At 40.9% G+C, this 214750-nt stretch overlaps 3 protein-coding genes across 17 annotated transcripts; 1 reads left to right on the top strand and 2 right to left on the bottom strand.

The window, feature by feature from the left end:
- Positions 1-4608: 4608 nt before the first annotated feature.
- On the bottom strand, positions 4609-24618 carry pecam1b (platelet and endothelial cell adhesion molecule 1b). 11 transcript variants are annotated; one of them, XR_011243848.1, is made up of 14 exons: positions 24379-24616; positions 24243-24278; positions 20024-20320; positions 19369-19650; positions 19011-19286; positions 17480-17752; positions 15779-16057; positions 14566-14844; positions 13377-13478; positions 13233-13263; positions 8329-8382; positions 7966-8055; positions 5977-5999; positions 4609-4864 (listed from the first exon to the last, which is right to left on the bottom strand). XR_011243848.1 is itself a non-coding variant. In XM_020083691.2 (14 exons), exons 1-14 carry the CDS (start codon positions 24419-24421, stop codon positions 4763-4765), a joined length of 2196 nt encoding a protein of 731 aa, XP_019939250.2. In that variant the 5' UTR covers positions 24422-24617; the 3' UTR covers positions 4609-4762. The 11 variants fall into 11 exon arrangements, 8 of the variants coding, with proteins under 8 accessions (XP_019939250.2, XP_019939251.2, XP_019939252.2 ...); XM_020083691.2 differs by lacking the exon at positions 13233-13263 and adding an exon at positions 7421-7477 and having other exon boundaries at positions 4609-4867; positions 24379-24617; XM_020083692.2 differs by lacking the exon at positions 13233-13263 and adding an exon at positions 7421-7477 and having other exon boundaries at positions 24379-24617.
- Positions 24619-25989: 1371 nt separating this feature from the next.
- Positions 25990-182541, bottom strand: rptor (regulatory associated protein of MTOR, complex 1). 5 transcript variants are annotated; one of them, XM_069530534.1, is made up of 36 exons: positions 182119-182541; positions 180264-180438; positions 163339-163441; positions 161954-162036; positions 126842-127000; positions 125184-125330; positions 116989-117164; positions 104486-104545; positions 94434-94534; positions 92453-92597; positions 84962-85037; positions 82283-82384; positions 79294-79377; positions 77862-77972; positions 76505-76579; positions 76324-76389; positions 73232-73423; positions 71050-71190; positions 70325-70445; positions 69246-69386; positions 66983-67138; positions 61626-61744; positions 56429-56532; positions 55754-55931; positions 55078-55188; positions 49234-49339; positions 45712-45826; positions 45466-45590; positions 44399-44524; positions 40437-40484; positions 33545-33651; positions 32246-32373; positions 30672-30758; positions 30478-30594; positions 29949-30078; positions 25990-28568 (listed from the first exon to the last, which is right to left on the bottom strand). In XM_069530534.1, exons 2-36 carry the CDS (start codon positions 180429-180431, stop codon positions 28500-28502), a joined length of 4077 nt encoding a protein of 1358 aa, XP_069386635.1. In that variant the 5' UTR covers positions 180432-180438; positions 182119-182541; the 3' UTR covers positions 25990-28499. The 5 variants fall into 5 exon arrangements, with proteins under 5 accessions (XP_069386635.1, XP_069386636.1, XP_069386637.1 ...); XM_069530535.1 differs by having other exon boundaries at positions 182096-182534; XM_069530536.1 differs by having other exon boundaries at positions 44423-44524; positions 182096-182230.
- Positions 182542-200147: 17606 nt separating this feature from the next.
- LOC109627273 (neuronal pentraxin-1-like) lies at positions 200148-204267 on the top strand. Its single transcript, XM_020083753.2, has 5 exons — positions 200148-200686; positions 201020-201227; positions 201953-202194; positions 202582-202761; positions 203000-204267. Exons 1-5 carry the CDS (start codon positions 200258-200260, stop codon positions 203219-203221), a joined length of 1281 nt encoding a protein of 426 aa, XP_019939312.1. The 5' UTR covers positions 200148-200257; the 3' UTR covers positions 203222-204267.
- The last annotated feature ends 10483 nt before the right edge of the window (positions 204268-214750 follow it).

Raw genomic sequence — 214750 nt, 5'->3', positions numbered from 1 at the left:
AAATAGCAGATGATTGTGGGTTTGAGTGAAGCAGAAAGATGTAAAGAGCTGGCAAAGAGCAAATCAAATTGTTCATGTCAATTACTGCCCCAGCATGTTCAGTAATAAGCACGATGGATTCAGATCAGAAAGAACGATGATGACACACTAATCAACATACACTGTGCTGGAGCATGTGTTTTGACCATTTGGATGAAGTAGCGTCATTCAGTATAATGGGATTTTAATAAGGTTGTTGGCAGAGACAGAGAGAGAGGACACTGACGTTCACCTTTTAATACATTTATTCAAAAAAAATGAGAAAGACTCCAAGTACAGTTGCCATGCCAATCCACCCAGGCCCCCGGAGTCCTTGAGGTCATTGAGGAGAAGGATTTTCAATTACAGGAAACTCTGAGGATAATGTGAGCTTATAATCAGTTATGCGGACGCTGCCGCACAGCCAACATTACCTGCATGTTTCATTCATAATGTTCACCATTTGAAACTGCGTCATTTCAATGTATTTTTAAAAAGAACAGTTTGTGGCAAACAATGTGTCCCAGGAAATGAGCTGGTTCCAACTTGATGAATTCTGTTCATCATTTATGTATGACGTTTCTGACAGAAAGCACATGTTTGTATTTTCAACAACATATTGAAATAACACAGGGTTACTACATTAAAGCTTAAGGGGTGTGTGTTCTTTCACAGGTTAGACATACATGGAAATAGTTCTTACTGTCAGTGACTGTTCCTCTTTAGCTGATGAAAAGGTCTTGCGTAAGTAACAGTGTGACAACAGCTTTGCCCTTCTGTACTGGTGCCTTTCCACCCCTGTGCTACATGACCACAAAACCTTCTGTGAGCGTCATTTCCTGTCAGTTCAATCAGAAGGTTGTTGGTTCGATCACAGTCTTCCCCTTCCTTCCACATGCCAAGGTGTGCAAGACACTGAACCCCAAAATTGCCCCTGTTGGTGCAACAGCGCACCCATAGATATCAGCCCCTCCCCATTGACTCAACAGCATCTGGTTGTATTTTGATCGAGTATTCTCAGAATATGGAACTGCAAATTGTTTTATCCATTGCACATTATCAGCATTGTAAAGCCCGATTCATTATTCAAGACAGTGACAACGAACTTCAGGATGTAGCTGTCCACAAACACTGCTCAGTATTCTGAGGAACAAATCCTTGTCCTGGTATGATGCCAGGTAGTGGTTGGTTACTGTCATGTGCAATTTAGCTGTAGTAGGAAAACCCTGCATTCATGTCTTTTTTAATCAGAACATAATCCACAAAATAAATATGTGCAGACTGAGATTTAATGTATTGTATTGTAACTGATCCTGTCTGGGACTTTTAAAGTTGTATTCACCTTTTGTTGTTTCACAGAAATGGCCTATCATGGTATATCAGCAGCAGGTTTAAGACTACAGGTACATTTTGAAGGGGAGAGTTTGTTCATTTGTTTTGTAAAAGAGATGTGGAGTTATCACATGCTACATGCAATAGACTGGGCTCTTCCAGAGAAGTCCTTCTCATCATAATGCATCTAATTCAAAAATACTGCTCTCTCGCAGTCATTTCTGGAAAATGTTAGAAGAGAGTAGAGAAAAGCAGGCCTCATTTATTATGTTCTTGTTGGGAGAAGAGGCAACTGAGCATCAACATGATGGTTAGATTTGTGTAAAAAAGTAAAGGGTTGACGTCATTACCTCCGCTCCGGAGCCAATAATGTCTATTTTGTTTGCATTTGTTATTTAGCAGATACAACTAAATAAGCAAGTTCTACTGGACATATTAACATTAGCATTAACATAAAGCTTAATGGGAGGATGCTGTTTGGGTCAGAAAATAACTCCTAAAAGTTTTCTCTGGATCCAAATAACTGGGCTGATCCAGGAATTTTGTTCAATTTCTCTTCCCACATCTTTTATTGAATCTATGGCAACTCTCATATGCAACAGATCTTAGTGACAGGTGCATGGACTAAAGAGAGAGAGACCACTTCTCATGTGGGAGAGAGAATCTTATTGCATGCACAGCTGCAGATAAAACCATGAGATTTGATTTTCTGCATATACAGTAACAACTTTATGGAGGCGAGAAAGCACGCAGCAAATAGCAGTAGACACAACTATCCAATGGAGAAATGTAGTAAAGGAGATCGGATGTGTTATTATTAGAAGAGTAAGACATTTCCTTAGTTAATCATAATTTTTACTATAATAATTATTGCTAATAATAAAAATTATAATTAGACTCATCACTGTGATAAGCATATTTATCCAGAGGAGGGCAGCACAAAGACAGTTAATAGTGTAGACCCTCCATCTTAGATCACTATGTGTAGTTGCCCCCAATAATATGTTAGTATTTGGACATGGTTTAATATAACGACATTCACTTAGGAAAAACAAATGCAATGAACTTGTGAGATGCCTGTTAAAACATCCGGCAGATAAAGAGCAACATTTGGAGCAGTGCCTTTAGTCTTTGGAATCTCATACCAACTCCTGAGGGAAATATCTGTCTCTTTAGTTGTTGGGTGCTCCACTATGTTCACAGGCTAATCAATAATTACTGGGCCATTTGCTGTCTGATGAGGGTGTTGAGGTTTGAGTTGTTTGATATAAAAACAAAACATTAAGCTCAAAGCAAGGCTGCATAGACCAGAGAGGAACTGTAGTGTTGGGTGATACATCTCTGAGGGCTTGACATTAAAGTTCCAGTGTGTAAGATTTAGGTGAAAGGATCTAATGGCAGAAATGTATTATATAAAATTATCCTAGTGATGTTGTGTTTCCTCTAAATTTTACACATTTTTGCTTTCTTTACCCCAGAATGAGCCATTTATATTTAAATACTTTACATTTACATCAGGAGCGTGTCCTCTCTACGGAGGCCACAATGTTTTTTTTAAAGTAGACCAGACTGGACAAATTAAACACCTTGAGAGTTTTCATGAATAACTGAAGGTTTCCACAGTTTCTCTTTCATGTTTGGAACGGAGGGTGAGGGGTATTCAGCTGCAACATGCAACTTCACCACTAGATGTCCCTAAATTCTGCACAGTGAACATTTAACTGATCCATTTCACTTTAGACATAATCATCAGATCCATTGTTGATATAAAACATGTGATTAATGATGATTAATGAATGACATATTGGAAAAATACATATCCTGAGAAAACACAGTATACTGATGTGACATCAGTCTAACTGGTCAATGTGCACGTTTGTTTCTGTCATAGGAACAAGAACATTGCATGACAAAAGAGGTCATATCAATGTGCTACAATCAAACCGACTTTAGTTATGATGACACTAGGCCTCCATTAATCTGTATTGGGAAAAGCAAGCTCCCAGGGCTGGTGCACTGAAAAATATATGAAGTTCAGACATGTGGAGAGGACAAAAGGTGCTCCAGTTTCTTAGCAACACCAGCACCTGAAGATGATTGACACACACACTGAGACTGGTAAGAGAATGGAAACTCTTCTCTTGTTCAAGTATGAGCTGAACTCAAATATTTACTCAGAGAACAACTGGCAACACATGTCAGTCTCCACTGTACATGCCACCATGGTGTGAATAAAGGACATGATTCCATGTTTCATATTTCCCTTATTTGAGCATAGATATTTGTAAGATCACAAAAAGTAATTTCATTACATCCTTTGTGAACTAAAGGTTCTGGAATAACTAAGGTTATTTTTTGTTGCAATACCACACTCTAGTGGTAGATAAGAAGAAATCCTTGCTGAAATAAAACAACACATTGACAGAAACATGTAATATTCAGTAGGCTACTAAATGCCAACAAACAAACAACACAGCAATGATTTCTCTCCAACCTCTGTCACATCTGTGGGGACAGGATGTGACATCATTCAGCTTGTCAACTGGCTGTAAACATGTTTGTCCATGTGTGATTCATTAGTTAAATGTGAGACTAAACCTGACGACAGTATTTGACCAGTTGCTCTGAAAAGTGTGTGTGTACATTGTATTACATACAAGAACATCTCCTTTGCACATTATCATATATGATTGCACACTGATGTTTGATATAATACATGTATGAAATAAATATTTACTCTATGGTTCATATTTACACACTGACACATTGCACTTTGGACTTTCTTTCTGCACAACTACTATGATTATGTAGATTCCCACATTGTGCATAAATACTGTCATATCTGCCACATACCCTCAGGAAATAAGCAATACAGTTCAGACCATGAACTTTGGTGCAACAGAATAATCATAATGTTCCTCATGCAACATGCCTGGTGGTGAAACCTGTACAACCTGAGGCACACTCTCACTGTGATGTACGTTCATACGCCAAAGGCAATAGTATTTACATTTATGTAATTTATGTTTTCTTTTTGATTTGATTTCACTTCTTCAGTTTTTATTTAATGTGTGGCCACTACGTTCACTGTGTACACCATGTACCAATACAAATGGAAAATAAAATAACTGGAACTTGAGTTGAGGAAGATGCACTTGTCTTTACAGCTGTAATATAATGACCCACTATCATTTAATCCGTGTTTTATCAGATCTCTGTGGGAACAAGAAAAACACAGCACCAAACAAACACAGTAAGGATAGGTGAGATGCCTTTATTAAGACTAAAAAATATTTACAGCTAACCTAGCACATTATTTTACTGAAGCAGAGGAGGAAGATGTGATATAGTCATATGGTTACAATGATAAAGTGTGGTTTAGAGGTGGCAGAAGGAAGGGGTGGTGCCAAAACTAGTCCACCGGCACCGGCAGGTCCCGGTGGTCGTTGACCTCTGGAAGGTGGTGACTGATCTCAGGTCGGTCACCGTTGAGCTCTGCGTACTCCACTGAACCCTGCTGACACAGAGCCAATAAACACCGTCACAGCTTCATTTACCATCCTGAACCTTAATACCCAGCACACAACACAAAGCAGTTAACAATGAAGAACACAACTATGCTGTTAAACGAAAATCAAATGAACAAATAAGATGCAAAATTTGGGCATATATTATTTATATATATAATTTTATTCCCTTTTGGTGCATGTATTGAAAATAATTGCCTGTGTACTCTGATTTTAACTTGATTTCTCATCTGTTTCCCAAACTACCTTGGAGATAACTTTTTCTTGTTGCTAAGTCTAACAACACACTCCTGGAGGAAGTTTTCCAAAACACAAACTGCAAATTTACATCAGCTTCTTGAGGCACAGAAAAACCATAATAAGGCTGTGATCATAGCAAACCGCTTTATCTGTTATCTAGGAGATACACTGATGAAAGAAAGGACCACATTCAGATCATGATGTCACATCCTTTGCTTATTTTTTCAACTTCTTCTCTTTAGCTGCCTGCAGCACCATTTAGGGGCAAATGGTGCGTTCGGGAGGGACGGTGATTACGGCTTGCATGGCAGACAGTGCACTGGCTGAGATGGGCTTAGAGTTAATGTGAGTGGACCAGTGCACTGATCTGACTGGGCGATAGGGAAGGAAGCCCCGGCCCAAATGCCTTTGTTCTCGTCAGGAAACTTTGACAGTCATTTCCCACTCTGCGGGCTACTATCGGCCTGCAGAGGTTCAGTGTGACCAGGAGGCAGCCAATGCAGAGACATAGGAATGGTTTAAGGAGTTTAGATTACAAGTAAGACACATAATGTTACTGTATATAATTAGAAAATTTTAACTATTTCATCAGAGTTTTAACTGCACTGAATCTACCTGCATTAAAAACCTAAATGCATTATACATCTTAGGCTGATTAGTATTTAATAATGAATACATCAATATCTTACTGAGATATTAAATATAATGGTAATCTATAACAACAATTTGATATTAATAGTTTTGCTTGCATGTAGGGATTTCAAATGAATCATTAATTTAAATGAAAATACAGAAATTTGCAGAAAATCTGTGAGAGAAACATATTTAAAAAGGATTGATTGTGTAGTTAATTACTCACATAGTCATGAGGGTCAGCAGCACCTAAAGGACAAAGCAGCACAAAATAAATGTATCACAAATGAAAATGAAATTCAATTATATTTTTTGACCAATTCATAATATACATTATCTCAAGGAAACTTACATAGTTAAGTCCAGACCTTAAAAATGAAAGAAAATCCCAACAGTTCAACTCACAATGAGCAAATGTGGGTTGGTCAGGTGACTCAACATCCTCACTGGCTGACCTCAGAGTTATTCATGAGTCATTTTACAGTTATGATATGGGGCTGAACCTGCTGCCTCACCTGTTCCTCCACTGCAGAGGCCCATTCAGCATTAGACTGCCCAGCCCAAGCCAATTAGTCCCATCCCTGTCATTTATGTCAATATTCCACCTCACTCGTACAGAAGCTTCGCACACTGACCCAGGATTCTTTTGTTACTGTTGAACAGGAAACATTAGGAATCCGATGGACTTCTTGATAGACACGTCCAGTGTCTGGCTGCTGTTCTAATAACAGGAAGTTCCTGCCAGCACCCACAGGATATAGTCATGGTTCTGAAGCTGGCCAGGGTAAACTGTCTTTCCATCAGTTATAAAAGTTCTCATCTAATAATATAATGTTCAGTAAGGTCTAGAAATGTCTCCTTTACCTTTATGATGTAACAAAGTATTTAAAGCTGCATTAATTGATGATTTTGCCACTTACAATATTTTTATTTAATAGGCTAATGCAGTACCCGTTCTAAACCTGCCTGTTTGGAATGGGCTGTTCTCTTGGTCTGTGCTAATGCTCCGGAGCTACTTCAGAATTATTCATCAGTTAGAAAAATTTGCATTCAACCTACCTGGTTTAGCTGCAATGGAAATTTGAAAGTCAATGTTTTTCAGAAAATTGTGTGGCTTGTATGTAAGTTTGAATGATTTACTTAACTGCTGATATTATTTCAAATATTGCATGTTGGACATTTCAGAGGTTGATTGAGCAGCTGACACAATTTTCAGACCAGAGTTCACAACTTTTAAAAATAAAAGTGAAAAGGTTAGCAAACGGTTCCCTACATAAATATGCAACAGGCACATTGACATCAATGACAGTCTTATTTCTGATCATCTACATAAGTTTAATTGTCACTCTCCTTTGAGGTCTGATTTGGTCTCCACCTTTTATTGCTCAAATGTTCACTTGCAAACTGTTGCAACAGTTACTTCACCAGAACACTTTGGTAAACAATCCTGAAAACAGTTGCCTGATGTGGAAACAAGAAACAAGGCTGATGAGAGCAGTGAGGCGGTTTTGGTTTTAGAACGTTTAGCAGTGCTGAAAGAAAAAGCAGAGTTGGGTGATAATTCTCTCTGAGTTTGTCACTACAAACAAGCCCATAACTACATGTAGTTGATGAATTATTTTTCCCTCCAGAAATATTCTTCAGTGCAGCTTTAAAGATGTTAAACTCACCATGTGGAGGATTTTTGAGCTCGCTGTAAACTGTGTCTGTGCCTTTTCGCAGTGGGACTGTTAACGTAAAAAGCAACACATTAGCCTGCTTGAACATCAAAGATAAAGATTGGTGGATACTGTGTTTGATCTGTCATTGAGAGAAAACCTAAAAATATGCCGGTTGTGTGACATTCTGCCATCCCTGGCCTGCTGGGAGCTTCAGCACAGGACGGCTAGTATCAGACACCAGCCAGGCAATTAGTTCAACCCTTCCTGTTTATAAGATCTGCAGTGGTTTTGGAAGTCCCAGCTGTTACAGTGACCTGGACATGTATAAGTTCTGGGTAATTAGGCCCCTCCCAGGTCTTGTCTTATCAACTCTAAAGGAATGTGGGCAAAGCAGAGAAAAATGGTTTTGGCAAAGTCGTTTGGAGTGGAGGGGGAAAAAACAGATGGTTAGAAAACAGCGACAAAAAGAATGTGAAATGAAGATAGAGAAACAAAATTGGCAGAAAAAAATGATAAAGACATGAACTCAAAACAACACAGGTTTGTGTGTTTACCTCTGACAGTATCCACTGGTTGGGGATGCACCACCTCTGTATACTCTACATCAGGCTCGCTGGACACCACGCTGCTCTCCTCATCATTGGCTACATCAAGCACATGATCAATTCAATTCAATTGTATGTGCATAACACCAAATCATGACATACTTTATCTCAGGTTGAGACCTAACAATATTATAGGGAAACCCAACTGTTGCCACGAGAAGCAAACACTTGGAGAGAAACAAACTCCCTCATTAACTGGAAGAAACCCCCAAAACCAGACTCAGTGTCGGCGGCCATCTGCCTCAACTGGACCAAGATTCAAAGCATTTAACATTTAACATGATGGTAAACTGCATTATAAGCCCCACTCACCTGCTTCAGGTGGTCGCTCACTCCACACACTGACAGCAGCTCTGACCATCCTCACTGTGACACACAGAAAGACGGTCATTAGGTCAGACAGCGGCCAAACCCACACATCAATTCACTGATTAGAATAAAGACACATACATTGACAGGTAATTCAAATATCATCACATTTGCGAGTGTTGCAAATGATGAAACATTAAAGATATGAGCAACATGTTTATCACAGCTTGCACATTATTTCCAGCAAGACATTCTTCACATGAACACCTTTCTCAAAGCCTAAATTAAATCACCAGAAGAAACAGGGACATTTTAGGCTTTAAATGAATTGCACCACAGTCACATGACTCCAACTTCAACACCACTAAGCTTCCAGCTTGTTCTTTGACTTAGCACACTTACTGTATCTCTTCTGCAAAAGCCTATAAAAGCTTGGAGGAGCACTGTTGTCAACACAAGGCTGTTAAAGTGTGATGAGTGGAATGGTTTTCATGTGTGGTGCGGCCTAATGATGTCCCTGACAACTCATTTACTAACTTGATAGGAACCACTTTTAAAAACATGTAAATTGTATATTAAATCATGAGTGGGGTGTTAACCAATGTGAATGACATGACAAAATGTCTTGACCACAGAAATTATTTCCGGCCTCTGCCCAGAAAGAGCGCCCCCCACAAATAAAAATAAAACAGACAAAAATGAAAAGACCAAGAACATAAGGGAAGAGGGAAACAGAAGACCAAAACCGCTAACTACTCATTCCTGTACCACTCTATGAACGTGATGTGTGTGGGTACGTCTTCATCACATTTCACATTTGGAAAATATACTTATTAATTGTTTTACTGAGAGTTAGATTAAAATAACATTATATGTGTTAAATCTCTATAATCTGCTATGAAGCTACAGACAACAAATGGTTAGCTCAGCCTATAGCATAAACCCTGAACAAAGGAAAAACTGTTAAGAAAAAGGCTAGGTTCTCATCTTTGTGGAGCATAAAGTGTATATAAAGAACTGTATATCAGTTCCCCTTGAGTGAAGCCAAATCATCTTGATCGGCCCCTGACTGGCTGCAGTGCTGGTCATAAACCCCACTCCTCTACAGAGAATGAGCCAAGCATCAAACCCAAAAGTCTAAAGAAACATAAACAAAATCTTTCTTTAAGATGGTTTCTGTAGTTCTTATCACACAGATTTACTTTCAATTGTTTTTTTTCCTGGCAAATTTGGTTTTAATATGATGTTATAAACAGATTGAAGAGTCACGACTGACGGCTGAGACTGACTCATGGTTGGTTGAGTGCATTGGTGGGACGTCAGTAACACAGCTCAACCCTACAATCAATACTGCGCAGACTCTGGCTCCAAATGATGGCAAGAGCACAAGTAGCAGCTTTTATTTTTACAATATTTTAGGTTCACTTTAGTACAGTGAGAGAAAGAGGAGACATGTCGTCCATTTTTATATACAGTCAATGATTAAAAGGTTGAAAAAAATCAACCATTAAATTTAGCTAATTACCATGTTATATCTTGTTTGTTTAACCTTTACAAAAATCAAAGTGTAAAAACGAGAGACTGCAGCCACTGTAGAACAGAGCCAGGATAAGAGTTTTCCCCTTCAAGCCTTTATGCTTAGCTAACGTGAGCGAACCATTTCAGTCAGACTTGAGTCTTGTGATCTAACCTTTATACTATCTATTCTAAAAGCTGTAATGGAAAGTTGTGAGATACTTTATGTGGGACATCTCTACAATTTGACCCTCGGCATATAGACTTTATAACAAAACAAAGCAGTAACAATGGAGCACAAGTCTTCATCTGGTTCAGAAATCTTCCGCTGCTTCGTGCACAATAGGTTGTTATTACAGCAGCGGCTGCACAATAAATTCTGGCAAAAACAACTTCCCAGTTGGTAATGTAATCTCACACACAGCTCGACCAATATAATTAATTTCCTCCACCTGCTGCATGTATTCAAACATATCTTTCCTGAAACAAAACAAGACCTTCCCTCCCCACCACCATCAGTTTTAGCAACACTGAGTCCACCCCCCTCCCCACCACCAACAAGCCGCTCTGTACCAACAGAGGAAGTTTCTTGCAGACTCCATTGTTTTTCACTTTTTTAAGGAAGTCTGTGTTGTGTTTTCCTTTTTTTTTAGGGACAGAAACAACTTTATATTATGTTGATAATTTTTGTATTGGATCTGTGCACCATTCAGCACATAGAAGTAGAATAATAGAACATAAATGCATGATAATGTCAAACATGTTCTTTCTTATTTTTTTAACCACACTACAATGCACTAGCCGGAGCAAAATGAATGGTACTGACACATTTCTAAATAAAACCAATGTCTTTATTCTACAAGTGTCTCTTCCACTCAGTCCAGGGATCAACCAAAATATATACATACATTTCCTATCATGGCGATAAAATGTATATACAAATGAGTCGGTTACCAAACCTATTTATACATGTACATTAGACAAATAGAGCAGTTCCTACAAAAAAGGACATGCAATCACACAGACATATGGGGGTGAAAGAACAAAGGAAAGACACTAATGTTAAGTATGAAATCAAAGGCCATCTAGATTGCAGGAGGAGGGGAGAGGGAGCAGCGGGTCCTGGTTTATATCTCATCATAAAAATGCCCCTCCTTTTTCTTAAGAGCGTAGACCATATAGAATGAAAGAAATGTCCAAATTCTACAATAATTGTCATTATAAATAGGATTACTGCTTTTTTTTTTTAAGTCCCTCCTACTGCAGAGCTTCTCTACACTGTGGCTGGGACACTGTAGCTGCTCCTGTTGCTGATGTCAGTGGGAAGCGATGCCACGCTATCTCACGTCCCATTGGTCACCCTCCCCTCCATGCCATCATAGAGTGGCGCTGCGTCTGGAAAAAGATGATAATGGGCGCTCTAAGCACTTTGTAACACTTGTCAATTAAAGCCATGTACCGTGAACTACTGAAGCAACTTGCATCTTAAAGAATTAAAGGAATAGTTCACCGAAAAATGAAAATTCACACATTATCTACTCACTACCATGCCGATGGAGGGGTGGGTGAAGTGTTTGAGTCCACAAAACACTAAAGGAGTTTCAGGGGTAAACAGGGTTGGAACAAATCCAAAACAATTGAAGGAAGGGTTACTTAAATTGTATTGAATATGGCTTCAATGCTGTTTACCCCTGAAACTCCTTAAGTGTTTTGTGGACTCAAACACTTCACCCACCCCTCCATCTGCATAGCTAATGAATGAATTTAAATTTTTCGGTGAACTATCCCTATATCTTCCTACTGTATTCTAACAACATCCTACTGTTTCTATACCTCTACAATACAGAGACACAAACACAATGTACATGCAAAACAGACAAAGACAATATGTTCACTCGTACACACATTGTGCATGCATATAAAAGGGAATATCTACAGCTGCATAGATAGTTACATAAATGGTAATTAGGTCACCACCACATGATCCCTGCATGCATATTAGAACATTAGAACATATACTGTATCAGGGGAGTGAGATGCTGAGGTTTCAACAGGAAACATGCTGTGAATGTTGAGGCGTGAGAATGGCTGATGAGAACAGTCATGGGTACACATTAGAAAAGTAAAACCATGCTACCTGTCGCTGTGTTAAAAACATCTGTGTTGTATATGTACAAAATGTTTGAGCCCTCAAAGGCTTAGTGACAAATGTTAAAAATTAGTTCTGTTTGGCAGGATTTTCAATATGCACGTAAATAATACCAATCGTATCCAAGTGCTCTTAAGAACAAACATGTTTACATGGATGGTTCTTAGCCAAGACACTTCTGTGAAGTATGTAAGACTGAATATGCTCCCCTCTTTAAAAAAAACTATTTCAAAGCTATTTATAAAAGTATGAAAACCTTCATTGTTTGTTTGCTACCTCGCTACCTTGTCTTTCCTATATTTATGTGGAGAATTATTGGAATGTGCCCAGAGTTCATGACAAACAAACAAAATGGAGACCCCCTCATCTGGTGCAACTAGTGGTCAACACTGCACAGGCTTCCTTAAAAGTTGTGTAGTTTTTATGCTCTTTGGGCTTTATCTTACTTTTCCCTGTCCTGTCCTTTTTCACTTTTATTCTGCCAAAGAACCCTTCGAACAGACTTCTATCATTGTGTCAACATACATTTAAGTTTCAATTACAATACCTAAACATCAACGTACAATCCTTAACTTCACTGTGCAGCATATAACAAAAACAACACTTGATTTGCTGGACTAATGTGCTGTATATAGTGGACTGCTACTACTGTACACTATTTATATTCAGCAAACATTAGTCTTATTGTTAGCCTCTGTTCTGAGCTGCTGCTGTCCATAGTTTTTGTGAATTAGTTACAATTTCTATGTCTAATAAAGTATGCCATTTAATTCAAAAGAATAGTTTTACCTTTAGGGAAATGCTTTGCTTTGTAACTGAGAGTTCACTGAGTCACATGTTATGTCTATGTCTTTGTTTATTCTTGTGTAAAACTAAAGCATAATATAATATAATAGAGGTGACAGGGGTGGCTGTTTGTTTACCAGCAGCAGTAACATCCTGGAGTCTTGTCATCAACATGACGAACATCATGATGTCACCATGGGGACACCAGGGCACCAATAAGTGTCCATGTGAAAAAAATATTACCCGGTAGAGATAAAAAAAAATTTTTTTTAAAAAGTCTAAATAGTTTGTGTCCCCTAACACTGATCCAAGTTAATAGGTGGCGAAATGTGATTTTTATTCTCTAACATGCAAAACAACCAGGTGACAAAACCAGCTGATAAAAACTAGATACACCGACGCTAACTACGACAGTATCTGTCACATACAGAGGAAGCAATTAATCGAGCCAACTCACACTGACAATTCAGCAGCTGCGTCTCTTTTACCTACAATTAGAGAGGAGAGGTGAGAGGAGCAGGAGGAAGGAGGCGGAGGGAGGTTTTCGTACACAGTTAGACATAAGAGCCCTGAGTTTCCGGAGGACTGTAGGTCTCTCTACCTCTCTTGGATTTGAAGTACAGCGCGCAGGCCACCACCAGCAACGACAGCACCACCAGACACACGCCCCCGATCACTGCTTTCTTCCACAGCGCCATGCGTACTGTGGAGAAGGAGACACAAATTGGAGGCAAAGAACGAAAGAAAGAAGAGGAGAAGAAAATGGGACATGATGACATGGTTCAAGTGGAAGACAAAGAAGCAGACAAAAAAAGCTGACCCCCTCATCGCTAAAAAAAAGGTGAAGTTTTCAAACAAGCAAAATGTCTGCCTATTCTGAGGTCCAGTGTTGCATTAAATTTTCACCAAGATCTTTGATGATGGGAGAGTCGGACCACTGCGCAAAGCCTTCTCCAGCACATCCCAAAGATTCTCAATGGGGTTAAGGTCTGGACTCTGTGGTGGCCAATCCATGTGTGAAAATGATGTCTCATGCTCCCTGAACCACTCTTTCACAATTTGAGCCCGATGAATCCTGGCATTATCCTCTTGGAATATGCCCGTGCCACCAAGGAAGATTCCATTGATGAATAACCTGGTCATTCAGTATATTCAGGTAGTCAGCTGACCTCATTCTTTGGACACATAATGTTGCTGAACCTAGACCTGACTGCAGCAACCCCAGATCACAGCACTGCCCACACAGGCTTGTACAGTAGGCACTAGGCATGATGGGTGCATCACTTCATCTAAATCCAGGTGGCGACTTTTTTTTTGGCCAGGCAGTGTATAAACCTGGATTTTTCACCTTTCTAGCAGTGTGAACCTGGAGTGAACAAACACAAACAGGCGGTGTCTCAATTCAGGGGCTGCATCCTTCAGAGGACTTGGTCTACCTGGCCCACGAAGACCACCTCCTTTGTGGGCCTGGTACACCATGAGGGCCAAGGTCTGGTCCAAAGAGCCTTTCCATGATTGGTGTCTCAAGCTTGTCCCTCCCTTATTGCTGTTGCCTAGCAACAGAGCTGAATTTGGACAATATGGGAAAGTTTTAACACCCCTTGTTTTTTTTCTACATTTACACTGTTCGGTTGAGTTAAAGCGTGATACTCAAGTGTCGGACATTTGAAGCACAAGCAAGATCACGGTTAATGTAGTGAGACCAGGCCAAAACCTATAATCGAGCTAGATTACGTTTAACCAAGGGATGAATTGAAAACTGTTGTGGAACCAATACTCATCAGTCTCACCCTCTATGGTGACCTTCTCACTGTGGACCACGTTGTTGGCGTGGTTGACAGCCTCGCAGTAGTATGTGCCACTGTGCTCCTTGGACAACCGTGGGATATTGTAGTTTGTGTTGTTCTTGTCGGTGGTGGTGGTGAACAGCGGCAGTTTGGTGCCATCACGGTACAACTTGAAGGTGACTGGTGGCGTGCCTTTAGTGCCACATATCAGGTGGAGTTGATCTCCCTCTGAGATCTCTGGTAAGTGTGGGAGGACGATCAGAGTCAAGTCTGTCAGAGGCACTGAGAGAGAAAAATGAGGAGGAAACGGTTTGTCTTTAAAACATAACAAGCTTATCAGACACCATCAGCACATACTCAACTTTTGAGATAAAATAGGTTTCAATTCCTTAATAAGACTTGGATGGAAGATTTTTTTTCTTCTCTTGTATATAGTTTCATTCACAGCATTTCTCTATGATACAGCTGATATGGCTCTGCTGTGGTGGACCAAAATTCTTTCTTTATAATCTGGATTTATTGATGACTGTCAAATAGTTGAAAAAACGGCCTCCAGGCCCAAGCTTAACTCCCCTGAGGAGCATCTACCCACTGCCTTTATAGTGGAGGCCCCTCCTACCAGACAAATAGAGACATAGAGACAAATATCAATTAACAAATCTCTATCAGATATGACATTTAAAAAAAATATACCCATCAGCATTTAATCCGACCTAGCCTGTCACAGAAATATCACACTATTATATTAGATGGGCATTTAAAAGAGCATTTCTGTGATATCATTTGAAACACCCCTGTGGACTGGCTTTTATGTGGTACACTCCAGATTCCCCTCTCCATAAATGGAGTTGGAATCTCCCACTTCCTGTTTGTTAGTGGGACCAGGACCCTGCATGCAGGTGAGGGAGGGTGGATATAACATCACAAACACATGTACCCAAAACCTTTAATAACAATAAATGTTTGTGAAATAAAACTGTGTGTCGTTGAGGTTATTTCTGACTATTGGTTGTGGACTCTGTGTATCAGTACAGTTTAGAAAGATTAAATGGTTTGTGAGTACTAGCTTAACAAGCTACCATGCTGCCTAATGATACAGGCATGCTAATGCTACTGACGTGCTGCAAATAATGGTGTATATTAAGTGTTTGCCACCTTATATCTTACAGGGCATGGGGTAACCTCATGACACACAGGCTATTTGTTGGGTAGTTACCTATAATAGTAGCGTTGAGTCTTTTACTGAGCAGACCGTCCCTGGGACTATTCTTGGCCTCGCACATGTACTTGCTTATGTCATCAGGCATAGAAACGGTGACTGTGAAGAGAGCTTTCTGAGAGAGCAGCGTGACAGTGGTTGTGCTCATCTGGACAAAGTTCTGTATCAGGGTGTAGTTGATTGGAAAGCTGCCAGTGTCCGACTGACAGAGGATCTTGAATGGTTTACCCAGGACCGCCTTGCCAACCACTGAGATCTTAGGAGTCGAGACAAACACTGGAAGCAAAGAGAAATAGAAAAAGAAAACACACTGAGTTTCTGTGGCGAAATCCAATTCACTATGAAAAACATAGTGACAGTAGAGGTGCACTCTGAGAGCTAATCTCGCCCTATCTTGCCATGTAAAAGAAAACAATTGCTGGATCCACCTGTTTATCTGGATCAGCAAAATCAAATGGGTCCTTCCTTGGGTCCTGCCCCAGGGCCTCCACAGATTTTCACAGACAGACTTACAATGAAAATATAACCTCTTTGAGGGAGGAACATTGTTTTCTGTTCTCTCACAGGGTGCATCAGTGATTCCCTTAAAACAATGGCCACATATGTGTCATTACTGAACACAATTATATAGAATATTCTGCTGCCTATTCTACAAAAGCCAACAACATTATAAAAATGTAAATAAATTATATAATCTCTGACGATTTAGGGTCAGTGGAAAGGTACAAAATAAGGGGAGGGACAAAATAAGGCTTTCATTGTGATAATTATGTCATATAATAGAACTATATATGACATAATAGAAAGAACATCTTGGTGCTATACGGTGCATTGAAACATCAGTGCATAAAGAGAGAACCGTGTTGATATATATTCCCTCTCATTCCCTAACTAAACACATACTTTCCTATGGATACTACTACTAATAATGATGAAGATGATAATAATAATTTAAAAAACAGCCACAACAATTATTATTAATAATAAGAACAATAACCAAACTCATCCTCTTTGTTCCGTCACTGAGCTGAATGAGCTGTGCAGTCACATCAGGGATTAACAGGTAAAAACTGCAGAGAGGTGGTGTCATGCCCTTTGCTCCTTCTTAGGCAGGTCTCTCTCTGGGCTTCAACCCCACCTTACCATCAGCCCCAGCCTACCCCCCCACCCAAGGACTCTGCTCTGCAGTCTTTTAAGTATTGTTCAAATTAATGAATCATCTGCACCAACTCTCTACCTCAGTATCTGTCTGCCTCTGGGTTCACTCAATATAGTTGTCAGTAACAGGTGGTGCACATCTCAGTGAACGTACAAGCTCTTATCAATGAAGAAAGTCACAGCTGGATGATCCACATTTTAGCATTTAGCACTAAGCCAGACTCAGCATGAATCTGTCTGCCACAGTGTGTGTTTGATCTGGACTTGGTGGTTCAATAAATCTGTGTTTCCTTTTTGTGTTTGTTTGTTTTACCCATACTGATGTAAAGCCCATCTAAACCAAAGCCCCGTAACAATGCCATCATCAATTCTCTTGCATTCTCATGCTCACAAACTGCAGCCTGGAGCTCTACCTCCAGCAGCCACAGACACAGCAGCTGCTGGAGCTGCTCAGTCTCACCCAGCACTTCATCACAAAGATGAAATTAAAGTGTGCGTGTATCTAATAGATCTTCCTAAATAGTAAGTAAGTAAGCTCACCTTTTGGATGTACAGTCAGGGTCTTACTGTGTTTCTTGATGCCCTTGGCTTGAGCTACACAGGTATAGTTGAAATCAACATGCAGGGCCTTGCCAGAAAAGACTCCGGGCTTTATGGGGGTCAGTGGGCTGTCAGGCGGCTTAAGACTGTACGTCAGCTCTTCCCTGGTCATTCTTTCAGAGGCGTAGTTATCACTTTTGCAGGTTAGTGTCATTAAGTCCTTTTGAAAGACTTCAGCAGGAGACATGGTGAGAGTGGGCGCCGAAAACAGCTCTGTGGACAGAAAGAACATCATCTGCACTGATATCACCTACTGGTGTAAACGTTGAACCCAATGTGTACTTAAAATGATCAGACAAGACAAAAATAAATAAATAAATAGTTATATAGGAGTATATTCTTTCTGTTCTATTTTCTTACCTTTAAATGATCTTGTTTATTTTTCACTATTGTTTTTAAAACACTACTGTCCTGTTGCTGCTGTGACAAAGAAATGTCCCAGTTTGTGGGACAATAAAGTTATTCTGATTCTGATTCTATTAATACATTATTTTCAAACAATATGGATTAACTAAAATGGAGTATAAAACAAATAAATAGTGTCACACTTTACCCAGACCTCCAGTTGATTGCACAGAAAATTGTATTCTTTTTCCCTTTACCCAACAGTTGAAAAAACAGATAAACCCAATTTATTTTATTTATTTATTAATTGTCTCTTTCTTTAATATATACGTATGTAATGTATGCATACAAATATTTTCACTTTGATTCATCTGTGTATTTATTTGATAGAGACAGTGCTCCTGATCTAACAATGTACTGAAAACGAACAGGAGCAAGCTGTGCAAGCTTGATCATCTGTTGTTCCTATAATCCCTTAGTTTTTATAAGGCAACCTGAAATAAATGACACAATAAAATGAAATGTCTTTTATAATTCATGTGCATGAAACAAATAATCCAAACTAATGTTATAACAAACTCATTATTTAAACACTATAGCAGATAACAAAAAAAGTCCATAATATGATAACAAGATAAATGTGTCAACCCTTGGCTACATTTAGAGATACATTGGTCCAACTAAAGACCACTTGATTGGGGACACTTGTCCACCGTGGTAAACTAAATACTATAATATAGCATATCTATGTTATTACTGATTATTCAACCTACAATGTTAATTTATATTGACTTTCTTTCTTTAAACCTTTGGCGAGGAGAAGCCTAGCTCCCCCCTGATTACTGGCTTTATGCTAAGCTAAGCTAACCATGTCCTGGCTGTAGTTTATTATTTAGCAGACAGACATGAGAGTCTCAGATAACTTCTAGTGAGAGAGTACATAGCATATACTTCTCACAATGTTGCAGTCCTCTTTGACCTGATGGTATTTAATTAAATACTTTGTTCCCTGTTGGAAGTTTACATAAATATTTACCTGATTTTTGACTTGTCTGATAACCTTTACCGTTACCGTATGTACAATGTGAACATGTACATAGGTCATTTGTTTCCTCTGCTCACTCACCGGTCACTGAAACCTTCTCTGTGGTGACTTTTACCACATTTCCCATCTCCAGTCTGCACTCAAAATCCACAGGGTCCTTTGCCTGAGCAACCATGCTGTGGTTGACTTTGGTTTCTCCACTGCTGAGAAGCCGGGTCCCGTGGCTCAGGTACAGGTAGACAGGTTTGCTACCAGAGCTGTACAGAAAGTTTCTGATGGTGCACGAGATGTCGAGTTGATCTCCTTCATAAACCTTGGACTGACGGAAAATCTCCAGAACTGGAGTGATGGAGAGCCCTGAGGAGACGAAATCAGTGAAGGAAACTTTATGAGATGGGCCCAAAGCTAACAAAAGTACAAACATCAAAACTCTACTTGCCTTTGACTGAAACAGTGACAATGTTGCTTTGTTCAGACTTGAAGGACTCTGCCATTATTACGACAGCATAGGTACAGTGAATTTTGTGGATGCCAACGCTGCTGAAGCGAAACTTGGCTTCGAGCTTGTTGGAGTTGCTCGGATTCACTTCGATCATTTTGGAGTCCTCATAGAAGTAGAAGAAAATGGAGCCGGTCTCCCCGGGAGCTGTGCACGTGGCTGTTACCTCCTCCCCTTCATTGAGGACACCTTTGTTAAGGTGGAGCTCTGGTTTCGACAGGCCTGGAAAACCAACATTTAAGAAATATGCTCAGATTCATAAAACTGTACCATCTTCTAACAATGTTTGAAATCTTCTGCCACCTCCAACATCCTCTCTGTCACGTAGAATTAAAAATAACTTCTTGAACATGCGAAAGATGAATTCTGACTGTATTAGGTACATTTTCATCGTTAATTATTGCACATTTTTAAAAATCAAAATATCTTCCATCCAAGTATCCTGAAGAGAGATGATTTATTTTAAATTTGTCCTAATCGTAGCCTGTTAACTTTATCTGAACACATTCAACTCACCTGAACGTCTCAACGGATTATAAAACAATAAAAAAGAGACTTAAAAAAGTAACTTTAAAAGCCTTTGACACAAACCAACCTGTTACTGTGAGTTTTGTAGCTTCACTAGTCCTCTCTTTGCCCTCGATATTGATCTTGCACTTATATTTGCCGGTGTTGGAGACTCTGGCCCCGGGCAGCAGGTACAGCAGATCATCTGACGTGCTGGTGGTCTTGGTGTACACCGTGTTGCCGTCCTTGTATATTGTGTACTCACGACTCAGCGCCTCCTGCCCCGAGATGCTGACGATGGCCTTACATCTCACAGTCACATTGGTGTCCTGAGACACATCAGTACTGGGCTCAATGGACAGGCTGATGTTTCTTATCGTGAATGCTAGGGGGTAATTAAAAAAAAAAAAGGATTAGACTTAATGTACAAACTAATCTATACTGAAAAAGAGTCATATGCTTGATCTTTTACATTTGAACTTTGTAATCTTTTTTGTAATGATTTTGCTTCATTATGAACTCATATTTGATGAAAGTTGAAAATAAATCCTCTATCCATCCATTTACACTTCTTCTTCTTTGAGGGCTGTGGTGGAGCTGGAGGTAATCCCAGCAGACATTGGGACAGAGTTGGGAAAAGTCACCAGGCAAACACCCAGACTGACATTCACACCTACTGTCAAATCAGAACCTTCACCAGTCTGCATGTTGTACAGTACCCAGAAGAAGTATCCCTCATAGAAAGACTGGGATTCTTACCGAGAACCTTCTTGCTGTGCTAAACACCACCATGCTGCACTTATGTTTTTCCACTGTCTTGCTGGTTTGAATACTGTACATATGGTGTTACTGTGAGTTATATTAAGACGACTGGATTCATGTATCTTCTTATAGAGACGGTGCCTCTAGCTTCATAGTTATGTCGCTGCCACCACAGACCACATCACACCGCTCCACATCCACACATCCAGCCTCACTGGCCTCTGGTCCAACAAGTAAAACATTACACAGTTCCACTGCCCACCTGTAAAGCTCTCTATTGCCAAACAGCCTCAAACCTGTTGGAGCTCCTCCGTCCCTACAGCCCTTCCTGAGCCCTGTGCTCTTCTACTGCTGCTCTGCACCACGACTCTGGAACTCTGTGCCGCCTCACATCCACCAGCTAGACTCTACTGAACCCATCTGTTTGATCAATCTACCACAAGTAACCACACATAATATGTATCCCTCACTTATGAGATTTGAACCTTTGTGAACTCCTGAGTTCACATATGATGCACTGTTAGGTGTCTGCGCTTCTTAACCCGATTTTACTTGTGTTGCATGTGTTGTATTGATGAGTGTTCATGTCTTCTAATTAACACTGGAATTATTCATGTTTATTTATGATATAAGATGAATACTTTAAATCTGACCAACACGTGTCCAAAGAGAGGGGCGGCAGTGAAGCTTTGGGTGTGAAGTCCACTTCTTTAGAGACACACAGTTTTGGGTGGAGATTCATGAGTCACAGTTTGCATAGTATCGGACTGACTAGAATTTCCTTTTACTCACTTCCCATTTTAATCAACACCTCTGAATGGTCATGTTGTTGGTATGTTTGAAATGCAGTGGCTGTTAAACTGAATATGAGCTGCTACTCTGTAGGCTGATGTGTCACAATGAAATTCCATCGCACTGTTGTCAGCATCTTATCTGGAAAGGAGTCTCATACATGAACAATATTGTGCGTATGACTGGAAGAAAATTCTTTGGTGGTGATCTGTAAAAAAAACAATGGTGTCACAGTAGATAAGGAGGCCTGCCTCACTAAGGGTGTGGAAATCCATGGGCCAATGACATCACTGATCTGTTCAACTGTCAGTAACATGAAGGAGCCGCTGGGTCAACGGCTACAGAAATCTGATCTCACTAACCTAACTAATCTAAAGTTTGAAAATCTGCTATCTAATTTATTTCATTTCTGGATCATGAGTTACCCAATTTCTTTTCCACACAAAACTTCTACAATCTAATCATGGTTTTTAATCGTAGTTTTCTTTCAGGATGTTATTTTAATTTTCAGCCTGATCACAGCAGCCAAACTGTGTCATTTATATAACCACACGTGGACGCTTCGATAACCACCTGAACCCATCCAGGAACAGTGTCACACACACCAACAGGTGAAATCTAATGAATGAGTCAGAGGGGAGACATCTGCTCATGTTCATGAATGTAGGAGCAACTGTCCAAAAGAGCAAACACTCTTCAGCACGACGCCTCGTCCTGTGTCTCATGTGCATCCAGTGAGTAAAAAGCTTTTCAGAGACTTTTCAAGGTGACAGCAGTTTAGTTTCCCACAGTGTAACCGAGACAGAAAGCATCTGCACACGTACACTAAGCCTCCCCACTAATTCACCCATATGGTGGAGTATTAGAGACAACAGGCTGCTTTTGTGAGAGTGGGGGCAGTGAACAATCCTGGAGAACGAGAAAAAAAAAAAGGCAGGAAAAGGAAACAATGTTCGTCTACTCCTCCTTTTATCTAACAGCTATATTTCAGGTCCGATAATGGTTTTACATCGATCTAATAATTCCAGAAATGTGTCTGTGGAACACAAATCTTCAGAACCGTTCATCTTATCAGCTTCACACTGTGTATTGTGTAATTGTGTCAAACAAGCAATACATTCAATTAAATACAATTTGAATAAAAAGCTGACCAGAGCTCTGCAGCAGTGCATTCACCATAACACAACTGATTCTCCAGTTCAGGGTTGTGTGCACTGAGTTGAGCTTCTCTGAACTTTGAATAAACAGGTGGCAGCAGTGGGTCAGTGGACTGAGTCCTGCAGCAGGTCTTTACTTAGTGCAGCTCAGTCATTGCAGGTCACTTTTACTGCACTAGTTAAAAAGAAAAAAAGATGAAACTTGTTCTTCTTTAACTATTCAGCTTGAGACCTGTTACAAAAAACTGTGTCTGTCCACGAAACAGACATTTTGCCTCTAAATGTTGCAGAAGTTCCATTAAAATAACAGTTATAGCACCAGATCGATAAAATGATTCAATCTTACACACAATAACAAAGATTAGAGAAATAAATGACATTTGTTTCAGTAGTAGTAGATTTATCATGATCGCAGGATTGCACTCACCTAACTAACTGTATTAAATGTCGACAAACTACAATAGTAAAATGCAACATCTGCATTGATGCATCAACATCATATTAAACAATGTTTGACTCACAGAGACAACTTTTCTACACCATGAATAAACTAGGAGAAGGAGAAGCCGTGAGAGGAGTTTATTACTTTGAAGGAGAAAGCTGCTTCTATGTTTTATTCCAGAGACTTGAAAGTGGGTTTGACAAGCAGCCAAGGCCTCAGGCTGGATTCAAACTCAGGTCACTGCAGTAAAGAATCAACCTTGTTTGTAGAACCTGCTGCACCCCTGCTGAGCGACCACAGCACCAACATAACCAATAAGATAGGAAAGAAAATGAACCACAATTTTTGAGTGAGTTCTTGGCATTAAAATCTAATATTAAAAAAGTTTCACTCATATCAAAAGGGCCTTCTAATCCTTGCATTAGTCTTTTATCAGGAAGTCTGCCCATACATCTGCGTAACTTTAACCTTCCTACCACTTTACCTCAGCACTTTATCATAGTTACTGTAGAAAGGTAATACACGTGCTTCATTACAGTTAATTAAGCTGATTTATTTATGAGGTTTTCAATCCTTGCTCCTTTTTAAATGAAATATAATTAAGTTTATGTCTAAAAATCATTTAAATCTAACAATCTGAAATGTGTGAGTCTTCTGAGAAGCAATAAAACCGGTGCAGGAAAAAACACGTCCATACTGCCATAATCTGTGTTTTTTTTCTACTTCCAGTCTGAACCTGCTAGTTTGGCCCCAACTCCAGCAAGATCTTCATCTTTATTACAGCTGATCCGGCCTGACTCAAGCCTTCCATCACCAACCCACTGTGGAGGACAGGGAGGCGTGTGACACTTCCTGACACAACTTTTCCACTGTACCACAGACCAACGATGTGAAAGCTCCGATAACAAACAGGCCTGTTTCCACAATGACCATATCTCAGCTTTTGGCTTTTCAAGTGCTGCTTTCGTGGCCAACAGCTGATTGTAAAATATCTAAAAACCTATGAAAAGTAAATCATAGAAGCTCCACAACCACTAACTCTTCAATCCAGTTTCCTGCAGCCAATTACAGTTCTGTGGAAGATACTGAATAAAGTGTCTCTGTGTAAAGAGCAGTCCTTTATTGTAGGCTGATACAGAACAAATTCTACTTACATCGCTGTGCGTCCACCACTATCCCTGGATGGAAGTCTTGAGACAAGAGAGAAGAAAGCACCAGATTAGAGACAAACCCACTAATCTTCAAGAAATAAGGAATCCACGGAAGAAGATAACATGTCACGAGTCTTACAGCTGGACAGGAGCGAGGAGGTGAGCAGCAGTAGGAGACCCATCCTGTCTGAGGAACACAGGAGCTGCTGGCTTTCCTGGAGGTCAACTGCCTGGTGACTATAGGCTGAATTAAAGGTGGTGTAGCGGTCTGTTTGTATGTGTGCTGGTCAAATCTGGACCTGGTGGGTGGGAACAGGCGCTAATGTGGTGCTCTACCTCAGCCAGTCAGTAATCAGCCTGCGGTGGCGGTTATCACCCCGAGCAGCCATCAGCTTGGCTTAATTTGACAGGAAGCGAGTGTTGTTTCCTCAGGATGTTCATGCCGCCCGACTCTTTGCTGCTGTGGAATGTTCTCCTCTGGTCTGAGTGTGTGTGTGTGTGTGTGGTAGTCACAATAATACTGTAGTGCTTGTGTTGCAGCAGTCAGGCCGGTGACCTCTGCTCTCGCCTGGCGGTGCTGAGCAGGTAGAAAGGAGAACAAGACAGCGACGACGTTGTTTGTGTAGTAAAGCACATTTCCTGAGGTGAAGATGATTTAGCTGAGCTATTGAAATCTGTACAGACATAAATCTGCGCCCGACTCTTACAGGACACATGGAGGGGGCTCTCTTTCACTTGTTACTTACATCTTCACATACACAGTGGGTGTATCCATGGAGACATAACTTGTGACCTCAGTGTTTGGTCATTGCCATGATCTAAATAATCGGATTAAAATGGAGCCTCAAAGAGTTTAATATTAAAATAAAGAATCTACCATCAAGATGTATGTAACAATATGGACACTAGCTGTGTCTCAATTCACAGACTGCCTCATCTGTATGGTAGACTGTGAAGGCTGAACCCAAATGAGGCGGTCTGGTTTACTGAGGCCTTCCGTGATCCAGTCCTTATCGCTGTTTCCTAGCAACAGAGCTGCAGATGGAAACAATGGGAAAGTTAAAAAAATTTACCCTTAGCTGGTAGATTGAGTTGGAGCGTGATGCTCAATGAATCCTGGGATAGCTTGGGCCGGGAAGGATCCATCATTTCTCGGGGATGGGAGGGCGAGTTTGTCGGCCGCATTTGAAGGAGCCTTTGAAATGAAGCAGTGTCATCACACTGCTGAGACCCAATTGGTATTCAAATCCAGCCCCTGAACTGAGACCACGCTAATATTTAACATATTTCAAATGTAAAATGTGGAGAACTGGAACATTTATCATTATTTCATCTTGTTGGCTGTTGTGAATTCTGTTGTTTCTGAAGATCAGACTAAATTCAGTTTGCTGTTTGAGGTGCTTCATCGATGTGTGAGCATGTGAAAGCTTATGCACATCACATATTTCTTATCAGGGTTTTTGTTTTTATCATACATTCCGTGTTCCTTCAGTATTTTACAGTTTTGTAAAGTTAGTAAAATTAGAGTGAAGGTTTCTAATAAGTCCACTGGGCTTCCTGCCTCCCACTGCACTGTGTATATTAATGTATTATCTTGTCATTTTTTAAATGTATTTTGAACCAAACTTTTTTTTAACATAGAAAAATAAAACAGCTCCAAACATAAGAGAACATGGTTTTATAAAGATAGATTCAGTCTTGATGGATGAAGTCACAGCAGTATTTTGATACAAAAACATATTCCAGACAGTCCGGTGCTGTATTTGGTTTATTTCACTGATTTCATCTCCTGTTATAAACCACAGTCAGAAAAGCAGTCAAACGTTTCAATGTTCCTTTCTTACTACTTTGTCAAAGTCCATGTTTTTTCTCCAGGTCTAAAATCTTAAAACTCAAAGCAGGACGCTTAGAGATGAATGTGTGTCTGAGCAAAGGCCTTGACTATGTTTGCTGAGCCGGTGCAGCAGCTGAGGCCGGCTAGAGAAGCTCAGTGACGGGGGTGATGGTGGGGACTTGTGTGGTGACTGCGACTGCAGCCGCTTACACAGACTGTGTGTTCCAACTTCACTCTGAGTCCACAAGTCCACTCCTTCTGTGGGGAAAAAACTAAGCTTGGGACGTGTGATGGGAAACTGAGGGTGAGAGATGGGTGTGCCAGGAAAGTAAGGAGGAGCGCGGAAGCTGTTGGGGTCATGTTGTGCATGGTAGGGCAGAGTGTGTGTGTGTGTGTGTGTGTGTGTATGTGTGTGTTTGTGTGTATGTGTGTGGGGGGGGTGTCCCCACTCTTTTCTTCCTGTCACCTTACTGAAGCCATGGCAAACAAACTGCCAGCAGAATTAAAAACATAAAATTACAAAACAGAAAGAGAAAAGGCTTAAAAAATGCTTAATAAGCAGAGTTGATGGACATACGCCCCCCCCCAAAAGAACTTAAAAAAAAAAAAACAAAGTAAGAGAAAGGTTTCTTTACAGATGGACAGTTTAGGAAAGATGGCTAGCTATGACTCCACCCCCCTCAACAGCCAACACATTTTACACCTCCAAGAAGAAGATCAGAGCAACAACAAACAAGTGTGGTCATTAAATCAAAACAGAAACTCAAAAATGTCTCACAGAAGACTGAAAAACAGTCCAGACTCTGAGGTGGCAGGTGATTCTTGGTTCGACCAAGTTCTACAAACCTACAGAGCTGAATGCTTTGAGGGCGTGAAGAAAGCCGACTCTTCATGTGGTTAGACAAGCAACAAGCAACCAGGGTCAACTTCTATCCACGTTTCCAACCGACCAGCACACAACAGCCAAAATAAAGACGCAATGAGCGTTTGGGAGCAGTGTGCCTGTCGGCCCTTGGTTTTAGCAGAGATTCTTTCAGCATCGTTTGACTCCACATTATGTAGTGGTGGACGTAGTGATGAGCAAACAAAATTTAGACTATCACAGAAAAATCCATTTCATTGATATTTTCCTTGTGACTGATGTGTTGAGTTGATGGGGTACCCCAGTTTAGAAAAGAAACTCAGACTGATTACATGATTGTGAATGGAAATGGGATGTTTGTATTGCTGTAGTGTGGCACTGCAGGTCAGTGTTTTGACTGTTGTGAGCTACGCTGCTGTCGCCTTCAGACTGAGGCTGATGGCTGATGTTGCTATTGGCTTGAGGCTAAATCGCAGGAGGTTTTATTGCTTTGCAGGGCAGGTAGGTAACCGCAGGCTCCCTGTTCGACTGGGTGCTCTGTTTCTAGACCTCCTCTCTATGTGCTAGATATGAGGTTATGTATCATCCTTGAGGTGACGAAGGTTCTCCCTTGTTAAAGGTGATCATTTAAAAAACAAATAAAGCAACGAAAATAGCCATCCGAGCCACAATAACAAGGCGTGTAAGGAAAATATGATGATGTTTGGCACGCTGGGGTCAGAAGGGAAGCCAGAGGGAGAGTTCTAGCATGAGAGCAGGGGTCTTGTTTGGGCATCAGGCCCAAGGCTATGAAGGCCCACTGTGGGGCACATCTGTGCTATAATCCATTTTAACACACACACACACACACACACACACACACACACACACACACACACACACACACACACACACACTCACACACACACACGAACACATGCGCACACACACACTCATCATGTCTTCCTGGTCCATGTGTCAGGATAGATTGAGTGAAGTCCAACATCTCTGAGTGTGTCCTTACAAATGTCTAGCTGGCGGTGCAGCAATACAGCAAACCTCTGCGTAGTTTGGCTGAGAGTCAGCCATTAAAATAAATGTATAAACACACCAGGGTCCAGCAGTAACCCGCAGTCTGTGTTTCCTGCACCAGTGAATGTGTTTTAACCGTGTCGTCCTCTGGGAGACCCCTCCCTCGCCACATCTGATGTGCGGTCACAGTTCGTTCAGGTAGTGATGCTCGCTGTGCGGCGACGAGGAGCCCTGGTGATCGCTGGGTACCACTTCTTTAAAATAGATCCTCTCTTCTTCTGTATATGCTATTTAAATACACGCACTCCTCTGCACAGCCAGGTCTACAATCATTAGCTTCATTATAAGAATGTGATTAAACAATGAGAATAATAATAATATATATATATATAGTCGTAGCAGTTTTTGTCAGCAGCAATCACTAGAACATTCAGGGTGGTAATTGCATATGTACAAAGACAAAAAAGTCATTTACATCCAGAGCTGGAGGCTCAGGGTCAGAAGTCATATGTTGTGATTTTGGTGGGGAGGGGGGGTGATGAATGCTGGTGTGTTATCTGAGTCTCTTCTCTGCTGAGTAGATGGACATGTAGTAGTCGTTGCTGCCTACGGCCAAGTGAGGCTGGAGGGAGACAAAGAGAAGAAGACAGATTACACAATCAGTCTGAACTAGCAGACAGTGAGCTGAGAACATCCCATTAAAATACAATCCTTCCAATATCTCCTTCACTGATACAGTGGTAATCTAATACAAGGCTTCTAATGGAGTAAGATAAAGTTAGCTAATGGTAACTCCAGTGGGCCACAGTAAAAACACATGAGATCCCGAGCAGAGAAGACGACGTGTTTGCTACATGAAATACCAGAACAGTTCATAGAAACCTTAGAGTCACTCTACTGAAACTAGAATGGAACTCAGAATAGTACATATGTCAACAGTCCTCTTATTAAAGCACATTTAAACACTTGATCTGCACCAAATTGCACAAACTCATAAATATCATATATATATATATATATATATAAAGATGCCAGATTTTTTCATTAAGATCCAATAATTATTCTCTGAGAAATAAAAAAATGTTGAAAAACATCTTATGGGTTCTTCCCTGACCCATATCACACCCTTCAAATCCATGCAGGTGTTTTTGCCTAATCTTGCTTTCAAACAAATAAATAAACCAACAGACAAACTGTAACCACCTTGGCAGACGTAAAACAGAACAAGCGGGGCTGCGTCTGCGGTTATAAAACCTCTCAGAGTGACACCGGTCTAACAGCTCAGAAAGTTCACAGACTGACACATTGTTGGTCCAGCCCTTATTACTGTGAGAAAAGTAAAGCACCAACAATCAGAGGAAATACAAGTACTTGAGTCTCAAGGTTTTTGAGTGATGCTGAGGTAACAGCTAACTGCTGCTCCATGGTAACACAGACGAGGAGGATTATTTGGACAGAAAGTTTTATATATGGACCAAAAATGAAAATAATATATAATATAATAATATTATATTATTTGATAAACGGATAGTGACCTGACAAAGACTCTAAGTTACTGAAGTTAGTCAAGAAGAAGTTGGTAGTTGTTTGAGATGTGTATTGCGCTCTGTGGTAGAATATTACTTGCTAATTTGTGTTTTTTACCACCTAACATGATACAGCCGAGCAGATCAGAGGATCGGGATCATTAACGACCACACGCAGTGTGACTGGTGGGTCTGTATTCAGGAGAATATAATTGAGAATGGTTCATTTTCTCAAAAGACGATTTCAGACACCAAATCTCAGTAGGTTGGTGTTACTTTATATTCCACAACATTTATAAAACAGTTCTACTGAAGGGACTTGAGACTTTTAACACACCATCAGTTTCTGAAATATTATACATTATTATAGAATAAATAACCAAAAAGTAGTTCTTGTGGAATGTTTGATAACTACAGGCCCACATTTAAAACTGTGCAAACTCTATATTAATTAATGATGATCTGTGTTTGTTTACCCAGTTAGGATGGAAGGCTAAACAGCTGATGGCCCCGATCCTTTGTCCCATGAAGCCGTCATAGTACTTAATGTTGCTGATCACGTCGCCGTTAGCGTTGTAGACAGCGATGAACTGGTTCATCGATCCACTGGAGGCCGGAGGAACAAACAGAGAGGGGGGGGGGGGGAAAGGGAGAGAGAGAGAACTGTGAGTTGAGGCAGTGTCTCAGCTTTAAACACAACATTAATCATATGCTTTCATTTTTTAGGGTGAGATTTCACTTCATAGATGATGTCAGGTGTATTGTCCAGTAATATATTTTGTTTTGTCTGACTCATTTAAAGACGATCAGTAGTTTATAAATCATCTTCAAAGGTAAACAGAGAAAATCAATATTTCTGCAAAGACTTTATTTTTACTCCTACTTATTTAGATAAAGGACACGAGGGGAAGACAGAGAGAACGCTCTGGTTGTTAGACCTGATCTTAAAGTGAAGAACACTCGAGAAGCTTTTAGTGGGACCTGAGTCGACACAAACAAACTCACCAGGCGAACAGGTTAGCCTGTGGGTGGATGTCTAGAGCTGTTAACCCCTTCACCGTCTGCAACAGGTTGATGGAGTCTGGACTCCGGGGTTCGAAGAATCGAACGTCTCCGTTTACACTGGTGGAGAACAACAAAGTCAGTGAGGGAAAAACCGACAGAAGTCAAACCCAAGTAGGAAGAGAGGCGGTGTGTACCTGACACTGATAATGTGCCCATCTGTCTCCTTCTGTAGATGAGCTTTGACCACCCAGGCTCCGTGCTCCCTGTAGGTCATCACCCGACTGCACACACAACAGACAGAACAAATGTCAGCACAGATAACATGCATGAACTGTGAGGCTGTCGACATCAGCTTTGTTTAGAAGCCCAAAACAATGACAAAAACAAATAACTTACTCAAAAATTTAAAAGCCAGACGATGTATTGTAAAACAATCCACTTTATACAAGATAATCTAGTAAATATAGAAAAATGGAGCCTTGACAGTCTCATCCTGTCATCTAACACCACCCAGTTTCCCTGTGGAACCTTCACTCATTTGTATGATATTGTGAAATAATGCAAATGACTTCTAACTTCATTGTGAAGTATTTGCCCTGGCGTTACCATATTCAGTTATTAGTATTATATGAAAACTGACTTTACTATGTATTCAGGACACTGTTAATGAAAGAGAGAAGAAAACAATAAATGAATGGAATAATTAACAATAAAAAAAATTCTGTGTTTACTAAGCCAAACTGCAAAAGCCAAATTAATAGCTTTTTAAAATGAAATAAAAAGCAGTAGGAACACTGGGGAAGTGTTATGAAATTAGATAAAACAGTCTGATGGTGTTGATGGTGAACTTGTCTGAATGTTTTGAGTTCCTTCCTCTTGAGAGGAAAGCTACTAAAAAAACAAATAAAACAGAACGAAACCCCAAAACAGAAGTGTGAAAAAGGTTTGTCGAATGTCTCCCTATGCTGTAATACAGCTGAGTAACCACTGGGTGACACCATGTAATCGTGGCTGAATAAAGCAGTAGCTGCCTCCTGAGACGCGTTGAGTGCTGAGAAACTGGACCTGCTCTGACCACCTTCATGGAACTAATCTGAACCTTAATTAACCACATTCCATATTAATAGTGATACTAGCAAGGTGTGTGACAGGAAGTGCATGTGATTGTCCAAACAACTGGTGGAAACAGAAACATTTTTTAACTCTCCCAGCAATGACATTTTTTTAAATAACATAAATGAACATCGATACACAAATATGTTTAGATTTTTGCCAAACATTCAGGCTAAAGCCAAAAACAAGCGTACGCTTTACAAACCCCTAAATTCTTCCTCCAGGCAGGCAGACATGGCCTGTCTACCAGTCCTCAGCAACATAGGTGCTAAAGGATGTAACTCTGCCTGAGGGGAACTATTAAATTAGCTTTACTTAAAGATTTATGGGTCACTTCGAGGTTTAACTGCTTTGTTTTTCCCCTTTGGGACTGAAATTAAAATAATGTTTAACTAACTGTGGGGGTGCAGTGCCACCAGGGTCCATTAAAAGAGGTGCCAAACCCAAAGGGAGATTTACAGCATGCAACATAAAATAAATATAGATTAGAGAAGTGAATAATGCAGGACTCTGTAGGAGTTCATTCCCACAGAAACCGTTGCGTCTGTTTAAATATTGGTGAGACAGGAAAAAAGATCAAATTGTTAATGTTATGATCAAATTTAACTCTCTGTACGGTCAGACACTGATTAGGTCAGAGGCTGCAGTGCTTTACCATTCATTAGGACCCATCCTCCTGTCGAACACACGGACAGATCCGTCTCCCAGACCGGCAACGATTAGTGAACGCTGGGAGTCACAGGAGAGGCTGGTCACACAGCTGTCTGCTCCGGTTGGGATGTCCTGGTTGACACACACACACACACACACACACACACACACACACACACACACACACACACACACACACACACACACACACACACACACACACACAGGTAAAGACGTGTAATAAAACCTCACAGAGTAATACTGTCGATACAACGCTAATTTCACCCGAAAGCTGCTTTGAAATCATCAATCATGAGCTCTGATGACTGTTGGCTCATTTGCAGTTGGACACAGCATCAATATGCAGCCACAGGCGAGGCCTGGATATTTGTACTTGTATTAAGTCCATCCATCAAGACAATGATTAGCTCACTAAGGACCATTACATATGGAAAAAGACAGGAAAAAGAAGAAACCACACTAATGGTTCTCAGCCACAGATTTACATTAGTCTACCAGGATACTGTAAACTCATGTAACACATCACGCTGAAATGTGACTGGTGTAAACCCAGAGCATCACAGACATGATGCTTTTGTGTTTAGCATCACCAGAGTGATTGGCAATGATTTGGTGAATATACTATGATGATATCTTTCAGGACTCTTAGGCCACTTGAACCTTGGCAGATAATATTCTGCTCAAATGTATAGATTCCAGAGCTTTTAGTGCAATGATTTAAAAGGAGGTTTGAAATGATCTGTGATATTTATATGGAATATTTTTAATTGCAAGGACTCCACTGTTATGGATCTATGTATTTTGTGAAATGAATTCTGATGATATTGACGCTGCAGTAAGAAAAACAATCATTAGATTTGTGTATTCGTACCTTTCTGCCTCATATTTGCTACGAGCTACACAGGCCATTAACTGGGCTTCAAATTTAGCTGCATGTTGAAATCACTTGCAACCTAACAGTGCATGAACCTGCACTTAAATGTTACTCTTTAACAACATGATTGGCATCATCCTGTTTAATGTTGGAACCAGATTCTGGATGCAACCACATCCACACAGGTCGACAGTGAGACACTTAAAAACAAGGTGGTAATAAAGTTTAGATTTCTAGCAGATACCATTCTCCATCTTCCCAGACTCTAAAGAAATCACTCATTGCTTCATTTCATGGGTTGTCAGAAGAGATTTTTTGACAACAGACCTGCTAGTTTCTCCCCATCAATCAATCGTTACAAATTGTATGTGAGCACTGTGACATCAGCAGCAACAGTGGGTACAATACCTGGACCTTCATCTCCCTGTCAGTGTCCCAGATCCTGATGACTCGCACGTCTCCAGACGTCATGAGGAGGCCTGTCTCCTGCTCCCAGTCCACAACCATACCTGCACCTGTCACAGGATGACATGCCACTTACATGAATCCTCTATGAAACACACACAATGTGTACACCAGTACTGGGTACTGTATTGATTCACACATCTTGACTGAAAAAACAGAGGCTGGCTTGTTTTCACAAATACAACTTAAAATGTCAGACAAATGAGGATTCAATATATAACATTACAATGTGAACTGTAGCTTTATTTACCGTTTTTTAAATTGAGCTAATTTAATTTGTAAATGAAACTTCACACCACTCACACAAGCACAGCTGTTAAACACACTGAGCATGTGTTGGTCCCTCTAATACACAGCACACACAATCTGTTGGAGGTTTTGGAGGCTCTTGCTGCCACATGTAACAAGTTAAATCAAGGATTAGTTCCTGCATCGCTGCGTAACTAATGAATCCACCACGAAGGCCTCAGCAGGAACAAAAAATGCTCATCTCCTGCAGAGACTGTGGGAGAATTTTGAATGTCACTTTATGAAGTTACACGGCACACGTCAAAGGCTGTGTTTTTGATAGAAGTTCCACATTCTTCTTCTTCATGCTGACAAAAGTGTAGTTTTGCATTTTGCGTCCTCCCTGACAGGACAGCCACTGGGAGATGCAAACTCTGACCCTGTAACTGAGCCTGTCAGCAGGTCTTGGCTTTGATGAGTCAAATGGCACTTGGGTAAGAAGGCGAGGAAGGAAGAGAAGCTGAAGACAGCAAGACTCTTCATGTGTTGGCAGTCACAGCAGGAATGAAGTGAGCAGTGCCATCTCAGCCACACTTGGCCTGCTGGCTCAGTGATGCCTGGCACAGGCCTCTGGCTGCAGCCTGGAGGCATCGGCACGCTTCAAATAAGATCCATGTCAGATTGTTGAGCAGCATCTAAAATCCCCCCACTTTTTTCTGATGTTGGAAACAGATAAATTGGAAAAGAAAACCAACTTCCACAGCGAATAGATGCAGAGGAGACAGAAGGCAGGAGTTAAACCTCTCTCTCAAGCTCTCTTTTGTGATTCTTTGTGACCACTTCTTCTGCGTGCAAACCAAAGGCTGTGTCTCAATTCAGGGGTTGCAACCTTCATGGGCTGCGACAGTGAAGGCTGTACCAAAATGAGAGGGTCTGGTCTACAGAGGCTTTCGGCATCACCAGCTCATTGCGCCCTTATTGCTGTTGTTGGGCACGCCTAAACGTTGTAATGCCCCTTGTTTCTTTAAAATATAAATAAAATAATATAGTTGGAAGGTGATACTCAAGCACTGGACATCTCATCTCCTGGCGGCATCACCCCTTTGATGAAGCGCAATAAATCCTGGTTGGGGATGGAATGATGAATTTGTTGGCCGTATTTGAAGGAGCCTTCAAAATTGGGCTGTTAGGACCCAATCAGTCTTCAAATACAGCCTCCAAAGGATGCAGCCACTGAATTGAGACACAGCTAATGATTGTATATAAAGAGTGAGGACATGACAGCTCCCTAAAAGTGAGGTCAGGGCAGATTCATCGCCCCCAATTGATAGACTGCCGTATAGATCATAAACCCCGCCCCCATCTTGTAATGTCTTTAAGATCCCTGTGGTGATACTGATGGAGGATTCTATAACTTTGGCTTAAATGGGCGTTCAGCTGCAGTTGGAGAGCCTCATTTAACATAAACCAGGGAGCTGAGAGATGCTTTATTGAGCAGAAGTACTCTTGAAAAATCAAGAATCAATACAAGAATCACTTTCACCACAGATGCTACAGAAACAGCATCATTTTCTCTCCTCTAGAACTGAACCATGCCTCACTCCCTTCCTTTCCTCCTCATGTTTTCGTCACTTCCTCCTCCTGCTTTTTCACGATCAATAACTATCTCTCGGTCACCCACTTGTATTATATATTCATTCTATTCTTCAACACTGTTTTCATCCTAAGTGGCCTCTCTCATGCAAGGACATCATTACTTTGGTCTTCTCTAGCCTTGAATCATAATTATGAATATTTGCAGCATAATTGCATCTTTCCCTCTCCTCTTTACTTTCTGAGCTTCCTGCATGAGTCGTAACTTCCCTTACTGTAACTTCCACTGAACCATCTGTGACCATTCTTCCTTCTTGGTTTTACATGGGTTGTTAGGGAAACCCAAGCCCCATGTGGCAACTTCAAACTTCCACTGTGACGTCACCTGGCCTCCTCTAGCATCACATCACGCCGCCGGTAGCGTGGGCTTATGTGTGAGGAGGGGTAGCACGAAGGGAAAACCACTTCACAGGACTGTGCTCAGTCAGCGACGCGTTCACAGTCGCATGCGGCATGCTTGATGCAGGCTCGTTTCAGAGGCTGCGAGAAGAGAGGAGGCATTCCCTTTGAAGCCGGCAGCTCAGCGACAAAGATCTGGGTTACAAAGAGAGGGGAGGAGAAGGGAATATTTCCCAACACACTAAAGCTTGCAAATGCATCTCCTCTTAACTACGCTGCGCACATGTCACCAAACCTTCTCAAGCTTTCGATTCAGTTTTTTCCTGTTTATGCACCATTCTCCCTGTGTTCGTTCAAGATGAGAGATCCACTGGAGCAACAATTAAATATGCATGAGAGAAGATATAGCAGACTGCACTGTCTCCATCTTCACCATGGCCTGATAAACCTTCAGTGTTCCCTCTGACTCTCTGATGTCTCAAGTTCTGCTGTGGTGTAATACTATGACTCATTATATGTTATTAATGGGTATTTGATTAAAACAATTACGTAAGGCATACAGTACATGTTAGAATGAAACTCGAATAATGATGCTTCAATATTTGTTCTGCAAAACAGCAGTTAAGAAAACAGTCACTCTATTCTGGAGGTTTTAACCAAACCAAATGGTCTTCATCACATAGGGCTCTATTCTATTGAAGCACATGATCTAGAGTACATCGCTTATTAAGGGCGTGTCCAAATAAACCTGAGCTTTTTTTAAAACGCTTTTATGTTCGTACTTAGTCTCTTTAATTAACATGAATGTGGTTTGGGCATACCTTGCAAAAATCAATCAGAGCAACATCTCCCATTGCTTTAAAGCCAGTTGTGCTCGCACCGACGCAGAGTGATATTATAATAGAGTATGTGTCGTGTGCACCAGCCTCTGTAGAGGTGCACTACTATCCTGATATTGTGCCCTTAAAATAACAACAGGCTGCTGACTTCAGACCAGTGTTGGTCAAAAGCACAATCACTTTCCACTGCTCTAGTCTCACTTCATTCCCCTGTTAACTGCGATTTTGTTCTCCACTTCAGGCAACCAACACCTTCCGACTCTCATCAAAAACGTTTACTGGGCGGTCGGACCTCACAGATCCATGACTTTAAACCTGACCCTTGTCTCTGGTGGTCAACACTCAGTCGCTCAAAACAGGGAGAAGATTCCGCCTGAGAGGGAACATATGTGGGCCTGAGCGGGTCTTAGTTACCCACACAGAAATCAATATGGACACGGAGAACAGAGACGAGAGAAAGAAGAGGAGGAGCAAAGCAGTGTGGGCAATGACTCCTCAGCTGTAAATCTAACCACCTTACGGAGGAGGAATTACACATAGCTTTAATGTTGTTACTCTTTAAGCTTTGGCTCTCGGCCTCTTTGCTTGAGATCAAATATTCTCCCAAATAATGATATTGATATTGTTAGAACAGCTGGGCTTCTAACAGTTGTGGTAGATCATGCTGCGCCTGTAACAGCATAATGAGGAAATCCCTAATTTACGATTTCTCTCTGCATAAATATCTTTGATTCAATCATTTCTCTCTGTAGATGGCACCTTCCTCTGCATTCCTATTCTGTACCATTATCTACTGAAATGGACTGGCTCTCCCACACACTGCAGCTCATTAAACGTCGACCTTCCTGGTTCTTCTCTCCCTCAGCATTTTCCCCTCTCTTCATTCATCCTGTTTGCTTTGAAAAGGTCCTCCAGGAGTTGGGTAATAAACCCTCTCCAGGATTACCAGGGACTTACCCAGCAAACACGAGTCTCTAATAGAAGATGACGTAAAGTATGGGAGTGCTCTGACTGGCAGAGAGACATGCCTGCTGTGGCATTTGTCTAACCTTTGGAGGCCCGAGGCCTGGCATTCAGGTAAAGGAAGGTAAAATGCTTTGACCTGCCTGGTTGACAGACCGTGTTCAAAGGAGCCATATCCAACATGACATCAGCTCTTGTTGACCTGATTATTGTGGAAAGGGGACTAACATTAAAGGTCCAGTGTGTAGGATTTAGGTGAAAGGGATCTATTTGCAGAAATTTAATGTAGAATAATCCTCATGATCTTTTCACTAGTTCGTTTCATCTAAATTGTATGAATTGTAGTTTTCTTTACCCCCGAAAACCCTTAATATTTAAATACTTTATATTTTACATCGAGGGGGTCCTCTCTACGGAGGCCGCCATGTTTTTTACATTAGTCCAGACTGAACAAACTAAACACCTTTTGAGTTTTTACGACAACTGAAGGCTACCACAGGTTCTCTGTCATGTTTGGAAGGAGAGGGTGAGGTGAGGGGTGTTCAGCTGCATACTGAGAAACATGAGGCCCAATCTCAACATGAGATTCTTCTTATTATGTTATATTATATGCTGAAAATAATCCAACACATGCCCACACAAAGCCTAAAGCTTTACAGATAAACACATCTCGATTTGACACATGACCAGTTGCCTAGTTTGGGTCAAGTTGCTGAACTCCCAACGGATAAGGCCAGAGAGACGTGGTTCCAATAAAAGTTGCAGAAAAAAGAAACGAGTCCACCTTGAGGATTCAACTCATTTTCATGAAACTTTCAAGTATGTCTGTCTCCTCACCAAGTCCCTGGTCATGGATTTAACAAACTTTCAGAGACCTGATGTTAACAAGGCACCAGGGACAGAAGGGGAATTTAGAGCAGGACATGGTGTCTGCCTCTCTAAACCCAAGATGATAGGGCTGTCCTACTTTACCTATGCAGCTTCAAGAAGGGGGACATATAAAGAAGATCAACAGAGGAATAAAACAGATCCATAACCCCTAGCAACTGCAGTGCTAAGTGACGGCATGAGAAGAGGGAGGGAAGTGAAGATGAGTAAACATTTTTAGGAGTTGTTTCAGAACTTAACTACTGACTGTTGTACAAACTCCAACATGGATAATCTGAATCTGGGTTTGTGGTGTGTTGGGTCGGTCCTTCCCACCAGCCATTAACAAACACTATCATCACCTTCTCCAAGAACAGTCTTCTCCTTTTCTACACTTTTTATTTGATTTGATCTAACCTCTGTCTGTTTACTCATCTGCTGCTTTTAACCCCCTGTCCGACTTATCATAAGAATTTTCCCACTCTCCCTTGTGTTTTTGCTCCAAAACTCTCCTTCCGTTGACATACATTGCAAACTAAAGCAGCGGCCACAGAAAGAGATTCTCCAGCCTTTGTCAGCCCCAGTCCGAACATTTCATTGGTTTCGGTGGAGCTTAGTGGGCTGATCCGTCCAGCGAGACAGACTGGGTGGCTCTGTCCTATTAAAATCACACAGCACCAACACCCGCCCAATTAAACACTGACACCTATGGGACCAGCTTAAATTAGTGGATTTCTTTTATACATGAAAGAGGACATTTTTGTGAGGTGAGGATGAGTAATGAGGGCAGTGTCTGTGCCAAGAGAGAATCTGGCCTTACCCAAGGAAAAAGTTATTGTCTTTTTATAAGCACGTGTTGCAGGGTTTCAGTCAATTAACCATAAATAAAATTAGCTCCCCTAAACAGTGATTGTCCATTGTGGCTTATAGCCAATCTGGGCATGGCAGTTCTGTTTAGGCTGCGTCTTTATTGGTTTTAGATTCCAACAACTACAGCCAACATTACCATGGTAATATTTAAAAATGATGCCTCACTTTCCACAACCCTCTATTATGAACACCCTCCCAGTTTGGCGGTCTATTAAACAACAAAGATTTCCCATCTCTCCCTTTGCTTGTCAATGCCCGTTGATTCAACCCCTCCCAACATACACCTACAGGCAGGGAGGTTAAAGATACAGTATTTACTCATCACTCCCCCATTATATCTATTTTCAAAAGACTGGATACAAAACACTTACTTTGTTCCACTGCTGCAATAAACATTTCAAATGTTACTTGTCAGACTGAAATAGAGATAAGTATGTAAGTTAGACCACCACACAAGAGTTGTTTTAGAATTAAATAACACTCTGATCCGACATTTCTCTTGATCAGACTTGCAATTCTGACTTTCAGGACGTTGAGGTTTAGCATTTGGCATCAGTCTTTCGCCATTAAATATTATAATTTAATGAATGGATTTCTTTTACAAGGTTTTCTTTTTAAAACAAGTCAGTTGACACATGGAGTCAACCAAGGCTTAATTAGCTTGGGATAAATGAACTGCTATAATTTCAGCTGGCAAATAGGTTTGCTTTTGTCTGTCTTTCTGAAATGAAGAATGCATTGTTTCAAACATGACAGAGTTCAAGCACCAAATCTTTCCCTGTCTGGACTGAAGGACATAATTGTGTAACAACAGTAAGTAGGGACAGCAAGTTTTAGCATTTTATTAGACATAAGTACTCTGTGTACTGTCCAGTTGGTGCTTGCAGAAATACAATAATGTTTGTTTCTTTAAAGTGCTGCCAGGAATGGTGTAATGGAGCATCACCAGACAGATGAAAGGATGAGGGATGGTAGGGGAATAGGAGAAAACATAAAATGAGACACACTGCCAGCTGTTTAGTGCAGCACCTTTGCTCTGGGAGTGAGGGGATAGAGAAGAGAATGGCGTCACTTACCTCCTTGCTTACTCCTGTCAAGATATATGGAGACCCTTCTGGCAAGACCTGCGAGGGGAGGGGGAGGAATCAAGTGCAAGGGGGGGAGGTAGGGGAGGGAGGAGAGCGGGAAATGCAACAAAGCAAGCAACAAATTAGCAAAGATCCCATAGCATGCAGAGCCACACGTTCATACACTTAAAAAGAGTGACTTCAGGGGGGGGTGAACAAGGCTACTGTCTCCCAGTGTGTCGTCTCCCAAATGACTAACAGATATGATGGGATGGAAGAATGAAAGCAGAGAGACTGAGGTGTTAGCCGAGCTGCTGTCTTTGCATCACAAACAGCGGCTGTGGAAGCTGCACAAGGTCCCCAACCTCCAAGCCTGCAGGGCACAGAATCACAAATCCCTTTACCACAGGACAGAAAGCAGACAGGGTGGAGCTGCTGCTGGACGAGAGGACCCTGGGAGTGTGAATGTGCATAGGAATGAGACTCTGGAAAGGACACATGGTCATAATTTATCTGGGGAAGAAGTTGTGTGTGGTTGAAGACATCCATTCATTTATAGCCAGATTTGTTGTTGTGGAGGTGTATATTACGGGGAAAACTGCCAGCTGCCTTGTTCAGCCTCACTGTTGAGGGGGAGCACACACAAAACAATATCAAAGAACCAGAAAAGTAACAAGAGGCCACACAGACAAAGTCTACAGAGATGTACACTGATGAAAAAGACAGCACACAAGCCTGATATTGGATGACAGGGATGGTATGAGGGAGGACACGTTGTGCAGGTCTGTTTGTGTGTGTGTGTGTGTATGTGTGTGTCTGTTAGAGAGAGAGAGTTTCAGTGTCTGCCAGCATCTCGCTGAGAAACGTTCATGATCTTGTAGCAAATTCCTTTAGAGGCAGTTCAGGTTTTAGGCAGCACAAAGACAGACCTGTGTAATATTTCATCAGGTTCTAAATTATTAATGCAGCTGAGGCAATGCTAAAAATCTTTAAAATTCAAAACACAAACATAAAATAATTGTTCTCCATCTGAAAGACACTCCAAGTAACTATAATAACTCTAAACTGACGGCTGAGCCAGGAGGGGAGGTGCTGTGCATGAATACAAGAGGAAAATGGGAAAATGAGAGAGGAGCGAGAGAGACTGTCAATGTTTTTGAAGTTTGCTTCCAAGTTTAAAAAATATATCTGAACACTGACTTGAAGCTGGAGTCCTCAGTAAAACTTTTCCTGGAGAGACATTAAGTCGAGTGGATGTTGATATATTTATATAAAAATTGATGCCTTGGCTGTAGTCCGAATGCAGAAGCTACACAGTGACTGTCACTAACGACACGTCCAGGATAACAAGGACACCATTAAATGTTAACGTCTTAGTGAAAACAAGGCTTCAGCTCACTGCGGGAGAGTTCTCCGCAGAGCAACAGTCTCTCAGGACCATTTGTGTCAAGAGAGTTACACAGACAGTGATGCTAGTTATGTGTGTCACCTCTCTGTTGGTCCCCACAGAGCTCTGGGGACTCTGTGGCTTTGTAATGATGGAAACACATATGTGCAAGCAGTGTGTGGTCCACACCTCTGTCAGCCAGTGAGCCAGCCATCGTGACAGCTTGGCTCAAGTTGCGACCAATTAGCTAAATATGTCTGTGCTCTATAAATGCATGTGAAAGTTGCAAAAAATAAACTGCAGTCTCTTGTTATCATGCTCGGTAAAATTCTTTCAAAGCAGACAAAAGAGCAGCAGCTAACGATGTCATTTACTCCACGGTACTTGGAGAAACATACAACCATTTCTACAGCTGTCATAGTTTCCCCATAAAAACTCTCTGGCCCAGAAACTACGAGAAGAGAAACGCTGGAGGCGAAAAAAAAAAAGTGGTGCAGTGGAGAGAAAGAGAGAGTGTGAGCGGGTAACCCAGCACAGCAGTGGGGAGGGATGTCTCTGACAAGTGTGTACTGTGGGTGTCAGGCCTGGTTCAAATATTTGTGAGTAACTCTATCTCACGAATTAAGGAGGTGTGTCAACAGAGGAGGAAAACATAACACAGAATCCACCGGTGTCCAAGTTTAAAATGATCGATTATATCGACAGAAGACAAACCTGCTACAAGTAGAGAATGAGTAATGAAAAACCTATTGTACTGTATCTATTTGTGTTCTTTAAATAAACTAACCATATGAAAGCCTCCTGACATGTTCAACTCGCCCAAACCTTTCCACAGATATGACATGTTTATCATGGATGTGGCTGAGGCAGGTGGGGTCTATAACAGGCTTTAAATTAGCATTAAATTCACTTTGAGTGATGGAACTATATTCAGACTAGTGATTCAAAACCTGCCTCCAATGTGGAAGAATCAACCTACACAAGCAGTGCTGTTGTCCAACATGTGAAATACTGAGCAGGACTTCACAGTGCAGTGGTGTGGGCTCATACACACAAACCTGACAACACGAACCTGCATCCTACGACAACCTGCTGTGAGCTGCTACTGGACTTTGACATACAGCGATCAAAATAACCAGCAAAGGTTTGTTGTCAAAGCTTCAGTAACTTTCCGTTACATAGATTTTTCACTATTTTTTGCATTCATTAAAAAGGATGAAGAAATGAAAACACCTATATATATGAACTCTGTTTCTTTATGTAACATTTACCTCTTTGGTTTTGAGCTTTTGAGACATGCTGTGCTACTGCACTCAGTTGGCATCACTATGTGACTGGGTTTGATAGGGTTAATAAGCTCCTCCTGTAACTTCATGTGGGCCTCATGTGGTGGAGTGTCTGCCATCTTTTGCTTCACCTTTTACAATTAAATAATGACTTTTAAAGGACCTAAATACAAATAGGTTTTGTGTATCTCAGAAGCATAAATATTGTAGCAACCCCTGTCCTGTAAGCCTAACAAGCTCACGGAGCATCAGGATGGTACATGTAAGACAGTCAGTATGCATGCTGCTGTTCGGTGGAGTTAGGGGAGTTCTGTGAAAGTATCACATGTTCTAGCATGACTAAGCATGGTTCAGTTTCACTCATTGCCTTTTGTTAGAAACTGTTATGTGGGTGACTATGACTCTCTGAAACAAGTAAAATAACACTCTCCCTGTTACAAATTAGATTTATAAATACAACAATGCACCATTCATCAATTTAATCTATTAAGAGCTTCCCCTGCTCCAGCGTTAGTCGTTCTGGTGAGTCTGCACAGGTGGGCATCAGTATGGAGTCGACCAATAGCAAGTGAGTCTCAGCTGTAAATCATGACGTTCTACCCCCTTTTTATAATTTAAAATATCCAATTAAAACCAGAATTACTGGATACAATAGCACTTGAACATACATCAGAGTTATAAGACTTTTTAGTTTTACCCACGTGTCATCCACTAACATGAGAAAGGTGTGGATTATGACCTATACTACAGCCAGCCACAAGGGGCCGATAGAGGCCCTGTCATGTGCCTCAACAGTCTATAGGTGCCATCATTACATTTAGATGGCTAACGGTGGCTTTCGCTAGTCAGCCATTTGTAGCCAATTCTACCGTCACTGACATTGCTGAGTCAGTTTACTCACTTCACTTGAACTCATGTATGACCACCTATGAGCATTAAGAACTCTATGTTATTGTTAGCTGTGACCACATTAGATGCTGATAAGCACAAGTTATATGGGCTTTATAACTTAAAAGTAACAAACATAACCTTAAATCACTTTTCTGCTGAAATTAGAAAAAGCTGCTGCAGTTTAAAGTCTGATTACTTAAGAAAAACATCTAAAGAAACAGTATCTAGTACATTATACAGTCAACTCCTACTCTACCCAGTCACTATGCGGGTGGGGAGGTGTGGGAGTATGACTGAGATGGGTTGGACAGTGGCGAGTTCGGTGAGTAAATACAGGAGGTACAGTACTGTGGGGGTATGGATGGGTGGGTGAGGGGCATATAGAAAAATAGAGCGTTGATCTTTACTGTGAGCGCTGGCTGAGGGCTGACCTCGGGTAGTGGGCAGCATGTCAGAAAGACCCTGCCAAGCTGTCACCATCTCTGGGTTCTTCTGGTCAGCAAAGTTCTTCCAGATGCGTAATGCTCCATCATCTAGAAAGAAAGGAGAGGTGTAGGTTGGAGACAGGAAGATAGAGATAGTCTGAAGATACAGCAAAGTGTAAGTAGTACACAGACCAAATACTTTTGGAAGGGCATGCTGAACTGTACAGAAGATGAGGATGAAAAGCCGGACTCTTTTAAAAAATGCAGCAGATATGCCATAACTTGACCATGAACACACACTTCTCAAAAGAATAAATACAAAGTGTAGAGAAGCATCTCCAAGAGCTGTACGCCTGAAAGTATTTTGTCAGGGAGATGCAAAATAAAGCAGGAGTCTCTAACACTCTAAAAAAATCCTGTCTGAACAGAACAGCCACAACAGAGCTCTGACACTGAGCTGAAGATAAAACACGTCGACGCACTCACATGAGGAAGCTATTATAATCCATAAAAATCTCTTGATTTACATTCAGTGTTTTCCCTTTTTTTTAATGCTGTATATTTTATATAAGTGCTTCTTTCGCTGATACCTTTCTTTAAGCAGTGCACATTACAAATTGATGAGATGGAATTTAAATGTATTAATTCCTGAGCTTTTATCAAGGTTTCTGGAGGTGTGCAATGAAACACAGCATTCATTTGCAGTTTAATATTATACACATGGAGACAAAAGAAAAGAAATGTTTGTTTCTGTGTTTGTTTTAATGTTGAGCTGTGTTCTTCAAGTCCACTGGAATGAAGATAAAGCCATGGAGGGTTTGTTTCGTTGATGAATGATGATGAATACACACAAGTGTTTTTGTGCGTGTTCGCAATGGGTAAGTCAAGTGCTGCTGTTACAAATGAGTCTCTATACGATTTCTGGTGGCTGTGAACATTGGAACTGCTCACTGAAGAAACAAAAAGCCTAATTTACTGACATGAGTTGTTGTTCCGCAGTACTCCATGCTCCTGACTTCTCACTGTCAGTGTGTGCGTGTGTTTCTTACCTGTTGCAGTGAGCAATAACGAACAGTCATGTCCATTCAGGTACTCCATGGCTGTGATGCGAGTGTAACGAGGGTTTCCGTTGTAGAAGTAGTCGAGCCTCTCGCCCTTCTCCCAGTCCCAGAAACTACAGAATACAAAACCACATTTCATTCACATTCAAAAACCATCAGGTATGAAACAGAATCATTTACATAATGGTCCTCTTGACATTAAACTAATCGGAGTGCGTGTTGTGTGTCCCTGACCAGATGCTGTCCTTGTCGGCCACGGCGATGCAGGTGTTGAAGGGGTGGAACTTCACGACAGACGGTACTCCAGGGTTACGGTTGATGAATATTTGATCATCCAGACGGGAGACACCTGGAATGAAAGTGGCACAGAGGGGAGGGTGGGAAGGGAAGGGGGGGGGGAGTTGTTAAACCAGAACAGGAGCAATTGTAAAAAGAAGGAAATCATCTTGATTAACTACAGCAGCTGCAGTGACCATCACTACCCTGATGATGGCTGCAGCAGCAGTAACATGTTAGTTACAGTTAGTTTGTGGAGGTTTCTGGTATGAATATGTATTTCCTTGGATAAAAGTATGACTATATACGCAACTAAATGCCAGGACTCTATGGTATGAAGCCGTGCATCTTCCTGTCCTGCAATAATAATCTAAATGAAAAGCAAGACATGCTGCGATGCAAGGCTCACACATCCAGAGTGGCCCGGGTCTAATGCTGTTATATTACCAAGATGTCTGCCAGTGTCACAGTGGAAGCATTCAAATGTGAAATGCTCCAAAGTCAATCAAGCTCCATCAACCAGTTGCTTGACATGATTTGAAGCTACTCGTCCAAGAATACTGAGGATGGTGCTTAAAGGCCATTTGGATGATGCCTTGTTGTTCTGCTGAGGTTATGGAGCAGCAGGATGTGTATATACTTTTCTGTATGTTATCCAGTCAAAATAATCAAAATAAAGGAGCATGTCCTACTGTGGAACACTTCAGTGATGTGTTTTTAATGAGGTTTATAGCACGGAGGAATAAGTTATGTCGAGCTTTGGCTACACAAGCGATAACTGTAATGTTGTATTGTTGTTTTTTTAAAGAGATTTGTTGATAGGAAGAAAACGTGGAACTCTTGTGATCTGAAATGATCATTGAAAACCTTAAATGCTTGATATAGTTGGAGGGTCTCGGCACAGCGTGTCCTGAAGCAACATAAATCTAATACTTCCCTGCATTAACAGCAAGCGCCCTACTGCTGGCTGCTGTGGTGACACACTGCCTGTACATGTGTATGCTTACATCCGACAGATGCACAGAGATCACATTTGAAATGCACTGATTGTATGAAGGCACAAACCAGTTTAAAGCAATGTAACAGAGGATTGTTAATTTATGTTGTTAAAAAAGAACAAAGAAAACAGGACATTAACAAAACATTGTATGACTGAATAAATGACATATGGGAAAAAAGGAAGGACTACAGCATTGGTAGGTTGTTGTTAAAAAACACAAAGTAAAACTTGGGGTTAAAGGTCCAGTGTGTAAGGTTCAGGTGAAAGGGAACTATTGGCATGTAGAATAATCCTCATGATGTTTTCACTAGTTCGTTTCATCTAAATTGTATGAATTGTAGTTTTCTTTACCCAGAAAAGACCCTTTATATTTAAATACTTTATCTGTACATTGAGGGGACCTCTCTACGGAAGCCGCCATGTTTTTTACATTAGTCCAGACTGGACAAACTAAACACCTTTTGAGTTTTTATGACAACTGAAGGTTTCCACAGGTTCTTTTTCATGTTTGGAAGGAGAGGGTGAGGTGAGGGGTGTTCAGCTGCAACATGAAACTTCACTACTAAATATCACAAAATTCTACACACTGTACCTTTAAGCGACAAAAATTAACTAAAAATATGACATAATATACGGTAGGAGATACACGGCCATGAGAAAAATGAAACTCTCACTCTCTCTAACATGTGTACCCCTGTGGCAGTTTTTGATGCAAGAGTAACACCAATACGCCAATGCAACTGATGAGTTCACCGCCTCACCACACGTTGTCATGGCAACTACATCCGCCGGTTTGCCAGCCTGTCCTTGGCTACCTAAACATACTCTCTAGACTGCCATAATGAGATGAAGAAGAATGATGAAAAAATCCATCCAGAATTCATTATATGTGCTGCTATGGTGAAAAAAAAACAGTCAGAGGTGTTTACAAGAGCATGATCGTCATCATGGACTTGCCTTTAGGAAGTTCTGTAAAATCTGAAAGAACCACATGGTGATGTGGTTAAAATTGCATCAACAAAAGAAGAAAAACCAGATAAAGGAAAGGTTTATAAGCCGATATATTTGTGTTAGTTTTTTTCCTCACATTCTCCATCTCATCCTCAAACCTCCTCTTCTCTGGTTTCACTCTGGAGGGAACAGACTAAATGAGGGCAACATTACTACTTCTCTCTTTCAAAAAACTGGGAGGATAGAGGGGAATTCAATGATCTAGCAAGCAGTCAGAAAGTGGGGGTGAGACATGTGCGTGAGCAAACCTCAGCTCTGACGCCAATCGCCTCGTGAGTCTGTGTGTGTGTGTGTGCATGGAGGGAGGCAGCCGATGACGTTGGGGTTGTTAGCTATTCTGTTTGAGAGAGCTCTGACTTCACATGGGAAGCCTGCGTGTATCCTGGCACCCTGGGCTCTTTAATATGTAGGGTTGTGCGTCTGCGTTCGTGTGAGAGGGGAGTCCTGTGACTCATAAATCCAGTTGTTTCTAACAATCCAGTGAAAACAGTCAGTGCTCTCTCATCATTGAAAATCATCTGCACACTAACTCACATGTCTGAACAGAGCTGTAAACCTGCTAAGTGTTCAAATTTGTCTTTTTATTTGGACGGGATTGATTTCAGTGCCATCCTGCCTTCATCCACTATTAAAACATTAAATTATATGAAACTCTGACAATATCTCAGCTTGTGCTCAACACATGTATTTCACACTGCAGACTATAGAGCGATCAGAAAGGACCCTCCTAAATTCGGAAGATTCTTAAAATCTGACAGGGACTAGTTTCAGTCAATCTAATAAACAATAATAAATGTAATAAATAAGTGGCCTGCAGTACCAGCTCTGCTTGTCTTCCCTCTCTCTCTGTCCCATTTCACGATTACTATCCTGTCTATAAAGGTGAGATGCCCGAAAAAATATCTTTAACGAAATCAACATATATGACCTTAGCTTTTTGTTTAAGTAACCAAGGCCATCAATGGACAGATAATGAGTAATAGGCCTCGCTTACATGTACCGATCATTATGGCAGTTCAGATTTTGGTTAATCCTTGACACTCCTGTGGCAGAGGCCTGTCCATACCTGGTTCTAGGCTTCATTATTTTTGTAATTGCCAATTTTTTCAGTCTTCAGACTGATGTGGTGCAGCAGAGACCAGCTCAGACAGGACACGTGAAGTAACTGCATCAATCTTTGTAGCTCCATGGTTTGTTGTTTTATTCATTAAAAATTATATTTAAAAAAAACTGTATCAAAAAAGAAAATTCATTAAAAATTATATTTTTAAAAAGCTGTATCAAAAAAGCACCTCACCATTTTAGGTTTTTGATTTAAGTGCTAAATTTAATTGCATAGATATATATATGCAATTTAGCTCCATGCTTCTGCTGCCAATTAGGCTTTTGAACATGGTGAGGTAGAACCACGGGCAAATTGAATGTGAGTAATTCAGTTTGGAGTTTACTTATGTGTGTGCGTCACTGACCTCTTTGCGTGATACTTCGGCTCTGCTTCCTCACACGAGCATTTCTCAGGAACCTCCACTGTCGCTCCATCCTCACCTGGCTCTCCAGGTCGTGCTCCTCTGGGATCTGAGAGAGTGGGTAAAAAAGGAGGAGGGGGACAGTGAGCACTTTAACAGAGCAAACACAATGACTCTTTGAGCGGACCCCATCCGGCACAACAAGCATCCAGAGGTGCTACAATAACACACATCAGCGTTAAACCAGGTTCAAATTACAGATGCCATGACTGCTACACTCATTAAAGATAAAGGAGCCATGGAGGAACCAGGGAGGTTTCTAATCTGGTGGTATTCATGACGAGGCAGAAAACCTTGACACACACTGGAGCAAGTTTAACTGACAGCATCTTTGCTGCCCTCACAAATATGGTAGATGTCAGGATCCTCTTGATGGCGCTCCTCTCTTCACTTTCCTATCAGTCACTCCCTCTTTCCCCCACATAAGACTTCCAACCCTCTCTCTCTCTGTTTTCTCTTTTACTTGAAGTGCCTCTGGATAATTCTCCTTATCAGTGGGGGGTCTCTGACAAAACCTCTCAACACACCAGTGAATTATTGAGTTAGATTTCAGCTAGATATGAGAAACACATGATAAAAAAGAATAAAATAAAAGTTGATATTAAACATGAGGGAGGTTTTCTTGTAAACACACAGTTAAAGTCAGTATTACTCACCAGAATGCATTGTGTTTATCTCTGAAGCCTAATTACCAGTCTGTTAAACCATGGTGATCAAACTCCAAATGAAACTCATTCATTTACATGAAAATTGCTTGCAGAGCACAAACAAAGGGTTTTACAGTTGTCTGTTCATAACGTTGGACTGTGAGGAAATGCTCTTTGGTTTTACAAGTATTCTAAGTTGTAGTACCACGAGTGTCTAGCTCTCATAGTTATTGGTTTATATCGGCTCACAGCCTTCCTCCCTTAACATCTCTTTGAATGTTACCACTTCTGTGTTCCGAACTTTAGCTCAGACAATTGTCATCAACTGACCAACTTCAATTACGATGTTGTTTACCAAGACGTATGTGCAGCAGTTCACGTCTGCTAAATCCACAAATGAGGTTTTTCAATATTTTCATTAGCATTTGCTTCTTTGCTATTTAGCAGAGTTACATAAAAAATACTGGACGGATTACAATGGAATTTGGTGGAAGGATGCTCAGGGAAGAACCCAATTTTGGTCCAGATCTGGATCAGAGGGCAGATCCAGGAATTCTTTTTCACTTTCTTTAACATCACTAGATAGAGGGTAGTGTGTGTTCTCTGACTGCCCTTCTAGTTGAATGTGTGTGTAGATGAAGCCATGTTAGCTCTGTCCTCTGCCTCTAGTCTTTATGCTAAGATAACTAAAACCTGACCGTGCTTAAGACTAAACACAAAGGCACAAGATTGATATGTATTTTGACAGTTTTATTCTCACAGAAAAGAAAGACGTATATTTCCCAAAATTGTGAACTATTTCTTTATGGCTCAGAGTCACAATATGTTCCACAACTGAGACTATAGATCTCCCTGACGACTTTTCTAATCATAGCACAGGCCTGGATTATCTAATTACAATGCTGAGTGGAGCTCAGACTCAGATAATGAGTCAAGGTGTCAAGTTCACTTCATGCAGTCACATCTGATCACATCTGTCGAGCAGAGCGTGGAAACTTTATCAAGTCTTGTGTAACAACACGACCTACACAGATTTTCTGCCAGCTTTATTTTACTAGTACAGATTGACTCCCTTTGAAGGAAGACATTTCTGCTAAAAGTATTAAAGTAGCAAAATTGAAAATAGGACTTTTCCATCATGATGCATATTTGAATAAATAAACACAAAGTGTAAATAGCAGAAAGAGCCATAGTTATGTGTGTGTGTTTAGATGCTGGTTGCCACAGTGTGCTTATTAAGCACATTTCTGCAGCGATGCATCCCATGCCCACTGAATTTTAAACAGTCCGACACACACAAACACAAACACGCACACAACAGGGAAAGGTTGTAGTAGGCAGTTTAGCCAACATTCTGTTATACTGAGCGATCAGTGCGTATGTGTGTGTGGTGCCTGCCATGTGATTTTACTGTGTGTGATCAGTATTCCTCTAATGTCTTCACTCTGTGCATGTTGCTTTATAGGAAAACAACATTTAACACCTCTGAGGGAGCTCGTGAAAAAATATACTTCCATCTGAGATGTTGAGTGGACAGATTGTGTTTTTCTAAGTGTGTGTAGTCAAGTCGTATTTATCTGTATATCACAAAGGGTCTCTCAGGCTTTGAAGCTCTTGACTGAAACTGGTAGGAGGCAGATTTCGCAGTCAGACGGAGGTTGACATATTCCCACAGATGTGTGTGTGTGTGTATGCGTAAGTGTGTATACCAAGGTAGGGAGCAGCTGATACAGCGGTTCCCAGGGTTGTGGTCCTGCACCGTGCCAACCTCTGATGTAACACATAATGAGACCCTGAGGTAAACCAAAGTCTGTGTGTGTAAGTGGTGTTTGAGAGGGAGAGATTTATGCAAACAATGTCCGCAGAGCTCTTCACACTTCACATCGCTGGCATACTACATGGCCGAAAGTATGTGGACAACCAAGCACAATGCAAGTACTGCATGTGATTGTTAATCATCTCTCTCCTCGCTCCACTCTTTTGTGGAAACTTTCTACAACAATTTGGAAGACCTTGTGTCTGGTGAGTTTGAGGAACTGATCGTGCTTTCACACCATATGAAAACCATTTGCTTTTTCAAAAGAAGCTGAGTCTTGTTGACAAAGACAGGTCTTTTGACCAAAGTGTTAACAAATAGTTTGAAGCGCATGACCCTAAAAATATCATGGTCAGGGTTTTTCCTGCACAGAAAATTGCAACATCGAATTCAGATTTGCAGAGAGGAGCAGTAAATCACTGACAGAGGTGGTAAAACTGTAAAAAAAAACTTTTGATGGTCCAAACATCTACAAAAAGACCCAAAATGATCACTGTAAGCTGACTTAGTGGAGCTGTGCATGGCTCCCTGGGTGTCTGCCATGGGCTTGATGGTGCTGTGGCCAGGCTGTGTGCACTCTGGTCCGTGAAGAGGAGCTTCCCAGGGTCCCTGGGTCTGTGCCCCGGCTTTGTGCACTTTGCCTAGGGCTGTGGAGCTGTGTGTGGCTGCCTGGGTGTCTGCCCCAGGCTTGGTATATGTCTAAATACCACCCACGCCATATTTTCAGCCGGGAAAAACCTAATAGTATACTTAACTTCATTATGATTTCCTGGTAACATTTTATTTTATGATTTGATATTTACTTTTTCTTTTTCTTTCCCTTACTAATATGAAGTGTGTTAACTGACTTTTGTTTGACTTGTTAAAGGTTAAAACCATTTAATTTACTTCCCGAACTAATAATGAAATGGAAATAAGTAAATAAATGACATCTCTATTCAGCACTTCTGTTTCAGTTTCAAGGAACTGAGATGATGCATGCTGCTAATAGTCAACTGTTATTGCTCAAGGCGACGAATAATATTACAAAGATAAGTCAGAAAGTCATCTGTGCACCTATCCTTGAAAAAATAATTTATTTCATCATTTGTTTGTCGTTAGAAAGTTTATTTTTGTATTGGTATAAGTATGTTGAAGTGTGAATTATCAACAAATTGAAAATAAATTGTAAAGCCTTGAGAACTGTGATTTACATATATGTACCTGTATACATACTGTGTATGTGTACAGTACTGGGGTGTGAAGATTGCGTCCATTGCTAAAAAAAACCTCTGAAATAGCAAACATGTAATGTATGAAAAATTAATAAAAGAAAACAGTGAATCACTCAAACTGGTTAAGAACTGGCACTGTACTAGTATAAACCAAAACTTTACCAAAAAAACATTATAATTAGACACACTTATTGCTGCATTTTGGGAAATGTGCACACTGGTTTGGCAAAGAGATGTCTACACAAAGCTTTGTGTCGCATTGTATCAACCAAAGGGCTGCATTTGGTTGAAAGCTGCATATGAACATTCGTATTTTGTTCATATTAGATGTGTCGTCTGAATCGGGACCACACCTTCCTGTCACAACACATTAACAGGCAGGACAGTGTACCACATATGATAATAAATCCAACTGGAAATATTTTCAGTGATGACAGGGACCAGGAGCCACTTTGAGGAAGGGCTGATGCACTGAGCTCTGTTTGTATCAATGCATCTTCTTCCTGTGGCTGTGTGCGACTCCTGTTCCCCCTCACACTCTCTTAAGGCTGTAGGTGCGAATAGCTGATAATTGTAGATGGAGATACACAGGCGCTCTGAAATGCACGCACACATGCACTCACTCTCTCACACACACTCACACACACACTCACACACTCACATACACTGCTGACACAGTGATATGATAACCTGCCTTCAGACTTTTGAGGCATCCTCACACACTCACACACACATAGGGCTTTGTAATGGAGTGGAATTTTATGGCAGCACTCAAATTTTTTGCCAACACAGCATTCTGAATTGTGCTACAGCAAAACCTCTCTCCTCCTTCTCCTCTTTCTCCTCCTTCCCATCCAATCATCTCTCTTCTTTTCATCACCTTTTGTTGCCACTTCTGGCTCGTTTACTGTTCATCCCCTCACCATGCCCTTTGTACACTTTATATATGTTCAACTACTCTGCTTTTCCTCTTACTCCTCTATCTGCCCATCAATGTCCGTTCTCTTCAAATATTTTACTTCCATCGTCTTTTCTTTGTGCACTCTCTCTCACTCTTTCACACATAGTCTTCGTCCTCTTTCTGCCCCAAACGTCTGTGTTGTAAATATTTTATTTGACTAAAATCTACTTTTCTATACACTCTCTTTCTGTATCAGCCACTGTCTCATACCCACATGAATATCTAATACTTTTCTTACTCATTTTTTTCTTTCTACTTCAAAACTTTCTTTTTTCTCCTCTGTTTGACCCTCATGCTGGACTCTTTTTAATGATGCTCTCCATCTTTGTTTAACCCCAACACAATGCCCTGAAAACATTTGTTTTACTTCATCATGTCCCCGAGAGAATGGCATGTTTAGAGTTTTTAAACAGATGGAAGCTTGATTTAATATAATATAATTTGGCACCCACCACTGTGCCTTGTATAAAGTACTTCTTTAAATCTTCACTCAATTTCACTCAAGAGGACGTTATGGAGCTCACAGAGCTCCATTATTCATCTGTACAAGCAGCAGGTACGTTATCACACTGAGATCGGTGTCTTCCCCGCTGTTTTTCATAGGATTTCATTATTTTTTAAACACATTCTCTGTTACAGAGTTCATGTCCTCAGATGACTGTGACTCCTGCAGCTATTGTAAAATGCATGACCAGCACACCCATGACATCACATCAATATGTACGTGAAAATTTAAAATGACTGTCCATACAGTATCAGGATGTCTTTGTTGCTTAGCAACCGCTTTAAGCTGCTGATCAAGACCTAGATTGCTTGGCAGAGTAATAATGTGAATATATTGTTTGTTGATTAAAAAAAGATGGATTTGCTCTTTTTCTTTTTTAATTTGATAATGTGTTATTTGCATTTCATCAAAGCAATAACTCAGCCGATGTGCTGCCTTGTTATCACACTGAAACAAAACCTTATGGCTTGTTGCTGAATTCACAAGAACAACATGGACACAAAATGCCTCTATCTGACTCAGATGAATAACTGATAACTGATTAAGGAAAACTGGAAGGAGTGAGCGGGAGGTGGAGACAGAGATGGAAAAAAGGAATAATAGGTGGAAAAATCGAGGAGAGACAAAGGTGTGAGGGACACTACCTTCATGACAGGCTGAGCAAAATACTTTGCACTCCAATCACACAAGCCCGTCTGGAGGGCAGCACTGATGTAGTTCCTGTGACCACCCGGCTCATCACCGTCCTCTCCTGCCTGTGCACACACAAAAACAAGACCAGGTCAAATCTACTGTAGAATGTAGCTGGACCTTATTTGGTCAATGTGTGAAATCGAGAACATAGTTGAAAACTGCTGCGGAATCAATTTTAACAACTACTTTAAATGGAAAGTAGCTAAATCCTGCTCGAATACCCGCTAATACTCAAATTAGCATATTCATATTCTCCTCATCTATGTGATCACATATACTGTAATTTAAAAATGGCTGTGCTGTGAGTTTAGCTACAGTATATAGTTACATAATAAATGATCACTCAGAGAGAAAGTTAGAAGAGACAGAAGCCTCGGTCTGCTCCACCTTTCTGACACTCACTGAAGAGAGTGAGTGAGACAGAGAGCGGGGAGCCTCTCACTGGGCTGCACTGGTGACTCTCCTCTATGGCAAGTAGCTCAACAGTATTACTCTTACTAGCTTTAATCTCTAATCTCTCTATTTTGAATCTAACTTCAACTTCTGAACATTGTTGCTGTTGGTTAAAGCTTATAATATCTCCACACGGGCTGAGCTACACATTCTTGATCAGAAGAATTCCTTTACCTGCTCTGGTCCCTTGTCAAACATCTTGCGAGTGCGGGGGAACTGGTGGGAGTGGGGTGCTTGTCCTCCCAGTGTTGGGGTGTAGGGGGGCCGTGTGGCTGGCTGCTCTCTTGCGGGGGGTTTGGGCACCTCGTTGGTCAGACTGGAGCTGCTGGTGCTGGGCATGGGCGGAGACCCACTGTGGGAACACGTAAATGAACAAAAGACAATTAAGATACAAAGGCAGAGGTTGGACATTTGTATAATCACAAGCATACAATATTATTTTTGAATGGAGAGAGAACAAGACTATGAATGAAGCATAAGACTAAATACTTTTTGACCACATCAAGGGCCTGACAGAGGAGTGGGATACACAAGTGTAGGGATTTACATTCTGCTTTTATGGAAGCTGTATTTCATCCTTCACTTATATAATGTAAAGGATGAAGGTTCTTTGACTATATCAGTGACACAGATGTTGACTGTTCTTACATGTACACATTTAATGTGTTAACGAGGATTCTGTTCCATCTTTTTTTTGGTCTTTACATCTCATTAGTTTCTGTCTTTGATCTCATGTCCTTGTTAATATCCCATCTATATAATGAAACAAGGAGTGAATTGTGGTTTCTTGCACTTAAATGAGTTTCACGTATATCAGGAAATTCTTGCGCGTGAGACACGTTCCCTCACCCGGCCTGATGAATGTGCGTGCCCTTGCTGGTAGGGCTGGCTGGAGCCGACTGGGTGAGAGAGCCAGATTCCAGGATTCTCTGAGGTCGAGCGTTCATCGTTGCCTGAGGGGAAACAGAATGGGTTAAGTTCACCTTTATGTAATAAAATATCCCAAATCAGGGTAGTCCACAAAAAGTGGGAAGAACTTTAGAAAGTACAGTTTGACTACATTTCCAGAACTTGATCTTATTAAATGGAGAAGGTAATATAACCTCTTCATTGCGAGTTGTCTAATGGCTGCTCACAAGGGAGGGGTAAACTTAATAAAGACAACAGAGGCAAAGCGTCACTGATGAATAGCAGAGTTGTTGTTTACTCAGGTGGAGAGAAACTCGTAGAAGTAAATGTGGTTATCGCAGGCAAATACATTTTACTAGCTGGGATTGCCTTTAACTTGATTTTTGTGCTAATTGCAGGATTGCGGCAAGTATCTTTTGTTTGTGGTGAGGGTCTAAATGTTTTTTATGCAAAGTTTATCTACAGCATTTGTGATTGTGAAAAGACAGCAATCACTAAACTTTGCTGGGGGTGCTTCCTTAAGAAGCAACTGGAAATGAAACAAAATAGCAGCTAACAGGGTTATTATGGAAATAGCTCTGTCACTAATCTAAGTACATTTTCTACTCAAGCACAAGATCAATATGATGAGAAAGACATAAAAAAAGACAGATAAAGAACTGAGCAATATACAGAACTTTTTCTACATTTCTAATGACAGAACTGAGCCCGACACTGCAGCATTAATCCTGAGAGTTAGAAAGTGGCAGCAGCTATACTCTGGGAAAAGCACATACAAAAGGATCTTTGAGATGAGAGGTTATCAAGCCTTTACTATTCTAAAAGGTCAAAGGTTTATTCCCTCAGTGTCAGCGTGCATCTGTTTACATCCACATATTTTCTGTTGCAGGTCACAAAATCTCACTGTATGTGTTTTCAAGCAGCAGAGATCACAGTAGACACTTTTTTACCAGACACTGTCATGAAAGCTGCAAGGTCATTGGTCTAAAGTTCATGAATTATTCATCAACCTTTGCTAAACGCCAACATGTCGTAAACAAACATCACGCTAACACAGGAGGCCAAGTGCCTTATCTGCTGACAAGCTCTTCAGAAAATGTTATGTGCAAAAAGGGGGGGGGGGGGACGGGGGACTGTGTACAGTCTCAACCCATTTTCCTTCAGTACCTCAATCCTCAACTGGCTGGAAAATGTGTGCATGCATGCAGATATAAAGGGATATGAAAACTAATGGTCTGAATGGTCCTGTTTGATTTGATTATTCAGGTCACAATTTACATCTCTGTCTGAGTAAGTAAGTTCAAAAAAGTATCTATTTCACCCAAGTGTCAAGTCAAACGAGATGAAAACAAGTCAAGTAGCAGGTCATCTGAGAGAAGTCAAACTCTCCAATGGTTCAAGAACATTCAAGCAAATCAAAGCAACTTCAATTCAACGCCCTTTAAGTGGAGAAAAGTTTAGGTATTTAAGTATCAAGTCAATTGAGACGAGTCTAAGTCTATAGTAAAAGCAGTTGAAAAAAGTCAAGTGTCAAGTTAAAGGAAATAGTTTCATGTTTAGTATCATTAATTGTCTTCAAGGCTAAAATCAATCAAGTCAAGTCACAGGTCTGTATTAGAAAGTTATAAATTATGATGCCGGCTTCTCAAGTTATAATCTCCCCTCATGATGCAATAAAGATCTACATCTCCGTCAATCAGTTTACGTTTTACATCCATCTCTGTGGAAACTATGATGTGAATAAAATGTATTGAGTGTATGTTGTCAGACAAAAAGTGGATTTGTGAGGTACCAGTGATCTTTGAACACCGAAAAACTAATCAGTTCATACCTGAGTCCCTGAGTGAAAATTTCTACTAAATGTAATATTATTGGAAGACATCAGAACTGTAAAATCATGATAAGCAATGTTAAGATTACAATCAATGGAAAAGACAAGAATTTAATAGATCAAAAGCAAAAATATATAAAACTAAGTTTTGAGAAGTTCCTTAAACATAAGATAAGAGATTGCTTTTCTTTGCTGTGGTTGGAGCATGTCTCAAATACTTGGTACATAACTCACCTACTAATTCCACAAATGTCTGTCTGTGTGTCTGTGGAACCATTCATCTTATCAGGTCGACACTTGTGTATTCCTAATGGCCCGAGGAAGTGCAGTGTCAACTTTAGACACATGATATAATCAATATTCATCAGTGTGTGAATAAATAGGTAAACAATGCCTTGCAGTCAGTGGCCGTTGGGCCTTCACTGGAAGATTCTTTCTTCTTCCACATTTGTGAAATAAACTACAGCAGTGCAGCAGCATATCGGACTGACAGACATTCTCAGGTGGTGATTTAATGTTATGTTTTGAGCAGTTTCTTAAACATATAAACAGAGGCTGCTTTTTAAATTTGTGGTGAGAGCATGTTTAATATCTGCTCTTCGGAGCCTCATTTGAAGAAATGCTTTGAAGGCACTACAGAGATATCACTTTCACAAGAACGGGACAGGAAAGACTTAAACTGTGGGTGGAGAGCCATAAAAAGTATGAAGCTTCTTTTCTCCTGAAACTCAACACACTAAAATAACACAAACAAAAAAGATGGACACATGACTTTTATCCCAGCATCATGCAGCAAGATGGACCTATTAAAAAAAGAATTTAATGCTTTCATCTGAGAAGTACATTTTAATTAGCTGCTGACCTTGTTCGCTTTGTAACAAATCAATAGCATTTGACATTTAAAATCCTAATTAAAAATGCTGAATTCCCAGATAGGCTACTGTTAACACTTGTGAACTTGGGTTGAATAGACTTTGATTAAGCTGCCGCTCACAGGCTCTCTGCAAGAAACAAAATGAATACAGGCTCCCTCTGTGATACCTCATAACCTTTAGAGACTAAAGCATTAAAAGGTTTACACTATTTATTACAGAAAGCTTAATGCTTTATTCCTGTTTTAAAAAATGACACTGGTACGACATGCCCACATGTCCAAACCAAGAATGAAGCCAGTGGAAGCACGTTATGTCCCAAGTCAAGAGAGACAGTTTAACATCAAGTCTTATACCAAAAGAAACAAATAACTCAGTCACGACAAGTCACTCAATCAACGTCTCATGTCAAATGAGACGAGTATCTAGTCTACTGAAAGAAACTGAAGTTAACAGTCAAGTCAAAGGAGACAAAAACAAGTCAAGTACCGACTGAGAAGAGTCCAAATCTCCAGTCATTTAAGAAAATTCAAGATAAGAAAATCAAGTCAAGTTTAGTTCAAGTATCGAGTCAATTGAGACGAGTCCAACTCAACAGTACAAGCTGTTTAAAAAAGTCCAAGTCAAGTCAGAGTTTTATGCTTAGTGTCACATTAACGTCACGACTTCAAAGCTAAAATCAAGTCACAAATCATTAGAAAATTGTAAGAAATTCGGTGGCCTTTAAATACTGACCAATAAAATGACACAGCCTATGATTACTCTTCTTTTCAAACCTGAGTTATTCAGGTGTTTAACATAGTTGAGACTTTATAATATAAGTGCTGAAGACTAATTATATTAAGGATCCGTGGCTATGGATGGGCTCTTTGTCTTATTTACCAAGTCAAAACTAAAGTCTTAAATCCTCACTTTTAAACCAGCGGGCCAAGTCTCACCTATTCTAAAGGCACAGCTGTAATTAACAGAAACACAGGAGGTGCAGTGCGCAATGAAATCACATCTCTCACTGTGTCAGTGCGGCTGCAAATCAGTTTGTTGTTTATGAACGTTGAGTGCTCATTTTTACAAATATAACACCTAACTATGGTTCTGCAGGTTCAGAGACTGCAGAAGCGTGCTGCAGAGCCACACAGGCAGTGTGGTGCATTAGCTGGCACAAGAAGAGTTTATTGCAATATATTGTATATCAATTCCTTTTGTTTTTTATTGCAGTCCAGTGTGGAGTCTCATTGCAGAGATGCTACTCGTCTGAAGGTAACTGAGGGGACAACTGGTGTCAGTGGTGGAAAACAGGAGACATTTTGCTTTGGGGTTAGTATGGGTGATGGACTACAGTGGTTACTATGGCTCCTAAAGTTACAGCAGCCTCTTTCCTCTGCTCTGCTCTGCCAAGCCTCGGGGAGTCATTGGCTCTTAATTGCATTTGCACAAAAGTAATGGCCTTTTGGTGGGAGAAAATGCCAGTGGGAGGGAGGGGTGTGTGCGCTGGAGATGGATATTTTTCACTGCATAAGCATGTGGTGAAAAAGCACTGAAATACACATACAGAAACAAATAAGTCGATTAGAACACCCTATCACATCACAGTGTAGAACATTAGTTGATACTCCTCTTCTTAATGACTTAAAGGTCCAGTGTGTAAGATTTAGGTGAAAGGGAACTATTGGCAGAAATTGAATTGTGGCTCAGCGGTAGAGCAGGTCGTCCAATAACCAGAAGGTTGGCAGTTTGATCCCCGCTCCCGCTCGCCACGCCCGAGGTGCCCTTGAGCAAGGCACCGCCCCCCACAACATCTGCTCCCCGGGCGCTGGCAACAGCAGCCCACCGCTCCAGTATATATGTGTACATGGCATCTGTCAATGTGTGTTTCATCCAGGTGCCAACTGGATGGGTTAAATGCGGAGAACAATTTCATGTATACATGTAAACAGTGTTAAACGTGACAATAAAAGTATTTCTTCTTCTAATAATGTTAATAATTTAATAGTAGAATAATCCTCATGATGTTTTCACTAGTTCGTTCTAAATTGTATGAATTGTAGTTTCTTTACCCCAGAAAAGACCCTTTATATTTAAATACTTTATATTTACATTGAGGGGGTCCTCTCTATGGAGGCCGCCATGTTTTTTACATTAGTCCAGACTGAACAAACTAAACACCTTTTGAGTTTTTATGACAACTGAAGCTACCACAGTTTCTTTCTCATGTTTGGAAGGAGAGGGTGAGGTGAGGGGTGTTCAGCTGCAACATGCAACTTCAACACTTGATATCACACAATTTCTACACACTGTACCTTTAAAACAAGGACGTTAAAGTTGTTTTAATCAACCACTAAACAGCCAGAGCTCAACTCTTTCATGAACATGTGTGTGTGGTAAAGACATGCTTGGTGATCCAGTAGCTTTGAGGACAAAAAAACCCATAACAAACCTTGTATGCTATGCTGTTGAGGACCTTCATGGCCAGGTCCGACACCTCAGGAAACGGGTCTGCGGCGAGATGTAGCAGCACTCTCCAGATCTGAGTGTAAACGCTGTTGAAGGACACACCTGGAAAAGACACACAAAAGCAAATCATTTTGAGGGATAACAAATTATTTGAAGGTGAAATATCACGTAAATTAACATAGAAATACATCAGCATTTAAACATCACTTTGGTGCAACATCGCTACTGAGTTCATTACCACGCAGGACTAACAGCTAAGTGAAACTGCACAATCATCTCATTAGCATCATGATCCCCTCCCCCAGTTATTCTCCTCTACTGCAGTTGTTGGATATGTTGAGGGGACAGGGGGAAAAAGACCTCCAGTGTCAGGTAATGTACATCATTAATCAAAACACAAACAAGAGGAACACACGCACACACACACACACACACACACACACACACACACACACACACACACACGACAAGCAGCTGACTCTCCTCATCCACAGAGCTTCATTGCTGTCAATTATAACTGTTATCATGAATACAAATGAACCAAGCGTCTCCTTCTGGTTTAGCTCATCTGTTCTTGTCTTCAGCTTTCCATTGTAGTGACACTTCAGTTACACTCTCCAGTTTATACTTAAACGTAGGATTTTGACCCTCCATGTCCTCCATGTTTACTTCTTTCTTCTCCCTCTCATCAAGGCCTGGGACCCTGTCACTGCACTGCACTGATGCCCCTGCCTCTCGTGCTTACTTACAATATATTGCACATCAATCAATCTCATCTCATAGTATTTTTAAATTAAATGTTTGTTTCCTTTCTTATATTCTTTTATCTTTATACTTATACACATATACACCACAGCAAATTCCTTGTATGTGTAAACCTGCTTGGCAATAAGAGCTAATTCTGATACTTTCCTCAACCTGCCAGTCACACTACTCATTGTTTGCAACAATCCTCCTCCTTCTCCACCACACATTCTTCCTAATTTGGGGCTTTTACTTGTTCAACATGTTGCCACTGCAGTGCATTGAGCCTCCATCACTTTTCCTCAATCTGTGGTCTTTCTCTTCTCCCTCTGTGTCAGCTGTGGGGACACTGAACTGTAATAATCTACAACTGTTGCTGTCTCTCTTTCTCTTTGCTTTTCCGTTTTCATCCTCCCTTTCCTTCTTCGCTGATCTTTACTCTCATTCAGGGTGGTCATATAAACTTGACCTCTGAGAATGACCTCTCATTTTATTTTTCATCATCTTCCTACACCTTTGCCCTGTTACCCACCTTCCCATGAGTGCTGCAAAACCCCTGGGATGTTGTAGGGATGAGGGACTGATTTAAACCTGGAACCTCTAAAAGCTCAGACTCCTCTGCAGAGAGACCAAAAGGCATTCACTGGTCCAAAGCTTCAAAGATAAGAGACCAACAAGTGAAGATTCCTAGAATGGAGGAGAATACAAGGGCTACAGCTGGAGAGATACGTAACTAAACTGGAAAAGTTGAGGAGCAGAACGGCTAGAAAGAGGCAACATGGAGAAAGGTTATAAACAGACAGGACCCCTATATTTCCTGCGTGCTCTGAGGTACGGCAGAGATGGGTCAAAAAGACAAAAAGAGCTGGAGGAGGATCACAGAGAAAGATAGAACCCAAGAGAAGGGAGAAAGAGAGGGCACAGGTAACCGAGGGAGAAAGAGTCAGAGTGAGTTAAAGAGGTGATCAGGTTGTAGCCTGAGGGGCAGGATGTGATTAGCGACAGCTAGCCAGTGCACTAGCTGCTTCAGTAAACAGCCAGTTGATAGATGTGATATACAGTTCCTCTCCCATATAACCGTTGCGCTACATTACGGGTACACACAAATTACCCCTGGACCGCCTCTATGTCGTCCACATGACAGTGGGTATTACTCACTGGCTTGGCGCTGCACCAGTGGCTTGTCCTGACTTGACACTTGCATCACTCTAAGACTTGAGCAGAGTGAAATGGATGTACAGTAGTAAAGATTTTAACATATAAGTTAAATGAAACACTGCATCACTGTTTTACGGCCTCCTCAGTTCAGGCAAATGACATAAAATACTCTTAACTCTGCATCGTGAGTTTTGGAGCTTTAAATGTTTGAGGCATAAAAAAATGCATCAAAAACAGTTGAGACCAAACTCTTCTATGAGGCCTATTTTTTGTATTTATTTCACAGGGCGATGAACGCAGTATTACACCTGTGATGCTCTTTAAATGGGAGAGAGCTTCAAAAACACTGACATAGGTAGAAGTTAACATCAGCCCTTGATGTGAGAAAAATGTTAATGCAGATACAGAAAATGTCTGAGTTACAGTATTACAAAAATTATGAATTATTATAAAATAATCTCATCAACTCTTTGATGGCCATGGAGTTCTGTACAGATATTCATGGTGACCAGGTGACGAATCCCACTGACTGGGACGATTCTCTGACCTTGATATCGTGCTCAAGTGAGGATTACATTTATGGATTGGACGTGAAATTTGGCGCAATTATCAGAGAATGAATGACTGTGGAGGGTTGGCTATATGCTTTGCAAGTAGACAGTGCTGACACGGACTTCACCAGGTAAACAAAACCCTGGACGGATGGAAGAGTCCAACTGTAGGAAAGGTTGGAAGCTCATTATGTCTTCATGTGTGGCTCCCACATTGTTATCAACATTCCTCTTCCAGGATTCATCTCAGGATTAATCCACTGATACCAGATGAATACTGGGGATCCACTAACTTTGATCCAGTACCACCAGTCAACTTTAATGTTAGAAATACTAAAAATATCTCAACATCTACTAGACGGGCTGAAAAACCCTTGGTGCAGTTATTCATGGTCCCCACAGGATACATGACCTGAAATCTGGAGAAGTTAGAAGATGCAGACTAACTGAAAAGAGGGGCCTGCTGGATGGTGTGGTGTAAGGAGCTCAGTGATATACTCCACATTATTCAGAGCCTTGTTTGTGATTAAACGCAACTGCCACTGCACTGAAGCAAATTTTCTTTTTTCTTTATGCTGCTGAATACTGTTACCAGCATCCATTTATGAGCTCTGCCCTGCTTGTTTATACATGCAGCCCTCAGCGAGGTGGGAGTTATATACAAGTGTGCAGTGAGGCTGTGATGGGGGCACAGCTTAGAAGGCAGGGGGCTAATATGTCTTTTAACATGTTTACACAGGTACCTCATGCCACTACGGCCAACAAGCAGCTTGAAAAGGGTTTAATGAAACGCTGAAAGCTAAATTTTTCTGATAAAGGGTATGATAGAGAATTCTTTGCTGGGTTGTTTTTATTGCTGTCTCTTCCTGTCTTTTATTTCTAAGCTTTGATGTCCCATGTTATCTGGACACCACTAGAGAACCATCCTATTGGAGATGACCAACAGGGCCAAGCTTTAGTCCGAGCTTGATTAACTCTGGATTAGTTATAAAAAACTGAGCTGATGTGTCTGATATAAAGGGAAAAGGTAGAGAGTAAAAGGAAATAAGCGACAGGAAAATATGTAATTCTGCACAGATTTATCCAGCAAACTGAGTTAAAGGTTAAACTAGGCTGATTCCTCAATATTGATGGTGAGATTGACTGGGTCAGGTACACCTGGATTAGAGTGGGTTTCATTTAAGCAACAAATCAAAAGGACATCTCACTATATCTAACCCATGCCTAGTTAAATTTAGTTCCCTCCTGCATTTCCACCCAAAAAAAAAGAAGGAAAAACTAAACAAAAAGCACAAAGTGGGTCATGCCAGGGCTGCTGGGAGATTACGAGACATTTGTAACTTGAAATAAAACAATAAAAAAAGAGAAAGGTAGAAAAATGGGAACCACCAGTTTCACGTTCCCCTTTTTCCGCATAGTGGAAGTGAGTTAATGGTTTTCCTGGTTGCACACACGCTGGCTGTCAGGACGCATGGTGGAGCCCGCCAATCACCTGGGAGCCCTGGTAAGTGAGCCGGTTCAACTTCAGCGTGTGTACGAGGAAAAGCACTTAAAAGCCCCTTTTCCCACCCTCAGTTCTGCTGTGCTTTACACATCTAAAACCTTATTCACACTTTTCTATTCTTGGACTGAGCTTTTCTGCCTGTCCTTGCTGTCGTTTGAGGGGTTCCACCCTCTCTTGGGTGCCCCAACTCGAGGTCTGTCTCTCTAGTGGCAGCACTTTGAAATGGTGGTTTTTACACGGAATTTTCTCTAAGGTGCAGGGGAGGGATAAGGGCTTCTATGTGTTGAACCATGCAAACCTGCCCCAGCTACAGACTGCAGCCTGCAGTAATCACCCTACTGACTACATTTACATAACTGAAGCTGATACCAACCGCTACATGAGCAATTAGCATGCTGCTCACAGGAGAGAAACATCATGCAAAATTTATATTATGATGACATCATGAATGAATTAATAGTTGATGAGGCTAACATGTTAGCAAACACTAGCCTGGTTACACACACACACAAAGCCCTCACAAAGCTGCATTTATATTGATTTACTGTTGTGTTGCTGATTCATCATCATTTTTCTTTTTAGCTCCTCAGAAAGTGGCTCTTAATTTTGCTAGATGCTTCATCAGTGTTTGCTAGGTAATTGCTGACTTTGATCAGTTTTGGTTAAGTACTGTGGGTTCATCAGATGGTTTTGATTTTTTTGGTTGGAATCAGCTGCTGCCTGTTTCAGGATCTCGTGGGCTAGAAAAATCCAATACAGACACCCGCTCTTGTTTTTTTTGCAGACGACCAACAAATAAAATAAAAAGTGTTTCAGAAATGGATAATGGTGATAGATCGTGATCATGCTGGTGGTTTGTGACTTTGGATTGTGGATTGTGGTGGTGGATCACCATCATGGTCACGGCTGATAAGGACAATGACCGTTACAGATAATAACTCCTCCATTTCAATAGTCATTGCTGCTCCTTTCATCTCTATCAGACTGTTCCCATGTATAAATACTTTTGAAAAAACTGACACACCTATCCATTATGCTAAAACCTATTTCTTTTAATCAGTGTTGTAAATGCGTTTTTTTCCTTACTGTTGTTGAGGGTTGATGACAGACGTTGTCTTATTAAGCCCTATGAGGCAAATTGTGATTTGTGAATATGGACTAAACAAATCAAATCTGATCGAATGATTGATTGAAACCAACCCTACAGGTAATGTTCATGTGTTTCAAACTGTTTCTAGCATTTGAAGCTAAATGACATCACTATGACATTATCAAGGGTTATTTTGTCAGACAGTGTTCAATTGTGTCATCATGACCAGTAGACTCAACTTGCACATTTAGTTAGAAATGAATGTGTAACAAAATTGAATTGATTTGAATTACCTATGAGAGAGTTGAGGGAAGAATAGGAGGACACCCTTCGCATTTTGTCGATGGTCTCAAAGGACAGGATGTACTCATCATTGTCGGGGCTCCCTAGGGTGCTGCTGGCGCTGCTGCTGGTGCTCAGGTTACCAGGAGAGAAAGCTGCTGGTCCACCTGAATGAATGAACACACACACACACACACTTAAGCCTTAGATCCAATCATCAAAACACACGAGTGTTTAACACACAAAGAGGCCCTTATTTCGTTTAGAAAGCTCTTTAGCTGCTGTAAAAGTGCTACATAAATAAACTTTATTACAGCTACTATTGCTGTAAAAAGACAAAAACAAATCCAATAGCCAAATCAAAATCAAATAGAGTGTGAGATGTGTAAACAGTCCTTATATCTGGAGCCAACACTCCAACACAAAAACCTGCTTATACCTTAATTTCATCTGTCAGCCTCAGTCACCTCCTCCTGTAAATCTCCATATCAGCAAACATTACTCTGACTCATACAAAACCAATTGCACATGCATCCTGCACACTGACTGCAGGCTGAAATGTGGAAATGGGGATTGGTGGAGAATGGAGATACGCTCTGTGCTTATTGATGATAAACACCACTGCATATTGGAATAAGCATGGAGAATGCGCGAATTAGAAATGGTGTCAGCAGTAGGTTATGCGCTCCACCAAGTGCCAGTGATTGAGCTACGCTCAGGGCTTATGCAGACGTCAGCTGCAGAGAGAAGGGGCACGGTTAGCGTTGGCTGAATCAATGAAATGTGGCACCAACTGTGTTAAGAGCTTAGTTTGGATAGCAGGTCATGTGATCCGAATCCTGTGAACATAGATGTTTGGGTGGCATGATTATGGGCTAATTAGTAACAAGATTGTCTTGCCGAATATTAAACTCATTATTTTTTACAATTCTATCACAACAAATAAAACATGTCAACGATTAATGTGTAATTCAAACCACAGAGAGACATTTTCCCAGTGAAAGCTGTGTCTCTTCTTGAAGCTAAAGCTACAGTAAATACATGCCCCCACTAAACGTAGTGAAATTAAAGGGGAGCATAGGTTCAAAGAGATTGCAGATACAGGAGAAGGGTTTAATTGCAGCTGCAATGATTCTTGGGAAGCGGAGAAAATTGTAGTAGTCTGTGATCAGCGACTGTGACCGTCACAAACAAAAAGCACAAAGGGTGAGTTATTCGATTTTTCCTAGTTAATTGATTTCATTACATTAAGAGGTAAACAACATGGCAGTAGAATGGATATTTCCTGCTTATAGTGGATTCAACAGTAAACTGTGAGCTTGTATCAACAGGCCTACAGTTCAGCACCATGGACAGTTCCCTGCTTCCACTGGTGCCCATGCAGATGAGGGGAGATCTGTACTGTGGTACTGGTGCTGAAAGCTAGGATGGAACTGTGAAGAAAGTTTCCATAAGACTGATCATATTCCTGGTCAGACAGATATGCATGCACTTCTATACATACCACAATCATGGGTATGTGCAAATAGACACATTCAACATATGAGACGGTTGAGAACAATGTCGTATTTACTCAAAACCACTTGCTGATTGAAGATTTCAGGCGTGGCCTTTACTCCTATCACAGGCTCCTATCACATGACTTCAAGAAAATGTCTAAGCTACTTGTGTAGGACGTGAAATGGATAATCACTTACAAGCATTGCTGACCCTGTTGTCTTTGCTAACAGCAGTTGAGCAGTTCAATTCTGCATCATAAAATAATACAACTGCTTGCAATTGCTGTTCCTTGTTTGTAGCCTTGCTCTTTCTGTAGCTAAAAACCAATGCTTCCTGTTTACACTAGCACAAATGCTCAGTGTACACAAGTGGCCACATGTTATGCATTTGGATGCAGCCTAAAACAACAGGAAAGCATATTTGCAGAAAACAAGTGGCCAGTTCAGCACAGTCAGCACAATCGAAGAACAGTCAGTCCACACCGTCTCATATTCTGGGCTATTGGACACATTTGTACGACAAAGCCACAGGTGGAACTATTATCTCTGGTTGGCAAACTGGTCATAGCCTCTTTGGTGCTTTGAGACTCACTGAGCCGCTCTATAGAACTGCAATGATAGAATTAAGTAGTTAGTCTGAGGACTGTGACATCCACAGTCCACAGCTGAAGTGGTGGAGGGAAACCACCTCTATTTGTACAGGGGCCTCTACTTGGATTAATTGCTTTCACTCAGCTGACTAAACCTCCTCCTTCATCTTTATCTGTCCTCCTACCCTCTTCATTGAGGTTGAGGTTCTGCAGGCTCTTGTTCAGGTTGCGGGCAGTGGTAGCAGCTCGGATGTTGGTATAAGAGTTGACCGATCGCAGGCGTGGGATGGCCGGACTGTCCCTCACTGGAGTCAGGTTACCAGGCTCTGAATGTTAAAACAGGACACACATTAGATCAGATCCGACACCCACGAAAAATAAATAGAATAAAAAACATTCATTGGTCAGAGATGACTTGTTCAAGGACGACATTCTTCTCTCATTATAAAGACACTTCTTAACATCAACCTGACTATAAAACTATTGAAAGTTACTCTTATGAACATTTTCTCATTATTCAATACAGTAACTAAAGGTGTGAATTGCCAGATTTACTGTACAAGGTCGTTGCTTAGCTGAACTCGCAGTCTATGGTTATATAGAGAATAAAATACAGTGGGAACAAACCTGGGCACATGACAAGGTTCCATGCAGTGGACACGCAATTCAAGATAATGCCATTATGTCAATTTAATGAAAGCCAAATTATCCAAAAAATACAATTTAGATCACAAACATCTAATTGCTCTCAGCTCTTCTGCTTCACAAGACTTGGTTGTGCCCTGATCTGCATAACAGCACATTGAACCACATCCTTTAAGGTATTTTCTTGCTGTCTGACTCATTTCATTTCAGTGACAAAAATCACAAATCCTCTTATAATGCTGAGTGGTTTGAACATTTCACATCTCATTCAAAACAAAAAGACAGTTAAAAAAAAAAAAAACTGATTAATTTCGGATAATATTGACGACTTGTTTCCTATTTTGGATGGTAACTCCTTTACAGTACCCCTCACTTGCAGGTATTTCAGGTGCCGTGACTGTATTGCATCAACATATTTGACATTAACAGAAGAAACACTCAGCACAGCAACACTCAAGTACTTTAAAACTAAACCATAACCTTCAGTTAGTTAACCGCTGGGTCTCTCCTACACTGATCCATGGTCACAGGAACCTGGTGAAAGCACCTCCAGGATTTCCACATATTACTCTTAGCGGGTGATTCAGTTACCTAGTTTCTTTTTGTGTGTCTTGAATACCTGTGGTGTTAGCTGGTGATGGCACTGTGTAGTTCTTCTCTTCCTCTATAAACTGGAGAGCGACTGTACAGAAGTTGCTTTCATACTGGACCACCAGGTGACTCAGTGCTACAACCAGCTCCTGTCGAACATGTACAGAAGAAAACCCCCAAAGTGATTTTTCAGGACTAGTATGATTAGATTAAAGGGCAAATCCAAACAATATGAAAATGTTTTAACCACATTGTCTGCAGGTGTGTTTTGTCCCAGAGAAGTCAACAGGATGACGAGATGATTGAGACCACTCTCATGTCTTTATGCCGAGTACAGAGCTTTAGCTTTAACTGCCAAACTTAATGTGAAGACAGGAAGGAAACAGCTCTAAAGCTCAACAGTTAACATGCTGTATCTTGTTAAGTTAATTCAAAAGCAAATGCAAAAATGGCATGCACTACATTGAGAGACATTCTAATTACTTCTGAACACAAAACACAAACATGAGAGTAGCGATCTTCTCATCTGACTCTCAGGAAGAAAGATAATGCACTTCCTAAAAATATCAACTATACCTTCACACAACATTTGTGTTATTAGTCTTTGTGGGTCTGCAGTGTAGTGTCCTCCAGCAAACACCTTTCCCCTGTTCATTAGTTTTTTAACCATAGTCTCTATTTTCATCTGGTATTTCATTTGTTTGTCACACTAATAATATGAGACTAACTGTGTGTGTGTGGTAGTGATCTGACCTTGCGGACCACAGGGCTGCCATCATTGATGAGTTGGGCCAGCATCATTGCCACGTTGTGGTCAATGGTGGTTGAGTGATCTGTCCTCTCAGCAGAGTTTCCCACAAACGTCCCCAGAGCAAAGACGGCTGCACATCTCACCTGCAGCGAGACACCACACACACGCACGCACACACGCACACACACACACACACACGCACACACGCACGCACACACGCACGCACACACGCACGCACACACGCACGCACACACGCACGCACACACGCACGCACACACGCACGCACGCACACAGTGAAGATTCAGTATACTCTACTCTCAGTTCAATTGATCTGTTATGTAAAAATTAAAGCTTTCTGTTCCAGCTGGATGTTTCCATGTCATCGTCACAGCTACTTTTTATTCCTGAGTTGCTACAGCACACAGCTGCTTTGAAAAGGTTTGTTTTGCTCGGATGAAAATGATCAGCTGAAACATTTCACATGAACAAATTGTCATTTTCTTCCAAAAACCTGGAATAACAAATGATAAAGGGACTTTGATTTGAGAGCTAATTAGAAGAGAAGGATGCAACACTGAGAGCATCTTAATCTGCCATCTCCACTCAGGATTTCTCTGATTCATCGTTATGCACTGGAACAAACCAGAATCAGAATATAGTGAACTAGTGTTCGATCTAATACAGTCCAATAGAACTATTCACCTGTATTGGTTTTGTCTTTTCACAAGTGCATATTGACAGTGTATATAAAACATGCACAGAAATGTATCAACAGTTCCAACAAAAGATTTTTTTTTTTTCTGAAAGTTGAATATTCTAAACTTTATAAAGGTTGTTTTTGCTGCACGCTGTATTAGTGTGTTTGACAGCACAGATAGTTATAGCATTTTATCCAGCTCCTGCACATGTCTTACCAACACTGAGCTAGCTAACATCAACTTTTACAGAAAAGAAAACGCAAGCAGAAAAGATTTAACCAGGAAGACGCCTTATTTTGAATAAAAGCCCGGGACCACGGCGGCAGCATAAACGCAGACTTACAACAATAAATCCATTACAAACACAATAAAGCCGAAAAGAAAAACGTGTCACATTCTGCACAGAGAAGCATCAGCAATATCTATTTAAATGCACATTCAGCTTTATGAGTTTTTAAAAATACTATCAACAAAAGCATTCAGTGTGCGTTGTACTGAGTCACAAGCTGTGACTAAAGAACAGTGTCATCTTGGTTCTGTCCCCTCAGACTTAAACTTAATTAAACACTCTGTTTAGTCTCTGATCCTCTTTCACTTTCACTCTGTCTCTCAGCTACTCGTCACTTTCTTCAGTCATCTTCACAAGGCTCTGGGGACCACACAAACACACGAACACACAGACAGACACACACAGACACATACTACACCATCTGAGGCGTCTCAATCAAACACCTGGGAAACACTTAAGTGCAGCAATATATTTGGAAATGTGCCATTTTCCTTACAATTTGATGCAGTCAATTATCATCAGTCAGTCTCCTGTGACCTTAAATAACTCTTACACTGAATGCAAACTAAATGCACAACCTGGAAATGCAGCTGAAAAGAAGTGTGTGTCTTTGTGTGTGTGAGTGTGTGAGTGTGTGTGTGTGTGTGTGTGTGTGTGTGCAGACCTCTGTTTCAACCCTATGGCTGTAGCAGCTGTCTGTCCAAGGGAAAGAGGCAGTTTCTGGTAGAGACAGATGTTCCTTGTGTGTGCATGGGTGTGTGAACAAATACAAATTATGTGTAAGTGTGTATGAGCGGGAGCACAAAGTGTCTGGGTGAATTTCAGGGCAAACTCTTTATTACCGTCCCTGTGGTCTTCACACGACCCAGTCAGATGTCAACCATCTGGTTTTAACACAGTGGGCAAAAACTGTTTGCGTCTGCTCTGCTCTCTGTTTGATGACGCCTTGTAATCTATTTTTCTCTAAATCCATCACAAAGACAAATCTTGACATATAATCTCAGACCAAATGTAATACAAATGGTGCCTGACAAGATTACCTCCTACAAATAACCAAAATGGGATTCAAGCATTTGTAAAATGTAATTTGATATCTCCTCTTAATTTGCCGTGTTGTAAGGCAAGATGTGGAGAGTGACTGAAAACATCCCTGTTAACTTCTTAAATGTTTCAGAACTCAGGAATAAACTTTCTCACCTCAGGGATGGGATCCGACAACAGGGTGTAGAGCTTCTCGTGGGCGCTGTCTCGGACACCACACCAGCGTGCAGGGTCGAAGTTCTGCCAGATGCGGCCCAGGCAAATGGCTACCCACTGACGAAGCAAGGGATGGGGGTCTGACAGCTGCTCCAGGCAGTTGGCTATTAGGTTGCCCTGCAGACAGGCCTCCTGGTATGGAAAGAGGAGGGCAAGAGAAGGAGGATGTAGAGCAAATGGAGAATAGTGAGAGAGATTCAGTTGCTCAGATGTCCCATCCATTATCTGTGCTGCTTATCCTTTAAGGGGTGAGACAGGGTACACCCTGGACAGGTCACCAGCGTATCACAGGGCAAAGATATAGAGTTAAACAACCATTCACACTCACATTCACACCTACGGTCATTGAGGGGCTCCAATTGACCTAACCCCAATCTGTATGATTCTGGATTGTGGGAGGGAGCCGGAGAACCCAGAGAGATCCCATGTAGACACGGGAATAAACATACAAACTCCTCACAGAAAGATCCATACTGGAAACCTTCTTGCTGTGAGGCAATGTTGCTAACCACTGCAACACCATGCCCTTTGTAATATTTGGGTTTAAAAATGGTTTAATACCTGTTAGTTATGAGGTAAGAACAGTACAAAGGATATTTGTGTTAATTTCCTTTGAGTTTCAAATGTTTCACTCATAGCTCTTGTAGAAGAGACAGTGGACTCTGAGTGTAGACCTGCACATATTATGGTCATCAACAATGACCTGGCAGTTTTTAATATTTAATAACAATATCGGCACTGTCGTACACTGCTGAGCCGTACAGAGGCTTCAGGCTGGGAGCAGACCTGTAACTTATTAGCCAGTTAATCAAAACTAACCTGTGACCTCACACTATGTGATGTACAAAAAGATTATAAAGGACTTATTCCTCTGAATCCACCAGCCTTCTTCAAAGCCTTTTTGTGGACAAAAGGTAATTGGTCCATCAAAGTTTGAGTCAGTGTGAAGTCTGAAGGGAAACCTGGTGTGATTTATCCAAAATCCTTTTAAAACTTAGTGAGTATTCTCCTCCACTGTTTTCAGTAGCCTCAGATGTTTCTTCTTTTCATGAGGTGACACAAGTACAGGGCTTGATTTGATAGTAATGGATGTAAATTGGCTTGGTTGGAATTACCTGTTCTACTGAGTCACATAATGTTCTTCCCTTTCAATGTTTGTTAAAAATCTCTAAATAAAACTACATGTTAATTACTGAGGTGGACACGCTGCAGTACCTGGAGGAAAATCCATGCATGCACAGGAAGAACACGCAAGCTTCATACAGAGAGACCCTGACAGAATTGGGATTCGAACCAGGCACAGTGAATTCATACTTCTGACGGTGTCAGTCAAAACTGAACATTATTATCTTCACAAGGGAAGAATTCATGGCTGACGTGAAGTGCTACACACAGATGCACTGTATGAATGTATGTGTGTGTGTGTGTGTGTGAATGGGTGAATGGTAAAACCGTGCAGTAAAAAGCTTTCACTTTTTTTATTCACTATTTATTTCCAGTCACTTCTTGGCAGATGTTTTGATTGAAGTTTATATTAATGAAATAAAATATAAAGCTCGGCCAATGCAAAGCAATACCACATATGTTTCATAGGCCGCGGTGGGACTCAGTGTACCTGCAGTGTTGTGTTTAATCAATTCCAGTCTGTTATAGTTTGGTGTTTTTTCAATCTAGTATCAATAAATATGCAACACAACCTGCAGCTGTTTCACATTAAATGCAAACCAGGAAAGAAAAGCATGTATTCTTGAGCTGACAATAACTTGCGAGAAATGTTCTTTTTATTTGTTGAATAATTCCGGCTTTGATAAAAAGCAGCCAATCGAATGCAGTGCGTTTGTTAGAAACTCGGAGCAGCAGAGGTGAATGTAACACCAGGACGTTGTTGAACGGATGTAAATAAGGACCTTCAGGGTTAAGGGCTTCAAAGCTCTCAGCAACCAGATGAAACTCAAAAAGTTCCCTGTGAACCTAAAAGCCTTTACACTTTGTAAGCAGATGAACACAGTTATTGCGCTGAGAATAATCTTTTGTCTCCTGCAGATTGAGTTGTCCCGACAACAAATCTTCTAACAGCAGTGACACACACCCTCGCATCTCTTCACCCCCTTTCTATTTTCTTTATGTTCCTATGATCCCACAGACGCCGTTCCCAGGTTTTTCTGATCCCAGCTCCCTGCTGAACCCTGAGAGCTGGAATATTAAGATGCCAGTGCATTGTGACATGTTCGCAACAACAATACCGCAGTAATGAGCGCTGTTGTTGAAAGTCAGAGGGATAAATAATGGAGATGTGGAACCAGCAGAGTCTCTTTCTGTATTGTTGGGTATCATCTATTATTTACAGGCCTGTGAGAGAGGTAGAAGCATTAAGTACACAGTGGTATGGAAGAAGAATGGCTGTGTCTGAACTCGAGTGCACATATAGCTTTTCTGATTTGTTAAAATAATATAATGTCAAGCGAGAGAAGAACAGTAAAGGGAAGGGAAGACAGAAATGAATGAGTTAAATTACACACACAACTAGATGGAAAAATAACTGCAGAGAGGAAGTGACTGGAAGTGAAAATGAGTGAAGGTGGAATATTTCTTTGTAAATAGCGTGTCAAGAATACTGTGTGTGAGTCTTGTGTGCGTGTGTGTATACGCCATGAAATGAAGGGCTACATCTCTCCAACCTCAAACCCTTGGACGTTTGATCAGTGTCAGAAACAAAAGGCTTCTGGGATTGAACACCGGGGGCCAGGAGCAGACTGAAGTGACACTTGCAGTGATAAAGCGTCACCATGAGGGTGGCTAGGACGGAGACGGAGATTACAGTGGGAACTGTCGGTGACAAAAATGTCACATAACCAATATCTCCCGGAAATACACAATGGGCGATAAAGCCATCTCTCAAAGTGACGTCTGGCTCCCGAAAGAACCCGCCACGATTCTGCTGGGGGAAGTAAATTAATAATTTGGTATGTTCTCCCTTTCGGCTTTTAGCAAGTAGACAGACAGCAGACAACGACTCACACACAGACTCGTACCTGTCCTGTGTTGTAGCTGTTGACGATAACAGCCAGTATGAAGACAGCCATGGTTCGATGCTCAGCCTGAAACAGAAAGAGGGTCTCTGAGATCGACTTTCAAGGCAACCCAGAAAAACTGCAGCGTGTGCTGTGGGTCACTGTTCTCATAAACGTGCTGACGGGATCGGGCAATACTCACTGGCATGTAACTGTCGGCCAAAACGGACAGGAAGTACTTGTGTCCGTTGTCTTTTACCAGGTCTGCTTGACATGACTGAAGAATCACAGAGAGAGGAAAGAGGGAAACAGAGAGGAATAGACAGGGGGAGAGAGGGAGAGAGGGGGTTGCAGATGTTGCTTTAGTTCACTTTCCTCTCATCCTGGATTCAGAGCACTTCTGTCATAAAAGAGTGTTTGTCCTTGGTGGCCTCTCTAAACTGTGTGAGTGAGGTGTTTTTAAATAAAAATATCTACATAGGTGTGAAAATAAAAATGTAGCCTTTAAGAATAAAGGTGACTCTGACCGTTTTCACTTATTCTAAAAAGTGAAAGGACATTACATGAAATCATGCAGCTCTCAGGCAGATTACTATAGAGGGCTTTGGGTTTTATTCTTATGTCTAATGGGCGGTTAAGCTAAATGCTCTCAATCAAAGTCACTGTCTGACTCAAACATTTGTAATAAGTGTGTGGGAGAGTGCAATTTTGTTATTAAAAGTCAATGCACATAGAGTCATTTGAAATCTTTGACTGCCTGTCTCACTCAAAAATGAACTTTTATCAGATCAAAATAGAAACATGTGCACAGATCAAACCAAAGCAGCTTTACTAGTTTGGGATTTGCAATTCAATCAAACCAGCTCCAAGAATCAAAACAGAATTGCACATTCATAAAAGTTTCTGTACCCGACAGCTTCAGTGGAAGCATTCAAAGACTTCAGGTGTTATGTTCGCTTCACCAGATCTGCTCTTTGTCATTGTAACATCAACGGTGTAAAAAGACATGAGAGGCCCCTCACTGGCTGATTATTCTGTTTATATTCACGGCAACAACACCTGAATTCAAAATTGACCCTTTCAAGCCACACTTTTTTTTGTATTCTTTCCACGTGTGAGTCACAACAAGGCAGCCAGAATTCATTGCATGACACAGGGAGCTGCAGGTATTGAATGTTGTAAACAGTTGTTTTCCCTTTAATGCAACGTGCCTTGAGATAATCCATGTTGTGATTTGGTGCCATACAAGTAAAATTAATTTGACTTGAGATATAAATGACATCCATGAGTGGACACTTTCCCACAAAGTTCGGCATATTGCACTGCCACGTTTTCCACAGTGGCCCAGAACGGACAAACCAAATACTGGCTCTAGAGAGGGTGAGGGGTAAAGTGAGCAGTGTTCCAATCATTGCATGTTCAATGTCACAGCTTGGTGCCACTAGATCTGACTGGTCCCTTCAACCTGTGACGTTAAAACCTCAAAAAAACGGTCAAAGTCAATAAGGGTTTAGAAGAGATGAAGAGTTTAATGTGCTTGAGTGTTTTACATAACTTACACTGTCCACAGCCAGGATTTTAGCCCAGATGAAAACCAGCAGTGGCCGCAACTCTCTGGCTGAGCTCTGAAGCAGCTTTAACACGTAGGGGAAGATCCCTACAGACAGGGCCTGGAAGCACACACACACACAACCGTTGTTTGTGAGTGACAGTGAAATCAAATAAGCTGTAAAATATAAAATATTTAAATATTGAATATTCTCCAAGCATTAAAACTAAATTAAACTTATTCTTGTAGCTTTATGATGTCCAACAGAATGCTACATGTGTATATCGCTCTTAACTGCCTGTTTACAAAGAAATCTATTATCTCATATGATTTTTTTGAAAAGTGACCTGGCAATTATGGGTAACACGCTCACAAATACACAGCACTTCTTTTTGAGTTTTAAGGAATAATAATTCACTCTCATGTCTGTGTGCTGGAGTATGGAGCTGAAACAAAGGCATGATTAGTTTAAGTGAGCTTTGCATAAATACTGGATGTCAGAGAGAGACTGTTAATTGGCTTTTCTAAAAAAAAACTCCCAGCAGGAGGTCACTTATTAACAAACTGTTTCTTTAATCTCTTCAATGTGTTAACTGGCATTTTCGAGGTGTGCCGATTTTCATCACAAACTATTAACTATTTGAGCTGATTAATCAAAGGCCATGGTCAACAAAAACATGATGACAAAAACACATTTTCAAGATATTTCCACAAATAATCATAAAATGATTCGCTACCTAAAGGCCTAGGGCTGAAATGCATTTTAGGAGGCATCTCTGCTGTATTTGGTAGGAATTACATCATCATAACATCACTACATAAATCAATCCCTCATTATCATATGGTTCATGTGATGTCAAAGTGGCGTCCTTATGAAATATCAAATTTCATTCTAAAATCATATTATAAACTACAATGGCTAATAAAAGTGCATACTTCCACCAAGGCCCAAAATTCCCCTATAAAACCACATTTAATTTCACTATTATTCTACCTAGATCTGCACTAAATTACACTGACTTATAAATATCAGTCCTCCAAAATATATAATTCTCATTCTGTTTAAATGTTACTCTTTTCTTGTCTATTTAGTGTATCTGTGTCATTTTTGTTACGTCTGTATGTTGCTTGAAAGCTAAAAAAAAAAACTATATAAAAAAAATAAGATCTATGAATTATTCTCTGAAAAATCAACAAAAAATGTGTTTAAAACTGAACCTAAAAACTGCCGCTTGTTCCAAATGAACAGGAATATTTCATGGCTTTAATGTCCCACCCCTCCACAATATTCGGTTGAAATCGGTTCTGTAGTTTTAGTGTAATCCTACTTATAAACAAACACATACTGAAAAAAATGTTACTTTCTTGGTGGAGGCAAAAAGTCAGTGTTGCCTGATTAAGCTATAAACAATGTGAATGCAAGATATGTCATATGAACGCACCAGACTGACAGCCCATGGTCCCAGGTCCAGAAACCTTCCGAGCAGGTCTAGAGCCCGCAGCCGATGCACCTGACTGAGGAGGACCTGAAAGACAGCAGAGGTCGGAGGTCAACCGTGCTGCCATCGAATGAAGAGGACGCTTGAGATTAATGGAAGGAGAGAAGGAGGAAGGACAGCAGGAGACACTGCAGAGAGGGTGAGGAGGTGGAGAGAACAGGTGGCTCTCGCACCACTAGTGCTAAGTCACTGGCACCAGGTAGAACTTGTTTACTCATACACACACACCATGTGTATGTTTGTGTGTGCAGCGATGTTTGAGTTCCTGGGTGTGTACTCTTGGCTGCAATTCCACTGGGCTTATTAAGAAGATACGGATACACTGTGTGCATTTTTACGTGTGTGTGTGTTTACGCCAAAATGACAATTTCTTTGTTTTGATCAAGGAGTACGCATGCTAATAATGATAGTGTGTATGTGTGTGTGTGTGTCATTTATGCAGCGTTAGGTGGAGTGCGGCAATAAGCCTGTGTGTGGGCTGGAGAGTGTTCCTTCCCCATGTGACTGTCCCACAGTGTGTGAGAACAAGCATATGGAGGAACACAGGTGCGCCCCAACAAACACTCACATACACACACACTGACATCCACCAACACAAAATGTATTATTAGCATCCTTCGTGACTTCCACCTGATGAGCGTGACCATACAGACGGAAGGAGGCCGGGGAAAGACCGTCCTGGGGTTACCTCCAGCTCCAAGGAGGAGCGTAGGAACATAGACCTGTGTGTGACGTGGGTGTGTGCTCTACAGGAATTAAAACACAAACACCAAACGATGAGCATGAATACAGACGGCCCAGGAACATGGTTTCAGCAAATTTTATATAAATGATTTAAGCAACGCAGTAACGCACATATGCCATTTCATCATAGCAGATATGGAAATACGCTCCCTGAACAATGCTGTGATATTAAAATGCATGAGAACGTGCGTAAATATTTGTCTCTGTTCCTTATTTGCGTAAAAAACCCTGACTCCAATCTCATTTTGTGTGATGACTCAGCACTACCTATGATCATGCTGTGTGTGTGTGTGGGCTGTGAGACATATGCCATCATGACATTATGATGCACAGTCATGCCTTAATCTCTTCCACTGTCACCTGAAGCCAATTGTGTGTGAATGTGTATGTGCTGCTGTGACCGTAACATCACAATTTTGGAGATGCTGTAATCCCTTTGCACAATCTGTTAATCCTTTCTGGATGAAACGGCTGTTGTCAAAACAGCGCACCGTGTCTCTGCTTCCTGAGCTTCCGTTGTTCTCCCATTGCTCATTTCATTAAAGAGCAATTTCGATGGATTACTCTCCGCTGCCCATTTCTTGTCATTCTTTGCATCTCTTAAATTGAGCCTGTTTATATTTTGGCATCAAATTGTAAAATCCCAATAGACTAATGACGGTCATAAATGCATTCTTATGCAACTGTGTGCATAAAAGAGCGTCAGACCTATTTATGTGTCCATCTGTTACATCAGAGAGCGCAACGTGCCCTTACGATTACTTTCCCATCACGGTGCAAGGCTGCATAATGTTGTGCAATCTTAAGGGCTGCTGCTGTTTTACCTCCCCCCCCCCCCGTGTCCACATCAAGAGCAAACACACACACATGCTCTCACACACCATCCAGCACTCCCCATTCTGTCTGCCTTTCCCTCGGCTTTTAACAGGCCCCGACAGAACTGCTGTATGGACGAGCTGCGGCTCGTGGCGCGCTGAGTCAGCAGGAAATTACCATTCAACACAGACATCGGCACACCGCTACTACGCTGTGATATAATACAACACCACAACTGTACATCCCTGCGGGAGGGGGTGATGGTGGTGGAAGGAGGAAGGACGATGGGAAAGGCAGGAGAGAAACCGTTGACTGCCATTACTCAACAGCTCACACGGGTAAGAGGGTTTTGGCAACATTTCAGCCCAATTAAAGCATCCGAAACAAATTTAACACCACTTCAGGGAACACAGGAGACGCTGTTCTTGTCACAGCCTTTTGTTGCGGGTTGTAATGAAGAAAATTAGCCTGCAAATGCTGAGCTCAGTCTGCAGGAGGAATTTTCCAGTGCATTTCACACTTCGTGCTGGCAGATTCACAGCGGTGACCTGAAGGAACAGAGAGCTTTGTACAGAGGAGAGTGAAGAAGCAGTGAGAGGCAATGGTGTTTAAACTATTGTTGTAATAACACTATATAATATTATATAATATTATATATCATACAAGTTAAGTCCTTCCTGGCTCCATCGATCTTACAAAGATATGGTGATTTAGGCTCAGTTACATAAGTGCACCATCATTTTTTCTTCCCACAATTCAAACAGCCGAAATGTTGCATGATATCTGGCACCTGCTGCACTAGAGGGGGAAGAGTGATCTCAGTTCTCAAACACTGCAGCATGGATGGATTTTAGATACGTCGCTATGCAGCTCAATGTTCCTTCAAGTGGTTTAATTAACGACCATCAAGCAGGTGCAAAAGACACTCAATCTCAACTTCTCACTAACCAACACCTGTCCCCTTGTACATTCTCTCATCAATGTCATTATTTTTATTGAATAAATTAGACTGCATATTTTCTGCAGTGCAGAATATGACAGCTTCAGACTCCATGTGAACAGACGTGTTGTACTGTTGGATACTCATACTGTGATCAGTTGACATGACTGATAGCTGAAAAGGACCAGTAGTATTTGTTTTACTATGATCACCCTTGCTTTTTTTCTTCTTTTAATTTTCTCTAGCATGATTTGGAAAGATAAATGTATTCACAGGGCATGCTGATAAAGCAAACTGAAACAGTCATTTGAAAAAAAGGGGGAATGAGAGAGAAGGTGGTTCAAGGTGAGATCAAGGTGTATGTGTGTGTGTGTGTGTGTGTGTGTGTGTGTGTGTGTGTGTGTGTGGGTGTGGGTGTGTGTGTGTGTGTACCTGCAGAACAATTGGGAGCTGCTCAGGAGGGTTTCTGTTCTCGACACCCATCGTCAACCACACCTGAAAGGCCGTCAGCTGCTCCGCAAAGAAAGGACTGTGCTGTGGACACAAATCACACACACTCCATGTTTATCACCATTTTCAAGAAATGAATGTGCTTACTCAAACACACACTCCCTCATGCACGCGCACACACACTGATGAGCCGGTCTGCAGTGACGAGCCTATCATTTCATAAAAGCACTGACACAACGAGCTCAGAAGTGACACCGCAATGCAGTAACGACATAAATCCTGATCCATCATGATCACCTTCCCTCTCCTTTCTCTCTCTCCACTGCCATGGCAGTTTGCCTGATTGATTAGGTGCTGGCTGCAGAGTTCTTGATCACTGGGTGTTAATAATGCTGTGGGAATTATGACAGCGTAGTGTAGACTGCTGATGGATGTGGAGGGGGGGGAATATCAGCGCTTCTCGGCTGGATGGCTAAATTAATCTGTGCATAATCAAAGCTTAATAGCTCTATACACACACTCATACTTCCTGACACATGAAGAAAGGTGCTGCTTTGAGGGGATGTGGGAATCTAGAACTCTGCTTCAAAAACGCTGCCTAAAACCATGTGTAGTTAATATGACGTCATCAGGACTAAGGTAAATTAAAGACTTTCTCAATTTGAAATAAAGTTTGGAGAAATTATCAAAGTAAGGTGGGTAATTAGAAATCTGAATGCTTTGAAACTTCAATTACTGCTACAATATATAATCATATAATAATAATAATAATTATTATTATTGTTGTTATCATTATTACTATACATGTTGCCTACACACCCAATTAGCTATTTACATAAAACACTAAAGTAACATTGTTTGATGCATTATTAATTATTAGTTATTATCAGACAAGGTCAATTTATCTCAGTGACAGCTCTCATCTACCTGCACTGCCAGTGGGACAGTGACATATGACTATGTGATCATGTGATCATTTGATCATGCGACAGGTTCACAAGTTATGACAACAGGAGCAGGCCGTGGAAAAAGTCGAGCTTCGTTAATAACCTTCACATTTGTGATAAGATAAACCCTCAAAAAGTTCAGTGCTAGATGTGCCAAAGGAAACTGGCAAATAACCAAACTACAGCTGAAGGTGCTGCATGTAGATGAGGTTGAAAACATGGACAATGGTGTGAAAGGATGAAAGGAGCCAGCAGTTAGTGTTATAATGACAGTGAGTGAGAGCAATGACAGCTCAGGGTGTTTGGGTCCCACAGTCAGGTTTAAGAAGTTGTTGTCTAGGTTTCATCACTCAGGAGCCTCTGTGCCTTATAACAAGAATGACTGACTTTGACAATTGATGACAGCATGAACAGAGTTTTGAATAAATGCAAATATCAGGTGGAATTGGGTGGATGGAAGGAAAAGGAAAGCAAATATGTTGCATTTTTTATAAAAAAGTGTGAAAAGTGTGATGCTCGTGTCTGGATCATGACCAACATCAACTCAGAAAGAGTTCTAAGAAATCAGAAAATGCAGAGTAGGGTTTATGATCTTTATCTGGAAAAAGAAAAAATTGAAGTCTCCATATTTTGCTTGTTTTTAATTCATGTTTGTTCAAGAAATATGATTTTCCTTGATGATTTTATATTGCTACCTAGATTCAAGAAAAAGCGGGTGAGGCTGAGGGTGGAGAAGTGTGCGATAGAGTGATCAAATAATGCCGACGCTCATTAATTACCGAGGGTAAAAAATAAATCTGAATTTCTAACAGTTGAAGCACATCAGAGAGAAGTTAAAGGCTTCTGAAAGAGGGAGCATGACAGAGAGGAAGGATCTCCTTTAGAGTCCTCAGAGGCTCAATTATTGTACCGTAAGTGTTTTCGGCCTGAGTGCAGGAGAAAGTAGAGGAGGAGCAGGGAAGGAAAACTGCTCCCCAGGCGGCTGTAGAGAAGATGCCCACCTCAGAGAGGCCAGGTGAAGTAGTGAAAAGGCCCAGATTAAAGTGCTGACGCCAGGAAAAAGCTGCTTCAGTCCCACTCCTCTGTTTTTATACTGTTCGGATTAGTTTGTATAACAAAGCACAGGTTGCTGCTGGCCAGTGTCTGGTGACTGTGTGTCTGCTCACACACAAACACGCAAATGCCTTGCATTGGCCCAGACATCTTAAGTCATCATCAGCCTCTCTGTGCATCTCCATCAAGCTCCCCTGGCACATAAGTAAATAGAACAATAAACACAACAGTGCACAAAAGTGCAGGGCCAGTGGTTTCAGCAACTATTATTTGACACTCACACTTGACTTATTAGACATGACATTTTACAATGTTATCCACTGAGAGAGTGCGTGTTTGTGTGTGTGTGTGTGTGTGTGTGTGTGTGTGTGTGTGTGTGTGTGAGTGTGTGAGAGAGAGAGAGAGAGAGAGAGAGAGAGAGAGAGAGAATAATAGAGATGCTGTAGATGTTGGTGGTGGAGAAGCTGCAGTGCAAACAAGATGTGTTTGAGGTTTATGGGTGTCTGGTAGACATTTCCAAAATAAGAGCCATCCATCAAAACTTGATGTCCCATAACTACAAACACACACACATGCACGCGCACTCACACACAATTTAATGGATCATCTTTAAAGTGTAACTGAAGGGTGTTCGGAGTGTTTGTTTTTCACACACACTTACTCTGAAGGCGGTGCCCTCCTCGATGATGGTGGGCAGCTGAGAGAGGCAGATATCCACAGCCAGGTCCCACGCTTGCCTGCAGAGAGGTAACACGCACATACACACACTGCATTAGATTTATGATATAGTGTACATTATCATTTTATTGTGGAGACCTGAGGCAAGATAAAAAAAAATGAATCTCAGCACTAAATCCTTGGTCAAGGCTTGTTCTTTTTACCCCCTCGTCTCATACTCATTTTCCACCGCTCACGTTTTCTCCCTCCCTCTGTTCCCCAGTGCACATACACCTCTTTAAATTCCCAGCCCGAGGTCCTGGAGAGGGCAGCAAGGAGCCTTTAATCCTGTTCTGAACACCAGCTCCTCTCATGGCCATCATATCTAATTCATGGGGTTACGTAACTCGCATTAAACCTTATCACAGGTTCTCTATTCTGTCTTTCTGCCTGTCTCGCTTTCCTCCCATTTCTGTTTTTTTTTTTTCTCGCAGCACATCAAGCTCAGAGCCACGATGGGGCTTTTCCCCCTCTATGCTAGCACGATCCAAGGGTTGAATCATGTTCCCAATCGATGCACTGTGATTGTTATGTGATGCTGAATAAGTGACAGCGAGTTCACTCTGTCTGAGACTCTCTCGCCTGCTTTAATAGCTAAGCCCATTAGCTATAATAGAGTGCAACTCTAATACAGTGGATACAATGGCTCTACTGCTGTCATCTGCATGTGCAACATGCAAAACAGTATGTGTCTACAAAGTATTACTGTGTAATCAGGAAACGTGAGGGTAAATTACAGCAGGTGGTACAGTACGTCTGCTCCATCAAACACTTTTAAATTGTTTTTAAATGTAACAAAAAGCCAAAGTCAGCATGTCAGCAGTTCAGGCTAAATGGGAGAATTAATAAATGCAGCTGCCTACGTGACAGAAAAAACATTTTGCCTTCCAGCAGCTGCAAAGCAGACATTACTGCATCTTAAGGAACAGGTGTTCTCCACTTTGCAAAGATATAACTCATACAGGAGGTGGTTTACTACTTATAGATGCACCGCTACAGCAGTGTGCATATTCCAGTTTAATAATGTGGAGAGTATGTGTTGAATGCTTTTTTTCTCAGCACTACTTTGGTAGGTGTACTGTGTAGGGATACATCACATATAGGCAGGGGTATGGTGGTTAAACATGACGCTTACTCTAGGGAGGTTTGACTCAGGATAGAACTTGGAGGTGAGATAGTGAGGGTAGATCAAAGAATAAGTGTCTGACTTATCCATTTCAACATCATGTCTGTAGTGTGTTTAGTCAAACCTAGTTATGTTATTTTGTTTGGGGCTGCATCTGTGGCTCCCACTGCAAAAATGGTTCTACTTAATAAAAACATCCTAGGGTCTTTACTGTTTCTGATTTAGATGGACATTATGAACATAGTAAAAATATAAAAAGTTTTTTAGGAACAAGTATGTACTGGATGACACTGAAACTTTTGAGAGAAGAAACTACACTCTGCGAGAAGTCCGACGGATTATACATTGAAACGATCAGCAATAAAACAGATTTGCAAACGTGAGGTCACTGACTCGAGGACTCTTCCAGTTCATGCTACTGTTACACTTTGCATATACCATTGTTTTCAGCAAATTTTAGGTAGTCTCCATTTAAAATGGTGTGGCTGTTGTCTGTGACAGTGCAGTCTGTGACTTCTCACATATATATAGTGTAAAACAGTATTAACTAGATTTACTGCTGCTGAGAAAATGATTTCCACTGAGTGGAAACCTCCTCGCTGTCTCTCCATTACACTATTTTCTCTGAATGTCATATAGTAGGAGCTTTCAACATGATGAAGTGATGGTGCCTCTAAATGTTCTACGATCTCTTGGTATGTGGCTGCTGGTGAGTACTTTTGAAATGTCTCTGTGAAGTCAGCATTATGTTGACTGGTCCAACTCATAACCTTGACCTTAGAGGACGTATTTGTCTCTGACCATCTCTGTGTTAAGTATGACTCCCTCTTCCATGTTGCCCAAAAACCAATCAAATCCACTAAAAGCTCACACATTTTAAATGAACATAGGGCCTCAAAATTCTCATCTAACTTTTCCACTGGTCTTCTTGACCATAATTCTTACTAGTCATCAGATCCCAATATTCTACTGAAGGGCTTCAATAATACCTGTCAGATCACACTGGATACTATAGCCCCCATTAAAACAAGAATGAAGTGGAAAAAGACAAAACTCCATGTCCACTACTTACATATGAAAGACCTCTTAACTTCTTATAATAACAAAAGTAAAACTGCAAGCTAACTATTTCTCCAAACTAATCATTAGTAATCACCATAATCCCAGATTCCTTTTTAAAACCATCAATACACTTATAAACCTTGCTCCTTCTGCCCATCTGGCCACTTCACATACTGACTGTGAAAAGTTTTTATCTTTCTTTAAGCAAAAAATCCAAGTCTCAGACTACTTCAAGAAAGCTGCTATTCAGCCTTTGTTGAAAAACCCAAATCTTGACCATGAACTCCCACAAAACACGGAGTGCAGGCTCATTTCAAAACCTCCTTTCATATCAAAAATCTTTGAAAAGGTGGTTCTGACCCAACCTAGATGCGTGTGAGAATAATAACATTTTCGACTAATTCCAGTCAGGATTTCGCCAACTATATAGTACAGAAACTGTTCTCGTCAAAATCACCAACGACTTACTAATATCTGCTGATGCTGGTGGATGCGGCGTATAACTGCTCCTCGACCTCAGTGCCGCATTTGACACCATTGATCATAACATCCCGATCAATCGTCAAACGCAATACTTCAGCATATCTGGAACTGCCCTTAGTTGGTTCGATTCCTGTCTGACAAATCTCTGTTTCCATCAGAAATAACACCTCATCCATGGCTCCACTGATGTGCGGAGTGCCACAAGGTTCTATTCTTGGTCCCATCTTATTCTCGCTGTACATGCTCCCATTAGGAAACATCATCAGCCACTTTAATTAGAAAAGGAAATACATGCCTTTGTTTTCTCCCGCTTGGATTATTGCAACGCCCTGTATACATGCGTCAGCCGAACCCTCGTAACTCGTTTGCAGCTTGCTTCAGAACACTGCTGCTCGTATTTTAACAAATACAAACTGTAGGGCTCATATCACGCCAATTCTTGCATCCCTTCATTGGTTACCAGTTAAATTAGGGATTGAATTTAAGATTATTTTAATAACTTTAAAAGCCCAACATGGGTTGGCCCCAAACGACATTTTGCAGCTCTTGACTCCTTATAATCCCAATCGTAACCTGAGATCGCCAGTCTGTCCCTGTTGGCTGTCCCTAAGTCAAGGCTGGCCACTCAAGGTGACAGGGCTTTTTCTGTCAGGGCCCCGAGGCTCTGGAACTCCCTGCTGGATGAGATTAGGCTCGCAAGCTCAATACCAATCTTTAAATCACTGCTCAAAACTTATTTTTACAGGAAAACATTTCTAACATGAGACCTGTAATTACTTTCACTACAATAATGACACTTATAGAGTTCACGTATGATGTTCTTGAAGTCCCCTTTAAATTTGCCAAACTATTTAATTTAAAAAGATTAAACATTTGAGTGTAGAGTAAAGTTGATTAGATCATTATCTTACACACTGTGTGTCATTTATCATTTTTAAGTCATTAAAAAGTTTTACATTTACAAGAAACACAATAAAATAATGAAATTATAATAACAATTACTGTAAGGCATTGCATTTTCCTGTAGTATATTAAAGCATTTTTTAGGTTTCATAACTAGAAGTGCTGAGATTAGAATCTGTACAGAAATGTTGCTCACAAATTCCATCTCCGTTTCTTCATTTATGTAATTTAATAGAGAAGAAACAAGCAGATAGAGCAGTGAACACACCCTCACAAGGACGAGGCTGCTGCACCATGTGAGATGACAGCATTAAATCGGACGGTGTCTGCCAATGAGTAACTCATTACCAAACCTGTTTGCGCGTGTGTGTTTGTGTGTTTGTGTGTGTGTGTGGAGGGGACGGTCGTCGACAGAGAAGCGTGGGGAACCAGTTGGCGCCTGACTAAGCTCTTTTTCCTGTTGCCTGCAGAGAATGGTGCAGCGACGCACACTCACACAAACATATAAAGCAGACACACACCCACACACACTCCCACACTGTCCACGAGGGAGTAATCAGCCATGAGTTTATCTGCTCTTGCTAATTCTGCGCCATTTGACTAACAATTGCTGTTTGTGTTGGGACACCAACATCAATCGACGAGCCCCAAAATTGCTTAATTACTCCTTTTCTTCACCCTCTCCCACAATCTATGCAGAGCCAAACTTTTATACTTCTACTGCTCTTTTATCTCTGGCACCTCCATTTTTTTTTTATCCTCCTCTCAGTCTTCTTCCCTGTGCTCTTAAAGTACCTCCCTGCCATTATTCTGTCCTGCTTAATACTGGGTGTGAAATAAAGTGCACCTCCCAATTTCTTTAGTGGTAAACAGAGCAATATAGCCACAATCTAAAATAAAAGGCCGTACAGACGAGAAAGAAAGATGACTGCTCACACAGGGAGGGAAGGAGCAGTATTCTTTACAATAAGCGATGCCAGGGTGTTACACAACAAGTCGTTCCTTGAGGAAAACAGAGTGAGAGAGCGTTTTTTTTTCCTCGACACGATTCAGATAATGAGTGGGAGAGGTGGAGGGAGGCTTTTATAGAAGACCAAGAAGAGAAACAATAGAAAGTGGGAGAAGTGTTGGTGTCAGGGAGATAGATATGATCTTACACAGTGTGGAGATGCAGGTAAATGGACAACAGAGCACCTCTTTCGGTGTCTGGCTATAGTAATGAGAATTTGTGGGGGACAAATGCAGTGGAAACACTGCAACAACATCTGGCTCAAGTGTCAAGCTGTGTGAGTAAAAGGGAAGACATTCTTAAACTTTAATAATTCCCAAAAAATTATGTTTTTAACCTAAATCTGCCATGTCTCCCACAGCCAGAGATGTCTGACATGTCCCACAAAATCTTTTCCTATCCCCCAGAGTTTTCTTGATGCTCTCAGTCAAAAGGTGGACATGTACAGCTGCAGGTTACATTTGTGTGTGGGTGGTGAAAGTGGAAGCAGTGCCCCAACTCTATATACAAGCTGTCTTCTACCAGTCTACTCTGTAGGCAGGTGGACTGAGGACTATGCTGGTGAACACACTGCTTATATCTGCTTATTTTTATGAGGCAGCGAGCAAGCGCATGCAGCAACGCTAGCAGTAATCGACATACAATAGAACCGAGAAACAAAATCATGGAAATTATACTCAGCGTGAGCGAGGTGTATGCATATGCTGGAGGCCTGAAGCATATACAAACACCTACGTGTTTTGGCTCACACTTCCTCAAAGAACATATATTTTGAGAAGTAGTGAAAATAATTGAACCACTTTATCTAATGTTCTAATACATGTGGGGGAAACTTTTACACAGTCGAGTGTTGCATGAATATGTGCAGTCCTGTCATGTCCTCTTTTGACTTATGGATCAGTGATAGCACATGACGGCATAGATCCTGCAAACATGAATGTATATCAGACTGCTTGAAGCCTTTTGAGAGTGTCTGATCTTTTCCCACACTAGTTTCAACCTTGATCCTGTTCAGACCTGGTAATAACATCCCTTGTGAGTGATCCGATCACAAGTGGTCAGCTCAGAGTTCATGTCGAACGTACCCAAAGGCCTCCTGAATGTGTCCCGAGATCCAATCACATAAATCAAATTCAGAAGTGGTCTGGGACACATGATGGCACATTGTTTTTGCTGAATGAACGTAAATACATCCCAGGCCACATGAAGGTCTGCTTACTCAGCTGAAGTCCTCTGACCTTCTACAGTTTTACTATGAATTTAAGCTTCTCTGTGTCCATACGTTGATTTGTTTGCTGCCATCATCACAATATCAACACTGCACAAAACATGACTGATACATTTCTGAAATCTGCAAAATCTTTCTTTATAGCTGTGCACATTCATTTATTCCATTCTGCCAGATTCTGAACGCACTCTTTCTCTCTTTCTTTCTCACTTGTGCCAACATAACTTTCGTGATTATCTGCATTTAGAGCGGGGGAATGAGCTCTGATCTCAAGTGGTCTCAGGAGACACATTCAGGAGACATTTTAATACCAGGTGTGAACACATATACTCATTTATTTAACGCTGTCCACTTGTGATCAGATTTCACTTTTGTTAACAAGATAAACTTCAACTTCATGTATTTGAGGGCATATTCAGCTTAGGATAACTTACTAAGCCTACTGAAAGCAGGGAACATTGAAAGAAAAAAGAGTTACACAAGTTGTTTTGTTACTTGTTCTCCAGCATGCGAGCTGCCAAAACAACTAAGGCTCACCTGGGTTTTGTTGTTTGTCAGAAAAGGTGTGTGTGTGAAGACAGCGACCAAACAGTGAGGACAAGACTGCTGATATGCTGTCACTAACCTCAGTGGTTGTTGGTCAGTAATCACCTCAGGTCTTCAGTGTTTTTTCTACCCATGTTAAAGGTACAGTGTGTAGAATTTAGTGATATCTAGTGTTGAAGTTGCATGTTGCAGCTGATCTCACCTCACCCTCCACTTCCAAACATGAAAAAGAAGCAGCTTCAGTTTTCATAAAAAGTCAAAAGGTTTTTAGTTTGTCCAGTCTGAACTAATGTAAAAAAACATGGCCACCTCCGTAGAAAGGACCCCCTCAATGTAAATATAAAGTATTTAAATATAAAGGGGTAAATCTTTCTGGGGTAAAGAAAACTACAATTTATACAATTTAGATGAAACAAGTGAAGGATTATTCTACATTAAATAAATAGTTCCCTTTCACCTAAATCTTACACACTGGACCTTTAAGTCAATAGAATAAGTTTCCAGTTCTTCTGCTGAGCTAGGTTAAACAGAAATCTATACTCAAAGCCCAATTTCCATAAACAATCTGCTTATGTACGAGAGGCATATTCCCATGAATGTGAGGACTATTCTTTAAAGCTTTGCAGACCCTCTAGCAGAGTAATATATCTCTATGTCTGCTTTTTCAATGACCCGCTGTAACAAGAAAAAGAACAAAACGAAAAGGAAATGGTCACAAAAAAGTGCATTTCTACAAACTGTTTTTAAAATATATCTGGAAATATTTCCAGAAGAGATTTAATTTAATAAATGAACTCATAACTTTTGGGCATGTAGCCATTTGTGCATAAGATACCATGCTGATAGCATCTTTTAATCTCTCTGTGGCTTTTTAAAGGTAACCACTTGAGATCATTAAATAAACATGAAGTACAGAACACTGTGTGCCTCTTGTCTCATCAAAGAAGGTATCTCCTAGAAAGTCTGCTCATTCAAACAGAAAAGCTGTGTTGCTGCTCCTCTTGCCTTTTGCTTGACTAAGCCAAAAACCTCAGTGTGTGTAAGAAAGCCTTCTCTGTTCTGTTTGCGTGCATCTTACCACATGGCGTGCATGTATGTAGGGGGCAGGCGCGGACTGCTGACCGGCGTGCAGTTGTATGACCTCATTATCCTCTCTGCTAACAGGAAATTTCGGAACAAGCTGGCCACCAACAGGTCCTGACGAAATAACTTCTGGAACAAATCTGAGGGCAGAGAGAGGGAGAACAGAGATTATTCATCACGACAGAGAAAGAAGACGGGCAGCGAGTGACTAAAATTAACAAAGAGATGGGATCACATGTGAGGAAAACGGGGCACTGAATCAGTAAATGAAAATCTAACTGGGCAAAAGAAAGAAGTTTTAATTAGAGCAAAGTGGCTACTTTGGAAAAGTATGTGTGTGTAGGACCGGTGTGTATAGAGTCCAGCGATGTGTCGTGGTCACATTTTCATCAGCTCATTAATGTATTTACTAATTCACTTTAATGGGGCCAGTCCAATCCCATGGCAATGTCTCTGGCTTATGACTGTGAGTCCCCGTGCTTGTGTGAGGGAGCATACTCATGTGTGGAGAGACACAAATCCAATGCTCGCTGTTGGTGTAGAGCTGTTTGGATGTTGAAATATTTAAGTTAGTGTGTGTGCGTGCGTGTGCATAAGGTGACGTAGACTGTGAGTGGGTGTGTGTGTGTAATTGGTATGCAGTGCCTTCATTACAGGGATTCTCGCTGATGTGGGATGCTTCATTAACAGCAGAGCCCCGGGGTTTAAAAGGCTTTGGCAGCCATCAGCATTGTCACATTGCTGTTTTAGCTTGGATACAGTTTGTCTCAGGAGAGTCTGGGGGGGGGATGTGTGTGTCTGTGGGTGTGTATTGTATACGAGAGATAGGTGAGTAATGAGAGGAGTGTGTGCCCCGCAGGAAAAAAGAGAAACACATGCCCAAAAAAGAAGTGTGTATTTTCATCTGGGCAGGGTGTCTGTGGGTGGCTGTTAATGGTAGTATGTGTACCAGTGTATTTCTTTGTTGTCAACATACAGAGTTTACTGTGTGTGTTCTTACTTTGATGGCCCCTAACTTACGGTTAAAATGATAAAACCCCACTTACAGTGCGACACACAATTCATCTCAATTTGAGGAGCCAGGCTGTGCCGACTGCACTCTCGTTATTTTATATGGACATCTTCACTATTTTCAGCCAATAGGGATGTTTTCAAACTTTTAGTTTTGCTGATGAGTCACTACTGTACTGTTTCATTAGGGTTTTTTATTAAGCTGTGCTTCCTGTGAGTGAGTTGTATCATTTTTCATCATTGTCTAAACATGTACACAACAGCTTCAGTGAGCCTCAGATCTCCCAGCAAGTTTGTCTTTATCTTTCAGCGCCATGTTGTTGTTTGCTTTCCTCCGCTAGGTTTGTATCTTCTTTCATTGTATTTGCCATCGTTTCTATTGGTCACTATACTGAGTTATCATGACGCTGTACACTACTTGAAATATGTGCACATTTATAACTAATCTATTTTTTCGAAACAATACATTTGTCTTTTTAATGTGAGTAAAGACTAAACAATGTGTTAAGTGAACAGCTGGATCTTGGACAACAGGTGTGTTCACACCAAACTCAAAGCACATTTCCCCCATCACGTTCCTCGCTTTTAGGTTTACTCACATGAGCAGTGTTATATTATTTGCCTTTTGTCCATCGGGAAAATAGGTTAGGAGGCTGAGGTAACTATAACTGCTGCCATGTACATGAGGTTGAAATGCCAGAGAAGCCAGTGCCGTTGTGTGTGGGTCCACAAGAACATCTGGAGTCACGTACAGCTTGGGGATCGTCCTATCTTCTGTGTTGTCTAACATTTTAAAGCAGATATACACACTGTGTGACTATAGGTAGGGTTTCTAAGCTTTGACTGGAAGATGGCAATGGGCCCAAGTTATATCACATTTTAATTATTCTTTTATTTTTGTTGGGGAAAATAATCTTGTCATGTGATTATACATAATGTATGCATCTGTGTGTATACAGTCTTACCTCTAGGCAGCACATTCCAGGCGATTGTGTCAGTGATGGCTGTGAAGATCCAGTTGAGCTCTCCGAGTGGAGTGCGTCTGTCATTGAGCCTGCCAGGGATCCTGCACGACACACACACACAAAACATAACACAGATGGCACTGTGTCAGCCACATAGTTGACTCAGAGCACAAAGTGGCAACTGCTCAGTAACATTATCACAATACGTGGAAAAAAAAGTACAGTCACTTACTCAGATTAACAGCTATTGCAGTGAGTCTGTCTATTCATGAATATACTTGCATGCACAAAGATACTGGAGGCCAAGATGCATATCAGGCACCAGCAGAGCAGAGATGGGATTATGCTTGATTTTATGTCATACAGATTCATGGCTGTCTTAGAAGAAGACATATAGTACATTTGATTATTGAGAGAGTGGCCCAACTCTTCTCAACACCCAATATATAAACAGGTAGTAAAATTTTACAATAACACAAAAAATCTTGTGATTTTATGCGTTTATCGTCCCTCGAATGTACGAACACCATGTTGTTGTGAAGATTAAATCCAAAACACCGGTCTTGTTAAATTGGTAGACTCACTGCACTGACTACAATGCAGTGTCCACACAGCTGTGTATCTACAGTGTGCACTGGAGGGATTTGAGATGTGTAAACCATATATCCGTTTTTCACAGAAGCTCCTCCGGCTTTTAAAAAACTGATTATTCTGTGCAGGGAGAGAAGGAGCACCATGGAAATGAGAGCAGGGAAATCTTTTTCAGACAAGAACCCAAGTCGATGTGACAGTAATCACTGTAGCAAAACGGAGAAAATCACCTTTACTACACTGAGCTGTCTGCCTTTTAATGAACACTATGTAAAGCAGTGAGTGAAGACGAGGAGGTTGAGGGCAAACACTCGCTGCCTCACAGATATTACAGTTAATGTGAGCAAGTCGTTTGTGTCCGAGAAAAGAAAGAGGAAGGAATATGTTTTAAATCTAAAAATGTAGGGAAGAGGGACAACAAAGGAATTAGATATTTTACAACCCTAACACTAACCCAAGCAAAAGACCAGAGAGGACAAGATGGCTTTGATCATCTACTCTTTTGTAAGGACTTGTTCATTACCAATGGAGTAGACTGGTTCAGTGAAGGCACCAATCCGATGACAACTGCCAGAAAAATATTATGAATTCTGCGTTCATCAACCAGACAAAAGAAGCACTGTGAAATACATCTTTAAAATGAAAGTGTCTGCTCTCCACAGCAGGACATGATGTTTCTGTCTGATCTGAGCCCAGCCCGACCCGAGCTCAACAGGTGTTTTGATCTTCCTGTCCAAACCGGCCCAGGACATAGGGTATTAGGTGTCTTTGTTAGTGAACTAGAACTAACTGTGTTGTTCATTGACTTTAAGTGAATGAGGACACCAAATTTTCAGTCCATCTCTCCAAGTGACACTTAGGCCAAACACCACAATTTTGTGAGGACACAGTGATCTTGAACTTTGGCTTTGACCACACAATTTGAATCAGTTCCTCTTTGAGTCCAAATGAATGCTTGTGCCACATCCTTAGAAGTTGTACAAATGTATGCAGGCAACTGGACTTGCATGTGTTTCTTGAAGACGTTTCACCTCCCATCGAAGAGGCTTCTTCAGTTCTGAAGCAGTTGCCTACGTACACTTGTACAACTTCTGAAGATACCATGACCTGGATGACTGAGAACCTTCACAGATATGTCTGTGCCACATGTATTTAAGTGTTTTTAATGACCAAACCCTGGGCTCAGTGATCTTTGCCCACCAAAAAGTGAGTTTTTGTACAATGTGAAGTAACTCCTTCACAGCATTCATGAGATATTGCATAACAAATGATTGCATTGCACAAAACTGACATCTTAAAATGTTAACTTCCAGATTCATCAGAAATGTACCATTTACGACCAAACATTTAGTTTCCACTGCGGTTTTATTATCATCTGTTGTGTGCCAAAAACATGTCTTCGGACAGAAGTATAAATCAAATTTAACACACATAATTAAAACAACGACTTTACAATAACACTAACTAAATAATAATATATAACTCTTTCCATGCTAAATCACTTCTTGCAAATCTTTTCACTTAAAATAAAGCCTGGCGGCAATAACATATTACTTATAGCTATCATAAATGTGTGAACTCCTCCTGACCTAAGCCTCCCATCTCCTCCTTTAAGTGACCAATAACAGCAGCTGTGGAGCTCCTGGCAGGCTCCAGCTTACTGAGTGACCACAAGAGCCAGCCAACTCCTGAGCACTTTGAGTGTTTGCCAAAGGTGTTTGGCAAGTCAGCAGTAAGGATGATCACTCAGCAGTTGATATCCTTTCTCAGGGTCCAGTGTAATATGGTTACAAAAAGACAGTGGGACAGTGGGTGGGACAGACGGATGGATGGATGGATGGATTCCTCTATGACTTTGTGTTTGAGCATCTGTCACTGCAGACTCTCACCCCAGCTCCTTTGAGGGATGTGTCAATGAGTAAGGCCTGAAACGATTTTACTTATCATATTAAATAGTTTGACACAATTTGTGACGTTACAGTATTGTTTCTGTATCTATCTTGACAAAAGCTGATCCATAAAAAACTTCACTAGCCACACAGCGAACCCTTAAGTCCTCAGCAACTAACAAAACACACAAGTCAATCTGATGATCACTTCTTGATAAAATCAAAATTCAGTAAGAATGACATATATTTGCTCCATTTAAATGTGAACAGTAGTACCGTATTGTTTTGCCTATGTAGTTTGTGCTGATAAATCCATCATTATAATATTTACAGTGATAATCTTTTGAATGATAAGATTGTAGGTTTGGAATTCCTTTGAAAAGCGTCCTGATCACTTTTCAGGCTGTGTTTTGACTGACGTTGGCCCTTCGTAAAATTTGCTTTTCAGACACATGCAGGTGCATGTTTCAGAGAGATTGCCTTGTTAAATTCATGGTCATTTGGACTAGCCAATCACAAGAGGAGAAGTCTAACTCAAAGTGCATATATTATGGATTCATAATGCAGTATGTTGTTAAAAATAATTCCAGTGATAATGTTGAAGGGTGTACTGCAACAAAACTGTAACTGCCCTGTATCTTTTAGTTGTCTGATGTCTGCTTCTATTCAAATTAAGTTTTAAATAGAAATGTCCCTGTCCAGTTTTTGGGTCTTGTTGAGTCCCTGCTGCTTAGCACACACCTAAAGTTACAACCTTGCAGACAAATGATAGAACTTAATTTAATACTGAATAACATTTTGTGCCAAAGAAGCTCGTAATACATTGTAAAAAAAATAATGAAATGCATGGCAACAGCAGATCTGGCACTAAACAGGTGTAGCTTGTTTTTTGCCAGCTGCTTTTCTCAAATACTGAAGGTTCATAGCTGTTAAGTTGATCACATTAATAATTAGGATAATGATATGATAAGATGTGTAACTTGGAGAATGTTGATTAATATCTGTCTGCTTTTAATTTAGTTGTACTAACAAACCTTAATGAATGGTGTCAACACTTTACACTGTGAAAAAATAAAACAATAAAACTGCCACAGAAACTGTTAGAAAACTATGTGAGCTCGGCCTGGTGTTTCTCTGCATTACATGTAACAAGTAACAACTTTTGACTAGAATGAACAGCCAGCACTTGTATGACTTTGCCGACTGACATGGGGTCATTGTGACCTTTGACCACAGGAATCAAATCCATAAGATCAAGTGACAAATGGTTGAAAACTGAAGACATAATCTAAAGGTGGAATTGAAATATTATGGTAAGAGGGTTGAAAACATTTGCTGCGAGGCCACTGTGACCTTGAGCTTTGACCAACCTTCTGTTATTTGTGTGAGTCTAAGTGAACGCATGTACCAAATTTGAGGAAATTCCCTCAAGGTGTTGCTGACAAGTTCACAATATCAAGATTTGCAAGGTCACCGCAACCTTGATGTTTGACAACCCAAAAAAAGTCCACCTTATTCAAAGAAATTCCCTCAAGGTGTTCTTGAGATATTGTGTTCACAAGAATGAGATGGACGGAAGGAGAACTGGAAAACATAAAGCCTCCAGCCACTTGCTGTCGAGGCATAAAAAGCTACAGTGCAGCGCTGGATGTGAGCTGTGTTATACTGTGGGTGAGAGACACTAAACAGACATGTGCATATGTCAGTAAATGAAACCACATCCACTGTTAACAGATTGGGCTCCAGTTTTGATGAATTCTGTCATGTTTGATGCCATGAATACTGATGGAGTAGAAATACTGGTCTGATGATGCCAGGCTCGTATATCAAACCCTATCCTCAGCTGGATCAAGAACCAATCTGAGTATGTGTACATATAAGATATTCGACGTGAGCAATGTTATGAGGTCCTGTGTAAAAGTTGGAGCAATGCAATAAATCTTTAACGTTTTGGTGGTTGATGCTGTGCAGCAGACTCTTCTCTTTGATGTCTATGTGGGGGGCATACAGCATTTACATACAAGATGTATGTATAGTAATATAACTTATGTCTTCTGTAGTAAAATGCTAATGAGCCCTCACAGTGATGGGATTCCTTCAGTGAGAATATAGTCTTACTCCAAAGACCCCCCGATGAGTGGAGCACAGTTTCGGACTGCATCAGACACCGGGGAGCCGGGTCGGCCTTAAGAGGGGCAGAGACTCGCTGTGAAAGACGCAGTAGGGGGCTGTGAATGGGGATCAACCCGTGACACGTCAGCTCCATGTGAGATGAAAGAGAAGAGACAGTATGGGTTAACAGACTGTGAGGGTTAATGGCCAGAGATCATTGAGCTTGTAAGCAGGTAAGATCCACATGCAGTCAGTGTCGTGACTCTCTTATGTGAAAGGCTTTTGTGATTGATGCAGGCAGAAAGCGTGTTGGATGTATGTGGGAAGCAGAGACAGAAGGGTGCACAGATGGAGCGGAGAAAGAGGAATGATTAAATTAATCAACAAATCAACAGCACACAACTACTCAAGGCTGACATTATGTTCAATCCGTCTTACAACAAGTGCATGCGATCTTTCAAGGGTGATGAGCGTTCCACACATGGCTTCCAAACGTGTGCAACCTTTTGAGGGATGAATATGAGCCCCACGATTGGTCAGTGAGCGTAAGGCTCGTGTTCATGCCCACGAGTTTGATCAGGACACAGCAAAGTGATGACAAAGGCAAAAAGCTGCTTTGAGTGTGTGTGAAACTGTTTGCTCATTATTGAGCTACATTGAATCTCTCTCTGCTAAAGAGCAACCCGGTGTGATTTTGGTGTTGCTAGGATACCACAAAGTCAGCTGATGATTTACTGTGCTAGTTGTGCTACAGTAGCAACAGTTTGCGTTTCACTGAAATGGGCCTAGATTACTTTGATTAGCATTTATACATCTTGTGTCACTCGGACATTAGCACATGCACCACCTCCGGAGGTAATACAGAGGAACTGCAAGGTTCAGTGCATGTCTGAAAGCAGCTTAATAAACACGACTAACCGAACTGCCTGCATGCCCACACCGTGCCAGTGCTCTCACTGCAAATGACCGGAGATCTAAGCAGAAGCAGACAACAGCCAAAAGTTAGCGCCGATCCACGGAGAAGTTGGCTTCTAGCAGTTGTCAGTCAGTGCATGTTCATGCTTTGATGAGAGGGCTGATGGGAGTAGGTGGGATGTAGCAGTTGCATCAGTGTTGCCTGCTCTCGCGAGCTTTTCCAGGATTACCAACCCTAGATTGAAATGTTCTGAACTCCTGTAGCACTTTGAAAAGTTCTGTTTTTCAATGAGCCAGTCACAGTTTTGGTTATCTTCCCTGGCAGTGTGCCGAGGTTTTCACATTTGTCAGAACTCGTGGTTACACTCTGCCTATTTTGGTGATTGAATGCAAACACAAGCTGGTTTCTTTGTGGCACACACAACTAAAAAAGGCTTAAAGGCAACATGGTACTGAGGGGAGCTGCAGTGTTTTGTGATAATTCTAGGGCTGCAACAATGTATAGATTATAATTGATTATAAATCGATTAACAATAGTTGGCAGCTAATATAGTTATTGATTAGTCAGGTCTGTTGTAAAGCACGGCACACACTGTGGCAGCATCAGAGTCGTCACAAGTGTGGGAACATTGACTTTTACTGTGACTAATAATAATGCTTGTATAAGATATATATAACATCATTTTAACTTGTGAAATTAATTCTGTTTTAGTTACTCAAAATATTTTTCAACACCTGTAATTAAGTAAGATTCAAAATACACTTTTTTATTCATGTGTATGGTTACTCATTATAGATATCTACAATTCAGTTGAATTAAATCATAATATCTTTAACTCCAGTCTTTAATTGACCTCAATTTAACCTTAATTCAAGTTTAAACTCGATGGTGTTGTAGAGATCATTAACTTCAATTATAAACAGTTAGAATTACATTGTAGTCTGAATTTGGAATTATCATCATAATTCAGTTGTAGATGTCTACAGTACATGTAAAACAGCACTGCATAAGAAGATGAAGCTTTTCAAATAAACTGCTGGAAAGGTTGAAATGTAGTTTTTTTCTTTTTATCTAAGTAAGAATGGATCAAATAATCAAAATAATAATCAACAGATTAATCGATTCTTAAAATAATCTTCAGCTGCAGCCCCAGATAATTCCTCACTATGAGCAACATTTCTTACATTACACAGTCATCAGACTGTTATATATATTGATTAGTGTTGCTTTAATCAATATAATAATTACTGTACACTTTTACAAAGTGCAGCTAGTGTGATAATTCATGTTCTGGCAGAGAAACATCCCATGAATAATGTTTAACTCTGGCATTTGACTTTAATCAAGAGTGCTGGCCCAAAATCATAGAGCAAAGAGGTGAGATGGCAAATGAGTGCAGTGCCATTTTTCTTTTATGAGCTCTGAGACTATCCATTATTTAACTGTGGGACATCAGCTGAGTCAACATTTAGCCGTCTGTACAACAAGCTGGACATGCAATGAACAGAAATAGCAACTTGAGCATCAGGGACGCCACCGACCGCCCCACTGTGTAAAAGCTGAAACATCAAGACTGAGAGGAAACGCTTTTCTGTGCCAGTAATATGACTTTTCTTTAACAACAAATTGTTTAAGTAAAGTAGAATCTTTATTCTAACCATTTTTTGGACATTTTTTAAGTATTGAGATATAAGGACATTTCTAATCTTATAATAATACATTTAATTTTCATCCAGCATGGAGCCTTACCCTTAATATCCCAGTGCTCAGCAATTCAAGGTCATCTATCTCATGAATTTCATATTTACTACTGTTTTTCAATTTGGTTTCGAACTGACAACATCTCAAATTCAATTTCAGCAGAGCATCTGAACCAAAATAGAAAAGGTCAGCAATTTTTGCTGCTGTGAGAACTCTTTCTTTTATCCTTATTGACTTTTTCTATAAAATCAAGGTGAGAGTAGAAGACGGCTAAAACAAAGAGCAGAACACAGGCTCTTCCAAAACATAACTGAACTGCATTTTTTAAATGGAAAGTGCATCTGTTTTTCTTTGATTGTCATGGCTGTACATAATGAAAGGCCAATATCAAACCCACAATAAAGTGGAATCTTACTGAGTGATTCTATAGCATGTGCTGCTTTTTAGCTGACATGATTCAAGCCCTTTAAATAGTGACTGTATGTATATAGGTCAGACTGACTGTAATGAGTTTCATTTTGAGGTAGCGGACTGACTCTGTACAGTGTTTTACACACGTCTTACAGAAGAATGAGAGGACACATTTCCTCTGATGTAATTATTGTGCCATTTGCGGGTTCTCAAACTCTCCTTACTGGGATGTGAGTCATAACTAACCTTCCTCTTTACAGAAGCTCTTTGTTTCTTTTTCTGGTGAGAAAGATAATAAGAGATGAAAAGGGAGAGAGAGCCTGAGCATGAATGAAGAGCTCCGGTGATGTTGGACATTGTGTAATTGAGAAGGCAGGATGTAGGGAATGTGAAAGATAAAATGGACAAAGAGGCTTATTTCTTCAAAGGTGTTCGCCATCACTCTGGTGGTTTCCCATCCTGCTTTGGGAGTCACTCAGCAGAAGCTTTGTACAGTACAAGGGCATTTCCTGTGTAAAAAGCATCCACGGGAGAGAACGGGGAAAGGATAAGGGGAAATTGTGTAAAATTTAAAAAATGAAAGACAAATTGCAAGCAAGTTAATCAAGTGGTAAAATTAGGAAGAGCGGTGACATGTTATATTTATGGCTAATCTCTGTTCTCTGTAAGAACGGGAAACACGTTGACAGTGAACCTATAAATTACCCTCAAATTATCTGGTAACACTTCTTTTCCCATGGGTCAATTACGTAGCTATGTGTGGATGCATCACATCTTCTAGAAGTAGTTTCACTCATATTACATATGGGATCCTGAAATAAAAAACTGTGTTGTGATATGTCAAACTATCGATTGACGGTTAACCAGAGTCTGACTATTATAAAAGATAGTGTATAAATACTGGAATGAGTTTGAAAATATAAGAAAAGCAGAAACAACTGTATAATTTTTTAAAGAAAGTTGATCTTTAAAAAAGAAAAGAATCAAACAACTGATGTGTCCAGTATGACCAAATCAATGCTGGTTCATGCTAAAGGCCAGGGAACACAAAAAGAGAAGGGTTATTATCTGTGCTATGATGACTCATTTTGAGTTTATTTTCCCAACACTATAATTCAAACAAAATACAGAAACAGAGAAAAAAGTTTTTCCCTTCTAGTTGGTCCACCAGGAAAATGTTATCATGTCCTTTCAGCTTGCAGAAGACGTTTTGAACGAAACAACTATGCAGGATGATGTAGACGTTCTTCGAAAGCAGCTTCAAGCAAATAAAAAGGCAGCAAAGTAGAAGTGACTGGGACTAATGGTTAAATAAGAACACTGTATATGTGTTATGTAGAGAAACCCAGAAGAACAGAGAGTGTTATAATAACTCAGCTGCTGCACCGATGGACCTTTTAACAAAAGTAAGATTGTTAAAATTGTGTGTTATATATATATACTGTACACTATGCATCTTTTATGGCTTTTTTTAATAAGCTATTTTCAAATAAAGCCCTACGAATAATTCACAGTTCTATCAAAACTTGATTGAGATGAGGATTAAAGGTGTTCTCTCCAAAGTAAAGCAAAAGAAATAGATACACAAATATAAAACTTGACAGCTCATGCTAGCTAGACTCTGAAGCACCACACACAGACATGTGGACACACACAACCTCTATATATTGCTGCAAAACCCTTAGCCCAAAACTAATTAAAGTCTAGCGAAAGATAAAGTTGTAGAGATACTGTGTCGCTCTGACTGTGTGTGTGTGTGTGTGTGTGTGTGTGTGTGCACTCAACCTGTCTGTGGCAGGTTCAAATCACTTTAGGCACGAGAAGAAAAGGATTTCTCACTTTTAGAAAACATTAAAATCCTGCAGAGACTCTCTTCGATGAGAAAACCTCAGGGTTATATAGCATAAATATAACAGTGCTTTTAAGTTACATACTTCCACAACCAAGACTTTTCAACCAACTCATTTAATGAGTGTTATTTTACTCTCAGCTGCACATAAGCAGGGGCGTGGGTGGCGGTAGGGGAAGCCACCCGTGATTGTTCTGTGAAACTACTAAAACTTTGGATATGACATCCATATTGAGCGCCAATATCAGCGCGAGAGTGTGTGCCTAAGAGCAAGAGATGTTCTGCGCTCAGCCGCTTGGCACCCAGAGGTTTATTGAAGAAATGTGGGGCTTTAAATCTGCCAAACTACTGCCGCTTTCACTGTGAGGGGAAAACAAAGGCGGAGAATTATACCTGCAGGATGGAAAACAACACAGCGAGGGCTGACAGCGAGGAGAGAGCGACAGAGAAAGACAGGAAGACAGAGAGGCCGACACAGACTTGAGAAGGACAGGAAAATGACTTCTCTCAACTACACCCTCCAAATAGGGAGAGAGGGGGGAAAAAAATTGAATTTTGGGGATGGTCGTGGAGTGCCACTTACTTCTCAATGAGGTCTAACGTCACCCCTGGCACCAGTTTGGCACTCTTCTGCATACAAAACCTGGAAAAAAAGCAGAAAGGGAAAAGGTTCAGATAAGGGAAGGAAAACAAGATGAGCTCATAGACAAGACAAAGCTTAAAAAAAAAAAAAAAATGATTTGGGTCTCTATAGTACAAATTATATGACCTGTGAGAGAGACAATGGGCAAATAAAACACTCAAAGAAACAAAAGCTTCAAAGATTACAACCGCTTAGCCACTTGATGAGTGTATTTTGGCTGAGCTACAGTCAGAGGGGAGGGGGCAGACAGCAGGACACGCAGAGTCATATTTCTGAAATGTCTGGCATGGGGGTTATTGTTTACTGCGCGTGGTTAGCTCTGACAGGTCGGGCCAGCTGTAAGTCACAGCGGGTCGTCATTCAGAGCGTGACAGATGCACAGCACCGCGCCGAGCCCACTGCGAGTCATCACACACCTGGAGGAGAGTAGGAGTGTGTGTGTGTGTGCACGCATGTGTGCGTTTATTTATACGGTGTTTATTTATGTGTGTGTTTATTTATGCGTGTCAGTCACACATTACCTGCAGGGAGCATTAAATAAAGAAAGACTTAGGCAAACCTTTTTACGCATCCAGCAGACACGAAGCATTAATAGCATTCGTCAGAGTCATGTTCCTAGCCACATGATTAATAGAATTAATAGAAGTTCAAAAATGACCCTCCTTCTAGTTGTTGGCTGGTACTAACCATGTTATAAGAAACTACTGTATGAAAACAGTAGATCTGATTAATTTATTGAAGCTTCAGTTGGACATTTAGCTAAACTATCATAATAAGTTACAAGACTTTTAGTCATGACGGCTCCAGATGTCCAGACTTGAATATGACAAACATACAAATTGATTGATTCAAACTGATCTCTCCCAAAATGACAGTACAGGAATAAAAAAATCACACAGTCAAAACTTTTCTGTCTTTTCCACTTTTTTCTCAGCAGTCATATATGATTGGTTATCGAATATGAGTGATTCTGTTTTTTCCACTAGACCTTGAAGCCAGCATCACGCCCGGAGGTAGTTCCAAAATAATAGAAGTCATGCATTGGGAATTTGTCTCAAACAATTGATCCACCCTGACTGTGACGTAAACTGTGGCACTCACATTCAAAAGGTTCATCGTGCTGCTAGAGAATAATGAGATCCCACATGGCAGCAGTGCGTCTTAGGATGTCTTTTAAGAACAGCACGGGCACCGAGAGTGCCCGACACTCACGAAGCAAAGAGGAGGAAGGATGCCACCAGGGCAAGTTGTTGGGGTGATTGAAGATTTTGTGCCATTGAAGGCACAGAATCTGTTTTGGTACGTGCCAAAGGTTTGCCAAATGTCACGAAAAGCATCAGTTACATCATCATTTCCCCCAGTACAACACTACCTCTCTATTCACTTTTCCAATTGAACCAGAGATTAAATATCTTCTTCATATTTGTGTCTGTTGAAAGAGAAACAACATAAAAAATGATCAACTGAAAATGGAGTCTGACAGAAAGAGACAGATGGGCCAAAGTAAACACTGTGCAGACATATTTTAGTAAATACATGGACGATTCAAATTTCAGTTTGACTTTACAACTAGCAATGTGTTTTAATGCTAATATGACAGGGGAGAGTGTAAATACTCAAAGTAGGACATTGTCAAATAAACAATCATTCTTCTCAGTGCTGACAAGCTTGGAAAAGAACTCTGAAAAGCATTCGTCAGCCAGAGGTGATGAGCACAGCTTGCTTTAGCTTTTAATCAGAAATAAATGTATTTCCTGACTCTCGAGAAACACAGAAACCACAGAGGCCCAGCAGCAGGGTTAGCATGTACTGAAGAGATGGAAGCACACGCTTGCTGAGGAGTTGATTCAGTCTGCTTTAGATTTCACAGAGATTCATCGCTGCTGCCTGCTTCTTCCCCATAAGGGCTGAATTGCAAAATTACACTCAGATCTGCCTGGTTTTAACGCTACGGTTTCCTCCTGAACAACTTTTCTGTTTTTCACAACCACGAGCCTGTGTCTGAAATCTCCCCCTTGATCAACTACACAGTACATCATCGACACTCAGTAGCTTCCTGCAGGTGCAGTAAATTGTAACTTCAGAAACATCTGAGGATGTTTTCTGGAGCATTGTCTGGACCAATATTCATGTCCTTGTTACACTGAATATATTTGCTTTCACACTGCATTTTAGGGAGCTCACTTTAGATTTACTAATGACCTACATATGTCCTTCACCATCACCATACACGGACTTCGTCGAAGGGTACTTGAAGTGAATAGGTTTGCTTGTCAATTCTGCAGATAGTAGTCTTTCTGTTTCAATGGGAGAAACAAATGAGCCCATTCATTTAGTTGCCACTGTTATATCAGAAATCACCAGCTTCAATCACAGTACACAGCCTTTTTCTTTTTCTACTGTTTAATGCTGTCAACCTCCTCAGATTGGTCTTATAGCCTGAACAATCCAAAAAAAAGGGTTTCACACTACATACAAACCAAACCACGGCTCAGTTTGATCTGAACTGAGACCACATGTTTTGGTTTGGACTAAATTAAAGACACAAGGTCCAAAACAAACAAGGTGGTTATGAAATCGCCCTCAGTCATCATCATTATGCAACATGTAAGGATTGCATGGATATTCATTTTTGCATGGATAAAATGTGATACACTACTGTCTGAACATCCATCTACAAACAATTTACTCAAAACTAGACTTGTCAACATACTGGAGATAACAGTTGAATAGTGGATATCTAGGATATAGTCGATGTTTAGATATTTCACTGCAAACTTGACAACTTTGACATCCTGGAGGCCCACAAGTAAAGTTTTTATCAAATATGAATCCAAGTGGCAGCCTATGACCATTGGACTAATTTTACCATCACTGGAGTCATGTCTAGTATTTCAAGTTTTTTTATGGAAATGTAATCAGTTCAAGCCCAGTGAAGATTTAAAAGAAGAGTTTATATAATCAAGGCAGTGCTGCAGTGGTACATGGTGAGAAAAAGACAAGAAACTAAGGCAGACAGAGTTGGTTCATAAGAGGTTCATCCTAGAGTAAGTTCATGAGCCTTAACAGAAGATTGTTTTTTTAACTCTTATGTTGTTTTACACTGAATGATGTAATGATGCTGGACAAATGGAGGTGTTCTAAAACGTTTAATCTGTCGAGTATGTGAAAAGTTTCATGTTGAAAAACTTACCGGAAGAAAATAATCACTAAACTAAATTGTGTAGAAGATGTCTCGGGGTAAAACACAAGAAAAAAAACAATAAGTGGGACCAGAAACTAATATGAAGCTGATAAACTGTTCCCAGAAAAAGAACAGTAGCAGTGAGGTGAGGCTCATCGGTGCTCTAACTTATTATATGGCAAAACTCAGCACTAACTCTCGGAAGCTTTTTATCTTGTTCAAACTATTATGAGTGGTTGGCAAACTTAAGGCTGCGCCAACAGCTATGGCTGGTGAACTGAGTGTTCCTGTGATGAAGAGAGCACAGATGAGTTGACAGGAGTACCGAGGGGCTGAAGGCCAGAGATGAAGAGGAAATTGAGGGATTATTACCAACAGAGAGTGAGGTGGCCAAACTGTAATTGGATCGATGAATAAGAGTGAGTAAGTGTGTGGGTGCTGAGAGGAGAGGGTAGGAGTGGGCTTCTACATATTAAACACTGAGTTGGGAAATGAAGTAGATCTTGTTAGAGAAAACTACCATACTGCTGCCAGGGTGGGAGGTGGAGGAGGAACAGGAGGAGCAGAGCGGCCCCCTCAGGGCCGGATCTACAGCTCATTACTCCTTCAATCAGCCTTCCAGCCCCAAGTCATCGTCTCAATCAGTAATGTGCTGGAAGGCAATTGGGCGATCACAAATCCAATCTGCTCTGTCACTGACCTCTTCTATAGATGAGATATATCACACTTTTATGAAACTATTGTTCTGTCAAATATGAGAAATACTTTGTGTATTTTATGATAAATAAGAATTGGGTTCCTTTTATTCAATGATCTATTATAACAAACTAGTTAGCAGTATAATCATACATTGAATATTTAAGTTCTTGTTTCATAAATCTTTCAAGGGCACCATTTTAAAATACACAGAAACCCTCATGTGGAATAGTTTGAACATAGTATACATTTTTTGGGGAAATATACAAAATTGTCATTGTTTTCCTCTCCCTCTCCCAGTATCCATCCACGTCTCTAGACCTGCTTCTCATTTGTGTTTGTACTTGTCCTTGACTTTACATGAGCACTGGCCCAGTAGATTTTTTTAGAAGTGTGTTTAGTCTCTTTAATTAGCATAATGATGAATGCAGAAGAAGAAGTGGATTATCCTGCAGGAATGGTTTGGGATGTTTAAAAAAATATTTTTACCCTGCTTATGCTTTCAGCTGCTGAAATCCATTACAATTGCTGACAAAAAGTTATTAATCCTGCCGATAAAGCGCTGATTGGTTGAATATCAAGTAGTCAGTGACCACAAAACAAAGAGGATTGGGTTCTTGGTCTCAGAATTCTGGAACAACAACAGTGGAAACATATTCAAAATGATCTGTAGTATAAAGTGTTCAAATGATTCTTTCCACATTTCTCATTGTTACATGAGCTCGTCATAAGCTGCTCATTAAGTGGCAGCTGCAGTACAAGGACTGATTTCAAAGCAACATTTCAAATGATGATACATTATGATGAATGTCAGTTTTTTGATCATTACAAAGACAAGTGTGAAGATGGAGAGGGGCCCAGAATCATGCTTCATTACTGCTTTCGTTTTAAATGAACATCAAATTGTAGTGCTTGTGTACTGTATGGCTACATTATGCTAATTAAAATACATTTCCTGAACTCTACAGCGATGTTGACCTTGCCTATACAGCATAATTCAGTTCTAATGGAAATCCATCCTAAAGAACTCACAAGGTATTTCCAGTTCCACTGCACTGCTACATTTTCCATTTGTGAATAAAAACAAGTTTGATTCTTAAAAACCACAGAGACAGACTGTCGTGATTATGTCACCCAGAGACGAACCCTGTAGCGGCTCCGGCAGTGAATAATAAAACAACTGTTGAGACATAGACTGGTGATTTGTCAGGGATGCAAGCACATTTTCTGATTCACGGCTGCAAGTCACACATTCAAACTTTACTTATGTGGATATATATTAATGAGCAGATGTCACCTGCTGACATGATTATTTAGGTAGACGATTGTGTATGTTTGTACAAACTGATTTAAAAGTCTCACTTGCATCCCAGGGGAACTTTATATCATATGGGTGATGAAGTAAAAGAGTATATTTTGAAGATTTAAGTAACACGAAAGTACAAAAAGCCAAAGTATGTTGTTATTATTTAGATATCCTCCACATAACAGTTTTTCCACCTGACAGCACTAACTTATATTTCTTAATTGTAAAATGTTCTGCATACTAAATCTCCATAGTTCTCTTATCACCATATTAATCACTATCAAAATGCTTATGCTCTCTGCTCTTGTAAAAAACAGTAACAATAAAGAACAGTGTTAATCTTTGCAGTAGAGTTCACATAAAAGAAGAGCGACTGTTACAAGAGGTTATGGGCATGGCCAAATTATCCTGTTGGAGACTTTGGTGCAAAACCTGACTGAGCCCCTGAATATGCTCCACCTCCATCCTTCATTCACACCCATAAGTTCCTTTAAGGATTTCAAGGGAATCTGTATGGTTCAAATGGCAACTTCATTATTTTCACATTGGTAGATCTACTTCACATCACTGTGTCTGATCTGGAGAATGGTCTGGCAACCAATTATTATGCTGCTGTAGGGGAAATATGCTACAGCTTGTTTGTATTTAACAATCGTCTTGAGCTTTTTTGGTGAATTTGGGGATTTTGAAAATGGTCAGAGGCTGAAGTGGAAGGGGGGGTGAATAACCTGAATACCCACAGTCTGCATCCGGCGAATCGGACTATTATTTGCCTGTACCATGTAATTCTGAAATGTTGCTTTTGTGCAGTTGCTAAATGTTGAGGGAAATAAAATCAAGACCAACTATTACAACTATCCTACTTTTGACACCAGACCCCTTGATTTGCAATATTTACCAAGACAAAAGCAATTTCATTTGACTGTTCACAAGACGGGTCAACGTTTGTTTCCCAAAACTTTGAAAATACCAAGGACCTATCATAGCAGTACAGTGGTCTTCAGAATTGGCTTCACTAAGTAGCATTTTGGTGAGATTTCTTAATCTTTGCAGTGGTATCTTGTATCATTTTTTAAAAGCTATCCTTCAATGATATAAAACAATATGATATATTAACTTTTAACATTTGATTACGACAAGGTGCACAAAATGTAGCAGTGTGAGTCTTCTCCATGATCAGGCTGGGGAACACTTTTAAACGTGTGACGTCAGCATATATTGAAACCTTAGAAGCAGGATATTGCTGAGTGCTCATATTTATGGGATGTATGAAGTGGTTTTCTAAGGTAAACCCTTTTTTAAATTCTTAAAAAGGTCTCCACAAGTCAGCTAAGACATATGAAGTGTTAAATAATGTTTTCTCTCTGCTTGATCCTACATCGAGAATCAAGATAGGTGTGTCAACACTTTTCCACATAATTTAAATTTCAGTGATTAAAGCTAAGGCTCCCATATGGTTTGTGTCTCTGTGTGTGTGTTCAGGCTATAAATACCAATTGTTAGTTATTATTTTTCCTCATTCCACATATAGAGGCTGGAAACATGGAAAAACAGATACATAGCTCTGTGTGTGTGTGTGTGTGTGTGTGTGTGTGTGTGTGTGTGTGTGTGTGTGTGTGTGTGTGTGTGTGTGTGTGTGTGTGTGTGTGTGTGTGCGTGCATGCGTGCGTGCGTGCGTGCATGCGCCACGTGAGCCCTCACTGCTGCATTCCCATTAAAATCTCATCTGTGTTGCTGCTTGTGAAAGAGCACATATTGTTTACTGCACATATATTCATATAACGAGATCCGACTTGATCTCACCATCGTAGCTTTCACAGCAAGGTTGAAAAACATACATGTACATATCATCATCAGCATTTACAGCATGTATGCACTGTCTCTGTGTAAGTGCACACATGATTATTCACACACATGCAGGAAGGCACAGAACCCCAGGGTCTGGGTTAGCATGTGTAGAGCTGGTGGTATTGGTGCAATATTGAAGAGATGGAGAGCAAGGCACTTGCTAGGGAGTTGGCTCAGCCTGCTTTGCATTCTACAAAGATCCATTGCTGCTGCCTGCTTCCTCCCTAAAGGGCTGAAGCACAGAGGTGATGCACCCTTGAATCTCCCTGATAAGTTACTCCAAAGTAATCTTTCTATTGTTCACGCGGAGCCACATTAGGCTCTTTAACAAGGGTCTAAAACCCTGCTACTTGCTCTGGGAGGCTGTTCTATGTGCTGGTACTGAGGTGCTTTGATGAAATGCTTAAACTAATGATAACATGCTGATGATCTTACTATGATCATCTTCAAATATTTACTGATACTACAACTAACCACATAGGTCAGCTAAGATTATAACATCAGCTCAGTGATTACTGTTAATCAACATGCATGCCTCTACCACATTTCACTATGATCCTATTGTTACAGATATTACACTTTGACCCAAAATGTCTGGCTGCTGGTGATGTTACAGAAAAAGTCAAACACCTCAAAGTTATTACTATATATGGTCTATGGGGAGAATAACTGTTAAATGTATTGTGATTGTTACAAAATCAAAATTCACAGTGTTCTGCAGCGAGGGGTAATTGCTGAATGAAATATTTTGACCTATTGCATGTTCTCTTCAGCATAACAGGCAATCATTGCTCATGGTGCTGAACAGACTCAACAGTAGTGTGGAAGCATTTTCGGATTTGACACAGTAGATAAAAAAATCAAGAACAAAATGGCTTAAAAAGATGCAGCTGCATCATGAGGAACAAGCTACATGGGTTGTGTTTGAAGCTAATCAAGCATAATTTCTCATTTGTCCGAACTTGATTCTTGAACTTGAACTCGACCTGCACTGGGTAGTGGTGCAAAATGAGAATCACTTCAGTGCTCCGGATTCATCCTCTTGGGAACTTGAATATTTGTAATGAGAAAATATTTTATCACTAGAGCCGTACAAACGCAAAGCAAGAACTGAAAACTTTCATTCTTTCATCTATACCCTGCAAACCCCTGATTTCACCCTGTTCCCTCCATCTCTATTTTAAGATGCTCATCTCCTCCCTCCCCATCCCTAGCAGAAGTGGGGAAATCCCTTGAAGATGGCACTCCGTCAGTAATGATTTTCTGCTCAGCTGAGCAATGAAAGGTACATATGCACTCATTCTGCCTGGCACTCCCCATTTCTCTATCTCTCCCTCTCAGTAAACCCCATCATCCATCCCTCAGTGCATCTAATTAAAGTTTTAAAGCCAAGGTAAGCCTGCACATCAGTGAATCCCTCCATCCGCCCACTCAGTCTGCAAAACTCCACCCGAGCCCTTCCCCATTTTCTCTTCACTCTTCCTCACTCTGGGGCTGTGTGAAATTACAGAGAAGACAGCTCTGCATGTTTTCATTGAGAAAATAATAAGCAAACGGGAAAGTCAGCAACTAACTGTATGAAGAATAGGAAGAGGGAGGGTAAGAGGGGGGTACATTATCTTGGGAGACTTAAGAAGAGTTCCATATCTCAGAGAAAGTTTGGGAGGAGGTTGATGGAAATGCAGACCACAGCTGGCATGTTTATTCCAGTAGGGAGGTTTGTGCGCATCCGGACTCTTCTCAATCAAATTGTTATTCTCTACCAAACCTGACAGGAGGACACTGAGTGGCAGCTGTGGAATACGTGTAGAATTAGTAATGTCCACCAGCATTCAGTTTCCTCCTCCTCCAATTCCTTGAGTTTAAATCAAACCTCTGAACAGCAGTCAAAAGTGACAGTAATGGGACAATGGTAAATTATAGGTGTGGCAGCAGAACAGGTACAAGTACAAATCCTAAAGTCAGCAAACTGACCAGATTTTGAAAATCTTAAGAATTTACTATTTCCTGTTTCAAAAGCCACACACAACTTGAGTTGATAAAAGTCAGCAAGAGCAGGATACTTTGAAAATTTGCAACCTATACATCACACCCCTTCTCATCAGTCACATGAAAGCTAACTGCCAGACAACTGCCAGAGGCCGACTTTTCCCTGAGTCACTTGGGCCACCATCTTTTCAGTGAAATTCCAACATTCATTTGACAGTTGAGGGGAAAGTTTGCATTCACTAGTAGTGAAGTCAGCCAGTGATGGTAATGTTGTTTTGTTATGAAAATGGAGGGCGCTAGCAAGCAAAGCCGCTCTGAGCGGATCATGACAACACAGCATCTGAGAAGCGGCGTGTGGAAGTGTTTGGGTTCGGGCCATTTGTTGTCTTTGTACAATGCTACTGCGTTTTTGGAAAAACTAACAGCTCTAAAGTCAGTTAGTGGACAGAAGGATACAGACCTTCAGACGCCGGAGGACAACAGGCGCCGGCTTTTATTCATTTATTTTTTCAAACGACATTTTGATCGGGACGAGTTGAGGATTTCATCAAAAAACTGTTTCAGAAACAAATCACAAACCCTATCTTTATGAGAAGTTCTCAGAAAACAAACAAAACACAGTTTCGTTCATTTTGTTTCCATCAAAGTGTAAATAAAAATGATAAAAAGTTGACTGAATAAATTAACAACAAGATGGTTAATTTCTCATTTGAACCTTTGTTGTTCACATAATATTCATGTTGAATTAGCTTATCAAAATCATCAGGGCTAAGTGAGATAATTCCATATATAATGCATACATAGGCTAACATGAATACATTTCTCCAAGTTCATTAGCAACAAGTAAAATTCATTACAGAAACACTGACCTGACTACGTGCTTAATAGGAAGGATAGGTCCCAACTTTCCTCTGCGAGCAATGACATCCATTTCTGGAGGCAGTGTGTATTAAGGAATAGCTCAGTCAATATTATCCAACAGGTTTTTAGCAACTTATTTTCCGTAATGGGTTGTTGGTAAGGAATATCAATATTAATGGCAAAGCACTGAGACCTCATTATGCTGAAGGTCATGGCGGGCTGTGGATTTAGAGTGGAGGAAGATAAACGAAATCTTTCACCGTTTGTGGCAGAGAAGAAACATTGTGCTGGTTGTTGGACACCTTCCGAAGGCAACCTGTCATCCTCACTTACACACCTAAGTTATCCACTGCTTTCAAATTTCTAGCTGAACATTTGTTAAACCATCCTTGTGACTTCTAATATGTGCAAAGCGAATTCAGTCATTAAAATGCAAAGAACAGTGCAGGTAAGTGATGATTAATGACACTAAAGGGACCTGGTTCACTGCAGAGAGACTGAATATAAGCTGGTAGTTCTGTGCAGGATGAGTTGATCACGTGCAGACACTCATTGCTTATAACTCATATCGATAAATGTGCCTAAATATGCCTGATTTTAATTTCCATCGAGATACATGATCTATTGGATCCTGGAAAAACTGTAAACATGCTGAAAATCAAAATGTTAAAGAAAGTGATCCTGATCGGAGTTCTTTCCTGACGTGTACCACGTCCTTCCACCAAGTTCTGTTGAAATCTGTTCAGTTGTTTTTGTGTGACCCTGCTTACAATCAAACCATCTGATAGACAGACAGAGGCCAGCTTTCTATATGTTTATGAAATAACACCCAACATGCAGATGTGGAGCAACAGTAAACACCAAGAATGACACATTTATGTATGTGCACATATTTTATGTTGACAGGTGATGCAATTATCTTTGCCAAGGTGTGCAAGTCTCCCCCCCCCTCACGGTGCCCCACAGACAGTCGACTGGGCTGATGCAACTCATGCTCCTGCCTTAGCTTGAAGCCCCGTCAGTACAGTCCTCTGAATGAATGATGCATCATGGTGCTTTCAGAGCCCTTCACTTTTCCACACATTTTGTTATGTAGCTGTTGCAAAACAATCAACACTCAATGTCCTATAAGCCAGTGGAGAGACGGTTAGAGGAAGTAAATCTTTTTTTAAACCGGATTATCAAATCTTTAAGATGCAGAAACATCTTAAAGATGATCAAGAGCTTAATTCAAGTCATAAACTGCTTTTGAGACATACACTGAACTTTGCGGTGGACATTCTAGGGACTTTCTCCGACCAGCCCCGAGTAAGAACTCTGGATAATGTTCGAATAAACCCATGTGATAATACAGCAGGAGATTATCCTAAGGGTTCACCTCGAGCAAACGGGCATATTGACGAGGTTTCTAACATGCGAAACTGAGAAAAAACAAAAAGAATACAAATATCTCAGCCAACGCCAGCTTTATGTGATGTAAACAAAAACACATGACCTCTGCAGCTGCAAAGAATCTTCTGTTGTTGCGGATGTGGCTGGAGAATCTTCTACTGCCTTGAATGTGAAAGGAAAATTAAATCTGAACTACATTGACTAAAACCAGCTAAAGTAAAGGGTCAGTATACTTAAGTTTTTTATAATTTTAACACAAGGCTGCGACATAAAATGTGAAAGAAGTGAAGGGGTGTGAATAATTTCTGGATGCACTGGAAATCAAGCCAGTGTATGAGCCATGTCTCCCACATGAACTCATTTTGCCTGAATATCTTTCCCCTATTCTACTGAAGCACGTTCCACAGGGATCATCATCTCTGCTTCGCTGTGGATGATGTCGGTTTACATTTCGCATCGTAGCTGAATATTTCACACCATGGCTGAATATTGAGCAGGGTCGGTGAACAGAAAAATGTTTGCTCTCAGCTAAGGACACGTCACTGTGTCCTCTAAGTGCCCGAGCACGGATCCAACCTGCTGCTAACAGGCTTCATGAATGAATGACTGACACACCATTTACTGCTCGGTCAGAGAAAACATGTGTTCCTTTTATACATGATAAAGAATAAAGAATTACCTACAAGAGAAATCAATCAAAATTCCAAAAGAAATGTCAAAATTATTGTAAACTTTTTAATTTAAATCTCAAATTATAAACAACCTTGAAACTTTCCTTAGCAGAATGTTTGTGCTGATTTTCCATCAAGAAAAATTTAAATCAGGGAGACTAAAAATATCATGAGCAGAAAAGCTTTTCATAATCCTTTGCCATTTTCTTACCTACTGTGAAAAAGCATAACCATACATCTCCTGTGCATAAATATAAAGTTCTTCCTCCTGCTGTTTAAAGCCTATTCAGGTTCATTAATGGAGCACACTGTCAGCAAAGTGAAAATAAATTTAAAAAAACAAACATTACTTGAGACGAGTGAATTTAAATCATATTCTGAATGAAGCGTGCGGAACACATCTCTATTGAGTTCCTCAGTGTTTTACACTTTAAATGTGTCGTAAGAAGTTGAATTGTGGCAAACAGAAGGAAGAAGTATGTGTGAGAGACGTTACCATCGTAGCGCAATCTTGATGGGCGTGGTGAGGCAGGAAGTGAAAAGGTCAGCGGGGAGGTCAGGGTTCATGGGCAGAAGTTCGCTGGCCTCGCAGGCCGCCAGCTGGATGCAGTTTTTCATAGAAGGGGGAAGAGGCATCTGGGCGAGTGGGTGGCTGGGGTTGATGGCTGCCACCTGAACGGACACAAAATGACAGCATTTGTTAACACTCAGACAGTCACACAAGTGCAGCAGGTACTGCCCTCTGTCAATGCAACAACAGTGATAGAATCACTTCCTGTTCGGCAATTTGTCTTCTAAGAAAAGGCCCATCATTTGTTTTGTTGTTGCATTGCTTTGTATCAAGCTGAATAACTGAGCTTTTATTTTGAAAATTTGCAAAATTGGGATCTCAAGATTGTGTCGATGCTTAACCGATCACTGAAAGACCCGACATGTAACGTATGAGAAAATAACAGCAGTCCAGTATCACATCTGAACTTGAACAGAATTTGTCAAGTGACCACAGTGCTCCATCATTCCTGTAAAAAGTGCATCTCCAACCAAGAGGGACATGAATGACTGAAGGACAGAAAGAAAAGGGACTCAGGTTGAAAAACATCTTGACTTTAAAGAGATGAAACTTGTTTGTGGCCAGTGTTTGTGTCTGTCAGAGGACACGGCACACAGCCAGGGAGCACCCCCTTTGTGACAGCCTTGATTTTTCACTTAAATTTATTGAAAAAGGTCCTTGAGCAGAGCTACTGCTGAGTTTCACATTCACGGTGCTGATTTCCTGATCGTTACCCTGTGTGTCAAGAAGTTGTTTTCATCTGTGTGTGTGTGTGTGTGTGTGTGTGTGTGTGTGTGTGTGTGTGTGTGTGTGTGTGTGTGTGTGTGTGTGTGTGTGTGTGTGTCTGGTTTTCACCAAACTAGCTGGGATTGTTACCTGGGAGGAAATTTCGATAAACGTTTGGAGCTTATCATTAAAAGTTTTGTCTTCAAATAATAGAGACGGTCTTAAACTCATATTGATTATTGACTCATATAAAATATGATGCTTTACATCATGAACTAGTCACAAAGAAGTTAGAAAATGATGCATAGTTTCCAGGCATCTCTGCATTCTATCAGACTATAGACTTGTGTCCTGCATTTTGTCAGGTAGAGAAAAGGTTGTGGTTTGGTTAAATTGATATTTACTTAAATTCATGGGCATGCTTATACATTAAATAAACTGGGGTGAGTAGCATAATCTTAGGTGATGAATCAGGTCATGGGTCATATATAAACAGGTCATGGCAGGTCTGGATTTGATTTCGAGATAATTGCAGGAAACGGGTCAGGGCCAGTTCGGAGCTTTGCGGGTGCAGGTTTGCAAAACTACAGTTTATTTAGATTAACCAGCTAACAGATTCATCATGGTACAAACGATGTCTTGATGATGTAGAAACAGATGTGATGATAAACCTGAGCTGCACATGAGGTACGACTAAAAACAAGTTCTAAAATCATCTTTAGTCCTCGTGGAAGTCTGTGCAAACGTCCCGCAGTGGCACCAGGTCTTTGTCTGTTCTCACTGTTGCCATTACTTATCGCTGCTCCCACAACTCAACCTTGTCCATTACAGAAATGTGTTTTTAAATAATCTTCACAAGCTTCTGTATTGTGTTTACCACATTAAAAATGAAATACAGAGTTGGGTAAAGAGAAGAGGAATTTCACTGAAGAACCAAAACAGTGTTCAACTTTTTGGCTACGTTACGTACAGCATGAGACAAAACATAAAGGTCCCTTCTTTCCCTCTGTTGCATAAAAAACAGGAGGAAAATATGACTGAAAAGAAAACACAAGTCCTCTTTCCGGGTTTGCCACCGCGTGCTTCCGTGTGCAAGTGACGCACTGCCTGAGACATTATGAGAACGTAATGATAATGTGATAGTTTATCGATCCCTGTGAGGAAATCTTCTTCTTGCCTTGCCCTCTTAGCAGGCGGTCCTCAGTGGTAAACAATCTGTTCTGGGAACACATTTAGTGTGGTATTGCGACACTCTGGGATGGCTGCGTCAATACTTTCCAAAATGAAAAATGAAGGAGGCTTTCATATGATGTAAAACTTTAATTATATTTGGGGCTCTTGACTATTTATGTGCTCATTGTGTTGTTGTAGTGTTGATTTGTTTGCCGGGAGTTGAGCGTGGTTTGTCTTTTGCTAAATAGGCTTTAATGAGCTGTGGGTCTTAATGGAGGCAGCAGTCCAAGACTTCTCTTTATCATCAATGACTGTTATGGCTTGTTTCTTTTCACTGTTAGGGGGAGATTATTATTATTATCATCATCGCCTCTTTTCTGCAAAGCTCAAGCCTCTATTATTACAAGAAAGTCTGCCTCATGCTGCCCATCACTTTAAACTGACTTAATTGATATCGTTTTTTTTCTTTTCTTAATAATGTTTATCCATAAAAATGCCGAAAGGTGCCTCTCAGGGCTTTTGCACTGGCGTGATGACATGAAGAATTATAAGGGGGAAAAAATGTAATAACTAGACACCTTAACATTTGTTTTCTTGCCCAATTCACTTCAGTCTGGAACATTTGTGTGGGATGCATAAATAGGCTGTGATCAAATTCTGCACACCTGGACTAGCTGACGGTAGAGAGGCTTTTTGGTATAAATTACAAACTGTAACTGTTAAGTATCTTGAGGAGCTGTAAACGGCCGTAACGGTTTTCTGTTAAAGGCAGCGAAAAATGCTGCCTCCTGTGCAAAAACCATTTCTGTGTTTGCAAACACTTCTGCGGCAACAGGCACTAAGGCAGGAGCTGGTGTGAGAAACCCACAAACTTTCTGGCATCAACACCAACAGCCTTCAATCTACAGTGATACATGAATACACACAATTATGCAAGTGAGCATGGATATAAAATAACAGAACGTGTATGTTCACATGGGCACATTTCACAGTAGAGCAGGTAAAACACCAGTGCTTGACAAGGGAAACTATTCTTGGGCGTCCCAGTATGCAATGTGCTGTAGCTTAGTGCCTGACGCAAGGTGGGGTAAACCTACACTACCTGAGGCGAGCATATGTACGTGCTCCTCTTTCTGAGCCTAAAGCGTGAAATTAGCTAATTGGAACATACGGGGAAACAAATATGATCTACAGGCTGCCCAAAGAAAAACAGGAAACAAGGCAAGAAAAATGCTATTTCTACAGCAGGCTGCACAGGCAACACAAAGTAAAGTGTTCTATTCATAAAACTGCCACGACCTGATTCAAGTGTTCAATCCAGTTACCAGTTTAGCTAATCAAACTGAAAAAAAGACTTGTGATGAGGCACTGTGGATTTATGTAATGCCTCCGTACTCCTGTATATACTGCACACCCCTCCTGCTCTCTGCTAGTCCAATAACTCATTAGTTGACTCTATAATAAGTGGTGGAACTGAGGCAGCTGCAGCTGAGCCTCAGATCTCAGTGTGAGACATGATGTATTTACTATGCTGCTCTATAAGGGGCTCTGCAGACACATGAATAAATCATGATATTAAATATACAGAACAATAATTTTAATTAATGGAAGGCGGTGTGATCATGTGTGTATCTCTGCATGTGCCCCCCTTTTCCCCCAACAATATGCATATTTCATTTTTCCTGCTTGCAGGTGTGAGTGGGTGCCCGGTCGTTTTTGTGCGGATGTGTGGATGAGTTCCAATCGTCTTGTAACGCAATTCCTCTTCTCCCTCTTTCTACGTCTACAGAAAAAAAAGTTGGCTTGCTCGCAGAGACATAACATACACAGCAGCGTTCGTTTCTAAAGCCTCTTGTGGTGTCAACCTGACAACATTATCTCCCCAGTGTGGACAAAGTCTGCTGCAATGATCCTAACAGTAAATAAGACAAGACTGCGAGCAGAAGCTGATTAATGCCAAGCATCCATTATAATTATCACATTAGCATATTGTAATCTCGCAAATTATCATGAAATTCACCATGGCAGCTTTCTTTTCCTGCGTTTCCACTGGGGATAATCAGGGTATTATCTAATTGACCAAAATTTCCTTTTGGGAAAACCAAACTAATTTATGAGACTAATCTAAGGGATTTCTGATGGAACACGGAACCACGGCAGTCACACACGTGCGCGCAGGGCACCCAAAATGCAACTCTTGCGGAGCGAAATTTTTTACAGTTGCACATTAATTATTCATTAAAATTCTAGACGGAGCTGGTGGAGGCTTAATGTAAGCATCCAGGCACAAAGACCTAACCCCAAACACACACACTATATACACATAACACACACACCATATACACATAACACACACACACATCTTTCCACCCTGCTGCTAATGCAGTGGCTATGTTTGCTGAATGCATGGAGGAAGTGATGAGATATTTAAAAGGAAGCACAAGGCCCTATAATAGAGCACTCAGAGCATGCATGCACACACCCACACAAACACACACCCACACAGACTGACTGACTAATTGAATGGATTGAAGGAGGAGGTTGATGTGGAGGAGTCATATAACACCTATCTTTCCCTCATTTGAATCCATGATGCTCAGTTGTACACGTTTAAAAATGGCTGACAAATCTGTGCATGTGTCACCATTTCATGATCCCACTTGGGACCACCCATGAGCATGCAGAGTGTTGCAACAGAGGGATATGGGTGGAGGTGTGCATGGGTGAGGAGGGGGACTCCCCACTTGGATCATCTCCGGCATGATTAAAAAGTCTCTAGAAGTCATTGCCTGTCTCTTTACCTTCCATTAGCCCTTACATCTCCTAACATATACTTCCTGTATGAGTGGGTTAGAAGGACAAGCACTCAGGTGGAAAAGTGAAATTGCTTATGTACGTTATGCAACTTCCCCTGAATTTAACTGGGGGACCTCCTCTATGTATTTCCCCCACTGAAACACCGCAGTTAAACCCTGAAGCACCCACCTTTAAATAAACACTTTTTGTGCAGTCATGCAAATAACATCTTCAGAGTACACGGTGTGCCCTGCAACCATAAAGTAAAAATACTCTCTCCAACAATGACCAAATGCTTGTCCATTTTTTTGCCTCAGCCATGCAGCAGATTTCAGCTTAGGGACACACGACCCCTTTACAAGCTTCACTGCCAAGGTTTAGGGCAAATGCCTGATAAGAATTCCACTTAAATAACAACAGACAGCTAGAGCTCAAACTTGTGTTGGCTGCAGCTTAGAATGAACCCAACGCCATCCCTTACTCGCTTTCCTTTGTCCAAATGAAGGAGTTTATGCCACTAGAAATTCAGTTTCAGCTCTGCGCTATTTGAACTACTCTTTTTGAATTACTCATAAAAACTGAATGTCTTCCCAAAAACACACTATATAGCAACTATTTAAATATTTTGATAGCGGATGTAACGCTCACCATCCTTAGTTATTATTTTCATTGTCAATGGATGGCAACACTAACATATCTACACTTGTAAGTGCATGGCATGACATTACCCTGCTTTCCTACAGCTCCTGTGGCCAGGACGTCTCACACAAACTCATTAATGGAGTGCAAAAGACACAACACAACAACAGACACAACTAAAATGCAAAAGTGACAATACAATTTCAAAAGCCACAACTTAACCACATCCACTGTTTTTCCAATGTGTGGCTTTGGCAGTTGGACTGTAACTTTGATAGTTGTGTTTTGTCAATTTGTGTTTTCCGTTTCTGCACTTGTGTGAGAGTCTCACCGGGGGCTGTACAGGGGCTGTAAGGTGGTGTGAGCAGTCGTACACTGAATATAATACTAAATGTAAATCTACAAATGACAACCCAGTTCCATGACACTCTTTTGCAGCTAAATGCTAAATGGACTGAATTCATGTAGCACTTTTCTATACCTAACGGCAACTAAAAGATCTTAACACAGGTCACATTCACTCAGAGTGCTTCTATTTATAGCATTTATTCATGTCTCCCATTCACACACTAATGGCACACCCATCAGGTACATCATATTTCCTGGAGGAGCTGGGAATCGAACCACTGACCTTCCACTGACACACTACCTCCTCAGTGACACCTACCCTCAATAAAGACATGATCTGGACAATGACAAGCACACCATTTGTGGAAAGGAAACAAGTCAACAAGAAAATACTTGCTAATATGGTCCTTGGGAGGAATAAAAATATGAACATGGCTGACAAATGACTACATTGGTCAAACAAAAAATATATGGTGCAAATGAATTATTCAGTATTTCTGCTTCCATAAATTAGAAGTCTTTGATCTTAGCTGTGAAGTTGCAGCCCTGACCTCTGCAGAGTTAAACAGAGAACAGCAGGAGAGGCTGAGGATGGTGAAAGACACTCGTCACGAGTTCTGTCAAATACTGCGGCAACTCAGCAGTTTGCCTGCTGCCTTCACCTTTTCTTTAACTGGTAACGCAGCTTTCACAGCAGCTCTTCTTTCCCTTCGTAGTTTTCTCTCTCTCCCTCTCCCCCTCTGTCGTTTTCCTGCTTATCTACAGTCTGACTGAAACTGCTCCATAAATAATTGAGATGAATGACAGCATGCACTTATTAGGAATTCACATAACATGCCACAGCCCGGAAAGAGAATGAGAGAGAAGGAAGATGAAGCAGTGAGTATTGGGGCTGGTAATAGTGTTTGTGTGTATGTACGTGCTTTCATGAATGCATCTGTGTATGAGCGAGCTGATTATTTGATGGCAAATGGTCTGATGGCAACACTGAGGACATCCTGGATTTGTAATAGCTGACAATCACTCGTGCCACTTGGATCTCCTGTACAAATACTATGCAGATGAGCAAGTGTATATTTGTGTGTGTTTTTGTAGTATTTGTGAAAGTAACAAATCATTTGTGCAAGTAACAAAACACCCACTTTTCCACCAATAACCCATAACCACCAGCAGATCATTTTCCGCCTTTGCTGTAGGGTTGGGAATCGTTTATTTACATTTTTTTTTACTAAAGCAATACTTTCAAAATGGTTCCATTCCTGGATGCTGCTAAAATTGATACATTTTTCAAGGGTCGACAGTAGGACTTCTTTTTATTGCTTCGCAAGCAAATTGGAGCTTGAAATTTTACTTTTCAACTATCTATGATTTTTAGATTTATTGAACATCCCCCAAAACACTGTAAGAGCTGGATGTGAAGACACAAAAAAGAACAATATTACAATAATATGTGGACTTGATACACAAACTACTTCTTAGCGTTACTGTTTAACAACAAATACTAACCTTCGGAGGGTTGTCAAAACTTCAATATTTTCTAATTGTCCTTTAATTTCACCATTTTCTTTGTCATGTTACAGGTTGTTTTTTTTACAGGAAGTCTGCATCTGCAACTGACCTTCACTTTTAAAATAAAAGCATGAAAATGGGATTTTCTGACCTTAAATGAGCAAAGATTTTACCATAAAAGCGCACAAATTCCATAACAAATAAAACCTCACCTAAGTATAATATTTTGACACTAAAAAAGTTTTACTGCTTTAAAAGCAAAGTATTCCAGTTCCAAACTCACTTGTCTCCCTGCTGTCGGAGCCAGAGACGCCCACGCTGCCGGCTGATGTGTTTGGCACAAGGTCACAAGCAGTCAAACATGGTGCATCTCTCTGATTTCAAATGTATCCTGTGTCGCCAAGTGCTTCATTGAGCTGTTAATGTTCCTCACTCTACACTGAATGGTTTTCAAACATTTGCTGCATCTCTTGAATTTCAAAACCCTTTCACATGAAATACAGCCACAATTTCAACCCTTAAGCTTCAGGCATTTTGTTGTTGTGTCAACTTGAGTTTCTGGTAGCTACTAGTTAATTGTAGGCTAACATTACAAGCTGCTAGAGCCAGAAAGAGAGGGTGTTACCATCAAAATTAAGTGCAATGTTAACTAGACACCTGTGGTGAACAACTTTATCAATACATAACTCAGGCGACAAAATGAGGCACAGAAATCTGCATTGTGATTCAGTCCGGTAGGTGCTAGGTCGTGTAGGAAGAAGCTCCTGATTGGCACCGGATTTTGGTATCGAATCCTACTTTGTCTAAACTCTGACTGCATGCATTTGTAAAAATATCTCCAATAAGGTGCAACATGTAGAAAATGTATTCATCTTCCTGCAAGTCGCCTTCTACTCTGTGTTGTAAACAATATGCAAAGCATGAGTGTGTTTGTCTGTGTTCGTGCCCACCTCCAGCTCCTGCTCTCTCTGCAGGGCGAACTGTTTAAACGACTTGACGATGATTCCAGCATTAGAGCAATCGTAGACGAAAATGGAAGGGCTCCCCATCCACGTCTGCAGGTCGTAGATGGACAGTGGTATGTACTGGGTGTAGTTCTGAGAAAGAGAGAGAGAAAGTGGTGCCAAAGTGAGAAATCATACAGAGAGTACATCCTGGTATTGCTGATTGCTCACTTTCATAGATTTGTGCTTAATTATTAACTAGTCATCTGTTTGATGAAGAGTGTGAGCAGAGCAGAGGGAGGGAGAAATGGTTGAAAAGGGAAAATTATAATGAGGGGGAGTGAGAGAGACAGAAAAATGACGATGGTAGAAACGCATGCAATTATAAATAATAAAATCTGGTTCCCCGACAACACTAAATCCCCACTGATCTCATGTTTCAGATCCCACTGACACAGCACTTTCATTTTACAGGAAGAAGGATGAAGAAAGAGAAGAGGACATAAGACACAAGGGTGTACTGGGGACAAGGAGGCAACAGCTAAACCCAGACAGCAGCGGTGCATCACTCTGAGTGGGTGCTTACTTATAGGACACAGCAAGAACAACTTAATATTTTATCTCTGATTCACAGGTCACCGACTCTTTACACCACAGTGGAGCTAAGCCGAGGGATCACAGCCTCCAGGTACAATGTGGTTTTATGTTGGGCTGTGAAATGATTTGCACTTCTTGACCACAACAAGAACCCAGGAACTTTTTGAGGTTCTCATGTAATTTTCATCCATTCTGACCACAGGAACCTCAGTGTGATTTCAGTTCCTGGGAGAGAGGATGAACTGGCCACTCCCATGGTGTGCCTGCTGAAGCTGAACAGTAGCTGTTCAGACTCAGGCTGCAAGCAATCAGTGGTTGTATCAATATTAGGACCAGATAGTAGGATTTCTATTGATGGTATTTAAGCTAGGATTGGGAAGCCTGGAAAAAGCTAACAAGAGCAGGCTACACTTATGAAACAATCCATCTGTCCTCTTGTCAAAGCTACGCCCCCAAAACACATGAACGTGCACTGCCTGACAATTTCGAGAAGCAGACTTTTCTGTGACTTGTTCGCTAACTTTTGGCTTCAGGCATTATTCCACGAACAAAAAAAAGCCCAGCTGAACTGATAGTCTTGCCTTTTACATTCATAATGCAAGAGCTTGTTCCATTCAAGTAAAAGGAATGTAATGTAATCTTCTTAAAGCTGCCCAGCATCAAAATAAATAAAAACCAAAGTAAAATTCAGGTAACTTTCTGGGGGAATATCAAGACACTGTGTAATCTTCATTCTTCGGTCTCTGACTAAAAACTCTCGATGCTTTGACTAGGTGCAGCAATATTCCTTATGAGGTGCGTTACTCGTCCCAGCCCTATTTAACACAACACTACAAGAGTCGTGTGACGTCCAGTGACACCAGCTTCTTTTCTTATTCTTTTCAGACGACTTCATTTATTGTTGGCTACAATAAAATTATCTGATGACATTTTTAATCCCATCCCAGCCTATGACATTACAACAACAGATAATCAAGCTATCTTGGGACCTTGTTCCAGCCAGGGTTAAGAGCTGTAGAGTGAGTGCATGAAGGTGGGGACAAGGTGGGTCAGGCTTTGTGTGATACCTTATTAAAGACCCAGATCTCCCCATTGACTGTAGGTCGCGGCACCCCGTGACCGTTGTAGTGGAAGAGGACTCGCTCCTCCTTGGCGTTACGCCTCAGCGACGTGCAAAGCTTCTTCACCTCGTCCACTGTGGGGTCCAGACTCTGCTTGTAACGTGCCTGAAAAATAGGAAGTCAGGAAAATGTGTCACAACTCAGGCATTTTACAGACTATAAGGTCATGTGAAAGTCTAAACCAAGGTTAATTTGTTTGCTACATTGTTTAAAATAGTAGTTAATCCATTTGAAAGGATGATATTAATGAACCAGTTGATTTAGTTGTCACTGAAATATCATTAGAGTATTACTCCCAGTATCACCAACTACGATTGCAGTAATTGACAATAAGAATCCACCAAATTAACTTTCTTCATTTATTGTTTCACGGTCTCAACTTCCTCTCCAACTACCAATTGGTCTGCAAGTCTGAAGTATCCAAAAAGTATTTTCACACTGCAAACAAACCAAACCTTGGTGTAGTTTGATCTAAACTGAGACGAAATTACACCTTTTATTTAAGATCGGACTATAATGAGAAGTTAGAGGGTCCAGACCAAACAAGGTAAGTGTGAGAGCTCATTAAGATGGATCACCTCAGAAGCTTGAAGCAGTGTTTTATAATATTAGCTCAAGTGAAGTAGGGCTGTCAAAATTGCTCCAAAATGACCTTTGAATATTCACTCTAAAAAAACACATAGGTTCGAACCATTTGCGCATTATGTCAATAACAGGAGGACAAACTAATACGAGACATAACTACTTGTAAAGGTAATTTTATTTCAGTTTTAACATACCTACATATTACAAAATAAGTAAATGAACGAACCGTAAAACTTAGACTGTAAAAAAAGGCCACTCTCTCGCTCGCCCCCCCTCTCTCTCTCTATGCGCAATGCGCACACTGATTTAAATAAACAATTTGTTAACAACGGTCGGTAATAACGGGTGTCTGTGGGTGACGTGAGCTGAAGGTAGTGGGAGTGTATATCACGAGTTTAGGGGGCATGTCAGCTAGAGTTGTAGTGGGTGTGAATGTGGGTGTGAATGTGGGTGTGAATGTGGGTGTGAATGTGGGTGTGAATGTGGGTGTGAATGTGAATGAATGAGTGAGTGAGACTGCTGCCCGTGGTTCGGCTACAAAACTCCGCCGAACCGATCCGAAACCAGCCCAAATTTGTATCCACCCGCCTGGAAACCCTGGCCGCGTCTCACTTTCAACAGTGAGTGACGCTGTGCAAGTACAACTCCTGTAGCCTGACCCTGTCCCGTCATGCAGTGCGACCCACCGCAAAGCAGCCGCTGATGTGTTTTTTTCCACAGTCGAATATTCATTTTCACAATCGAATCTCCGTTTTATTTTAATATTCAAATATATATTCGAATTTAGAATATTCGTTGACAGCCCTAATGTGAAGTATCAAAACCACCAACACAAATGAGTAAAGAGGCGTCAGTACTGCAGATAAGTTTAAACACATAAAATCACACTACACGATATCGTGTTCAGCACTTTACATGCCTGTAAATCTTAAGAGATGCTCAGAGACTGGGGTATGAATTGATGAGTATCATACAGCAAACATTGTTCTCAGGGGAGAGAGAGACACACACACACACACACACACATGGAAGGCTGTATGGGGATGTACATCTTTGAGAAACTAGGCTGAACAGCCATGAGGGGGATCGTCCTGCTGGGGTTCTTTACTGATTTTTTTCATGTTGTGTGCGTCACAGGCTTTGGTATGAGACACAAACTAAGGTTTACTGCTGTTTATCTTAATTAGAGACATTTGTCATGTATGGCATGTCACATTATTTATAATTTTACAAGCTGAAATGAATAACATGATAATAGTCATTTAAGGAAACAACTTGAAACATGTTACGCTGACCTACATGCAGCTAAGTGGCAAAAGTTTTTTCTTGTGCAAGACATCAGACATCTCAAGGAAACACCAAACAATAGGGAGTAAAATGTGAAATAGAGAGGCCAGTGTTTTCGCTTAGTTCATTTTGCAGCACTGCCAAGAGGGGCATTGCCAGAGGGGCCACCTGGATACAGTAAAGGCTATAATCAGAGTTTTTCTCCAGACAAGCCGTAGAGCACTGATGTGAATTAGTCAAAAATAATTACATCACTATTGATTTCATAATTTATTATTAATTTAGGATTTTTTATTTTTTTTAGAGGGGGGGGACTGGAGGCCTCATACAGAAGCAGAGTACTGACATTTAAAACTGAACAGACACAATATACCAATCACTATTTCCTCCCACACAAATAAAATAAACATATATAAATAAAAAGTTGTTCAATCCTATTATTCAATTCAGTTTCAACTTTAAACTTTAACTATGTTTGAGTCCATGTATGACATCAATTCAAATCCAATGAATCTATCTTTCTATCTATAAAACCATATTTATCGACATCGACAGAACATTTTTGTATTGATATCATTTCTTCCATATGGCCTCGTCATTTAAGACACATTTTTCACATGTACTGTAAGGTTGTAAGGTATTATTTGTGCAGCCTATAGTGAGATGGCAAGGAATAACGCTCTGAATCAGCAAGCTGACAAATCTGAGACATTTAGTTTGGACTGATATTATAGTGACTCACATTTTCTTTCAAAATATTCAATCTATAAAAGCCTTTTCATATTATGAAACAATAATCATTTGAACTAAAAACTTGTAGATGTAAAAAAGCATTTGTTTGTGGGGGAACAAAAGGAAAGCTTTTCTCAGGTATTACACACACATTTTAAACATGATGCTGAAAGAAGAAAGGCAATTAGATATAACAAAACAGTACAAGTCCTGTAAAACTCTTGTTTTATGCTGTTTTACAAGCTTCACAGGAAAAAAGCTAAAAAAGAACCTACTGCAGTCAATGCATTTCCTGTTGCCACCTACTTTCAATCATGCTTAACCAGTCTAAGTAAATTTGTAAGAGTGCGGGTCAGCGTGATGATCGCCCATGAGTTTGTACACATAGGGTGGAAAGGCTGCTTCAGAAACTTTAAACGGAGAAATAGCAGGAGAAAAAGCAGACATGTGGATTGTTTGTGCTTCTTCAGTTTATCAAATGATGTGTGTGAGTGTGCATGGATGGAAGGGACACAGAGGTGTCAACTAGTTATGCAACAGAAAAGCACCCGGTTCAACCCGTCTGAATCATAATCACACTCACCAAGGCCCTTCTGTTATGTAACTACATGCCTTTTACCAAACAGCCTGCCTCCTGTCAAATGGCTCCGAATCACAGAAGGAGCCATATTGTAACCACAACTTCTTACAAAACTTCCAACTACTGAAACTAGAGAAAAATAACAACACTCTTCAGACAGTGTTAGTCGTGAACAGCCAACCAAGCAAAGAGAAACAGGACTGCAGGATTGAACTACTTGAAAACAATGAAATGACCATCAATGGCACGAGTACCGCAGTCAAATGAAATCCCTTGAATCTTATCGAAATCAGGTAACAGCCCTGTATTACCCTGTACCCCTTCACTGACATTGTAATTTTGATTTATTACATTTATTTATTATTTATGTATTTGTCTTTCTACAGTTGCCTATTGTGGATGCTGAGAAATGTTAAATACAAAAAGAAAAACCAATGACATGACATCATCTTAAAATAAAATAGCCTACTTTTAGAAAATGAGAATTAAAATGTCTTCTTAGAAAAAAACATCCTTATTATCTCTGAGGTGGTTAGTTTTTCACCTGAGATGCCTGTTATCACATTACACGAAACAGAACTTGACATATTACCACGAAACTTGGTGAAAAGATGACGTTTGGGTCAGAGCCCATTAGAATTGGTTGTGGACCCAGATCGAGGGGTTCCAGGAAATTTTCTTGAACATGGTGAGATAGAGCATTCGCCTTGGCAGAGGTTTTCGTTCTTAGTGTGCCCCTCTAGTTCATTTCTAATTCCCAAAGAAGCAGGTCTTCATATTCAATTACCTGATTAAAGATTATCATGCCACATTTTACCATGACTTTTTTTCCTTCCAAATAAAACCCCAATGCTGTTTAACTTTATTACAAACTCAAATGTTCCTTGATATTTAATTTCTGTCTTGACAAATTTGAATATTATGTATTTTCTTTCAGACCTTATTTCATCAGACCACCAGAGTTGTGTCAAACTCACCACCCTGCTGCTCCAAGCTTCTGTTCAAGACTGTTTTCAATATTTCAAATCCAGCTGGTTTCATTTCTTCCCATCGCTGTTACTATAATCATCTGTGAGGCTATAATTGTATAATCAATGATGTGTCACATCTATCCTACATTTCTCTTTCTAAATACAATTCACTTTATTAACTCATCTTAAACTCATAACGCAATTTTTCTCCCTGAAATTCAACAAAATTATCCTTTAAAAAATACTTGTATTATATCTTGAATAGCGTGGTTAGCTGTTGTAACTTAATGGCAATTACAAAAAACTGCAAAGTGGAAGTGACCGGACATAAGTGAACAGTATTTCTAACAGAGTTCGGACCTGACAGCAGCAGATCTGTGACATACTTGTCATGTATGCTGTATTTATGACTCATGGAGCTGTTAAGTAATTCATGATAGGTGCTGCTTCAAAAGCTAGAGTTGTGAGATCATTGATATTTGACTGAGGCTAAATGCTGGAATCCTTATTATTAATTGTGATTTGTAGTTCTGATTTGAAGAATAAAACTATCACATGCTCATTGTTCGTCACATCACGTATCCCACAGAGGCCTAACGGAACACACCTTGATCAAAGGTGCCACATTTTGGCTTCCCGCATCTGGATGAATTGCAGTGTGATAGCAGCGATCGCAGTCTGATGCAATTTGGGTATAATCAGATAAGAGCGCCTGAATGTCGAGAGGCGCTGCACTCATCCCGATGATACCAAGTGGTATCTGAATGGCAAAATAGTGTTAGTGAGGGACCTGCAGTGATGGAGGTGCAAGGCCTGAAATCAGATTTGGTATCAGAGAGGAGGTCGTGAGGAGATTTAACTCTGGAGTAAAGTGCTGAATCAAATGAGGAAAGGAAGAAGAATGAGAGGAAGTGAGAGGCAGGAGGGACAAGTGTTTACAGCTTCTTGTAGTTATTACCTCAGATGATTCCCAGTCGTATTTAGATGCTTAAGCAAAGCTGTGCATTTACATTCATGACAGCCGGGCAAACTAAATGCAAGTGGCAGAGAGATTGAAACAGATTCATATGTATGAGGGAGACAACTATAAGAGTCCAATTAAACATACAAATCTGAATTTTGTGGCAAAAAGAGAGGGATGTGTTTGTATATATTTAAGGTGTCAATGTGCTTAACACTTAACCCAATTTGACACGTTAGTGCAGCACAGTGGTGTCGGGTTCTCATGGTTCAGGAGTTTCAACTTGACAGCCGGTCAGGGCCTTTCTGTGTTGATTTTGCATGTTGTGTGTCTGGGGTTTTTTCGGGATTTAAAGCAGTGTGACAATTTTGTACACTTGTTAAACGCTGTTACAGCCCCCCTCCCCACATGCCACTCCTTCCATCGTGCCTTTTCAACAGAGAGCTCAAAGGTCCCGCCTCCTGTGGAGACCGACTCTCTCCTAAACTTCAGATGTCTGTCTCTTTCTTCCCCTCACACAACCCCTGTAAAACACCTCAATTATATCCATCAAGGCCACAAGAAACAAACTCTATGTGCTCAGTGCTGGCTGAGTCACCATTTATCATCGTGTCACTTCCTGAGACCAGGCAACCTTTTCAAAGTACCGTAAGCATTCAGGATGCGATTAAACTACAGGCTGTTAAAGCTGTACAGAGCAGTAGGAGCCTATCTAGCTGTCACAATAATCAGGCTACATTTTAGACTGTCGTGACAGGAAACAAAAAGATCCAAGTTGGAAAATCCTAGAAACTTTTTAAATGATCTTCATGATTCAGCATCAATGGGTACATAAAGTATAAAATCCATTGAACTTTAGCATGTGATATATTTATAAAAATATATAGTTTAATAAAGAGAGTTGCAGCTGAATGGAATACCAGCCCTTCATCTATTCAGGTAAAATAGGCTAGAAATCTACTCAAGTTGGCGGATGAAGAGAAGAAAACCCAAGGATGTGAAGTTGGTCGCCTGTGACAGCAGCAGTCGCTTGTTGTCAGAGACAGGATATGGGAAAAGTAAAACTCTGTCCTTTCACTCACCAATCAATATGTGAGTAACACCAGGCTTAGTTAGATGTGAAGTATACCAAAGGAAGAGAGACCATGAAAGACTGGTAAAAAAAAAAAACTGTAGAAAAACAGAGGGAGTAAAAAGATTAGAGGAGGTGCTTCAAAGAATAATCTCCTCTGTTAGATCACTACAGCCATGAAAACCCTCATCACAGACTTCTTTCTTTGTTCTAATGATTTTTATTTTTTTTTACACCTGATCTGAGCTGATCTAAATTGCAAGGGTCAGAATTTGCCAGTATTAATGAGTACACAGGACCTGCCATGTGAAACTTGCTTTAATAAACTTTCAGGTGAAGATAGCAGGCCTCTCATTTGTCACTTCCTGCTCTACTTTAAAATGCAAAAAATCAGAGCTGAAGCTAATCAATCTTTATTATGTAATGTTATATTATTAATTGCATATTGGTTAATTAATGTGCACTCTGGAAGCTGGTGCCGGGCGAAGCTTATATATAAGGGAAAGAATAACATCACTCTGTAAGTGTCATCTAAAAAGACCAGCAAAGTGGTGACTCTTGACACGACAATGGCTGATCACATGACATCGGTTTCCCCCACTGTCTTTTCTGTGTTCAATATTTGAAGCGTGTTGCTTTGTGGGAAATAGGGTGTCAGATAGATGAAAATCTTCTTCTGCTCATTAAAATTTCATGTTGTGGCTAAAGGTTGTGAAGATTAATTAGGGTTCCACTTGAAGCAGTAGGGATTCTGCCTTCTCAGCCATCAAAACGGGATTAGAGACCTAAATTGAATAGCTGAGGTGTAAATATTTAGAGCTTTGGTTACTTTCCTGCGGTGAAAACTAAACCTTATTATGTTTGATGAGGGATCCAAAAGGATTTGTTTCCCATAAATAGATTACATACTGGATTTGCATGTGATAAAATCCTAACAAACCAAAACTGTAAGCCACTGAAAGTCAAGACCCAAAGAAGAAAGACACTGATCAATTCTGATCACTGTTGTTATTATTATAGGTGAAACAAAAGCTGAACTATGATCTCATGGACTACAAAAAAAGTATTAGGATGAGAATGAAGGAGAAAATATGGTCAAATCCAAAACATAGAGGAAACAATTACAATGCTCGGGATACAAATTGTATATATATATATATTAGTCTCATACATGAAATATATCAATTTCACACAACACTGAGGTTCAACTTTTTCTTTGCTTGGAAGAGGACCGAGCCTCAGCAACAGAGTTAGGCAATAAGACAATATACAGTATATGCTAAGACTTTTGTGGCACAGTGGAACTTATTCCTTTAATAACTTTAGTTGTATGAAGCCATAACAGACAATATATTGTCAAGACATGCATCAATGTGTTGAAGTACATTGACTCTTTTCTCCAAGGACATTGTAAAAAAGAAGAATTACTGCCTTTCGAGGGTAACAGTGCTTTAACACTAAAGGACACAGTTTGTTCATGCCACGGTAACATTTAGGTGTAATTTACGACTTAGTTCAACAGGTTCACTTACTCTGTCAGTAATATATGGGCTTTAGAATTGAGAAACCTTAATTATGACATATTTAAGCCACACTGCCTGATGCCAGCCTATCAATCACTCATTATTCTCACAGGGCTATTGTCAGACTATGTACAGAACATATTACACAACCTATCACAGAGGTTAAACAGCAAGTGTCCATTCTCTCCGCTCTACTTAACAGCTCCAACACAGAGGCAGTAACACCGGTCTCTGTTTCACACTCCAACAGACACATAAAAATGTAATGTATACAAGTCGATGAGATGACGTCAATGATGACATCATGTGACGCAGTCGCGTTCAAGTCCAGGAATATAAAGTCTTCTGGTGGTGATAATGAAAAAGTAGACAGACAGACGGCTTTATGGCAGGTTATTACTGCTCACTCCAGGATATTGTTGGATTGAATTCAAGGGTTGTTGGTATTATCTTGTTGCCTTATTCTTCTGCAAATATCCTACTTATCATTGTCTCTAAAGCTGTAATGATAACACTTTGAAGGCTGCTTTGCTTTTATACATTGTAGACCAACTGTTTGTGTGTGACTGAGATGGACATATATGGATTGTCTGTCGTAAGAGTGTCTTCTTTTTGCGGATGACATGACAAGGGCAGAGGCAAGACCTCAGACTCCGAGGCCATGCTAGAAAAAAGTGGATTGCTCTCTCCAGGTTGGGACACAGCTGCTTCAAGGTAAAAGGGTTCACATATCTTAGGGGATATGTTTAGAAGAAATGGTTAAGATAAAGCTATAGATGCTCTTTTGAACTGTTGCATCACCTGCAGTAATGGGTGGTAAAAGCCAGAAGAGGAGGCTGTGTCTTGGTGACCTATAGTACAAGCAGCCCAAGCTCTGGTGACTGCAAGAATGAAATAATGGGCACTGATGTTCAATGTGACATTTCTTTGGAGGGTGGCTGGGGTCATCCTTAGAAGTAGGATAACCAGCTCAGACAATCAGAGGAAGCTTCAAATAGAACTGCTGGTTTTTTGCATCAAGGGGTCAGCAGAGGTGATTTGGACATAAGGATGCCTCCTCATAGAGGTATTCCAGGCACGTCCAGTTGAGAGAAAACCACAGGGCAGATGTGGAACACGCTGGAGGAAACGCATTAGCCATCTGGTATGACCACACCCCAAGGATCCCCCAAGAAGAACTGAATGACATAGTTATGGTGACAAATGTTTGAGCCCTGCTGTAGCTTACTACCACCATGACCCAGACCCACATAAGAGGGGGAAATGGATAAACGAACAGATTTTCATATGCTCGCTTGATGATCATTTGTTTAAAAATAATGTCCTAATCACAGCAATTTCATGTCCCAATATCCCCTCTCCACTATAGATAATGGTGCTATTATGGAAGTATATTGAAATTAAGAGTTTAATCTACAAGGACAGCTGGATATAGAGAAGTTCTCTCTACATTTGTTCAACATGATTACAAAAGTAATGAGGTGGATGATTTCTGATTACAAGTGATGAATAGGGAAACTGAAACCCCACGTATTCCAACAGTAAGGATCTAACATCCAGCCACGCCATTTAAACTAGGAAGAGGAAAAGCAAATGGACACTATCCTAACTGGGATCAATAAAGTATCCTTATTTAAATTTAGCTGAGAAAGTGCATTCAGTTAAAGAGCAGCTAGAACTCGGGACTTGGGTGAGCGGGTCTGTGTGGTGGTAGTCACTTCCCCAGTGACAGCAGTCCTGCAGGGGCCAGTGTGTCCAGGCTGAGTCAGTTCACAGCAGGTCAGATGAAGCACAGGGAGAGATGACACGTCACCTACCAATCCTGCCAGCACCCGCCTCCTGTTGAGACTACACTGCCATTTCTCAAAACTACAGCCTCAGAGGCGTGGACAATTGCACATTTCAAGAGTTGAAGTGAAAAACTCCATATATGACATGAAAAATAATTGCCTGCAGATCAGCATGTTGTTGAGAAGAGATCAAAACTATCCTCCAGTTACTCAAAACTTTGTGAACACACAGAAATCACAGAAAATGAAAAGAACATTAAAGAAGCCAGGAGTGATGGAACGAAAAATCTCAAGAGTAGTTTAATTGAAGTAAAAAAAATTGATTTGAAGTCAAAATAAATATTGTGAAACAGAACAGAGAGGGGAAGGGAAAATAAAAGGAAGGTACACAGAGTTATCTGAGCTGGAGCAGCACATCATTGGAAAGAGCACTGCAGGTGAACCCTCAACTGAGCATCTGTGGATACTCGACCTCAGCCTGATGGGACCCATCGGGACCGGACATGTCAGGTCGGGTTCAGACAAAAGGTTTTGAATAATATTTGGGTTTAGGACCCGCAGTTCAGGTCCCACAGACCTGGGTGCAGTGCTCCCTTTATGGTGCGGTTGCATCTCCTGAGCCATCTCTCTTCTCAGAGCAGAAATAAACTTGTTGTTTTTAGAATTAACAGGCTACACTTGGAAGTAACATTTTAACTAAAAGCTGTAGCTGTAAAACTATGGAACATGTGACGCATTTAATATGTGGGTTACTATATTTGTGACTAAATATTCTCCTTTCCAACATTCCCATGTATTTTAACTATTATAATGTGCACTGACATGGGTCTGTCTTTTTTAAGATAAAAATTATTAAATATTATGGTAATTTAAATCTTTTTATTAAACTGTAGAATGAAAAGTAAAAAAACACAAAAACTGATTCTTTTCAGTTTCAGTTGTCAAGTGTGCGTAATAGTACTCGTCAGTATGTTCTGTTCTTACATAAGAACAAATCCCAGATAAGAAAACATTGGTGAATGTCAAAATCTTTGAGAAAACTGCACCTGGGTTTTAAGAAGACATTTTTTCTTTAGAGTAGTTAGTGAATGAGGCCTATTGCACTTTGAAAGCTTGTACTTGCATGATTATGCAAGAATAGTATCATTATATCAGTAGTATAAAATGGTTTAGAAATGAAGACATAATATAATTTATCACAATAATTTCTGGGAAAATATATTCAAAATGTGTTTCCTACCTTAATAATGCACCAAGTTCAAGGTTTCCTTGCACAGTTACACACATTGAAGGTAATGTGCAATGAAATATCCTTAACTGAATCGAATGGAGACCTTGTGAATCATAATCGAAATGGGAAGTCAGTGGTGACACCCACCCCTGGTTAAGATATTACAAATATATTTGGGAACTGTCAAGAAAATGTATAATGGTGCAGTGTAAAATTTTGAGTTCCTAAATTATGTGCTGGTGCACCTAAATGGAAAAGTTAGGCACGCCAGTGCAACCAGTGTGAAAAGTTAGTCTGGAGCCCTGGTGCGATATCCGTGTTAATAATAAACAGTAATTTAGTATGTCTCTCCAATGATTTTATGAATATCAAAATGGCCCTTCATAGAAAAAAAGTTCCCCACCCCTGCTCTAAATGCTAAATAACTGATAGTACAGCCCCACAGCCTGTTTAAGACGAGTCGAATGCTGAAAGTAAGCAGCAGGAGTCAGAACATTGCTGTGACGGCTGACTAAGTGACATGGGTTATGTAACTGGCAGAAGGTCCAAATACGCAAAATGCAGATCTTGCAAACTTTTTCAAATACAAGTGAACAAACTATTCCATGTAATGTTCTGAAACCTATTACTGAGACATGTCCTGCCTCAACCATTGTCCTCAGTGTTCTGGCCTAAAGTCTTTAAAGAACATGAGCTGAGAAATGAATGAGAAACGAAACATTTTTTGAATTTGATACAAAAAGATGTAGGTCATGTTCTTTACAGTGATTGATTTTACAATCACAAAAGAAAAACTGTTGTCAATTCAATGAAGCCTCTGTCGTTTTCAGCGAGCTTGGCCTTGGCCTAGCTCAAGCAACAATTGCGCTACAGGCTTCTGTTTAATTATATCATCATAGGTCCAACTGTCTACACCATTGTGTGTGTGTTTATTAATATGAAACGTTTCAGGTGTTAAAAACAGACCAGATTCAACACTGACATTACTTGGGACCTTAGCAATACACAAGACAAGACAAATGTGAACTAGATAGGATGAACGGTTCATGAGCTATGCGAGCCACAGAAAGACAGAGACAGAGAAATCTGGAATTATTGGCAACATTTTCAAAGAAAGTTTGTTTACATAGATTGTAGTTATGATAGTATCATGAAAATATTACCTTAACCTTAAGTTGGCATTTAATTTAAGCATCAGCCACAAAATGATGACATTTGCCATTTTAAATAAGAAGCCCCATTGCCCTGACATCAGTTTTGTTATGGGAGTGGACTTTGGTATATCAAGTATTGTTAACTAATGTTAAACTAAATGGTAGCTAGTCAAAAACCTTTGGGCTTGACGCTTTATGATGAAGGCATGAGCCAATACGCATTGTTGTTGTTTTTTAGCGTCAAATCCATTTAAATAACGGCCTTTTACATTTTTCAAACCATTTTCAGTGCCTGGGCCTGGATTCTTCAAGCCATTATTCTTTGGATACAAGTTTTCCCAAAACATGTTTCTGACATATTCCCTACCATGAGCACCAGAGGATAGAGGGACACCAGTTGTGCTCCTGCCATTTCTCTTTCTTTTACATGGTAGCTAGTGTTGAACTACATAGCAAATGGAAATAACATGAACACCTAAAATTACATCCAAAATTTGATTGCTAGTATTCGCAAAAAAAAACCTTATTGGGCTGATGAAGTTCCAAGCAGGACATATCATCACATGAGCTAAAGTTGTCATAACCAGACAGAGACTGTTTTACTAGCAAGAGAGAAAGGAACAAAAAAAACAATACTTCACTGTTCATTTCAGTTTCATTACAGACATCTAATTTGATAAAAAGCAAAACGATCACTCAAGCATGTTCACATTTAGTGTACCTGATTTACTAAAACATTCAGGAAGCTTCAATAAGGTGCATTATAAAAACACCTCAGTGAATATCAATGTTGTGTGTATGTACTGAACGTCTGTTTTGATAGAGAAGGGGCAGAGAGACCTCTTAAGTACCAATCCAATTATAAGCTGAGTTCTGAGAAGCTCTCAGAAGTATTTGTGTTGTTTTTGTGTATGCATGTGAGTACATATTTGTAATTCAGTCATTTTGCCTTATGAGTGGGGAGACGTGATGAAAGCTAAAACCTTAAAATCTTTAAGCAATCTATTGAGACTAAATGGAATAAAGTCTGTATTTATTTCCACAGTGTCGCCTCCTCTATTGTCTACAGTAAAACGAAGAGGTCAAAGAGATAAACTTCAGTTTTAAGTACGTCTGAGGTGAACAGAAAAGGTGTAACAACTGAGCTACACAAAATTCAAACAGTGGAATGTTCTACACAAGTCTAGACTGTCACTTGACCTTAGGGAAGCTAAAAAACTGCAAACACTGTTATTTTCAGTGAATATGTTGGGAGTATAGAATTATAACTCATTAAAACTCTCGCTGCAAGGTGAAGACAAATAAATAGAGTTGAAGGACAGTCAGCAATTCGTCTGAGATCCATTAGGTATTAAACAGCTTAAAGTGTCTTAAGTTGAGTACTAAAATAGACTATTAAATTATATAACAAGAGAGTCGCAGGTTTGATGCCCTCAATATTAAGTGCTGTAGTTAAGGCCCCTTTTCCACTGGTCAAAAAACCCACTAACACCCAGTCACATGGGAATTTAGTGTGCAATGTGAATAGATACAATTAGCAATGACTGTGCAGTAGACAGGTTTTTAAATCAGCTCCAGCTCTGACAGGAGCGATGGGAATATGACATAGGAAAGACATGTGAGGACAGGGTAGTGTACAGATCCAAACTCTACAGGATTTTGTGTGTGATTTGTGATTTTTTTAAAATCCATTTCCCTTTAAAGCTGCATTTAAAAAGCCAAATATAAGATGTCAAAACTGAACACCTGAAAACCTGAAGTTTCTCGTGGATACACTAAACGCATCAGTAAGTCACAGTGACCTGTGGTGTGACAGATGCGTTCGAGCAGCTATTCTTAACCAAAGCAGCCGGCTACCTATTACAGCTCTCTCCACTGCTCTAATCAACTGCTGCCCTCATTTCCAGCCACCTGCAGGGAGAGTTACACCAGTATGTGATTGAGGAGAGATTGGGGCAGGCAAGATTGCCACAGACCATTAGCCCGGAGACAGCGCTTTGGGACTGCCGCTGTCTTAGACTCCGTGTGATGTCGTGACTGTGTTTGTCAGTGGATCCACTCAAAGTCAAATCTGAGTTTTCTTTTCATTATCACCTACAGTTCTGACATCAAGCAGCTCAGCATCCAGTGGCCTGCATCACTTCTCCCTCACAGGGATGAATAAGCTAAGAGGTTAGAGTTTAGTGAATGGGTAAAGAGGTCCCATCTCACAAAGCAACACATTGAAATAATAAGTGTTAATCACTTGTTTTTCTTTCCTTCGTTTTGTGACGTCGATGCTTGCTCACAGGCACTTCCCTCCATAAATGACTGCAGCAGTAGAGCAGTAAGTTAGAATTAGTATTGATCTGGAGCCCAAACAAACATATTACTGTCACTTGTGCTGTGAGACCCTATAATCCTGCGTAATGTCTGCTTAACCACTAAAGTAAAGAAACAAACATCTGTCATATTAATTTTGTCGTTTACAAATGAAATGGGACATCAGGGATATTTCTGGTGAAAAGTATTCAAGCTCATGTTATGGGAAAAAAACATGCTTTGTTATTTTTTATTGTCTTTTGTATTAAAGGGGAACACTTTCCCTTGTAGTTGTACAAAGCTTTAAGGCCTGAGAAGTTGCTTCAAGCGAAGTCACTCAGGTCAGTTGTGCTGAAGACGCCAAAATGAAAACAATGTGTGTCTGCTCCTGTAAAGATTCAAGGTTACGTTCACCTTAACAAGCATAACACAGCAGTCTGTGACTGAACCCTCATTCCTGAGCTGCCGTGTAGACACCAGATTTCAATTGAGGGAGAAAAAGACAATAGCTCCACATCAAGAGCTCCACATCTTTTCTTTAACTCTCCATTGTGAGTCTGACTGAGAAGCTGGGCAGCAATGCTAAACCACTTTAGCACTGTTGATAGGAAACCGCACAATTAGAGCCAAAGGAAGATGAAAGCAGGTAGATATAACAATCACCACTGCAACCCTCATATTGTTTTGTTTCTACAAAGTAGTGCTGGAATAAGTTGATTGAGAAATTTAATCTACAGGAGTTTTCTCAATTGCCCCCGAATAACAAAGATTTTTGGCCTTTTCCAGCAGTTTTTGAATTATTTAATTAAAATTAGCAATCAAAAAAGTCACCTTGGTGGTAGAGAAAATGTAAAACGAAAAAAATAACTAAAAATAGTTCAAGCCATAGATACAACAAAAGAATGTGATTAGAGAGGAAAAAAGGTGGGTTTGGGGTTAATTTTAGAATCTGGAGCAGTAGGGTAATGTGACACACAAACAGAGCGCTGCTTGGATGGGACACAATCAATCCACTTCCCTTCAGGAATAGCAGGTAATTCTGTACACAACAAGCGGGATCCACCACAAACACATGCATGTTATTTGAGTAACACACAGGATGTCTGCCAGGTCTGTGCTCCAGCGAAGGAAGAGTCTCCTCAATCCCAGAGGCTTTTGAGAGTGACCCGCACATACACACACAATCAGACACACACATACAGAGCAATAACACACAACTGAGCATCTCTCTCTCTCTCTCACACACTCCTAATTTCCACGTCTGTATCGACCGCGTTAGTTCCTTATAATAACTCTGCAGGAGCACTGAGTGCTTTCACAAACATATTTATAACTAGATCAATGGATCTATATAAACCCAAGCTGGATCTAATATATTACCTCTGGGTTCAAATGTGTGTATATCGGTGCCCATGCTTGTATGTGTATTTGTTGCTTTTTTCTGTATTTGTATTATGCATGTGCATTGATAATAGTGTTCTTACATGTGTTGTGTCTCCTCATTAGTGCTGCAATACTCACAGTGTCAATAGCTCAGAAGCATCGTGACCTAAGTGAAAAAAGACCTGAACCGTAGCCAATAAGTTGTTTTTCCTGTGTGTTTACTCGCCTGAATCCAGGTTCAATAAGATAATAAATCCTTACCTTAGAATAAATCACTGAATCTTACTTTACTAATGCATACACTTACACAAACTGTATTTGTTCCATTGATAAACAGGCTTAAATGTGATTAAAAAAAAACTATTTATCACTAGTAAAAAATTACAATTGAAAACAATTGAATTGCGAAAACATTTTGAAATGTCTGGAATGAGATTGATAATGACCTGCAATATCTGAATATAAAAAGGTTATTGTATTATTTTCACAAATATAGTTTTTGTGGACTGGATTCATTACAGGGCTGTTGTATTGGAATTATGTCTGATGATGCTTATAAAATGATAAGTCATGGTGTTTTATATTATTCATTTATACTCCTTTATTACTGTTTTCTTGTGCAGTGCCACTGGATTATCATCAATTTTACCAGCAAGATTTTTGATCAAATAACAGTGTGATGTGTGTGTCTTTTGTTTTTTTTTTTACTCTATTTCTTACAAACCATCTACATAATCATTTTTTTTAGAATTAAGACTCACGAGCAAAGTAACAAAAGAAAAATACACGCACGTGCACAGAAAGTGTGATGTTGGGCGTGTACAGCTCACAGCAAGGCCATCATACCCTTTTTTAAATAACACTTCTAATTGAGGTGGTAATATATGAATGTGTGTACTGTGTTTACGCGAAAGAGAGATGGAAGCATGTGGATGTCAGGCGAGCCCTCGTTGCCGTGATTAATGAACTAGCTTTGTGTGTTTGTGTAGTTCCAACTCCAGCCTTAGGGGCCACATTGTGCATGCATGCAGTCGTGTGTGTGTGTTTGTGTAGACACACCCACCCACTACCATCCTCCTCCTCCTCCCCCTCCCACCAGGCCTTCCAGCTAGGAAATGGACTAGCTGGAGTATTTTCTGCCCTCCTGCCTCATTCCTGGAAAACTTAGGAAGGCATTTGTCACTAAGAATAGCTCCCACATCATCCAATCTAATAGCCTTTTTGGATGTGGCTATGGTGTTTAAGCAATGAGTAAGAGAGCATCTCTCTCCATTGAAGGGAGTAATGGTTGCACAAGAGGCTCCATTCATATCGCATTTAACATAATGACATTGAGAAAGAAGCTCAAGATGTCTTTATTAGATTGGCAGTATGTTATGTCAGGAAAAAGACAGGGGGAGGGAGCCTAAAAGCATTCACAGGAAATCCATGACATCCCTTGGGACAACTAGTTCGGTTTCCCATATTTGCAAGACTGTTACGATGCACTTATAAGAAATCTGGTTGGAAAAAACATGTCCTTTATTTCATATTGTCAAGCAACTGGGAGTCTGAATTACTCATGGGAAAATATCAATAATAAACAAATAACAAAAGCAGTGCCGCAGCATTAAAAAGAATCACTTAATATGTGCATAATGCACATTTGGTTGATATTTCTCAGGAGACTGACAACAACATGCATTCCTCAATGTTTCCTTCACTTCAGATTACATGACTCAAAACAACAAACAAGGGGGAACAAACACAGAAAAGAAAAGTGTTGGTGAATCAGAGCTGTTAAACGTGAAACCAATGTCAAAATGAAAACGCTCATGCAAATTAAATGGCCCACATTGGCAGAATGAACTGTTAAAGCAGAATTAGGGCTGTCATAACCCCAGATTTTTACTTCAAGATTACAGTGGCCATTGCTTTTTTCAAGAAAATGCTATTATTGTGTGTTTTATCAGACTTTTGGCTGAGGAATTACACTCCCATGCAACAAAACACTAATAATTACTTGGGTTGTACAGACACAGATGATCACAGATGGTCAGAGTCGCAGATAGCTCAAAGTCAAGACAATGTTTGCATCATTTTCCCATTAGTGTATTCAATTGTTATTATTCATATTAGTAGTAGAATTGTATTTCCTGCTCAGCTCTTTATCTAACATCTTGGATGAGTAGAGAAATATAATGAGCTGCAAAAAAAGGGCACAGGGACTTAATAAAGTAAAACATGCATCTAACTAAAGCTGTTTTCAGCAGGGGGTTCTCTGCTCAGACGTGTTGACAACAGCAACAAATCCTCCACAGGATTCAGGAGAGGAGAGGTGCAGCAGGCAGAGGCAGGAAGTGATGTGTTAATTCCACTGTGGAGATCACGTGATATTGTTTACAGCACACTTACAATAGCATCTGTCACAAACTCTCTTGATATCTCCGTCTGTGTTTTATACATGTGTAACACCACTTTTTCACCCAGAGATCCCCCCCCCCCCCCCACTCCTTTTTAGCGTCCGTGTTAGAAGCGCCATCACCCCCCACTAGCTCATTGAATCCAGCGGGGGATCTCCTACTGTGTTGTCACATCGACTTCTGCGAACTTCCTGCAAACTTTACGCTAGGGGGCCAGGTGGAGAAAGTTTGCAGAAAGTCTGGAGGCTCTAACTCAGACATTTGCATTAACACATCAACCTCCTTGGGAGAAGCTGCATAAGATCTCCTGAGTTCAGTGCATGTCTGAAAGCAGCTTAAGAATTAGGCAATGAGGAGGAGTCGATTGTGTTTTATCATTACTATTCAGAGGAGGACCTGCAAATATTATAAGAGTCCACTTATGTGAAGGCTTTTCCCTCAGAGGTCATTTTTTGGCTGTTGAGCCAAAGGTACCAGCCTTCTTCAAATGTCAGTAATAGGGAAGTTGGTGAAGTAATGACGAATTCTTCTCATTGAGCAGGTAGTTGTATAGCAGTCTAAAAAGGCTTTTGAAACTATTATTCACAAAATTCAATACAATTTAAAGTTTGTTTCATAAATGTGTCTGATTGAATGTGTCCGTATCCAAAGAGAAATTCAGAGAATTGTGTGATGAAAGACTGGAAGCTGTTACAAATGTTTGTTTAATTTTAATGAATATAATGACTGTTTCTCTGATGCCCTGGCCCCAAGGCAGGAATAATTACATCTCAAAAAATGGCACTGGTATAATGGCTATCAGCCAAATTGACAAATTAAACAAATGGAAAAGTCCAGATTTTCATAACCACTGCATCCCCAACACTCGCATAACAGCAATCTCCTTATACTACACTGAAAGTATATTAAATGCCAACAATAATTTAATTAATTAAACATATTTTACAGAATAAAGATATCTGTGTGCAGCCAAAATCTTCGAATCCTATCGTTAAATAGGCTACCATCCTAGCACAATAACCAAAAGAGGTTGGAAGCAAACACTTTCCAACAGTGAAAAGTGATCTGCTTTCAAGTAGACTGAATCATACATCCTATAAATATACCCACTGATGCATCGACAGTATGTTTCCCTTCATTCTGAAATCTACACCAAATAACCCACAGTAAGTTTCTGAAGGAAATCTGCAGTTGATTGATGTTGTTTAATGTGTCCACTCATCTACTTTACTAGAACATTTGAGCTCCATTGTGGTTTAATAAGATGGATAAGCTCTTGTATTGGTTGGAGAAAATCGAATGCTGGAAATAGCTGGAGTGCATCAACAGATGAATCTAATTCATGTTTCTGATCAACATCTTCCATCAGCACCCTAAACTCCAGGAACACAGTAGTGTAATGGACACTGGGATAAAAAAGGAAGTCTGACTCGTAGTTATGCATTAAATGGTACTATTGCATCTCTTATTACTGGTGAGTGCAGCCAAACCCATCAGAGTGCTAGTGATGTGTTCATCCTTAAGTACTGAGGTATCTCGGTTGGTACAGAAATGGTCAAGGTAATGTTAGGATCATGTACACAAGGTTATAAACATGGCTGAAACCAGACTAATAATCTAGTCAAAGGAAAAAGTGGGACAGAAAAGTGAATTTGCACTTCATTGCAAAACTGGTGGTGCTAGAAGTTTGGTGGCATTGGGACATACACAATTATGTATCTGGCAAACAAACTGATAAAAAGCTACCCAGTCAGAAATGTGTCGCTGGTTGCCAGTCCCAGTATTCCTTTAAGACAGTACTTTACTAATTGGTGGTTAGCAAACCAGCTAAAACAAGGAATACTTCTTGAAAGATACACAAAAGTAATAAGCAGACCTATGTAAAGATGTTTTCAGAGGCTCACATGAAACCACACAACAGGAATACTGAATGCAAGTATAAACAACACAGCCATGCGGACATCTCCAGGTGTCCCAAGGTTTCCAACTGAATTGGATTCAATCTATGGCAGTAGCTTGGTAGGAAATGGTCTGCCCGCCTGCTGAGACTTGCATGCTTGTCCAACTTAACACGTACTGACAGCTTCCTCTGCTTTGGTTTCGGTGGCTTTCCATCACCAACAAGGTCAGTGTTAAGAAGGTTTCAATTGACATGTAAAAGTTAACCAAAGCTGATGTGAATGTTTGGCAGCGATACACTGTAATTCACTGAAAGCATTCAACTGAAAACATCACCTTGTGTTTTTATATTCTCCGACCAAAAGTGGAAAGTTGTCTTTTCCGAATTTCCGTATTGCAGAGAGGACTGAACAAAGGGTCATCACAGAGCATCTCCCTGAGAAACTGAATGTCTTGCTATTCTTCATTATCCCATTGAGACAATGAATCCCTGTCACACTACAGTGTACCTGACCCTGACCTCTGACCTCCCTGTGAAAGGGACGAAAAACCAAAATAGAATTTCTCCAAGTGGATCAATACAGTGTCGCATAACACCGAGGATACTCAGGGTTAAAGCACATGGCTTATAGAATGGTCTTTCTTTGTGCGGCAAGTTCAGGCAACTAGCTATTATTTTGATGATCGATTCATCTTTCGTTATTCTCTATTCTTTACTTAATCGGTTAAAAAGACAGAAGCTACATTTTACCCTTTCCAGTAGATGTTGCTACAGTGTGTGCCATGCATTAGAACAGACCTGACTAATCGATAACTAAATTAGTTGCCAATTATTTTTATAATTGATTAGTTGTTAATCTTTCTAATCTTTCTAATATCTTTTTAACATTGTTCCACTGAGACAAGGATGCAGGGTTTATTGTGTGCTGATCTGAGAACTCACTCAAGCATCAGAAAAGATGAGTAAATGTTTTAGGTATAGAGCTGCTGCTTTTATTCAGAGATGTAAACAGTTAATCAACTGAGTAAGAGATTTTTTCTGCTCCTCTGACTCAATCCATCACTCGGGGAGAGCTGGGAGAGAAAACAATGAGGTCTGGTGGCAAACTTAGGATGTTCACCTGGTTATTAAATGCACCAAATCAATCTTAATATGTGGCTGGAGTCTTCCTATTAGTGTGACTGCCTAATATAGAGATAAGCTTCTCCAGTGTTGACAGCTAGAGTCACTATCTGTCATCATTATGCTGGTTGCACTTGTGGATTGGCTGTTCTGAATACCATCCTCTGAACTCTTTTCTTATCCCTTTTTCCACCCATTCTATCTTATAACTGATTCAATGACCGACAATGTAAATATATGTTGGGACAACTGTTGAAAAAGTAAATGTTGATAAGTGAGTATCATTTACACCGAGATTAAGTTTGATTGACAAGCTTTTCATGGATTGTGTATCTTTTGTCTCAGGTTTGATGAGAAAAACCTGATGACATTTCACAGAAGCTAAAACTTAATATTGCTGACGGACAGAGTTGAAAACTCAAGCTTTTTGCCAAACGAGAGGGTCACAAGTCACAGTCAGGTGGTATGGGATAAGCTGTGGCTGTACATCTCACAGAAGTGAAACACGGAGACAAACAAATATGTATACTGACAGTTTGACTTGAGCCCGTCTCATAACCGACTATGGTTATTGCTGTGTGTAAATGGACATCTGTACAAAAGGGATTGGGCAAAGCTGTTTAGTTGGATCACTGAGATCATGACCATATTCTCTACATAAAGACCATCAAGAAATTTCTCAGACAGAAAAAAGAACTGATAACTAAACTGTGAGTACCACATTTTACATTAAGTATATACAGTTTGACTGACATTTTGATAAAGAAGAGGGTAAAACAACAGCCCCTGCCACTTTGCAACCCATTAGAGGATCTAGAAACCACAGTGAACCCGTCTTAAGACAAAAAACTGCTTCTAGACATTAGTGATTTCTTCCCAGAGGGGCTGTTGTGTGTGTGGGCACCATCATACTGAAAGCAAGCAATGATTAACAGTGTCAGGAGGGGGGAAAAGACCAAGTGTTTGAGTTTGACAAATGTTGGTGCTGGTTTTCAGTTTGAAACGAGTTCTATAAATTACTTTGTACAGAAACAATCAAGTTTCCTGTTGTTCAAAATGTGTTCTTACAGACTCGGGTGCAGATGTCAGGTCTTTTGTTCTTTCTTCTGTTTTGCGTTTGATAGATATTACTGAGGTCTCTGCATGCAGCTGTCAATTAAACTTTTGTCCAATCGCACAGCGAGCAGACAGGCAACAAAAGAGACAGAGCCATAATCAGCCATTTCTGCGACGTGCTCAGACAGAAAGAGAGTTTTGCTCAACTCGTTATAATTATCAATTCCCCTCTAACACTCACAATGTTAGTGGGAACAAAAAAGTTTCGGAGATGCTGGGTTGTTTATACAATATTATCGTATGCCAAATATTAACACACCCAACATCATTACTCCTCATTTTATCCATTTTACATAGTGATTTCCAATCAAACTGAATAAGTTCTCACATAACAATGTCACTTAAAAATGTCAGGCAGACTTTTTATTTCATTTTACACACAATCTTTACCCTGTGAGATGTGTTCTTCATAAGTTTTAATTAAATCCCTGCTCTGCAGAGAGATGGGGATATGTGGTACAGTAACACAAAATGGAGTGAAGATGAGATGAAAATGAGATGAGGAGACAAAGAGAGAAGAGGGAATAGGCGAGGAGAGGAAAGAGTTGAGGATGAGAGAGAGATTAGAGCTTTAGAGTGGACATGGTCTAAAAGAAAAGCACAGCGAGTAAAGGAGGAGGGAGAGTGGAGAAGTGGAGTGTAGAGATGTATAATGATCAATTGTCCACAGCCGATGGCAGTGTACAAACCCCTCTAATCCTGAAAAGACTCTCCCTTCCATTTAATGATGCTGAGGGACAAGAAAGAAGAAGGAAACCCTGCCAAACTCCACACGGCTGAACTTCATGGTTCCTGGAGGATTTTCTAGACTCTCTCATGTTAGTACGAAAAATAATATGGTTCACATTCTATAAGTTTGGGCTTTTTTTTTTTTTTTACATGGCTACAAATGCTATCAGAGATATTTGGTGTTATGGTGTGAACAAATTGCATTTAATTCAGTAAATAATCAGCATAATGTCCACAGAAAGAATAACTTGCACGCTATGATGGAGAGACAGTGGAAGCAGGGGCTTAGATCTGCTCCTGTAGAGCGGCTAGAGAATCGAGGCCATGCACGACAATAACAAAAAAAGAATGAAGTCGAGTCATTCACTGCTGTATTTCACTCAGTCTAAAAAAACACACATTCAACTTTCAGAAATGACATTGAGGTGCCCTTGCACTGAATGAGTGTGTGCGTCCTTGAAGTATCACAAACACAACTGTCCTAAACAATTCCCTTTGCAACATTACAAAATTGATTTGTTTTCATTATTGTTTACCTGTGAGCAGTTTCACTCGATACCTTTGGTGGCACACTGCTACATTTGCCAGTGCCACAAACTGTCAATCAGCAGAGTGGTGTGAAAAGACAGATATTTCGAAGAACTGAACTTAAACTAAATGTTGTAGTAACTTGTTGTCCAGAGGAGGGCGCTCATTAAATTCACTGTCATAGCTAAATTAAACTATAACTTAAAATGGAGATGGACACTAGCTAGTGAATTTGTGCTAATCAGATGATCACGACACAACTCAGCATCAAACATCTCAGAATAAATGTGTGGAATTTTTTGGTTGTACACTGGAGATGTCAAAAATAACACCACGAAGATCAAATATGTGTCAATTCAAATAAATATAATTAGTTAGTTCAAGTTTATTCAAACTTAACTATTTGAAAAAGTGAGAACTTTATAGGAGTGTGTGTTGTGTCCTCATGCACAATGTAAACAAACTGAGGACACACTTAAGTATTTCTCATAAAGAAATTCTTAAAATGTGTTTTTGATTTATCAATATTTCAATGTTTAGATAATTTGAAACTCCTATCCCGCAAGCAAGCAAGAGTATCAAAAAGACCTTTAGAGTAGGAATACATAAAGTCAGAAGATGCATCACTTTACAGCAAGAATTTTTTCATATCTTACTGTGATTGCACAAATAATAGCAATATTTACTGCCAGTATATTACCCTTGAATCCACACCAGACACATAAGAATAACAAAGAACCGGCATTCAAGATGTTACTTAGGTGTGGTGCCGTCAAAATAAAAGTGAAAAACACACACAGACCTAGAGTATCAGCACAGCACAACAGCAGACCTGTCATTTAATTCAACATCTCCCAGATGGGTGTTTGATTACCCTCTTGGAAAAGGTAATGAAATCTGCCCCACATCATCTTCAGCACTCCTAACAAGCAGTGGCCATCTGCCATTGGGAAAAAGAAGCTCTTTTTTATTTCAGGGTTAAGTGTGATTACATTTAAGGATGGACAGCAAGGCAGAAATCATGATGTAAAATGAGCCCATTAAAAGGCCACCGCTGGTCAGGTCGTTGATACAGAGATCCCACACTGCCTTGAGACAGACAGAAACCATGTGAGGAGAGCAGGCCATTAGAGAGAGAGAAGGGGGGCCAGGGGAGCCATTAGCCGAACACTGAAGAAGCAGAGGGGACACTAACGGTCAATGCAGACAGCCGTCTTACTAATTACTGCAGATTGAGAGGTGCAGGTTCTAGCATTCAGAGGCAATCAAGGCCAATATGAAGGACAATGAACTTGACTGACAGTGGGAGAGAATTTGGAGTGAAGGATGCTGGGTAACAGCTGACAGAGCAGCTACGTCTCAGTGTTGTGACTTTCTATTCTTCACTTATGTGACAGTGGGGCCGTGAAGACTGATGTCACAATCCGCTTCGTGCATAATTAGAAGAGCTCACTCTTTAATTCAAGCCACTTTAGGGGAAAAAAAATACTTAATAATTATTAGACCGCAATGCCTCATAACGGGAACTGCTGGTAACAGAACAAGGAGCCCTCTGTATATTTGGTGTTTTGACTGCAATGATTGTTCAAAGCTTTGAAAACAATAGATCTACATCAAGTTTATCACAAACAAACTCGTTGCTAATTCATTAGTCACACTATTGAGAGCTTGGGGCTTACGGATGAGTAGTGGTGAGTAGATAATGAGTGAATCTTCAATTTTGGGTTAACTAACCCCACTATTTAAATTAAAGAGGAAAAGCGTACCTCTCTTGGCTAACAAATGTACTGAGGGGCGATTGGAAAATGTATTAGCTAATTAGTTTGGTTTAGTCCCTTATCACTAGTGGGACTCTGATGGTGAATCCACTGCAACACTTATTTTGCCATGAAACTCTGGACTGATAGTTCAACCAAAAAGTGGTACAGTAAAATGTTTCCATAGTGCTAGAAGCTTGGTAACATACTAAGAGCCAACAGGGAAAATGCTAGTACTAGTTACTCACACTAGCCAGACGGTCAATAAGATCACAAGGTTTATTCAACATTTATTTGTGCCATTGACTCCTTTATTGAATTCCCAATGAACTCAATAACAAGAAGTCACTTACGAGGACTTCTTTCCATTGAGTGTGGCCCACCTCTGTCGTGATTACCATTGAATCCCCTCTCTTAACTGTGAACAAAAAAAAAAAATCGAGCCTCAGTTGTGGAGCACTTTAAAAGAATGAACGTGCAAAGATATGAAGAAGGATTTCACTCATTTCAGGAAAGTATCAATCATTTTGTGATGATCGGTGTTGATAATGTGTTGGTGGGTTCAAACAAAATCAATGTTTAAATTGTAGCGGGGCAGAGACGTCATGGTGTCGGAGAGAGAGAGGTGAGCCAGGATGGACTGAATGAATGAATGAATATATAAAATGTTAATTATAATTATAAAACTATTTTATATAATCTTTTTATGTAATGTGCTACTTCACAAGTTCATTTACAGTTGAATGAATTCTCGGAGGTAGACAATTATATTAGCAAAATAAAATGACAAATCTCCCATGTTGGGCTCTGCTAATCACCGATAGACAATATCTACATCCAATTGCCCAACCAGCCTGATGATTAGATTTTTGTAGTCCATTATGACAAGTTTAACCTTGAAGTTAAAAGTCTAATCAACTTAAACAACTTGCTTTCTTTTTTTAATAATCTTACACAAATTAAAGTGCCAATTGTGCTCTGTATGACCTTAAAAAAATTCTGCGTTTAATTGGCCATTTGCCTGGCGGGACTGAACAATTTTAAGAGACACTTACACTCAAAGCACAGAAAATAAGAGCAACTGAATTCAATAGTGCAGCTACAGCTGGGTGGGTAGAGCCGTGCTAGTAATAAGACAGTAACGTGTCAACCATACACTCTGGATGATCAGTGTGCAAAGAAAAAGTTTGGTGGCAGGCAGTGAAGTGTCTCTCCAATGACTCGCAAAGACACAGAATTGTTTTCACGGATGGACGTCTTCTGTCATCCCTCTGTTCCACAGTTCAGATTCCCAGAGTCCTATGCTGATTTGATCCATTCTGCATTTTTACCATTTTCCTTAAACACACATGCACCGGTTCCCACGCACTGCTCAACTGGAGGCTTGTTGGATTGGCGTGGACACGTAGTCACAGCGAAATTTTTTATATATGGCTAAATTAAAAATGGCTGAATGAAAGGTGGGTGTATCTCTAATCCTTGTCCACTGAGTCACATCCTGGCCTCCTGTGCTGTCCCCTCCTGCTCTGCATCCTCTCAAAAGATTCATGCCAACACATGCACTCACATTTAATAAGCTCCCACCGCACGCGCACGCACATACACACTGCATGTAATAGTAATAGTCACACATTCACCATTTGGCTCCAAGTGAACCTCACTGAGTGTAGACACAGGTGAGTCACAGTTTAGACATCAGTATGGCAAGATCATTTCAATAAACTGCTGCTACACTGGGGCACATACATTTACACCAATGTACTTTACTGACAGGCTGCATTTATAATTACTTAAAAAAAAAAAAAACCTGGATATCAACCTGATATCCAGATTTAGAAAGCTGTTTTCAGCAAAAATAGTTTTGATAAGCTTACTGTATGACACCTGCACAGATCCAACCAGCAGACACACAGAGTCAGTGACAGGGGGATGAAGAAATTGAAGCATTTAGCAGCTAAAGAGCCAGCTATTTCCCTCTGGAGTAGGTTAACCGCAGTTAAAATAGGAGTGAAAATTGGACACACGTTTGTCCACAGCTCAAGAGACACACCTCAATGTGAATGATAGTGATATTCAATGTGTGCTGGATGTACAAAGAGGAATTTGTTGGTAACATGTTTGTCGTGACTATATAGGTATGAGTGTGAACTTTGAAAACGAGAGCATGAGGGGAAGAATGTGTTCTTTTTCACACCAATATGAAAGAAAACACATTCGCGAGGTCATTTGGCCTGGTATGACAAGAATATGGTGGCTTAAAATTAAATTATGGGATCACTTTAACAATTAATCAGCAACAGGGAATGAGACCATTAGTCTATTTACTCCATCCAGTGCACACATGGTGAACACTGAACCAGCTGAAACCGGTCCAAAAAGAAACTATAATTAACCAAATATTCTATTTTGGCATAATGCTGTTGGCTCAGAGTGTTCATCCACTCACTTATTATGCATTTAACATGCTGCACATGCAGGGCATCATCTATAACAGCTGACAATCAGCAGTTTAAATGTGGTCCAGGACACATTTGCAGTTATAAAATGGCCATATGCGTCCCAGACTGAGCAATTAGAACTCAATCACGTTTGTTCAATCACGTGCGTTCAATCACGTTTGTTCAATCACGTGCGTTCAATCACGTGCGTTCAATCACGTGCGTTCACACTTGTACTTAGAGATCTCCACTTGTGATCCAATCACTTCAGAAAGATGTAAATGTCCTGTATGACAACACTGTGCATTTACAACCATTTATTAACATTCAGTCAAGATCCTCGTGCCAGTCAAGATTACAGCTTGACAGAGACAAGGATCCACAAAACCCAATGCCATTTTGGACTGATAGATGAAGCGTATCCTCTTCTTCCCAATATTTTCTCAGAGAAAAAATGATTTGACATGTATTTGGACTTTTTAGGTTGGTCCATGTCCCATCCACTAACAGGGAGAGGGAGGCAATTGAGACGCTTTGGCTTCACTTTTGGAGAGCAGTCATTTCATCCATCTTTGTTAAGTGCATGGTTCCAACTCTTAGTTTAGCAAAGCATTACTACAATTGATAATTAATACTCTCCATTATGCAACACCTCAACTCGAGTAATTTGGAGTAATCTCCATCCAATCATCAACACAAGATTGCTCTTCAAACTGTCATTCACTGAGATGTTTACTAGGTGATCTGCATCAGTGAGAGGACTGATCAATAACTCTTTCTGTCCCACCAGAGAATGGCTATGAACTTTAGCCTTCCTCATAAGCACATTGTTTATAGATGTATTGGTGGAATGTCTATAGGTTTTACAGTGGGCTAATGGTTTTCTCTGTGGCTGCTTTTGGACTGGTGCATGAGGAGAGGTGAGGGCAGATCATTAAGATGGTTTCCGCATCCTGTTCTTCACTCAGCAGCTTCCAGCACGCACTGGTTTTCAATGAATTCAAATGGGATTTAAATGATTTGGCAGCTATGAGGAGTCCTCACAGGGAATTCAGTGGTGCTGGTTATTGAGTTGGACATGTGGACAGGAAATACTGATGTCTTATAACCAGCACAGCCATGAAATGAAAATTTCTTTTTCTTTTCTTGGCCAGGATTTACAACAGAAATAAGAATGTGTGAAGTGATCCACACTTATTTTCCGATAACCTTTTTTGATTTGAATTTGGGTTAGTTTCGTGACAGTGCATGCCAAATCATATTCTTAGCTTTATTACTTAATCAGCCCACACACACAATGAATGTGACCAAATCACATTTCCCTTCTGCTGGCCACAGAGGCATTTATCGCCTGTTTGGTTTGGTTGTTTTATCATCATCCAGTGATTTTTTTTTTCTCCATCTGATGAACTATCATACACCAATGATCATTACACTACAAGTGTAGGCAATAAGCAGTCTTCTGTTATTAGGAAACGTCTCATGAACAGATAACGGTACTTTCCACCAAACAGAGCTGAAACCGTGCCTTTCTTTAAAAAGTGTTGGGTAGTGTTGGTTGGGGCATCTAGTCTAATATGTAAACAGTGGCTCAGTGACTGCAGTAGGAAAAGCTACCGAGAACCATATTTAAGTTGGCAATATTTCTTGATTGTCCAACTGTTGGTATTATTGTTCTGACCAATGAGTGCTCCAATCATGTATGATCATTTCACGCAAGGAATTCTTTCTCCGCTGTATGGTTTGGTTGATCCAGGGTGATAAGAGAAAAAAAATATTTAAAAAATGAAAAGCAGAGGGTTTGAGCTGCAGCCCCTTTATAAATTATGCAAAAACTGTTCGCAGAGTGAACAGCACGGGGGTTACAGAGTGCAATCAGGCAGGAGAGGGAGATACGGGAGAGAGGGATGACAGCATACAGACAGATAAAAGACTGACCAAAGGAGAAAAGAAAATGATACTGGACAGAGGACAGTAAATCTAGTGTACATGTTCAGCGATGTAAGCCATGACAAGACTACCACATGTATGGTGCATTTCACCTCAGTAACTACCAAACATCTAGCAAGGCAAGAGGGTAGAATTTTAAACTAGACTTCAAAACTTGTAATGGAGGAGAGGGAGAGAAAAGAGAAAAAGGAGTGACATGCAGAAAGAAAATGAAAGAGAACAAGTGAGGCATGAAAGAGAATAGCAGAGCAGAGGAGCCATGTTGAGCTGGAAAACTCAAAGAGAAATTGAAAGTGAAGAAAGGTATTTCACTAACATAGCTCCTCGATGTCTCTGCATGAAACAAAGGCAGTCCACTGTTGAAAATAGTCTGGACTCAAATATTGCACAATACAGACGCACTCAATAAAAGCACAGACGGCAGAACAAGGATGAAGTTCAACAACAACAATGTCTGACAAACAAAAGAATGATGGTGTGGAATGGACAATACATACTGCCGTACAACAGAACAATAAGAGTGCTGAGAGCTTGTGAGTGAGGTCAGGGCACGAAAACTATAATAATGCTGCCATTATCGCCATCACAAGTGTCGAGTTCCCAAACTGCTGACCACTGTGGTACGAATGATGAGTTACCATTTGCAGTCACAGTCATCTCGTACACACAAATTAAACCATATGCACAACATTACTATTTAATAAAAAAGGAATGTGACGTCTTATGTCAGCTCATAAATGAAACACTGGATACATCTGGCGGCTTTTTACGAGGCTACATGACACCCAAACCACAAATCAGATCCTGACCCATTAAGATTAAAAGTACGAGGACTGAAAGTCAAAAATTAAAAAAAACTTTATCTAGGTTCATGGATTGGGAGAAAAACATGCCTAAAGTTATCAAACTTGAGTCAGAGAAGTTGCACTATTATGTGGCGGCATCACATTTAAGTGTCAGAATATGAGGACATAAGTAGAGTGTGTGCCCACAGCCGACAGCATCACATCAGCTCTCCTGACAGCCGTCAGGTGTCTCCTTCAATCAAGTTCTTTATCAGTGACTGCTGCAAGCATGCTATGCTAATGCTGCAGGATAGGGATCATACACGCAGCAAAAAAACTGAATCTGTGTGCGGGGAGTCATACAGACAGAAGTCAAGAGGATTTAAAAACTTTCACTAAAGTAGTCAACATTTTAATTTTAAGACGCCAATGGAGTCTGTAGACAGTTTTAATATTTTTCAATAATGTTGCGCTTGCATGATTTGGATGTTGGAAAAATGTGTCGATAGATTTAGCCACAATGACTATGATAACAATTTACAGCAATGCTGTGATGGCTCAGACCCACAGTAATAAAGACAACGCCACAGGTTTTTCAGCAGCCTTGACCATGTTTGTTTAAAGGTAAATGAAGTTGCTTTGAATCAAAATCCTTCAGATATCAGTCTTTGTTGATATGGCAACAGCTCAGTTCATCACTGATAACAGCATGCATACCAGCAGCTACACTCATTACACTAAAGGGTTCTGCCCTTCCTCTTTTACGCAGCAGATCAGTGAGCACTTGGAGGATGCATATCTTTACCAAGGCTAACATACATACATACATTCATACATACATACATATACATATATACATACATATATATATATATATATATACACGTAATTCGTTATTTTGTGTCCTGTGAACAGTAGAGAGCACCAACAATTTGCACGTGTTAGCAGGTATTAAATATGCTTGACTTTTGGGGGATGTTTGGCGATAATGTAAAACAAATACCACATTGAAAAAAGGAAAACTGCACCATAAATCTGGGTTTTTCCATGGCTCATGTCCCATCCTTCAACCGTGTTTTATGAATTAATCCGTTCTGTAGTTTTTGCATAATCCTGATTATAATCCAACAAGCAGAAAAATCAACCATTCAACCTCTATTTGCTGTTGCACCACAATCCAGTACAAGAATTCCTTCCAGTAGACCAGCAACATGAACTATTACGAAGCAAATCAGATCTGACTGACTGAACTAATTCCAAAACAGTGGCAGAAGAACAGTACGATAAAGAATGCGATGTTATCTGCATGTGCTGCATTAGACCTCAGCTCCAAGCTCCCAGAGGTATCATATCTTTTCTTTACTCCAGTGCAAAAAACACACAGACAAAGAAGACTGGTGAAATCAGATGTAAAGGAAGCATGGACACGAGAGAGCCTACAATAAATAATATTTCACTTTGATGTGGCGTGGAAAACAATGATGAAGAAAGGTCAGAGATGTTAAAAAAGAGTGAGAGGGAGTGCTGGGAGAGAAAGCGAGTGGGCAGCAGCCAAGATGGTGTTTGCCTTTCTCTCTGTATTTTCTGGCCATGAGTGTTAATGTTGGAGTACAGCAGCAAACAGAGAAGGGAATTCGTGATGGCAGGCTGGCACAGCTAAACTCTGAGCGGCTTCGCTATGATGAACGCTGCTCGTACACACCAACACCACAGTGGGATAAGTGACTTAAAGGATTTCAGATCTGCTATTCGGTCAAATATTTACAGACTGGCTTCATCTGAAATGAACTTACTACCAGGTATCTCATCATGGTGAAAGAGTAGGTAAATAGCTGCGGTGTAATTGACTGCTCTATCAACAGTTTTTATAAGGTGTGTCGGCGAACGCTGCTCTGTGGTGGTGCCGCAGAGCTGGAGAAAGTATGAAAAAAAAAAAAAAAGGAACAGCTTTCTCAGCCTCCCACTCCTCCTCCTGCACTCCTACCACCTGACCTCAGAGGTCAGCAGAGCACAAGCCCACATTTCTTCAGCTGCTCTCTCTTAGGACGTCTCTTCCTCCACCTCCTCTTGTCTCTCTTGTGTGTCACTTCTGTGGCATCTCACCAAACAGCCACACGCAGTTATTTTATGTATGATTCCACAGCTCCTACTAACAAGCAACTCAGCAGCTACTATTGCACTAAAGTTGCCCTGAGTATCACTAAGCTGTCTCTATTTTACCTTTTGTCTTTCAGGTCCACCCTTTCACCTGGCCAAAAAAAAATTCCCTTATCCCTATTCGTCTCAGCAGACCGGAGACCTGATTTCTTTCACATATCTTACTAAACAGAGCTTTTCTTGCAAACTCTCATAAGAAAAAAGGCCTGATCAAATCAAGTCATCTAAACCATATTCACAGGTGGTTTGAAATGCAGTTAAATTCCAAGACCTGCAAATGCAGCTCTGCTCAACCGTTCAGATCAAATTTCAAGTGTTTGCTTATTTCTTTCACCACTCCCCACAGGACACGTGTCTGACAAGAGGCACGGAGAGGAATATATGAAGGAGAGGTCAAATGCATACACCATCATGCACTGTTGTCATCTGGTGCAGAATTTAGGGTTATTTCAATAAAATATAGTTGAAATAAGATTTTCTAGTGCTTAGTTACCATCAACATGGTAATCGCAAGATGGATTCTTACTTAAAATTTACATCATATGCAAAACTTTCAGCAGCACATAACGAGCATGAAACCAATTCATTCAACCTCTCTGATCTCAGTTACAGCTGTCACTGTCCAAAAGACCCACCTTAGAAGATGTTGTTTACTGCAATTATCTGAAATGTATATTTTTGGAGAAGAGAGGGAGCCTACAGAAAATATAGTGACTTAATGTTTTTTATTTAGTCTGTCATCTACAAACTAAACTGGTCACGAAATGAGAAACTGTCCATCGAGAACCTTTTCGGATGTCCTGATCAGCAGCTTGAACGTCTTCCTCAGACAATCATTGAATCAGTCATTTGACAATTTGAGCTGTTGCCGATGGAGATACCTCACTGATAAAATGAAGGTTAAAAAAGTATACTTAGAGACATGTGCCGTGTATTCAGTGTGGATTGTTAAATCTATAGTATCTGCATATCTCAATTATCTGGACAATGCTGGCAGTGCAGGTATCATTTTAGTCAGCCCGGGACATTACAATGACATCTAATGGTGGAATGACAGAAAATCACATCATGTTTTGTAAACACTGTCCACTAACACTGTGTACAGTCAGTCACACGGATCAGATTTCCTGTTGCTTAAGCTCAGTTCTCTCCTTCCAAACATTGTGTGAGCAGGTTACTGATTACAAATCAGTCTTTTCTCCAGCATCTCTCATCTACTCCAGTGCATATCTGCATCCCCGCTTGTCCTCACAGCCTAACATCCGTCTGTTTTCTTTACCTTCACTAATATCGCTTCATCTGTGTTTAGGAGTGATGGAAAGGCTGCCTCTAGCATCTGCTCCAGCACAGAGGCTGCGATGCTCGGAGGCAGCGGGGCAGCTCGACTGAGGAGCCTCTGAGAAAACACTGACCTCACTTACAGCTGGGAGGTAGTGCAGCTGCTAGAAATGATAGGAATCCATGAACACACGCATACACTTATAACAGCTGAAATTACAAGACCCATGTGATGCAGCTTTAAAAAAGGAAGAAAAAAATATTCAATGTCAAGAGCAGGTGGGTGTTTGTTGGCACAGTGCACACACAAGAGTATGAGTGACGATGCAATGAGATATCCAAAATAAAACCATTCAACCATTCAACCATTCAAATGATCAATAATAGGACATTCATAAAGCACTGCTTAATGCTGTGTTTTATCTGTTGCACACCATTCACAGCCTGCACAGCCGTGAGGGGCAATTTTTAAGGTTCAGTATCAGAAATCTTGCCCAAGGACACTTTGGCATGCAAGGAATCGAACCACAGACATTCTGTTGAATGGAAGAACTGCTCTACCTCCTGAGCTACAACTGCATAAATTGATGAGTGTAAAGAAATACATTTAAAATGTCCACAAACTAATACCTGGAGAAAATTACATGATAAGAATGAATTGATGCCACTCTCCAGAAAGCCTCTTCTCACACAGAACTACTACCACTATCCGTTTTGTTCACAGATTTGGCAAAAATCGGAAAGACGTGGGCGGAGGTATAGGATAGTCAACATATTTGACGCAAGCTAGAAGGTGATCAGAGCCGGTCACTGCTCAGCCTTCCTTCATCTAGGCAAAAGCTCCTGTCTGAGCCGGTGACAGTCCCTGTATGCTCTTCTGAGTGGGCTTGTGGAGCCACACACAACGATGCTGGCTTCCCCAGGTGTTTCCACAACATGTACAGCGCAGCAACTTGATCGCTTCAGCCAGTACAGGGATGTCCCCGGTTGTGTTTGTTAACCAGAATAAAATTTGTGATGCATTCGGTTTGACCTCATAATGTTGTCGTGTTAGCTGTGAACGCACCACATGGGTTATTGGATGCCAAATCAATCGGTGGTGATATGATATGGCCAAAGTCAAATCTTGGAGGGCCGATAATTCTTCATTGTTTTGTTGTATGCATTTCATCCAAGTGCGTATGTAATATGCAATAGCTGTGTGTGTGTGTGTGTGTGTGTGTGTGTGTGTGTGTGTGTGTGTGTGTGTGTGTGTGTGTGTGTGTTCGTGACATTATAAGAGCATTTAAGAGAAAGAGGGGGGCTGGTTCACGTGAACCCACTCACCCTGGGTTGCCAGTTCTCATATTGCTTCTGCAGGTTGGCCCCGATGGTCTCCAGAGCTTTCTGTGGACTCATCGACAGAGGATCTGGCAAGCAGACACAGAGAGTCAAATACACTGCGTACACACATACACACAAAAAGCACAAAACATTCATGGCACAGTGAAACTACAGACATCTGGAGGTGATAAAGCAGCCATGATTATATAGTGTTAGATTTTTAGCTGACAGCTTTACCAAAAAACAATGTAACAAAGCAGCAAATGATATTTAATATTCATGCAAAAGATACAATAACACTATGATGACAAAGGCAAGTTTGTCCTTTCAGCATCAATGGAAAATGTCAAAAGCAGTGTTTGGAAAAATCTCAGCAGCCTCTGGTTGAAATATTGATGAGAGTGCATCAATATGGCAAGAAGAATAGCAAAATATAGATTGAGGACGGATCAAATAGCGCTCAGCAGGCAGAGACTAATGTATTGGCAAGTTTGCAGGAGATAGTGATACGCTTATGCAGAGAAGTCATCCACTGCTCTTGTGATGAATGAGGCTTCGTTGCACTATCACAACTTAATGATTGTGTTTGATAGATCAAGTAATATCTTCTGTCTCACAGAGTTTCATTTTGAAGGAAAAATATATACTTTTCTTGGAATAATATATGAAATTTCTACTCATTATCTAGACTCTCGAGACACTGCTTTTTTTCCTGTGAGAAACCTACAGTGAAAGAGAGCACTGAAACACCAAGATTTCCTGTAATGGTGCCACTGTGTAAAATAAGTCCTCGGACAACCACACACACCACAGCCAAACAAAAGCTGGTGTCTGTCACGCCATGTTTTTGCAGATAGATGCATCAGACTCCATATATTCTACTCTGGTGTATTTTAGGACATCACCTCTGCCTTTACCTCTGAAAGTTCACCATTTCTAAAACCAAGCGTCAGGTCTTCACAGTGTCAGGAGCAGCTCAGAAAGTTGAGAAACTTTAAGAGCTGTGTTCACACTTTAATGTGCTTCCCTCACTTCTCCAAGAGTAAAGGAGTCTCAGGGGAGGGAAACAGTGGTTTTGAGGTTTCCATTCAATGGAAATGCTTCCTTTGTCTTTGTTCTGTGTTACGTGTTGTGGTTCTAGTGGGGTCTCATTCATGGTTTGTTGACAAAGCAGTTATGAATTGAGCACTTATGAGAGAGACTAAGAATGTCCCTAAAGGCTGCAAAGTAAAAGCTAAACTTTTACTGTCATGGTTTGCTATATATGTTTTTTTTCAGTATAAGATGGACAACTTAGAAATGTCATCTGCTTGACTGTCAGTGATAACGTTTATTTTCTAAAACTTTTTTTTTTTTTAAGAGCATGTTCATGTTTCAGACTCGCTCACCTATCCAGCACTCCAGTCTGGCGCAGGGTGAGGTCTTGACCACATCGGGGGGGTCCACTCCGACATTGAGACACAACACCAGCGCTACACTGACCGTCTTCATCTGGAAGAGAAGACACAGGACACAACATTATCTTCACATCACTCTTCAGTGTTCACATCATTGTCAATGTTGTTCAAAAGCACATTAAATCTTTATTCGTCTGAGTAACTGGATTGAGCATGCTTGTGTTCAGGGACATTTTTCTAGTAAACCACATTGTGCTGCCGCTCCTGGCCAATGACAAGCAAGTGAAGCAGTGAAAGTTAAGTGTTTCCCCCAGGGGGGAACTCCACAATAATTACTGAGAAAGAAGATTTATTATTGCTGCTGTCAGACATGCACTGAACTCAGAATATTCTTTTGAAATTATCCAGTGGGGCTCTATGTGAGAACCCTAATGTCCGAGGGAGAGGCTCCAGACCTCCGCTGCAGTAAGTGGATGCGTTGATGTTTTTAACACGGACACAAAACCAATGACATTCAAGGGCCTTTGGTAAAAAGGGTTGACGCCAGTGTTGATGTGCTGCAAAATGTCTAACTTTCTGCCGTAGAATTTAGACATTATGTCTTGCCTACTGCATTCTCTACCTAGAAGCCATCCCTCTATGTGCTGGAGAATTTCCTGATAATCTCCTGCTGCGTTCTTCATATGTGAAAGAAGAATTGTAGAGAAAATCCAGACCTACTTTTATGTCTGAAAACAGCTTCAGTCTAACAGCTAGAGTTCTGTCACTATACTAAGGCATCACCTGAAACTGTACAGTATGAATATCAAACAGAGAGGTGCACATAAAGTGGTTATGGTTCATTAAATAAATAAATAATCAAAAACCTTAATGATCTTTATGAAAGGTACATAGGCAGACCTGACACACAAGAGTAAAAACACCTGCACACTCCCTGCACCTGCTCAATGAAGAACATTAAATAAAACAATGTTCTTTGTTGAGCCAGTGTAGATAGTGTGTGGGTGTTTCTTCCTCTCTGTGCTTGGATAAATAAATCCAAAGGAAACAACAGACTGATGTCACACAAGGAAATGAAACCTAGCACAAGAGTCCACTGTGGCACGAAGTGAGGGGAAAAAGAAGTAGGCTATCGAAATAGAATAACCACTGATCCATGGGTTAGAGAGAGAGAGCTGTTCAGGCAGCACAGGTCGCAACAGTGCATATCACACACGGAAGTAGCAGTGAGCACTTCAGCACCATCAGCACTTCAGAAACGTTCTTTTGTGAAGTGTAGCAAACGTCAGCCGTGACGTCCTGTCGTCCCAACTTGTAGCTCCAATTAAAGAGGACACTGACACATTGAGCTGAACTCAAGGAACTGCCAACGAAAGCTGCCTGATCAGCTGCCTTAGGTCTGCTTGATAAAACTCTAGCACTTGAATACTGCATAAAAGACAACCCCTGACAGCACATATGTTGTTATTCTTATTCTCAAAGTCATTTTCACACCATTGAAAAGTCAAAATAATATTTTTTCTACTCAAAATACAAATTAAACTTGAACTAGTTCAAAACATAATATCATAATAGTTTCAGATTATTTTCCTTAATAATCCAATCATCCTCTAATTTGCACATCACTGCTGTGTTAAAATTGAAATCAAGAGCATTAACAATAAACCATATTTGCCAGATACCTGATCAGAAAACATGTGAACACAAATTCAAAAGAATGGGTGTGAAACATTCACTCACACCTCAAACTGTTTCTCAACTGTGTACTGAGAGGTGTTCCTAATATTTTGTCCATTCATTTTTTAAATTCATCTATCAAATTTTATTTGAATGGCCATATTCAAAAATCATAATTTGCCTCATAGGGCTAAACAAGGTGCGACATCCTCTCCCCCTAACCCTCAGTGAGAGAGAGAACAAACTCCCAAAAAGAAAACCCTATTAACAGAGTCTAATATGAGAGGGATCCGACTACCAGGGTAAACAGAAGTGCAAAACAAGTCACGTGTAACAGAGCACATCAACAAAATAACAATATTTACAGAAAAGACAGTGTCTGAAATCCTCATTAATCACTATATAGTGCACTATGGTCTATATTTACTTTTTACAAAAGGTAGGTAGATGCGTCGCCCAGTGTTTTTGACAGAAATCCAGAAAAAGTTTGCAGTCAACTATTAACATACAGCCCATTTTTGTTGTAGCTTTTTTCATGACAACTAGCTATTAACATGACATGTTTGCTGTGGTGTAAACACAGTATACAACTGGTGGATGGGAGACTGCAGGAGAAACTGAAAATATCACTGAAAAGTTTAACGGGTGTTTTGATAAACGATTCTCTTATTGGCTGAGGTTTTATTGCACATGCATTAATGAGCAGAGCTGCTGTCAACATGACTTATTCGTTTATGTTTCACTTCACTTGATGTCACATTCTGCTTCTCGCCCTCCCTGCCCTGCTGTCCACGTGTGTCCGTGTGAGTGGTGAAACCCAGAGAGCTGCACGAGGACACATTTTATCAGAGCTGGACATTCAATAGTTTACACACGTACGACATTTCCATGTAAATCAATGCAATAGTGCCAAGTGACCTTTTCCAGGTAGTGCCAGATAACTCTCTGTGTGTAATGTAAACCAATAGAGCCTGTGTTGTGTTGGAGTACAGTGGGGTACGTGACCTCCCCTGGCTGAGCAGCGTTAGGAAGGCTGTTGTTTTGAGGGTAATTAAGGTGCCCTCATCTTTTCCCACCGACAGAGCGAAAGGTCAGTGTGCTAGTGGGAATCGGCAGGACAAGACTCAACTTGCACAGCATCCGCACACATACAGTCACACTGCAGCACATAACCTCTATCATTTCCACCTGACCTCCTCACCCCTCAACCTTCTCCCACCTGCATGCTTGGTAAAATTTCCATTTAGTCCTGACAGAGTCATATTGGAATTTACACAGTTTACTCTTGCATGATTGGTCCAGAGACGACTGAGGGTCTTCTGCCACTGTGGCTCTGTTGAGCTGTACTTATTGTGTGTTCACGTGGTGTCAGGAATAATCAGAAAAATGTGTTCCCGGGATAGGGTTACTCACGTAACGTGCTTTCAAGTGAACAAATGGGAAAGTTGGTGAAACTTTTGGTCCAGGCATTGCCAAATCGCTGACTTCATCACCACCTTTCACGGCGTCCATGCATGTTTTCAACTGTCAGGCACAATTTAGAATAACGCCTCCACAACTCGCTTTGAAATAAATGCTAACTTTAGCCTTGCTAATATGCCCACAGAGACAACGTTATGCTGAGGTTTTATGAAGCTTACTACACTCCATTACACCTGACATTAAAATACATCTTGTTCCTAGATTGTATTCAGTTGTGATTTTAACCTGATTATATTTACACCTGATATCAATATGCATCTCCAGTGATCATATTAGGATCAAATTACTGTCAGGCTTAAATGAAGTCCTCTTGTTTGAAAATGTGAAATCCTGTCAATATAACCAAGTGGAGTTGTAGAAGGAGGCTCAGAGGAGGCTTAAAGAAAAGAAACCCAAAGTCACATGAGACTAATTATTGGAACATCTCTGTTCATGAGTCAATCATATGCAAATGCAGGCTCCATACAAGCCTCAGCTCTCCAAAAGACCTTACTACACAAGTTTGCCAACAGCAGCTTCAATCTCCAACACACTAATGGTAAAATGTTTTCTGGGCTAAAGACACAAGGTTGATTTGTCACATGGCTGTGCACCAGCAGAAGGACAATGACCCTACATGGAAATGATCGTACAAAAGGATGACCTCAAACTAATCCACAGTTTGGAGTGGCCCAATCAGACCTTATACCAATGCTGAGTTCTGACTATGAGAGGGCAGGTCACATGGTAGACATCATCAGAGTATACCTGAGCTGACGTAAGAATAGTGCAAACTTTCTCCTGAATGTTATACAGGTAAGATCTGAAGCTAAAAGAAGTCTTTGTTTAAGTTCCACCAATTGTTTCAACCAACTAGGAATGATTTGTGGCTGTATTAAATAAAGACAAAAACGTTATAAATGTCTATAATTGTGACTTGTGAAGATTATTTCACATTTCAGACGGTGCCTTAAATATAATGTCTTTTCTCAACTTTTGGATCAGTTATGGTCTCTTTAAATCTAATGATAGCTCCAGTGTTTTCATGAACACTGGAATGCGGTTAGAAGTCGAAGATTATCTCCCCTGCCACACGATCTAAAACTCCATCAGGTTTCATGGGACAAACTGTAAAGATTTTTTCTCTTCCTTTATCCTTCAAAGAACTGGAGGCTTTCTGTCAAGAAGGATCCAATGTCCCCTGACACACAGCTTTCACTCAAATGACAGGAACGTCAATGAAGATTCAAGCTGTTTGGGCGCTAGAGGCTGGCCTTACTGCCTATTAAGCACTTTTACTTCTTTACTGATATTCCTTTAGATTGCACCACGATGTGTTTCACATTATCTTGAGTAAATGTGTGCCCCTTTCCTTCGCACATATTAAAGGAAGGTGCGAGGCACGCAGATCTTCTGTCACCAGAAAAAACACCTTATCGTAAGTGATTTTATTCTGAAATGTGCTCTCCTCATCCGATACACAAGTCAATTGAATAAAAAGACAACATACACACCTAAAAAATGAAAGCTATGGAGGTTTACTGCCTCAATAGGATTTTTTTTACTGCTAATCTGTAGGCCAACATGACTGTTCCCTGTCAGCTCTGCAGGGGCTACACCATTATCCTGGGAAAAGACACTGACAGCGTCCAAAAGTCTGAGACCACTGACCGTTTCACTTGAATATGAAGGTGGCCTGTACATCTAAAACATATTACAAAGACAATCTCAACTGGGAGCAACCAGGGCAGGTTTGGCCTTTAAAAATACAACAGCAGAAGTGACAGCACACTATTAATGCAAATTCCAGTGGGAGAGAGAAAAGATGTTACTGCCACGGCAGGTTAAATGTCAAGAAAGACTGTTGGCTCTCAAGAGACAGTAAACTATCATATTATTTTTTCAACCTCAACATGGACCAGCATACAAATATACAAGAGAGACAGAAATAGGGACTTCAGTGAATAGAAGTCAAACTTGTCACCCGAGGTACAATGAGGACTGGAGACATAACTGCCACGGCAATGGTATCACTTTGTTATACTTACGTGGTTCAAGTTGGTGAGAAAATAATCATCCCAAAAAGAACATCCCTGATGAATTATTTGTTTCTGTCCTAGGTCCTATTCAGGTAGTTTACAACAGATTTGACACTGATTTGCATGAGAGTAACACAGAAGAATGAGGCTCAGTGTTTTGCTTTTCACAATCATCATTTCGACGACAGTTGAGTATGATGCCTAACAGGTGTAGTCCACATTATTCTCGCTGATTTATCCGCTTGTTTATTTCACATTGCCACACACTCAGTGAAAACATAAGCAGGTAGTTTATTTATTAACCAAGCTTGTAAATAATTGATGAAAAAATATTTTCATTTTATACTCATTGCGCAGCAATTTAGGTATATGCATGGCTTATAGCAATGACGTAGTTGCTCCCTTAGATGCTGTTAAAATGGTTTAGTTGTGAGTTTAGTGCTCATTAAGATAAAATGGACATTTAATATTCTCATTTCCATCTCTATGTTTTATTCCTGGTCTCCACTGAGCAGCTTTTCATGATTCACAGTTTTTTATAAAGTCCTAATTTATCTCAAAGTGCCTGCCCGTCAGTTAAGCCTCTGACTAAAAACAGGTAATATTAGCTGAGGTCTCTTTATAAGCCCGCTCCTTCTGAAGCTGCAGAGGAGCAGCGTGCCTCGCATTTCAATGCAATGCCGCGTCCTCTTACAGATGTGGAGAATCTGAAAGTAAACTGTGTATAAAAACTTTTCTATGTAAGCTGCAGTTAAAGTATATATGAGAAATGCACTACAGTAAAATAGAAGAAAGACCGTGATGAGTAGACTCTTCTGAATGTGATAAGCAGGTCAGTGGAAAGTTTGGTTTCTAAATTGGCCTACTTATCTCACTCCGATGTGTGCCTGCAAGTAATTATTGTCATCATAGATTTAGAAGTCATTTATTTTTTTGATTAATAGATTTATGGTTTGGTCTGTAAATGTCAGAAACATTTTCACAAAGCTCAAAGTGACATCTTCAAATGTTTTGTTTTGTTTTCAGTTCATAATAGACAATGAACAAAACCAGAAAATGTGCTTATTTTAGAAGCTGGAAACATTGAAGTAATCAATTTTCGCCCAGCAAACAACTAGTTCCAAAGAATTCAATTTTTTCTTCCTGAATTCAGGTTATACTTCAGCGCAAATTTCAAAAGCACATTGGTGTGCAACAAATCCCACTGTTAATATTGTAAACCCCAATTCATGCTTTTGCATCGAAGCTACAGTGTAGGTAAGCACGTAGCCTACGCACGGGGCCCAGCATTCATAGTTGTGTGTAGGTGTGTGTGTGAGAGTCGTGCTGCAACACCTCCGCAGCGGTAGAGTTTCTGTGCTGGTGTTGAGTGTGTTCCGGTTTCTGATCCGCTTATTTACCAATTCTCTGGTGTCTCTGTTTAATTCAGAAAAATGGCAAGTGTTACTAAGTGGATTTTGGTAGAGTTGGAGCTGACAGATTTCTTTTCTTAAAGAACTGCAACGAAAAGAAAGACGTTATCCGTGTTCTTTCCTTCATCTCAATTCAAAAATGGCAGCCAGTCTGCCGTAAGTAGACCAATCACAGCGTTGAGTTCGATAACATCCACCCATCAATTGGAGTTAGTAGAAAACTAAAGAAAAATGTAATAAGGGCTGCAACTGACGAAAAAAATTAGTTTTATTGTGTATGAATTTTGGGATGTTGGTTGGACAAAGTAGAAATCACCTTCGGCTCTGTTTTGATAGCTTGAAAAGAAAAGAATAGATCAGTGGAAAATGCTAAGAAGAAATGTATGGAGAGAAGGGGAGACGGGATGAGTGAGGATTCCCTGTATGAACTAAGCACCTTTTGACCCATTACAAGATAAAGTAGCTCTTGCTCACAGCAGAGGCCCCGGCCTGTTAATTTCATTATTAGTACTAACCTGAGAGCCTAAACAAAATGAGATTTAATACAGGTATGCTCTGATCCTCATGGATTTCCAATAACCTCATTAAGTCTTTTTCTGTGTCAGGCGAAGGGAGAGGAATGAGGAGTGGGAGAGCCGAAAAAACAGAAGAGAGAATCAGAAAGGCAAAGGAGAGGAGGAGAAATACAAATTAAATGTGCGTGTGTACACAATCACATTATTGGGACTTGTCTTCATTAAGAGGACAAAAAGTAAGCAAGATTTAACGGAGAAGACATGTTTTAAAGTTAAGGTTAGGCACGTGTAAGTTAAAGTGAGTGATCGGGTTTTGAATGCGAGTCAATGTACTTTCCTCTGAAGTCCTCTTGATGTAGGTGTGTGTGTGTGTGTGTGTGTGTGTGTGTGTGTGTGTGTGTGTTGCGTGAATCTCCCTGTTTTGGGCCTATGCACATAATTGGTTGCTGTCCTCCTCTCATTAATAGTGGCACAGGACTCCAGGGGACTTCCCAGCCTCTGCGTCCTTTTAAGACTCCAATACAGCCCCCCAGCTCTGGTCAATGCTTCGATCAATGAACCCCATTTATTCCATTTGTTAGGCCCGCAATAAATAAAGGTTATTACAATAGTGGAGACCATCGATTTCCGACAGGCACGTCAAAGCTCGATTGCAGCAACAGGTCATGATGTGGACACTTCAGCAGAGTTGTGCATGTGACTTGCTCTTGAAATACAAACTGTGTTTTGAAAAAAATAATAATAAAACATAGCAATCATTTCTTGCCAAAAAGCCAAATAAAGCTTTTTAAAAAGTCCTCAGTATATTTTTAAAAATGCCCATGCTCATAATTTGGGCTAAATACCAACAATCACAGTCTCCTCCTGTAGAATGAGCTTTTCTCCAAGGGCCTTTGTTACACACACAACTAAAATAGAAATGGGTAAATTCCTTCCTTCCTGTGACAGCTGCGTAATTTCTCACCTCCACACACACTGGACATTTGCTGTAAAAGAACGATCATCAAATATTCTGTTTTGGAAAGTTTAACACTAAAATGCTTTGACATGCACTTTAGCTGCCTGGGATTATCCATGTCATGTAACATGAAAACTGATGTCAAGTTCCCATGTGAAGAAGCATTGGATGTGTTTGGAACCAACTGAAAATAGCCTATACAGTAAGTGCACCACTGGGCACTGAGGACATACTTGAGAAATACTGTACTGTATACAATATTTGTCCTCTGTCTGCACACATAATCTTTATATAATCATCTCTCCAGCAACACTCTGCCCCTTTGTCACACACACACACACATGCATCAAATACATTAAAATACAGAGAGTGACTTAAATGATCAGCAAAACTGTTTCTCCGCTGCACTTTACTTTATGAATCTAAAAAGACGCCATGGTGGGAAGAAATGATGAATACTGACAACCGCAGAGCTCTGTTCCCTTTACTCATGAAAAATATATATATCTGCTAACACATTGTACAGACTGTGCTGATAATCTTAAATAAAAGCTCAAGGCTGTGGTCTGTTAGGACAATGTACAGCCACATTCAGCAACTCCTACAAGCTAGAGAAGCTCATGTAGATTTCTCCATGATGTCTCTACATACGTTTTTATGAGACGAGAAGGAGTGCTACTGCTCATTAATCCTGATTCCCAATAAAAACCAGCAGCATTATCCTTCCACTAATTACAATGATGCAGAAAGGAAATAAAAGATACTGTTTACTGAGAGAGTTGTATCCTTGCAACTAATGAGCTCAATAAAGCCTTTCTTTGTAAGGATGAAAGAAATGTCTTGCAGATCCAGAAGTATATAAGAATCTATATCAGAAGCAAATGATGAGGAGCTAAAATGCAGCATGTGACACGTGCACAGTCCAATCTGTCTGATGCTTCATTATCTCCTGCGTTGTCAAGTATTTATCTATCTAAAGGACACTTCAACAGGGTGGGAACTTTGTCCATCTGTTGGCCAAAGGGCATTTCCCACATGTTCACAGAATGGTGAGATCATCAGCAGCAAGAAATGTATAAAAATCACTATCATGGATATTCACAAACATGTTTTATTTTGCTTGTGTGGCTGAAAGTCTATGTGCTGCCTAATGAGCTGAGTACATTGATTGAATTCAACTCATGATGCAGAAGATAAAGCAGCACAGACCAACTGTCTTATTTCCACATTATTACTATGTGCTTGGGTATTGATGACTTATTGATTTCATTACTCCTAAGTGAAAACACACAGCAGGCAGCACATGTGTGAAAACAAGCAGGGAGGAATATGAGATCATTTAAATGCTTTGTGTGTGTGTGTGTGTGTGTGTGTGTGTGTGTGTGTGTGTGTGTGTGTGTGTGTGTGTGTGTGTGTGTGTGTGTGTGTGTGTGTGTGTGTGTGTGTGTGTGTACTTTGCAGTGCACTTCAACGGTCATTTTCCATCTTGTGCTACTTACTGTATGTAATTTCTATGTATTGAGGCACTTTGAGCCGCCTTCTAAAATTAGAGGTGCTACAAAAATAAAGTTTATTCTTACATTCACATACCATACAACCTTATACATGTTCTAATTTTACTATCCACCATGAGAATGGGAAAAGCAAATTAAACTAGAATGACACTCAGAAGACCGGATTCCTCCACCAAAGCCCAGCAGTCCCTTTAAACTCAGTCAAACTGCACCACATTTCACACAGTCATATTTGTATTTGTATCCTGGGCATTGCCAAGTAGTTCATTTAGTTTGTCATGTTCCTTCTCTTCATTCTTCTCTGGGTTTACTGGTAGCTCACAAACAACAAGGTGCATACCACCAACAACTCTACAAGTTGTTGCTGCCGGCTGTCGATTCCCAACTCTATGTTGCTATTTGCTGGACGCCCGGTGTGAGAAACCTCACCCACATGAAATTGAGCCACACTGTCAACTGTATAGCTTTAGCAAGTGTGTCCTCGTCTTTACTTGAGTTTGAGGTAGCTACTAGATAACTGTAGGCTAATATGTGTAGAGAGTGTGACGTCACCAGAGTTATGTGCAATGTTGACTAGACACGTGTGGTAATGATCTATTTTAGTTATAGCTCAGGCACTGGAATCTGGGTTGCGATTCAGTCTGGCAGGTACCCGCCGAGTAGGAATCTGTGCCTGATTGACACCGGCTTTCCACATCCAACCCTAGTGAAAACATAACCTCATTGGCTTTGGAGGGGTTGCTGTCTTCTAAGTCTCGCAGGATTTTTCATGAGAGCGTTGAAACAGACACATTGCTCTTACTGTAAGATACCATATTACCTTTGTTATTGAGATTTCGCATCGACTATAAATCTATAAACACATTCTTGATCATGTCCACATGTCCGACATACATCATTATCGACATGTTTTGACCCATGGAAGATGATGTAAGGGTATATGTTTACAGTTACTGGACAGTTATACCTTCAAAGCCTCATGCTGAATCTAATACTTTCCCTGCATTCTATGTCTATGTAAGGAGAGAAACAAGCTATGGTGCCTCATGAGTTATGTCTCATGTGTTGTTTGTGTTACACCATAGAGAGAGATATCAACTTTGAGCCTTTCTTGATCTGTGGTGATTTCTTCCTATATTAAAGTGCGCTGAGAATGAGCATTGACACAGCACTGTATTAAAGTGTCTCAACTGAGGATCTGGTGTATGAATTAAGCTCTCCTCCCTGAGAAAACCTTGTGCGTCATCTCCAAGATTTAACTCTAACCATCAACCTTATTGCCACACAACTATCACAAATCACTCTTTTCGATGACATTCCAAGCCGTTGCATGTGGCTCAGATGGAGGCAGGAATCCTGCATGAAGGCAACACAAACAAACATTGAGGAGAGTGAACAGGACTAGGACAGTAGCAATTCAGAAAAGAAGAAGCATCTAGACCAGCCAAGGCAAAGTGAGGAGCTTGTATCTTAAAGAGGAGCTACTTATGTTTCACGAACGTGTTTTGGGTACGAAAAGTTTGATATAATCCAGAAAAACTGCTTTACAAGAAAACTGAAAACACCACTTACCTCTTTCACTGAGCGAGTCTACAGATTAGAGCTATAAAGTACAGTCAAGTACTCAACACAAACCCCAGACTCACACTCTTTTGCCCAAAGCACAACATATGGCAAGAATCCCAAAGATGGAAAGAGATAACAGCCGCTATTCCAACTTACATCTGCAAAGACATGGTCCTAATGTACCCGCTCATATCGTACAATCCTGTTTAGATTCAATATTCAAATATAACTACGTTTTCCTATAGGATAAAATAAGTGACTTGAGTTATTCGTAAGTCCAAAACTGAGGTTGCATAATTGACAAACCCAGGCTAATGTAATACTGCTTCAAACTGCTCTGACAAATCAACATTTTGCTGTAACTCAGTGTTTCAACAACAATGTGCTGTCACTGTGTTCATTTCAGCACTGTGGGCATCAGGCCAAAATGAAGACACTACTTGGAGTGTACTTAAATGTTGTGATAGAATATCATGTGGGAAACTGAGAATTATTGTTTAAAAGCCTTGTTGTGTGAGTGTGTCTGACAATGAGAGAGGTAAGTATGTTAAAAGAGTGTCGCAGTTTTGAGTCCGGGTTTAAATATACTTAAGATGTGACCATGACATGGAACACAGACAAATTTGTTTTGTCCTGTAGACAAGATTCCAAAAGTAACAAGGTTTCTCTTCCTTGTAAGTGAGGTACTAAAGGTTCAAGTATCAGGTTTCTCAAAACTAGAATAAGAACTAATTGAGATTTTCTTTAAGCAGAATATACACTCACCGAACACTAGGCCTTCCAGTTTCTTTCATTAACAGCCTCAATCTTCCTGACATGGATTCTACATGTTGTTGAAAACCTTCCTTCGATATTCTGCTAAAATATTGACAAGCTGCATCACATCATTTCTGCAGATTTATTAGCTGCACATCCATGTTGCCAATCGTTGCAGCCGTTAGAAGATGGTAAACTGAGGCCATAAAGGAATGACTATGTGGGTCAGCAATTATGACTGACTGGTAGTAAGGGGCCCATGTTTTGCCAAGAACAATCCTCGAACATTACACCACCGAGACCATCCTGGACTGTGCAACAAAGTGTTCCTGTCCACACTGGTGCTGCTCACTGGATGCAGGCTCAGGTGTACAGGGTAGTACTTGCATGTGCATGTGGTGATTGTGCTGTGAAATGGTACTAAAGCACACACTAGTGATGTGGCTTCTCAGAATCCTCTTATTCGTCTCAGCGTTCAGGAGAACTCAATGGACACCACTGACTATGAGGAAGGTGAGATGGTAACAGGTGCCAAAGGGGCTAATAGCAGACAAACCATCTGTGCTGTCCAATGTTTTTATTTTGTCATATATCAGTCTCTTAGGAAAAGACTTCAACCCTGTTAAAATGAGCCTGGATCCTCAGCATGCTCATAAGACCCAGTATCAGAACAGAACAGAAGAGAACAGAATCAGTCTTTTGTGTCATTTGATGTGAACACTACAGAAACGTTTTCATCACACAGTGGCTCTGCATGATTGTTTTAGCTTTAAGTCTGCATTTCAGATATTTCACTGATTTTTTCCATTGGATTCCTGTTTTCTATCCATGTCTTTGTTTCCAGATGGAATATGCCAGTCATGATTTCTGAATGACCGCTAACTGTGAATGAAACAACATGAAGCTTTTCATTCAAGGAACTATTATTTAGGTGACTCTCAGATCCTAATGGAACCTGTGATTATAAATGTAACCTTACAATATAGATGTTAGTTTGTTGTCTGCTCCAGGTGTCTCAATACAGTTGTCAAGTTCATGTACATTCAAATAATTTCAAACAATAAAGTCACCAATCTTTTCTATATTATATATAGATGTGCATAACCATGTGAGTTCACTTTAGGGTGCTTATATTCAACTAATGCTGAAAATTATACAGTTCTTTTCATTGACCGTGTATCCTACAAACTATAAAGTCCAGAGTACTGTGTAATCATATTATACATAGTGTACATCACCCCGTCCCCTTGTCTCCACACAAGTCCTATCCATTTATTATTGGCAGGTAGAATCAATTCTGATCCACCTTCACGCTCAACAAACTGAACAGCTCCCATTTGCACAGAGTCCTAAAATAAACCTCAACAACGCCATTTCTATGTCTGACAGGATGTCGGCAAAAGGGCATCGGAGGGGGGCGGGAGGCTGGCAGGGTTTTTAAAGAGGACATTAAGTTCGCATCACGCTTGAGTCAAGCAACTCTGACGTCACACAGCTTACAGCGCCACGGGATGGTGAAGAATAATAACTGAGGACAGACAGGTTTCTGTGCAGGTAAGAGGCAAGTTGTCTGTTGCTAAAAACAATCATTCGACTGATAATGATTTTAGGTACTTCTGAATAAAACAGCAAGTGACAGTCTTTTATTATTAGGTATCCACTGACACTGAGTCTGTTCCTGAACATAATTTACTTCACTTAAATAGTAATGTAACTGACACACTGACATATCACAGCTGCAGACTAGTTAATCTCACATACGTTATTTTTTATGAGCATCTCTTGATTCCAAAAACTGAAGGTCGTGCTTTAAAAAGATCAGGCCTCAATTAATCAAATAAATTAACCCATATATGTTTCACAGGGGTGTTACGGAGTGGGGGTTCTTCCCTCACAAACAATATATTTGACACATATTGAGAGCCACTAACAGGAAACACGAGCCAATAACAGTCAAGTTTAATTTAGGCCTATCATCAACTTACTGACAGAATTCACATTAATTGGTGACAGCAGACGTTTTTCTTCTCAACTGGTGAGAGCCACGCTCTGCAGGGCCAAATAAAATCAGAAGCTGTAGTCTGAGTTTTCCTCCAGCTCTTCTAGTAATTATTATCGGCAGAGCGTAGTGAACCTAAGCATCTTTCCAACCTCAGTGTGTGAACTCAGGGTCGGTCACTGCTGTGCCTAATTAATATTTCACTTTCACAGGCTAATTTTCACGGGCGTACGCAGCGGGAAGCTGCCGCAGTGTGAGAACAAAACAATCTCGAATGGATCTGATTATGATCGGAGTTATTTTAGCGAATATGATAGACTGAAATATGCCATGAATTGCCCTGACAGTCATCTTTAGGATAGTCATGGTATCATGCATGCTGGTTCACTGTCACATTGCTGTGTCTTTATGGTTCCATTATCACCTGCACGTCTCGTACTACAACAAGAAACAAAAAACTACTGTCGCAACAACATGTGAGAAAGTAAGAGACACACACACACACACACACTTTTTATGTGCAGAACTCCAGAAAGTTCCAGACCAGTGCGGGTCACTACACACGGGTTCTAAAAGTCTCTCAACCTCTCAGTCAAAATACTAAATAAAGCAGTGTACAGTTATAAAGCACAATGCAGATTTCAACAGTCTAATACATCATTGATATAAATCACATGGAGAGTGTTACTGTCTAATTCCTGTTTTTGTAACAGACTTCGATGATTTCAGCTGAAGTGTGCGAGTTATCAGGCTCAGAACAAACTGAACGACAAAGCCTGTGCTACATTGATTTATCTCATCAGGTCGAGGTTCAAGTGTGCTTGTTATCAACACACACACGTCATGTTCTGTGTTCACTGTGAGGGATTATCAACAGAAAACAGCAAGTTGTGGCATCGGCTCATTCAAATTAATTTGAATCGTTTTAGATGATGCTAATAGCCACTCAAACTCATGCGAAAAAATATCACAGACCTACTGTAAATCCATTCATGTATTCTCTATTAAACTGGGACAGTCCAGGGAAAAAGACACAACAGTTGCCCCATCTTCTGAAATTATTAGACCTTAAACTTTACAGTAGAATACTACAGGCATCTGTAGTGTATCTGAAAACTGTTACCATGATTCCACATGGCAGGTGCAGCAACACGTAGACACAATCAAGCTTCAAGCTGACAAAGAACAAGTATACACAACTCAATAGCTGTCATTACCCAATAGGAGAATAAACACCCCACTTTGAACAATGAGCCTTGTAACTGTACAGCCTCTCTTTCCTCTCCTGTCTTCATACTGAGTGTGAGTGTGCACATGTGCATGCCTGTGCATGCGTGTGTTTGTGTGTCTGCATGTCTCCAAGAGAAAGACCTCTGATTTCCCACAGTGCCAAGCATCATTTACAGTCTCACACGCCTCACACTCTCTCCAGGCTTAAAGCTTTGCCTGACAATTCGCTCGATATCCTAACTGCAACAGATACTGTCCAACAGCTTAAATCAGCTGATGCAAAAGGCCAGCACTGCGTGTGATCAGCCATGAACTACTGAAAAGAAAAATGCACAAAGCTGCAGAAAAAACTGATTAAAATCCATCATTTTTCAATTACTGCCATTTTAAATGATGGATTTAAACCCAAGCCAGTTATGTTTGAAGCCAAATTATTCCTGCATGAAACACAAAAAGCTCTCTTTAATCCCAGCGCTCTGAAAGCAGAAATGTGAAAGGACATATGCTTCTTACAAATGTACAAATGACGGTCTATGGCCTTAAAACGCTCTGGTGAAAAATGAAATGTCACAGTCGATTTAGCTCGACTTTCTGACAGGAATGCCAACAAGAGCCGAACCCTATCACCTCTTTCAAATCAATAGCTGCCTCACGGTTAATGGTGTTCTCTTATTCAACATTTTCCTGCAGCGCAACACTTCGGTAGCCGCTGCGGCGTAATTCTTCTGATGTCCTAACAGCAGCGAGGTGTTACAGTTTTATTTGGGTGAATTTCTACAATAGGTACTGACTTTGTCAGGGTTATGTATGACTACATGGCACTGACCAACATAGCCACGGGGAAAATAATCAGTTCGGTAACACTGCAGTGGACGAAAAGACAGCTTTATGAGAGCAGAAACCCACTGTGGCCATTCATGAGGGAAAGCTTTGAGGTTCTCCTGTCAAAGCGCAGCATGGGTAGCCTCCAGCAGTATAAAATGAATTGGTACTATAATAAACACGAGGGCAGCCAGTAATTTGCGAGTAATTTGTCCTGGCTGTAGAAAGACTGATGTCCTCTCGAAGCACAGTGTGTAGCACTGATGCATTTAATGCGTGTCTTTTGTGGATTGAAATCTTGAGATCTAGTATAATGGACAGGCCAATACTTAGCCCCGACCTTTCCTCAACAGCACCAATGGCAGCTATGCTCAATAACTGGTGTCTCAGCTGAAGACCACTTCTGTTTTCTTTAAAAGAGTTATAAGAGAAGTCTTATATCACTTTCATTATTGCACTGTAAATATGAAGCTAGAGCAAGCTAACTTAGCTAAGCATAAAGACTGCAACACAGGGAAACAGCTGTGACCTAGTAGAATAGCCTAGTGACTGTCATAACGCCATTTTACTGTATAACTGCAGCTCTAGAGATACATTCAATTAAAAATACCGAATTTCATCGTATCCTTTAAAAATACAATAGTTTTCTAACAATCCTTCAGTTAAAAATATAAAATAAAACATATTTTTTTCCTATGTGATATACTATAGGAACAGTTCTGTCATTCGTTATGCTAAACTTTCCTACTCTGCAATTAGTTCTTCCCATGAAAATGAACATGGGTTCAGAGCTATTTGACGATGAAAATGCACCAACTGCAATACTATCAAACCTGTCTAGTGTGAATCTGAATGAGTTAACACTTGGCTACAGAGTGACATAAGGTGGAGCCCCTACAATCTCAAGCCACATCTCGGCACAAAGGAGCATCTTTAACCTCCTGACGTACATGAACAGAGAACTTACCCTGTCCTTCATCCTCCAGCTCTGTGCTAACGCCTTGGAGCCCTCGATCTTCTCAGAGTGGCGTTTCTTCATGAAGGCCAGAGGAAGCTTCCAGTCATTCATGTCAGCCTCCTCTTCCTCAGTGAGGCCCACAGCTGGGGAATGAAGCAAGTCTGACTCCATTTTCATCAGGGCCCTGCATGGGAAGCAGACGCTTTAGTTAAAAAATATATTTTTAACAGATTTCTGTGATTTCTTACAGTGTGGTCCACATGGTAAACTAGAACATGATCACAGCTGTGGGTGATCCATTATTTCACAACAATGAAAATAGGTTTCCCCTAAAGATCAAAGACAAATCAAGTTACTATTCAGCTTTGTTAGGATGTTAAAGATAAAAGATTTGTGTTGAGTGTGTATTTTACACACTTTGATGAGACACATTAGCCATTTTCCCTTCATCAGAATGAGTTCCAAGGTGACTTGTCAAGAAAATCATAGAGATTGTTATAATTTTATGACATTTAAATTACATTATCACTTTGTCCACCCCAATGATGTGGATCCAAGCTACATTCACAAACCAACAGAATTTAAGCCTTCTCTATGAGAAACCTCTGCTGATTGGCCAAATTATCAAGTTTCTGTATGGGGTCATTCATCCATTGCTTATTTGAAAAATAACTCAATGTGAGCTGGCTGTATGGTGGATGAGGAGCTGCTGCCAGAAAAGGACTCGATATCAGCAGTGTGGCAGTGGTTACTATGCAGTCAAACATTTCTCAAAGTAAAGTCAAAGTCATGTTGATAGCAGAAATTATGGACCAAAAATAATCCATTATAAGGAAAAACAGTACATCTACAGTAAGATATCACACAAGCAACCTGTCCAGGGTGTACCCAGACTTTTATCCAATGTCAGCTGGGATAAGGATAAGCATAGTATAAATATTGAACAAATTTAAATGAATTGGACTGAGTTGAGTTGAGATGGGGCAGATTGACAGACTGACAAATGGACGGATGTGAAATTAAAGGCACAGTGGGGTCAGGCTCCTGATAATCATTCACTCTTTGATCACATAGTTCCTGAGTTAAATCAAAAATGTTACAAAGTTGTTCTTTGAATGCTTGTGTTCTGACATTCCTCAACATGTGAGGACTTCTTGTGAAAAGTGAATTCTGATCCTCAGGGGTAAGGGCTTTTAATAAGCATAATAGCTGCAGCATCCTATTTGCACTAGCATAAGGAAGGGACGTTTCCATTAAGAGACCTCAACTACTGTGATGCTGCAAGCAGATCGTTCAGTCTGAAACTGTGTCAAATCAGGGATACACTGATTTCAACACAAGAGTTTAAGAAACCTCAAGAGATGCTGAGTTACACTTAATGACAGTCAACACACACATGGGATGCTGGCTGGGCGTCATGTGTAGTGAATCTCCTGCTTGGATGAAAACCACAACAAGAGAAGTCACACACACTCCACATGGATGATGTCATGTGAACACAGGCTGAGCCTCAGGTGTGTGTGTGTGTGTGTGTGTGTGTGTGTGTGTGTAGCTGCAAACACGTTCACACATCTCTGCCTGTGTCAACACCACAGCTGCCTCCATCGCTAACACACACCGGTCAGCTAGCTTACTTAGCCCAGCTAGCGCGGCTCATCTGACAGCCCCCCTGCAGCTCGCTGTCAGACGGAGTGAGGAGCGAATGTTGTGAAAAGATTTTTTTTTTTTCCCCGGTCATGTTTGAAACAACCTGAGCAGAGACACGTGTGCGTGAGAGCAGATGTGTGGAAATGGCGCTGGTGGTGGTGGTGGTGGTGGTAGCGAAGCGTGCAGATGCAGACCTCGGTGCTGTGGGGTTATCTACCCGGGCTGAGGAAGCTCTGCGCCTCCGGACGATGACGGACACTGTGGCACAAACGATCCTGGTGAGAAAGTTGTAGGGCAGCGTCCACAGCCTGTAGAGTATGTCAAACCCGTCAAAGCCGAGCTGGACGGGTGCGTGTTTGCAGGGGAATCCGCGGCTCCTCTCCCCACGGCTCTTCGCTATGGGAAGGGGCTGGAGACGAGGCCCATCTTCACACGGACAGTCTGCCACAGCCACGCGAAGCCCCGGCCGCTCTTATCGATGACTGGGCTCCTGCGGTCTCCTTCTACAAACCAGCGACCCTCGGAGGTGATTCTGCGCGACGGTGCTCGCGGAAATCCCACGAAATCCCGAGAGTTTCTCCGGAGAGCACTTCTTCAGCACTTCTGTAAGGGCGCAGCCATCTTGGGTTGGACCCAGAATGCACTGTTGGTGCGGCGGGGCTGTCGTGATACGTCACCGCTCCTGTCAGACAGCACAGTGTACACACACACACACACACACACACACACACACACACACACACACACACACACACACACACACACACACACACACACACACACACACACAGTAACTGTGGCAAATTATAGGCAATATTATAAATATTATAAACACCAGACAAAGGATTGTACACCATGTAAAAAGTAAAAGAGGATTGTGCAATAAACAATACGATATTTACAACTGTCCACAGATGTATTCATTGTTTGATATGTGTTTTTTCAAAATCCCATGAGAACCATGTAAAGATAAGGTTTATAATTTGCATCAAAATATTATTTGTTGCATTAGTTTTTCACTCTTGATAGCCTTCAATAAATAAAGTTGTCTGAAAAAATTTAAAGGCACAGACGGAATGATTTTTAAACTGCACAGATTTCTAAATCCAGAGGCTGAACATTACACATCTTTTCCCATCCCAATCCACTTGAAATGATACAGGTGGAAGAAACAGGTAATTTGGCATCCTGAGACTTGACCAACACAAGTCAATTAATCTACCAAGAGACACATTCTGAACAGGCACTGCACTTGTCCAACCAAACTGCAACAGCAAATACATTGTTCAGGAAATGTATTTGCTACTTGGATCATATTCAGAGGCAATGTTTTGAAAAAATGATTGAATGGATGGATGGGATGTCCAAAGTGCACAGTAGTCACACCAAAGACTATGGAAATGGAAGTTTGAGGCTTGTGTTTGCACACGCAGCACTTACACATCATCCTAATCATGGGCAGCAGTAGCTCAGTCCATAGAGACTTGTCCAGCATGGACCAAAAAGTATGGAAGGTGGACTGGTAGCTGGAGAGGTGCCAGTTCACCTCCTCGGCACTGCTGAGGTGCCCTTGAGCAAGGCACCGAACCCCCCAATTGCTCGCAGGGCGCTTCTCCGGGGCTGCCCATCACTCCATCTCCATCTCTCTCCACATTTGCATGTCTATGAGCCCTTTGTGTGTATGGGATTGTGTTTCAGGGTTAAAAACTGCATGTATAAAAATTAGTGTAAAAAGAATTTCCCCTTGAGGGATCAATAAAGCATCTCTTCTTCTTCTTCTTCAATCATTCATGTGATGGTAGACTTGTGGCTACTTTGCAAACAGGTCAAATACACTCCCTTCCACTGCTAACTTGCAATGAGCTGAAAGTCATTGGCTGCAGATTCAGGTGATAAATCTCTAGGTTCTTACTGATCATAATCAGTTTTTTCATACTGGATAATTCACATGATACAATTCCACTCGTTGTGTGTATTATTGTTTAACATTGTGCTCATGTTTGCTGTGCACAGCCCAGCTTTTCTCAGCACCTGCATGAGTCAAGTGAACAAAATGTATTGAGGCTCCATGTGATCCGTCCCCGACATCCTTTGCTGTCAGGCCTCACACTCACTTCTCATACAGCAGGATCTAAAGGTTTGTTTTTGAAAGTAGAGGCACAGGGGAGAAAAAGCTGCCCCATCTGTCTCAGAGTCTTTTGACTCTCCCACACTAAAGTGTTTGTCCCACACAGGCAGGCACTGGTGACATCACTGAGAGGCCTTTAATTGGATGACTACAATCAACATGTTTACCAGTTTGTTCTTGGTCAACAAAGAGATTTGCTCTGAGGCCTTCGATGACTTTATTCAAACCTGACACGTTTGTCTCTGGCTCAAAGGACAACTCTGCGTTGAGATGAGTCACAGCTTCCTTTGGGCTGTCAGCTCATCAGAAACCATGAAAACACTACACCAGATGGATGGAACATGGAAATATTCCTCTCTCTGTATTAGCCCGTGCAGCAATCATCTGTGCAGCCTCTGGTCTTGGCCACGCTAACGGCGCAGAAGCAATCTGGTAAGAAAGAAACTCAGGTACAGCCAAACAAATTTGTTCCTCTTGCTTCCTGGTCCTGGTGTCCACTGCAGGGGGGAAACTAATCCAATCTTCTGGGTGTGATGGAGGTTGGGAACGTGCGGTAACTGATAGCTAACAGAGGGGAGAGGAAAGAGAAGATTAGGCTACTTTTTTTCCTTTCCTCTGTCATGTAGGGAACACGGTGACATGATCAACTGGGCTGAATCATGGAAGTTGGAGCTAAATAAGTCAGGGGGAGGAAAAGGCTAAAAACCATGTTCGCAAGGATTGATTGTACCAAGGCGTGAGAAAGAGCGAGAGAGAAAAGACATTGATGGATGGATGAGTTAACGCGAGAGAGGGCTTCATGAGTAGAAGCTGTGCTATCATGTGATCCTCCACCAGCACCAACAGATCAGTGACTCCCCCAGAAGGAAACTGTAGACACAGAGTTGAAATGGAGCATTAATCCTATTCTCTGGTGCTCTCAGGTTTCATAAAGATACACATTTCCAGGAATGGTTTCCTGGTTTCACATTTGTGGGGTTTGTGTATCAAGTTCAACAACATTTAAAATATTGTATTGGTCTATACTATAAGGAAATCCTCGAAAACCCAGTGACATTTAAACTCTTTTGAGAAACTTTCCAGGAGGATAAAAGGTTATTCTCATTTTTTGTGTCCACAATAAATGGCAGAATCTTTGTCCATCTTATCAATGTCCCTATCGCTGTCTCCAAGCTAGGCTTACAGTCTGTCGATAAAAACACTACTAACACTAATGGTTACATATTGGTGATTAGTGATTACTGCTCCCGAGGTGGCAGCTCCAGTGAAAGCCTCAACCTTCATAACTCACACTCAAGGTTGACTGAAGATATGAATTGTAAATCCATCAAGTGCCCGAATGAAATTTGTGAGACGATGATTGCTGAAGTGTGTGCCTAAAATGATATTTATGTTTAGATGGACAGAATATTAGTTTTACCTGCTGCCAGAAGCTGCAGTGGGAAGACAGTGGGCTGTGGGTGATACACAAAATACTGCAGGTTTGAGTTGGATGCTGGGGCTGCAGCTGATACATACACAATAAATGAAGACTAATGGGAATGGCTATCATTGAAAGTAACTAGATTCTAGGGAGGGTGCTGTGCCAGTCTCTGAAAGTCATGGTAATGAGTAGAGCTGCCACTAACAATTATTTTCATTGATAAGCAATAAGCATTTTATATTTTGGTAAATCGGTTTTTCTGTAAAGCTTTACAAAACTGTTTATATAGCTTCAGTATTCTGCTGTTCAGTCTGTCTTTTTCTTTTTAAGTTTTGTTATCTTCTATTTAATAGAAGACAAGATAATCTTAAGAAGGAAGGACTTGGGCTGCAGGTGGAAGCTGAGGGTTGCTGCTGAGACTGGTGAGGCAGGAGCCGGTGGAGGCTGCAGTTGGCTGATGGGACTTTAATGCAGAGGACTTTGTCATTGTGGGCTGAAACAAGATGTAGGCATATTCTGTGACTGTACAAAGTTGAACAAATACAGTTGGAGTGTCAAAAGTATTTATGTTTCATTTATGTTTTTACAGTGACCTTCTTATCACTGAGTCCAGGGAGGTGACTGGGAGGTGCAGGTAGGGTCTGGTTAAGAGGCGGATGGGTGACTGCAGAGGGTTCACAGGTTGATGTTGAGTCCACACTGCAACTGTCAGGGGCTGTAGGCACAGGCCGCTGCTGCAATCGGTCACTGGAAGTTTTGGATGGAAGGAGGGGCTGTCACTGGATTTCCTATAACTGTTCAGTGACTGTAGTGGAAGCTGATCCTAGATGTTAAATAAAAAATATGGGCAAAGCTGGAAGTGCATCCGAAACAGAGGTGAAGGACTCAGGAGGGTGGTGTAGAGATCATGGACACACCTGAACTTCAGGAGTCCTTCAGTTCTCTCTGGTTGTGTGACTCCATGACGGTTTCTCCCAACTTAATCATAATTTATCAGTTCTGCCAAGGGGGTTATGCTTTCATCTGCATTTGTTATTTAGTTAGTAGGATTACACAAAACTACTGAACTGATTTCCTTGAAACTACATGGAGGGATAGGACATACCCCAAAGAAGTACCCATTCAATTCAGGAACTTATTTTAACTCTTTCTTTGCAGCATTTCCCACAGAATTAATTCACTCTATGGTTGCACATGTAAACACAATAACGTCTCTTTAACACACAACAGATTCTGATTGAATAAGTGCACAGACTAAAGGGTGAAGAGAAGTTCTCTCATGGGAGAGAGAACTATTGGTATATATTAGTATAAATATCAATTAAGCTCCAAGATTTTAACTATAACTATTTTTATAAAACACATGAACACATGTTGTGCTCCATCCTGAGTTTGCTGTTGTATTGTGGAAGATTTTACAGCCTGCAGGGGTGTGTGGTGGAGAAACAGAAGTGCTTAATTGCAAGTTTCATATCATAACTATATCTGACAGCATGCTTATTAAAACACTCTGTCAATAATTAGCTTTGAGAGATATGCAAATTGCCTCTGTATTCATGCAATTCTTCTGTAATTGCCAGCAGCTCCTCCTGACAAATAAATCAATGACCATTTACAAAAGGAACAATTCATTCATGACCGTCCAGGCATCACGCAGCACACATCCTCTGGACATGTCTCCATTTACCCTTGATCAATGAGTTCATATGAGACGACGCCTGCTCAATTGAATGAGTGTAGGTTTCTATATTGTGTATCTTCCTCTCAGGAAACCAGTCAGCATATTGTGTGACATTTTACTTGTATTTTATTTCATTATCTCATTCGCTTTTATTCAATGAATGGAGGACTCGATCTCACACATGAAAGAGAGGAAGAGAGAGAGAGAACAAGGAGTGGGAGAGATAGGGGATTGAGGTGAGCACTGAGTGACCTTGAGTTCTGTCATGAAGTGATGTCTCCAGTAATGCTGATTTCATTTGACAATGCAGACACTAGAGGGATTTGTGACACTTCATGCTCAGCTCTTGTCACAGTCATAGAAAAGGCATACACAGGCATTGACAGACATAGACAGACACACACAGGCCGGTGATAAGGCCACAACACCAAAGACACAAAGACGCTACAAGCATGAGGAACATGTACTGTAACACAGAACACTGAGAGATGTGGGTGGTGTGAAGTGCCTGAGTCTGAGCGCAAACCAGTACAGACCGCTTCAACTGGTTGAGATCACTAATGTCCTATGAAAGAGAAGACAGTCCTCGAATCATCATTTGAACATAGACAGACAGGCAGGCATGGGTAGGTAGGTATGTAGGTAGATAGGTAGGGAGGAAGGTAGGTAGGTAGGTAGGGAGGAAGGTAGGGATGGAGGTATGTAGCTAGGTAGGTAGATAGGTAGGGTGGTCTGATAATAGATTAGCAGACATCGGTGGGTGGGTAGGTCAGTAGGTAGGTATAGGTAGGGAGGGAGGTATAGGTAGGGAGGGAGGTATAGGTAGGGAGGGAGAAAGGGGGTTAGGAGTTAGGTAGGTAGGTATATGTAAGTATAGGTAGGGAGGGAGGGAGGTAGGTAGGTAGGGGGTTAGGAGTTAGGTAGGTAGGTGGGTGGGTAGGTAGTTAGGGAGGGAGGGAGGGAGGTATAGGTAGAGAGGGAGGTAGGGGGTTAGGAGTATAGGTATAGGTAGGTATAGGTAGGGAGGGAGGTATAGGTAGGTAGGGAGGTAGGTACGGGGTTAGGAGTTAGGTAGGTAGGTGGGTGGGTAGGTAGTTAGGGAGGGAGGGAGGGAGGTATAGGTAGAGAGGGAGGTAGGGGGTTAGGAGTATAGGTATAGGTAGGTATAGGTAGGGAGGGAGGTATAGGTAGGTAGGGAGGTAGGTACGGGGTTAGGAGTTAGGTAGGTAGGTGGGTGGGTAGGTAATTAAGGGGAGGGAGGTATAGGTAGGGAGGTAGGTAGGGGGTTAGGGGTATAGGTATAGGGAGGGAGGGAGGTATAGGTAGGTAGGGAGGTAGGTAGGGGGTTACTAACTAACTACAACTACTAACTAAAACTAACCAGCCAGCTCATTTACTAGATAGAAGCATGACACCACTGTAACTGAGTGTAATTAAATTGCAGAGGAGTAACCTGCTTGACAACAGTAAAGATTAATGAGACATGGGTGTAACAAAGCACCCAGACTCAGCTGTGCACTGTACTTCAGAGAGAGCCGCTTGTCAAGACACTGGCAGTGCCAAGTGGCCTTGTGCTTGACATCAAAGTGACATGATGAAGGCTCAGTCTCAGGCTAATTTAAAAAGGTTGTTTCTGAAATTAAGATTACACTGACTCATGTCACCGCTCAGAGTTTTAAATGCTCACATATGCAGAAAATGCAGCCTGACTCGTGTGTAAAATGTGAGAAATTGAATGTAGTTGTCATGATCTGCTGATCTGATCCTTCTTCTCTTTCAGATCCTCGATTTTCCACTGTTTTCAACATCCATGGATGTTTTCACATTTCCATTTCTTCCCTGTCTTAAATCCTGTGTCTGTTCCATTGTGTTTTGTTGCTACTTTTGTTTGGATTACCTGTTTTGCATCCCGTTCTGCATATGTCTGCTAATCCCCCATTTAGTGATAGCAAAAGAAACTTTGTGATTTCAACACATTTGTTTCAAAAACGTACCTGAAGCTTTTTGAATCAGGGCTTTATGGGTCAGTCTGTGTTGATAGGGGCCCTATGACGGTTGTGGAGAGAGCTGTGCTGCAAAATGTTTGACAACTGATCAACACACTCTCCATGAAGCAAAAATGGACGAATGAATGAATTAGTGAACAAGTAAAACTGAAAAAATAACACCCAAAAACACACACACACAGTTTTGCACAGCTATCCTTATTGGGGTTGGCTTCCACTAACAAGAAGGTCGGCTTTATCCCGTTCTCCGTGCCGAAGTGTCCTTGGGCAAGATACTGAACCCCAGATTGCTCTTGTCAGCTGTGCTAACAGTGTATAAGTGTGTGTTTGTATGATAGAGAAAGTGCTGCACATGTATGAATATGTGTGTGAATCTGTGAATGACAAAACCATACTGTGAGGAGCTTTGAGAGGTCATCATGACTATGAAGCGCCATCAATAAAAATAATTTAAAAAAGTAAATACAGAGCATTTATCATCGAATTAGGATTTTGCATTGACTTCTATTCATTGTGCACAGCCTAACCAGAACCACATGCCTAACCTTAACCTAACCACAATTCACATCTTACCCCTAACCTGAACCAGGACCTCAAATTCAGTTTTGTTGCATTAGGGTTGGGCTTTAGTGCCCATGAGGCCCACACACACACAAAAAGAGCCATTTAACATTTTTAAATCTTAAAATCTGATTTTAAAAAATGCAGGTGTTTGTGAAATGAAGCTTCTGATGTAATTGGTTACATGAGTTTGGTAAAAAACAAATCAAGCCTCAATATGGAGCTTCACTGTTTCCTTTGTTTTGACACATGCCTCAGAGCTTGTGTCACCAGTAACATCCCTGCTGCCAGCCAGACAACCTCTCTGCCTGATTATCTGCTCATCTACCTGCAAGCCTGTTTCATTTTCATCAAAGATTCTTCACTTCAGAGTCTTCATCTCTCTGCCTGTGTTACTGAAGCCGTCTCATTGGTGCCAGCACATTCTGGCTAAAGGGGATTGTTACGGCCCCTAAAGGTGTGATTCTGATCAGAGCAAAAGCTTCAGAGGAGCTCACTTTATTAATATTGAGAATAAAATGACACTCTGGTTATTAAGCAGAGGGTTTGTGAGCACATGCCCATAACAACACTCATCAAGCAACCCTGTGCCTCTATGTTATTCATATGCCGTTCTCCCTGCTCTTTGTTTAGTATAAATAAATTGACATCTCTAAGCTTTGCTCCAACTTTATAAATTATGTAGAAAAATGTACATGACATTGTGTAGATCATTTTACTTTTAAATTATGTAGAAAAATGTACATGACATTCTGTAGATAATGCAACATCTTTAAAAACACTGCACCTTTAACAACCGCATTTACTGTATGACACAGAAAACAGGACAGTCACTAGAAAAGAATTTAAAATCAATCAAATGAGAACAGGTACAACATTTTTCCCTGTTTCATTCAATTGCAAATAGAAAAATCTGAAGTGTTGTTGAAACACCCTTTTCCCCATTCCCTGTAAACTCAATTCACTTCAGCCTCAGTCAAAATGAAATCTCCTTTTGGGAGAGATAAGCCACCACAAAGGAGGACTGCAGCAGAGAAACTTGTATTTTACAAGGAGACGCTCTGGTCACTTGATGTAATTGAGAGGGGATGTGCAGAGAACTCACTCTCCCTATTACTCTCTTCCACTCCAGACCCCCCTGCTTTACAGGGTTTCATCTTCACAGCGTTATTGAGTCCTAAAACACACCTGCTCCCACAGTGCGACGGCCTCGCTCTGCCACTAAACACTAAGTGCTGCGGCTTGTCTTTAAGACCGCAGGCTCTGTGGGAACTGTTGCTCCATTATAGCACTGTATAAAATTTTAGAAGGCTTAATGTTTATTTCTGTCAAGACGATGCACTAATACACCTCGGCATGGGTCAGATTTAAGAGTTTCGGGGCACGTGTAGTCAGCACACATGGTGACATTTTCATAAGCGGAGAGGAGGTTGACATTTCAGATGCAACATCAACAATAATAATGAATACTAAACAAACCTGCCTCACGCATACCTCTGTCATACCTCTGTCATACCTTGTGTTTAAGAGAGGACTTAAAACCTTCCTTTTTGATAGAGCTCAGCGTTAGTGCTGGTTCAGTTTTGTCTTGGACCAGATCTATGCTGCTAAAGGCTTAGATTGTCAAGGGACACATGACACATGGTGCTTCTCTTTCCTTTCCTCTTCATCACATTAATCTCTCATCAATACATGTCACTGACTTGACTTCTTCCCCGGAGTCCCTGTGCTTTATCACAGCAGATCCAAGATCGCTGCTGCGACATCGTGGTCGTGGATTGTGATGGATTATGATACGTCTAGATTGTTTAGATATACAATACGACTACTCAGATATACCACCATTACTGACGATACTGCTATCATTACAATTGTCATTGGTGTTCCCTTTATCGCTGTCTGACATTTTCTTTATGTTCGACACTATCTTTTCTCTTGAATGTTGTAAATGTTGTTGTTGATGTGCTCTGTTACATGTGATTTTGTATTGCATTTCTGTCCGTCCTGGTAGCTGTGGCTTTCTCTGGAGCTTCTACATTCCCCCCAGGTAGAGATAGCTCTGTGCTTTTGAAAGAAAGGGAAGAAGAGAGACAGGTCAGTAGTTGATTACTAGGGTTGAGGGTGGGTTTCCTCAGGAGAGGGGTGACTCTTGCCTCCTTCAGAGAGTTAGAGAAACAGCCAGTTGACATGGAAGTGTTAATGAGATGGGTGAGAAAAGGAAGAAGGTCAGGCCCAATAGACTGGAGAATGTGAGAAGGGATGGGGTCAAGGGGGCAGGTGGTTGGATGGGCAGAGGTTACCAAGGTATGCACTTGATTGGGAGACAGGGGAGTGAAAGAGGAAAGAGAAGGGGATGAAGATGAAGTTGATGGAAATGTAATTACAGACGGTGGGTTTGAAAATGAGGAGCGTATGTCATCTATCTTTTTGGTCAAAGTGGTCTGGTAGAAGGGTGGAGGGAGGAGGGAGACTGGGGGGGGTCAAGGAGGTTGGAAAAGATGGAGAGGAGTTTTCCGGTTGGAAAATGAGAATTGAATTTTAGTTTGGTAAAAGGAGCTTTTGGCTGCAGAAATAGAGGCAGAGAAGAAGGAGATTGGTAAGTGAGCAGGTCATTAGGGTGTTTAGATATTTGCCATTTCCTTTCTGAAGCTCGCACCTGTCGTGAAGTAAGAGAACAGAGAGAATGAAGAGAGGAGGACAGAGTAGAAAGCAGAGCTGTGCACACTTTGAGAATGAGTCAAATCAAGCACCTGGTGGTAATGGCCCAGCAATAGAAACTCAGCACGGCCCAACACCAGAAGACACTTCTCACCTAAATCAAGAGGTGAGTTTAACAAATTCTCCTAATTTACCCAAAAACGATTAAGGACAAAGTCTATTTACCTAAATTAAATAATTCAAGGTTAGACAAAACAGTACAAACAAGCAATCTAGTGAACCTAAGACAGCAGATACAGTGGTAATCTAGCAGAGAGGCTTATTCAAAGAATATTCTCAGCCTAAATCCAAGCAGTCTAGTAGTATGAAACCCCCAGAGTCCAATGCACACACTTAGTTCAATTGTATTGGATTTGGCTGCAACACTGTTACCCCTGAAGCTCTAAAAGTGTTTTGTGGACTCCAACACTTCACCCACCCTCCACTGGCATAGTGGTGAGTAGATAATGAGTGTATTTGAGTTTTTTGGTGACCTATCCCTGTAAACTTCAGAAAGATTCGATGAAAAAGATTCGATAAAAAAACCTGCCTCTGATCACATGTATTCTCAAGTGAGATGCAATCAACTCGACTACAAATTACAGTACCATTTCTTTCCAAGGTTTTCTGATATGTTGTTGGACAACAATTCATCACATACTTAGTAGTATAAGCATTTGGCTTCAGTCCTAAGCATTCAACGTCAGCCTTTTGGACAGGGGCAGTGTAACTGGGGGTGTCTTTCTTGGCCTCAAAAAGATATTTGATATTGTAAATCATGATCTCACAGTCCACAGTAATCAACTCATTATTTTCCTCTCAAGTAAAAATCCTGATTTTATTCATATTTAGACCTGGAAAACAGTAGTCAACACGTCACCTACACCTAGTCAGTCTACTTAAACCATTGTTGTTTAGCATTTTTAACTTAAGATGTTGCTGAGTGTTGCACAAGAATTGGGCTACATCCCTCTGACAACACAGTTTCTTTTGTGGCAGCACAAACACCTTCTGTTTCTGCAGCCAAACTAACAGACTGCATAGGCAAGGTATATCACATGGGCTTGACACTTCCTGTTTCACACTGAATGTTAAAAAAACTGTTTCTACAGTGTGTCCTTCTGCAGATCACAACCACGTTTAAAGTGAGGATAGAAGACCAGCTCTAGGATTATCTTGGGATATATCAAAATGTTAGGTGCCATCTTTAAACATTTTAGCTTTTTAATTACTGTATGAAATTATTTTATATGCACATTAATAGCCACTGGTTTTTAAACAGCAATACATAATTTTAATGATGCTTCACCCGAGGACTGTTATAAACATATGTACAGTAAATCATAGATTTGTTTCTGCAACCTGTCAGTGTTTCTCCTCACTTTCTGTCCCTTACAAATAAAAAGAATAAATACATTTATATTTTTCTGAAGCTGCAAAACATCCTCATGTTGCTTTGAAGTCTAAATCTTTTGATGAAAAAAAGCATCATTGCAATAGAATGAAATATCGAAGAGTTCTGAAGTCCCTGTTCAGTCATGTGAGGATCTACATAGAACATGAAACTGATGAAAAGCATAGGAAGTGAATTATACTAATACAAGTAAATGATGTATCAGCAGTTAATCTAAATTGTGTCTGCTTCATATGAAGAGCTTGTTCGATCATACAGTGTCTATCAACCTTGAACAGTTGTGCAGATATAAGTAAAGCTTTATCTCCTCTGTTTGGTTCTTCATGTGACTTCTGTTACCTTTTGTTTATGGTCTGGTGTAGAATTTTACCAGGAGCTTTAGATTCAATCCAATTAAATTTAATTTGTATAGCACCAAATCACAACATGCATTATCTCAAGGCACTTTACATGGGTAAGGTTGAGACCTAAGACAATTATAGAGAAACCCAACTGTTCCTACAAGACTTAGAGACGATGGCAAGAATGATGAGACCAGAAAGAACCCTTTGAGTAGGAAGAAACTTCCGTCAGAACCAGACTCAATGTGGGCTGACATCTGCCTCGACTGGTTACTGTGAGCGGGAAAAATGGAAAAGAAAGGAGAGGTGGGTAGAAAAGAGGGGAGAGCAGAGAGAGATGGGGGGAAGATGGAAGTAAGGGGGAGAGAGCAGAGAAAGACATTAATTTTGTTATGAAAATGATCAGGGTGATATTTATAGATGTAATGATGTTATTAATGAAAGCAGCATTCTTAATGATAATAATGATAACTACAACAATAATAATAACTGTTGCAGTTGTTGTTGACTAGTGTCAGGTCTTGAACCTGCAGCTCTGGAGTCAGAGATACCTACAGGATTTGATGATTACATTTTTTTATTGTGTCATGCATTAAACATGCCCAGTCCAAATGGGCTTACGAGACACCATTTAGAAAACAGTAAACCAGAATAACCAGCCAGAAAAACAACAGAGTGAAAATAATCCAAAGATAATCACGAAATAACTTGTCTGTCCTGTGGGAGAGATGGTGAGAGAAAGAGAAAGAGAGAGAGCACAAACTATGGGAGAGAAAAATCACAAAGTTAGTGACGTGTAGTAACATACGATGTGTACTATTGAATGTTAGATACTGCAGATGTGACATGTGCATGTGTGAGATGAGTAATGAAAGTACAGTCACAAGAGGCCGAATAGCTTTTTTTCTTTTGCATAATTAGTAACGTAATGTTATTACTGTTTCCTTGAGAAATTGATAACATTTTTCAACTAACTTTTCCCTGACATTGCTGATTACTAATGGTCAAACAAGAGACTCATTAGGACCTAATTTGTTTCAGGCACACTGAGCCCTTTACTATAATCAGACCTGTAGTAGATAATGTCTGACTCCTTCTACCTCATAAATCTATAAACATGACACACTGTTATTCCTCTTCCCTAACTATTAGGCGCAGGAAACATGAGTGCTTCCGGTGACTAAAACTTATGTTTATTTCTACATATCTTTTGCACCGTCCCGCTGAAAAACAGAATCATCATTTCAGTCAGACAGACTAAAACTACTTCCTCATCTGGACACATTTTGGCCACAAACTTGTCGAGGCGAAGGCCTAATGGGGAAAATGTTGTTTCTGCAGAGACTCCAACAAGGCCAACACGAGCTGCTTGATGAACAGTGCTGTCGGAGCAAAAGCGTTAATGTGTAGGCTTTGGAGAATTATGATGAGGTTAGCTTCGAGCTTAGTGGAGTGCATAATACCACCAGTATTTGTTTGTGTCACTTTGGGTTTTAATAAGAAGGAAATAAGTTACTGAATGACTCTGTGGTGTGGCTGGACATCAATAAAACTATCTTCCTGTCTGAGAACTTATGAGCAATTGGTGAATGGAGCTGAAGGTAGAGGCCAGTGACTAATCGACATACAGGGACACAGAGGGAAATAATGGGGAAACGTTTACGTGTTTGTGTGTGTGTGTGTGTGTGTGTGTGTGTGTGTGTGTGTGTGTGTGTGTGTGTGTGTGTGTACTTAAAACTACTGCTGATATGACTGGAAGACAGTCTGTGTGAAGTCGGTGTGCATTTTCTTTCTTCTATGCTCCATTCCTCCATTCTTCCCACTCTGCCCCCAGTGGGAATGCATGCACAGCAGCCGAGTGCTCCATGTGCATGCGTCCCATTGGACGGCTCCCTCCTGACTCCCCCTTCATCTCCCCTCTCTGAGGGCTGGTGGAAATAGAGATGTCAGTGCGGCGGAGACAGTGGAGCTGCGGCTCGGCAGCTTCAGTTACCTGGCAGCACGTCTTAATTCTCGGCAGTCAGAAGTGAAGCAGTGGAGTGTGCACAGAGGAAAAGTAAAGCTTACTTTGAGGAGTCCGGACCAAACAAACAGAGAGAGTGAGTTACCAGTTAAATTTGCAGTTCCCTTGAGCTGTAAAAAGATAATAAAAAGGGGTTGTTATCAGACAAAAGCAGTACAGTGGGTTGAAATGTGCTACAGGAGTGCATATAAAAAACAACACGTTTTTTTATCTCAAGACAAAGCGTATCAGATCCAACATGTTGCCCCTGCCTTCACTACAATAACACCTCTTGCTTTCATGTATTATTTGTGCTGTACTGTCAGTTTTACAGCCCCCCCCCTCCTTATACATCCCTTCTCTCTACTATTGCAGATGCTGGATAAATAAGCAAGCAGTTTGCTGCCAGTGTGTGAAATGGTTCTTATCTATCTCTGCCATTAGAGAGTGGGTTCTATTATAAAGCTTTGCATTATTCAGTATGCCTGAAAGACTGATCATTATGGATTTCAGCCCTTTTCCGCACAGCCCCTGGGGTCCAGCTCGGCCTGCCGGCTGATGCATGGGCATTTATGACCTTGTGCTGTGAACACTCTGAACTTCTGGAGTGGAAAAGGGGACGAGGTCAACTCCAGACTGTGCATATTCTCAGCCAAACAAGAAGAATGCACCAAAATCTGAAAGCATGTCATCAAGTCTCGCCAGCATTCTTTGCTTCCATGAGACAGAATGGCTTAGCAAAATAAAAAAGTTGACCTTGCATGACCAATAAGCCTGCATGACTGCAACGCTTTCCAAAGTTCCTGGCAACAAATTAGATTAGTTTCACTCTCTGGAAAGCTCCATGAAGTCTGATTGACATCTAATGTAATTTCTCTCAGTGATACAGCAGACTAAGTGGCAGGCACATGGTGAGAATAAGAGAAAACATGGCGGAACATATGGTGCTGCAGCACTTTTTTATGCGTGGGATCGGAGATGAATATTGAATAGATTTAAGTGGCAAGCTGCTCATTGCTTACTGTAACCTGACTGTACTGGGGGTGGGCCGTCTCTCAGCGGGAGCTCAGCTCCATCATTAACATTAGATTTTGCACATCAAAGAATTGTAATCTTCTCTATTTGCTACCATTTCGTAAACAAGTAGTGTGTTGCTGCTGGTCTGTTGAGGATGAATAGAGCGTTGATCCGTTCAGCCACTCACATTCAGGGCTCTAATAGCGAGCAGTGCTTGGTCTGTAAAGTGGATGTGCTGAGGTAAGGAGAACTCACTCCATGCCTGTCCTAGGCCCCGGGAATAAGAGTCTGCCATTGACCATTTGTTATATCCGCTGTTTCTCGCCTACAGCTTGGCACCTTGCTGATTACAACGCGTTGGATCAATAGCCTAATTAAACAAATTAAATCGGACTGCAGGGTCAATTTTCATCCCATCTCAGCCAAGAGCTGCCGCGACGTCATGCGCGAGTCTGAAATAGAAAAACAGAGCCTGTTGAAATGCATCAGAACAAGATTAATTAACTATTTGTTGTGTGATGGCACAATTTTACGCAGCGCCCCGCCACGCTGAGGCGACACAGAGGGAGAGGACATTTATTTCAGAGCAGGCGGTAAGTCTCCAGCATATTCTCAAAGTCTCCATTCCTCCCTGAAATATTCTGCTTGATGAGAGGTTGGAAAAGACAGTGTGGTCCACTGACCATTATTGGGTGAGGTTGAAGATTAAGAGACTAAGTCTACATCAATACTGCGTTTTTGTTTGAAAACGATGTTTAAAATAATCTCTGTTCACTCAAGCATTTGGTCTCTGTGCCAGTTTTAGTCCCCGTCTATACTAACACAACAGAAAAACCACTATGGCTACCGTTCACATACACTTGACATGCTTGTGTTTGTGTACATGGGAATGGCTTGTATGAATGTAAGTAGTAAAAAAATTGAACTACACAACAGCTGTTAGCAAAGACAACAGGTGATAGATTTTTAATGTTGCGTTCTACACTGGTAGCCGAGGCTGATGCCAGTTGTTCACAAGGGGGTCATGTGATAGGAGCCTGACGAATCAGAGAAGGCTACGTTCTGACTGAAATGAGAGTCTGTGTCAGTGTTTCCAAACATCTCTGTTTCTGCCTGTCCAGACTGAAACCCAAGCTCTGAAGTAGTGTGGACGCCAGGCGTATCTGTACCAGAGTAGATGGGATTTCAAACAAAAATGTAGTTGTGTGGATGAAGCCTGAATCCTACTGTCCACATGCAGCATTATGGGGTGGAGGATAAGTAACAAGAAAACACATCAAAATGAACTGAATTGTAAGTGCTCACATTTTTTAATAAATCTCTTTCTAACGCTGACATATACACACACTTTATTCCAGCACATTCGACTACTTTTATAATAGGAGCAGAAAACAAACCATGGACCTCTGCTACATACAGGCCTTCTTCTATTAGGAAATTTCCCTCCATGTGCCAAGTTGGAAAGACTCAAAGACTGTTGAAAAGAAAAAGATGCCACACATTTCCTTCAGTTTTCGAGTTCAAAGTGGAGCCTCACAATGAATAATTTGTGTCGACTCCTTCCCACGTTGTTTTCAGTTTAACAATAAAACTGTCAAGTATTTCACGAAGGATTCACCAAAACTTGGGTGGAAACAACTTGTATTGCAGAAATAATTTTTTTGTATTCCTATTATTCTAATGCGTTGCTTAGAGGGAGACAATTACCCATTGATATGGAACAGTTCTTTCAGTGATGTACAGTTGGAATCAGCTCAGGTCAAGCTGTTTGCTCACAGTTGTCACTTGTTATCCCATCCTGATCTGTGTCAGAGTGTTGTAGCTCTTCCCTGAGCTGTGTGTCTTATTTATTCATGCCAGATCCACAGGGGTTTAGTTACATAACTGTCTGTTTAATTATTTGGAAACATTTCACTTTACTTTTAGCGCCTCTGTCTTATGGTGGTGGTGGGATCAGCACATCAGAGGGGCCTATAAGCATCTCTGTCAGACTCTGTCCTACCGACTTAGCCCTGACTCTTCATGTTGAGCTGCTTTATTGACACGTGTGCCTGTTTCTCCTCACTGCTGCCTCCAAGAAACATCTGAACACAAGCCTTCCTCATTGTAGAATAGGTTCTAATCTACATCAGGACAATATCCTGTTGTAGAAGCTCTGTCATGAGCAGCCTGACCCACTGTCAACCACAATTACAGCAGGAGCATGGATGATTAAGTTGTGAAAGCCAGAGAGAAAGACAGGGAGGGGAAATTAGAAGTGGTGTTAGGGACTCCAACTGTGGGACAGACTCCTCTGAAGACTGGGGAGAGGCTTTAATTTAAGGTAGACCAAAATCTTTGTTTAAAAAGGCTTCAAATCTCTGCCTTACATAGGAGGGTTTTATAAACCCAATGAATAAATGGTTATTCCATATGCTCTAACAGGGTTATACAGTATTATGACATAACAAATACAGCTGAATCTGAATCTGTATATATATTTGAAAAGTACCACCAGCTTCTCAAATATGATATAATATAAGAATGTAAAGAAAAAGCCACCTATTGTCAAGGTGCTTTTCTTTAAACAGTGAAAATACTGCACAAAGATGAAACTCATCTCAGTTTATCAAGTTGTATCATGAACAAAATGACTCGGCCTACCAGAAAAACTGAGATTTTGGTTGACTGGCTGATTTTGATTTGTGAGGACTTTCTCTTGTTATTGAGTGCACGGACATTAGTGCCTTATTGAGGACAAAGATCTGAGCTGACACCAAATGAGTCATATAAAGGCTACAGAGAAGTGATCTGAGCTACATCATGCGAGGCATCATATGGTGCACTCTTCCCTTGAACTGTTGAGTGTCCACACGCGCTTTGTTCCATTACAAATGACGTACGACCTTAACTGAGGGGCAGGGCTGTGCGCTCGGCAGAAGCCGCTGCCTCCCTCACTGATGCAGAGGATGTGCCGCCTGTCTCCGCTATATAAAGAGCTCAGAGCGGCCAGAGCGCACAACTCCGTGGTGCTGAGACCTCAGAGACACCACGCACACGCTCACCCACTCACGCACACTCACACACACTCTCTCTGCAGCCGCGCAATGACTGGAGCCATGGACGGCTTCTCGTGGAAACTTTTTCTACTTTCTTGCCTGGCTATGAAGAGCTGCGCGCAAGACTTCGGACAGACGCAGTTTATTTGCACGTCGGTGCCCAAGGATATGGACTTGTGCTCGGCTACGATGCAGAACAGTGGGCCGGCGGAGGACCTGAAGACCACGGTCATGCAGCTGCGGGAGACCGTGCTGCAGCAGAAGGAGACCATCATGAACCAGAAGGAGACGATCAGGGAGCTCACCTCCAAGTTGAGCCGATGCGAGAGCCAGAGCCTCCCCGCGGCGGCGGGACCCGGCGGGAGGCGGCCGGGGTCGAAGAACACGATGGGGGATGTATCCAGGGGAACCACGGACACTCTGGCTCAGCTGGGACAGACTTTACAGACGCTCAAACAGAGACTGGAGAATCTAGAGGTAGGCAAGCAGAGGAGCGCAGGAGAGCAGGGGGAAGTTAGGTAGATTGGCTGATCTGGGTCGTTTTCAGGATGAGTGTTAGAGCTTTAATCAAATGCTGCAGTGTTATTCTGTGCAGTCTCTGCTGGGGCCACATGTATGTTAGAAGCCTGCATCTTTTTTTCATGGCAGCTAGAGCAGTAAACCAAGTTGAAGATAGCTGTCTTTTAAACAGAAACAGCGGAGCATCAGATTGGACAGGGCAGAGGGAACATGTGCCAAAGAGTTTAGCACCAGAGAAAGTGTCCCATGTCCCCCTCTAACCCAGTGTCTGTCTCCCTCTGTCCAATGCAGCAATACAGCCGGGGGAACAACACCGTGCAAGCCAACAGCCTGAAAGACCTGCTGCAAAACAAGATAGATGACATGGAGAAGCAGGTGCTGTCCCGGGTCAACACGTTAGAGGAGCCCAAACCGGGCCCCAGGAACGACACCGAGCAGCGGAACCGAGTGGAGACCACGCTGACCTCTCTGCACCACCGGATTACAGACCTGGAGAAAGGTGCGTTTGGATTGCAGAGCGCACAGCACAGAGCGGCTCAGTGTTGCTTTCAATGTGTCTCTGTGGAAATTCCGCAACGATTATTTCTTGTGATTTAATTGCTTTTTAAAACCCAAGGGTGCCTCCGCCTTTAGAGAAAGAAAATGTTCGGTATTACTGCACTCATGTGAAAGCGCTCACGGTGCCGCATCCATCTCGTTGCGCACAGATAGTGTGAACGCAGAAGGGAGAGCTGCATTGCTTTGCATATTTCAACACCTCTTAGCACCTTTGCTTCTCTCAGTTTATGTTTTTCACAACCAAACCAGGACTGTCACACTATGACTAGAGCCAGTGTATGCACAGGGTAATTATTTTTTGGGAGAGGTCAGATGCAGGGGAAAGTTTGGAGCAAATATCAGAGGCTCGTTCTGCTCTTCAACACGTGCAGATGAGCCTGCGTATGATGCGAGGGAGAGAGAGAAGGAAAGAGAGTCCTCCTACACACGGATAACGGATAGAAAATGATAGTAAAAACAGTTTTTCATAAATGATCAGCTGGGAAATAGATAAAAATGCCTTTCTCTTTATCAAATGTTCATGGATGTTAAGGAAATAAGGGGTTTATGAAGTTTCATCCTTCAGGTAATGCCTCAATATATGTACAAAATGCTCACTATGTATTGATGTGAATTTGTATTGATATGAATTTGGCAGAAAAACATGTACATGCATGTCATTCACAGGTAAAGAGACCAGGCCAACAGATAAGTTCCAGCTCACCTTCCCCCTAAGAACCAACTACATGTACGCCAAAGCCAAGAGGAGCCTTCCTGAGATGTACACGTTCAGTGTGTGTCTGTGGATCAAGTCCAACGCCTCGCCTGGAGTGGGAACACCCTTCTCCTACGCTGTGCCGGGTCAGGCCAACGAGCTGGTCTTAATCGAGTGGGGGAATAACCCCATGGAAATTCTCATTAATGACAAGGTAATGACAAACTCAACAGTATAAATCACATTTTTTTTCTATCTTCAGTGCTTAACTGTGGCCTCTTTGCATTCATAACCATCATCTTATCATGTGAAAGAACCTGCAGTGATTTCAACAATAGGAAAAAGTGAATGTATTTTGTGCTTGGCTGTGCCAGAGTGACCTGACATCTCTTCAGTGCCAGAACTGGAAATGGAATAAAAATAGGTGCTAATTTGAGCAACAGAAGGTCTTTTTATAGAGCAACAGATTTGTGAGATAGGAAGTGATTCAGCAGGAAGAAGAGAAGGTGTGGGGAGTGACTCTGCTTCCCAAGTGTAAAAAAGGGGATTGTTGAGTGGAGAGAATGACGTAATTTATGAAACGTCTCTGCTGCTGCTGCAGGTCGCAAAGCTGCCGTTCCTCATCAACGATGGAAAATGGCATCACCTCTGCATCACGTGGACCACCCGTGATGGGATGTGGGAGGCCTTCCAGGACGGAGTGATGCGGGGCAGCGGGGAAAATCTGGCACCATACCACCCCATCAAACCTGAGGGAGTGCTGGTCCTGGGACAAGAGCAGGTGGGTGTCCAATAATCTTGGCCAATTATGGCTTTTATTTTAGACAAAGATTAAATGTGGATATCTTAAATATCAACAGTCCTCTCAGATAAAACTCATTCTCTTTTTACATTGTGCTCAAGTACAATTTTATTTTCACCTTATAAATCTTTCTCCAGTCAGACAAACAGGATTGTGAGCATCACTTCATTGCTCACATTTAAATCTGATGTTGTACACTGTCCGTCTCATTCCACAGGACACACTGGGAGGAGGCTTCGATGCAACACAAGCCTATGTTGGAGAGCTGGCCAACTTAAATATCTGGAATAGGAAACTTTCCATTGCCGAGATCTACAACTTGGCGACCTGCAACAGCAAAGCACCGGCTGGCAACGTCTTCTCCTGGACGGAGAGCAACATTGAAATATTTGGTGGAGCGACCAAATGGACCTTTGAGCCTTGCCGCTCCCTCAACTGAACTGCAACTTCACCGTTCAAAAAATGGCCTCTCTGTATTTCTGAGCTTTTGTCGTTCTTGTCTTCATTTGACGTTTGTTAGAGACTACTTGAGTTGTTGGTACGCTTAAATCTGGGATTTCTATCATTCTTAGGTATTTATGTGCAAAACAACACTTTCCATCTTGAGGAAAAAAAAATCTTACTCGTCTTGGGAACCTCAGAGAAAGTATTGGTATCCGTTGCTTTTTTTCACTCCCCATGGACGTTCATTTAAAAAGCACACTTAAGCTTTTCGTTTGGCTTATTTTGCCTTGGACTGGCAGCTGGCAATCTGCGCCTTATGTTTGGACAATTCACAATCCAAGTGAGGAATTACTTAACCGCCCCCACCCCTTTTCCCCCTGGAGAGCGGGAGATTATGCTGTCCATCCAATTCTTGTCCGTGTTTGGCGCCGTGAAGTGTTGTCTGATGCGGTACAGCTCCTTGCGAGCCCCCGACTTCCCGCCCTCCCCCACTTCCCCTCTCCGCTCCCACCCCTCCGGAACTTGCACTGTGACTGACGAAGGGAACGCCAGGAGAGGAGGATACGCTGAAGGACACTGCAAAGTCAAGACTGTGGTACAAGTTGTAATCATTGTGTCGCTTCAAGTGATTCTGTAAGAATGTCGTTAACTTGCCAACATTGCTACAAAGCCTGGGTGCCTTGGGCTGGTAAAAATATTCAGCACATTCAGTATGTTTTCAGTTGCAAATTCAGTGTTTCTGTTTTATTTTGTTTCCCTGAGCTGGTTTGAGTTTCTTGTTCCTCTGGTAAATGTAATTTAATTACAGTTTGTTATCTGACATGATGTGTTTTTGGCAGGTGTTTGTACTACTCTGTATTAGGAATGTTACAGTATCTGTATAGTAACAGCATGAATGACAGAGTGCTGTGAAAGCATTGTTGAAATCTGCTTTACTATCTTCTCTGGGTCTGGGTTTTCTACTGTATTGTTATATGCTCCAAGCATGGCAAAACTGAGAGATGAAGAATTTAATTTTTGTAATAAAATTGTGATACTTAATGTCACAGTGCACTCCTGACTTTGGTTGCGTGCATCAAAAGGTGGGATCACGACTGAGGGAAAGGAATGTGAGGAAAGCCGACACAATCGCAGATTTAATCTAACCTTTCTACCGTGTCACGCAGAGTGAAAAGCTGGGGAAGCTAATTGCAGGATAAGTGAAAAATCCAAAGGTAGTCAAGGTCACCAGGACGGGGCTTCAGACAAGAAATGAAACTGTGTGGGTGTCTGTGTGTTTCTATTTAAGCTGACTGCAGAGGATAACCCACTCGCTGCTTTGTTGTTCCTGCTGTGAGATGCGGTGCCTGCACTAAAGACAGCAAGGCTCTCGGAGGGAGGAAAAGTGCCTCGTCATATCAGCCTTTCAGGGGCTGGGTTCAAGTGAGTGCAGCCTAAACTCAGACTGCAGCACTAAAGGCTTGACTTTGATTATGGATTCACTCAGAAGACCTGTTGCTGTAACTCCAAACATTTAAAGTGAAGAGATGCTGCTGGTGACAGTGACTGCATTTCAAGTAGACACTTCATCTGTTACTCCTGCGTCAAGTGGTGAAAGCAATACATCAGAATGACACCATTTGTTTTATCAAACCGCAACATGAGACAGTTCTGAGAAGCTCTTCACAGCGGACAGCCGTTATTTTTCTTTAACAATCCATATGTTGAATCATTTCAGGTCCAGCTTGACATTAAAGGAGACTTTTCAAGCTTTTTCTTATATACAAAGTGAACTCTCATTGGACCACATGGCTGAAACTTTGACTCTTCACACCTCAAACCTTTCCAAAGCTTTAAATTCAGCCAACACTTGCACTGTCAAAGTGCCTTTAAGCTTGACCTCTAAGAAAAGGTATATGTTACCGTCACCTTACTGACTTATAAAATGTGTTGATTGATAACTGATGATTCAAAGTGTTCAACATTCAACCATCTTAAGCATGAGTTCAAATGACATTTCTGCTCTCAGCTTAGAACACTTCAGTCCTCTTCAAACTTATATAATTTTACCAAAATAATTTTTTATAAGTTCTAAAAAAAAGCATGTGCAGAGGATGCCAGAGGGGAAGGGGACCAAATTCATAGAAAGGCCTTTTTTGCAACAAGAAAAATATGTCTGAAAAGTATCTAAAACAAACCCATGACTGAGGTTTGTTCGAACACTGCTACAAGGCAGTTATGCAATGATAAATAAAATAATAAATGTATTTCTGTAAATTCTCCTTGCATGTTCATGTAAATCAGACCAACTCCTACATAATCCTCTGAATGACATCCTCATCCTAATACTGCTGATGCACTCTGGCTGAATGGCTGCCTCTTGCGCCTCCATTTCCACCTCTCACCAGCTCTCCATAGAAGATAATTACTTTAGTGTCAGCAGTCAGTAAGAAGATGCTGATGTTGTATGGCTAAGATACAATACCACAATGTGCATACAGATTATATATACAGAAATGAATCTATTTTTTAGAAAAAATCTACCAAGGAAAAAAGGCACCCTTTCCTGTGGGAGCTAAAAGGGCAGGTGTGCACATGTATGCTGACAAACACCAACAGACACGTCGAACGTTTTTCAGCACTTCAGCAGTTTGAAGTTTCAGTCCTCAGTGTGGTGTAAACTCATGAATGAATTCATCGAGCCCTGACTCAAACGTTATTTGGGAAAGACAAACTTGTAGGTCCTTAGAGGGATTTTTGTTCAATAAATTTTTGTCTCAACCTTGACCTTCAAGTGGATTTTCTTGAGCTGAGAGAGAATCTGCATCACCTTTAATCTCCCATGATGCATGGCAGCTATAAGCCAGGGTCAAGAACCTGTTAAAACAATGACAAGGCATTAATACAAGCAGCCTTTCCCTGTCACCACATTTAAAATACACAGACACACACACACACACACACACACACAGGGCAGAAAACAATTTATGCTGTCCCTTAGCCACACTGACAGATGGATCCCAAAACACTCGGGTTTATCAGCCAATTACATTTATAGAAAATACCAGGCAGCTAAAAGATGACTGGGCCCTGGCCAAAGTGGCTGTCACTGTGGAACGACTTTTCAACAATATACAAGATGTCGCTAGAAGTTTGCCCCATCCCTTGGAAACAAAAATACTCTTAGTATACGCTTAGTAACACTTGATGAAGACGTTTATGTGTTCTGATGAATGTTATTTAGTGTTACTAAATAATAAGTGGACCCACCTATTAAAATATAACCACAGCCACATAAGCCTACCTCTATGTTTGATGCCACACACAACACCCATCAATGGGCACACAATAATTATCACTGGGTCTGCTTACTACGCTCAGCCAATAGCCTGTCGGGGTAATGCTGTTAAGTCCTGACAGAACACAGTTCTGCAGCGCTTCAGCTTTGTGCAGATTTGAAAGCAGATGGACTAAACTAGATCCAGGCGGATGATCTTACACCTTGTATACATAAGACACAAAGATCAAGCCACTTTTACATGAACTGAATCTCAGCATTACATGATGAAATAGTTGGGCTTACAGCCTTTCACCCACATTCCCTCCACATGAGCACTGAGGACGCCACATGACTTGAGGACGATGAGTTCAAGTTCTGAAGTGTTGTGAGACTTAGGCTCTGGTGAGACAACAATATATGATTCAGGAAGTCCAGTTGGCGCTAGCTTGTCTGCAAAGCATGTCCAGGCTCCTACTTACTTACACAGCACAGTTCTCCAATGCCCTTCCCAGCAAGTGGTTATTCCACGTGTTGTTGGGCCCCATAGGCCAAGGCCCCGATACCAAATGTTCGCTGGTGACCTCCCCTCCCAGGCCTGGTTTTAGGAGGGGGCGATAGTTTGCCTATTTCAAGCGAGGCTGGCCAGGGAGAGAACCCCAGGAAAGACCTAGAAATCACTGGAGGAATTACACATCCCATCTGGCCTGGAAACACCTTGGGACCCTCCAGGAAGAGCTGGCTAGGGAGAGGATTGTCTATGATACCCTACTTGGCTGGATACCTCTGGGACCTGAGTCTGGATGAGCCAAAGAGAATGGACGGATGGATGAATGGATGGATAAGAGTCCAGTTGGAGAAATACATTGATGCATTTAAAGGGTAAAAACAACTATTTGACGGTGATGGTTGTGAGGTACAGACTAGTTTCAATGCTACAAACAAATCTTTCAGGGAAGTGTGTTTGCATATTTGATTGGCCAATATAGCCCCCTACTGCATCACATTGTGTTGCACTGCAGCAAAAACTGACCCTCAATTAACTTTTTGGCCCGTGTCAGTGCCCAGAAGGCTAAAACAATCTGCCTTCCAGCATTGCTAATTTCTTCAATTAGCATATAGTATCTTCACTTTTGAAACAAACACCAGAGTAAAAATGAAAAGACGTGTTTTAGTACAAATGAATGAATGTGCTTTACAGATGCTGATAGAAAGACACATCATTTATTTTTAGACAGAGCCAGACTGGTCTTAATGCTAAGCTAGGCTAACTATCTCTTGTCTAACTTCATATTTAGCCGATCACTGATGGTATCAATTTTTTCATCTTACTAGCAGCATAAAATAGGAGAAATATCAGGAGCTACATATAATTAGCGGAGAAAATCAGTGTCACAGACACTGTACCGTTTGCTGCTGACCTTGGGACCAACAAAGCATACAAACACATCATGAGCATCAACAGCATAAATCATGTACTCTTGAAGGTTAGCCAGACCATAAATAGAAGGACCACAAATAGAAAGACATGCAACACTCACAAAAACAACCAATACTGTACACCTGGTTTTCTATCCACATGCAGATCACGGCTGAAATTACAACACAAGTCATAAACAACTATACAATGAGCTGTTGCACAAATACATATTATATCAAATCCAGTCTGAATCAGTGATTAATTTGATTTTTGGGCCAAAATGAGTGTGTTCCATTGATTTAGTCCATTTTATTTGAGTAAAAACGTAAACCTGTCATAATAAAATAGAAGGAGCCATGCAGCATTTTTAAAGATGAGGCCCCCTGAGTCAAGCAGCCTGAGACAGACAAGATTCATGGTGCTGCATTATATCAATTCCTCCATAGAGGTTGTTTTTTCTTTTGGAGAGATTGAGTGGATAAAGACGTGACATCTCTGCTGACATCTCATTAATTCATAAGCTGTCCCCAATGGCAGAGGCAAGACAGGAATAGTGCTTCATTTCAGAACTGCAGCAATTCCTCTTGTTAATATTGGAGTGACAAAAGTGGTGCCATGTAATGAGAGTTTTGGGGGCGCTGTGCTCAACAAATAAAACTACGAATAATGTCTGCTGAAAGACTACGTGTTCCTTCAAAGACCAGAAAAATGGTTTAGTGTTCAAAAAATTGACAACCTGCTTATTTCTGCACTGGAGCCGTTTCATGTTGAGCTTCAAGATTTGAAACGGTCAGAGGGATTTGACTCGCAGCAGATGCCTAAAAGTGGAGTGCCAACATTTCTCTCTTTCTCCTCACAAGGTTGGGAGACAGAGAGAACGAGCACCTCCTCTTCGTTCTCCTGGTGAGAGCTCAGAGAGACAGCAGGGAGCCAAACTCATGGCATTTACTGATCAGCAGAAGCTTCCAGGAAGGCTGCAGGGAGGATAATGAGGCTTCCTGTGCAGGCGGGGATCAAGGTGGATGTAGGCCACGCCAGGAGTCTGCTTTACTGGTCAGGACTCACTGTGGGACAAAACTCTCCAGTAAATGAAGACTTGTGGTGACGACCCACTCCGTTTCAGCCAGCTACCTTGAAAACTAAGCTTTTATTCCTCTCTATGCGTAGCCTAAATATCACACACGTCTCAGTGGGCTTCACAGACCCACAACAGAAACAGTTCTCGACCTGAAGATGACATAGACAAATGTGTGTGACTATGGGAGAAGTCCTGAGAGAAAAAAGCAAAGAGAGAAGTCACCTCCTCTGGTCGACGAGAAACTAAAGGTGGGAAGACGTGACTGAAGAAAACAGAGAGCAATGAACACATAATGACCATGGCTTAGAAGCTGAAACCTCATTCAGACGGAGATTTTTTGTCTTGTTGCTGCTCCCGATAAGCTGCCACAGAGCAGATTCCTGATTGGCTCAGGATATTGAGGGACAGAGCTCGGGTTGTCCTTTTTTTGTGATCTGAGATGAAACAACAGACATAACAAATACTGCTCTACTCCTGAAACTGTGGTCATTTAATTGTCATAAAAACTCAAAAGGTGTTTAGTTTGTCCAGTCTGGACTAATGTAAAAAACATGGCGGCCTCAGTAGAGAGGGTCCCCTCCATGTAAATATGAAGTATTTAAATATAAAGGGTGTTATCTAGGGTAAAGAAAACTACAATTCATACAATTTAGAAGGAACTAGTGAAAACATCATGAGGATTATTCTACATTAAATTTCTGCCAATAGTTCCCTTTCACCTAAATCTTACACACTGGACCTTTAACAACAGTTACGTGAACAGATAATCCCAGATTTAAAATAAACGTCTAAAGAATGCGGGCTCCTTTTGACGGTGGGATACCTGTGAGCTAATACCAGTGAGTAATTGCTGTGCTTGATTCAAATCAACAGTGAGCCAAATGATTTTCTTCACGATGAGAATGAGCTGATGCCTTTGGGTACAAGTATTAAACGTACTGAGCAGTGTATGCGTGTGTGTTGAGAGATTGGAATCAGATAATCAGCCTCTACTGTCCCATTAGATTCCATTGATTGTCTCGTCTCATCCACTGTTATGATGAATAAGACAGTGAGAACAAAGACTAAATGATTGTCTGCTTTTATTGGAGAAAAAAACACACACTTGTCCCGGGTTACCAATTGGGCAAAGTGTGCAAGGAGCCCACATCCCTGAGAGGCCTGACAAGCCCTTGTTTCAAATCCTGTGAGTTCTTTTCTTGTTTATTTCATTAGATGCAAATGTATCACTGATCTTACACCATAACAGTACAGTCCAAACCCAAGCAGTGTTTTGTGGAAATTTGGAGTAAAAATGTAGAACTAGCTACTTTAGACACCTCTGCCTGTTTGTTTGTTTATAGGCAAGATTACGCAAAAACTACTGGATGTGTTACCACCAAATGTGTCATATCCAGGGAAATGATATGTGTATGCAATTGGATGCAGCCTGATTAAATTTAAGGAGACTGATGGGCCTTGACAGAGGTATTCGCTCTACTGAATGTGATTATACAAAAACAAATGTGCATACAAGGTGACTAACCGCAACAGACCCAAACTTCCAAACGTAAGTGTGTATTAGGGACTAAAGGGATGAAGTTGGCTGAGTGTGACAGAGCAGAGCAGGTTAGAAGAGGCAGGGTGCACGGAGCGGCTGCAGGATCATTGGAAACAAGAGCCACAACAAACAGGGTAAGGACTGACAAATGTTCGGCTGACGTACAACAGTATGAGGCAAGGGGCCATTCTCTCGAAGAGGTAGTGATCAGACCAGAGGCTTTACACTGGGACACGCACTCATGTGCTGAACATAGCATGTATCAAAATGTAAAAACCTAATCTAAGGCCAAAATCTGCAAGAAGTGTTCATCCGTGTTTGTCGTGACTGAACCTCACACCTCATATGATAATATCAAGCTGATTGTGTTTTCGCTCTGTAACACGTGTTAGGGATTGTCCCTGCCTCTCTCATAACAACCCATCACCCACCAACCCTCCACCCTAATCCAACTACACTTTGTGAATGAGAAACGTCTTCTCTGTGACGTCAGTGTCTGTGTGAGCTCGTCTAAATCCCAAACAAGGCCGGACAACCCTGACAATTCAGGCCGCTGTATGAGATGCAGAAGCCTTTTGAAGTGTGCGTTTGATCTGAGCGCTCTACAGATGGATGCTCTCGCCTGTGGTTCCGGGGCCTCTCAGGTGATTCCTCCCTCTGTTTGCGATGACTTTCTCCCAGGTGATCCCAGGTTTCCTCTGAACCTCTGTGTATTTTCATGAAAATTGAATTTGTATCTGATTACTTTTTCATGTTTAAGATTCATCAAACAAACATACAGGAGTAAAAACTCAGTCCTTCCCAGTCTCACTCCCACCATGCCACTTCCGATCCGCTTTGATTTATTAATGTGCCTAGCCCTAACCTACTACCACTTACCCCCTGCTGAATCCTCAATGAAATATGAATGTCTGATGCATGACAACAGGAAGCCAAGGAGGAAGCTGGAGGCACATTGGGGAGGGTACAAGGGGAGGAGTCGTCATCACCAGGAGTCCTGATCTCATTTAAAAGGTCGTCTCGGTTGAACTCCCCCATGGAAACTAGAATCTGTGAGGCAGATGGAAATGACAGAGCAAGGATTTATCTGAGGACCAGACTGATACAGAGCTGGTTTGCGTTAGATTTATTCATTTTTTTCAAATCAAAATGAAAACAAATGATTACTCTACTTTATTGGTTTCACTGCAATCCTGCCTATAAATTGGACTTTATGTATATCACGAGACAAATGTTATGTAAAAGTTCTGTGTATGATCAAACAACCAGAGTTCAATTACAGATTTCTTTGCAGACAAAGTAAACTATTCCATCAGTAGTGTTTAACAGAATGAATGAAAATGGGAGAAGGTGAAATCACAGGTCCATTTAAAGTAAAAGACACATTTTCACACAATTTACAGTCAGAGTCAACTCATATCCTTTTCTCACCAAATGCTGACTTGAAAGTCGTGCCCCAGAGTTTCTGTTGACCTTTATATATTGCTACCATTAATATGTTAATAATAGTTATAGATTGTTTGCTTTTTGTTACATATGGGCCAATAATGAGAGCAACCTTTTTTTTCTTCTAATAATTGAATTAACACTGCTATTTAGGAAGTCCTTAGACCGGACATGAAGAGCTTCTTTTCAAATCAGCAAGTGCAAAGTACCAAATAACTAATAATGCAATTGATAGTTAAATAAATACATTTGCAATGATTCTGAAGTAGACCCTCCTTTGTTTTATTCAATTACTATAAAGTGTTTCTATTCTACTCTACTCTATATAGAAAAGACATTCAAAAAGTAGCTCATACCAAAGGCTCTGAAACAATAGTTTAACGCTAGTGTATTTTCTGACAAAGCAAATAAATGTTGTTCATGTTGATATTTATCTACCTCCATACACTGATCAGGACTTTGAGGAGGTTTGTTTAGCCTTAAATATGAAATGTTATTAGAAAAATACTAGCTTTAAAACTATATCATGAGGGGCCTTATCATTGATCTAAAAAGCAAAGGATCATTAACCCATAAAAAATTGAATTTGTTTTGGTGGCTTATTTGAACGAGTTACAGGAACTTTAAATTAAAAGTGTAATGAGTCTACTGACAATGCTGCTGGTTCCTTGTACTCAGAGTTATTATACCCGTCGCTCTCATTTCCCCCCCAGTCTTCTCCTCCTCCTCCTCCTTCATCATTTTCATTTCTCTGAACTCAACTAAGCAGCCGTATGGTCTTAACTCAATTCCCCCCCCCGCATGTTCACCCTCCCTCACTCCCTATATGAGTTCTTTTACCCATGTTCTCTTTCTCACTGCCTGCTCTCTCTCTCCCTCTCTCTCTCTCTGGGGAACCAGTTACAGCGCACATCTCACAGAAACAGGACATCCACCAGAGGAGACCAGTGATTTCCACAAAGGGGGGAGGGTGCTCAAAAGATGAGTGGGCAAGAAAATCATGGGAGGGATGAAACTGAATAGGACAAGAGGGGGAAAAGAGGACGAGAATTAGTCACCAGGAGAGGGGGAGGTCAAAAGGTTTGAAAAAACATTCAGGCCAAATATAGGCGCTGGACTTGTCATTAGCAGCTCCCCTCCTCAGGGGTTAGTGCAGTGTAGGATCACCTGTAAATGGGATGATGTTACCTCCCACAGGGGGTTAAGTATAGGGAGTGATCGCATATTTAAGATCAGCTATGGGAGCACGGGAGTTTGCAGCATGACGTAGATTATCACTGCAGCTCTCCCTTGAGTTTTGGGGGCTCTAATGGTGGGACTCATCCTCGGATCAGGGCCTTAAGGAGGGATGGAAGATACAAGGAAGGAGAGAAAGCGGAAAAGGGAGCTGTAAATAAAGTAGATAGAGAGCGACAGATGAGGTGAACAGGAAAGAGACTGCGAGGGGAGAAGGAGAGAAAGAGCAAGGAGATGTGAAAGGGAAAGACGGATCAAATGGAGCAAAAAGGGGAGGATATAAAGACAAGGAGGAGTAAGAAGAGGGCGAATGAGAGGCGAAGCTCGAGGAGGCTGATGACTGAAACAGAGAAGATGCTGCAACTGGGTATACATACTGTACATATTCCATCTCTGAAGCTGCCTTTCTTAACACCAACTCCCCACTCCTCACTTCACTCTCTCTCCCTCTCTCCCTCCCTCCCTCCTTCCTTCGCTGCCTCTCTCCCCCATCCCTCTCCCTCCCTCTCTCTCTGTGCCAGAGCACCGCAATAGCACCATGAATAATTGAACAAGCCTGAATCGGGATTGAGAATTTCTGTTGCGGTTGTGTCCGCTGCTGCTGCAGGCAGGCGTTCATGACAAAAACAAAACAACACCCACAAGCACAAACACAATGTCTGACCGTCTTGTTTGCGACAGCATATAAATGTGAGAGTACCCTTGAAGACACAAGAACACACACACCGTCTTCATGCACAAGGTTAGAACTTGCATTTGGAATAAGACGCCCGTGTTCGCCATCTCACAGTGGGGATTTAAGTAAAGCAGAATATTCAGCTACAGATGTACTGGAGCCTTTCAGAGCCTTGTATGTCACTGAGCTGATGTTCAGACTCAGAGCCTGAAGGCGAGAGAGAACCGGCAACGTTTGATATGAATATTCCCGCTCAGATTTCTACTGGAAGGGAATGTGTGCAGGATCAGTTCAAGCCATTTTCCCCATGGAAAAAAAAAGCACATGTAGAGGACGAAAGTTAGAAATATATACTGCAATAGATGTGTGTAGTGTGTGTGTGTGTGTGTGTGTGTGTGTGTGCAGAGAGAAAACTGGTTGAGGACCTGAGATTTGGAGGGAAAAATATGTGTATGTGGAGGAAAGAGGAGGATGGTTTACCCACAGGGTGTTGTTGGGTCGGGCCAGAGCTCCAGCTATAGCATGTGTGTGTCTGTGTGTGTGTGTGTGCGTGTGTGTTTTGTATCAATGCTCTAGTTCCTGCTTAATTGGCCCAAATCTGCCATTCAGTGGGGCCGATTCCTTGCCCCTCCACGTGGCCCCCCCAGGAGGGAAGGGACATAAGTGACATATTAAGCTAGCTTGCTCTCTCTCGCACACGCACACACAAACACAATCACACACCTGCCCACTCGCTTTACCTCCATCTGGGAACACTGCCAACGGATGTTCAGAGTAATTGGGTCAACTGTGTATTGTTTGATGCATATTTCCAAGTATACAGTACACAATCACACACATACACTGCCACTGAAAATAAAATGGAAGTATTG

Source organism: Paralichthys olivaceus, chromosome 8, assembly GCF_024713975.1.
Source record: "Paralichthys olivaceus isolate ysfri-2021 chromosome 8, ASM2471397v2, whole genome shotgun sequence".
Classification (NCBI taxonomy): domain Eukaryota; kingdom Metazoa; phylum Chordata; class Actinopteri; order Pleuronectiformes; family Paralichthyidae; genus Paralichthys; species Paralichthys olivaceus.
The sequence above is the reverse complement of the archived record's forward strand: the minus strand, read 5'-3'. Positions and strand labels throughout refer to the sequence as shown.

Bases quoted from the DNA above. Each gene is read 5' to 3' on its own strand.
- pecam1b (XM_020083691.2), bottom strand. From the start codon at position 24,421: ATGGGTCTCCTACTGCTGCTCACCTCCTCGCTCCTGTCCAGCT. The intron at 16,058-17,479 runs GTGAGCTTACTT...CTTTGCTTCCAG, and splicing joins CCTGACTGTACATCCAAAAG to TGTTTGTCTCGACTCCTAAG. The intron at 8,056-8,328 runs GTGAGTGGGGCT...TGCTTGATGTAG, and splicing joins TGAGCGACCACCTGAAGCAG to CCAATGATGAGGAGAGCAGC.
- LOC109627273 (XM_020083753.2), top strand. From the start codon at position 200,258: ATGACTGGAGCCATGGACGGCTTCTCGTGGAAACTTTTTCTACTTTCT. The intron at 200,687-201,019 runs GTAGGCAAGCAG...TGTCCAATGCAG, and splicing joins AGAGACTGGAGAATCTAGAG to CAATACAGCCGGGGGAACAA. The intron at 201,228-201,952 runs GTGCGTTTGGAT...TGTCATTCACAG, and splicing joins GATTACAGACCTGGAGAAAG to GTAAAGAGACCAGGCCAACA.
- rptor (XM_069530534.1), bottom strand. From the start codon at position 180,431: ATGAAAATGGAGTCAGACTTGCTTCATTCCCCAGCTGTGGGCCTCACT. The intron at 125,331-126,841 runs GTATCACACAAA...TCTCTTTCTCAG, and splicing joins AGATCTGGGTCTTTAATAAG to AACTACACCCAGTACATACC. The intron at 33,652-40,436 runs GTAAGTGACGCC...ATCCTGTGACAG, and splicing joins TGACAGGAGTAAGCAAGGAG to GTGCAGGTATGGTTGTGGAC.